Below are 288,358 nucleotides of genomic sequence, written 5' to 3' on the forward strand. Positions count from 1 at the left end.
ATGGGTTCAAAAGATGGGAGAGGGGGGGCATAACAGCAATATGTACAATGACAGAAGGAGGGGAGATCCAGACTCTACAAAAATTGAAAGAAAGATTCGGACTAGAGAATAGCGACCACTTTAGATATTTACAGATTAGGGACTACTACAACAAGGAAATAAAACTAGACAAAGACAAAGATCAGAATGGGATAATTAAGATAATGGTAAAAGCATACGAAGGAAGGAAGGGGGGGGGATATCAGGCAATAATGGACAGCAAGGAATTAGAAACGGAGATAACAGAAGAAGAATGGTATAACATATGTAAGATACAACACAACCACAGGGTCAAGGATATGGAGGGAGTTTGGGTGGAAAAACATAATTCGATTTTTTATAACACCAGAAATACAGGGCAACTATACACCAACACAGAAACCATGCTGGAGAAAATGTGGACAGGAAATAGCAAACCACACACATATTCTGGGGATGTCAGATAATAAAGAACTATTGGGAAGAGATAGGAGGGATAATAAATGAAATAGTAGGATATGAAATACCCCAGACAGGACAAGTATTGTATTTAGGGAACTTAACACAGGAAGGAATTCAGGGGAAAGACATATACTTGATTAAGATATTACTAGTAGCAGCCAAGAAAGCACTGACGAAAATGTGGTATAGAGTAGAAGCACCGACGAGGGAACAATGGACAGAGATAGTGGGTGGGATACAGAAAATGGAGAGAATCACACATAGGCTGAGGCTACAAGACGAGAAGTTTGAGTCAAAATGGGAGAAGTGGGAAGAGTATAGGAAAAAAAGAAACGACATCACAGGAGAGTGAAAAGGAGACAAGAAGAAAAAACGAAACGAAAATAAACTATGAAGGTACCAAAGAACACATGTCACTTTTTTTTTTTTTATTTATTGTTCATCTCTTTTCTTTGTTTTTGTCTTGCTGTGTTTTTTCCTTTTCCCCTTTAGTGAATTTATTTTAGGTCAACTCGTCATTCGATTTTGATATGAATTTTTCTAATATGAGCTATATCTTTTAGTTCTTATCTATCGAATTGTACTGTCGTTTATAATTTTGACCGCCAATTGTATTATTGTATGTGGATGTTTTGTTTGTAAATCAAAAAACTGAAAATAAAAATTTAAGTATAAAAAAAAAAGAGGTCGCACAGCAGAGCAACTGCTATCCGCTAACTGGCTCACAGGCCCAGACCTTCTTTGTCAGAATGAGCTACCACGTGGAGAAGTCAAGGTGGGAGGGAGCGGGGTGTCTCTGTCGGCCGTAAAGAATGCGCTAGCTGTCGGTGGCCATGACGTGGACAAGAAGAAGTTCTGGAAGGTTCTGCTATGACATCACTGCGGCATCCTCAAACTTCCAGAACGTTCTAGCCTGTTCTAACTGGTTCTACTATGACATCATACTGAAGCGTACCTTGAATTACACTGTGACACGGCTGCAGTTACAAGAGGCATGGTTTCTATCTTTAGCCTTTAAGCGGCATGGTTTATTCATTCACATGGTATGAGCAGCAGCACATGAGTTCTCCTCTCACTGAGAGGCTGGTGGAGAAAGAGGTAGAGGGGGAGGAGACATCTCTATTTATACTTGCCACCTGGTGGTATCAGGAGTGGCTCCGCCTAGAGCGCCCTCTAGTGGAAACAGTTATATATGCAGTTAGATAGTTACTAACAATCCTACATAGAACCTCTAACCTTAACAGGCCTAGCCTGGCCTGGCCTGCCTGAGTCAAATTCCCGGTAGGAATCATGGTCCCAGTCCGCGACTGAGCACCACCATCAGGCCAAACCTTCCATTTTCAAATTAGTTAGCCATACAGTCACAAAACCATGACCTCTAGAGCGGGAACTATTTGCTTTGTCTAATTGCAGTGTTTGTTTTGGTGTTATTTATTGTAAAAATGTTTACATGTTTTGTCAATATATTATGATGAGTGCGAATATATATTACCATGTAAGTTATTGGACGCCAGGAAATATAGCTGCTGCTATGCAAAAGCTAATGTGGATCTATATAAAACAAACAAGCAAACACCTGTTGACTTTAATGCTCCTGTGACCTTTCTTCTATGCCAAGTTTGCCAACATTAATATTTATAGCCTGAGTTTGTTGAGACTGGCAATATCAACAACTCTTTTTTTTCATCTATCATAGTTAAAGGTTGCATGTGGGGAGATTGTTAGGCCTTCTACTGATTGCATTCTTCTAGTGAAAGACAACTACATGTGTGTTTTGAGCTATTGTATAACCAATTGTTTGTTTATGTTTGTATTATTTGGAAACAGTGTCGTGTATATATATAGTGTATTTTGAACTACAACAGTTTGAGAAAATTTCAGTAAAAAAAAAAAGTTTACTTCTCATCCATAAGCCCTGCCCTCTAATAATATATCTGTGTACATCTAGCGTTTACATATTCAAAACATATCTGTGCTGTGACTTTAAGAATCCAATTTCACAGCATTATGAGGAAGGACTGATGTTCTCAAAACAATGCCGTTCTGTCCATGGAAACACTAAGCTGTATGTCAACATCCTTAATCTCTTAAACCCGGAGCCCTATTTTCTGAAAATCCTCCTAAAATACATACCTAAGTAAATGGAAGATTGCTCCACTTCTACAAGGTCCATTTGCATGTTCTTGGTATCTAGGGACATCTATGGACCTCAGTGAATGTATTCGTCAGAAATATTGTGTCTATTACTAGGCTTGCTTAAATTGTGATGAAACAAAGGAGAATATGAATTATGATTTTTCTTTGCATTTTTGACAGTGAATAACACCATGCTAAAAATTAGACATAAGAACCAGACATAAGAAACTGCCACTGAGCTCGTTCAGTACCTTCTTGAGATCACGTGTACAAAAAAAATCGAAGGAAATGAATAAAGGGAAGATGATTAAACAGAAGGTTTTGTAGATACAGTACTGAATTCTGCCATCCGGAACCATGCAATTGAATGAATGAATGAATGAAGTTTATTTGTCGGTCTTGTTCACAGACAAATCAAACACAACCGTGTGGACTTAGAAAAGGAAAATTTAAATGTAAATTAAAATCACAAATGTACATATTCAAGGCAAGCTCACACACAAAATCCAAAATCAACGACCGAAAAAAAGGAATAGGCTGAAGCACATGCTTATTTTTGCCTATCCTTTACAAAAAACTAAATATATTTTAATATAAGAAAGAAAATCTTGTGGCTGGGTGGCGCAGCGGAGATTGCACTCGTCACCAATGCAAGAGACTCCGGTCTCGAATCCGGGTGTCAGCATTGCCTCCGGCTTGGGCCGGCCGTCATACTGGCTCAATTGGCAGAGCCAGCGGGTGGAAGTCGATGGGTGGTAATTTTGACGTTGTGGACAGCGACACCTACAGGTCGGTTGGGGGACGCCTGCACAGCAGAGAAAGGAAGTGGCAGGGGTTTACACCTCGCCATTGAGAGTCTGCGCTGGCAGGTGAAAAGATGTGACAGGCTGCTTCCTCGTGTACCGGAGGGGACACGTGATGCAAGGCTTCTATCCTCCCTACAGCCGACCAGTGGGGGGCATAGTCGAGCAACGTTCAAGACAGGGGAAGGGAGAATTGGAAAAATAAGAAATTGGGATGGGAGAAAAATCGAAAAATAAGGAGAAAAAGTGGATAAAAAATTTTTTTTGAAAGAAAAAACAAATGTTTGATGTTTTACTCAAAACTGTACTCCTGAATTATTATTATTATTATTTTTTTTATTGATCTTTTCCCCCCTCCTTTTTCCTCCGATTTTCTCCCATCCCAATGTTAGTCGTTATGCCAATTCCCAATCCCCTTCCTGGTCGCTGCGCACTTACCCCCCACAGTCGGTCTGGGAGAGTGGAGGCTACCACGTGCTTCCTCCGAACATGTCCAGCCAATCAACCGCTTCTGTACTCCTGAATTATTTGATCCTTTAAGGCTTTTTTAAATCTCCCCTGAGAAGTACACAACTTCAACCTGTCACTAAGGCTATTCCATAATTTAACTCCCAAAATTTAAACACATCTAGCTTTTACATTAGTTCTTACCTTTTTACATGTTTTAAGAATACATAACCCTCTTAAATGATACTTTCCTTCTCTTGGTTGAAAGAGACATTGAATACAAACTGGTAGGCTTTACTCTTAGCACGAAAAATTATTTCCAAGGTTTTTATGTATACCATATCTACACATTTTAATGTGCAGGACTTTATGAATAATGGATTTGTCGATTCAAGGTAACTAGCTTTGTTTATTATTGCTCCTTTCTGTAGTTTAATAATAGGATCTATATTTGTTTTATAAACATTCCCCCAGACCTCAACACAATATGACATGTATGGCACAACAAGTGAAAAAAATTATATGCAAACATTTCTGATATAACAGCTCCCTTGTTTTGTACAGAATGCCGCAACAGATTCGGCTAATTTACCTTTGATATATTGTATATGTGGCTTCCAACAGAGTTTGTGATCTATAATCGCACCTAAGAATTAAGGCGGCTACATGGCGTAGTGGGCAAGGTGCTCGCCGCGAAATCTGGAGACGCTGGGCTTGCCTGTTCGAGCCCAGCGCTCCACATTTGCTTTCAGTTTAGCTGGTCGTCCGTACTAATACACATTGGCCGTATTAGGGGGTGGGAAACTGATGGGTGGGGATCGGGCGTTGTGGACAGCGACTCCTACAGGTCGGTTGGTGCGCCTGCGCAGTAGAATCAGGAAGTGTCTGGGGCAGCGTGAGCCTCCCACGCGTTACTCCTCGCCACTGAGAGATCGAGCTGCGCAGGTGAAAAGATGCGACTGCTGTTACCTCAAGTACCGGAGGGGACTTGTGCTATGTATGACTTAGTCCACATTGCAGCCGGCTTGTGGGAGGCAAGAAACAGCGTTCGTGACAGGGGAGGGTTGAATTGGATGATACGAAATTGGGATGGGAGAAAATATAGAAAATGGGAGAAAAAGTGGATCCAAAAAAAAATCACACCTAAGAATTTTGTTTCATATACTCTTTCAATTTCAGTTCCATTTAAATTCAGTTTAATTTCACAGTCAGTAGGAACACCACCAAATACCATACATTTTGTTTTGTTTTCATTAATTAAGAGACAACTTATTCCTATCAAACCATTTCTTTAACTTTATCAATTCCCTTTCTACTGTTTTCAATAATTATTTTATGTCCTCCCCTGAACAATTTAAAATATTATTATAGAATATAGAATATGATGCAAATAAATGACCTTATTATAGCCAACTTGCACACTATGGATCGGGCCAAATCTACTCTTTCCAATGGCAGAGTTCAATTTGGATTTAGTATCACCAGGCGTGTATGAAGAACAGAGAATGAAATCTACTGTATGTACAGTAGGTTTTTTATTCTTGCGACAGCTCCGCCATTTTTAAACTGATTTCAAATTGGATGGTTGCTAAATGTTCACAATAGGGGAGACAAACGAACTGCGCTCCAATATATGCCAATAACGTTTTGTGGTATACAATCCCAAGTAATAAGAGAAATTAAAATAATTCATATACAAGTAATTTGCTTGAAGGCAGCTAGAAGCCGTTGGGTAGTGTAGTTCTTCGAAAATCCAACGCTCAGTGAGAGCTCTGGATGTCTTCTTCTCATAATGACTACAATCGTCATCATTCAGCGACGGCCGCTAATCCGAAATGGCGGATATCCGCGATAAATACAACTAATATATCTCACTCTCACTAATACAATCTCACTAATAACACTTTAACCTATTAGTAAACAAACATATTGCTGAAAATATACTGTTGACAGAGTCACCTGGGGAGCAACAATAACTTGGTCATGACGACAAGGTCCTTCTTTAGCCTTTGGCGTGGTTTATTATTTCACACATATCTTATGCACCATGAGACCTTCTCTCTGTGAGAGGCGACGGAGGAAGAGACAGAGGGGGAGGGAACATTCTCTTAAATACCTCTTACCTGACGTCAGCTCCAATAGCTACGTCTCCTTGCGCCTATAGCGCCCTCTTGTGGAAACAGTTAAGCAGTTACATGCAATCATATATAACACATAAACTCAACATATACACTATGACTGCTGTTGTGACATGGTTAGGATGTTTACTCTTGAATACATTTGAAGAAAAAAAAAAACTATAATTATGTCAGACAGTCTAGAGAGAATGATTTATGACGTGATGTAATTTGCGGTCCGGAAGAGGTTAGAGCCGGTCTATCAAATAAAAAGCCAAAACACTTGAGCACATTCTTGGAGGCTACAGCGGGGGCGTTGCTGTGTGGAGGGATAAAACACTGTTCTGTGGTAATGGTGTTCCTTCGCAGGAGCGTGTTCAGCCCAGTCTCTATTGATAAAAGCCACATTATATACTTGACTGTATATCACATTGTGACATATCAAAGGCCAGTGATCAGTGAGCCATTGTTTGTTATCATTTCTTATGGATGCAAGCCAAAGTCGGCTCATCTGCTCAACTAGCAATTACGGTTATAGGATTCTGTAATGTTGACATAGGTGGACAACTGCAAGTCATCCAAATGTGTGCCTCATTGTTCTTTGCAAAGCTGGGGCTGTGTGTGTGTAAATACTGCAATAGAGCTCGGCAAATACGTTCTTGATGAGATGGAATGTGAAAGTTTTGTTTGGATCATAGTTCTGCAATTGAGCCAGTTTTGTTTGGCATCACATGCAGATTGCAGTTCAGTGAATCTTACCGTTGTAACATACTAGTTTTCAAGTTTCAAGTTTGTTTATTATTTGTCACAACAAAATACAGAATACTTTATGATGAAATGCTTGTTTCTGTATGAGCCCCTGAGAGTGTGCTACATACAGTAAAAATAAAGTAAGTAAAAAAAATATATTATTAAAAAAAGTTATTAAGAAGTAAGTCAAAAGTAAGTAAAGGAATGTTCAGTCAATATGCATATAGGGAGGTGTAGTAGTTACGTCATTGCCGTTTTTCATGTTCCACCCTCTGTTGCAACGCAATGTATTTCCCCATTGCCCATTTCTAAATCGTCTCGTTTAAAACAAATAAAGCATTAACATTTGCACGGTGTACCTTTCTGTGCTTATTCATCCACAATCTATAGCTCAACATGAAAATATTCACAATTAATCATTAAAAAAATCGCCACATTTTATTTCAACCAAAAATGCTTAAACAATTATGTTAGAAGGGAAGGGAACTCATTTTGTGCAAAAATGGAATGCATGCCAATGTTCATGAGTCAGAATTGTTACAATAGCCGATAATCCATTTTCCCAACAATAAATCCCTATACGGGTGGAACAACCAGTGACGTCAGACTACACCTCCCTATACAGAGTAAAATGAGTAACAGTGAGGTACAATGCACTAGAACTACTATCTACATTAGTATGGGATATGGCCTTGGGAGAGAGTTGTAAGACATAAAATAACCCCCCCATCCAATGAGGATAGGTTTACATGTGTTTTTTAGTGAGGTCCTGCTTGAGGTGGCCAGTGGTTTCTGGGAAACTTTGACACAATATAACGTCTTTGACGCCCCAGCAGGGTAACACTGCAGATTGCACAGCCTGTAAAGACAGTTGTAGTTACAGGTAGCTGCGGTCAATATCTCAATATCTGAAGTAAACGCTGAATCCGTTTTAGATGTACGCACCAGTGCTGGAAGAAGTAGGCAGTTCCTTTACTTAAGTAAAAGTTGAAATACCCAGATAAATTAGTACTCTGGTAATAGCAAAAGTCCTCCAGTAAAAGTAGAGAAGTATCTAATGTAAAAGTATGCATGTATGTTTGTGTATTCCAGTAGGCCTACTTGGGGAGTATTCTAACCTTGATCCATTGACCTCTACTTTATGTTAAAGTGTTGTGTGGTCCAGTTATGCTGCTCTGATTAAAGGTTATGTTAAAGTGGTGTGTGGTCCAATTATACTGCTCTGATTACGTCCTCTTGAAGTTGACAGGCTTCAAATGTGAAAGTATATAATCTTCATATTTTGCCATGTTTTCTATGCAAAATCTTTTTCCTCAAAGTGACTAGTAACTGATGCTCAGCTGCCAGGGTTCTCACTCACACCAAGCCCTGGCAGCACATCACCCCCACCCTCATCCATCTCCACTGGCTTCCAGTCAGGTTCCGCATCACCTTCAAACTCCTGCTCCTCACCTACAAATCCCTCCATGCCCTCGCCCCCCGGTACCTGTCTGATCTCCTCCACCAGTACACTCCATCCCGGAACCTACGATCCTCTGATCTAGGTCTCCTCTCCATCCCTCGCACCAGGTTACGGACTTTTGGGGACAGAGCCTTCAGCGTGGCGTCCCCTACCCTCTGGAACTCTCTCCCCCCCGAAATCCGCAACGCCCCAACCCTGGACACCTTCAAATCCGCTCTAAAAACACACCTCTTCACCAAGGCTTTCCCCATCAGTTAGTTTTAGATTAAATTAGGTCCATTATCCCCTACTTTCCCTCATCCCCTCTTCCCCCTCCCCCCCTACTTTCCTTGCCCTATTTTTTGTCCTGATTGTAAAGCGACCTTGGGTTCTATGAAAGGCGCTATATAAATTTGATTTATTATTATTATTATTATTGATGGATTCAGATACATGTAGTTGAGTAAAAAGTACAATATTTCCTTTGAAATGTTGATTGATTGATTGATTGATTGAAAACTTCAATTAACAGATTGCAGAATGGGTAAATGTAGTGGAGTAAAAGTATAAAGTTACCTAAAATAAAAATACTCACATAAGTACAAGTAGCAACAAGTACAGTACTTGAGTACAGATACTTAGTTACTTTCCACCACTGGTATAGTAACGGTATAGTAGCAGTACTGACTATCTGTATGTCATGTATGTCATATATGTCCTGATGAATTGAAAATGGGGGACCCTGATGTAAACAAGACGAAAGTCTTTCTCTGGTCTGCATCCCCTTAACAATTGTGTGTATTGAGCTGTACTGTATTATACCCATTCTGCAATCTGTTAATAAAGTTTTCAATCAATCAATCAATCAACGTGCAGCGCTATAGTATAATAGATATTTGAGTAACCCTCACAAACCTTTTTATTCCTTTTCATCGATTTTGTTTACTGTGAGCAAATCTAGTAATTTGGCCAAATGCTAATAATACTTCAATAACTGCCAGAACTGCTTTTGTACACCACGTAAACCATCTGGCCGCATCTTTTTAAATAATGTAACACAACAACACGCCCCACACGGGGCTGAGCTTCCTACAGGCGATATAGGCGGTCGTTGGAGGCAGACATCAACACAAGCATCAGTGAGAGCCGAGTGGACGAGGCGAGAGGAGCAGCGGAGGATATCTCTTTTTTTTATTGTTTTGTATTTCATCTAACCAGCCTTTACGGCTAAAACATTTCTTTCCGACTTCAGCTACAGTGATAGCTAAGTTTGGAAGGGAGAATAGGAGAGATAATTCGTGCATTTTGCCGACACTTGTATGCACTGGTAGCCCGCGTTGACCGAATCTATTCTACAAACGGAGGAAATATATCCAGCAGATTTTTAGACAGCATTACAATGGATAAGGCTACACCTAAGAAACATTGTTGTGGTATGTCATTGTTTTTATTCACTGCATACATCATGTTTTGAAGTCTGCACCGCCGTTTATTGTTCTCCTGTAAACAGACAGCTAGGGGGGGCTATCGAGACTAGATTAATGTTTTTCTATTATTATTATTATTATTATTATTATTATTATTATTATTATTATTATTATTATTATTATTATTATTATTATTATTATTATTATTATTATTATTATTATTATGTATGTTCTATGTAATCTCTTAACTGGAAACGGCGTAACTATGTATTTATTTATTATTGATTATTTAAACTGTTTTGTTTTGTGTTCTCTTTCACAGAGTCTGTCCGAGACTTCTTCACATCAGCTAAATTCCTCATTTACTTGGGACATGCTCTATCAACATGGGTAAGTGTCAAAATCATATGACATATCCTATTGATCTAAATGCACACATAGCAGTGTCTCCATCTTTCATAATGACTAAATATTCATCATGGTCTATTTAGCTTTTCTTTTCAAATCGGACGACATTACAGTGTGTGTCAGCCAATATTTTCTTTGTACTTCATGCAATATCTGTCACCGCCACCTCAAAACAATTCTGATTTATTTTGCAAATAATCTCATGCACATCCAAAAACTCGGGACAGTTGTGCACACATTAATTTAGTTCGACAGTTATTGAGAGTAAATTAGTTTGAATATGACCACTGGTGATTCGGGAGATAATCATACTATATAGTCCTATAGCCCTACTAATAATTGTACTATCTTTTTTCAAAAGCCAGTTTGATGCTGTTTTATAGGACGTTATGGCCGCATGTAGGTGAAAGTGATAAAGTAAAAAATAAAAATAAATAAAAAAGACAGAATATGTAAATTAGTAAGACTCAATCAATGTGTTTGTAATGCTATTATAAACATTTATAAGAAACAGGCTTTTATTATCATTCTTAAGTAGTTTATTAATTGGTAACAGGTTTCTTAAGTGCTTATACATGTCTTATAATCAAACAATGATGTTGATATATTATATAGTCTTATTAACATAACAATAATGTTAATAAGTATCTTATAAGGGCCTTATTACCTATTAACTAACACTTATTACAAGGACCTTAATATAAAGTGTTATCCTAGGTTTATCCCAAAGAGAATAGGACTCCCATTAGTTTCCTCTCCTTGTGCAACAGTCCTTGAAAACAGATATGGACCACATTATTTATTCAGCATGCAATGCCTATCCACACTTGTGCTTGTTGGGAATCTGAAAACATCAACCACGCCTAATTGTCAATATTCGTATCTTAATCTGCAGGGCGATCGAATGTGGAACTTTGCCGTTGCTGTGTTCCTTGTGGAGTTGTATGGCAACAGTCTCCTGCTCACTGCGGTGTATGGCCTAGTGGTAGCTGGGTCTGTGCTTTTGCTGGGGGCCATCATCGGAGACTGGGTAGACAGAAACCCTAGACTCAAAGGTAGGCCCCTATGCAGGAAAGTAACCAATTCAACATAATATATAGCCTATTTATACAATGACCAACCACTGTTGTTTTATACCAAGCCTTAGAGCTAGAAAACCTCTTGTGGAATGCTTATTCAGAGGAATTTGGCATGTATAGACTGTTTCAACTTGACAACATAGACATTGTAAATTGACCCAAGTTTACTTCCTGTTGCAGCGTTTGCTAATATCAATAACTGATGGTCCAAGCTGTTCCCTAGCAACACAATTCCAGTGAAGCGAAGACTAGTGAGCTAGGAAATGTGTCCAAGCTCTAATGAAGTAGTCTATCCGGACACAAAGCTATTGTTTTTGGTCAAAATTCTGTCCCTAATGATTGTCCCCTGCCTCCATAGTGGCCCAGACTTCGCTTATTGTCCAGAACACTGCAGTCATACTGTGTGGGATCCTATTGATGGTGGTTTTCCAGTTCAAAGAACAGCTAGCCGAGATTGCTGGTGGATGGATTCTGGTAAGATCCCTTCTTCACACTCTCCAAACTGTTGCATTCCAGTCATCTAATGGGAATTTGCAGTGAAAGCATTTATCTAGTTGCAAGTGCAAATACCCTGACCCGGTGGTGTCATGTTACATTACTGATATGGAGTCCCACGTGTCTTTATGACTATTGTTCAGTTACTTGATTGTACCTACATCCTGAAAGGCTTTAGGTTTGACTCAACAGCAAGATTGGTGCTGTTTTTATTGTCCTGCATCTTTTACTATTTTTGATTTATTTATCTATTTGACATATTATTGGAAAGACACATTGTTATAGACCTAGTTCTGCCTGATTGTCTCCAAGAGCATGTTTACACTTGTTGAAAGTATGTCTTCTATCTTAAAGTAAACAGGCCCACATTGTATTTTGTCCTTTCAGATTGGGCCTTTCCTAAAAGGTTAGGGTCATAACAATCACGACATCCATGATTGTTGAGAGAAAAGGAAATGTAAAACTTTAAAGCCTGTCTGATGGGTTATGCTGCTACAGTACAGTATTGCTCCTCGTGGGTTTGTGGATAAATGGGTGAAGAAGAAGAAGAAGAAGAAGAAGAAGAAGAGAGAGGCCTTGTATTTGAGTGTTTGTGGAGGTGGGGGGGGGGTGGAAAAACAGCAGATTGAGTGTCTTGTTCATGGCCATGTGGTCAGCGGGTTCTTCTAGGCCCGTCACATGAGAGAGAGAGAGAAATGTGGCCCGGCCAGTTTAGTCAATCACATTGCTATACAGACTGGAGCAGCTGGCCTACAATGTACACAGAGAACAACAAACAAAACAGCAGGGCAGTTTGTTACACAGACACACTAGCCTACACTTGTTGAGCTTTGTAGTGTTAGCCCTTTCTAGACCAAATATGACAAGCTTTTTGTCATACAGTAGTTCTTTATCACTGCTGTCGGTCACATGTTGAGCCTTAGATTAGCCATCATACTGGGCCATATTGTCAATATTTTTTTCTCCTTTTTCTTGCATAGAATGACAATGGTTTATTAGAAGAGTGCATGGGTGTGGGACTACTGTATTTTGATACATGTTTGGCAATACAGAACATTGGCTACTTTAATTCCTCAATTATGTATTGATGAAAAATCATTGAACATGAAAATGCTGCTGTTTTTCAGACGACCTGCTACATTCTGGTCATCACCACTGCCAACATTGCTAACTTGGCTAGCACGGCTACATCCATCAGCATCCAGAGGGACTGGGTGGTAGTTGTGGCTGGACAGGACAGCAGCAAGCTAGCAGGTCAGTTGGTCATACCAAACTCTGCTCCTAATCGATTTAGGCCTCATGTGACTCGGTTCAGTGGGGAAAACCTTGAACCCTCAAGCTAGAGGCTGAATCACTCTTGTTTTTTTTGTTGTTGTTTTATAACCCTGTTCTTTCACATTGGTCAGTTATTTTCAGGGAGAAAAGAGTAACACTTATCCTACTTATCTGCTCCAGTATCAGCTTGCTGTACATATAACTTCCAGGAAACCAATAAAGTCCACTGACACAGGAATTAATGGAAAAACACTCATCAAACCATTAAATCATCTGTATGTTAATATTAACTTTGGCTTTGCACCTTAATAAAAAATAATACCACTGGTATAATGTTACCTTCACGAGGCCACACTAGTCTTATTATATTCCAGTTGGGAATATAATGGAGATACTGACCTGTGTAAACTCAGCGGAAAGGAAATGGAGAAAGGAGCTATGTGGTATGTAAAAGTCACCACAACAGACTGATGACGAGAACATACAGATCACAAGAACACCTCTAGTTTTGGTCTTGGTAAAAATAAGATGGACCTTGACGGGTCTCAAAGTGATCATATTATCCTCTGACTGTGGCATATGTCAATATTAGACTTGATGTTGCTAGTATTAGCTGACTGCCAGTGTAGTTGTACTATTTTCATTTCCACTGACATTTTCTATTGCCATCTTGTTATCCTCTCCCCACCCCACTCTCATGTGCGACAGACATGAATGCGACGGTGCGGATTATAGACCAGCTGACCAACATCTTGGCCCCCATGTTGGTGGGTCAGATCATGGCGTTTGGCTCCCACTTCATGGGCTGTGGCTTCATCTCCGGGTGGAACCTGTGCTCCATGTGTCTGGAGTATGCCCTGCTGTGGAAGGTTTACCAGAAGACCCCGGCGCTTGCCAACAAGGCTGGCCAGAAGGAGCAAGGCCAGGAACTCAAACAACTCCCTTTACAGAAAGGTACCAGGCCACCCCACCAGCACCCCTGTGGTCAGGCAGCAGCAGCCTCCACTGATAGGAAAATAGGACAAAAAGGCCTCCAGTAAAGGTGTTGCCAATTTTTTGTCCTTATATTGTGACATGTGTATCCAAAAAAGCTATTTTGTAAATGCAACTCACTTAACATTTCCAATTTCATCACACCACCAAAAAAAATCCCAGGTGAAACACTAATAGTCCACTGTATATCCTGTAGGAGTGGGAATCTTTGAGAATCTCACAATTCGATTAGATTTTCATTCTTGGGATCACGGTTCGATTTAAAAAAATCGATTGATTCATCATGATTATCTAAGAATTTCTATGGATTAGATTCTAGAATGCTATTACGGTAACCTTTCTGTTACAAAGGCTTTCTGCTTGTCTAATCTTTGCAATCTGTAGGATTTAACAAGCTAATGATTTATAGTTTTGAGGTCATGTGATAGTTGAAACCGTATCACAAGACTGAAAACTGAAAGAAAGACATTTTGGGAATTTTGGAATCGACTTTTAATCTAAGATAGAATCTCTGTTCTTGATTTTAAAAAATATTCTGTACACTGCTAAAATCCTGGCCCTTTCCAAAAACCATACTAAACAACTAAGAACCTTGAAACCATTTGAGTGTTCCACACAAACTGGGAGATGCTAATTTGTTATCAGAAATAAATAACACGTTTTTGGTTTTAAACTGAGAATTTAGAATTCTCTATTTGATAATAAAGATCTTGTCTATCTGAGATGTTAGTTAGTGAGATTGAACGTGTGACCCGAACAGCAGTACACAGACTCCTTACTCCTCTCTCTCTCTCCATCTCCCTGCCCTCTTGCAGACTCTGAACGCGGCCAGAGCCCTGAGGAGTCGTCTCAGCCGCTGATGAACGAGAACAAGGTGACGGCGAAGCCTGACTCCCCAAAGCAGAGAGGCTGCTGGCACCAGATGAGCGAACCCCTGCGCACCTTCAAGGCCGGCTGGGTGGCGTACTACGACCAGTCCATCTTCTTCGCCGGCATGTCCCTGGCCTTCCTCTACATGACGGTGCTGGGCTTCGACTGCATCACCACGGGCTACGCCTACACCCAGGGCCTCAACGGCTCTGTGCTCAGCCTGCTGATGGGCGCCTCGGCCGTCTCTGGGATCTGCGGCACCGTGGCATTCACCTGGGTCCGCAGGAGGTGCGGCCTGATCCGCACAGGCTTCATCTCGGGCATAGCCCAGCTGGTCTGCCTCGTGCTGTGCGTGGCGTCCGTCTTTGCTCCCGGCAGCCCCTTCGACCTGAGCGTGTCGCCCTTCGAAGACATCCTCAGCCACCTGGTCGGTGGCAGCAGGAACAGCTCCGCTCCAGTCGCAACGTTCAAAGAGGTGCAGCCTCTGCCGTCCCACCTTTCTGTTAGTCTACTGTTCGCTGGGGTCATTGCTGCTAGAGTCGGTGAGTAACAGAGACTTTGCGCTGGACAAAATAGTGTTTAGAATGTCAGAATCTTGGGTTTTGGATGAACGAGGTTCCATTGTACTTTGGCATGTGAGATTAACTAGATTTTTATTTATTTATTTAAAGATGATCACCCATGGTTTGTTGGCATACTTCACCTTCTTTAAGAATGTTGTAAAAGGTTGTGTTTCACATGCCGATTTCCTAAAAGTGACTCAGACTCAAAAGAGAAATCTAGTCCACAGGTTGGACTTAGTCACCAACATTAAAGAGAGGTCATCCCCGGATCTTACGCGAATCTCAGCACAATATCGGCAACCTTTGATGCCAATAACATTGGCTGATAATTGCAAGCATCGCCGTGATTGTCGGCCACAGTGGTTTTTATGTGGCTATAAAATGCTGCCGTATGAAGCGACTGTTGACCTCCCGCTCTCTGCCTCTTAATTAAGGTCTATGGTCCTTCGACTTGACGGTGACCCAGCTGATTCAAGAGAGTGTGATGGAATCGGAGCGCGGGGTGATCAACGGCGTCCAGAACTCCATGAACTACCTCCTGGACCTGCTGCACTTCATCATGGTGATTCTGGCGCCCAATCCGGAGGCCTTTGGCCTGTTGGTCATCATCTCCGTCTCCTTCGTGGCCATGGGCCACCTTATGTATTTCAGGTTTGCTTTCAAGAGCCTGGGCAGACGCCTCTTCCTCTGCTGCTCGCCAGAGCAGAAGGCTGATGCCATAGAAACCCCCTCACTTCCTACCACCGTTTAACCCAATTAAAGAGACTGTGTCCCCCGCGTCCATAACGCTAAAGCTCACTATCTGACTAACACGCTTGCTTGTAGCTGCCGGTAGCTGCTCATGTAAGCCATGGCTAGGAATGGAAAGCTAGCATGTGCTATCCCAAGCCATTGATATAGCATTAACCATTAGGTGAATAGAAAACAAATCCTTCTTAAACCAATTCTCAGTTTGGAAAAGGAAGGGGATCAAACAAATAAAACATAACAGCACTCGTGTCATGTGAAAACCCGCAATCAACTCATTTCTGGGTCTCAAGCCATAGCTTAGGAAGCTAGGAGTTAGGGCACAGCAAATTGTTCTTCTCATTCCCACAGTTTCAATCTAGCCTTGAAGACTTTTAGAAGGTTCGAGTGCTTCAGCTTGAGAAAAGGCTAAATGAGGGAGAGATATTGCTGATTCAGCTGTTTTTGGCTGCTGCAGCTACCGGCCACTTCTTAAGCCCTGTGTGGTCGGGGTCAGACAGCCATTGCAGATCCCAGAACAGCAGAGGGTTCCTCATTGTTCTGACATGTTAACTTATTTGTTTCTCAGTCTTATCATTATCATTGGTGCTGTAGCCATTTATGTTAGTCATTTATCTAATAGCCTAGTCTTGTTTTTATGTCGGCTTAAGCGATAGATGTTGTAGTTTGATATTCTCCAGGGGAGGAAAGACGCTCTTGCTTGTTTAGCCAAACATAAAACTGGGATTGAGTCTCTTTAATATATGGTTATAAGGGTTATGCAAATTATTTATTCAGGAGCGGTTGTTTTTTATAATAAATGTTTCATCAGTATTGTCTTTTTCAGCCTTGGCGGTGCTACAGGTTGTGCCATAGCAAACTAAACTAGAGGGGCACTAGAGATGCTTACACCCATGCAGGCAAAGTCTACCCATCTGGGTGACACCAGCTAAATACACCTACTATGAACATTTGTTATAGGGCTATATACCTGCCATGGAGCAAGGCACCTCACTAGAATTTACCTCAACTTTGGAACCGCTGTCTGTGACACACTGCTCACTCGCCACTCGCTCACTCGCGGAACCACTGGAGCGCGTCTGAACTGTAACAAGCAGTTGTAAGTGCGCCACATGCAATTCTACTTCTACAGTCGTGAATGGTCTCTTAAATCGGCACAAGTATTTGTATTTTCACTTAAAGAAAGAAAAAAATACTCCTGATTTGGATTCTCTCCTTCTCCGGAGGCTGGGCATTCTGCAGCTACTTACCAGCCATCTCGTTTAGCCAAATAGCGAACATTATAAATACTTCACCATTAACCACAACATTGCCAAGCAAACACAATCTTGTTATAACCAAGATATTTGCTGGAAAATCCATTTTGTGCTTAGATCACTAGATTTCTCAACTTATAATATGCATTTAATGTGGGCATTTCCCTATTATAACAAGATGACAGAGGACAATTGGCAAATAGCAAACATTAAATACCTAACCTGCAAGTATTTCACCTACATTACGAGGCTGACTCGGGCATTGTCATAATATGACTCCTGTAATAAGCTTATAAGAGAGCTTATTACAGGAGTCTAGGTGAGGCTTTGTGTAGTAGCGCCATCTTGCATTTATGTTTGTTTACCCTCATTATTGATGTCAATGGGCAATTGGGCATTCAATGGAAATTAATTCTTAAATCATTTTATTTATATAAAATACTTGCCGTTGACCGATTTGAGAGATATTCAGGACTGTAGGTCCTGGCCCTACAATCAACCTATGTGCAAGGTTCCATCCAACTTGGACCATAAGTGTAGAGGTTATATGGCTGGTGCAGAGACACACAACCGTGGGGGTGATTGTAACACCCCCTCAGCTACGCTTCACGCGTGCATGTGGAATTAAAGATCCTGTGCATCCACATCAGTAACTGTCACAATGAACCAAAGTGGAAGACCTTAAATGACAAAAGGAAGTGAGGGAAGTTCTATCTAAAGCATTCCAAATATGTCTATTTTTTTGTACGTCGGGTAACGATACTTGTGTAGGTTCATTAACGCTTTCATAGACCTCTAGTACACCTCTTTAATACTTCTAACCCACTTTGAGATTGTACTTCGCTTCTTTTTTACTGCTAGTTTACATTGTGACAATGTAATCTTATTGCCATTTGATTTTGTTTTGTTTGTTTTGAATTCTTTAAACTGATTTCAGTCGTGATTGTTGTTACACAGGCACTTTAAGTGATTGACATCTGTCCATAAGCCTAATCTTGATCATCAGGAATTCCGTCAACATTTTGCACAAGGCGGGAAATCCTGCCCCAAACCCCCAACCTTGATACCCCCAACCATGATACCCTCAGTTTTAGGCTCTATTGAAGTCTATTCTAGCCGCTGGAGGGATTGTGGTTGAAATAGGCACATAAGCAGAATGCGTTCACTAAAGGAAAATTGTACCAGCTCTTTTCCTGTGGTCAACCTTCTGCTTCCCCCTAAGTTTACCTCAGACACCCCCTCTCACCTTTCTAGATAGGGTTACCCAGCCAGAGAGACTAGTCAGCGATGCTCACCCTTGTCTCAGTTTACCACTTCTGACCGTCGACAGACCCTGGACCAGTACTTTTAGGCAGAACTCGGTTTGTTGTTGTTGATGCTGTATACTGTTATTAAACACCACTGTGCTGGTTCCGACGCCTTATTCTCAACTTGCCTTCACAGCTGTTATATGCACGCATGTTCAAGATAGGCTTTGCTAGAGCAAGTGGAAACATTCACCGGTTTTGAACCATAGTTTTAGTGAAGACAAATATTTTACTTGGAAACAACAGTAGCCACGGCAAATCTTGAGAACAGTCGGCCGTTCTTCAGCCCAGGGTTAACGCTAAAGTCTGTTGGAGGTGGTGGTTGAGCCATAAAGGGCTGCAGGTATGCTTTGCTCAGCTGCTTTTTTAAGGCAGACTTGCCAGCAACTGAGCTCATTTTCATGCTTGACATGGGTCAGATGTACTCTCAAAGCACAACCTAAACAGCAGAGCAAAGGCACAGAGCTCTCATTGATGCGATTGCTGATTCAGGAATATTAACAATGTGGCCATATACTATATATATTTTTTTTCTTATATGAATAACATAAGCTGTCAATCAAGATATACAATTAAATACATTATTGGAAAATGTACAAAAATATTTTGTGTATGGTGTCAAATTATGCTGTTTGGAAATGTTGGTGAACCTTTTTTTCCTTCTTTTTTTTTATATCTGTTTTTATATACTTAGTGTTAACATTTTGTTTCTGAAAGCTTTGTTTGTGAAATAGTTCTTGGCCTTCTGTACAAAGCAATCCTCTTTCAAACAGGAAGTAATTTCAGTACAAAATGCCTACTGTATGTATCATACTGCTTAATTCTGAGAATATATAGCCAGTGTTATTGTATAATTTACTAGTAAAATAGACAAAGCATTCAATCACTGAGTAATCAAAGCTTGCAGAACTGAAAGAGTCAAATGAATTTGTATGTAAAAACTATTTGCACCCCATTAAAGATGAGGGCATGAATATGACTTGTATTGCACGAGGTCTCTTAAATAAAGAAAACCTTATTGACTATCTTGTCTCTGAAGATGCTTATCTTTTTCCATACAATCCAGAAGTGTTGCAAAAGTGTTCCAAAAAACGGGGAAGGGCTTCTTGTGAGAAGCTTACAAGTAGGCTCGCTTGGCCTCTGTCTGAGGCTCGGCTGCCACTGTGCAAGGTCGCATTCCACAGGCAAGTTAGCCGCTCGTTTTCCCCCCTGTACGCCCTTTTTCCCCCAGTGTTAAAATGGAGTGACTTTAAGCTGAGCTGGATGATCTGGCCTGGCATTCTTGGTGAAAAGACAAAGAGTGACCTGCTTTTCGCACACAACACGAATGGGCGGAAGGAGTTTAGCCAGACCTTTTTGTGGCCAGGAGGCCTTGGCTTTGGTCTCGTGGTTTTGCAATCTCCCCAACTGCCCAGATACTCCAGATTAATCTGGAGGTTCTGCATGAGCTCTGTGAAGTGTTCTGCATTGTGAAATGCTTGACATGGTGATAGTAATGCTGGAAGACAGGCTTCCTCATGCAACAGAGGTCACAGGGGTGGGCAAATTACTAAGTTATTTTACTCAAGTACAGTTTTGATGCACTTGTATTTTACTTATGTATTGCCGCTTTACTGTATTCTAACTTTATTCTTCTATATTCATTACATTTGGAAGTAAATATCCTACTTTTACTCCACTACAAATATCTCATTGCCTCACAAGCCAGAAAGAAATCGTTCACTATTCCACACTATGGAAGCTGAAATAGACTACTACTAAATACTAGAAATAGACTACTTTAGCTCAATCTTTCGTGGTTAATGTGTTGAATATGGATGCTTCCTAGCACTGAAATATGAGAACACTTTTAACATTTACTTTTAGAAAATTAAGTACATTTAAAGGCCCAAACAATGATACAAACATAAACCAATGGATAACCCTAGCATTAAAAGTAAGACATGGGAATGGTTTTATTCTCTAGTGTGTTGACGGAGCTCTTGAAACAATGACCAAATCTAGACAACAGGTAAATATGAGTTTCTAATTGTATTTACTCTAGTTGTGGCTGTATATGGTTTGTTGATGTTGGTAATGTTTGAGTAAAACCTACATTCGGATTCATAATAATATAATCGGATCTTAATGTCAGATATTGTATGCTCACATAAAGGTATTATGTATTATGGTGACTTTACACAGCACCAGGAATAAAGGTAGGTTCCCCTGAATCATAAAAGGTATAACACTTGATACTGACTCAAAGAATAAGCTCAGAATTGGCAAATATATAACACCAGGCGAACCTTTGTCTATGTAGGCTTTAGACTAGTGTTAAGAAAGGTTTGAATAGAGTATTTACAAACTCTACAAAAATGTATGTGAATATACTCCACATTGATATGATAAAAATAAATGATGGATTAAGGCTTTATATAATATTTCAAATCTTTTAGGCTACTTATTTCAGTAGAATTCTGAATGGAGAACTTTTACAGTACTTAAGACCAGAGACCTATTCCACTCCTCCCTCTTTTAATAACGTCAAGGATGTGTGTTGAATAGATGGCACTGTGCAGGAAGAGTAGAGTTGTTCTAGAAAATTCTGTTTCTGAAAGAGATACTGTAACACACTATGCTCTCTTGAATAAACTCCAAACAGTTACACAAGTACCTCCTCATGGTGAGTAAGTAGTAAGTAAGTAAAGTTTATTTATATAGCACTTCACAGAGACAACTCACAAAGTGCTTTACATACAGCAGAAATTAAATTAAATATAAAAATAAAAAGCAAGAACCATTCAAGAGATAAGAGACAGAACAAAAACACAATGCATCACAGAGAAACAAAACAAAAACAAAAAACATTTTATACCTGGAGGAGAAGCTCAAACATTACCCAAAGGCCTGTTTAAATAGTAATGTCTTTAGCTGATTTTTTTAAATGTCAACAGACGCTACAGCTCTTAGGCCACGAGGAAGGGCATTCCAGAGTCTAGGCGCTACAGATTGAAAGGCTCTGTCACCTTTGGTGATCAACCTGGTGAGCGGAATGACCAACAGATCCTGGTCAGCTGTCCTCAGAGGGGAAAGGGCACTTTGCCAAAGAGGTCCAATGTCTGCTTAAAGGAACTAGAGCTTGAGATAAGGGACACAGAGCAGATAAGTCACATTTATAGGGATGATCTCAAGTAGGTTTTGAACCAAATGGACTTCAATTTATATGGCTGATGATGTGATGCTATTGTGTCATGAAGGTCCCGTTCTTGTGTGACCCTTTTGGATTTTAAAGTAAGCTAACTTTTCACCATGGCCTTTTAATATGGATAACATTTGAAGACATGATTATTGTACTGTAAATGAGAGCTATTTTACTGCATTATCCCCCAGGTGTTTCACGCATTGGTCTTTGTTGTATCTTTGTGGGGCGACAGTGGCTCAGGAGGTAGAGCAGTTGTACGGCAATCCGGAGGTTCCCGGTTTGATTCCCACTCCTCCCGGGCAGCGTGTCGATGTGTCCTTGAGCAAGACACTTAACCCCTAATTGCTCCCGATGAGCAGGTTGGCACCTTGCATGGTTGCCTCCGCCGTCGGTGTGTGAATGAATGGGTAAAATGTGAGTAACAAATTGTAAAGCGCTTTGGATAAAAGCGCTATATAAAAAAGCAGCCATTTACCATTTACCATCTTCATCTGGGATGCCGTTTCTGGTGGGCGTGTCGTGGTTGGGGGGGACGCGGGTAGTTAGAGTGTACTTGGATTGTTTGCTGGGTACGGTGATTGAGCCACCATTGGCACCGTGCCTGTCATTGTGCGTGGTGGTGGGGGTGTCGTTTCTGTGGGCTGCTTTGCTGCCTCTGGTGCTGGTGGCCTTGCCATTGCGGGGGGGGATCAGTGGGTTCTATGTTTTTGCTTTCGGATTCTGTGGGGGGGGGGGGGGGGGGGGTGGCGGGTTGTGTGCTCCATGGGGGGGGGGGGGGGGGGGGGGGGGGGGGCGATTCTGGATGTTTGTACCCTGATTAGGTGTTCCCCAGTGTGATGTGTGATGTCTAGTTGTAGTCCCCTGTTGCTTCCCTCCCAGGTGTATCCATTTGTAATCAGCCCAGGTGTTTCTGTCCTCGCTATCCCCTTGTGCATATGTGTTCTGTTCTCCCCTGTGTGTGGTGGCTGATCCTGTCTGTACAGTCCTGTCCATTGTTTGTTATACTTTTGATGTTATCCCTTCACCTTTGAAAACCATGGTAATTATAATGAAACCTCTTTTTATTACTTTGGCTGCCGTTTCATATTATGTTTCATTGACAAGACAACGAGCACTTTAGAGTAGTCAATGGTAACGTAATAGGGTGGTGGTTGGAAGGGGGGGTCTGGGATGGCACTAGGACCTTTGGGACGCTTTGGGGTGCTGTGAGGGTTGTGGTGGGTTCTTCATGTGGGGGATCCCTGGGGTGTCGATGGGTTGGGGGAGTTCAGTGGTGGGGACTGGCCGGGGGGTGGCACTCCAGTCGCCGCGAGTGGCGCGCGGGCTGTTTCCTTCGGTCATGGCATGCTTTATCAGGGTGTGTGTCTTGGATGGGGATGTGGTAGGGATTGATGTGTGGGGTGTTTGGGGGACTGGCTATTCCGGGGGGGGGGGGGGGGGGGGGTGTCACATGCCTTTGAGCAACACTTTGTATTTATTTTGTGTTAATATGTAAATTTTATACTAATTGCTGTGGAGCACTCTGGACTGCGGTCCATGTGTGAATAGTACTATATAGATCGCTTTTATATAGCGGTTTTATCCAAAGCGCTTTACAATTCGTTACTCCCATTTTACCCATTCACTCACACGTTCACACACCGACGGCGGAGGCAACCATGCAAGGTGCCAACCTGCTCATCGGGAGCAATTAGGGGTTAAGTGTCTTGCTCAAGGACACATCGACACGCTGCCCGGGAGGAGCGGGAATTGAACTGGGAACCTCCGGATTGCCAGACGACTGCTCTACCTCCCGAGCCATATTTATTATTGTTATATTGTAGAAATGTGTGCATTGAAATGTCTGTAAAGTCTCGACGACATTGAAAATGAGGGTGACCTCAATTGCAATCGAGAATAAATAAAGGTTGATGATGTACTTATTTTATGCCTATTCTTATGTCTGTACTCTCTACATTTAACTACTTTTATGCCTATTCTTATGTCTGCACTTTATGCATTGCTTTTATTCTGTCAACTGTATGCACATTTTATGCCTACGTTCATTTATGCTATTTGCTGTGAAGCACTTTGAGCTGCAATCGATGCATCATCAACGGTGCTATATAAATAAAGTTATTATTATTACAGAGCAAAGACCTTTACTTTCTAGCAATATTGGGTCCACCGGTACCAAATTACACATTGCCTCATGCAATTATGGAAGGCAGTGTGTGCTAGCATTCAAGAATTCAATATTTGTGAACATGACCAGATAACTAAAGCTGGACTACATATGTGATCATCAAAATGTAAAATCTGATGCCACTCCAAATCAATTCATAGGAGATTAACAGCAGTGTGTGTGTATGATTATGGAAAAGCTCCAGATTTCACATATTGACGACATTAGAGGCTTTGTAATTGTTCATGTTGCTTGTATCGTCCTAGATCATAGACACACAATGTACAGGAATTGTTAAGTTAATGAGTGCAGATGCAATGAGGCCAAATCAGAGGATTACCTGAGTGCAGCCTGGGGTCCAGTGCTTTGCTAAAGGGCCCTGGCTCCACTTACTGTTTCAAACCACTGGATCAGAACCAGCCTCTCTCATCCACCTCCACTGTTTCCAGTCATGGAAATAGTTGCTACATGCTCAACACCTTAACACTGCCACTACTGTTCTCTTGCAAATAACTAGTATGTAGCGTAGTGGTTCCCAGACTATTTTTAACACCTAAGAACCCATAGTGGATACGCATTGGGCCCCCATTTCATAGGATTTATGTCCCAGAGACACCCAACTAATATTATTTGAGTTAGAGATATGATTCAGTAGGGGCATCCTGTTTTCTCACATCCTGTGGGTTAAAACTCTGGCCACTGGTCTAGCATAACTAGGCTTTACACCTCTTCCACACACAATATAATTGTACTGATGGGCTGGCTGGTTGGTCGGTCCACAAAAATGTCCCTACCCTCTAGCAGCCACAGGTTTGGCCCCTGGGAGGTCAAGTATGTGTGTCTTCATGCTAATGGTTAAAAGTGGACGTGACAATGGTAGTATCGCAAAAAGGTAGCAGCCATTACAAATCTGTGCTTGTTTTTTTATGGCCCCAATTATCAAGTTAATAGAGGCAGAGCATAGCAATAAATACCTTATGATTCCATAATGACTTAGTGGGTGACCCACCTGGCACTGAAAGCTCACCTGAAATTTAGGGCAGGGTTGGGGGCAATTTATATTTTATCGGTCACTTGTATGTAACGTAATCAGACATTTTTGGTTATATGCCGATTACAAAGAATGAATTGTTTGTAGGTTGGATATAGCAACATTCTCATGCCAACAGTTTTATAAAACATTTAAATAGTTATTACACCTTTTGAATTTACTAAGTGAAAACACCCCAAACCTGGTTTGACGTTGATGATCTTGGTCAGATAACTTGATGCAGAAGTGGAACTGAAAGAGAGAAGGCCATTATTTGTATTCCTGGGAACTAAACGTGACATGTTCTATATAAAGCTCTTAGTCAGCACTTCTCAATATACAGGGTTTCATTTGCGTATTCCATAAGCAACCCGCTCAAGTGTTTATTCAGACCACTTGAAGGAACATTTTAGTCCAAAGTCATGCGAAAATATATTCTGTCTTTTCATATGGCTTCTGGATAGGGCTGGGCAATATATGGCAAAACATTTATCATCATAATAACATTTTAAAATCACAAGAATCAAACAATAGCTTTGTCAATATACATATATATTTTTAATAGAAATTACAACGTGATTTCCATTTAATTCCATAGCAAATTCTTTATACAACAGAAACATGCAATTTTTATAATAAAACAGTATGACACAGAAATGACAAAATGTACACCCTTGTGTGGCTCCATACCTCTAAGACCTACGTCTGAATGAGTTTGATTTCCTTACATAGAGCCTCTGATTAGCTTCGAATGGCCTTCCGTTTGTTTCAAAATGTGTGGGCCACCTCATCACAATTGCATTCATCCCGATGTTACCACTTAAACCACTCTAAAATCCTGGTAAATCCCTGGTAATCCCTCTACCTGGACATTTGGTAATGTTGCAAATGAATACATGAGTACTTCATAATCGCACATGTATTCTATTTACTCATAGCTCTGTTAACCACATAGAATCTGCCCATTGCCAGTCTACATTCCTGATGAAAGCAATATATGTACAATACTGTACATTGTATAAAGGTGGATGTAGTGGCTATTTGTCAACAACAACTAATAAAAACTAAAAAGCCACTGAAGCACCAGGGCAGCGAATCTCACGCAGATCAGGAAGTCCATTGTCCAGACAGCAGTTGACAGTTTTGTGGCATTTATTGTCTGTTAATCAAAGAATACAGAAAAATTATGTTTGAAACTATATGATCTCCTTGGTCAGACTACTGCTTGACCTTACTCCTAGAACCCACCTCACCCCTGCCCACTTTGACAACCTAGGATGGCTTAGAGTAGACGACAGAGTACAGCAACTTGCAATGGGCCTGGTCTACAAGATGCACTACACGACCAAGGTACCCATGTACATGTCAAAATACTTCCCAAAGGTCAGTGAATACCACGATCACAACACCAGAGGGAGCGCCACAAATCATGTTAAACCCAGATTCGGCTCAAATAAGGGACTAAACACGTTTCGCAATTATGCCACATCAATGTGGAACGCCCTACCCAAAGCTGTAAAGGAATGTGGATCACTACCCACTTTCAAAACCACTCTCAAGGGACACCTACGGGAGACTGCAATTCAAAACTGGCCCCTGTAAATGTCCTAACCCAACCCCCTCCAATGTACAGTCATTTACCTAGTATGGTTGTCAATAGTCCAATGTACAATTTTGCTTGTTTGTACAGTGTCCCCCCCCCCCTCAATGTACAGTTTTGCTTGTTTATACAGTGTTTCTCCCCCCCCCCCAACCACCTCCAATGTAAATTACCCAGTATGGTTGACAATATCCCAATGTACCCCCAACCCCCCCCCACCCAACCTCCTCCAATGTACAGTTTCTACGTCAAATGTATATACTCCCTTTTCTTGACTCCTTCTGTATCACAAACAGTACTGTATTTGCAAATCTGATATGTCATAAATGTATAGATGTAGCAGTACTGAATATCTGTATGTCATGTATGTCATATATGTCCTGATGAATTGAAAATGGGGGACCCTGATGTAAACAAGACGAAAGTCTTTCTCTGGTCTGCATCCCCTTAACAATTGTGTGTTTTGAGCTGTACTGTATTGTACCCATTCTGCAATCTGTTAATAAAGTTTTCAATCAATTCAATCAATCAATCTGACGCTGGTAAAAACCATATACCTTCCCTGATGCCCACTGTGCTATCGACTCTAATTACCTAAATACACCCAGCTGTGCTTTCCAATTGCCCACAACCCCTTCAAAGTAGAAGCATTTAGCTGCGACTCCTAATAACTTAAATAATATGGCCGTAAACAAATTAATACTACAAAATCACATAACAAATAAATATATTAAATAAATGTAAAAATAGTTAATAGCTCCCACAAGCCGGCCCCTAATTGTGAGTCACAATTACCCTTATATATATATATAACATGTAAGGGAGCTATTCTTTCTATTCAAGCATCTTCTGTGTCTCCTTCTCTGCTGCCACTGAAAGAAAACAGATGGTAAGAAGACAGGATAGAAAGAGAGAATAGATAGAACAGGTATTATTATTATTCCGTGGCCTCCAGGTAGCCGGGCTTCAGTCTCTGTACGTCGTCGATGTTGTTCAAGTCCTTGGCTTCATCATCCTCTACGTTGATTGCGATGACTTTCCAATCAGTCTCGCCCTCGTCGATCATCGCCAAGACCCCGAGGACCTTCACCTTGATCATCTCTCCGCGGGAACACACCTTGCTACCGATCTCACAGACGTCGATGGGGTCGTTGTTACCACAGCAACCTGTGTCTCCATCTTTGTGCTCGGGGTCCTCCCACGTCTGGGGTATCGCTCCGTAGTTCCATATGTAACCTTTATGTGGGAAAACGTTGGCGACGTAACGCAACTTCCCCTTCTTCACGTCCTGCTTCACTGGGTTCAGGGGGTCTTTTGTGGCAATCTCCATCTTAGCGTTGGTCCATCTTGGGACTTCCACCACCACGTGGAAGATGTTCTGGCCCTCGTCGGCATACATTGGTATGTCATGGAATGGTGAGACGTACTTGCCATCAGCATTTTTTAAATACAGGCGGTAGTTCAGCGTGTTGGGGTTTCCTCTCTCTTCAACGTGAAGCTCATGGTTATTAATGTTCTTGCAGCAGCGGCGGTGATGACGGTGCAGCGGCCACTGTAGTAGAGAGGTGCAACTCTGGCCTTTCCAGTAAGAAATTAAACATGCACCTTATCGCCTCTATTTATCCTTCAGTCTCAGGTACGACACTGTACCATAACCAGCTTCACTGGCATCAGCAAAATTATGAATTTGTGCTGTCACAGATGTTTAAAAGTTCAGGGTTTTGATACAGCGTTCCACCTTGAATACACTCGTCCTTTGGAGGTCGCTCAGCCACTCCGACCACTGTTTGGAGAAGGAGGGGGAAATGTGTTCATCCCACTTCAGGTTTTGCCGGCAAAGCTCGTGCAACAGTAACTTGGCTGGCATTGTAAAAGGAGCCAAAAATCCTATAGGGTCATACAGAGAGCTGACCACCGACAAGATACCTCTCCTGGTTTGTGGGCGTGGCTGTAATGAAGTCCTAAAGCTGAACTGGTCGGACTCAACGCACCATTGCAGTCCAAGTGCTCTTTCCATAGGCAGGTGATCTTTATCCAAATCCAGCTCTTTCATCTCTGCTGCTCTGATGTCACCTGGGATTGATGTCAAAACATAACGGCTAGTTGTCACCCACTTTTGAAGGCTGAATCCTCCCTGACTACAGAGCAGAGTCAAATCCTTTACAAGCTTAATTGCATCTCCCTCCGAGGATGTAGACTTCAGGCAGTCGTCTACATAAAAGTTGTGATTGACTGTTTTGATCACTTCAGGAGGGAAGTGAGTTGCATTGTCCTCTGCAGTTCGCCTCAAGGCGTAATTGGAGCAACTGGGGGACGAAACAGCTCCAAACAAATGTACCCTCATTCGATATTCCCCTGGTTCCTGGTCAGTGTTGCCCTGAGGCCACCAAAGAAAGCGAAGAAAGTTCACATGTTTATCAGGCACCCGCACCTGATGAAACATGGCCTTGATGTCAGCCATGATTGCGACAGGCTCTTTCCTGAAGCGAACGAGGACCCCCATAAGAGTGTTGGTGAGATCGGGGCCCTGCAAGAGCTGACAGTTCAGAGATGTTCCTTTGAATGAGGCTCCACAGTCATATACAACCCTCAGATTTCCTTTGGTGGGGTGATGTACTCCATGGTGGGGAATGTACCACACTTTTCCCTCATCTTGTTCCAGCTGTTCAATGGGTACAACTTCAGCATAACCTTGAACCAGCATATCATTGATGAATGAGGTGTACTCCTCTTTAAACTTGATGTTCTTTTCAAATTTCCTCTTCAGGCCTTGAAGTCGCTGCTCTGCAACACAGCGATTATTTGGCAAGACCGGTTCCTCTTCTCTGAAAGGTAAGTCAATGTAATAATGTCCATCTTTCAACTCTGTTGTTCTTCTCATTATCTTCATGAATTTAACGTCCTCCCTTGACATTTCCAATGACACCTCTGATGTTTTTTCATTAAAATCATGGTTGTATTGCTTCATGAGCATTTCTTCCAGATGTTCCACACATATTCGATTTGTTGTGACAACAGAGCAGCCAGTCTTAACCCTGCTGTTACTTCCACTCCTAAGTGGTCCATTTATGACCCAGCCGACTCTTGTTCTGACTGCATATGGTCCTTCACCTTGGCTGTTGATCAGCTCCCATGGTTCCATTACTTTTGCTGCATCAGTTCCGATGAGCAAATCCACATCTGCATTCAAGTCGTGCAGCTTTATGTTACTCAAGTAAGGCCATTTTTCCACATCATCCTGTCGTGGAATGTTCACACGTGACACTGGCATAGCTCTTTGGGTTAAGACATTGGGCAATTCAATAAAATCCTCCTTATCCATGCCAGACACTTCCAAGTGAGACAATACATTGGTGCTCACAATTTTCTCTTGCCCCATTGTTCATAATAGAATATTGGCTGGCTTGCCACTTAGCCCCAGTCTCTTTGCCAGGTTACGAGTGCAAAAAGTACCGGAACTTCCCGGATCCAAGAATGCATATGTCTGCACAACTCTGTCAGTCACTTGGCTTTTCACTTGGACTGCAACAATCGAAAACACAGCATTGTCCTCATCTCCGGCCCCTATACGGCCACATGTTTGAGACTGAACAGATGTTACACTCAGATGGCTCACAGGCTCTTCTGCCTTATTAAAAGGTGTACTTATACTGTTCTGAAGGGCCAGATTAACACTGAGAATCTACGTTTTATTGTTTTATATAACTTGTATATTATTTATATATATAAGCTATATCCCTTTAAGCCTCCGTTTGAATCATAGCATTATTCGCTTTCCTCATTGGATAACGCCCTCGACACTGGCGGCGCCAAGAATCGCGCCCCTCAGACAAGTTCAAAGACGAGTCTGGACAAGTTGAGACATGCCCTTGGCCAGCGCATTGATTCCGGACAAGAGATTCGGTTGCGCCCTAGAAAGCACTCTAAGTATATATATTGTGGAAGGCGCAAACAGCAGCAGTTCGACCTAACCTAACGTGAAGAGTTCGTCATTTAGTGTGAATCTAACGTTAACGCAGTTCGTTCGGTGTGCAGCAGTAACAAGCAGTTCGTTCGTTTAGTAACTAGTGTGAACCTTAGCAAGTGTGTGTGGACTTAACGTAATTAGTATCAGAACACGAGGTGAACCTAGCAGCAGAACTATTGGACATGTGAGCATTGGAACCTACAGCGGCGTATCGTTACGGATAACTAGTAGCTCCTTAGATACTACCTTGATATTGTGGAACCATTGTTGGTGGATTATAGTGACTTGTGGAAACGTAGTACCGTGGAGAAGAGCATCGTTAATACCATTGTCGTTTGGATTTAACTACCCTGAAGATCTGCATCGGGCTAGCTTCGAGGACGAAGCTGGCTGGCTATCATCACTGCCATCGGGCTTTGGATTAAAGCTATTACCCTGCTACCGAGCACTTGGATTACAAGGACCGGATCCGTATGAGACCCCCTTTCTTCAAGTGACCAGCCTGAGTATCCGTCTATTCTTCAATCCTCTGGAGCTTACTACTCTGTGGGAGGAAATCACCAGTCTCCAGCTATACCCTCGTTTGCCCCCCTATATCGCCATCTCACGCCATGCAGCGTCCCGGTCTAGTATCCTTAGCCTAGGAATTATTCATTCCCACTGACTTTGATACTCTGACATTCTAATATCATTCGCCATAAAAGAGCAACCAAGTAATTCTCAGTTGTATATCTGCTATTAACAATAAAATACTGTAAACGATATCTCTTTGTCACCGTGCCGTCTATTGAGTGTCTGCCATAATTAACTGTACTGTCTGGCAAGTAATAATAATATGTAGTAGTGGTTTAATCTATCACAATCTTTAATACAGTCAGGGTTTTGTAACCCCTCAGTTACATATACCCTTCTGCTCAATGTGTAGGACTGATGGATGCTTTTGCTGACACACTGCAATCCAATCGACTCCTGCAGTCTTTGCTTATGTGTCCCACTTTCAAGCAACCAAAACAAATTCCATGCTCCTTTATGAAATGTATTTTGTCCTTTTGTATCTTTAACTTAAACTGTGAGCATTTTTCAAGTGAGTGGCTTGTTCGTTGGAAGAATAAACAGCATTTGATGCGACTTTGGGCAGAGAAGGACTTGATCGTATTATCCATGTACCTTTTGTTGTTTCCTTCTTTCATTGCAGTGACACTGGTGGCAAAGGTGCCCTGTTTCCTTTGCCTTGGTTGACTGTCAATGGGGGGTTTGTTGCGGCTGGTAAATTTTTTATCCTGAATATTTCCAAACAGTGGATCAGAGGCAATTCTAACTTGTTTTTCAACAAAGTTCACAAGGTCAATAAATAGTGCTCTGCAAACACGTTGCTCCTGCAAATCACATGAGACGTTCCTCCATTTCTCCCTCAGCTTATAAGGAAGCTTCATCACAATGTTCCTGAGGTTTGATGGCATGTCCAACTCATTCATTTGCATGATTCTCTGTGTTAAATTAGAGCATTCTCGCAAGAACAGAGAAAATGATGTAGTGATTTTAAATCTTCATCTTTAACCAGAGGCCAGCTATCAATTTTGTCCATATAAGCAGAAGCAATTTTGTATTCATTTCCAAAATGTTCAGCAAGCAGGGATTTAGCGCTTTGATATCCCTGAACAGAGGGTAGGTGCTGACAGCTTTTCACCAGGTCTCTTGGTTGTCCCCTGGTGTACTGCTCTAAAAAGTGTAAACAATCACTTGCATTGTCGGTTTTAACCTCAACACAATTTTCAAAGGATCTGATGAAGGAATGATACTGAAGAGGATCACCATCAAATATGGCTATATTTCTCACCGGTAGAGAAGATGCCAAATTTTGCTGTACCAACATTGTAGTGATGTCAGTTTGGCGTTGCATGATATTCACAATGTCATTTTGGGTGTCATTATTGCATGCCATATTCAGGGAGGATGCTCGTCCTGTCTGTTGAGCATCATGGACCACTTGTGTTGGTGCTTGAGTGTATAGTGGTCTGAGGTCCATCTGTAATACTGCCATTTGTTTAGGCCTTACAGTGACAGCCTGGGCCTCAGGATGAAATTCATTTTGCATGTTATTTCCCTGCGAGACAAATTGACCAGCTTGAGGATTGAGTTGGCTTGTCCTTCTTTGAGCTATATTCCTGTCCAGATACGAGTTCATTCCATCCGACCTTTTAGAGTTACATTTTGAATTGGTTTCCAGCACATTGATTTTTGCATTGGCTGCAGCTAGGTCAGTTTCCAGAGCAAACTGTTCCTTTTCCTTCCTTAGTTCCTCCTGCTTTGCCCTTAGTTCCTCCTGCTTTGCTTCCAACTCATGTTTCCTTTTTAAAGCTTTCATCCGCTCCAATAGTGATGCTTTGTCAGCCTCTGCCTTTAGCCTGGTAGACGCGGTGGATGATGTCTTTGATACACTGGAGTGTGGTTTTTGTTGCTTTTCATTTGTACATGAAAAGTTAGAGGCACTGTCCTCAGGATTGATATCATCAATAACAACACTTTGTTTAGTTTGAGCCTCATCATCATCTTCATTTGTTTCAACAACATCATTCGTTTCATTTGCATTTGATTCCACATGAGGGTGCCCAGCAGCAGACAACCAAACCCAAAGGGTTCGAATCCCGCTTGGGGACCAGGTTTCCATGATGCCAGTTACCCAGGTGGGGTATCTCCCAGGCCTTTCTGTGTGGAGTTTGCATGTTCTCCCCGTGCTCGCAAGGGTTTCCCCCCCCGATAAGATAAACCCAATGGAAAAACATGCACAACAACAAGATCGCTAACGCTGTGGCGTCCTTGACGAAGACGGACAGGAGCACTTGGATTGGTCCCCTGGCGCGGCTCACGTGGCGCCTGTCTGCTCCCGGCTGCCCTTGGGGGGGAAGGACGACGGGATGGGTTAATCGCAGATACGCATTGTATGCATGGTTCGCATGTGTGCCAAATGGTGACCTCGGAGCAGGTCCTAAATTATTATTACATCCTCTGTGAAATTACAAAATTTCATTATTGTTGCATTGAAACATGTATTTTGCCTTTTAACCTCTTCCTCAGGCAAATCCATATTTATGAAAGACTCATGCATGTCCTTAGCGTCCTCATAACAATTGATGAAGTTATTCAAATGAGCTCGCACATAGTTCACATTGTCAGTAGATTTCAGCAAGGTACGTATTGGTTCAATGTATTTCTTGGCCTGTTTGATTTTTGCAGACCTCTTTTCTTGGCATGTTTGCATGTAAAATGCCAACCCTTTTGCGGTAAACTTGATGCCCCGTTTTACAGAGGGCTTGGGCGGAGCAACATTCTCCACACTTGCAATGTTTGAACCAACCACAGGCGTTGTCTCATATGTCCCAACCAGCTGCTCCATACTGTCTGATTGGTTCATACAGCCAACTTCACGTCGGAGATTTATGAATGAATGTCTTTACAATGAAGTTCAACAACTCCCAATATTCATCAACATCATTTAGCGTCGCGAGACAATAATTCAGTCACTCCAATAAGTTTGCCTTTTTCCAATAAAGCTGACGGATTATTCTTCACATACCAATGATGTTGTTTTGTTCGAGTGCGACGTCCATTAGACTGTGTGGTCCTCCGTTCTCCGATCGTGTCTTTAACAGGTTGATCCAAGGCAATTCAAGCTTCACAAAAGTCACTGATCATCGTCTTCGATCTCCAGACCAAACGCTGGAGCGCCAGCATCCATGTCCTCTGATCTGAATGATCTACCGTTTGAGCGTGGTGTTTCCATGTCCAAAACGTCCAACGGCAAAAATCCAAAACAACAATAAAAAGTGTCCGCTTCAATAAGGAACGGTTTTTACTTTATGTAGTGGCTATTTGTCAACAACAACTAATAAAAACTAAAAAGCCACTGAAGCACCAGGGCAGCGAATCTCACGCAGATCAGGAAGTCCATTGTCCAGACAGCATTTGACAGTTTTGTGGCATTTATTGTCTGTTAATCAAAGAATACAGAAAATTTATGTTTGAAACTATATGATCTCCTGACGCTGGTAAAAACCATATACCTTCCCTGATGCCCACTGTGCTATCGACTCTAATTACCTAAATACACCCAGCTGTGCTTCCCAATTGCCCACAACCCCTTCAAAGTAAAAGCATTTAGCTGCGACTCCTAATAACTTAAATAATATGGCCGTAAACAAATTAATACTACAAAATCACATAACAAATAAATATATTACATTTTTTTTTTAAATAGTTAATAGCTCCCACAGTGGAGATAGAAATTAGATAAATAATTTAAACATTGCACTGAAATAAGTCCATTTAAAAGAAGGTCTCATGTATTTGCAGTTGTGAATTTAATCTAAACACAAACACTCTAACTTACCATCTTTAGATAATAACGTTTCCATATATGGTTCTTTGTCTGATGTGCTCAATTATAGACCAATCTCCACAACTGTCCTGTCTAGCAAAGATCCTGGCATCATTGGTAAATAACCAAATCAAAGCATTTATCTCAAACCACTCTGTATTAAGCCCACGCCAATCTGGTTTTAGAGCTAAACATAAAAAGTCTATAGTAAAAAGAAAATGTTTTGCTGCACTATTTGTAGATCAAAAGCATTAGATAGTTGACCATTATCTTCTTTTAAATAGCCTACACAGCGTTGGTTTTGATGCAAATGCTTGTGGTTGGGTTCGGTTATTTGTCTGAGAGAAAGCCCAGTCATCAACCCTAGGTCCCATCTTATTAACCATTAAATCGACAGGTTTCTTGGTCACATCACTCATCAAGGAGGCAAAAAGGAACATAATCCTGCTCAAAACAATGGGGAAGACCCGGCAGACTACAATATATTTGCATTTGTTAGCCAAATATTTTAGCCAAAACAATCAATCAATCCATGCCAATGCTAGCTATGTAAAAGGTGAAAGACAGCCATGCTTATTTGGCTAAATTACATCCAGCCATTTTCGTTTGAAACAACTTTTAGTCAGGGGAGTGCCATTATTTCGCCATAGAGCCAATTCTTTATTTTTAGCGCTGCAGTTCAACGCATGTAGTGGGCACAGGTAATGGGCAACTCAAGTCACGTGATTTAGTGGATATTGCTGATTGGCTCGAACAGTGTTTACAACAAGGTCAAAGTTAACGCGTTATTAACGCAAAATTGTTTTTATCACGAGATTAACGTTTATAATTTTTTTTTAATTATTATTTATTTTTTGGTAGACTTCACTCAGGTCATTAACACGTTGGATGCCAGCCATTAGACACGGACCGTTGTAGCTGGGCCAAGCGTTAAAAGATACGACTGCGTGACCTTGTTTGTAGAGCTAAATCTATATTATCAAGAATCAAGAGGTTTATTAGTCACATACATACCAGGGCATACAGTGAAATGCGGGTGGTCATGCCCGCATTGATTGTGCAAAATACAATAATAAAATAGGCATAGAAAAAAATAAAATAGATAAAATACAAGATATGCATGGTAAAAAAAAATAAAGACATGCTAGGTTCCTGAGAAACTGGTTCTTTTACAATGTTGACTCTTAATGTATCTAAACTATACAGTACCTCCTTCTTTTAAAGTGTTTCTAAAGATTAAATTTTTTAAAGTGACATTTTGTTTAAAGTGATTGTTTAGTGATCTCACGCAACACAGTGATACTTACAACTAACCTAAAGTTTGTTTAGGTTTGTGTTAACGTTAGATAATGTACAAAATAAACGTATTTCCGGTGCTATAGACGTCGCTCTTTTATTTTGGAACCCCCCGACCGGAAGTAAAAATGTACCCTCGTTATTTGCTTTAGTGTCCGGCTGTTGGTTTTCGTTAGCTAGCAGCATATCAACACCAGCCATGGGAATAATGTTTTCTAAATTGGGGAGGCTTTTAATCGTCAAGGTAAGAGGATTTTAAGTCATGGTATCCATAAACTTCAATCAGTTCGGATACTTTGAATGAAATGAGAATGTAAACAAACACTGGCGTCACATTAGTAAATATCACTGCGTTGCGTGAAATCACTGACTGCGCCCCGAGAGGAGTGGTTCGGCAAAAAATAGTTCAGAGTATATTTGCTTAGAAAACGTAATTGTCGAATTCAATAATTTTTTATTTCTCCACGTGGTAAATACACAGGTCACAACATGTTTACAGGAAAGTTTTGGAGTTGTATTTGGAGTGTATTTCGTGACTGTAGGGGACTTCAGGGTGACCCACTTCCAGTGGTGAAGCTAAGCTACGCTAACGGAGCGGCTGTTCCCTAAGCCTAATGCACGCACAGAGAAGAAAAGGGTATGTATCTTTCTTGTCTAACTCCAGGGAAGATGGCAAATAAGCTAATTTCACAAAATGTTGGCGTTTTCCTTTAAACAGGCTGTAGGGATGGTGAGGGTCTTTCATAATTCTGCAGGCTCTGGATTTGCACCTCCTGTTATACAAGTCCTGCAGGGGTGGTAGTGCAATACCCATAGTACACTCAGCTGAGCGCACCACTCTCTGGAGTGCCTTCCTGTCCTGTGCCGTGCTGTTTCCAAACCAGGCAGTGATGTTTCCAGTCAGAATGCTTTCTACAGCCCCGGAGTAGAGTATCTTCCCCGATACTCTCAGGTGATAAGAGGCGCTGTTTTCGCCTTTTTCACCACAGAATCTATGTGTGTTGTAGACCATGTCAGGTCCTCTGTGATGTGGACTCCCAGGTACTTGAAACTGCTCACCCTGTCCACGGCGTGTGTGTCCCCTGCTGTATTCTCCTAAAATCCACGATCAGCTCTTTGGTTTTACCAATGTTCAGGAGTAGGCTGTTGTCCCGGCACCAGCGTGACAGTTCATCAACCTCCTCCCGATAGGCCTTCTCGTCATTGTTAGAGATCAGCCCCACCAGCACGTGTCGTCTGCAAACTTCACTATGGAGTTGGAGCTGAACCTGGCCACACAGTCATGTGTGTACAGTGAGTACAGCAGGGGGCTCAGAACGCAGCCCTGGGGGGACCCGATACTCAGGGTGATTTTGCTGGAGGTATGACCCCCCCACCCTGACCGTCAGGGGCCGGTCACTTACTGTAGAATGTCCAGGATCCAGGCGCTCATGGCGGAGCTCAGACCCAGATCAATGAACAGCAATCTCACATAGCCCCCCTTCTGACTGTCAAGGTGAGATAGTGTGTTGTGCAGTACTTGGGAGACCGCATCGTTAGTGGACCCGTTTGCCCTGTATGCAAACTGCAATGGGTCCATGTTACTAGGGAGGGAGGCACAGATGTAATCCTTGACCAGCCTCTCAAAGCATTTCATGACCACAGAGGTGAGTGCCACCGGTCTGTATAATACTGTAGTATTATAGCCATGGATACAATACTATAGTCATTCGACACCGTTTCTTCCGGTCAAGATGCAAAAAAAGAGATAATTTTTCCATCCATACGTGTTATACCGTGGTTAATATAAGTATGGTTTTACAGCGGTATGGGGTAATTCCTGAAAGGCTGAGTTATAGCCTTATACATCAATTCTACTATTTGCGTTGGCGTTTCTTGCCTATACATGCTAGTATTCCTGAATCAAATATATACAGTAGGTATTATGTTTCATCATGAATGCATGAAAGGGGGGGGGGGGGACATTTCTCGGCCGACAAGGAAAAGTGAGACCGGAGACATTTGGCCGTTACACAGACCAAGATACAAGGTTACAAAGGGTGCTCGATAGCGCAGTCTAGCTGGATGCGGCCGGTATTGCACTTTGGCGATCTCAGACTCATTCCCTATGGTAACACCAAGGTCCCTGGATGAATAATGAATACAAATATCGAAAAAAGGAAAAACTATCAAATAACGAGTATACTTGTTGGCGTTCAAGCGCCGGCTCCCAATACGAGTAAACTCGTTGTTGGCGGGGAATGAGTTAATGAATATGACTCATCATTTTCGTGAACATAAAAAATCCAATAAGGGCACGGTTGGTACAAAAGTGATGGTGACTTCTTGATGGAGCGCCGAGTGCCAAGCGGATGGGCTACATCATTTATGATAAATGTTTTATTTTAATATTTATGACGAGTCATAATAGTATAATCCTATAATATTAGTGTAGCCACATTTTTATCTGCAACTGTGAAGAAAAACCCCATTGGTTTAAACAGAATGAATACACATAAAACATATGTATATATAAATGTTTTTATTTTTTTTTATTATAAAAAATTCAAATGTTGATTTAGAATTCAAATGTCAACATTATGAACAAAGCTTCGAACTATTCGGTATAGCCACAGGCCAATTTTCCCCCAAGCCATTGAATGGCGGGCCAGGACCAAAAACAATGGCAAATGTTAATATAATGAGTGAAAAATGTTTAACTCTGTCAAAATAAACGAGCTGCATGGTGGCATAATAAACTGTAAGGGACAGATACATGTTTGCACTGTCTTTTTTCTATTATAAAGTGCCTCTCGGGTGCATAACACATGAACAGATCAGTCATTTGATTTTAATGCAGGTGCTCGCATTATAAATCGAATGTATTATTATTATAACACATGAACAGATCAGTAGGGTGGGCATTTGATTTGCAGCACCGCGGCGGGTGTATTATAAATCTAATGTATTATTATTATTAAAACACAACTCACCATAATGCAGCCCTGCCCTGGGCTTATTGTTTCTGCTTCGGTCCTCCAAAATCCCTGCTAATGTTTGAAACATGTCAAATGTCCACTCGCGTTGAATGCAACTACTTTATATTCTGCCAACTTGAACACAGTTGCTTCATTGCCTCGTGTTGCCATGTCAACGCGCGAGAGTCACCTGTTGCGATAAACCCGTATTTTAAGTATGACTCCTGGTTTTGTTTATGTGTCTTGGAAGTCGTAGTTTCCTCTTCTGGCTCCTCAGTTGGTATTTCCTCTTTGCAAAGAAGTTATCCAAAGACGTTTGTTTTGTTTTGTTTTTACTAAATTTAGCTAACGTTAGTTTAGCTGATGCACACCGGTGGGGGATTGCTGCACTGGAAAAGAGAAACTATAAGAATTTTCCATTGGTTCTCCGAGTCCACGTGATCATTTCTAGCATTTCAATTGGCTATAGTGACAGACAGACTTTTCACCTGCTGCTAGCTAATGTAAAAACATCGAAATGTCACTATCGAAAAACCTAGAGGAAAATTGAGTGAAAACAGAGTATTTAAAGATGAATGGACAGACAACTACGCGTTCATCTTACCTGGATTAATTCATGCAAATCCCACCTGTCTGATCTGCAATGAAGGTGTGTCTGTTATCAAAGAATACAATATTAGACGGTGACCTGCTGCTACACAATGACGTGCGCTGGTTGAGCAAAGGCAAAGCATTGGACCGCTTCTGTGCGCTACTGGATGAGGTCAAGGCGTTCCTTGCATTGAGCAAGAGCAAGGCAGCAGCTGACCACCTTGCCTTCCTGGGAGACATAAAGTTCATATCCAATGTAGCATTTTTGTCTGATATATTTGGCCACATAAATCAGCTTAACCTTCAGCTACAGGGGAGAGATAAAACCATCGTGGACATGGATGAAAAGCTTGAATCGTTCACGAGGAAGCTGGAGATGTTTGAGACAGACATATCCACTGGTGGCAGGCTCCTACATTTCACCACACTAAAAAAGGCATCGGGACAAGTGACAGAGATGATAGTTGACTTCATCAAGCAGCTACGAGCTATATCTGAAATGCAAATTGGTAAGGCTCCTGGATGGGATGGTATACCTCCAGAACTGTACCCATCATGTTGGGATGTAATTGGACCCCTATTACTTGATATGATTTTATACTCGATCAAAGAGGGGAATTTCCATAAGAACGACAATATTGCACTCATATCTGTCCTCCTTAAAAAAGACAAAGACCCTACCGATTGTGGTAGTTATAGACCCTTAAGCCTCCTCGGAACCGATATTAAGCTGTATGCTAAGGTACTAGCCATCAGACTTCAAAAGCATATGACATATTTAGTTCATCCTGATCAAACTGGATTTATAAAAGGCCGCCTGATCACGGATAATATAAGACGGTTACTACATATGTTAGACGCCAGCAAGGATGCCATTGCACCTACAGCTGTATTATCCTTGGATGCAATGAAAGCCTTTGATAGATTGGAATGGTCTTATTTATGGGCAGTACTCGGAAGGATGGGGTTAGGAAACGGATTCATTAATATGATAAGTGTTATACAAAGACCCATCGGCCATGATAATAACAGGTAAATTCATCTCCATACTCTTTCCTGTGTCGCGCTCGTCCAGACAGGGTTGCCATCTTAGTCCCGGACTATTTGCTCTATCCTTAGAGCCTTTAGCACAGTATATAAGACAATCCCAATCCATAGAGCCAATCACAATTAAGGGCACACAACATCATATTAGTTTATATGTGGACGTAATATTGTTCAGGCAAAACCCTACCACCTCACTGCCTCATCTTCTCAAGTTGATTGATGATTTTGGCAATCTATCGGGATTTAGGATAAACTGGCCAAAGTCAGCCTTCCTCCCACTTAATGTCTCTGCGAAGGCTACATTCCTTCCAGGAAATATGGTAGAACATTTTAGATGTCTTGGAGTTGAAATATTCCCTACTATATGCCAAACGGTGAAGTATAATTATACAAGACTCCTAGAAAGGATCACAAATGACTTTGACAGGTGGTCAAAACTTAAACTCAGTACAGGCCCGAGTATCAATAGTTAAGATGGATGTTTTACCTAGAATCAACTTCTTTAGCTAAATGTTACAGTTACCCCCTCCTGCTGATTACTGGAAGAAATTACACTCCACCGCATATAAATTTATCTGGAACAACAAACCTCCACGAATAAAAAGATCCACTGCACAGAGAAACAAAGCCGACGGAGGTTTAGCATTTCCAGACTTCTACCACTATTTTAAAGCGTTCTCTTTAAGACCACTGAGCACCTGGTTTGATTCTCAAGCATCTGTATCCTGGAGAACATTAGAAGAAAACATAGAGGCACCACATAGACTGCAGGATATAGTATACATCAAATTATCAATTAAGCAATGAGACTTGAAATTTGGCCCTCTTATTACACATGTGATTCGGATATGGCGTGACACAGAAAAAATGTACTAACCAACACAAATGGCATAGCCATTCTCCCATATTCAATAACAATGCACTCCTTATTGCACAATGACCTATCAGATATCCCAAATGGGAAAAGCAAGGCATACATACATTGGGAGATATATTCAACTAACTGGGTTTCTGTAGCTATCATGAAATTCAGAACAAATTTAACCTCACCAGCTCCACTTATTATTTCTATATTGTGGGATCGCAGGAAAGGATGAAACGGGAGACGGTAGTCGAGTCTTTCCTTTACTTCCCAACATAAATTACATACATCAAACAGAGTGCAGAGACGTTTAACGTTATTACTTCAAAGTGACAGCAGCCAGCTGACAGGTGACATAATATATGTCACCAAATACCCAACCCGTTCCCAGAATCCCCAGGCTTAAAGGAGCATTCCCCCGCTCCTCAAGTCCAGTGAATGTCTGCACCAATTGTGCGTGATAAGTGTCACCACACAGGCCCCCCCAGAATTCACAATAACCCCCCAAAAGATCATCCACAGTCAACGAGGCGGGGGGCGGATCAGGCGCCCAAAACGACTCCGTATCACCCGTGCAGGGGTAGAGGTGGGGATTGGGGCGTGTGGGGGGGATTCAGGAGATATGAGGTGACTAGAGGGAAAAGCAGTTGGCAGGGGCCGGGCAGGGGGTCGTCCACGCCGCGGGGGCCGCGCCAGTTCAACTGGCCTGTCTAGGTCCAAATGGGCAGGCTTGAGCCGGTCGACCGACACCCGCTCTGACCTTCCTCCAATGTCCACCATGAAGTTCTTAGGCCCCGCCTCCAGGACGCGAAAAGGGCCGTCATAAGGGGGCTGCAGAGGAGTACGGTGGCTGTCATGGCGAATGAAAACATACCTGGCTGACTGCAGATCCCTAGGCATGTAGGACTGCGGGAGGCAGTGCTGGGAAGTTGGGACTGGGGTGAAAGCACCGGCGCCATCCCTGAGCACAGTCCGAGATGAGGTGACCGACCAGGGAGCCTCGGCATCCGGGAGGAACTCCCCAGGGACTCACAGCGGCTGTCCGTACACCAGCTCAGCAGCCGAGGCCTGCAGGTCTTCTTTGGGGGCGGAGCGCAGGCCAAGCATGACCCAGGGAAGCCGGTCGACCCAGTTGCAGTCCGTAAGGCTGGCCCGCAGAGCAGCCTTCATAGAGCGGTGAAACCGTTCACACAAGCCGTTGCTCTGTGGGTTGTAGGCTGTGGTGCGGTGGAGCTTCACTCCCAGGCCCTCGGCGACTGCAGTCCAGAGCCCGGACGTAAACTGTGGGCCCCGGTCGGATGTGAGATCAGATGGTGTGCCAAAACGGGCTACCCAGGACCCAATGAACGCCCGGGCCACCTCGGCGGATGTGGTCGATGCCAGCGGGACCACCTCCGGCCACCTAGTGGTTCTGTCCACCATGGTGAGGAGGTGAGTGAACCCGTGGGAGGTGGGCAGGGGACCCACCAGGTCCACATTGACATGGTCAAAGCGCCTCTCCGGCACGAGAAATGGTGCCAAGGGGGCTTTGGTGTGACGTGTATCTTTGCACGCTGGCACGCCACGCAGGAGCCGGCCCAGGCTGCGATGTCCTTCCTGAGGCCATGCCAGACGAATTTAGCACTGACCAGCTTAGTTGACGCCTTCACCCCCGGGTGCGACAGGCCATGGATGGCTTCGAATACCTGCCGCCGCCAGCCAGCGGGAACCATCGGACGGGGCCGACCGGTGGAGACGTCGCAGAGGAGCGCGGTGTCGGCAATACCAAACTGCACATCCTCTAAACTTAGTACAGTGTCGGCTGTTCGGTAGGCCTGCATGTCCTTGTCAGTGGCCTGGTCGGCAGCCATGGCAGCGTAGTCTAGTCCCAAGTGGACGGCCCCCACCACCATCCGGGAGAGGCAGTCAGCGACGTAGTTGTCTTTACCTGCGACATGCCGTAAGTCCGTGGTAAACTCGGAGATGGCGGAGAGTTGGCGCTGCTGGCGCCCTGACCACGGCTCGGTGGCCTTGGCCATGGCGAAGGTGAGTGGCTTGTGGTCCACAAAGGCAGTAAACCGTCGGCCCTCCAGCAGGAATCTGAAGTGCCTGATGGCCAGGAAGAGGCCTAGGAGCTCCCGGTCAAAGGTGCTGTACTTTCTTTCATTGTCCCGCAGCTGGCGACTGAAGAAAGCAAGCGGTTGCCAGCCCCCCCCCCACCCACTGTTCGTACACTGCCCCCACTGCGTAGTCTGAGGGCCCGCGTCCACTTGGCGCATATTTCTGACCGCACGCATCTGTTTTCAATGTATTCCAATGGGGAGGGAGCGCATGCGGCCGCCTCTAGGAAGTGCGCTGCCGTCGGCTTCTTTTCTCAGCTTTTTTGTGCGGACGAAAGTTGAAACTTTCTGAACTTTCAGAGCGATGCGCTGGGCTCATTTTCAGACAACCAATCACAGCCATTCATCTACCACTCTGTTTGTAACCTGACACCGGAGCTGCCTGCCTGTCTGGCTGTCTCCCACAGACCATTGAGATTCGCGACAAAACTAATAATAATAACTACACGAATACACTACTAAAAAGCTAATAAAAAGCAAAGGGCGAACTGTGGTGTCAGGCAATAACTATATAATTAATATACAATAAAGTTATTCAAATATGCTATAATATGTGCAAAACCGCGGCATGGCTGTAGATTTCTTTCTGTCATCTTCAAGATGCGCTGCAAGCCAGCGCTGCCGGCGCACTCCCAGCATGTTTCACGGAGAAATATGCGCTAAGTGGACGCGGGCCCTGAGGCGTCAGTTGTGAGGGCGATAGGTGCGGTAGGAAATGGGTGTGCCAGTAATGCGGCATTGGCCAGTGCAGTTTTAGCGCCCAAAAAAGCGTTGTCGGTACACGGGGACCAGTCCACCTCGGCCTTGGGGTCCTTACCACGCAGGGCCTCATACAAGGGGCGCATGAGGTGAGCAGCACGGGGAATGAACCTGTTGTAGAAGTTCACCATGCCTAGGAACTCCTGCAGGGACTTCACGGTGCGGGGGCATGGAAAGCTGGCAACGGCGTCCACCCTGGCAGGGAGCGGAACGGCTCCCTCTGCTGAGACCCTGTGCCCGAGGAAATCAATAGACGACCGGCCGAACTGGCACTTGGCGGGGTTAACAATGAGCCCATGTGCACTGAGCCGCTCAAACAACTGCCTGAGATGTGTCAGGTGCTCCTCTGCAGACGTGCTGGCTACGAGAATGTCGTCCAAGTATACGAACATGAATGCCATATCCCGCAGCACCGAGTCCATCAGTCGCTGGAAAGTCTGTGCCGCCCCCTTGAGGCCAAAGGGCATCCGCAGAAACTCGAACAGGCCAAAAGGAGTGATGACCGCCGTCTTGGGAACGTCCCGTGGGTGAACTGGTACCTGGTGGTATCCCCGCACCAAGTCCACCTTGGAAAAGATGGTGGTCCCCGCCAGGTGGGCGGAGAAGTCCTGTATATGCGGGACGGGGTACCGGTCCGGGGTCGTGGCGTTGTTTAGGCGTCGGAAATCGCCACAGGGACGCCACCCACCATCAGCCTTAGTGACCATATGCAGGGGGAGGCCCACGGACTGTCAGAACGGCGCACAATTCCAAGGCGTTCCATGGTTGCAAATTCCTCCCTGGCAATGGAGAGCTTAGCTGGGTCAAGGCGCCGAGCACGTGCATAGACCGGGGGACCGACAATGGCTATATAGTGCTCCACGCCATGCTTAGCGACTGCTGAGGAAAATGTAGGCGTGGTGAGGATAGGGAACTCCGCTAGGAGGCGCCGATATACATCCCCAGCAGCAAGCATGTTGGACAGACCTAGTGTCCCTGGCCCTCCCAGCGTGCACGGGTAGGTAGCGAAGGAGACAGCATCGATCAGGCGACAGTTTGTAATGTCCACTAGCAGCCTGAACGCACACAGGAAGTCCGCGCCGAGGAGAGGAACTGACACAGCGGCCATGACAAACTCCCACCCGAAACGGCGCCCGCCAAAACACACCTCTACATACCGGGTTCCGTAGGTACGTATAGGCGTGCCATTAGCAGCGTCCATGGGGGGACCGTGGCCCCCAGCCATAGTGTCCACAGCTGTAGCAGGCAGGATGCTGCGTTGCGCGCCCGAGTCGACTAGTAGTCGCCGGCCAAATAAGGTGTCCTTAATAAATAGCAGCCTGCTGCCTCCGCCAACGCTCATGGCTGTTAATGAGCATTGGCCCTGGCGTTTCCCTGGTCACTGTAATTGCACGGTGGGCGACACTGTTTGGCCCTGGCGCCAAACCGGTTATGGAAATAACACCATCCACTGTTACCCTGGCGACGGGCAGTCACTGCTGCAGCGGCGTCCGCAGCGTCCACTAGGTGGGTGGTAGGCTGGAAGCAGCGCATGCACAAACTGCTGCCGGTTGGCGAGATAAATCCTGTCCGCTTCGGCAGCCAGCGCGCGGTAGTCCTTGGTGAAGGAGACGGGAGAGCTGGCCAGGGCGGTGCGCACAGGCGCTGGGAGCTGACGCATGAAAACATGTTTAAACAAAAAAGAGGGATCTGCCGAGCCCAAAACGGACAGCATCCTGTCCATCAGTTCGGACGGCTTGCCGTCGCCGAGGCCGTTAAGTGACAATAGACGATCCGCCTTTTCAATTTCCGACAGTTCAAATAATTGCAAAAGGAATGCCTTGATAGCGTCATATTTGCCGACAGCTGGCGGGGTTTCCAGCAGCCCCATAGCGCGGGCCGTCGTCTGGGCATCCAATGCTGCTACCACATGATAATATTTCGTAACATCCTGTGTTATTCCTCTCAACTCGAACTGAGCTTCAATGTGTTGAAACCAGGGTCGAGGGCTGTGATGCCAGAAGTCGGGTAACTTAATTGCAGCGGCGTAGACAATGTTCACTTCTCCGTCCATAATGATGTAATATTCACGTACTTCAGGTCACCAATGTGGGATCGCAGGAAAGGATGAAACGGGAGACGGTAGTCGAGTCTTTCCTTTACTTCCCAACATAAATTACATACATCAAACAGAGTGCAGAGACGTTTAACGTTATTACTTCAAAGTGACAGCAGCCAGCTGACAGGTGACATAATATACGTCACCAAATACCCAACCCGTTCCCAGAATCCCCAGGCTTAAAGGAGCATTCCGCCGCTCCTCAAGTCCAGTGAATGTCTGCACCAATTGTGCGTGATAAGTGTCACCACAATATAGTTATTAGCAACATTGAAGGCTCATGGAGTCCCATTAAAGATACCACTTGAGCACCACAGATATCACAAATTCTTCTATGAAAGGGAGACATCGAGAGGCTTCGTATCTGACTTTTATCATCACTTACTAACGTCTTCGTATGGAATCCTTCCCCTAGACTCAGTTTGGAGGAGGGATATACCAGACTTAGAAGTAGATTTTGATGGCAAGAAGTCTGGGCAAACGTTCAACTAGCGTCTCGCAACACGGACCATCAACAGATTAATCTTAATTATATTCATAGGACTTACCTGACACCTATAAGATTGAACCGAATGCACAGAGAAACAAAGCCGACTGAGGGATGGCAATCCCAAATTTTTTCCACTATTTTAAGGCGTACACTTTAAGACCACTGACAACCTGGTTTGAACCCCAAGCATCAGTATCCTGGAGAAATTTAGAAGTAAATATAGTAGCACCACAGAGACTGCAGGACATAGTATACACCAAAATATAAATTAAGCAATGCAAACTGAAATTTGGCCCCATAATTACACATGCGATCCGGATATGGCGTGAAACACAAAAAATATTCTAATCCACATAAATGGCATAATCATACTCCCTTATTCAATAACAATGTACTCCTGATTAGAAAACTACCTATAAGATTCCCTAGATGGGAAAAGCAAGGCATACATACATTAGGAGATGTTTTCAACAAACAGGGTATTTGTAGCTATGATGAAATAGAAAAAAAGTTTAATCTCACCGGTTCCACATATCTTTTTTACGCACAATTATTGTTATGTTTGAAGACTCACGGTGTTCCATTAAAGATACCAATTGCACACCACAGATACCACACATTTTTCTATGAAAGAGAGACATCGAGAGGTTTTGTATCAGATTTTTATCATCAATTACTAACGGCTTCGTATGAAACCCTCCACCTAGACTCTGTTTGGAGGAGGGATATACCAGACCTAGAAAAAGATTTTGATTGGCAAGAAGCCTGGGCAAATGTTCGACTTGCATCAAGGAACCCGGACCATCAACAAATCAATCTTAACTATATTCATAGGACATACTTGACTCCTATAAGACTGAACAGAATGGGTCTTAAACAAGACTCCAAATGCTCCTTATGTACAAATGGGGACGAGGGGACATTTATGCACATGTATTGGGACTGCCCACCAGTTAAGACATTCTGGGAAGAAGTGACCCAGCAATTATCAAATCTCTTAATTCTGAATATACCTGTACACCCCTCTATATTACTGCTGAATGATGTTTTTGAATATGCAGTACCTATACAACAAAAGAGATTGGTTTTATCTGGTATTACAGTGGCTAAAAAACTGATAGCATCACAATGGTTTCAACCGGAATTTTTTTCCCGAAAGGTCTGGATTCTTACATATCTCGATGTGATTTATCTAGAAATATCTACAGCAAGAATTTTGAGTCTCAATTAATCCAAATTGACAATGTGGTTAGAAGTGGTGGAGAGAATAAAAGCTAGCATTTAATGGTAGTGTTTGGTTAGGAGCGAAGGATAATGGATGGATTATCCATGGGGGGGTCCAGGGCGGGGGGTGCGAGCAGGAGCATATGTGTGTAGGGGAATAGATAGCAGGTATTAGGGGTATATCTTGTATAAGACATTTATCCAAACGATGAGTTAACTGATGTACACTGTTTTACAATGCTTGTATATCTAATCGTGTGTTGTCATGTTTGTTTATGTGTTTGTTTAAAAAATAATAAAAAAAATAAAAATAAAGATTGAACCGAATGGGGCTTAAACAAGACTCTCTATGCTCCTTGTGTTTAAGAGGTGATATAGGTACATTTATGCATATGTATTGGGAATGCCCCCGTTAAGATATTCTGGGAAGAAGTCACTACGCAACTATCAGAATTTTTATTTCTGAACATACCTGTAATGCCTTCTGTATTGTTGTTGAATGATGTTTCGCAGTTAGCAGCCTCTACATCTAAAGAGACTAATTTTGTCCGGTCTTACGGCTGCTAAAAAGTTGATAGCATCACGATGGATTCAACCGGATAAAATGTGCCGGAAGGTATGGGTTCTTACCTATCTCGATGTGATTTATTTAGAGATATATACAGCAAGAATTTTAGGGGTCAATGAAGCCAGCATTGCAATCTGGTTAGAAGTGGTGGAGAGAATAAAGGTTAGCATATGAATTGTAATCCCTGGTTAGAAACGAATAATGGATGGATTATCCAAGGGGGGTCCTGAGGGGGGGGGGGAAGAAGAACGAGCAAGAGCATATGTATGTACTGTATTGTATTGTGGGGATTATGTATATATCTCGTAACCTACATTTATTGACTCAAATACAGGAATGTATATTCCTGTGATTTATTGGGATATTTACTGTTAATGTTTGTCTTGTCAAAAAAATTATAAAAAAATGTGTTCACAAAAAATCAAGCAGCTACGAGCCAACTTCACCTCTAGGTTTGATGACTACTCTATCCCAAAATAAATCATTGTCTTTGTACGTGACCCTCTCAGTCAAACCTGGTGGACACTTCTCCTCCCTGGCGAAAGGAATGATCCCCTTGTTAGATGAGGCTGCACTGGAAATGGAGCTAATGGACTTCCAAACAACCTCCCTTGTCAGCGATGCGTTGCGGAGTGCGGAGTCTGTGAGTGCCTTTTGGATAGCATGCTCAGAAGAGTACAGCAACATCAAGAGACTCGCATTGTATGTGCTCACAATGTTTCCTTCCACCTATGTATGCGAGTCGTCCTTTTCATCAATGAATGCGATAAAGACAACTCAGAGGAACCGACTGACGCATAAAAGCCTTGAGAACTGCCTGCGGATTAAAGTTACGTCCATATCACCAGATATCCAGCGAATAGTGACCTACGGGAGATGCCACTTTTCACACTAAACTAAAGTGAATACTAAGCCTGTTATTGCCAAATTGTTTAAAGTTTAATTGCCTTGTTTTTGCAATGTTTTTAATTGCATTACTGTTTAATGCCAAATTGTATTTTTCATTTAGTTAAAACATAAAGTATGCATATAATAAAAAAGAAATATATATATATAAAATATAATATAAATATAATATAATATAAATATAATAAAATATGATTAAAATAAATATTCTCAAAATAAACTGACGGGCCAGAAATGATTGCTGGCGGGCCAATTTCGGCATGCGGGCCGCCTATTGCCGACCCCTGGTCTACTCTCATGTTGATAAGAGTATTAAAACTGAAGATCAGTAGATTTAGAACAGATAAAAAATATGCGATTAATCACGACTATGGACAATCATGCGATTAATCAGATTAAATATTTTAATCGATTGACAGCCTTAGTTTACAAACAAGAAACCAGTCTATTATTGATATTGTCTCATCTTTGAGTGGATGTCAAGTTCATCTTTATGCAGATGACACCATTGTCTATCTATTGTATTGCGGATTCTGTAAAACTAGCCATTGAGAACCTGTAACACTAATGTAATGCTTAGTCCTTAAGCTTGTAATTAATGGAAGCAAAACACAATTCTTGATGTTCTCTAGAGATATTGTTTACAATGATTTGCATATATCGACTGAATGGGTCCGACATTGAACGAGTTACACAATACAGATATCTAGTCTAGTAATGTATGAATTGGTAAATAAAATATAGTATGTTCTGATGAGTAAATAGGGGTGGGATTAAATAAGTGTTAAGGATGGTTTAAGGCTATATATGTACTTGATGTTTGTTATGTTGCATATTTGAAATAAACTTCAATTAAATCAAATCAAATATCTTGGCACATGGCTTGATGATAAATGTACATTTAAGTAACATATAGACCAGTGGTTCCCAAACTGTGGTGCGCGCACCCCTTGTGGTGCGCGAACGCCCTCTAGGTGTTGTTTTTTACAATAGAATTTCATAAAAATCTTAGTCAAACCTTTAGTATTATGGATATTAAACATGCTGGCAGAGTACATGCATCCATGTTGTCGTAAACATTTTAATTAAATAAAGAAATTCCCTATCCATAGTCGCCGTGGGAAGAGATAAAATAAAAAATTAAATCTGTGCACGGAGACCAGCAAAAAAAATTTCTAACAGAAACCCATTGGGGGGTGCGTCAGCTAGGTCGGGAGGTGACAGGGGGTGCACGGCCAAAAAAGTTTGGGAACCGCTGGTATAGACAATCTGGCCAGTAAATTGCAGCAAACAAATGGCTTGTACATAGACAACCATTTTAGCAGAAAAATATTCTAAAACCCTCAATCTGTCCTGGATTATAGAGATGCGATTTATAAAAGTGCTGCTCCTTCCACTCTCAACCTACACGGTTCTTCATTCTGCACTATGATACTCACCACTGCATCCTGTATGATGAAGTGGGTTGTTCTCCGTCAGAGGCACCTTCTTATCGGTTCATCTTCAAGGCCATTGGTGGAAGATTACCACCTTTTATCACAATGTTGCTAGATTGGAACTATATGGACCCTATTTGACATGCTCCAATGACTGGTTTATGCTTAACCCATTCTGCACCATCTGCTACTGCTGCTTCCTCGCGCGCGACATAAGCTTTTTTTTCTCCCCTTCTCCTTCTCCTTCATTCTCATTCTCCTTCTCATTCTCATTCTCATTCTCCTTCTCATTCTCATTCTCATTCTCCCTCCCTCCCTGGTTGTCTGCCTCGCTCTGTTTGAGGAAGTGAAGATAATTCCACTCGCTCTGCTGTCGCTGTCAACCATAGAGTTGCAAATAATTATGCAAATCAGTGCTATATTCACGTCAGCAAAACAGTCAAATCAGAACAGCTTAGTTGAGTGAGGGAGGATCTCGTGAACTCGAGACTAGACTGATAAGTCAATATGATAATTAACGACACAGACCACATTGATATAATCCTCAATTGCTAGGAAAACATGCTAATCACTGGAAAAGGCTATTGAAAAGGCTATTTATAATGCATGTCCCCTTTAAAATATATCTTAAATTATAGCTATGGGTCTAATACACCCGTCGATTATCAGTGAGTTCCAGTCAACATGTACAAAACGGATTGTTTTTTCATCAGTACATTTCCGTTTTATACCGTTTTGAATACGAGTATAGTTTGTGATTTCTAGTAATCCCAGGAAAAGACGCGATAATAGCCCTTTAGTGGAATACACAAAACACGTAGTCATTTTTCGCCTGATTATCGAATCTTCCTGAAATCAACGCTAGATCATCATTATTATCCTTCCTCATGCAAGAATGAAAAGAGCCCTGGACCGCAAGGCTCCCCCCCCCCCCCCTCCTGCCACCAACGGCACACAGCCACACATACAGAGACAGCGTCGATCGGGGTAGAAATAAATATCAGATAAACGATCAAATTTATATATAGTGTTCTTACCTTGTATCTGATGTAATGCAAAAGAAATAATCCAATGATCTGATCGCCATTCCAAATACTGCTTGTGGAGGTCCGTACCACATTACCGACCGTTAAACACTGACCGGTGGGCGGGGTTACTGTTCCATGCCATCGTTGTTGAGGACTACCTCGCCTGAGTATTTAAACCCCGCCCGCACGGCTCAGAAAATAAACTACACCATTCGCAATGGGGTGCAATACCAGCTGGAAGGCGTAGGCGGCGGTATTTGCCCTTTTGCGACCCATTCCCAATGATAACATCAGGCTGGATGGATGAAAATGAATGGATATCGCTAATAAAAGAAATAACGATTAAAACCCGACTATACTCTGGTCTGACGCTGAACGGTCGGCGAGTTAACCCGACTATCATCGTGACTGGCGCCGAATGAGTTAAGGGCCGTAGAGTGCAGACTGAGCTTGGAAAATCAACATTTTGTTAAAAAAAAAAAAATCAATCTCCCAATAACCTATGGACAGTTTAAAAACATGATTACAAATCTCCCTATTTCAGTCAGTCTTTAATTTTAATCCCGTTTTTCTTTTGCACGTGTTATGTAAATGTTATATTTATTCATAGTCTATTTTATCAAAGCTGATTTTCTTTTCAGTTTTTAATGTCTAAAATCTCAAGATTAATGATCATTGAGAGCAAGCTCTCATTTACAGAGTGTAAAGACTGAATGAACATTACCAAAAAAGTGCCCACATTTCAAATAATAATAACATAATTTGCCAAATTTCACAACAATATAATGGTTCACACTGAATGAGGTAATGAAAATACCATTCAATTAAAGCCGACTGCACTTCAACCTCAGTCATTGTGGCATTTCACATCCAAATGAAGAGGAGCCAAAACAAAAAAGTATGTGCAAATACTTCCGGAGCTCACTGGATTTATCCAGGAAAAGGCTGTGACCTCCCACGCGTTACACTTCACCAATGAGAGTCCTCGCTGCCAGGTGAAAAAATAGTCACTGGCTGTCGCCGCGCCTGTCGGAGGAAGCGTGCGGATGACTTCAGGGTTCCCTTGTACCGACCAGTGGGAGAACATGCGCACAACAACCAGGTAGGGGAGGGGGGGAATTGGCACAACAACTAAATTGGGACGGGGAGAAAACAGAGACAAATCTGAGAAAGAGAAGATTAAAAAACCTCGTTTTTCTATGCTTCGATCGTCACCAACGGAATATGTTACACACACATTACACGCATACATTCGGATCGCTGGGAAGGGATTCTTCGATCAACGCAAGATTGATACCATATTATATTGGTATTGGTATGATATTATAGCCCTTACCTTGACTAGGATGTACTCTATCTGATCGCCATTCCAAGTATTGATGTCGATCGTGTTGCCAACATAATCCACCAAATAACATGAACCGGGAGTGCTTGATTCTCCTCAATCCATGTGTTATAAACGCTTGTCCTGCCTGACAAGGAAAACCCAGACCGGACTTTTTAGGCCATGGTTACACTGGTGTAAATCAGCAATGTTCTATTTTCTAGGGGCAACGCTGAAAGGGTGTTTTCGTTTTGGAAACTCGCCGACAATGGTGCCATGTAATTTGCGCGAGCCGGATACGGAGCCGTTCTGCCCAATGCCCATGCGCAGTAGAGACACGCACGGTTATTTCCAGTGTTTACAGCAGAGCTGTCCCAAGTAGCTGCAGCTACCAACGTGTTGTCAAGTTATTGTTATAAGGAACCCAGTGCTCCAAACTACAACAGTCTGCATTCCCTTAACAATTGTTTGTATTGAGCCGTATTGTATTGTACCCATTCTGCAATCGTTTAAATAACGATTACATCCATTTATTCTGCTAGCATTAACGTTACTACGCTGCTAGCCACAATGCTATACTGTTATAATGGCATATCCCAATCACGTTAGCACGTAAGCTAACAAAATCTGCGATATTTTTGTGAGACTAAACTCCGCTCTTGGTGGTCAATTGTGTTGATGTTAGTTTTGAGGCAGAACACAGTGAATGTATCAGTTTTTGTTTATTGCACTTTATTTCTTGCTGAAAAATAAATGCTATGTAGCTAAATGGCTCATGCGAGGTATAAAGATGGTGGCTTTTCTGAGATTTTGAGCAGGATGTGGAGTGACTCGTTCAACCTTTCTTGCCTGCCATTACGTAGCGTTCTGAAAAACGAAACTGAAAGCGAAACTGGCCCTAGTGTAACCGCAGCTTTAGATCGACGTACAGCCCAAGCCAGAGAGTTTTCAAAGATGTGCAATACCGGCCGCAAGACTCATTCCCAATGATAACACAGGCTCCCTCGATGGATTATGAATGGGAATATCGAATAAAAGAAATAACAATAGAAAACCTGACTTTTCTCGGGTTTGGCGCAACCGTCGGCTAGTTAACCTGACTTTATTCGTGAGTGGCGTCCAATGAGTTAACACTTTGGGTGCCGGGAACCGTCTTTAGACGTCTTTGCTGGCCATGCTAAAGTTGCCGGAGGACGCGTTACGTCGTCCTTATATCAATATTTCAAAAATCTGCGATCGGATTCATATGTCCCCTCCGCTGGCCTGAGATCCACCAGCAGGACCCACTAAGCTCTCTGGCGGTTCAGGAGCGCCATCTGGTGGCCGATCGGCGCAATCGCCAAACAGGATGTGCCATAGAGGTTGTGCTAGACGTCCGTAGTACTTCCGGGCGCTCGCTATAGGTCATGGGACTCTGGCTCGTCACGCTACACAGTGATCGATTGGCAATAACTCGATAAACAACATGATTTGGACGTATATACCATTATACAAGCTGGAGATGGACCGGGTAAAAATATATCCCATAATGATAAGATTTCTACTCTACGATGATCGCCCAACGGCGCGCGGAGACTGGGGTGAGTTTCAGCGTGTAACGTTACCGTCTTCGATACTAACTGCTATTATCAACATTTGACCCACATTAGATGATTGGTATAACGCTGCCCACGGAATTATAAACGCCCCCTCGCCCATCCGGTCAACATCAGATGACGTGTAGTAACTTCTAGAAGTACGTCTAGTTGGAATCTTTTATATCGCGCTGATTGCCATCAAACTGTATTTCATCATCAATATAATGCATTTGGGGCTATATATCACGTTCTGGAGAAAGCTGCAGAAAGAGATGAAAACATACTTATACATTAGACCATACTTTACTATGAATATGTGAATGAAAAAGTTTAACGTTGCTACACAATGAACAATACATATAGGACTTTGAATGGGCCCTAATAATGGCAATGTAGCAATAGAATTTAAAAAGTTATAGCCCTGCAAAGAAGGGGACTTTCTCCATAGACAAATAGCGCTGGCAATCTATGGTATATCATGAATTTAACCTTAGGCAGCCAAAGTGTTAATGACATGTTTACAATAAGTAATGTTTAATTATTTATTCATTATCTTTTCATGCCTCTTAGAAAAAAGAAATGTGAACGACTGTACATGTTTCGTCTGTCTTTGTGTATGGTCATGATTAGGAGTCTAGCAGGCTGCTGAGCCAGCTGTGATCCACCTTCCTCATTCTCCTCAGTTCCCTCTCCTGGGGCGCGCCGCTGGGTTCCATTTCCCCCCTCGGAGTTCTCTTCCTCTTTTTCGCTCTCCATTTCCTCCTCTTTAACCTCTTAAAACCTAGCCATATTTTCAGAAAATTCACCTCAAACTACATACCCAAGTAAATGGAAGATTTCTCCACTTCTAAGTCCATTTACATGTTCTTGGCATCTATGGACCTCAGGGAATGTATAGTGTCTGTTACTATGCTTGAGTAAATTGTAATGAACCAAAGGAGAATATAATATAAATTATAATTGTTTCCAATCTTTGACGGTGAATAACACCATGCTAACATTGACCAGAAAATGACAGAGCTCATTCAGCACCTTCTTGAGATCAAGTGTACTAAAAATCTAAGCAAATTAATAAAGGGTAGATGATTTACAGGGGTTTCTGTAGATACAGTACAGAATTTTGCCATCCGGACATTCAATTTGAAATATGAATATAGATTAGGCCTATAAATTACCTTATTATGGCCAAGTCATACATCTATGAATCGGGGCAAATCTCCCCTTTCCAATTAATTGAAAAGTTAAATGTGGATTTAGTACCACCAGGTGCTCGTTATAGGGCAGCAAAGACTGTGAATGAAATCTACTGTAAGTACACTTACTTTTGTATAATGTCCATAGCTCCGGCATTTTTCACCAGATTGGGACGCATTCTTTTTCCAGACGTTCAGAGAAAAGGTAAAGAAACAATATATGTTGTATTTTATGGCAATAGCATTCAGGTTTATTCGACCTGTGAGATATAATCACGAAAATAATGTCAACATCTTTTTTTCATGTCAGCCGGATGCAGCTTTGACAGTGGCTGGTGTGAGCTGGGTAGTGTAGTTTTATGTCCATCGAAAGCCCTGGATCTCCTCTTTCTTAACACTTTCACTGCCACACACGAGATATCTTGGGTTACCGATAGTTATGTTGAAAGCCACTCACGAGATTTCTCTTATTTTTTTATTTTTTTTTGCGATCTGAAATCATATTGCATCACGCGAGCCTACCCGAGTATACCCGAGCGCCGCCGGCGATCATATGTGGAAAAAAGCGCCCCCTATCGTCTCCCAGATGACATAAGGGATTTTGGAATGGACTCAATAAAAATGGATGGGGAAAAAAATCCGGTAGTCCACATTTTCCAGTCCACTGATCCAGCCGGGGTTACCACAGTTCATTCTGGAGCCTCTCAGCCCCGCGGAATCATGTGTACTACTGTATAACGTTGGATCCATACACTTATCGATTTTTTCGAATGGTGATCAGGAATTGGAATATACCAGTTGGATACCATCTGATGTCAGGTAAGGAATCTATGTTATCAGTGTTAGGATAATCAGACTAATTTTGATGAAGATATAGGCTGTTTTGTGAAATGGGCTCTTTCGGTTTCACTGGAAAAGTCCAAGAGGAAATGAACACGGCGATTATCCGTGCGCGGCGCGAATGTGCTTGCGTGCACGTATAATATTGATCATCTAGCGTTTATTTGAAAACGATTCATAAATAGGCCGACGAATATCAACGTTCTGGAATATTCCAGTAAAAGACGATTAACACAGAATGGTCTAGAATGAACAGTTTTTTATTTCAAAACGGGTGCTTTTCAAAATGCTCTGAAACGGAAATGAAGCAATAAAAAACCAATCTGCCTTGACAGCACTGACTGGAAAAGTGTTCTTTGATAAGCGACGGGCAGATTAGACACAGCCATAATTTAAAACATAGATTAGGCGATATTAACGTTAACATTGAAGTGGACCGTGGCATCAAGGGGGTAAAAAGGAAAACCCGGCGTGGCACTCAAAGTGTTAAGAGTAGAACGATTTCATGACTGTCATTTCCTCGTGTCTAAATCATCCAGTTTCCGATGCAATGTGCAAGAGATATTTATAAGCTCATATTTAGCTAATAACACTTAAAATCATTGGTAAACAAACGTAGTGCTGAAAATATACACGTTGACTGCTGTTTTGATAGAGTTAGGGTCTTTACTCTTGGCTACATTTGAAAAAGAAATGCAACATTAAATAATACGGACTGTATTGATCCGTTTATGACGTGAAATAAATCCCAGTACTGGGCCGATCAGGCTTAAAATCAACAACCTTGACACAGCTTAATGACATGTTTACAATAAGTAATGTTTATTTATTTATTCATTAACTTTTCATGAGTCTTAGAAAAAAGAAATGTGACTGACTGTACATGTATGTGTTTTGTCTGTCTTTGTGTATGGTCATGATTAGGAGTCTAGCAGGCTGCTGAGCCAGCTGTGATCCACCTTCCTCATTCTCCTCAGTTCCCTCTCCTGGGCTCTGGTTAGAGTGGGGGCCTCGGACTCAGCCGCCGGGGTCCGCTGCGGTTCCTGCCTCGAGGTGCTGGGTTCCATTTCCCCCTCGGAGTCCTCTTGCTCTTTTTCGCTCTCCATTTCCTCCTCTTTAAGGTCATTTTCCTCTCTTCGGCCACAGAGAGGGAGGGGGAAAGAAGTTTGCCATGATTCAGCACATTTTCCAAGATAAACAGGAAAACCTCAGACAGACTGTTCCCATGTTTAATTTTTTTTTGTTTTTTTGGCTGATATCCTCTAGTTTGCCACATCATGTCAGGTTTACAGCAGCAAAACAATGGGTTCTACTATTCATGGTCAAACTCACAGTTCTGCTCCTGTGCAAGTAAATTCTCAACAGATCCACAAGATATCAGCCACAAACTACCATGGAATAATCTGTTCATCAGGGTATACTATATATTAGGGCTGCAACGATTAGTCGACATAATAGACGACGTTGATCATAACAAATCGTCGACGGGGAATTTTTGCGTCGATGCGTCGTATAAAAAAATCTGAGATGCAAATGTTCATTTGTAACTGCAATGCACTACAGGAAGTGCTGGGGGCAGTATCGTTTCCATTGTCTGACTGCATTCTGTAGTAACGGCCAGGGTAAGAAGAAGAAAGAATGCACCCCGGAGCTTTGGAACATTGGTACGTTTTAGATAGTTAGCCATAGTATTGTATTTTTTACGTTAGCTTACATGTTGGAAAACCGAACATCTCATGGATATGGATAATGCTTGCTAAGCGAACTCTATTGCTGGGGCTTATATAGGCTGCGTTATGTTGTATGTAACGTTAAACAGCGCCAAGCTACAGCGTTGCTGCATGCTATTTCAGTTATCTAACAACAGCGCCAAGCTTACAGCGTTACTGCTTTTATATACACATATACTCAATGTGGCAGTGTGTCACAATCTTACTTAGCTAGTCAGTCTGCAAAAACACAACACTCTGTGCTAACGTGAGCTGTCTGTAGTCTAGCCAGCCAAGTTCCAACTAGCTTTCCCATGGTTTAACGTTAATGGCATTATGCAGTACATCATCTAAAATAAAGTTTCACACATGCACACACAGCAAACAAAAGACCTAGAAGTCTGTCTGATCTGTCATCCTCCTCTCCTCCTACAGCTGTTCCAAGTCACCCTCCTGGACCAAGTCACAGCCCCATCAGCCACGGTGCTGGGGGCAGATGCTGCTACTTATTTTCTTTCTTTGTTTACATTTAAACACTTGCACTTTAATTTGTATTATTTAATTTATTTATTTTGTTATGATTGATTGTTGTATTGTATTTATGTTATTCAAATACATTTTGATTTAAGCAAGTTGCTTAAGATCCAAATTCAAATGTTTCATGAGTCATTATTTTAATTTGCTATGGGATCATCATGTTATGTTAAGTTAACTGTTAAGCAGAGGGACTGGACAACAGGGTGACATTCACAGGTGTGCAGACTTGAGCATGTGAGGTAAAACATGCACTGGAGCCCGGAAAAGGAGCCGCGCCCACAGGAAGCAGAGATGGAGGGTGTGACAAAAATAATCGTTAGATTAGTCGACTAATCGAAAAAAGAATCGACAGATTAGTCGACTACCAAAATAATCGTTAGTTGCAGCCCTACTATATATATATACATACTAGGGCTGGGCGATATGGCCTAAATATGATATCACGATATTTTCTGACCTTTCGGCGATACACGATACACATCACGATGTTTTTCTTTTTTTCCCCAAACAATTCATTATGAGGCTTACCAAGACAGTATTTGAGTTTGCAAGCTAACATTAAAGACTAAATAAAATACCCATGCATTTAGCATTTTTATATTATATATTAGATTTTGATTATTGGATTATTAGATTATATATTGCATATATTTAGCAATGAGATATTATATGATTTAGATATGAAATATGATTAATTGAAAATGGGGGACCCTGATGTAAACAAGACGAAAGACTTTCTCTGGTCTGCATCCCCTTAACAATTGTATGTATTGAGCTGTACTGTACCCATTCTGCAATATGTTAATAAAGTTTTAAATCAATCAATCAATCAATAAATAGCATTTTAGCATTTTTATGAAACTACTGTATATTTGTATGTCTCTAAATGTTTTGATGAATTGAAAATGGAGGACCCTTATGTAAAAAAGCCGAAAGTCTTTTTCTGGTCTTCATCCCCCAGTCCACTGTTGTTGTATTGAGCTGTACTGTATTGTACCCATTCTGCAATCGTTAATAACGTTTTCATTCATTCGATCATTCAGCCGGCAACATAATAATTTTGATTGACAGTCGAGTCTGCCAATTACGTCACACCGATTGAACCCGCCCTGCTGTTCTTAGCACCAATCGGCAAGCTCTATGCGTTTTTTACTTCCGCAATTGATTTTGACGAGAGCTGAGCTCAGCTCAACGACAACAACAGCTCCCTGCGGCAGACGAGTGATTACCAGCGCACCGCAGCATGACTAAACAAGCCATAATGATTTTATTGCAACGAATGTTATAATAAAAGCCTTTCCATACATCTGTCTGATTGAAAACTTTATTAACAGACCGCAGAATGGGCATGCACAACTCCGCACGGGCTGAGATATGAACAGTAACGCTTGCTATCTATGTCATCGGACATTGCTATGTTTGGGTAAATACGCTAATGTTATTGAACGTGTAACTATATAACGTTAATGCCACAAAACGAATGCCTTTGTTAATAATAATTAGTAACTTTGATGCAGTAGTGTGTGTGGGGGCGGCGTTGTTCAAAAGTTTGAACGGGTGTGGACCAGATTGACGCGACACAATCCTCTTGGGCAAAACATCACGATATCCACAATACGTTAAAAAAGTGTATCGTTAATGAACTGTACCCGATATTTATATAATATCGTCATATCGCCCAGCCCTAATACATACACACACACCTTTATTAAATAATTTTTTCTCTTTACCCTGTTCCCTTTGTCCTCTCACCAGGCTGTCATTGTAAATAAGTTAGATTTTTTTAAACAATTCTTTTTCCTAATTGACCTGCCTGTTTAAATAAAGGTAATAGATAAATCCAATAAATTAAAAATATTTTACAAAACTGATTTAGCCAGGGGTACTCCCAGAGAGATCCAACATGTCTCTAAACTATTTAATGCTTTCATAATACTCTGTATTGTGTAGCCTATACCTTTGATTACCTGGATTTGAATGAGTCTACAAACAAAAGCCATCATAAAAAAAAGTGTCAAAACAAGTGGCTTTGTTGACAGTCAAGTTCTGTTAATGGTAGCAGAGACAAGTGATTTAAAAAGGCCAGGATGTGAATGCAACAGCGTCTGAGCCACTCCAAATTGAACAACTGCATTACACAGAAATATTTTAAGTTTGCCCACAAAACTAAAACTGTCCGACGTCGGGAGTAAATCAGTATATAGTTAAATGGGCAGCAGCTGATGTACTTAGAACTTAATCGCACCATACTGTACCCATACTAGGTCTACTATGGTACACCATCAGCAGCCTTTTGAATGGTTCAGGACCCGGTTTGTGTAGGAGAAACATCAAAACAAAATGATCCAGAACTAGGGCTGTCCCGATTAGGGATGTCACGGTATCAGATTTGGATGGTTCCATTATAGTCAGAGTAATTATCATGGTTTCACGATATTACAATTATTATCTGGTAATTTAATTTGCAACAATATGAATAATAAGCATTTTATAATTGAAATGTTTTTAGTCCTGCAAAAAGGAAGAAGTGGACCTAGTTTTAGGTTAAATGTGAATTAAAAACAATCCCATAGCAAAAAATTAAAGAAGCTAAATAGGGCCAGTCAGCATGTTGGCTGCTGGAAACTCCACCTACTATTTGGGGGACAGAGATTGTCGTTGCCCTTTGTTACCCATTGGTAAACTATTAGCTCTGCCCAACACTTGAAACTTTTTAGGCTACTTATTGCATTTAACTATTTATTCTGTAGGTTATAGCTATATAAAAAAAAGCGTTTTAGTCTAACACATTTATAACCTAAGCACTCCGTTACCAATATCCCGCTGTTTGAGTAGCAGTCTTTAAAAAGGTCTTTAGTGGGCACATTTTTAAACTTGCACAAATATTGGTATTATATGAAACTAGAGTCCAAAGGTACCATGTCATGCTAGCTTACTGGCAAAGGGGGTAGATTCCGTTCCAAAGTTTAACTATTTTATGAGAGCTTAAATCTGATGGGGAGGAAAATGCCATGAGAATGCCATTTTCAAAGGGATCCCTCGACTTCTCACCTCAAGATATCTGAATGAAAATGGGCTCAATAGAACCACACAACTCCACTTTATAGCCAGGCTATTTATGTTAAATCACATGCAGAATCAGGTCCATATCTTCCCAGAAGCATCCTCACGTCTAATGGCTTAGAGCCACAGTACTCTGGATTATTCCTCTAATTAGAAATTCATCCAGCTATTTTTCAGCTTTTATTTTTCATTTAACTCTTTGGGAAAGACAGTGGCTCGGGAGGTAGAGCAGTCGTCTGGTAATCTGGAGGTTCCCTCTCCTGCCAGGCATCATGTCAAAGTGTCCTTGAGCAAGACACTTAACCCCTAATTGTTCCGGATGAGCAGGTTGGCACCTTGCATGGTTGCCTCCACCGTCGGTGTGTGAATGTGTGCGTGAATGGGTAAAATGTGAGGAACAAATTGTAAAGCACTTTGGATAAAAGAGATATATAAATGCACCATTTATCCATCAATGCCTCACCTGGTGTCTGTGTTGGAGAACAGCAGGGACCGCACAAACATGGAGCAGAGGAAGGAGGCAGAGGGCAGGACATGGGCCGGTGTGTGCAGCAGCTGCCAAGGACACACAAGTTGGCAAGGGAGGGAAGGAGAGAGAGTGGGATTGAGTAACTTTAATACTTGGAATTGATATGCAACAGCTGTGTGTGTGTGTCTGCCCGCTGAACACAACAACACACATGGCTCACGCATGCCCAAGAAGCAACTGGTGGGACACTGGTGGAAACTGGGACAGTGCCATGCCAAAATAAATGAACCTTAAATAACTTTTATGAAACATCATATTTTAGTGTACGAAAAAGGCCGTTTTATATCAATAGGCCTACAGGAGACACGTTCTTTCACCCTTGAATTCCAGTTAAGGCCACTGGTCTCAGCTTAATAGAATGACTTTGAAAATACCAAAATTACTTGTTTTGACGAATTTCAACTGCAATGAAGAATTGTCAAATGTCAATTCCATGAGGCTGTTCTCAGCAGACTGGTCACTATGAACTTTGGCATTTGGCATTCCTCACAGCAGGCACCGCAGAACGTGACTCTTGTTTGTTTAAGTTGCTCACATGAAGGCGGCGGCTCCAAGCCCCATAGGCTATAATTATTCAGGTAATGCTACACTAGCCATTCCCCTGCAAGGAAACAATGCAACTTGTGTTCTTCCTTGTGAGAATGACTTGATTATGCTGCTGTATTATACAAAGAATTATCAAGCAATAGGAATTACCTAACATTTCCCTCCAAATTGTTGCTCTGCGTGCAGCTATAGCCAAGTTGAAGTTGCAGCCACAAATATTATATATAATAACACCAAATAAAGGTCAGGTTTATGCATTATTCCTGCTTACTGAAATATGACAAATGCGTTTTGACTGGTAGCTGAAGTTATACTATAGTTAAAAGTACAAGTACAATTTCCCAGGCTTCCTGGGATAGTGTGCTTCTATTTCTGGGACAGAAAATGTCAGACTGGGTTGAGGTACTCAAACTAAAACACAAATCAAGAAATAAATTAAATAATGAAGAGGAAAGTCAAGGAAGCGCTGTTCTGCATTCATTTATTCTATTAATCATATGCAACATTTACTATAGATTTGTATTTGGTTTATAATACTAGGGGTGCACCGATGTATCGGTCGGGTATCGGTATCGGCCGATAAGTTTTACCCATTCTGAAATCTGTTAATAAAGTTTTCAATCAGACATGTATAGAAAGGCTTTGTTTTATTATAACATTCGTTGCAGTAAAATCATTATGCCTCATTTAGTCATCCTGCGGAGCTAAAAGCCGCGCCGCCGTTTGTTGTTGTAGAAAACCTCTCGTCAAAATCAATGGCGGACAAAAGCGGAAGTAAAAAATGTATACGCGCTTGCCGATTGGTGGTAACAGCAGAGGCGGGTGCAAGCGGTGTGTGACGTAATTGGCAGAATCGACTGTCAATCAAAATTTCATTGGTTGAGAGCTCTGGTTGAGACAATAGTATCCAGCTGCAGCCCGGTAGACCATACTGGTAGAACTAGTATCTAGCTGCAGCCCGGCAGACCAACTGGGAGAGAGATAGTGCTATTTCTTGATGTTTCCTTTTTTTAAGTAAGTAAAGAGGCCTATGTTCATATCGGTGAGCACAATTTGTAACACAAATACAGTAGTTTCATAAAATAAAAAATAAAATATTAAAAAAAAAAACTAAAAAGATTTAAAAGAAATTTGCCACAAATATCGGTATCGGCCGATTGTGTTAGTTGAACAATCGGTATCGGTGGCACATTTTCATATCGGTGCATCCCTATATAATACAATCCAACATATTCAGAGCAAAAATAAAAGCATATACCGGTACTGTATATCCAAGTCAGCAAAAAGTAACGATGTCATGTACATATTCTTAAAAGGAGCCATAATATAGGGCGGCTACGTGGCGTAGTGGGCAAGGTGCTCGCCACGAAATGCTGGAGACGCTGGGCTCGTCAGTTCGAGCCCAGCGCTCCACATTTGCTTTCAGTTTAGCTGGTCGTCCGTACTAATACACATTGGCCGTATTAGGGGGTGGGAAACTGATGGGTGGGGATCGGGCGTTGTGGACAGCGACTCCTACAGGTCGGTTGATGCGCCTGCGCAGTAGAATCAGGAAGTGTCGGGGGCAGCGTGAGCCTCCCACGCGTTACTCCTCGCCACTGAGAGATCGAGCTGCGCAGGTGAAAAGATGCGACTGCTGTTACCTCAAGTACCGGAGGGGACTTGTGCTATGTATGACTTAGTCCACATTGCAGCCGGCTTGTGGGAGGCAAGAAACAGCGTCCGTGACAGGGGAGGGTTGAATTGGATGATACGAAATTGGGATGGGAGAAAATATAGAAAAATGGGAGAAAAAGTGGATAAAAAAAAAGGAGCCATAATACCCACCTCCTTGATGGCAACAGAGCCCTGTGGCAGCTGACCTCTGTCCATAGCCATGCGGCTCAGACAGTCTTGTTTTTCCTGCTCCTGATGCCGATGCTTCCCAAGCAACAGGTAGAATGGCGTCACGGCAACGCTGTCATCGATGACGAGCTGAAAGACAGAAGAGAAACACCTTGTATAAAGTGAGAAACATCGACATGTTTCCTCCATTATCGAGAGGTTTCCGTGTGCCAAACATACAGAAGATCCAAGTTGCTTTCCGACATGCTACATATGGCTCTTGGTATTTTTTATTTGTGTGTCAGACAAATTCTCCGCCCTCGATACCAGGCCTGGTTACGTAAGTTGTATTGCAACATCTGCTAAAGTAATAACTATGATATTTGATAGAGTAGCATGTTAGTTAGAGTATGCATTAAGAGTATGTTAGGGCTGGGCGACATGGTCAAAAATATGATGTCGCAATATGTTTCTTATTTTTGACAGTATTTGGTTTTTCCAGTGAAAAGCAGTATGATTTTGGATCTATTTGATGTCTTTTATTGGAATACAACATGGTGCTTTTTCATTTTAAAATCATTTTTATTCCAAAATCCAGCAAATGTTTTATATTAACACATTGACGGCCACTGGGATTAGACGGGCCGCACTCTATAAAGCCAGCTTATAATAATAATAATAATAATCAATTACCGGTTGAAGTAAGAAGCACATTTCTGGATAAAGAGGGGGGATACAACCTCAGAGGACCATTGAACTTCAAAAAACCTGTGATGAAAACCAACCTGAAAATAATGTGTATCTCGTCTTACGGAGCCACCCTGTGGAATGGGCTACAGGATAAACTAAAATATTGTGAAAACATAAATCAATTCAAATCTAGACTAAAAAGGGAGGTTGGTGGGCGGGTCACAAGTCTGACACCGAGCATGTAAGACATGCTTTTCGCCGCTCCACCGTTTTGTGACAAACTTCAATTATAAATAGTCCTTTAACAACGTTTTTTCTTTTGGGACTTTGGACACTGGACAACGTATGTTCATTTACCAGTCAGGCAGACTTTTCTACACTTTAAATCGTCCATGGGTCCTGTTAAACCCAAATTAAGGACGACGCGTGCAGGACAACAAACAATCTTTGATCAGCCACCCGGGCGACCCCCACTGCACGCGCCAGCTGCTAACATGGCCAGCGGCAGCGCCTTTGATCTAGGGGCCTTACAATCAATGCTGAACTCGCTGAAGGAAGATATTTGTGGCAGAATTTACTCATCGGCAACTAACTTGAGAGCTGAAATCCATGCAGTGCGCACGGAGCTGGTGAATATTACCGAACCATTGCTGCTGAAAATAAATGAACACGGGCAAACTATCTGCGAGTTGGAACGTGTGACTAGCGACCACAGTGACCAGCTCTCCTCGCTTGACTCCACTGTTAAGGAGCTCACGTCACAGATGAAATTACTAACAGACAAATTTGAGGACCTAGAGGGGAGATCGAGGAGGAACAACCTTCGACTCGTGGGGATACCTGAGGGCTCGGAGGGTGCGCACCCAACGGAATTCATCGGCCGCCTACTCAAGAACCTACTGGGCCTGGATGATGAGCCCCTACTCGACAGAGCCCATCGCACTTCGCGGGCTAAACCCAAAGAGGGAGACGCCTCGTCGGCTCATCATCAGGGTCCACTTCTTTCATCTCCGGAACTAAATCCTACGTCGGGCCAGCGCGACCTCCCGTGATACCCCTCTACTCTTCAAAGGCAAAAGGCTCTCTATTTTCCCTGATTACACCGTCGCTGTTTCCAAGAAGAGGGCTGCGTTTGGAGGAGTGAAACGTGAACTCCATGCCTGTCCTGGTATCAAGTTTGGGCTGATGTTTCCTGCGGTTCTGAAAATCACTCTGCCGAGTGGTTCAACGCACACGTTTGAAGACCCGGCCGCCGCCTCGACTTTCATAAACACTAAACTCAGAAAAGCGGTTCCCCAGACTGTAACCATCAGCTGAACGGCAAGTTCATAAATGTCCATATGACTGAGCATATACAGACTATTTCATTTTGGGACTACGATATTTCACAATATTAACATTTGTCACCTAACCACGTTAGGGGTGGTGTTTATCTCCCTTTCTCGTTTCTCTTAGGGGGTATTAGAGTTAGTAATAGTGGGTTATGCGCGCGTCCAATTTGAGGAGACGCATCAGCATGGGAGGGAGGGGGGAGGGAAGGGTTTGTTTACATTTACAGTTCTTTTTGTGCGATGTTTATACTGTTGTTGTTTTTTCTATGACTTGGCCACTGCACATAAAAAATACTATTAGGACATACTTTTCGATGTTACTCATTGTACACTCAACACCAGTCTATGACTCAACCTAAAACCTCACAGCAGATTGGAGGAGTGGTCAAATTTACTAGTTGGAATTGTAAGGGCTTAAATCAGCCAATCAAACATAGTAAAGTACTGGGGCATCTTCAGAATTTGGGGGTTCATATAGCTTTCCTTCAGGAAACTCATTTCAAGCTATCTGATTATACTAGACTACGTAAACGATGGGTTGGACAAGTGTACCACTCATCATTTCAGAGCAGAGCTAGAGGTGTGGCAATTTTAATCCACAAATCAATAAATTTTATTTGCTCAGATGTTCTTTCTGACCCAAATGGTAGATTTGTGCTGGTAACTGGAAAGCTCTGTGGCACCCCAGTGATTATGCTTAATATCTACGGCCCTAACTGGGACAATAGCTCACTTTTTAGATCTGTGTTCTCTTCGATACCTGACCTCTCCACACATTATCTAATATTAGGAGGGGACTTCAATTGTTGGCTTAATCCATCACTGGATCGCTCATCTACCAGAAATGCAGTACTTTCAAGCTCTGCTAAAACCATTCAATCTTTTATGGAAGAGTTTTCACTTTCAGACCCTTGGCGTTTTCACAACCCATCTAGCAGAGCATACTCATTCTTCTCTCATGTTCATCACACCTTCACTCGTATTGATTATTCCTTGATCGACAATCGGCTCATCTCATCAGTATTATCTTGCTCATATGATACCATTGTCATATCGGACCACTCTCCAGTTCTAATGGAACTGCAAATTAGGGGATGTGATAACACCCGACCACCCTGGCGACTGAATACTAGTTTGTTATCGAACGAAGATTGTTACTTTTATTTCCAAGCAGATAAGATTTTTTTTTGGATATCAATAAGACGCCTGGGATCTCAGCTTCCTTACTATGGGAGACACTGAAGGCATACTTAAGGGGGGAAATTATTTCTTACTGCACTTATGAGACTAGAACCAGAAAGAAGAAATTAGATAATTTAACCAAACAGATCACTCAGATTGACAACGTTTACTCTATCGCTCCATCACCTGATTTATATAAGGAACGCCTATTGTTACAAGCAGAATTCGATACTCTGACTACCACCCATACCGAAAAATTACTATTCAAATCCAGATACAATTACTATGAACACGGAGATAAGGGGAATAAACTATTAGCTCATCAATTAAGACAGGCATCAGCTTCGCATCAAATACCACAAATCCAAACTCCAACAGGCAGAACTACAGATCCCAAAGAAATGAATGAACAATTTAAAAACTTCTACTCATCTCTCTATGCTGCAGAACAACCCAGTTGCCTTTAGCAACTTTTTTGACTCTCTTGATACTCCTAAAGTTGACTGACTCAGCGGTGAAACTGGAGGAGCCTATCACAATAGAGGAGATTGAAGAGGCTGCTCACAACATGCAGGCAGGTAAATGCCCAGGCCCCGATGGTTACCCAATCGAATTCTATAGGAAGTTTTTTGGCAAATTGGCGCCACTTCTTATTGATATGTACAATGAATCCTTCTGCTGTTTTAAATTGCCCCATACACTTACTCAGGCCACAATTTCCTTAATCTTGAAGAAGAACAGAGACCCTCTCCTATGTGGGAGCTACCGTCCTATAAGTTTGCTATCCGTGGATTTAAAGCTTCTTTCCAAACTACTATCTATGCGTTTAGAATCGGTACTACCCTCTATTATTTCCCCAGATCAGACTGGATTCTTAAAAAAACTGTACTCTTCTTTTAACACTAGACGGCTTCTTAATATCATGTATAATCCCTCTTTTATTTTTTTTTACCTTTTCCCCCCTCCATTTTCCTCCGATTTTCTCCCATCCCAATGTTAGTCGTATGCCAATTCCCAATCCCTTCCTGGTCGCTGCGCACTTACCCCCCACAGTCAGATCATCTGGGAGAGTGGAGGCTATCACGTGCTTCCTCCGACACACGTCCAGCCAATCAACCGCTTCTTTTCACCTGGCAGCGCGGATCCTCCCTGAGAGGGCGTAGCGTGTGGAAGGATCACACTATCCCACTCAGGTCCTATCCGCGCTTAGCAGGCGCCCCGACCGAACTGTAGGAGTCGCTGTTTACAACGACCCGGACCCACCCCGCCAGCTTCTCCCACCCTCTAATACAGCCAATTGTATTAGTGTGAATGGCCAGCCAAGCTGGTGACAACCCCGGAGCTGTGAGCTGGATTCGAACAGGCGAATCCAGCTCACAGCTCTGGGGTTGGTGACGAATGCAATCTCCGCTATGCCACCTAACCGCTGTATAATCCCTCTTCTTCCTCAATATCAGAAGCTGTGATCTCACTAGATGCCGAGAAGGCTTTTGACCGGGTGGAGTGGAGCTACCTATTCTACACCATGGAGAGATTTGGCTTGGGTAAAACATTTATCACCTGGGTGAAACTGCTTTATACCTCCCCTATAGCCTCAGTCAGAACCAACAACACACATTCTGAATATTTCCCTCTCTTTCGCTCTACTCGGCAAGGCTGCAATTTGAGTCCATTATTATTTAATATCGCAATAGAACCATTGGCCATTGCTCTCAGATCAAATCCTAACATAACTGGTATTCATAGGTTTGGCATCGAACAGAAGACTTCACTTTATGCGGATGACTTGCTTTTATATGTATCGAATCTCTGTCTCTATTCCAGCTGCCCTTGACGTTTTCAGTTAATTCGGTGAAATATCAGGATATAAACTAAACTTAGATAAAAGTGAGCTATTCCCTCTGAATGCTGAAGGTCGAAATTACCCCTTACATACTTTGCCCTTTAAAATTTCCCCACTTGGCTTCACATATCATGGCATTCGTTTCACAGACAAATTTAACTTCTCCCCTTTGTTAAGAAAACTGCATAAAGACTTTGAACGATGGTCGCTATTACCCCTGTCCTTAACGGCACGAGTCAACTCAGTTAAAATGAACTCCCTGCCAAAATTCTCATACCTTTTTCAATGTTTACCCATCTTTCTCACACAAGCATTCGTCCAGAAAATTTACAGTTTGGTGTCGCAGTTCATCTGGAATAGGAGAGTCCCTAGGCTCGGTAAAGCCCTCCTACAAAGACCAAAACCTCTGGGAGGGATGGCTCTGCCCAATTTTTTATTCTATTATTGGGCAGCCAACTTTAGAGCACTACAACATTGGGCAAGGTTTGAAGACAAACCTTCATCCCCTGTATGGTTGCTTTTGGAATCCTCCTCTTCCAGCCCTGCCTCACTGGCTGCTCTGGCTCACGCACCTCTACCTTTTACCACCTCTCCCTACTCTAAAAATATCATTGTCAAATCAACACTCAGGATATGGAATCAGTTCAGACGACATTTTGGTTTACAATCTTTTTCTTTACTAGCTCCAATTACAGCTAACCCTGTTGTCCCCCCCTCTGTGATGGATAGAGCTTTTCTCTCCTGGTCCCCTCTTGATATTAGAACGTTCAGTGATTTATATATAGAAAATATTTTTGCATCATTTGAACAACTGTCTGACAAGTTCTCTTTCGAGGTCACATTTCTTCAGACACTTGCAAGTCCGCAGTTTTGTACGTAATATCAACCCACAGTTCCCCAAACTCCCAGAAGCCACTCCTATTGACACTTTACTAAAGCCTACACTGGTCACAAATGGTATCATATCTGTCCTGTATGGCTTGATTTCCTCACTGCGTCCTACCTCATTAGAAAAGATCAGGAGGAAATGGGAGGAGGACCTAGGTGAGGACATCACAGAAGACCTGTGGGAGGATATTCTACACCGGGTCCACTCCTCTTCAATTTGTGCCAGGCACGGACTGATCCAATGTAAAATTGTTCACCGTTCACACTTTACTAAAGTCAGGCTAGCCAAGATCTATGGCAACATTGATCCCACCTGTGACAGATGCCACTGTGTGAAAGGTTAACCTTCTGTAGTGTGGTAGTGAAAGTGTTAACCTTATGTAGTGTGGTAGTGAAAGGGTTAACCTTCTGTAGTGTGGTAGTGAAAGGTTAACCTTCTGTAGTGTGGTAGTGAAAGGTTAACCTTATGTAGTGTGGTAGTGAAAGGGTTAACCTTCTGTAGTGAAAGGGTTAACCTTCTGTAGTGTGGTAGTGAAAAGTTAACCTTCTGTAGTGAAAGTGTTAACCTTCTGTATTGTGGTAGTGAAAGTGTTAACCGTATGTAGTGTGGTAGTGAAAGGATAACCTTCTGTAGTGTGGTAGTGGAAGGGTTAACATTATGTAGTGTGGTAGTGAAAAGTTAACCTTCTGTAGTGTGGTAGTGAAATGTTAACCTTCTGTAGTGAAAGGTTAACCTTCTGTAGTGTGGTAGTGAAAGTGTTAACCTTATGTAGTGTGGTAGTGAAAGTGTTAACTTGTGGGGAAAAGGAACTAAAAATAATTTATGGCAATGAAAACCTGACTTGTAGAGTCTAGAGATGTCATAGAGATGCACATTTCATGCATATAGACTAGTACATGCACACACACACACACACAATGTGTGACATGGCTTGGTTTCATGTTTTGAGGTACCTTCAATTATCTGTAAATAATACATACATACTGTATCTAAATAGATTAAATATTATTGTCCCTGAGGGCAAGTTGTGTTGTTGTCTTGATATATCTACAAATAGCAGACGAATAGAGCCGGTTGCCTCTGGATCAATGAATGTCTAATATTGAATAATATTATTAGCTATTTTTAACATCCCTAATTCCAACAGTCAAGAGGCTTGTTTCAAATTGATACATGAAAACACTCAACAACATCCACCTCAAACACAACAAAAGAACAGAGCATCTCATGAACTTATGTCATGGACTTTATGGACCGTCAGCTGAACTCGCACCAATGCATAGGGAAATAGTCAGACATCCCAGAATTATTTCATAATACAAAGTTTCTGAATGGACGTTTGAATAAAAATCATCCCGAAGACAGCATTGGAACGTTTGTGAGTATAGGCTCTGGCCAGAGTATCAATGAAATACGTTGCACGCTCAGCGCTGTGGAATGAAGGAAATGCGCGTTGGGATCGGATTTGGATGTTATTCTTTGAAGTTGCGTTACAAATGGAATGGTCTTTCCCCGCGGAACACAAGTTACTTAACGTTACACAGGTTGCGCTATGCAGATGCTTAGCTTGCTAACGTTAAGATAGCAGTGTAACTTAACACTTTAATCGCCGAAGACGCTGTGCAGCGTCTTTCCCCGCCATGCTTATTCTGCAGAAGACGCTGGACAGCGTCTTTGATATAAATATTTCAAAAATCTGTGATCGAAATCATATTTCTCCACCGGAGACATTATATGTACTGGTGAGCCCCTCTCAACTCTCCAACAGTTCAAGAGCGCCATCTGGTGGCCGATCGGCCGATCGCCCAAACAGGAAGTGATGCGGATGAAGTGGTGCTCACCCATATTTCGTCCGGGCACTCGCTATCGTTAGCAGGACTCCATCTTGACACACTGGATGTCGATCGGTTGCAAATAACTCGATAAACAACATGATTTGGACGTATATACTATTATACAACCTGGAAATGGATCGGGTAGTTCCACGCTCATCGTCCAACGGCGCGAGGAAGATACGGTAAGATCCAGCGTTATTTTTCAACGTTTTCTTTACCAACTGCTCTAATGATCATATCACCCACACTAGATGAATGATATAACGTTGCCCACGGAATTATAAACGACCCCCCGCCCATCCGATCAACCAACTCCTCCCCTCTGGTAGAAGGTTTAGGTCACTAGGTAGTCGCACGGTTAGGTTCAACAACAGTTTCTTCCCCAAGGCCATACAATTACTCAACTCCAACTCATCCTAATTTCACCCCCTGCTGTTATGTTATGTTATGCATGTTATGTTATGTTATGTTGATGTTATGTTGTGTTCCATCATCCATGTGGTGTATTGTCGCAGCTACCACCTGCACCGTGCTCAAATTCCACCGGCCTGGCCGTGTGGCAATAAAAGAAACTTGAACTTGATCAGATCATACTTAGTAACTCCTAGAAGCACGTCCAGTTGAATTTTTTTATCTCGCACAGATTCCTATCAAACTGTATTTGATCATCAATATAATGCATTTGGGGCTATAAATCAAGTTCTGGAGAAAGCTGCAGAAAACGATAAAAACATACTTATACTTTAGACCGTATTTTAGTATGAATATGTGAATGAAAAAGTATAACGTTGCTACACCCTGAACAATAGATATAGGACGTTGAATGGGCCATAGTAATGTCAATTTAGCAATACAATTTAAAAAGTTATAGCCCTGCAAAGAAGGGGAACTTCTCCATGTTAAATAGGGCTGGCGAGGGATGGTAAATTATTAATTTAACCCCGGCGATCAAAGTGTTAATGTTACACTATGCATGCTTGATGAAAGCAGAGCTCTCCGTCTGTCTGCTTTCGCACCTCTCAAGTACCTGTAATGAACAGCGCTCAGCCTCACACACACCAGACCACACCCCCTCAGAGGCTCCGCTGAGCTCCAGTCCCCGCAAGTGTAGTCTTTTCCCAATGTTTCTGAATACATACTGTTGGACAATCTAACAATAATTAACTAATTTACAAGTTGTATTACGTTTTGCAAATAAGGAATAAGATGAAGAAGATTTCAAAGCAGTCAAAAATGCAATATTTCTATTTTGACCCATTATCTGAAATGCAAGAAATGTTCGCGATTTCTGAGGAATGTACCCCAAGTCTGGTTTGGTCACATCGGGCCACATATACTATCGCTAATCTAGCGTTTATTTGAAAACGATTCATAAATAGGCCGAAAAATGACCGTTTGTGTATTCCAGTAAAGGGCGATTCCTGCAGAATAATTTTTTTCTGGAAATTTTCAAAAACGAGCGTTTTTCAAAATGGTATAAAACGGAAATGTACCAATGAAAAAACAATCCGTTTCGACAATGTTGACTGCAAGCAAGTCATTGATAAGCGACGGGCGTATTAGACACATAGCCATAATTTAAGATAGTTTATGCGTTCGCAAATGTGCTCGCCAGAGATAAAAATCAAAATGCATATGATCGATATCATGTTCCACCATGAATGCATGAAAGGGGGGGGGAAAGTCGTTTCTGATTATTGATTACTAGGGATGCTCGATATTGGCTTTTTTACCGATTCCAACTCTTAATTTCCGATATCGACCGATACCGATATATGCAGGGTTTCCCCCCCAAAAAAATTGAATAATTTCAGGTAATTAACATTACATATCTCTGGTTGTGGAATTAACACAACATTATGCATACTTTTGACAATAAATAAAATCAGAATTAGTTCTTACTTGCTTGCCTGGGTAAATAAAGGTTATAGAAATGTAAAAAAAAAAAAACAGATATTTTCCGATATCACATTTTAATGCCGATATCGGCCGATAATATCGGTAGGCCGATAATATCGGACATCCCTGTTGATTACCAATAATGGCATTCGTTATTGAAGCCTCATACGCTGATTAGAGGGTTGGCTATGAGAACAAGGCCCGATCGGGCTGTAATTTACGTCAAATAGCTCTTACCTGTGGCCGGTTGGATCCCAAAAAGGATTTCCCAGTTATTGATCGCCATCTGGTAGATCGATATGTCCATTGGCTGATGCTATATTCCTTTACTGCATACTGAATTCGGTGTCGCAAAAAGTATTCCATGCGATCTGGTGAAGGCATAGTTTCAGGCTAGCCATGAATGAAAAAAATATAACATCCGGTCTGAAAACAAGGAGTACTCCATTCTCGAGACAGCGCCACTACCAGGATCTGGCCGGTAATGCACTTTTCCGAATCCCAAGAGTAGGGTATATCTGCAGTGCCGCTCCGTGACATTGAGTAGGTTATTCAAATGCAATAAAAGCAAAAACTAGTTTACCACGTATATATACGTGGTTGGCCCTTTAACACTTTGAGTGCCAGCCACGCAAAACTCGTTAGTTCATGCCATGCGTTGAGTGCCAAGAACGAGAAATCTAGTTATTTAATGGTTATTTTTTTTATTATCGATTTCCATTCATTTTTTCATCAATCTAGCCTCACGTTACCAGTGGGGATCTATCTGAGCTTGAACAGGGAAAATACCACCACCTACCGTCTCTCCGGATGGTATTGCACCCATTGGATTGGAAAAAAATAGTCCGGAATCCACATTTTACTTGTCAGGCATGTAACCGGAGACAATCCCATTCATTGCCGAGCCGCAGAACAGCGTGGAATATGTGTTTCCAGTACCCAGCGTTGGATAAATAAACGCGATCGATATTTGGAATGGCGATCAGGAATTGGAATAATCTTTTTGGAGAACATCTGATCTGAGGTAAGGAATCTATTTTACCAGTCTTGGGATAATCAGAGCTCTTTTCACCTATATCTCAGCGTGTCCCATGTGTGTGTGTGTGGCTGTTAAGGCTGAGCCCGAACGTTCCGCTGGCATTCAGACTTTAATTAATGGATTGTCGGGGGGAAAAAATTTAAAAGGAGGCGCGGGTTGAGGCGATGTGAAGAGGCGTGTCCCCGCGGCGGCGCGCGGGGTGGAGTCGAGGTGAAGATGCGCGACCCCGCGGTGCTCGGCTCATTATTCAATCATGGCAGCTACAAGTGGGAAGACGTCACCTGTGTGGAAACACTTCAAATGAACTGACGACAAGGCAAAGGCTGTGTGTCAAATCTGCGACAAGCAGTTGGCATTCCACGGTGGCACATCATATAAAAAATTTAAGTATTGGGCCCTAATTAGTAATTAGAAGTATCGCCATTCGCCACGTGCATGCTGCGGCCTACTAAGGCCTAGTTGTCTGGCCGGCGCCTGGCAGCCTGCTGCGCGAAAGCGTGATGCTGTTGGCCTGGCCTCAAATAAATATAATAAGAACAAAATGATATATGCTAATTGTTGCAAAGGGTCAGATTAAACTGAATATATATATTTATTGTTTTGATATACCTTGTATATTGTTCGTATATATACACAGAATATCCCTTTACCTGTGTACAAACCAGAGTAATATTCACTCTCCTATTGGACAGCGACCCCAGGCGCCAACGACCAAGCCCCCAACGGCAAGTTCAAAGGCAACTCCGGGCATGTCGTTACATGCCCAGAGTCTGCGCAGTAATACGAGACGAGAACTGAGGTTGGCACTAGATATTCACCTTACGTATACATACGGCGCAGGTGTAAACAGCAGTAGTCTTACCAAAACCTTAATGCCTTCACCACGAGTCAACGTGCAGTGAAGTGAGCAACCTTGCATCTAAATAGAGCATTGAGAACCGCGTGCGAATAGAATGCTAAAGTGTCAGAGTTTAACGCAGTAACGTTGAGTTCGACTTAATCTAATGTGAAGTAATAGTCGATCATTTATAGTGTATCGTGCGGCTACAGTTCTTCAGTGACCAGCATTACCACCGGTTCGTCGTGTATTTAGCTAGTGCACTTATCCAGGCTGTGCGGCCTAAATCCGTGCCCACACCCGAGGAGTCCTAGGCGAGAACCGTTGGATATGTACACCGGAGAATCTACACCGGCGATTGCAGAACCATTTCTGGTTGGATTATATTGCTTTGGGACCGTGACCACTGGAGAAGAGAACCGTTAGTCCCACTGTCGTTTGGGATTTACCCCCGTGAGGATCATCACTCGGGCCCGCCTCTTGGAAGGGGCTGGCTGGCTGTCGTCAATGCTGTCGAGCATACTGGATTACAACTGTTGCTTTGTCTGCTGATCAAGGGAGTACATGCACCGGCTCCTGTATCTGGAGCCTCGTTATTCCTCGTTGACCCAGACTTTGTACGCGAACATTCCTCTACCCCTACCGGCCTTACACCCGGAGGGAACCCCCCAGTGTCTCCAGCTGGTACCGGTGTGGCCCATATAATTGCTATACCACAGGTGGCGTCAGCTTAGACCCATCATAGTATTCATACTATTCTCATTGACTTATGCTCTTGACTGACTTTACGTATGTTCTTCGCCATACAAGCGCGAGCCTAATTCTCAATCTGTAACCTAACGTTGCTTAATAATAATAAATAACCCTCCAATAGAACTTTATGTGTCAATGCCGTATTCTTGTGTGGGTGTTCACCATATATATTAATGTACTGTATGGCCAGTAATTAAAGTACATAACTAGTAGTGGTTTAATATATCACAATCTTTAATACAGTCAGGGTATTGTAACCCCTCAGTTACACTAATAATAATAACAAATTCATTATTTTAGGTACATAAACTGGATCTGGACGGCGGGCCCACCTCCTCAACCACGCAGACACTACTGCAATTTGATGCAAAACCAATAAGAGAGAAGAGAAAGAACAAGTTATTGGACTCCATTGTGGACTTTATTGCTTTGGGGATTCAGGAGAATGGTTAATCTGATGGCGCCAGGTTACACCATCCCCAAAAGATCCACCGTTTCAAACAACCTAACCCTGAGGTACGGGGCCGTGCAGGAGAAAGTCTCCTTGTACATTGACCATGCCACCGCTGTGGCATTCACAACAGACGCTTGGACGTCGGTGGCGATGGAGGCGTACATGGCAGTCACCTGTCATTTTATTTCTAACGAGTGGGAACTACAGGGTTATGTATTGGAAACGAAAGAGCTGGAGATAAAGCATTCGGGAGTAAACATCGCGCACCGCCTGGGTGAAGTGGCTGGCGCGTATGGCATACCCAACTACAAAAGAGTGGCTGTTGTGCACGACAATGCCAGCAACATGAAGCTGTGTACCGAGACACTTACACAGGACCCAGAAAATTGGGGCAAGGTCCCTAGTCTGCTGCTCGGGACACACTTTACAGCTGTGCATAAACTCCTCTCTCAAACAGAGCACCGTGCATCGCACTGTTGCAGCGGGCAGGAATCTGGTAGCGCATTTTAGAAAGAGCGCAAAAGCTACAGCTGCTCTGAAAGCAAAACAAGAACAGCAGAACGTCATAGCCCACAAATTAATCCCAGACGTTGGAACTCCACATCGTCAATGCTGGATCGCTTGGTGGAGCAACGATGGCCAATAACAGCCGTGTTGTCCGACGCCACCGTCTCCAAAAAGGCGGATCAATTACTGGACCTCAGTTCGGACCAGTGGACCCTGGCAGGTGATGTTGCGGATGTGCTCCACCCTCTGGAGACACTCACAGAGCTCTTCTCCCAAGAGGACAATGTGTCCTTGTCGGCAACCGTGCCCATGTTAACTAATCTTAAAAAACGGCACTTGTCACCAGATGAGTCGGACAGCCCTGCGATAAGGGATCTGAAAAAGTCCCTGGTCCAGGAAATTGACACCAGATGGGAGCTGCAACACCTGGAACCTGCCAGTATCTATCTCCTTTCTGCTGCTCTGGGCCCCCGGTTCAAACATCTCAAATTCATCGATGCTGAGATGAAGGACAACGTATATATCCAGGTTAGACTATTGACTAATATATTCAATTATTAATTAAACTACTCTGACCGATATTCATTATTCACACAACTATCTTATCATGCCACATTGTAGCCTGCACAAGGCAGCACAACATCGTCTCTGATTTTTATTATTAATACAATATTTTATTTCCAGGTTGTTCTGCTTGCTGACCACTTGCAACAGCGTGACGCAACCGTGGAAGACGCCGGTGCAAGCGAGGAAGAGGGAGAGGAGACTGATGACCCGGCGGGAGCCGCTGGACCCCTGCAAAAAAAAAAAAAAAAAAAAAAAAAAACATGAAATTGAAATGTTGCTTCAGTCGGGGGATGAAGAGGAGGAGGAGACTGAGGAAGGCGGCGGATCTGGAAAAAAAGAGATGGAGCAATACCTCCAGGACAAATCCAAAGTGAAGTCCGGCGGCCCGCTAGTGTGGTGGAAGGCCAATTCTGCCCGCTACCCAACACTGTCACTGGCAGCAAAACACTGCCTTTGTATCCCAGCCACTTCCACACCATCGGAACGAATCTTTTCCAAGGCAGGATACATTGTCAATAAGATGAGGAGCTCCATCCTCCCTGACAATGTGGACAAACTTATATTCTTGGCACACAACATGAAGAGAGTTTAGACCAATAGGCCGACTGCGTGCGTGAGGCATCGTTTTATTTTGGTTACTTATTATTTATCTGCATTGCTTTGTTCTTGGCACACAACATGAAGAGAGTTTAGACCAATAGGCCGACTGCGTGAGTGAGGCATCGTTTTATTTTGGTTACTTATTATTTATCTGCATTGCTTTGTTAAAAACAACTTGTGCAATAAATCCCACATTTGTTAATTATTATTGTTAATGTATATTTTAAATGTTACAAGTTGTTAATGTTCAGAGTTGAGTGCCGACTTGTTAATGTTTCAATTACTGGGCCTGTTTTTCTATATTGTTGATTGAAAAGTTTATTAACAGATTGCAGAATGGGTACAGTATACAGTACAGCTCAATACATACAATTGTTAAGGGGATGCAGACCAGAGAGACTTTCGTCTTATGGTTTACATCAGGGTCCCCCATTTTCATTTTCATTTATCTGCATTGGTTTCTTGTTAAACTACTTGTGCAATAAATCCCGCTTTTGGAAATAACTTCTCATTTGATCCTTAAATCAAAAGGTAGAAGACCTATCGAATATTCAATCGTAATTTATTTCAGTTGTTTTTTTCCAGGGGTAATGAAATTAATCCATAGTATACAGGTGCCAAGTGTCTATAGTCAAAAACTTTTATTACGATACTAGACAGTAAAGTTAAAATGCACAATAACGTGTAATATATAAATCATTGTTTATGCTTCATGTTCATCCCCCTCTCTGTTCTGAGTGACTTCTGAGGCGATAGAAACATCGCCAAGTGCGCAACGCTCGAACGCAGCCAATTGAAAAATGCACGTAGCAAAAGCAATCAAATGTTGAAATGTATAAAAAAAAACGATATATATAGATGGGATTATGATATCACAATACTATCCAAATATGCACTGGATAAAATGTATATTACGTTCACACTAATATAACTGTTTAGAATAGAATAGTCTATTGGGTAAGTGCGGCTGGCTTTCGTGCGACATCACGTCCGGGACCGGGAGTCAACCAGGAAAATCTATAATAATCACAGATACATTCAGTCAATACTGGATCTAACTAAATGGATTTATGGATTGGATACACATTTATGGACATTTCAAGCCCGCCAGACCAGAAAGCTTCGGTTATTCCAATTCATACGGCGATGTTCTACCGGGACAAAAAGTGAGTGCGTTATTAATTATGATATTATGTTTGACTGCTGTCTTTTCCCTTTGTTTAATTACATGTTTACATGAACAGCCACCACTGTAAACAATTTTTTTTCACCAATAGACTATGCAATGCCGCCCTCCGTAGGATCTATAATACAATAAATAAAAAAAAAGATTTAATAAAAGATAAAAAAATTTACAAAAAACGAACGTTCGAACGTTTGTTTGATAAACCCTGGCGAACGTTTGGAACCCTAAAAACAGGGTTCGGGGACAGCCTTAGTGGCTGTGAGTGTGTGTGTGCTGATCAGGAAATAAGATAATCGATTTTTCAGCCCGCTTCTCTAGCGTGCATAAGTACACATATACTATCGAAAATCTAGCGTTTATTTGAAAACGAAATAGGCAGAAAAATAACAACGTGTTTTGTGTATTCCAGTAAAGCGCGATTCCTGCATAATATTTTTTTCCCCCTGGAAGTTTAAAAAAACAAGCGTTTTTCAAAATGGTATAAAACGGAAATGTAACGATTAAAAAACAATTTTTTCGACAATGTTGACGGCAAACAAGTCATTGATAAGCGACGGGCGTATTAGACACATAGGCATAATTTAAGATATAGTTTATGCGTTCGCAAATGTGCTCACCCTCACATTGACTACAGCGCTGGCACTCAAGCGCTATTTCTGGCGCCCCTTGCTGGCACTCAAAGTGTTAAGCATGGCGCCCAAACACGTATATATACGTGGTTGGCCGGGAATGTGTTAAAGGGGTTATGCACTGCTATTCCTAGCACTATTTGGGCAACTTTACACAATTCCTGTTAGTCTATTGAAGACATTTGTAATTTTTTTTTCAAAAAAATTCATTGTTTTATATTTCTAATCAAGTACTCGAAACCATAATTTTTCAGCCTCGAGAAATCAGGCTGTTATGGCCCCGCCCATAAGCACTTTGAGTGACAGTCAGACCACAGGCTGCACTGGTGGAGGGAGGGAGGGGGGGGAAGAGAGAGAGAGTTCAGTTCAGTTCAGAGTTTTTATTTGCCACATGGAATAATACAATCATAGTTTCTTCATTAAAAAATCATAAATAGTCATTCCATGGACAAAAGGAGCAGGAAGAAGAATAAATCTTATAGTTATATAGTTACCTGCCCCTTATTCCTAAACTAACATGTATTTTCTTAATGGTCGGCGTATAACCATATATTTGCACAAATAATCATTTATACCATGAGAGAGAGAGAGAGAGAGAGAGAGAGAGAGAGAGAGAGAGAGAGAGAGAGAGAGAGAAGCCCCTCCCTCTCTCTTCCTTTTTTTCTTTCTATCACTCTCCCGTTCGGAGGTGTGTGTGTTTCGCACGGACCTCCGTGCAGCAGGTCCCCCCCCCCCCAAGTGCCCCCTCTCTCTCCCTCCCTCCCTCTCTCTTCTTTTTTTTCTTTCTATCACTCTCCCGTTCGGAGGTGTGTGTGTTTCGCGCGGACCTCCGTGTGGCAGGTCCCCCCCCCCCCCCCCAAGTGCCCCCTCTCTCTCCCTCCCTCCCTCTCTCTTCTTTTTTTTCTTTCTATCACTCTCCCGTTCGGAGGTGTGTGCGTTTCGCGCGGACCTCCGTGTGGCAGGTCCCCCCCCCCCCCCCCCCCCCCCCCCCCCCCAAGTGCCCCCTCTCTCTCCTTCCCTCCCTCTCTCTTCTTTTTTTTCTTTCTATCACTCTCCCGTTCGGAGGTGTGTGTGTCGCGCGGACCCCCCCCCCCCCCCCAAGTGCCCCCTCTCTCTCCCTCTCTCTCTGCTCCCTCTCGGCTCTCTCTTCCTCTCGCCCCGCAGCTTCACTCGCTGTCTAGTCTAGGTAGAATGGGGGCGGGCATCTATCCACAGCGCCCTGTGACGTGCACCAGGTCGTCAAATCAACATGACCTGATTTACTAGAGGCAAAGAGGGGATGGGCTGTAGCTGAGGAATTCGCCAATATAGTATTTAGGCCCAAAAACACATTGATACGAACTCCTATTACTATAATACAATGCTAGAGACTGAAAAATGACATTTATAATGCATGGCACCTTTAACCTCTTAACACTTTGAGTGCCACAGACGTGTTATGTCATCATTTCATGCCCCCCGTTGAGTGCCACCGACGCGAATTGTCTTTGATTTTTTTATTAGCGATCTGAATTCATATTTCATCAACCGAGTCTCCCGTTGGTACAGCAGCCCCTCTAGGAGCTCCGATGGGAAAATACCGCCCCCTATCGTCTATCCCTGTGTAACTGCAGGCCATTCGATTATACTGGTGGATCTGTGGAGGGGGAGCCTCCTCGCTCCACTATGCTGGTGAGGGATCTGATGAACATGGAAGTGATCGCGAGATGGAAAGCAGCCTGGAATATACATTTACAGCAGCCAATCAATCAATAAACGCGATCGATATTTGGAATGGCAATCAGGAATTGGAATAATCTTTTTGGAGAACATCTGATCTAAGGTAAGGAGTCTATGTTACCAATTTTAGGATTATCAGAGCTGTATTCACTGAGATAACAGCGTGTCCCGTATGTGTATATGTGTGTGTGTGTGTGTGTGTGCTGTTGAGGAAATGAGAATCGATTTCTCAGCTCGCTTCTATAGCGTGCATAAGTACACATACTATCGATAATCTAGCGTTTATTTGAAAACGATTCATAAATAGGCCGACAAATGACAACGTGTCTAGCGTATTCGAGAATATTCCAATAAATGCCGTTTATGACGGAATCTTTCTATTTTCCGAAATTTTTTGAGAAAACGATAGCTTTTCGAAATGCTATAAAAAGGATATGAACCGATTAAAAAAACTATCCGTTTCGACAATGTTGACTGCAAACAAGTCATTGATAAGCGACGGGCAGATTAGACACATAGCCATAATTTAAAACATAGATTATGCGTTTTTAACGCCATCATTAAAGTGGATGATGGCACTCAAGGACATTAATCAACGTTATGGCTGGCACTGAAAGTGTTAAGCCCGGAGCCCTATTTTCTGAAAATCCGCCTAAAATACATACCTAAGTAAATGGAATATTACTCCGCTTCTACAAGGTCCATTTGCATATTCTTGGTATCTAGGGACATATATGGACCTCAGTGAATGTATTCCCAGTGTCAGAAATATTGTGTCTATTACTAGGCTTGATAAAATTGTGATGAAACAGAATATTATGATTTTTCTTTGCATCTTTGACGGTGAATAACACCATGCAAAAAATCGAAGGAAATTAATAAAGGGAAGATGATTAAACAGAAGGTTTTGTAGATACAGTACTGAATTCTCCCAACCAGACCAATTTGAAATATTATTATAGAATATAGAATAGCAGGCTTATAAATTATCTTACGATAGCCAATTCGCACATTTATGGATTGTGCCAAATCTTATATTTCAAATGCCCGAGTTCAATTTGGATTTAGCATCACCAGGCGTGCATAAGAACAGATAATGAAATCTACTGTATGTACAGTAGCTTTTTTTTAACAGGGTGCAACCATTTTGAAACAAATTTCAAATCTAATTGTTGCTACATGCTAAAAATAGGGAAGAGAAACTAACTGCGCTTCAATATATGTCAATAATGTTAAGTGTTGTGGTTTATTATCCCGAATAATAAGAGATATAAAAAAAATGCATACAGAAGTAATTTGCTTGAAACCCCAGAGGCTTTTGGGAAGTGTCGTTCGGAAAAATCCCAATGCTCATCGAAAGCTCTCTGTGTCCAGCAAAAAAAATGGCAGCAAAAAAAATACAATTCCCAAAGTTCAAATTTTCCAAAATGGTAGACTTTCGCAAACTAAACAAGACCAAAAACGAAAACTATATTATCATCTATCTATCTAGGTCGTCCTCGGACGGGCCCTCCATCGGTGCTTCCAGTCATCCCGATCCTCCATGCATCGCCGGTGCTTTCTGTTCCCGCATCTCTCCTGAGTACGTCCACGTAGGTTAATGTGGGACGTCCTCGTGATCGATGCCCGTGTGTTGGTTCCCACAGCACAAGTTTGCTGGTTGGCATCTCATGGTGTCTCTGGCAGTGACCTGCCAGCCTCATTCTCCTGACTGCCACTTTATCACTCACCTTTAGCACCCCCCCATACAAGTTTGCATTAGTGACATGCTCATCCCTGTTGATGTTGAGCACCACACGCATCATTCTGGTGTAGCACCCATCCAAGGACTTCTGCAGGGTGGGCTTCAAGGTCCAGGATTCACTGCCATACAAAAGGACAGACTCAACTGTTGCATGAAAGAAGTTGAGCTTGATTTGACGGGGGAGGTTGGATTTCCACACACTGGTCATGCCGTTCAGAGCCCTCCAGGCAAGCGCCTTCCTCACTTTAAGGTCTTGCTCGGACGAGTTGACCCACGAGCCCAGGTACTTGAAATCACTGACTTCCTTTAGAGCAGAGCCTCCTGTTGTCCTTAGAGGTGGATGATCAATACGTTAGTTTACCAATAGGTTAAAGTGTTACCTATTGGTAAACTAACGTATTGATGATAATATACATTATAACTGCTGTTGTGACATGGTTATGATGTTTATACTTGAATACGTTTGACCAAAAAAGATATACTTTTGTCAAACAGTCTGGAGAGATTGATTTATGACGTGATGTCATTTTGGGACCAGTACCGGTCTCGCCGGGCTTAACATTTTCAGAGCCGGCCGTGTTTTCCTTTTTACCCCCTTTGAATGCCCAGCAACCACTTCAATGTTAACGTTAATATCGCCTAATCTATGTTTTAAATTATGGCTATGTGTCTAATCTGCCCATCGCATTATCAATGACCCATTTCCAGTCAACATTGTCGAAGCGGATTGTTTTTTTATCGGTTCATTTCCGTTTTATAGCATTTTGAAAAGCCCTCGTTTTCAAGAAGAAAAAAAAAGAATCCCTGATAAACGCTGATGTACTGTAATATTCTAGAACGTTGTCATTGTTCGGCCTATTTATGAATCGTTTTGAAATAAACGCTAGATTATCGATAGTATATGTGTACGTATGCACGCTGGTGCCGCAAGCTGTAAATCGATTCTCTTATTTCCTGATCACTCGCACAGTCAAAACAGCCATATCACATATAGGGGGAAAGCTTATATATCCGTGATATCTGATTATCCTAAGACTGGTAAAATAGATTCCTTACCTGAGATCAGATGGTATCCAAATGGATTATTCCAATTCCTGATCGACCATTCCAAAAATCGATCCTTTTATTGATCCCACGCGTATACTGTAAAACAGCGTATACACGCTGTGCTGAGGGTCCAGCATGAAGCTGATCGGCCCCGGTTACATGCATGAGAAGTAAAATGTGGAGTCCAGGTTTTTTTCCCCCCATGCATTTTCATTGAGTCCAATCCAAAAAGGTGAATTACCATCTGGGAGACGATAGGGGACACTTTTTTCCACATCTGAGCGCCTGGTGTGGCTGATTTACCAACGGTAGACTCGGTTGATGAAATATGAATTCAGATTGCTAATAAAAAATTAAAATAAACGAGAAAAAACGAATATTCTCGTTATGGGAATTCAACCCGCAGGGGGTAAACCCGAGAAAACTCGGGTTGGGCATTCAAAGTGTTAAGAGCTTAAGTAAAAGAAATGCATATATCATTTTAGGATTGATATATATTTAACAGTATAGTAAAAATCCATACCTTTTATGGATCCATGACGGTATACCTTTTATATACGGAAGACCTCCCAGCGCCATGTTGTCATGAGCCTGGGTCCCTGAAGGAGAGACTTAACGGGCTGAGGAAGTTATTAGAATCCCAAGGGGTTCAGTGATTCTGGAGCCAGACAAGATCTTACCTGTCTGCTAGAGGCCAGGAACCGGTCCTCTTCTGTCTTGGTGCAGAAGGTCATCAGATCCTGATATGGAGAGAACAGTCAATCAGCAGTATTCAGTATGTGGTCCTTTTTAAAATGCACCCTCATCAAACAAACATACTGACAGAATAGACTGGACATTTACAACCACGTCAATGTTCTGAGCTGTGGTCAAACGCAGAACGGGACATAATCCAACCCTGGGGGCATTCTCCCAATCACGCCAGCCAGCAGGGTTGCCTGGGTGAGGAAAGCGGGTGTTCCACGACGGCGAGAGAGTCTAAGCGGACGGGTCTTTGGAGAGCGCCTCGCTTCTCGGGTCATGTTCACCTCAGACCTGCATGACATGTCCGTCTCTCATGATCAGCAACTGGCAGGAAGCACTATCGTCGCTGTAGGGCAGGCCATCTGGAGCGACTTACATGTATAAGTAGGTGGCAAGACAAGAGTGAGATAGAGTGGGAGCAATGGGGTTGTAACTGAGGGGTACAATTCCCTGACTGTATTGATAAGTATGGTATCATTAAACCACTACCGCTTTATGTACTTTAATTACTGGCCATACAGTACACGATATATGAATATGATGAACACTTCCCACAATGAAATCGGTTCCAAACAAAGGTATAATCAAGTATTTAATGGAGCAAAAGGTACATAGGATACTTTACATTATTCTTTGAATGCACTTGTAAGGCAAAGGAATATGCGTAGGCAAATCAATATTGAATGTCCATTCTCTGGTTACGCAGGAGGTAATTATACAACCTGAATCTTAGGGAATTATATCTATGGTACACTAGTAATATAGCGGGAGATACTGGAAGGGGTCCCCCTGGTTGTAAGCCAGCAGGGTAGAAGATCTGTCGGTAGTAGAACGTCTGGTCAACGATGACTAAGGAGACTTCAGGTACAGAAGCCGGTGCAATAGCCTCTTGATCCACAGACGAATACAGCTTGGTTCTCTTGTAGACTGTAGCTCCACAGTGAAGAAAGCTAGTCGGCCTCAGGCTCTCTGAGGCGCCGACTCGACTTGACTCCTCGCGGGGTAAATCCAACACGTGCAGGCGTCGGCGATTATCCGCTCCATAAATCACAGGACCAAAGCAAATATATTCCAGCCGCAAAGGGCTATGTAGTCGTCGGGTAGATTAATCCAGTGTACATGTCCATACGGTTCTCGTCTAGGTCTCCTCGGGTGAAAGCGCCATGTGGTCAGCCCAGCCTGGATAAGAACTCTAGCTAATACGAGGAAGCGTTGGAGATGCTGGTCACTGTAGAACTTTAACCGCACGATACACTATACACAAATAGACTATTAATGACTTAATAGAAATATGTCGCACTCAACGGTATAGCGCCAAACTCTGACAATTCAGTTATTAATTCGCACGCGGTCTCAATGCTCTATTCTGGGGCCAAACAGGCCATACTTCACCGCACGTTGTATCGTGGGTGAGGCTTCAACTTATCGGTAACTTACTAAGGCTAAGAAGGCAAGAGGGTAAGGGGCTTCTATATTCACCTGCGCCGTATTTATACGCACAGTGAACAAACTAGTTCCAATCTCATTTCTGTCGCGTATCCCTGGGCAAGGCCGGGCATGTCCAGACACGTCTTGACGGTGACTTTGAACCTGGCTCCGGAGGCCGGTCCCTGGCGCCGGTGGACCGCTGTCCAATAGGAGAATGGAATATTATGGTCTGGGCTAAAGGGATATTCTGTGTATATGTACAAGGAATATACAAGGGATATCAAACGATATACAAATACTATGCAATATATATCAATAAATAAATATATATATTCGGTTTAATCTGATCCTTTGTAACAGGGTAGAAAGGTAAAGCCTTAAGGGATATTTAACTTAAGTAGAACTAGGGATGCACGACCCAATATTGATATTGGATCCGATATGACTAAAATAGCTGGATCGGGTATTAAAAATGTAAAAATAAATCAATATTTTTTGAATATATAGTTATAATAAATAAAATAAATAAAAATTCAGTACATTTATATCTATTAGGGGTGGGAATCGCCAGAGACCTCACGATACGATACTATCGATACGCTGAGTATTGCGATATTAATATTGCGATATATATATATATTTTTTTTTTATAATTTTATTCATTACCTTTTTTCAACTGCAAAGTAAAACTTTGTCAACATGTTTTATCTAATAAAATAAAGTTCAGTCTGTTCATCTCACTTCAATCATTTTTATTGCAGAACATGGTATTTTCTCAAGCAGACAGATGTAAACACTGTAATCTGTGTTGCATGTACCTGACAAACTGAACTGTTTGTATTACAGTCATATTCCAATTTAACTGAATGCACATGTTTGTGTGTGGACTACTGTACTATTACAGGTATTGAAATGAACAATGCAACTTCCTTATACAAAAAAAAAAATTTAAAAAAATGTATGAATAATTAAATATCGATACAGTATTGCCACGCATACTACTACGTATCGATTTCCCCCCCCACCCCTAATATCTATGTGTTAATTTGTTACATTTTGTTTCACTAAGTTAGTAAAGTAATGTTTTAAGTCAAGCCTGATGTTGCCTTGCACAAAATAATGATCCCAGTCTCTTCCACACAGTGAGGCATACATACAAACAATGGGTATCGGATCGGTACTCAGTATCGGCCGATACCCAAAGCCCAGATATCGGTATCGGGACTGAAAAAGTCAGATCGGTGCATCCCTAAGTAGCCCTAAACAACTCCCTAAAACATTCCATGCAAGGCAAAGATGCAAACCCTTATTTTCCAAAGGTAATACATCTGTAAACAGTTTAAATGCAAAAACGCATACCTTTGAGTTTTATTGAAATCAGGGCAGTACATTGTTTATACTTCAGAAGTATGATATTTAGACTAGGTCCGCAAAATGAATAGAAGTGAATGAGAAGCCCGACACCTGGGAGAAATGGTGGTCGCTAGCTTACTTGTAGATGCACTTACATAAAAGTAAGACTGCTGATTTTTGACAAGTTGTACTAAAGTGAAATATCCCTTTAACTCAGTGCTTCTCAAACTTTTTCTGTCAGGCCCCCCTTTGGCGGACCAAAATATTTTGGGCCCCCCCCCCCCTCCCCAACAAAATAGTCATGAAATGGGCCATGTTTAAATTTATTGAAATAACACCAATATCGTGACCTTTCAAATTGGCCCTATATTTTGTTTTCAGAGCTGTCATGGATGAAAAGCCAGCTTCACACAGATACTGTATGTGGTGCTGAATGGTATCAACACCTTAACTGCTGCATCATGAGATACTTGGTACTCAGCACCACACTCTGAAACTAGCTCTCTAGGTGGTATCAGATGAGATTTCAAGAGTTTGGATGGAGATGTGTCAGGAAGCTTTGTCTCAATGTTGTCTGTAAAGGTTTTTTTTATCCAGAGTAACTTGGTGATCCTTTTCTGTGTTTTATTAAATAATGATTTTCAGATTTTGAGAAATGGTATTTTCATGGAGAACAGTGCAGCTACAACAGATAGCACTTTAGTGATAATTTTCTGTAATCAAAAAACAACAAAAAAGAAAATGTTTTTTTTTTTTAAATAAATCTCAAGGCCCCCCCTGTCATGCCTCTGCGCCCCCCCTGGGGGCCGCGCCCCCCACTTTGAGAAACACTGCTTTAACTCATTCAGCGCCGGAGCTTAATCCGCGAGATGGCGCTAGAACGCCACCGCTTAAATCAATGGGGGGACTGCGAGATTTGCGAGTGCTTAAAATATATCTTAAATTATAGCTATGGGTCTAATACACCAGTCGATTATCAGTGAGTTGCTTCCAGTCAACATGTACAAAACGGATTGTTTATGCATCGGTACATTTCCGTTTTGAATACAAGTATAGTTTGTGATTTCTAGTAATCCCAGGAAAAGACGCGATAATAGCCCTTTAGTGGAATACACAAAACAGGTTGTCATTTTTCGCCTGATTATCGAATCTTCCTGAAATCAACGCTAGATCATCATTATTATCCTTCCTCGTGCAAGCATGCAATGTGGTTTAGACCGGCGGTCTAAATTTAAATATTTTATATATATAAAAAAAGAAAAACATTCAGAAAACCATCTGTGCACCAGGTTCTGGCGTCAGCTTACCATATACTGCGTAAGGAAGTAGAGCTGGGAGCGGTTGAGCCACTGACAACTCTCCTCACAGCTCTCCAGCATCTCATCGCGAGGGTAGAAGATGGCACGCAGCACCCGGCCCGAGCACACGGCCTTGTGGGAGGAGACCGGCCGAGGCTCACTGGGCTTAAACACAAACACTGGGGACAGAGAAGGAAGCAACAGCACTATCAGCACCACATTGTTTCCTGAAGGTTCTGAAGTCTAACGTTGGTGTAATCTCCAAGACACATCCATCCTCCCAACATGCCATACACTTAACTTAACGTAACGTAGCACTTAGAAAAAAAAGAAATCGGACGCGACGCATGTCAGATTACATAGTTGCAGAGACATGTGATTTCTCCCCCACTCACACTAGTGCCACAAAGTCAAATATGAACATGCACTTGCCAAAAAAGTTGCATATGTGACCATTGTACTGCCCTGAATTAAGATCCTGAATAGTCTAGTGCAGTGGTTCCCAAACCTTTTCTGACCAAGGTATCCTTGAAGCCATTAACAATACACCATCATTTTGTTTGCGTCATATTTACAACTGATAAATGAGTCATACTAGGGGTGGACGGTATAAACGGTATACGGTATAAACTAGGGATGCCCCGATCACGTTTTTTGCCACCGATACCGATCACCGATCGTCGTGAGCCATATCGGCCGATACCGATCCGATACCGATCGTTTTTGATTAAAAAGAAATTAAAAATTATTTTATATAAAAAGTTTTTTTTTTTTTTTTTTTTATAAAATATATATATTATATAATTAGACTTGTACTTGTATTATCTGCGAGACATCGCCACCACGCAACAAGTCAAAATGCTCGCTATCTGCAAACAGCTCCACTGTGTGTGTACTCTAGTAGCCCTAGCTCCAAAAAGGATTCTCCGGCGCTGCAGCGGGACCCTATTGCCTTGGTAACGTTATGCTTTGGTCATTTCACATTCAGCAAGCCCTCAGCTCGAATACGCATTCAATCAATGTTATAAGACATTGATATCAGGAGCTATCTGTAGCTACTGCTAGCCGGCTAGATGACGTTAAGACAACTATTTAGTTCAATCGGACATTTCGTTTTGAACCGTGAACTAACGTCAGCTAACGCAAGCTAACGCAAGCTAACGGAGATATCAACATGGGCTACTAGACTTCCTGGGGCATTTGTTGATATCCGGAGCTATCAGTAGCTAGCCGGCTAAATACCGTTAGACAATGCCTACTAAAAGTGAATAGTTGACTGGGTAATTTTGTTTAAACAGTAACGATAGCTAGGTAGCTAACGTTAGCTCAGGTCGAATGCACTATCTAGACTCAGCAGAGGAGGTCCGCCTCCTCTGTGTTTACAAACTCTACACGGGTACGGGCGGGGCTAGGGAGGAGGAGCAGTTTGCAGGTCCTGTGCGTCTGAGACAAGCGAGTGAGATATCCACTTGATCAGTTTCCGCGATCGGCGAATATGACAAATTATCGGAATTCCCCGATCGCATATTTATACTGATTATCGGCCGATAACGATCGGTGGCCGATCGATCGGGACATCCCTAGTATAAACGGTATGAATTTGCTCTACGGTATGGATTTTGACTATACCGTGTAACCGGTAGGGCAGCTCTAAAATAGCAATGACGTCATGTAACCACAGCGCGACTATTTCAATCGCATTTGCCCCTAAAAATAGATCGAATTAGTCATAGATAATAGATATGTGCAAACTGGAAAAAGTTATTTAGGAGGCTTCGCGCAGTGGGCGCACTGGGCGTGTCAACACGCAATTGTCATTTCATAATAAACACATAACACCGCGGCGCACAGCAAGTTTCAATTTCAGTTCCTGGCATTTTTAACCAGTGGAGAAAGGTAAGAGATCTTACCTATTGTTTTTCTTATATGAATTATTCTACGTTAATAAAACATACCTGGTGATCAACTACAGTTAGCTGTAAACATTATGATATGTGTGTAGTGTTATGATAACGATGGGAGGACGGCTGCTGCAGCAGTGGATTTGCGAAATAGCATGCAGCTGCAGAGCCGCAGAGCCAGTGGCTCTTTCAGGTCTGGTCACAGGCCCGCTCAACAGCGCCCCCCCACCAAACGGCTCTCTCGTTATCTTTAAATAAAAATCGAAACTGTTACTAACTGTAATACAAACAGTTCAGTTTGTCAGGTACATGCAACACAGATTACAGTGTTTACATCTGTCTGCTTGAGAAAATACCATGTTCTGCATCTGCAATTAAAATGATTGAAGTGAGATGAACAGTTATTTTTAAATGTGTGATCTAAAGATAAAAAAAAAAAAAGTCAAGATAGACTGCGCTCACAAATTATAACACTGGGTGCTGAAATCCCGTCGAGTATAATAGAAAAAGAAAGCAATACGCTTGGACCAGCACTCACAGATTTTGGTATATTTAATGGCAGCCTGAAACAAACATGTTTCGGAACAATTATGTTCCTTCCTCAGTGTTGATGGCTAGTACAGATGGCTGCATTTAAATCGTATTGCTAAATTGACATTACTATGGCCCATTCAACATCGATTATCTATTGTTCAGGATGTAGGAACGTTACTTTTTCATTCATATATTCATACGAAAATACCGTCTAGAATATAAATATGTTTATCGTTTTCTGCAGTAATTCCTAGAACGTGAGCTATAGGCCTAAACGCATATATAGATTATCAACTGCCGTTTGTTGGCGATACACGCTATATTAAAAATGTCAACTGTACATGATCCTAAACGTTATGACTTATCATGCGTGGATGAACGGGGGGGGGGGGCGTTTATAATTCCGTGATAGTCAGTAAATGCTTTATGTAGTATGGCTGATATATTGATCAGAGCAGTTTGCATTGACAATAATAAACAAACAGGCTGAAAGTAACGTCAGCGTCCTCTTACCGTTCGCTGATGAGACTGGAGGAAAAAGATCCAACTTATTTGACGGCGATCTCCTAAATCCATTTCCGGTTTGTATAATCATAATAAACGCCCAAATCGTATCGATTATTGCGTTATGGCAGCGATCGCTACACACAGACGTGTGTCTACAGTCCCACAACAATATGCGAGTGCCGGACGCATTTGCCAGATGCACCGGAGATCTCCAGAGATCCACTTCCGGTTGCAACTCGCCGATCATCCACCAGGCGGCAGTATTGAAGCGTTGCAGAGTTGTGCAGGCTCCCACTGCATCAGACCAGGCTCCGTGAGGGAATTATGAATAACATGGCGAAAAAATGAAATATGATCTCAATAACGCCGTACGCCATGGAATGGCAGAATTTGCATGAACTTGAAACACGTCGTAAGCAGTTTCCATCGGTGGATGTGTTAACACATTCTCTGCCACCACTTTGATCATCCTAAACCATTCTCTGCCAGTAATGTAAGTCTATGGAGATGTTCACCTTCTTTGCAGGGCTATAACTTTTTAAATTGTATTGCTAAATTGACATTACTATGGCCCATTCAACATCGATTAGCTATCGTTCAGGATGTAGGAACGTTTTACTTTTTCATTCAAACATTCATACGAAAATACCGTCTAGAGTATAAATATGTTTTTATCGTTTTCTGCAGTATTTCCTAGAACGTGAGATATAGACATAAATGCATATATTAGATTATCAAATGCCGTTTGATACGATCAACGTTATATAAAAAAATTCAACTGTACATGGTCCTATGCGGTAGATTGCGTTCGTCACCAACGCCGGAGAAGCTGGATTCGCCTGTTCGAATCCAGCTCCCGGCGTTGCTATCAGCTTGGCTGGCCGCTCACACTAATACAATTGGCAGTATTAGAGGGTGGGAAAGCTGAAGGGTGGGTCCTGGGCTTTGTGGACAGCGACCCCTACAGTTCGGTCGGGGCGCCTGCTCAGCAAGGGTAGGATCTAGGGAGAGATAGTGCGGCCTCCCACACACTACACTCTCCCCGGTGAGAATCTGCGTGGCCAGGCTGGCCTGCCGGCAGGCTGCACATGCGTCGGAGGAAAGCATGCGACAGTCTCCGGTCTCCTGGACCAACAGTAGGGGAAAGTGCGCAACAACCAGGAAGGGTGGGATGGGAGAAAAAGAGGGGAAGAAAGATAATAATAATTAAAAAAAAAATAAAACTGTACATGGTCCTAAGCGTTATGACTGATCATCCACGGGTGAACGGAGGGGGGGGGGGTGTCGTTTATAATTCCGTGACCGGCGTTAAATGATTTATGTAGTATGGGTGATATATAGATCAGAGCAGTTTGTATCGAAAATGATAAAGAAAAACGCTGAAACTCACGGCAGCTTCCTCGTAGCGTTGAGCGATGAGAGTGGAGCAAACAGATCCCAGTTATGTGATGTGGATCGATATACGCCCAAATCATGTGGATTATTGAGTTATGGCAAAGATTCATATCCACGGTGTGTGTCTTGAGTCCAGGGACGATAAACGAGTGGCCGGACGGAATAGGGAGACGCACCGGTATCACAAGAGATCCACTTCCGGTTGCAACTCGCCGATCAGCCACCAGGTGGCAGTATTGAAGCGTTGCAGAGTTGTGATGGCTCCCGCAGAATATGACAAGGCTCCGTGAGTGAAATATGAATTATGAACTTGAAACACGTCGTACGCCGCTATTGGCAGAATTTGCATGAACTTGAAACCCGTCGTACGACGTGATTGGCGGGAAAAGTGTTAATGGTAAGGACATACCCTACTAAATGCTCAAAAAGGCATAGAGGTGTGTGTGTGTGTGCGTTAAGACTCACAGTCTGTACTTCCAGCTTGGCAGCAGAAGGCAGCCATGTTCTCAGACAGAGGGTCAGCCAGGAGCAGACTCACATCCATGGAGGAACTCCATTCCACTAGCAGAGTGGACAGAGAGGCAGGGAGACAATACGCTATGGTTATGTCTAGTGATCAAATGACACAAATTACAGTCAAACTGGGGCAAATGTAGGGAACTTGCAACTCGTGTAAATACATACATACACATAGTGTACACACTTACAGGAGCAGGTGAGGAGGTTCCAGCAGCAGAGCAGGTTCTTGGTGGTGGTACCCAGCAGATACTTGGAGCAGCTCAACCGCCCGAAACAAAGGTCCCTGGTGGAGAAACAGAATCCACTTCAGCCTCCTTTCTTGTCCTGGGACCGTCAAGAGGCCTCACACGGACCCCCCTCACGCCACACATACTTCATGGGATTAGTGGCGAGGAGTTTTTCCGCACCGGGGAACATTCGACTGGAGGGTTCCATGTGTAGATCAGTGGTTCCCAAGCTGTGGAGTGGAACCACTTGGTATGTATGCGTGTGTGTGTGTGTGCACGTCCTCTCGACAGATCTCAGGGAAAGGTACACAAGAATTTTTTAAGCAACGAAATCAAGAGACCGAACAGAAATCATATAATCCCCAGAAAATAAGTCAAATGTGTTTGCCGTTAACACGAACAATGTACTGTATTGTCTGATTGATATGGGAAAGGTGGGGTGGGGGAGAGTTAAGGAGGCCCCCAATTCTGAGAATTATTTGCCTTTTAGACACGTTTTATTACAGATTCCCAAGTCTATACTGTAGAAGAGTAGATAACTAGACGAGAGAGTGAAACCTATGACCAGGGAGGTCACATTCAAAATAGTCATAGTATAGTGAAATCAAACTATTCTTCCTTTTGCTAGGGACCCCTGGGGTCCCCAGACCCCCCTTTGAGACCTACTGATCTAGAACAGTGGTTCCCAAAGTCGGGGTCGCGACCCAAAGGTGGGCCGCGAGCAGCCAAGGGAGGGCCGCGAGATGATAAAAAAAAAAAAAAAAAAAAAAAAAAGTAAAAAGTAATTTGTATTTATTATTTTTTGTCAGGCCACTGAACTTAGAAGTAGGCCAGGACAGTGTTTCTAGTTGTATTCTAAAATTATATTCTATTGTATTCTAAAATGTGACTATATGGTTTTATATTAACTTAATAAATAAACAAAAACGAAAAATCTACTTATTTCAATGAACATTTCAAACTAAATAACAGATTATGGACATAAAACGCTGAAAACAACCGAAGCAACAATAGTATTTTAATAAGGCTATTATTATTATCATTATTATTTTGCAACAAGTTAGCCCTCTCATAAATAGCACATATAAATGAATAACTAACTTGAACTAACTTAATAGGATTGAAGTGATATTTGGCTTAAAAAATCAGTCGCCTGGCAAAAAAAAAAAAAGAAAAAAAAAAAGCCTGACGATGTGCATTGGGCCGCGGCTCTCTGACGCCTTATTTTCTGGGTCCCGGCCTGAAAAGTTTGGGAACCCCTGATCTAGAAGACCCAACAGCACAGACCCATTGGAGGCGGTTATGCAAGGTGCCCAGGGCAGCTGTCAAAACAAACTTCTCCCAGGGCTGCTCCACCACCACACCCAGCGCATGACTTGCAGTGCTTGCCCCGTTCCTGCCGAGCTTCCAAATGGCAGGGAAAGTGTTTGTTCACGTGCTGCAGCTTCCTGAATGGTGTGAATGAAGCCCAGTTTCCACCTTGCACCATGATCCCATCTGGGTGATCCGATCACAAGTGGACGGCTCTAAAAGTACAGGCGAGAATGCACCTGAGTCGAATCGAGAGGACGCATTTAGATCCGATCGCTCGGGCCACATTTGGAGGTGGGCCACATTCCGTTTAGCAGTGTGTATGTGAATGTGTCCTAGGGCCACATTGAAGGACCACCTAGTCAACTGCGCCAGGTCTTCTGGAGTCTTCTTTTTTCTATAATTCTATGCCGAACACAGAAGGTGAAAGTATCTGCTTTCTTCCTCCCTTTTCTCATCTTCAGTTGGTTGTCAAATTGCACAAGCTGGCTTTATCCACGATGTGTGAATTTTTCTAAACGCCCATTGGTAGTAGTAGTAGTAGTAGTTTATTGTCACGTATAAAGCACAGGTACATTACAGTGTGATGCTTGGTGTACACATTAGGCTACATTAGGGCTGCCACAATCATGTTGAACAGGGAATTTTTTTTTAATGTGGGCTCGCCACAACAGCCCATTTCACAAGCATTAACAAAACAATTAATAGCCTAATTAAAGCCCTTTCCTATCCAATTATTGCAGACAGTTCTTTCAATTGTGGTTGATGTCCCATCAATCCTTTTCCCCCAGAAAGGATTATATTATCCAATTTGCATGCATCTTTAGTGATGTACAGTAGGTCAAAGTGTTTAATTACATATTGAGTGGGGAAGCGTCGCGGAAGATCCGATCAAGTGGTCACTTGAGACACATGGGGAGACTCATTCTAATACCAGGTGTGAACAGACAAAAAGGAGACGTCCACTTGTGATGGGAGCACCCAGATCAGATCTTAATGCCAGGTAGAAACAGCCTCTAGAAGACCCAACAGCACAGACCCATTGGAGGCGGTTATGCAAGGTGCTCAGGGCAGCTGTATTTATTTTAATACTTTTTCATATTTTGGAGGACCCTACTTTTCCATAATTTGGTGTTTAAATGAAAAATAGGAACAAGGATTTAGTAATTGGTCCAGTATTGAGAGGCTCAGATTGTCTGACAACATTAGGTAAAGGATCCCTACAGAGATAGACCTTTGCGTTTACACTACTTACAGTCTGTTTATCCATTCCACTATTTGCGGCCAGGAGAATGTTTTATGATGTTTATAAAAGCAGTAGTGAAGGGGAAATAAATCTATATACCGGTAGATATTTTACATACTACTGGCTTATTGAGTGATTGTTTTTTCCGTTATCCTGCCAAGCCTTTGTCTGTACTAAATGCCAGGTTAACACAATAACTTTAGCTAATAACATTACCTCCACTCTCTGTCTGCAGCAGGTCTCTCCACTCTTGGAACAGAATTATTATTTAGGAAAGTGCTTTGGTATAGTATTTCTCTTGGACTGGCAGTAGTCATCAGGGTCAAAATGATCTCTACAGATAGTGTTTCTATCCATTTGTTTTCAGAATGTCCCTACTCAAAGCCAACATGAATTTCGCTTTCTGTACTCTAACGAGACAAACTAATCTTCCTCACCAACTCACTCAAGTTTCCACATACTCTTCCTACAACAACTCACGCCTCACAGGATTTCAGAGTGAGACTTCCGTTTGAGCCATACTGTAGTAAAAGAAATAGTCTTCAGAGAATCTGTGAAAAAAGATTCCTTTAGTAGTGGATGCACTTCGATGTGCATGTTTGGCCCGTGTGATTACATTGTAGCCGGTTTTGCAGCAGCTGCTTAAAGCAAAGCAATCTCCCTCAATACTGGACCAATTATAACAATTAGGGGTGCACGATATTGATTTTTTGACCCCGATATCTATACCTTTCTGCTCCTCAAGGTCGATACCGATAATATATATATATTTATTGTATTATAACGTTTTTTTTAAAGGGGACATGTACTGCTATTCCTAGCACTATTTGGGCAACTTTACACAATTCCTGTGAGTGTATTGAAGACATCTGTACGTTTTTTCCCTCTCTCTTCCTTTTTTTCTTTCTATCACTCTCCCGTTCGGAGGTGTGTGTGGCGCGGCAGGTCCAACCCCCCCCCCATCACTGTCTGCTACCCAGAGCCTGAGTAACGTCATTCAGGCCTTCAAATCAGGATGGCCTAATTTACTGGAGAAGGAAATGATCTGAGCTGAATCAGAGCAATCCGCCAATATGGTATTTAGACACTAAAACACATCGATACGAACTCCTATTACTATAATACAATGCTAGAGACTGAAAAATGACATTCATAGTACATGTCCCCTTTAATGTATATTCCTGTAGTTTTGACCTAACCAGATTTATCATGACACGAGCGTTACTACTATGAACAAAACAAAGCCAAGAGAACAGTTTTGACTCTTCAAATAAAGTGACTATTTATTTTTCCAAATAAATATAATTTGAATCAATCACAATTCACAATCCGTCAATGTCATTAACAATGTGTTTCGCTGAACAATGAGTGAACTAAATACCAACAGGTATTGTGCTTTGTCAGCAGATAAAACATTTGACGCTATAGGAGAGGAGACTGTTGTGGTCTTGGTGCATGAAACAACTATTACTTGGCATTTATAGGACAGCACGCCTCAAAAAGAATTAAATAAACCAAACATCTGTCAAACGTCTTTAATTTAGCAAACGCCTCGTCAATAGGTACAAGCCGTGCCGGTTCCTTTGCAGCTGGCTTTGGATTCGCAGCAGCTTAGCCTTTAGCTGCTTGCGCGCCGTCGTCGGATTTTAATGCACCACCGTAGCGGTGTTGATGTTGCAGGTGACTTATTATGTTGGATGAGTTATAGCTTGTTGCCCCTTTCCCTCCTCGTGGAACTTCTGCATTTGTTACAAATAGCAAGCTAACTGTTTTCCTCTGAAACTTTGAAAACGTCCGACAACGTCATGTTTGTTTTTGGGATTCAAATAGCCGCCAGGGTTTTTCAAAAAGACGTTCGAACCATAGTTTTTAATCATGCAAAAAACGTGCTCCTAAATCATTTTTCAACTTCACTTTAAGCACATAGCGCACATTTACGCATATAACGTAGGGCATATTGCTGCGGTTATTAAGAGTAGTAGTACTTACTTACTTACTTTTGAAACAGTCATCCATGCTTTTATGAACTCTCGCCTCGACTATTGTAATGCTTTATATGTTGGCGTCAGTTTGTTTGACAGATTGGAGTAGTCTTATTTATGGGCAGTTCTCAGAAGGATGGGGTTGGGTGAGGGCTTCATTCATATGATCAAAGTTCTATACACTGGGCCTTCGGCCATGATCTTAACGGGGAAGGTTATGTTCACCACTCTTCTCTGTCTCGCGCTCTTCTAGACAGGGTTGTCCTCTTCAGGGTTTGTACACCTTTTCCAAGGCAAAATGCAAGCCCTTTTCAAGCATTTTCAAGATTTTCCAGAATCTTATGCGGCTGTGGTAAATTAAATATTTACTCAAAATGATTATTTCCCTTCTTCCATCACATTAAATCAGATGTTATTGTGCTAAACAACCAAAATTATGTAGACTTGGCATCATATATAACCTGGCTGAGCCGATGTGTTATGCAGTAACGTACTGTATATCTGTATGTCGTGTATGTCATAAATGTCATGATGAATTGAACATGGGGGACCCTGATGTAAACAAGACGAAAGTATTGCTCTGGTCTGCATCCCCTTAACAATTGTGTGTATTGAGCCGTACTGTATTGTACCCATTCTGCAATCTGTTAATAAAGTTTTCAGGGAAGAGAAATGAGGAGCTATCCCAAATGTGGTGAGGTATGCCACTTTATTCTCCTACAAGTAAATTGCTTTGCTATCTCACTGTCAGGAAACATTGTTTGAAACATGGCCCCCATGTCATTACATGAATGGTAGGAATAGTGGCTGGTTACAGCTTTTGTTGCCCAGCATATTTCAGCTTGAAGTGTTGGATTAGAGGTAACAAATGATTTAATGGTGCCTGTGGTGTTGCTGGTTGACTGGTTCTTGGATGAGCCTGGGGATGGTAGAGGGGCAACTCCACTGCAAGCTACTCCACTGGCTGCTCTGGCTCTCACTACACTGCTGGTTGTTGATGTGGATGTAGCTGTGCTGCTTGATGCATTGCTTGTCTGCTGGAAATAATCCACTAATGCAGGACCTGGATTTAGACGTGCTTTCATCAGAATTTGATGCTTCTTCCCTAAATAAAAAGGAGCAGCATGTTATAAATAAAAAGTGTTTTATTAATTTAATCTCACTGGTTGCACTTAACTTTAAGAGTGTTTATTGTTTAATGTTGACATCTAATTTAAATGGATCATTATGATATTATAAATGTATATTTCATTTTCATTTATAGGCCTATGAATTTTAGAGCCTAATGATGGCCTGGAATGAACTAACTACCTTAACATTATTATCCATGTAATTAACTGTAAAGTTCACGTAAGCTGTTAGATTGCATATTCCATAAATAAACATGCTAAAATTGGCCTGGCTCGTCACGTTTGATTGAAAACGTTATTAACAGATTGCAGAATGGGTACAATACACTATGGCTAAATACACACAATTGTTAAGGGGATGCAGACCAGAGAAATACTTTCGTCTTGTTTACATCAGGGTCCCCCATTTTCAATTCATCATAACATTTATGACATACACGACATACAGGTAGACAGTACGTTACTGCGTTCCAGACTACAACTGCTCCACACCAGTTCCACACCAGTCTCCGTAAATGTTCAGTTATAAAAATAAAATACCATTTCAATACACAAGTTTTCGTGTTTTGAAATACATGAAAGGAAATTAGCTAACGTTGATTCACCTAACGTTAAGCTATGCTACATGCTACAACACTGCGGTGAAAAACAGAGTCCGGTTACTCCGGTAAACACGAGTTTGTAATTCCAATAGTGTATTCTGCCTGTTACTTGACTATTTCGATTATTGAAGTGGTATTTTTAGAACAAACATTTACGGAGACAGGTGTGGAGCACATGTAGTCTCGAACTTAGTTACCTGGCGAGCCAGGCCGAGACACGTTAATAACACCCATGGCTCAGTGGCTCACCTTTCAACGTGGCTCGAACCTTTCTGCATATTTTGCACACGGCTACTCGAGGATGTTCTCATCTGAATTATATTTGATATCTCCGAGCCAGAGCTCAATAAAACGGCAGCCTCCCGGCATTTTGGCCACACACACGCGCGCGCGCGCGCGCTGTTCTCAGATGGCACAGGTAAAAACACTACGGGTAGAGCCGAGCCACATTTCATTTTGCGTGAAAGGCGAATGCAAAATAGGCTCGCGAGTCGCTCCGACTTATTTTATTTCTTGTCTAAAAACCAAACTATTCAGTCAGATAGCGATTTATTATTAAAGTATAAAGTGCAATTACAATTTCAATAACTTTCCAGCACTTTATACACAATTCAAGCACATTTAAAACCTTGAAAACAGCACATTGAAATACAAGCATTTTCAAGGATTTCCAGCACCCGTACGAACCCTGCCTCTTAGTCCCGGACTCTTTGCTTTATCCCTCGAACCTCTAGCTCAATACATAAGACAATCCCAAATTATATCTCCTATTTCAATTCAGGGCACACATCACCATATTAGCTTATACGCAGATGATGTACTCCTGTTTATGCAGAATCCCTCCATCTCTCTACTTCATCTGCTCGGCGTGATAGATGAATTTGGCAGCCTGTCCGGCTTTAAAGGGGAACTATTTTACTATTTCTTTCACTATTTGGGCACTTTTACACAATTCCTGTGAGTCTATGGAACACCTCTGTAATATATATATTTTTTTTATTCATTGTTTTGAGCCTGTTTTGAGCCTGGGCTCCTAAACCACTGCGCAGCGTCGTGTTCGCCTGAACATTATCATGCAGCAGTGTCTTTATGACATCACATATAGGGCACATTTTCAAATGACTCAGTTCAGTGAGGGTGAATATTGTGAGAGGAGAATTGGAAGAATGCGCCAATGAGAATTTTGAGACATAGATCATATTAATATAAGTTCACATAGCTAGGAAACAATGCTAAACACTCAAAAAGGCCATTTATAAGATAGTTCCCCTTTAAGATCAACTGGCTAAAATCTGCCTTTCTTCCACTTAATGAGCCTGCGAAGGCTACCATCCTACCGGCAAACATACTTATGGTGGAGCACTTTAAATGTCTCGGGATTGAAATATTCCCCACTATTAGCCAGACGGTAAGGTATAATTACTCCAGCTTTAACAGATGGTCTTTGACTTTAACAGATGGTCCAAATAAAAAAATGCATTACAGGCCCGTGCGTCAATAATTAAAATTAATATTTTACCCAGAATTAACTTTATCAGCTCCATGCTCCCGTTACCTCCTCCTGCTGGTTACTGGCAGAAATTGCACTCTGCCTCATATAAATTTGTTTGGAACAATAAACGCCCGCGCTTGAAGAGATCAACTGCCCAAAGGAGTAAACTCGATGGGGGCTTAGCATTTCCAGACTTTAAATATTATTTTCAAGCTTTCTCTCCGAGACCTTTGATCACTTGGTTTGACGCTCAAGCAGCTGTATCTTGGCGACCATTGGAGGAGAAGTTGGTGTCCCCATATAGACTTCAGGATATTGTGTATACCAACATATAAATTAAACAATGTAAATTACGATTTGGCCCTCTTATCACACATGTGATCCAGACTTGGCGTGACACTCAGAAAGGGGGTAAAAAACGCCATCAATGGCACACGCATTCCCCTCTATTTAATAACAATCTTCTCCTTATTGGACAACAACCTATTAGATACCCTAGATGGGAAAAGAAAGGCATACACACATTGGGGGATATCTTCGATAACTCTGGTCTCCGCTCTTTTCAGGATATATCCAACGGATATGATCTCCCTGGAACCTCCTTTTTCTTTTATTTACAAATAAGAGCAGCTCTGAAGGCTCATGGAGTGCCATGGGACGCTCCACTAGTGCATCACCGCTTTCACAAATTATTTTATGACAAAGACATCGAGAGGCTTCGTTTCTGACTTTTAACGCTCCACTAGTGCATCACCGCTTTCACAAATTATTTTATGACAAAGAGACATCGAGAGGCTTCGTTTCTGACTTTTATCGCCATTTACTCATGTCCTCGTATAAAGACCTTCCCCTGGATACGATTTGGAGAAAGGATGTTCCGGAGTTGGATAAGGATTTTGATTGGGATGCAGTCTGGGAAAATGTTCAGTTATCCTCACACAACCCAGATCACCAACAGATTCACCTAAATTGTATTCACAGGACTTATTTAACCCCTAGACGATTGAATTCAATGGGTCTCAGACCTGACTCTTTATGTACCTTGTGTCATTTATGCATATGTACTGGGAATGCCCCCCTGTTGAGAGTTTTTGGGAAAATGTTACATATCAGCTCTCGGACATTTTCTCTTTAACCATACCTGTATCTCCTTCTGTATTGTTATTGAATGATCTCTCTCAATTTCCGACCTCTATACAGGTGAAAAGACTCATTTTGGCCGGCCTCACAGCCGCAAAAAAATTGATTGCCTCACGTTGGTTTCACCCAGACAAACTCTGCCCGTTTCTCACCTACCTTGATGTGATCTATTTGGAGATATCCATGGCACGTGTTGTAGGGGTTAAGGAATTTAATATCGCAATTTGGTTGGCTGCAGTGGCAAAGTTAAAAGAACGCATATAAGTTTGGGAATTTGTTTTGTTTTGATTCGTTTTGATTTTAGTTTTTTTTTTTACTGAATAATGTATTGTGAGTGTGACTCATGTTGAGGTCCTTGGGTGAGCGGGGGGGGGGGGGGGGGGGGAAGAGAGAACGAGCGAGTGTCCATGTAGGATGATCACTGTGGGAAGTCTTTTTATGTATTATTATTGTATTGTTTAAATCACACCCCAAAACATTTATTTGCTCTGGCTTTTGGTTTTTAAACAGTTTGAGAGACCTGCCTTCTTTATGTGACATATTTATATGTTTTTATTGTGTGCTTTTATCTTATGTTGTGGGACTTGTACAGCACTGGTCAACTTTGTTGTTTTTAAATGTGCTTTATAAATAAAGTGGATTGGATTGGTCACAGGAGGCTTCAAAATGTGCTTTATAAATAAAGTGGATTGGATTGGTCACAGGAGGCTTCAATAACGTTTGGATGGAAATCCATTTTGTGAATCCATTTGTTGAAACAGCATCTTTGTTGGCCGACGGCTCCTGTTATTGTTGAGTCACAGCCATCGTGACCCTGTAATTGCCATCTCGACCCCCGTACAGACGCTATTAAGACAGTGGAAAGTGACCGACCAAGATGACAGAGGCGGTGTTGAAGTGCCACGAAGTGACCCTTTTTATTATTCTCCCCGTCAATTGTATGATGTAAAGGATTAAGCATATGTTTATTGTATATATCTGTTTTAAATCTTAGCATATGTTTATTGTATATATCAGTTTTAAATCTAGGTGTACACTGTGTCTGGGCTGGGCTGCAGTCAGAGTGGAAAGTCTTCCTCGTCTTCTTATCTTACTGTTAGTGGAGCTAGGAATGTGGCCTTGGAGACAGCTCCGACCAGAGGAGCCTGCAGAGTTAACCCTTGCAGTTAGGAGGCAGATAACTATTATACATTATAATACAAAAATATACATACATATTATACTTTAAACTACAAAATACATATATGATGTGTGGGCATATCAATCAGTGTTTAAGTATATGAGTATTGAATTGTACATGTATATATATGCCATCTGTTTTCTGTAGAATTTGGACCATTGCAGACATGCATACATGTTTAAGTGACGTAATGGGTTTTTTCCCAAAAGAAGTAATCTGTTATTTAATTAAAAACTTTTTGAAACTAAATCTCTTTTCTTCGTGTTACTTTTTCTAAGAAATACTGGTAAGCTATAATATCATTTCTACTTTTTAGCACCTGATTCAAAGTCATGCGGTATAATTGATACTTGAATGAAAGGTCGTTTTGAGAAGATACTTTTCCCTATGATGGTATCGGTCACTGTTTTTTTAGCCTGTCTAACTATTCATTAGCTCCTAAAATAGCATTCGGTCACTGTCTAAATGTTAGATTACAGCTTATCTCTCAAAGAGAATAACATTTAAAAAATATTGTCAGTAGGTCAGAAACACGCCAGAAACGCGGCATGGATCCATTTAATTTATTATGTATAGATCTTAGGTGTAATGGGTACAGATGTCAGTCTTTTCTCTAAAAATAGCAAAAGAAGTAAATAAGAATCTGTAATCTATTTGTATTCAATGCAAAAGGGGATTATACAGACAGCAAGCATTTAGAAAGAGATTACCTCACTCATTTAAGCACCGAGATGAACTCTCACCGGCGCCTTTGACAAATGAGGGAGGGATAATCACTTGATTGATGACAAACCTATTTGTACACTCAAGTAGATTTACTAAGGACAGACTTGTCAAATAAATCTGCCTTGTTATAAATAAAATATAGATCTCGCAACCTCTACCAATGATCAACATCTTGCCGGAGGGGGTCGGGACGAGCAAACGGTATAACAGGTCTCTTGATACAACTCTTTTAGATTCACTGGGGTTTGAGTGTCAAGGCATTGCAGGACGCTGTTTGATGTCAGACGAGCAGACCACTGAGTGATGGGCTTATCAAACTGACCTGATGTACTGGGGCTTAATACAGTTATCTTAACTCATTCAGCGCCAGAGGGTGCTGTGTACTGTGTGGTTGAAAGGCCAGCGTTCTAAAGTATAGGAATACGTGGCAGTGTTTGCAGGGCTATAACTATATTATAGCTATGGATACAATACTATTGCCCATTTGACATAGAGTATCTATCGTTCAATATGTGATTTTTTTTTATAAATTCATCCATACATTCTTGTTTTATACCATGGTGAATATAAGTATGGTTTTAGGGTAATTCATGGGAGGCTGGTAATAGCCCTCAACGTGTATTATACTAAATGCATTGGCGTTCCGTCCCTACTAGTGGTGGAACGGTACGCATTCAAACCGTACACCGTTCGGCACAACCTCCACGGTTCGGACCATCTGTGTATTGTTCGGTTCAGGGGATGAGCAAAAAAAATAATTTGGCACGGAGGCGGGAGAGGTGAGCGCTGGCTGCAGGCAGCAGCAGCAGGTGCTAGTCAGTTTGTGGAAATGGCAAGCGCAATATAAATCAATCTTCATTACAACTTTATAAACATAGTCATTAACATTACATAGGCCTACACACATCTTGCCATAACGTTAGCACGGTTTGTACAACACAACGCATGTTTAACTATGGTAGCCCGCCAGCTCTAATACAGCCAATGAAATGTTACCATAGCTACTAGCTAGCAGAGGAGAAAATGGGAGTCTGAGAGTCGGGGTGTTGAAAGACAATGATAGGCGTTTATTCAACATCCAAGAAGGCAAACATACAACTGTGTTTACTAACTCCAACCGGGACTATTGCCGCTTTTCCACTGCATATTATCAACTCGATTCACGTTATAAGTTAACATTATAGTCGAGAAGGTCCGGAGGTACCACACGCTAAATTGTCCGTGCAGACCCACCAACCCATAGACCGTTCCAACTCACCGAATTACATTAATCCACCAGTTTCACAATAATTACTGTTAGTGTGTTGCACTAAATATTTAAATAATGTTTGTAGACAGACAATGTACGTATTTAAAAAATAGAATGAACAGAGCAGCGTTGTTTTGAAACAGTAGTGTGTGTTAGTTTGATTTATGCTGCATTTTATATTGATAGCCTAAATAGCACTTTAATTTCAAGCGGAAAACTAATCTTTCCATTAAGAACTGACAATCAGGGAATTTAAACATTGACATTGCTTTTTGTGTTTATTTTAAAGAAAGGAAAGTCTAGTGTTGGTTGAGCATATGCATACTTTATGTTGATGGGCTTTGTCTATAATGTGGCCACAAAAATAGAAATGTTTAATTATTTTGTTTGTTTGCATCAAGTTAATACTTTGACAAATGTAGCCTATATTTTTCAGTCAGTTCGGTCTTTGTGTGCCAAACATTTAACATTATTTTTTTTCAAATAAATGAGAAGCATGTTTACATTTTTGAAGTGTTAATTTTCTTTAATAAAAAACAACGTATATCGAACCGAAAACCGTAACCACAAAACCATGATACGAACCGAACCGTGGATTTTGTGAACCGTTCCACCCCTAGTCCCTACACACGATACAATAAAGAAAATCAAATGCATATGATAGGTATTATGTTCAATCATGAATAATTTTTTTATGCTTTGATCATCACCAACGGAATACGTTATGGACTAGCGTTACACATACGCTCGGATCGCAATGAAGCCATGCTTTGATCAACGCAAGATTGAGTTCAAGTTTCAAGTTTCTTTAATAGTCGTCATACAGAATAATTTTATACAAAATGCTTCTTTCCGTTACGCTCCAGAGACTGTCCTAGACAAAAGATACGCATGAAATAAAATAAGTATAGCAAGTAAAAGTAAAAAAAATAGAAGTCACGTACATAGACACAAGTGTTCAGTATGTACATATGTACAATGTTCAATTCAGGATAGCAGTAACTAAGTTACCATACAATATACTAATATACAATATACTATATAGTGCAGAGCAGAAATGGGATGAGGTACAATTTAGGTACAATTTACAGTAAGGTGTCCTGAGGTATGGGTTCTTGGGTTGTAGTGCAAATTCTTTGCCAATAAATATAAAGTGTGTCTAGGTGTTCTAAAGTGTGTAGAGTGGGTGCTGCAGTGGGTTGATTGTTTAAAGTGAGTGTGTGCGGATGTGTGTGCTGTGAGTGCATTTGATGGTTGTTGCATAGTGTTATTGTTTGTTGAGCAACCTGATGGACTGGGGATAGAAGCTTCTTCTGAGTCTTTCTGTGCTTGCCATGAGACTCCGGTATCGCTTGCCTGACCGCAGCAGTTCAAAGAGGCAGTTGTTTGGGTGGCTGGAGTCCTTGATAATTCTCTTAGCCTTACCCCTGCACCGCTTGTTGTAAATGTTCTGGAGAGTGGGAAGCGCCCCTCCAATTGTGCGCTCGGCTGAACGGGCCACTCTCTGTAGTCTGCTACGGTCTTGTGCGGTGCTATTCCCAAACCAGGAGGTGATATTGCCAGTCAGGATGCTCTCTATTGTACATGAGTAGAAGTTCTTAAGGATCTTCTGACTGACTTGGAACTTCCTTAGGCGCCTGAGGAAGTAGAGGCGTTGCCGTGCCTTCTTCACAACACTGTCAATGTGTGTGGTCCATGTCAAGTCCTCGGATATGTGGGCTCCGAGGTACTTAAAACTGTTCACTCTCTCAACCGGTGCCCCGTCGATGCTGAGGGGGCTGTAGTCCCTGACCCCCGACCTCCTAAAGTCCACAATCATCTCCTTTGTTTTGCCGACGTTCAGAGAGAGGCTGTTCTCTTGGCACCATCCCGCCAGGACCTTGACCTCTTCCAGGTAGGCCCTCTCGTCGTTTGCAGAGATCAGGCCCACCACTACTGTGTCGTCAGCAAATTTGATGATTGGGTTGTTGTTCCGCTGAGCCACACAGTCATGTGTGTACAGGGAGTAGAGGAGGGGACTCAGAACACAGCCCTGGGGGGCCCCTATGTTGAGGGTGATGGATGAGGAGGTGCAGTTGCCTGCTCTCACCGCCTGGGGTCTACCCGTCAGGAAGTCCAAGACCCACTGGCAGAGGTAATAGTTCAAGCCCAGGTCCCTGAGCTTGGCTATGAGTTTGAGTATGGTATTGAATGCTGAGCTGTAGTCGATGAATAGCATTCTCACATAGTTCCACTGCCTCTTGTCCAGGTGTGATGCTGCTGTGTGCAGCACATGGGCTATGGCGTCCTCCGTGGACCTGTTGGGGCGGTATGCAAATTGGAGGGGGTCCAGGTTGATGGGGAGGGAGGAGCAGATGTAGCCCTTCACTAGCTTCTCAAAGCACTTCATGGCTATAGAGGTGAGAGCTACAGGGCGGTAGTCTTTGAGGCAAGCAGGCTTGGATTTTTTGGGTACAGGGATGATAGTGGACTTCTTCAGACAGGTGGGGATGACAGCCTGTTCCAAGGACAGGTTAAATATGTCAGTGAATACCGGGGCCAGTTGGTCGGCACAGACTTTTAGGACGCGGCCGGGGATACCGTCCGGTCCTGCTGCCTTCCTGATATTCACTTTCTTAAAGGTCCTCCGCACCTCATGTTCTGTTACCCTGAACACCGAGTCTCCCTCAGCAGCCCCCCCCCCCCCCCCCCCTCCGTTGCAGTGGCCTGTGGGCTGGTTTTATTACCAGCCTCAAACCTTGCATAGAAGGTGTTGAGATCATTTGCTAAGGAGATGTCACTGTTCAGCTTGAGGGAGGTGCCTTTGTAATCTGTCATCGTTCTGAGGCCCTGCCACATAGCTCTGGAGTCAGCCTGTTCAAATTGCAGTTCAATTTGATCCCTGTAGCGCCTTTTAGCTTCTTTCACTGCCCTTCTCACGTTGCATGTCGCCACCTTGTGGTCATCCATGTTGCCTGCCACCAGCCCGGCATTGTAGGCTGCAGTTCTTGCTTTCAGAGCCTCACGGACGGATTTGTCTACCCAGGGTTTTTGGTTTGGGTAAACTCTAGTTGTGGTAGTGGGGATTGTTTCTTCCACCAAAGTACATATAAAGTCCAGCACTGTCGCCGTGTAGTCATTTAGGTTATCTGTGTTATCGCGGAACACACTCCAGTCTGTACACTCAAGTCCATATCATATAGCCCTTACCTTGACAAGGATGTACCCCAAAAAGAATATTCCAATTATCTGATCGCGAGTCCCAGTATTGGTGTCGATCGTGTCGCCAACATAATCCGCCATACATCATCCATCTGGAGCATTTGACGCTCATCAAGCCGATCGGGACAACCGCTCCCCTTGCCCGACATGGAAAAGTCCGCCCGGACCTATATAATCGATGCACAGCCCAAGACATTGTTTCTAAGGGTGTTCGATACCGCCGCCTAGAGCTGCCGCGGTATTGATCTTTTCCTTACCGCACAAATTTGCGAAATATTTCGTACCGCGACGATAAACCAATTTTTTTTTTTGAACGCATTTTTTTTTTTGTCTACTCTTTATAGCATATAGCCTGCCTCTAGTCTAATGGCGCTTTTCCACTGCATAGTACCTACTCGACCCGCTTTAGGTACCTGGTACTTCGTTCCTTTTCCACTGCAGGTACTACTCCGTTTGTCTCCGTGTGGGAATGCAGGCGGGGCCGCTTGTGTACACTGAAAGCTCCGTGGGCATAGCTATCAATCAATAACAACATTAACCAGACTCTCGTTGCGTCTATTCTGCTAAAGCTAACGTTACCTCTCATTGTGTCTATTCTACCAAGCAACCCGGGTTTAACGTTACCTCTCGTGTATATCTGCTGACGTTAGCGTTAGTATTAGGCTAATAACAACAACAAGCTTAACACATCAGCAATCTTGATCACTAAACTCTCCGCTCGGTGGTAAATTGGGTTGATGTCGGTTTTGTTTCATCAATAAATGAGGCAGAATACACAGTGAATCCATCCTTTTGTTTATTGCACTTGGTGCTGTTGCAAACAAATCCTGAATGAAATGCATCCTTAGCGAGGCAGTAAAGATGGCGGCTTTCTGCTTTTGTGCAGGAGGCTCCAACGTGTGACGCGTCTCTCTTCTGACCAATCAGTGGTCTGCAGTGTTTCACGTGACTTTTCTGGTACCACTTCTACCCAATAGGGTCGCTTGGAACCGAGTAGGGTATATCTGCAGAGCCGCAAGCCCAACGTCTGGGCGCTACTTTATTATTATTATAAAAAACAGCTGTGATGCGGTATTCAGCCTAACTCTGCGGTGGGCGTGATGCAACAGCTATACCGCAGTAATGCGGTTATCGCTGCAGCTCTAACACATGGGCAAAACAGAGTCCATTCTCTTGGGTTCAAATAACAAACTCAGCAAGACCGACGGCTTCTCAGTTACAGTGGGGGACAATATTGTCACAAGGAAAGATGAAATTACCTACCTGGGTTCCATCCTAGAGGCAAATCTTTCCTATGACAAAATGGCAAACAATGTAATAAAAAAAGTCAACCAACGAACTAGATTCTTGTACCGGATCTCCTCTCTGGTAAACAAGAATACCCTGAAGACTCTGGCAGGAACACTCATTCAAGGGTACTACGACTATGCTTGCACCTCATGGTACCAAAGCACCTCAAAGGCGCTAAAAACAAGATTACAAACATCACAAAACAAACTAGTCAGACTACTACTTGACCTTACCCCTAGAACCCACCTCACCCCTGCACACTTTGACAACCTAGGATGGCTTATAGTAGACGACAGAGTACAGCAACTTGCAATGGGCCTGGTCTACAAGATACACTATACGACTAAGGTACCCATGTTCATGTCAAAATACTTCCCAAAGGTCAGTGAATACCACGACACCAGAGGAAGCTCAATTAAACCCAGATTCTGCACAAACAAGGGACTAAACACGTATTGCAATTATGCCACATCAATGTGGAACGCCCTACCCAAAGCTGTAAAGGAATGTGAATCCCTACCCACATTCAAAACCGTTCTTAAAGAGCACCTACGGGAGGCTGCAATTCGAAACTGGCCACCGTAAATGTCCAAACCACCCACCCCCTCCCAATAGACAGTCTCCTCCCCACCGCATGTATATATTCTCTCCCTGCCGTATATGTATATTTCTCTCCCACCCACCCACCCCCTCCTAATGTACAGTCCCTTCCCCATCATATGTATATACTCTGTCAGGATCTATGAGTAACAGTACTGTATATTTGAATACCGTATATGCAGTGATGCCGGTAACGCGTTATTGTAATCTGATTACTTTTCCCCGAAAATAGTAATCTAACGCGTTAATCTTTAAAAGCCAGTAATCTGATTGCAGTTACTTGTCCAAGTGGCTGTGCATTACTATTTCGTTACTATCTCATCATAAATTCATAATGCAGGCGGAATGCAGTATTTTATTTCGTTTTCGACAGTCAAAAATACATTTTTGAGCTGTTTTTCTTATTTGGGAGTGACGTGGTGTGGCAGTGAAAGGGTTACACAAGAATGTGGCCCGCGGCGTGACTGGACTCTCTGTCAGTGAGTGACTCTGCTTTGGCCCAATCACATTCCCCATCCACAGTCTGCGAATCAGAGGCAGAGTAGGGCGGGTCTTCACAGCACGTCATGTGACATATGCGCCAATCGTGTGACAGCAGGGCTCCGTTGCATTCGTCTGAGAATTCCACCCCAAAACGCTTACAGGAAGAAAAAAACGCAGCTTATTATTATTACCGAGGCGCGCGGCTTATTATATTATTAAAACAGCTACTTGTGGGCACTCATAAAAACACCGTGGTCTACAAGTTGTTTAGCGAGAGGATGGTGGTAATGTGCTTCAATAGAACAATGGATCAATGCCATGTCAAAACTCGGCTCCGCTGAAGGGCTCCGCAGTACACACACAGACACACACACACGCGCGCACACACGGGATCGCAGCAGCCACACACACATTTCCACTGTCCAATAGACAAGCGCCCTTTTCGACCGCGTGACATTGTTCAGATGTTTCAACTTCACCCCCAGAACCGCACCGAGTCCACCAAAACTATATGTGAAAGCGACCTAAACGTAAATACTGTCTACCGCTAAAAACAGCACATCCAATTGCATTGAAAGCATCTGGAATCACAACACTACGACGCTTCGACTAGGTACAGGAGGACTCGGAGGCCAGCCAAACAGCAAAAGAGAGATTGTTTCTTTCCCTATTGATTAATGTATATTTGATGGTGGCAGAGCAAAAGCTCTTATTTGCCAGATTTACAGTTAATTTACATGTTAAAGAGAGACTGATTGTATGTTTATAGAGAGACATTTATAAAAACAATTTAATAGTTACAGTTGATATAATTGAATAGTTCAGCCTGCATTTGTTAGATGTGAATGGATACACTGGTTTTGTAAAACCACTGGCTGGCTGCTCTAATGCTGTGAGCATCATAGACTGTTGCTTTACCATACTTGATGGTACAGAAGCTGAAGCACTAGTTTAACAATTTACGTTATGTGCAGAGAAACAAGTTAAAAACAATGTATGCACTTTCAATAAAGCGTTTTAAAAAAACTGTTGGGGGAACGACGACGACTTCGTAACCTAGTTACTTTCAAAGTAACTAAGTTACTCTGATAATCAAGTAATCAGTAAAGTAACTTGGATTACTTTTTAAAGGAGTAATCAGTAATCGGATTACTTTTACAAGTAATCTGTGGCATCACTGCGTATATGTCACAAATGTATCAGTACTAAATACCTATATGTCCCTATACCATAAATGTCATGTATGTCTTAAATGTCAATATGAAATGAAAATGGGGGACCCTGATGTAAACAAGACAAACATCTTTCTCTGGTCTGCATCCCCTTAACAATTGTGTGTATTGAGCCGTACTGTATTGTACCCATTCTGCAATCTGTTAAATAAAGTTTTTCATTCATCTTATGTCATGTCTGTTACAGCTAGGGCGGACCTTCAAAGCTTTTTTTGGCAATCGAAGCTTCGGGGCCGAGCTTCGATTTTAATTCGAAGCTTCAAAAAAATTAAAAATTAAATATATATTAATTATAATATTTTATGTTGTGGGACTTGTACAGCACTTTGGTAAACTGTTGTTTTTAAATGTGCTCTATAAATAAAGTGGATTGGATTAATGAATTAAGTAGCCCCTTTCGTGACTGACGGAGCCAACAAGGTTTCACTCGGCTGCGCTGCCTGGGTGCAGCCGACATTACATAATTATGTTGCAACCTTCGTCTATCAAGCAAACAATTATATAAATATTTATATGTAGTTGATAGAGACAAAGGCAGAATTCGACTTAATTAAGCACGTTTTATTAAGACATATTTTTATATGGGTCGGGACACTTTAAAAAAGCAGCACAATGAACACAAATCTGTCAGACAGTCTTAAATAACAAACGGCATTGCTTCGCTTCTTCGTCGACATGTCTGCTGCACATGCCCTTGTTTTCAACACAGATAAACTCCACGTGCTTGTTGTAGAGAGGTGGAGTCGAGGCGCTGCTTACTTTCGTTTCATTGGAATGGAGGCGGGAAGGCGCCGCTTACTTTCATTTCATTGGAATGGAGGCGCAAGATTTGAGGCAAAAAAATAATAACTTCAATTTTTTTTTATGTTCGAAGCTTGTGCCATCGAACGAAGCTTCGAAGTATTTAAGACAGCCCTAGTTACAGCCAACACAACTACATACGCTACTGCATCAACGTTATGATTAACAAAGCAAGGCATTCGTTTTGTTGCATTAACGTTATATTACTATTGCTATCGATAAATCTAGGTGTTCTAAAATCTATTGCCATTGGTAAGACTAGAATAAGTTACATAAAACGTAATGTTACTTGTGTCTCGGGAAAGTCTCGCATAGCGCAATGGCGGACTTTCAGGAAGTAAACAAGCAAATGAGAGCTTCCGATTGGTCATTTCCTTTATTTCCCTTGAAACCAGTCACGTCACTCTACTGTGATTGGACCATTGGCTTGAGTGCAATGTGGGACTTGTAGTTTAACGATTTATCAGCGGAGGGGGAAAAAAGCACGACTGAGGCTGTAAACTTCACTCGCACACCGTGCGAGTAATTGATTTTTCCGTTTCGAGCACACATATTTCTAGGGGCATATGAGAGCAATATGGTTGCACTGTAGAGCCCCGATTTAAGATAGTTTAATTTACACTTTTTTTTTTACTTTTTTTCTTTTCATGTCAACGTTCACACGCACAATATATGCTTACCTAGGATTTGACTTGATTCAACAACAAAGCAGTCGGAGCAATGACAAGCCGAAAACTGTCGAAATTGTAGTCATTTGAAGTTTGGATTTTCTTTTTTACGACTGAGGTAGGTAAATTTAATTTCTTGAGACTAAAGTACCGAAAAAAGGTACCGTTGGGTACCGGTATCGATTCACAGGTACCGGTTCAAATGTGAAAGGTACCCATCCCTAGCCGTGAGTGGCGCTCAAAGTGTTAAGATTCAAATGCCAACGTAACGAACGAAGGTCCGAACGTTTGGGCTCAGTCAACAGTCATGTGTTGGTCTGCATTAGTCCATCTAAATAACCCAACGGCCTGTCTGCCCACTACTACTCACTCACTGTACTGAGTCACAACACTGACTATTGTGTTACAATTCAGTGCTATTACAGCGTCTCTGCTGCCACTTGCGCACACACACTACACCTGCACTGGGATTATTATACCGTGCCATCATCATTGAGTGCGTGTATTGTTTCGGCTGCCACTTTGCAGATGCTACATCTGGATTGTTATACTGTCATTTAGTGCCATTTCTAGAGCTACCATATTGTTCTGCTGCCACTTTGCACACATTACACCCCACAATGTGATTCTTGTAAATTAGTACTGTAAATGAGTGTATTGCAAATTAGAGCCATTATGCCATTCTTTTTAATGCCATTTCTAATGCTTTCTAATGTCCTATTCTATTGATATAGCTGCTACAAGGCCAAGGTGCCAAAACAAAGGGTTTTCAGTTTCACTAGTTTATGCTGCAAACAAACAACTCTGATCTTAACCCTTTGGGTGCCGTTCACAAGAATTCTCGTTTCTGTTGCCCAGCGGTTGAGTGCTGTGTCGTTTTTCCTTTTTTTCAAATTTGTATATAATAATAATGCAGGACCTCTTTAGAGATGTCTTTATTCGGCATGCAATGACATGGGACATGCAATGGGCGGCACACACACACACAGGAATACACACACGCATTGTCTTTGTCAGGGTCGCCGATGCGATTGAGCTCTGCGCTTAACCCATCCCATCATCCTTCCCCCCAGGGGCAGCCAGGGCGTCTGCGAGGTACCGCGCCCAGGGACCAATCCAAGTGCTCCTGCCTGTCTTCATCAGGGACGCGACAGCGTCAGCGATCTGTTGTGCATGTTTTTCCATTGGGTTTCTCTTATCGGGGGGGGGGGGGGGACCCTTGCGAGCACGGGGAGAACATGCAAACTCCACACAGAAAGGCCTGAGAGATACCCCACCTGGGTACCTGGCATCGCAGAAACCTGGCCACCGAGCGGGAATCGAACCCTGGACCTTCTTGCTGTGAGGCGACAGTGTTAACCACTACACCACGTGCCCCCTATCCTATTCAATGTCACAGAGCTGTATTTTGCATGGAAAAGGCATATTGGGACTCCGAAGGTGCAGTACCGGCCAGATCCTGGTAGTGGCGCAGTCTCGAGAATGCAGTAACCCCTGTTGCAGACCGGGTGTCACACTGAAAACGCTCCCACTTGAAGACAACAAGTCCCACTTGAAGACAACATATTCTGGTGAGCATCTTTTCTAAGTTCCACAGTAGGGAAGGGGCTCAACACATAACGTTATGTCCTCAGTGACCTGAGGAGGAAGTGGGCATTCAGAGGCTGTTAAGGTTGTAAAACTACAGTTCATCCCCAAGTTCAACTGAAAGGAAGGAACCTCTTTATTTGCCATGTGCATTTAAATAAACCAGGAATGCATCTTCTGCATTTAACCCATCCTAACTAGTTAGGAGCAGTGGGCAGCTTACAGTCCAGCAGCCAGAGCCAGAGACCAACTCCAGTTCTAACGCCAGTACCTTGGTCAAGGGAAACGGTAGGAGTATATACACCTAACATGCATGTCTTTCGGTGAACCAGGAAACCCACGTGAACACAGGGAGAACATGCAAACTCCACACAAGACAGGCCACCGGGGTTTGAACCCACGGCAGCAGTGCAAACCACTGCATCACCCTGCCAGTTGGCAGAGGCACATCGGCAGGACCGTTAAGTCGGCCGTCTGCTGCAAGTCGGAGCTCTCTTGGTCCTCTGCCAGCGAGGTCGAAGGTGATCTGCTGCTCAAAGACATCCTACCACTGAGGGGCCTCCACAACAAACAACCGACCGCTCCAACAGCTGGCTGATGAGTGTGTGTGTTGCGTATCAAGTAAGTGTTGCGGTTCACAGGACAGGGGCCCCGTCTCCTGTTTCCATAGCATGAGGCAGCTTTCCAGGCCGCCTTTGTTCTCAACTGCTTGCTTCAATAAAAATGATGCACCAATGCACTCAGTGAATTAACCATTTGTGCACACGTGCGTTCGAGTAAGTGTATGTGTATCGGATATTGCGTGCGTGTCTATGTGTATATGTGCCTAATATGCATGTTATCCGTGGGGGCACCCGAATACCGTAAATCCTCAAATATAAGACGGGTCTTCTATTTACCTCAGCTGCAAAGAGCACCAGGCCTTTTTTAGATAGAGGCTTATATAAGAGGCAGGCCTTAATTTTTTTAAATGACACTCATGGACATAATCCCTTCATTTTCAGACTTTTATTGCATTATTATTTTTATTTTTTAATACGTACATTGTCTGTCTACATTTATTTAGACTAGCATTGGTATTTAAATATTGAGTGCAGTTGAGTAATTGTGGGATTAACGTAATTCACACACTGAAGTTGGAACTGTCTATACTAGGTTGTGGGGTCCGGGGACGGTTTAGCGTGTGGTACCTACCTTCTCGACTTCCTCAGCCGAATCGAGTTGTTTACATGCAGGCAATAGCTTTAGCTACTAACGTTATCATAGCATCATGGTCTGTAATGTGTCAACTGAACAACGCCAGCCTCGTCTGCCAATGCCATATAGATAGCGAACGTTAACGTTTGCAAACGAAGTCAACGTCATCCAGCTGACACCACAGATCTACCATATTATGACGTTAGCTAGCGGCTAGCGCTAAAGCTAACCAGAGGGAAACGTTAATGTGGGTAGTCAGTGTAGCGGGAGGCAGCACTTGATTTCCATTGGCAAGAGTTTCTCATTCTATATCACGGCACGAAAAAAAATAATAATAATTGCGACCTTATATTAGAGCCCGGCCTGTGTTTGTCTAAATCAGTCGTGCCCAACCAGTCGATCGCGATCAACCGGTAGATCGCACGCTGGTTTCAAGTAGACCGCGAGATTATTTTGGAAAATCATTTAATTTGATTTGGAGGGGAGGACAACAAACGTTCGAGCAGTCCTGTGTATAAAAGGCAGTCAGGCAGCCTGAGCCAATCGATACCGTCTACATTCCGTACATTCCGGACAGCGAGCTTCACCCATAGGGATGCAAATTGATGCCTTTGTTTTCATGGAGTGGCATGAGTGGGGGTCGGGCCCATCACCTGGCAGGTACAGTATAAACATGGCTCTGAGACCAGCCTTGAGTCACTCGAAACTGCAAGATGAATGGAACACCACCAGCTAAAAAGAGGTTCATTCAGAGGACGCTACTTTTCAACAACGCAAGCAAGACTTCACTGCCGCCAGAGCCAGGACCCTCCGACGAGCTGCCGGCGCCGCCAGGGAGCAGCTCAAACGCCGCCTCCGACGAGCTACCGGATAGCACCAGCGTCAGCGCCGCAAGCAGAACCGGAGCAGCCAAAAGACCAAAAACATAGAATTTCCATGAAGAGTGGGAGGATGCTTACTTTTTTGTTTATTTCAACGCAAAATCAGTCTGTCTGATTTGCAAACAAACCGTGGCTGTGCCGAAAAAGGGTAATTCGGAGTGGCATTATACAACGATGCACAAGAAACACTGCGCGGATTTTCCTCCAAAAACAGTCCTACGAAGAACAGCACTCCAGCAGATGAAGTCTTCACTAGTGGGACAACAGTCCACTTTTACGAAGCCCAACACCAAGGCAAAAGCTGCAACAATTGCATCTTATTGTGTCAGTCATATTCTCGCTAAAAAGAAAAAATCCTTCAAAGACGGCGAATGTGTAAAAGAGGCAGACTGCCGCTGCCGATTCACTCTTCGGTAATTCCAAGTATCACAGAGATTATGAATGCTGTTAAAGACCTTCAGCTGTCACGTAATACTGTGACCCGGCGCTGTGAGGAAATGTCCGAAGATGTTCCCGAGCAACTCATGAGGGACATTAATACATGAGTGTTATTCCCTGCAGTTCGATGAATCGACTGATATGGTAGATGTGGCACAGCTATGTATTTACATTAGAATGGCCTTTGACGACATGAGCGCAAAAGAAGAGCTGCTCACCATATTGCCTCTTAAAGGATACACTAAAGGTGAAGACATCTTTCAAGCCTTCATGGAGTTCGCTAAGCAGAGCAAACTACCCCTCCATAAACTCATCCCTATTACAACCGATGGGGCACCAGCCATGGTTGGCTGTAATAATGGGTTCATCGGACTGTGTAAAAAAAGCGACGCTTTCCCGGACTTCCTTAATTACCACTGCATAATTCACCAACAAGTGCTGTGTGCAAAGATTTTAAATATGAAGGAAGTTATGGATATCGCTATGAAGATTGTGTGCTCTGTCAGGGCAAGGAGCCTACAGAGGAGGCTATTTCGTGCACATATGGAGGAGACGGGGGCGGAGCACAGACCTGCTGCTGCACACTGATGTAAGGTGGCTGAGCAGAGGTACATTTCTGGAAAGATTAAGCGAGTTGCTGCCTGAAATTAAAGAGTTTCTCAAGCTTGCTAAACATGCCGAATATACACATCTAGAGGACAACAACTGGCTTTTGAATTTGGCATTCATAACCGATGTCACTGGCATGCTGAATAACCTGAATTTAGAGCTGCAGGGAAAGGATAAATGTGTAATAAACATGATCAGCTCAGTGAATGCTTTTAAAAGCAAGCTCACCATGTGGGCAAGAAGGCTGCAAAGCAGTGACCTACGCAATTTTCCTCACATGCAAGCAGAACGTCAACGTCAGGGTGAGGACACCGCACAGTTTGATTGCACACATTATGAGGAGCAAGTTCAAAGCATCTTGTCAGAGTTTGATAAGCGCTTCACATACTTTTCAATACTTGAACCTGTTGCAAGCTACATGTGTTTTCCATTTGGAACTGTAGATGTGGATGACATCACATCCAAAGTGGCCACACTGTTTAATCTGGACAGCCATGCTGTGGAGAACGAGATCCTCACACTTCAAACTGACATTGAGATTAAAGCCAGGGCAACACAAGGGATGAAGGCAGAGTTCTGGGAGCTACTGCTGCCTGAGAAGTACCCCAACCTCAGGAGATGTGCCATGAACTTAACAGCATTTTTTGGATCAACCTACCTGTGTGAGTCTGCTTTCTCTCACATGAAGATCATCAAGTCCAAGTACAGAACCACATTGACAGATGACCATCTTGTGGACTGCCTGAGGCTTGCAACCAGCTCCTACAACCCAGACTTTGAAAAACTAGCTACCTCTTCCCAGTGCCAGCGTTCTCACTAAGGTAGAGACATTTAATTAAAAAAAAAAACAGATAAAGGAGAACCATCAGTTAACAGACCTTTTTGTGGAATAGTTTTTTGATTGTATTCCATTTTTTGCAATGCGACAGCTCTGTTTACACATCATTCCTATTCCCTTTTAATTGTACATATATTTTTGTTTTGATTGTATTGTTCCACTTTTGCTTTGGCAATGTAAACACATGTTTTCTCATGCCCATTGAACTGAGTGCGTGTGTGTTGTCAGTAGGGATGGGTACCTTTCACATTTGAACCGATACCGGTACCTGTGAATCGATATCGATACCGGTACCCAACGGTACCTTTTTTCGGTACTTTAGTCTCAAGAAATTTAATTTACCTACCTCAGCCATAAAAAAAAAATCCAAACTTCAAATAACTACAATTTCGACAGTTTTCGGCTCGTCATTGCTCCGACTGCTTTGTTGTTGAATCAAGTAAAATCCTAGGTAAGCATATATTGTGCGTGTGAACGTTGACATGAAAAAAAAAAGTTAAAGTTTCCGGTTTCTCACTTGATTCGATACTCGGTAGTACCGACGTGTTTCGGTTCGGTACCTCAAAAGTACCGAATTCGGTACCCATCCCTAGTTGTCAGTGTGTATGCAGAGTGTGAAATAAACGTGAGAAGTTACAGTTACAGTCTTGTCATTCTTGTAATTCCTACACTACACTGTTACAATGATATATAAAATAGCATATTATATTATATACCCATTCAATATGCACATGACAGAAAATATTATATGCCATATAATATTTTCTGTCATGTGCATATTGAATGGGTAATACTATTACTACTAATACTAGCCTTATGCACCTTATGACACTGTGAATATATTTTTCAGTTAGTTAGATAGTAAATTATATTGACCTATTTGTTTACACTGCTTGTGTTGTTTTTACTACCTGTACCCCCCCCCTTCCCCCATGCTGCTATTATGCCTGAATTTCCCCAAGGGGATCAATAAAGGAATATCTTATCCTATCTTAGCCGAGAGTAGGACAAATTTGGGCTGGTAGCTCTCGGCTAGGTGGCAAATAAAAAAGTAGATCTTTGTTCAAAAAAGGTTGGGCACCCCTGGTCTAAATGCATCAACCCCCCCCCCCCCCCCATTATAAGAGGCCCCTCCTTTATCGGAGGTCCCTCCTCTATTTGAGGATTTACGGTATGCGCTTTGTGTTTTGCGTGGGTTCGTTCTCACCTGATGGCCCCGGGTGGCTGAGACAATGTGGTCAGCAGCTCCCAGGAGGCGGGGCTCCACACAGTCGCCACCTCCTTAAAGCCAACGGCCAATAGGGAGCCGTCAGCAGAGAAGGAGCAGCACTCTGGCACCAGTCCGTGATAGGCACCCACAAAATCACACGACCAAGACGCCCCTTCATCTGCCCGGCCCAAGAGGGAGAGAAGGACAGAGGGAGAGAGGAAGAACAGAACACACATTTTTATCAGTAGACATTCTAGCCTGACCTGTCCAGTAAGGGGGGGGGGGGATTGTATAAAGTTGCCTCCTTCTTGGGCAAAAACAAACAAGCATTGGAAACAATTAACATGCAGCAGTCAACATTGTTGTAGCCTCAAGTTGTTTCAGGCATTTTCCGCCGTGACACTGTGTTTATGTGCACACGCCAGTCGGGCTAATAGACTGCATCATGATTCATCGGGAGGATAAGGCGTTTATGCATCTCTGCATCGCAAATGATTAAGAAAATCTCTGTATACACGAGTAAACTTAATATTCTGAATATTCCCATGGAAATGGAAACTAGTCTGCAAAAACTAATCTAAGCTTCACCCAGAACTTCAAAAACACTCACTCACAAAGCAATATTTAACTATGGTAGAAACGTGTCACTTTCTTTAACGCGCTCACTTTCATTTTGAAAATTAACAAACAAAAACAGTGATTGTAATTCTCAGAATTGTGGCTGTTTGCCGTTTTGGCTAATGACAGTGAGGGGGGGGGGGGGGCGCTGGAGGCAGGTGATTAATGTGGATCTCCCTGGCAGCTAATGTGGGGGGTTGAATACTTTGGGCTCATTAGCAGTCACCACTCAGATCTACTCATTAGGAGCTGGATCTGCTAAAAGAAGAAAACGTTCTACCAAAATGAGACCTTCTGGTTCCCTCCTTGTTCCAAAAACAACATTATTAAGCATTTGCGATGTCGGTTGAACAGAAAAGCAGAAACAAACACAGGACAGAGGTACTATGCTAAAAGAGAGTATAATTCTGTTGGACCCAAACCGCTGAGCCACACCTTCCTCTTCTGGTGGAGTATGTGAAGGAAGCGGGCTGCTGCTTACCCTCCTCCGCGTGGGCCGGCGCTGCCAGCTGCCAGGCTTTGAAGTGGCCGTCTCGGCTGGCCGTGACCAGCGTGGCGGTCTGGCTGTCGGCTGCGGGGCAGAAGCAAATGGCGGTAATCCTGGCCTCGTGAGGCGCCGAGACGGTGGTGTTCAGCGCAAAACTGCGAGGAGGGTGACGAGGCAGGGAGAAGGGGAGGACATGAGAGTGGGTTTAAGGGCAGGGAGAGGGGGAGGACATGAGTGGGTTTAAGGGCATGCAGGAGTCCTCACATTATAATGCTCCCATGGGGGGGGTTTTCCACCCACCACTCAAAATCAAGTATCAGATCCCTATAGGGAGGTGTAGTCTGACGTCACTTTAGACTGGCCGCACGGTCCACCCGTTTAGGGATTTATCATTGGGAAAATAGATTATCGGCTATTGTAATAATTATGCCTCATGAACATTGGCAAGCTTTCCATTTGTGCACAAAATTAGTTCCCTTCTATCACTAACATTATTGTTTAAGCATTTTTGGTTGAAATCAAATTTGACGTAATTATTTTACGATTAATTGCAAATGTTTTCATCTTGAGCTATAGATTGTGGATGAATATGCACAGAAAGGTACACCATGCAAATGTTCATGCTTTATTTGTTTTAAACGAGACGATTTAGAAATGGGCAAATACATCGCAATTTCAAGCGAGGTGGATGGGGCGGAAACAACAATGATGTAACCACTACATAACACCCCCCTATTCCTGATAATGATCATTTGAGATCAAAACATTGATCCATGTCTGTTGAAAATTAACACTTCCAATTTACAATGTCCGGCCCAGTTTGCAGAAGTTTATGGCAAATATGCTGTAGATAGTGTGGATATTCCAAAAGCGAATACATAATGCAGCATATACAGGAGCAGCTCAATAAATTTGAATAGCATGGAAACGTTTATTTATTTCAGTAATTCAATTAAAAAAGTGAGTCTCATATTATAGATGCATTACATGTAATGTGAAAACCCCAAATTCTGTATGTCAGAAATATAAGATTTTGAATACATTGGTTGGGGCTCTTTTTGCACAAATGACTGCATCAATGTGGCGTGGCATGGAGGCCATCAGTCTGTGGCACTGCTGAGGTGTTATTGAAGCCCAAGTTGCTTTGATAGTGGCCTTCAGCTAGTAGGGCTGACCTTCGAATTTTTTTGGCAATCGAAGCTTCGGGGCCGAGCTTCGATTTTACTTCGAAGCTTCGAATTAAAAAAGAAATTAATTAATAAATTTTTTTTTATGTTGTGGGACTTGTACAGCACTTTGGTAAACTTTGTTGTTTTTAAATGTGCTCTATAAATAAAGTGGATTGGATTAATGAATTAAGTAGCCCCTTTCGTGACTGTGACGCAGCCAACACAGTGTGATTTAATTCAAGGTGGATCGCTGTTGTCGTTTGAACAACTTCAGATTTCATGGGAACTACCAATCCCCCAAATCAAGAATGTTTAAGATGAATGAAGTAAGATTTTGATTATTTGAAATATGGCCTGTGTAGACTAAACTATGCACAGAATTATGTCAGTCTACAAGGTCCGGATTCTACATGGTCCGGCAATGTAGACCTTGTAGACTACACTACAGACCAATTATCAGTGAATGTTCATGCATTTTTAAGAAGGGCTACTTCCACAAAAAAACAAAGAACTCACCAAAACATCTCAGTAGCACCTTATCTAAATGATCTATTTCATACCGTAATTCCTCTAATAGTGACCGGTATTCAATTACAAACCGGGTCTCTATTAATGGCCGGGTGCGCTCTTGAGCTAAGCAATTATAAGCCGACCTCCTAATACAAGCCGGGATACTAATATACTGAGCTGCATACTGAGCTGCTAAGGTAAAGTTACTTGATTTCACTTTGAAAACGTTGAAATGACCAGTGACCACCTGTAATTGCACTGTTTACTATTTCATACAGTACTTGGTTTCAATAAATAAACCCAGTACATTTTACTGGGTTCAAACTGACACAAAATGTTGATTTATTCATTATGATCCGTTTGAAAATTAGAAATATAGGCCTCTCTCTTATACATGCCTCCTCCTAATAAAAGCCTGGTACCCGCTACAGTTTAAGCAAATACAAGCCCGGGTCACTATTAGAGGAATTACGGTATATGGAGATTCATATTTATTTATGTATTGCATGCATTTCTACATTTTATTTCCTATTTTGTTTATTCATCCCAGTATCTTTCTTTCTTATGTGTGGAATTCTACAAGGCATTTACATTCACATTTACATTTAGTCATTTAGCTGACGCTTTTATCCAAAGCGACTTACAAGTTCTGTACGACAGGTCATCAGGAAGGATACAACTCTATCAGCTGAGTAACAATATTCATCAAAGTGTTGCGTGTTACAGTGTAGGTTAGTTTATTAGGACAAGTGCATGACAGTAAGGTTAGTTAGGGTTAGATATTTTTTATTTTATTTTTTAAATTTTATTTCAGATAATGGTTGAAGAAGTGCGTCTTTAGTCGACGGCGAAAGATTGGATGGGATTCGGCTGTCCTAACTGGGGTGGGTAGTTCATTCCACCATTGTGGGGCAAGAACTGAGAATAGGCGTGTAGGTGGTGTATATGTGTTTGAGGATGATATCCTTCAAACAGGCAATAGTGATGATATAATTTGGGCAGTGCTGATCTGGGTTACTTTCCTCCAGTGTATTTGTCCCCCGGCCCCACCCAATGGCCCCATGCACACACACACACCGAAGTAAAAATAAAAATAAATATATATATATATATTTTTTTTAACTTCGATTTTTTTTTTAATGTTCGAAGCTTGTGCCATCGAACGAAGCTTCGAAGCTTCGAAGTATTTAAGACAGCCCTATCAGCTAGTCTACATTGTTGGGTCTGGTGTCCCTCATCTTCCTCTTAACAATACTCTTCTCTATGGGGTTCAGGTCAGGCGAGTTTGCTGGCCAACCAAGCACATTAATACCATGGTTGTTAAACCAGTTATTGGTACTTTTGGCAGTGTGGGCAGGTGCCAGGTCCTGCTGGAAAGTGGAATCAGCATCTCCATAAAGCTTGTCAGCAGAAGAAAGCATGAACTGCTCTAAAAGTTCCTGGTAGACAGCTGCGTTGACTTTGGACTTGAGAAAACACAGTGGACCAACACCATAAGATGACAATCCACTCCTTGTGAATCTCCCACAAATTGAAAATGGGTTTTGCTTGACAATTCTCTCAAGGCTGTGGTTATCCCTGTTGCTTGTACACCTTTTCCTACTACTCAACGTTGTGTGGATATGCTTGGATACAACACTCTGAACAGCCAGTTTATTTAGCAGTGACCTTTTGTGCCTTACCCTCCTTGTGGAGGGTGTCAATGACAATCTTTTGGAAAACTGTCAAGTCAGTAGTCTTCCCCATGATTGTGTAGCCCACTGACCCTGACAGAGACTATTTAAAGGCTCAGGAAACCTTTGCAGGTTTTTAGTTAATTAGCTGTGTGGTCTACAATACTGAACATTTTCACAATATTCTAATTTACAGAATAGACATAATTCATGAGCTATAAGCCATAATCATCATAAAACTAATATTTCACTTTGTGTGTAATGAATCTATAATACATCAGTTTCACCTTTTGAATTGAATTACTGAAATAAATAAACTTTTGTATATGGACAAAACTGCTAAACTAGCCAATTCCCCTTGTATTAGATACGTGTGAAAAAAAAGCTTTTCCTCTCAAGCTCAGCCCTCTTTTCTTGATCCTTCAATCACAATTGTTGCTTCGCTCGGAAACAACATTTGTGGTCATGATTGGAGGATCAAGAAGGGGGTATTTTCTTTTAATACTTAACAATATCGATAATTATCGATATAGAGTGATATGATAACATTATAATATCGTTATCGTGATATCATTTTTGGCCATATCGCCCAGCCCTACCACGTTGATCGATTATTCCGCGCTCTTGCTCTCCGACTCAGTAAGCAGTGTGTGCAGTTTTTCCCCTACCATTGCCGGGACCCCCCGCCCCCCCCTGAAAGCTTAACCGTTTCTGCGCCAAGAACGAGTTTACCAGTTATTGCCCGCCATGCGTTCAGCGCCAGAAACAAGTTTACTAGTTTTTGGGATTGTTATTTCGTTTATTCGCTATATCTATTCATAATTCATAGCTGCAGCCTCTGGTATACCCTTCAGAGCCCGTTTGAGCTGGCAGATGGTCAACACCGCCCTCTACTGCCAGGCGGAGCTTTTGCATCTCATTGAAAATGGGCTGTTGTGTTTTAGGAGCCGATCTGAGCCGGGCAGGCAGGATTTAAATACTCAGGCGAGCCAGTTCTATACAACGATTGCATCGAACAGTAACTCCGCCCGCCCGTCATTGTGAAACGGTCGGTAGTGTGGTACAGACCTGCACAAGCATTATTTGGAATTGCGATCAGATATTTGGATCATCTCTTTTGCATTACATCAGATACAAGGTAAGAACATTATATATAAATTTGATCGTTGATCTGACATTTATTTTCCCCCCCGATCACAGCTATCTGTGTGGACCGTGTATGGCTGTTTACCGTTGGCTGCGGCTACTGCCCCGCTACGACGGTAATTTCATGTATGGACGAGGAGACACAATAATGATAATCTAGAATTGATTTCAGGATGATTAGATAATCAGCCGAAAAATTACAACGTGATGACTGGATTACAGTAAAATGCCCTTTTCTCGTCTTTTTCCTGGAATTACTGAAAAACACCCAAACCATACTCCATTCAAAACGGTATAAAACGGAAATGTACGGATGAAAAAACAATCCGTCTCGGGCATGTTGACTAGAAGCAACTCACTGAGACTCGACGGCGTTATTAGTAGGGGTGGGAATCACCAGTTTCATCATGATACGATACGATATCGATTCTTTGGACAACGATACGATATTTGCCGATATCACAAAGTCTCTCACGATACAATACGATTAGATTAGATTCAGGTGCCTGCAATCGATACGAGATGATATCATATGCCCATTTAACACAATCAGTAACATTTAGATCAACTAAAAAAAGGTAACGAAAATATCATTTGACATTTGTATTTTTGAGCTCTTCCAGACATTTAAAGGAAAATCAATCTATTGTTTTTAATACAAATAGACCTCCTGTTCACTGTAAAGTGCCACGTTTTGATATATTGAGCTTTAAACTTTAAGCTCCATTTTTTGGAACTCAAAACTCACAACCTAAAACCCCTCCCTACCTCCCTCTCCCAAACCGTTCCTACAACAATTTGTTGATGTTGCATGATCATGTATAGGATAGGCCTACATTTATTATGTATTATATTGTTTATGTTTAAATAACATTTAAACATCAAACTCCTCTGATCTCATCTGGTCTTTCCAAAGACGCACGCACACACACACAGAAAGGGAGAATGCTATGCTGTAACGTCTACACACACTGAGCTACTGCTGTTGTTCTTGGGCGGATATGAGACTCGCCACAGGATTTTCAAAATAAGAGTATCGATATGAATCGATCTTATTACATTGCATCGATCCGATTCGATCGTTGATAATTACATCGATGTATCGATCTGGATCGATGTATCGTCCCACCCCTAGTTATTAGACCCATAGATATAATATAAGATATATTTTAAGCACTTGCAAATGTCAGTCTAAAACTATATCCATTGAATAAAGACCTGGCGATGAATGGGGTATCAGCACCCCCTTCTGCTGGCAGTAAATGTGTTAAGATTTTTTTTTTTTTTTGTGTGAAAAATTCATATCAGAAAACAGGAAAAGATAAAAACGGATTTCATAGGGCCCTAGACTATCGCATGCTTCCTCTGACACATGTGTACCCAGCCCACCGCTTCTTTTCACCTGGCAGCGCGGACTCTCACTGGGAGAGTGTAACGTGTGGAAGGTCACACTACCTCTCCTAGATCCTTCCCTTGCTGTGCAGGCGCCCCGACCGAACTGTAGGAGTCGCTGCCAGGACCCACCCTCGCCGGGTTTCCCACCCGCTAACACTGCCAATTGTGTTACTATGGACGGTCGGCCAACCCGGAAGCACCACAGCTGGATTCGATCCCACTGTCTCTGCGGTGGTAGACAGACTCTTAGTCCGCTGCGCTGCATGCTGCCTGCATTTGAATTTTTAAGTGTAGCGTGTGTAGGGACGAAATGCAAATAGATTTAATATAATACACGTATCGGGCTATTACTAGCCTCCCAGGAATTACCCTAAACCGCTCTAAAACCATACTTAAATTCACCACGGTATAAAACGGGATTGTATGGATGGAAAAGAATTATTTTTCACATCTTAAATAATCGATACTCTATGCCAAATGGGCCATAGTATTGCATCCATAGCTAAAATATAGAAAATATTATAGCCCTGCAAACAAGGTGACCGACCCCATTGGTTTAATGCATGGCAGCACATAGCCATATCCCGTTCCCAGCGTGGCAGAGAACGAGTTTTAAGGTGAGTTAATAAATTCACTCTGAAAATCTGCTCCACTCTAATAAACTGAATCTTCGGTCAGAGCGTCCAGCGTGCATGCTGAGGCCTCAGAATTTCCTAACAAATGAGTTTGCTCGCTGCGACACTGGTTGTAAATAGTTATCAGTGTTGTATGTGCCTCCCTGTATTGTAAATAGTTCATGTGTGTTGTCACTACTGTATATATAATTGTAAATAAGTTAATTTATGTGTTTTAAATATTGTTCATATGTATTTACCTCATTTATGTGCAATCGTTTAATTTCAGCTCAGTGTAGAGAAATGCACCGATACCAACAACCGTCCATGACGACACCGTTGACACCACGTATCCAAGACACGCACGCCCCGCGACAACACTAGTAGTTTCAGGGGGGCGTACGACCCCCCCTGAAAAAAATCCTAGGGGAAACACTGGTGTGGGTATCCAAGATGATCCGCAGGTGTGTACGAGTGTATTTTTGTTTTTCACCTGCAGGCTGCATGCGTGTGTGTGAATGAGAGGGAGATGCATGCAAGACGTTGACTAGGTTGGGGAACACTCGTTTGGCAAGATCTGTTGTTGTGAATGTATTATCACATTTAACACTTTCTGCGCCAGACCCGAGATTTCTCGGGTTATCTCGCCAGCGGTTGAGCGCCAGAACCCCCCAAAAAATCTCGGGGTTATCGTTTTCAATTTGAATAATCTATACACTCATGGACCTCTGTGTTATCATTGGGACTCATTCTGAGATGCAGAGTGCGCAATACCAGCCGAATCCTGCTAGATGGCAGTATCGCCTACCCTTTGAAACCTCATTTCACACTGTGTTTCATCGTATATGGGCCGGGCGGAGAATTTAGACCAAGCCAAGTGAATCGCTTCACCCGAGCACTTTGAAACGTGTTCAGCACACTCCATGGATATTTTGTGCCAGTTCATGTCAGGGACCCGATGGACATCAATACTGGAAATCGCGATCAGACAATTGGAATATTCTTTTTGGGATACCTCCTAGTAAAGGTAAGGACTATATGACATCAATCCTACTTTGATCCAACAATGATTTCACATCGATCGCAACGATCAACCTATGTAGTATACAAAAAAATGCTGTTGTTGATGATCAGAGCATCAAAAAACACCCCCCCCCTTTTATGCATTCATGATGAAACATAATACCCATTATATACCTTTGATTTGGAAATGTCCAGGCGTGCAACGCGAACGCCTTTAGCAAAATTTGCATATCGCTCCATAACGCAGTTTCCAGGAATTAGCCAGGATCACACTAAATTAAACTATACAATATTCACAGCGGGGCGTGGCTACGTGGCGTAGTGGGCAAGGCACTCGCCACGAAATGCTGGAGACGCTGGGCTCGTCAGTTCGAGCCCAGCGCTCCACATTTGCTTTCAGTTTAGCTGGTCGTCCGTACTAATACACATTGGCCGTATTAGGGGGTGGGAAACTGATGGGTGGGGATCGGGCGTTGTGGACAGCGACTCCTACAGGTCGGTTGGTGCGCTGAGCAGTAGAATCAGGGAGTGTAGGGGGCAGCATGAGCCTCCCACGCGTTACTCCTCGCAACTGAGAGATCGAGCTGCGCAGGTGAAAAGATGCGACTGCTGTTACCTCAAGTACCGGAGAGGACTTGTGCTATGTATGACTTAGTCCACATTGCAGCCGGCTTGTTGGAGGCAAGAAACAGCGTCCGTGACAGGGGAGGGTTGAATTGGATGATACGAAATTGGGATGGGAGAAAATATAGAAAAATGGGAGAAAAAGTGGATAAAAAAAAAAAAAAAAATATTCACAGCGGGATAACACGCGAACGTATACATGAAAACATTTATTCTTTTTTACATGTTGGACGAGGGATAGTTACTGTCAAATGAGCCATAGTATTGTCTCCATAGCTATAGTATAGAATATAGATATAGCTCTGCAAACATTGTGACGCACAATGAAAATGCCTATATTTTGAAGCGTGGCGCATTTACTACAGGATGAGAATAATAGCTGGCAGTCAAAGTGTTAAAAGTCTAGACACCCAAAATAAGACAACGGCCCTTTTTCTTTTTCAAGGAAAAAAAAACCCAGTGTTATATTCGGCACAATCCGGTAGTGTCACGCACATGGGAAGTGAAAACAGAAGCGGCAGGCCGGCAGCATCCTTGTTGCCTAGAGACGTATACGGTGAATTACCTCTGGGTTTGCTCGTCGTACACCCACAGTTTCAAGTTGATCTCCAGCTCAGAGTCTTTTTGTTTTCTCTCCTCCACTGTAGCCAGCCAATTCCCCCGGGTGTCGAAGGCCGCCTCGACTACCTCAAACTGCTCCAGGCCCCCCTGGTGAATGTACTCCTGCTGCACGATGTCCAGCTACGAGAAAACAATTCACATTTTTAAATGTGGGCATTTCTGCTTTATTTGATGAGACCGTGTGAAAGACAGAATGTGGAGAGGAAGAGAGAAGTGGGATGACGAGGTCACGGGTCAGATTGGAACCTAGAACAGATAAGATGGCTTTTCTCAAGCCAAACGTGTTTCAATGAGAAGGGTGTGAGGAGCTGATGAGTTGTGTGGAAAGCTGTGAATTTGTGTTACTAGATCTTTGTAGTATTTTCTTTGAATAGATTGAACTGATGGTGAATTGACCCTGATCTGAAAAGTAAAAGAGGACTAATTTACACCAAGGTATGACTGGTAAATTGCTAAGCAGAGTTCTGGTGTAAATGTATTAACGTTAGGTTATGGCTATAACCAAGTTCTGTTAGTTAGGGGTGACGCTTGGCATCACCTACTGCACTCCCTCGCGTACGTGCACGCGTACTGAATAACATTCCACAAATATACCTTTAATACCAGTATTAGTCTGACCATACCCCTCATCAGCTTACCTTCATAAGCAGGTGTGTGGTCACCTGCTCTCCTCCTTCCCAAGCTTTCACCACAAGGTGAGGTCAAGGGCTGCAGCGGCCGTCTGATGCCAAGCGTCACCCCTAACTAACAGAACTTGGTTATAGCCATAACCTAACGTTCTGTTTCGTTAAGGGGCTCTGCTTGGCATCACCTACTGCACAAGGGAGGCCAAGCGGAGCCGCTGGCTGACAAATACACCCCGCTGACAGCCCCCCACAACCATCAGAACAGGGAGGGCCGAGCCCCCCCGACCCCCCCTAATGGAGGGCATCCCCCCTATTAGGGGCTTCACGGGAGGGCGACGGACCCGACCGTGCGAAGAGGCACTCAAGCAACCCAACGCACAGGGTGAGCAGACCGTGGCTTGACCCCACGACTACACCCACGCACAACCCGCATGCCACCCGGGAACGAACGTAGGAACAACCTCGTCACTGCCCCCAGAATCACGGGGTCAAGGGCAAACCCAACCCCGTGGCAAGGCCGTAGCAGCGGAGCGCGAAGGAAGACCCAGACCCACCAAAAGGACTGGACTCCCTGGAATGGGGGCCCGGAGAAGGCCATGATGCCAGCATCAAGACCCCACCAGGGGGGCACCTAGTGACCCCGCCCCCCACATCGCCAGCGTATTTGGACAAAGGCCCCTCAGCCGAGCGGGCCCTGTCCTCCCCAACAGCACACCGCCTGGAACACAGGCCCTGCAACAGGCAGACAGCATGGTCATAACACACAAGAGTTAACCAACGGAAGCAGGCAGTGCACCGGGGAAAAAGACCAGGCAACAGGCTGTCAGCCCAAGCCTGGAAACTGCGGACGAGGCAGGCGCCAGAAAGGACAGCTGAAAACAGCCGCCCCGGCGGAAGGGGCGTATGCTGGCATTGTCGCATAACCAAGCTTTTAAACAGCACGTCAGAAGTGGGATCCATAGACCACTCGGCCCCTGACAGCTGCCCACAGAAAAAGCCCATACGATCGGCAGACGTCATGAACGTGCAGGGGCACCCTCAACCGGAGAACCGGGAGTTGACACTGCAGCAACACACCAGAGAACCAACCACCCAGGCATCACCCCATGCAACGGTTGGTCCCATAACCCCTCAGGAAAGAAACCCCAAAACACATCTGCGGCACCGCCGCAGCCCGCGTTCCGGTTCCCAACAGGGCTATCCCGGGCCTACGGGTCAACGAGCATCACCCCGGACCGGGCCCGGTGATACGGGGAGCACAGGGTCCCCCGAGGAGGTTAAAACCACCCAACAGGCCCCTCAGCGCCAAAACGCAAGAGAAGAGCGTAAAAATGGAAGACCAGCCCCAGCACCCCGCACTCGGTATTCCCAGGAGGTCACCCAACCAAGTACCAACCAAGACCAACCCGTACAGCGGCCGAGATCCGACGAGATCGGACGCGTACAGGTCGGCACGGCCGTAAGCCATTACGACAGTGCAGAATACAACGCACCCAACAAGGGTCCCATAGCGCTCAACCCTGTGACACCCGGATCGACCTAGCATTTTTCCCCCTGAAAAAGTCCCTCAGGGTACCAGAACAGCAGATCTGCATCCCCAGCGGACAACGGGTGCAACTGATCTGGACCAGCGCGACCAGAACCAGTCCCGTGCCCTAATCACGCCGACCTGCCAACCCCAGGAGAAGGGGCAGATATGCGCGTTTGATCCCAACACAAAAAAGAAGGCGCCACCCAGACGTGTCGGTATGAACCGCGTCCGGTGGCCCACCCCTAGGGCGTGAGACCCTTCCCCATATGTCCAGACCCATTCCGTCATCATCCCCTGACATGAACGGGAACCCATCGACAACACACAGGATGTCGGAAGAGGAAAAACCCCCATCCCAATTGCTCCATAAAAACGCTGTTTCACCCAAGCAAACAAGGCGCGCTAGTCAGCCAATGGCCCAAAAGCACATCCTGAGCCAGCACTATGTGTGCGTTTGGACATACCCACATCAACAATAGGCCGTTTAGACCACCATATTGAATCGCCAAGACGCCCAGGGAAACGACAAGAGGGGCGAGATGCAATCAACTCCATGAATGAATGAATGAAAAAATTTACCCAACAGACTGCAGTACAGGAATACATACAATAGGATAAGGGGAGGCAGACCTGAGAAAGACGTTAGTCTTGTTTCCATCAGGGACCCTCATTTCCAATCCATCAAGACACATTCAACTCTTTATAAAAATAAAGAAAAGGCATCACCCGTATGACCCAACTGCACAGCTGGGAGTAAAAACCCTGTTTATCACATGATTTTAATCCAGTCACTCCTTTTAATCAGAGTGTAAGACCAGACCCTCCCAGAAACACCTTCCCACATGAGACTACGGTCAAGAAAAAAGATATGTAAACTGTGAGACACGTGACCAATAGACTCAAGTTTGACACATAAACCGGGCGCAGCAGGCCTGTAAGCCCTGCGCCCAACCTCGACATCTTTAAGACACCAGCTCATGGAAGGCGTCGCCATAGCAACAACGCTACAACGGGCGGGGAAAACCCACCGGATCCTGTCATAACAGGAGTCGGTAGAATACCCCTTCCCCCCCCCCCCCCCCCCCCGTCAAGCACTGGCTTGGCCCTGACTGGCTCAGCAGAAAAGATCAAAAATCCCCTAAACCAATCAAGTGGGAAAGGAGGGGTTTATTCGACACCCCCTCCCGAAAACACACCCTTTATCCCTACACACAGAAACACAACCGTAGCCATCTTGAAAACCTCCGGTAGAAAGCAATGCATAGCATAAGCCAGGGATCGGCAATAGGCGGCCCGCGGGCCGACATTGGCCCGCCAGCAATAATTTCTGGCCCGTCAGATTATTTTGAGAATATGATATTTATTTTACGCGCAGGAAATATTCACTCGGGACGCCAGGGTGTCTTTTATTGTGAAGCTGTATCTATCTACCGGTAGTCATCAATAGCACTATAGCCAATTGAAATGCTAGAAATGGTCACGTGGACTGGGAGAACCAATGGAATAGTCCCTAACGAACTTTCACTTCCGCGTTCGAGATGGAGCGAGTAACAAAATGTGTTAAAAAACAAAACAAACATCTTTGGATAGGGAAATGCAACAGGGAAATATAACGCTTCTTTTAATAAACAGGAGCCATACTTAAAATACGGGTTTATTGCAACAGGTCGGTGATTCTTGCGTGTCGAGCCGACGTCCTCTCTGCATAATATGTGGCGACAACAACAACGAGGAAATGGTTGTTATTACAACTGTGTTCCAAGTTGGCAGATAAAGTAGCTGCATTCAACGCCAATCTGGAATTGGAGGGCGGCGAGTGGATATGTGACATGTTTCAAACATTAGCAGGGATTTTGGAGGACTGAACAACAAACAAGGTATGGTGAGTCGTGTTTTCATGCATTCTGTCTTCTGATCTGTTCATCACCCGCCGCGGTGATCTGCAACAGCTGATCTGCTGTTCATGAATGAATGAATGAAAACTTTATTTAACAGATTGCAGAATGGGTACAATACAGTACGGCGCAATACACACAATTGTTAAGCTGATCTGCAACAGCTGAGAGCTGTTCATGAATGAATGGATGAGTGAGAACTTTGTTTGGCGGATTGCAGAGTGGGTGCAGTGCAGTGCGGCGCAGTGCACACGGTTGTTGGGGGGATGCAGACCAGAGAAAAACTTTTGTCTTTTTTCAATATCAGTATATTAAATTAGCCATTGTTTTTGATCCTGGCCCGCCAAGCAACGGCTTGGGGAAAATCTGGCCCGCGGCAAAACCTAATTGGCGACCCCTGGCATAAGCTAATACAATGCCTGCTACCCACAAAAAGTGTAAAAGGTTTTACAACAAAACATAAGTCGCCTGTGCGTGAATCCTATACCCGTTGCCTATGTCATACATAGGAAAAACGCTGAACGAGAGTAACGGCTAGGCCGTGAAAAAGTGTGCGTACGAGCATTACTGCAACTAAACAACACAGCATTGTGAAAACACATATACTTAGTTAAAGCAATGGAATAACACCAGTTCTAATTGCATGTGGAGCATCAAGCTAAATAGAACCCATTACCGAGTGTAAGTTGCAGACCTTGCTTAACCTCGTAACACAACACAACTCACCCCCCAACGTAAACAGGGTAGATCCATATATACACAACCCCACCATATGATTTGTTTGAAGAAACACACAGTTTGTTCGGCCAAAACACAGTCCCCCTTATGTCGGGGAACTTTTTTTATTAAATACTAATAAAGTTTAAGGCACAAAATCATAGAGGGGCCGGGAAGGGTGTAGGAGAGGGGATACAGAGGGGAAAAAGTCACTCCTAACGGCGTCTGCCACCTCGCGCCGCTCGAGTCTTGCCACCCCGGGGAGCCCCGGAGGGACGGTAGGTTACAGTCTGCTGGACACGACGTTCCCTACCGTCTCCTCCGGTCTGGGATGGGCCGGCGGTGGCCGAAGCGCCGTTTCGTCCCCTGGCCCTCTTGGCAGGGCCAGCAGCGGCGGCGGAGGCAGTGGTAGCGGCGACGGAGACAGCTCGACGTCGCGGAAGCCTTCTGCCCCCACCGGCAAGGACGGGAGGCGGAAAATGGGGTTGGAGGATGGATCTCTCCTCTGCCATCTCTCTGCATGTTGAGGTCATCAATTGCAGGGCCTTCCCGAACAGGCCAGCGTCGGAGAGGGCGGCCGTCAGAAGAGGGGCTCTCTTCTTCTCTGGCACACGGGCCTGCTCCAGCCAAAGGTGACGCTGGCCCAGGGTGGCCAGGGCGCGCACTTTCCCCATGGCTATGGCCAGCACCTGGGAAAGGTGCAGGACAGCTCCCGCAGCCTGGGTGATCTGATCGCATTTTATCTCGTTCAGATCCGTGCCGCACGTCATTATCCCCGATACAAATCTAGCCAGGTGGGCGATGTTAGACGCCGCAGCCAGCGATTGTGTACCAGCGATGAATGACTGGTCACCCCAATAAGCCAATCGCCTAGCCGACTTCCCCTGGAGGACCGGCTTGCATAGGGGTTCCCACACCATATCCGGACAGAGGAGCGCGGCCATCGGATTGTCAAGCCGAGGCACGCCCTCCCCCATACCTTTGACTAACCCCGACACCCGCGTAACTGGTACGTAGGCGGGAGTTAGTCCCATGATGGACACCGCCTGACCCCGACGAACATAGGCCCCCATCGATGGGAAAAATGGGTAGACAACGTCCACCCCTCTCACTGGGGGACGCTGCCAGGGATGGCCTATGAGGTCATCAGGGACAGGTGCAGGCAATGGCAGCGGCACACCGTTTGCGGTGGCGGCTACCGCCATGAGCTCGGGAAACAAGGCCCGCAGTTCCCCCTGCAAACCTTCCTCCACCGACCCCGCATCCCTCGCATACAGCAGGCTGCGACTGGTCAAGGAGCCACAATCCGATGCGGCCGACAGTAGGGCATCCTGCTGATGAGGCCAAGGTGGTTCCTCGACATCCTCGAACAAGGCGCCCCATGGAGCCATTTCTCCCCCCTCCGGGGTCTCCGGAGGAGGGATACTCTCCTCCACGGGACCATCATACAAGAATCCGTCCGCCTCTTCCATGAAGTCCTCAGTTTCCATCAGAAATCCAGAGTCGGACGCATCCTCGCTGGTCTCCAGCAGCTCCCCAAACCCAGGCCGTTCGCGTCTGCACGCCACCATCTTGCGACGCGAGCGAGCAGACGCGAAAAGTTTGCGGCGCAAATCCTCCGGCTCCAAAACAATCCCCCGTTCATCAACGGGCGATTCCCCAGAAGCAGAGGAACCAGAGTCGAGATCAGGCCATCGCCGGAGCGACGGCACCGAACCCTCGGCTCGTCGGTGAGGAAAACTATCCACCAGCAGTCTCCCGGGCTGGGTCGGCAACCACGAGAGTGGCAACAGCCCAGCACCGAAGCGCACGACGGAGGCGGGAATGGAGAACCGGTGGTGAAGAGTAGGTCTAGCGGGTCTACTCTCCGCGGAATACATTATGACCCAAACCTTTTCTTATACAACAAAGTGAGAGAAGAAAAGATTAAGCACAATGTAAACCAGTCACAACTCTTTTCAACTAACAACACGTCAAGTGGGGTACTACCGAGGCACTTCCTTGTGGTGAAAGCGAGAAGGAGGAGAGCAGGTGACCACACACCTGCTTATGAAGGTAAGCTGATGAGGGGTGTGGTCAGACTAATACTGGTATTAAAGGTATATTTGTGGAATGTTATTCAGTACGCGTGCACGTACGCGAGGGAGTGCAGTAGGTGATGCCAAGCAGAGCCCCTTAACGAAACAGAACTGGATTGCCAAGTAGGCCTCGTCTGTAAGGACACACGTTTCTGAACTCATAAAATTCATGTTGATTAGGTCTTGGTTCAAATGAGTCACACACACCCCCCCACCCCCAAGTATGCCATAAACACGATCATATAAGCTGCAGATACCGAAAACTCACTCCAATGGCCAATATATTATGCAACATCAATAAAGGTTTAGACAAGTGACACACATAAGCTCACTGGGCCGTGATTATGAGAAGGGCAGACGTATGGATATAACCTATTGCAGACTGCCGAGCAGAAAAGGGGATTGCTTACGTTGTACAGCTGTTTGTCTTTCTGGAGAGAGTAGAACTGGAGTTGGCCTGGCTTCCCGTTGAGCACCAGGGCTTTGCTACGTGGGTCCACACTGAGGTCGGTCCTGACGCTCTCGCCTGGATAAGGGGTGGAGTAACAGTCACTGTAAACATCTCTTTGATCTTTTATTTCAGCCAATTAGTTCATACCCAAGGGTTGTCCCCGTTGTTAGGAGGCGACATCGACAAGAAGCTGGTAAACAGTAGCATTAGTATCCAAGCTCTTCTGTTCTTTGACATGCATCCGTGCACTCATTGGTCTACTTTACCATTATGCTTGTAAACAGAATGCACAGTGCTGGCGCGTGGGTGCAGGGGAAATGCAGGTAAATGCCACTTGCTCTCAATGAGCAACAAGAGCTGTATTGAAATGTACCTCTGTAAATAATAATTTAAAAATAAATGTCTTCATTTCAGTTGTGGTGATCATTTAATCAATTGGCAAAAGGTCAAATCTACACCGCGTCTTTCAAATTTACCCAACAGCCATTGCAAAAGCTACAAATGGTAAAAATCCCCAATCATTTGAATACTGTACCCAACTGTTAATGTTGGGAGCCTGTTTGGGGCACATTTGCTTTATTCAGGTGGCCGTCTTGAATCTTGAATATAAATACGAGGCTGGGATGGGAAAACCAGGTAGGGCTTCAGAGATTTGCTGACTCCCATGTCACGACTGTTTGGAATTAAAGAAATATATATAGCAATTTGAGTACTTAAATGTACGTTTAGAACTATAGCCAGATGACTAATGTGGTTGAATCTTTCCCTTCCTGTTAATCTTCGTCTTAATAATTCTACTACATGTACCTCCCCTCCCCCCATGCTGCTATAATACCGAATTTCCCGAAGGGGATCAATAAAGGAATATCTTAGTTGATCTCTGCTTATCACATTTTTTTTATAAAAATAAAATAAAAAGAGGCTCCTTCAAGGCCGTGGCCCCCAAACTGTGGAACCAGCTACCCCTGGAGATCCGATCTGCCCCCTCGCTGGAGACATTTAACACATTGAGTGCCGACCATGAGATTAGTCAGGTTAACTCGCCATGCGTTGAGTGCCAAGGCCCGAGAAAACTCGGGTTTTAATCGTTATTTCTTTTATTAGCAATATCCATTCATTTTTCATCCATCCAGCCTGACGTTATCATTGGGAATAGGTCCGAGCTCGAAAAGGGCAAATACCGCCGCCTATCGTCTCCCGGATGGTATGGCACATCATTGGATTGGATTGGGTGGGGCTGTGCATCAGAAAAAAAGTCCGGTCCGGGGTTTTCCCTTCTCTGGCAAGCAGTATCTGTTACCACATTCACTGGGGAGGCTCGGAGCAGCTTTGGATTATGTGTTTTGGACTATAACGTTGGATCAATAAACGCAATCAATATTTGGAATGGCGATCAGGAATTGGATTAATCTTTTTGCAGAACATCTTTATTTCAGATCCCCATTAGTCACTGCCTCAGCAGCGACTATTCTTCCTGGGGTCTGGATCCAAACATATAAAATTAAACAAGAATAATCAATAACATCTGATGTGAGGTAAGGACTCTATGTTACCAGTTTTGGGTTAATCAGATGGTTTTTTTCACAGCGATCACAACATGTGTATGTGCGTAACGTTAGCGCTAAGCACGGCATGGATAATCGATTTTTCAGCCAGCTTCTCTAGCGTGCATAAGTACACATATACTATCGATAATCTAGCGTCTATTTGAAAATGATTCATAAATCAGCCGAAAAATGACAACGTGTTTTGTGTATTCCACTAAAGAGCTATTATCGTGGAATTTCTCTGAAATTACTAGAAATCTCCAAAACTATACTCGTACTCAAAACGGTATAAAACGGAAATGTACCAATGAAAAAACAATCCGTTTCGTACATGTTGACTGCAAGCAAGTCATTGATAAGCGAGGGGTGTTTTAGACCCATAGCCATAATTTAAGATATAGTTTAAGCCTTGGCAAATTTCCCCGACCTTCCATTGACTTCCTTATTGGCACGGTAGCCCTAATATGGTCAAAGGGGCGTGGCACTGAATGTGTTAACACTTTCAGTGCCACGCCTCCGGTGCCCCGGAACCCCGTTGCGTGCCACCACCCACTTCAATGACAGAGCTCTCATATTTGCGAACGCATAAACTATATCTTAAATTATGGCTATGTGTCTAATATGGCCGTCGCTTATCAATAACTTGTTTGCAATTGTTTTTTTTTAGTTTTTTTTTTAAATAATCGGTTCATGTCCGTTTTATACCATTTTGAAAAATGCTAGTTTTTTTAAAGTTTCAGAAAATTTCATAAGATTCTGTGATAATCACCCTTTACTGGAATACACAAAACACGTTGTAATTTTTCGGCCTATTTATGAATCGTTTTCAAATAAACGCTAGATTATCGATAGTATATGTGTACTTATGCACGCTATAGAAGTAGGGTGACCAGATGCAAAAGGTCCAAAAGCAGGACAACAGTAATATTTTGGTGGGACAAAGTGGGACAGATAGATAATGTAATTTTTTTTATTAGAATAACATGGTCTTCACCGAGACCAATGTTTTTTTTTTGCTTCAAAAAGAGGGACATCCTCTCAATATGTGGGACGTTCGGTCAAATGGTGGGACAGTACAACCAAAAGGGGGACACCTGGTCACCCTATATAGAAGCGGGCTGAAAAATCGATTATCTTATTTCCTGATCGCACACACACACGCTGATATATAGGTGAAAATAGCTCTGATTATCCCAAGACTGGTAAAATAGATTCCTTACCTCAGATCAGATGTTCTCCAAAAAGGTTATTCCAATTCCTGATCGCCATTCCAAATATCGATCGCGTTTATTGATCCAACGCTGGGTACTGGAAACACACATTCTTCGCCGTTCTGGTGGTGGGAGATTACTTGGATTGTCTCCGGTTACTTGTCTGACAAGTAAAATGTGGAAGCAGGACTTTTTTTCTTCATGCGTTTCATTCAATCCAATGGGGTGCAGTACCATCCGGAGAGACGATAGGGGGCGATAGTTCAGACAGATCCCCACTGGTAACGTGAGGCTAGATTGATGAAAAATGAAAATCGATTAAAAAAAAAACATTAAAAACGAGATCTCTCGTCGGCTGGCACTCAACGGTTGGCATGAACTAACAAGATTTCCTGTCATTGGCACTGAAAGTGTTAAGGCCTGCCTAAAAACCCACTTTTATTCCCTAGCCTTCAATTAACCCCGTTTCTCCCACACCATAACTCACACTATCATGCAATTTTATCCTGCCCCCTCCCTCTTGTATCTCTTCTTGTGCTCCTCTGTCCCCTGTGTGCTATATTGTGCTTTGTGCTCCCCTATCTGCTTGTTGGCCTACTGTTGTCCTATTTTCTGAATGTACCGTCTTGTCCTGTTGTGCCTTTTTGTATTTGTGTATTTTATATTAGGACATTGATCTTATGCTTTGATTGTACAGCACTTTGGTTGGCTCTTTAAACGTGGTTTATAAATAAATTACTTGACTTAATAAGAAGATGACTGTCATATTTCAAAAACAGGAAAACTACAGAGGTTGAAGTAAAGTCAGAGTAAGTATCACACATTTGAAATTAAGATTCTCAGCAGTTTATTTTGCCTATTGTCTTGGTTATTTCCGTTTTCAAAGTGGTATTTTCTATAGTAGAACAGTGGAGCCAGGGCTCTACAGTGCGACCAAATTGCTCGCATATGCCCCTAAAAATATGTGTGTGCGAACCGTAAAAATCAATTACGCGCACGCTGTGCGAGTACAGATTATAGCCTCTCTCGTCTTTTTTTCCCTCCGCTGCGAGATCGTTAAAAAACTACAAGTCCCACATTGCACTCAAGCAAACGGTCCAATCACAGTAGAGTGACGTGACTGGTTTCATGAAAGAAAGCAAATGACCAATCGGAAGCTCTCATTTGGCTTGTTTACTTCCTGAAACGCCACCATTGCGATATGCGAGAGTTTCCCCGAGACATGTAACTTCTAGTCTTACCAATAGCAATATATTTTAGAACACCTAGATTTAGCGATAGCAATAGTAATATAACATTAATGCAACAAAACGAATGCCTTGCTTTGTTAATCATAACGTTGATGCAGTAGCGTATGCCGTTGTGTTGACTGTAACGGACATGATAACAACATAACACTGTTGTTGTGAAGGGTCAGATTAAACCGAATATATATATTTATTTATATATATATATTTAATTGTATTTGTATATTCTCTAATATTCCCTGATATCCCTTGTATATTCCTTGTACAATATGCATTGAATATCCATTCTAGCCTACTGAACATCCCATAATAGTCTCCATTCTACTATTGGTCGAGACCTTGGTGCCAGGCTGCCATACCCCTCAGACCCAGTTCAAACGTACCGCTCCACATGTACGAACAAGTCCTAGTTCCGCGTAGGAATCTGGCTACCGCACCACTAATGGGACTATTTGTTCATAGTGCGTATATATACTGCGCTACTAAAGTAGGACTTTCTTTTCAGTCCAGTTTCTTACCCTCCAATAGAGTCACAGACGTAAAGCCTCCCCGCGACGCCACGTGTGGGAGTAAGGCCAAGTTCGCCTACCATCGGTATTGAGACATCGTGTATATTAATATTTGAATAGTCATATTTGGCACTATATCGTCGAGTTGGACGTAGTCTATTAAGCTAATAATAGTCTGTTAATATATAGTGCTTCGTGCGGTGAGAATACTACCGTAGTCAGTACCCCATCGTTTCGGGCAGAGAACTGGCTGCTTATCCAGGGTGGTTGACCCCACGTGAAGCTGCACCCGAGGAGCCCCAGAGCCGACGAGCGAGTGGACCTGTATACCGGATTATTCTACCGACGACAGCCCGCCTTCCCAGGCACGGATTATGCTTTGTATACTTTGATTATTCCATGGATAAAGACCCCCGACACTGCCGTGTGTTGGAACCCCCCCCCCCTGGAGAGGACGCAAGGTGAGGAGACGCTCTGCAAGACGAGGTCGCTTCACGTCTCTCCTCCGTGGACCGGAGAACGCCGGCCCACAAAGAGTCCACCTGCTTTCATCTGTGGTCCAAGGATCGCCGGCGCATTGAACGGCACTACAGTGGGTTCACCTGGGATACCCTTGGCCGGATGAGGCAGCCGGATTCTACCCCCCCCCCCCTCCTACTCCTGTCGGCTTACAAGCGACCGGATTAACCCCCCCTAGCGTATCCAGTATATAATCATTAAAGTATCATTGCTGTTATTCCTTAAACTATTCCAGGTCGTATATGTACCACCTGCGCCTTCAGAGATTGGACATTCTCTATTGATATACCGACGAGTACTCTTGCCATAAAAGTGCATACTAATTCCATTCATAAATGTGATTGATTTGATTAAGTGCTTGCTCTACACACCATCGCTGTGTAGAAATAAAGACCCATTTCTAATTCGTACATTTGTGTTGGATCCGTTTCATCTACGTGACAGTGTTCATCATAATATATTTATGCCGTATACTGGGTGGCCGAATATTAAGTACAAAGGTAGTGGTAGTAAGTATCATATCTAGTAATACAGTCAGGGAATTGTACCCCTCAGTTACAACTGTGTACACATTCAAATTGCGATAATCGATTCTAACATTTTCAAATCGATGCAGTTGAATTTTCCCCTTAGGATCGATGCATTGTTACACCCCTACACCAAAGTAACTGGCCCACTGTGTATGTGTGTACAGCTAACTTGGCTAGCGTTATGAACAGCAGAGGTGGGCAATAGGGTCCAGCTGCAGCACCGGACGGCCGGAGTGCAAGTGGTGTGACGTAATTGGCAGACTCGACTGTCAATCAATGGTCTACCTGACACGCAAACTCATAAACAATGTTTCTGTACTGGAGGTGTACAGTATTTCAATAGGCAACCCTGTAATGATTATTTTTCTAGAAGAGCAACACAGCCAAAACATAGGCATTGTATGCATAAAAGGGGCAAAAGCTAAAGTTAAGTGACTGTTACTTTTGTAGCAGTAGTTTGATTTGATAGTTTATTTGATAGGGACAGCACATGTTAATGAACATCAAGTACAAAATACAAAATGTAAACATGCAGGGTTGTAGCAAGAGCTAATTTACACACATGCACGCACAGTACAAATATACATTTATATATAAAAAAAAATATCTTTTACTTGAAATATTTTCACTGTGCTCCTAAATATTTTTGGGTGCTCCTAAATTTCTTTGTGTGCTCCTAACTTTTTTCATTTAGGAGCACCTGTGCCCCTAGTGAAAAAGGTTAGCGTAGAGCCGTGGGAGCTTCTGTGTCTTTCCACTATTATGTCATAGAAATGTGCATAAAGGAAATAAATGTTTGTCTAAAAAGCATTATTTGTGTTTTACCACTAGTCTCAATTTCCAGCACCATTCATCAGCAATGTTCAATATACTCAGCATGTTACAAAGGGTCAGATTAAACCGAATATATATATTTATTTATGGATATATATTTAATAGTATTTGTATATCGTTTGATATCCCTTGTATATTCCTTGTACATATACACTGAATATCCCTTTATTCTACTACAGCCCATAATAGTTCATTCTCTCATTGGACAAGAACCTGGCGCCAGCAGACAGGCCCCTTGAGTCAAGTTCAATAGTGCCGACGAACATGTCCCAACTAGCCCCGGTTCCGCGTAGGAATACGGCTACCGAAATACGAATGGTACTATTTGTTCACCGTGCATATAAATAGGGCGCAAGAAATGTAGAATTCCTCTTAGTCCCTTGTCCCGTTCAGTCTCGTTCAGTTCCAGTTATCCAAGTGACGTCTCTCCCCACTACGCAACGTGGCCAGAGTAGGGCTCGTATTGCCCCAAGATAGTCTCGTGTTATCCTAGTACGTTTGTTTAACGTATCGTTCGCTCCTTACTAGTAAAAGCCTTCATTACGAGTCAAAGACCACGTGAAGTGGGTAATTGTGTGTCTACATAGAGCACTTATTGCCGCGTGCTGATAGGATAGTAACGTCAAGTTCAATTGTGGACCACCGCGCACCACGGAGGATACCTACACCGGTGATTGCAGAGCCACCTGGCAGGATTATTATTCTTCATTCTTCACCAAGCTGCTGGAGCAGAGAACCGTCTACCCCACTGCTGTGAGATCTACACATGCCCGTGAGGACATCACTCGAGCCCGTCTCTGTCGGAGCAGAGACTCCACGGCTTCATCTGCGGCGCGCACCCTAGGATTACAGCTGCTGCTTTCCCCGCTGACACAGGGGTGATATCGCCTCCGTGGACCCTTGACTTTCATAGAGCATTGCCTCCCCCTGCTGGCTTACAACCGGTAGTACACCCCTTTCCTGAGTACCATAGATAATTACTAATATTCATTATTGATTTGCCTATGCACATTCTATTTGCCTTATAAGCGCAATTAAAGTAATGTAATAATACCCTTTTGATGCAATAAATATTCTAAACGAGTCTTTGTGTGGAAACCGTGTTATTGTGGAGAAGTTCTCATCTGATATACCTGTGTACGGTACGGCCAGTAATGTACATAAGACGGTAGTAGTTTAATGATACTAATACTTGATTAATACAGTCAGGGAATTGTACCCCTCAGTTACACAGCAGATCTTCTTCATGTTCGGCAAGGAAGACTGTCATCCGCATATAAAAACATGTCTACAATAAAAATATGCGTACAATTTGACCTACTTTAATTCGAGGTAAATCATTAACATAGATTAGGCCTGCCACGATAACACATTTTGCTGGCGATTAATTGCCCCCGAAAATATCGCGATAAGCGATATTATTGCGATTGGTTAGAGAATTTTTTTTTTAGAAATGTATTTCCCAAAAGTTTTCAATTAACTTTTTTTTTTTTTTTTTTTTTACTAATATAATAATAGCATAATAATGCAAGGAAACCGTTTCAAAGTGCAATAAACCTTTATTTAACATTGGAAGACATTTTAAATATCATAAAAAAAAAAAAAATCTCAGTTTGATTGTTTATTATAAAACAAACTGAAACTGGAAACAAGCCCTCTGTCTGGCTTTTTGTGTCATCCTTTTAACATGTACATGTATTATTAATGTACCTTGCGGTACATTGTACAAAATGTTAATAAAGTGTGAGGAAAAAACTGGAAACGTAATAAATAAAAAGGCAGTGAAACAATAATCAAATAAACACCAAAATATATACCATCTCTATTGGAATGGAGACTTCAGCACAGGATAAACTAGGGATGGGCAAAAATAATCCAGATCGATTGATCACATGATGTACTCGAGTACTCGTGGAGGAAAACGCTGTACAAAATAAACGTATTTTCCGGTGTTTTAGACTTTTATTTTGAAACCCACCCACCGGAAGTATTGTTGTTATTATCCTAGCTGCCTAGCAGAACGTATTGAGCGGACAACTTGTCTCGTCCGGTTCTGTGTTTTTGAGCAAATGATAAAACAAATGTTGAGATTGTTGGTGAACAACTAACTTTAGGTTAATTTTAACGTTAGCTACTAACGTTAGATGCAGCTACTACAGGCAATCAACGATGAGGAGGAAGCATCAAAGCCGTATATAATAGAATAGCTGTGGTGCGTAGGCACTGCAGCACGACTCGAAACGACCTGTTAGAATACATTAATTCATGTTTAACTTGTCCCCGTGTCCAGTCCTTTGACTAGCCCCACCCGTTCATTGTAAACAATGATGCATGTAATTGTATTAACGTTATTCTGTGTTGTAGCTATACGTTGTATTTCGTTTGTTAGCTATCTAGCTAATGTTGTTAGCATTGGATAGCGTCAACGCTAGATCTTTAATCTTTATTTAGCAGTCCAGTTTCTCCGGGCAGTAGCGAGTAACTACTTGGGTCTAAAAATAGCTAACGTTACACTACAAAGAACGCTACTTGGTTAAAAGGAGCAACACTATTGAGAAATGTAGTTAAGCTATGTGGCGTTGCCCCGCGGAGCTCCCGTGCTGTACTCTGTAGTAAGTAGAGATGTTCCGATACCATTTTTCCCTTTCCGATCCGATTCCGATACCTAAGCTTTGGGTATCGGCCGATACCGATATTTATCCGATACCAGTGCATAAAAAAAAAATTAAAAAAAAATTATATAAATTATACTTTTTTTTTTTTTTTTTTTCAGATACTGTTATACTGTTTTTTAGTAATAACTAGAACGTATGGTATTTATTCAACAACAGGTGATTGTATAGATTTGTATTAGTATCATTAATCAATGAGTATGGGCTGCAGCACTGCAGATATACCCTACTCCAATGATCCACACGGACATTAAACGGTGTTGCACTCGCTACTCAGTGGCTCTGCAGATATACCCTATTCAGTCTGTAAGCTAGTGGCAGATAGAACGTTCATCTTGTGATTTTTGATGCAAAATAAATATTCAACATTCTCTTTTGAAACTCCGCCTCAGACTCTTATCCTTTGGCACTTGCTGTACTTTGCTTGCAGGTCTGCAGCCATTATTGCTGGATTATGTGAATAGCACCAACTTTAGACACGGTAACGTTATCAAGCTAAGCTAACTGACCTAGCTCGCCTTCCCGCATCGACATTAAGATAACGTTAGTAATAGTCAGCTAACGCTAGTCCGTAGCTACTTAACTTAAATACAATTCACCGTGGGTGCATTATTGTTGATAGACGGTCACGGACAGTGTTAGGTCCTGGAGAAAGGACAGGCGATCATCTGATTTGATGTAACGTTAAAAGCGGATGTTGTTCCAACTAGCTATCTTTCCAGCTAATGCTATCATAACACCAGCCAAACACATCCCGATTCCCGTCCGAGCTCCCCGTCACACCGCACTGTCGGGGACAATGGAATTTAAGAAAGTGTATCTGCTGTTAAAATGACACAGCATCACACTTTAAAACATGTTCATTTTATAATCCTCACTCTCCGCAGGACTCGGCAGGAGATAAATTACATCATGGGATCGGAGGCTAGAATTTACGTGTACTCGCCGATACCGATACTAGCATTTTAGGCAGTATCGGCGGCATTTCCGATACTAGTATCGGTATCGGAACAACTCTAGTAGTAAGGCCAGCGGCCCGCCTCCCCACACGGAGAGTGACTGACAAGGGGTACTGGTTCCGCCTCATTAAAACAAACGCACAAATAGCAATTAATCGCGCCCGTCAAAATCATTGCATTCATTTTAATTATCGCGCCGATTAATCGATTTATTGCTTATCGCGGCAGGCCTAACATAGATGGAAAACAATGTTGTCTAAATCAGTGGTTCTCAAGCTTTTTACACCAAGTACCACCTGAGAACGTAGCTGGCTCTCAAAGTACCACCATATGGCTGACGTTAAAATACAGTCTATTCAGCTATGCATAGTTCACGCAGGAGGCAAATGTATTCCTAATACCATTATTTATTGTTAACTTTTGTCAGACACAGCCACAATGTACAAAGGGGTAGCACTAGAACTAGCAAACTCTTCCACACAACCCATACAATGCAAGGGGCATTGAGAACATAATAACTAACATTCTCACATAGCAAGTGAGAAAATTAAGAACTGTATTTCAGAAAATGTACTTAATTCTCTCACACACAGCAAGCAATTGTCCTTCACACACACACACACACACACACACACACACACACACACACACACACAAGCAGGACTGGGGAAATAATTCAGGCTGGGAAATATAGTGTGAAATATAGCCCCAGTCAGGCCACTATCTAAGTGGGGGTCCCCCACCAGGAATAATTTTGTTACAAAGACTTAATTTCCTGCATTCTGGTGCAGGAATTTTAGAATTTGTACCCTTTAAATGCCAGTGTTGTGATGGGCATCACAAATTATTATATATATAAAAAAAATAAAAAAAACACATATTCAATACATTTTCTAATTGTAACCCTTTAACACTTTGAGCGCCACTCACGGCTTTTCTCTGGTTTACGACCCGACCGTTGAATGCCACGTCACGGCTATTCTCTGTTTATTTTTTTTATTTTTGTATTTTATTATTAGCTATCTGAAATCATATTGCATCACGCGAGCCTACCGTTGGAGATCCAGGGACCGCCGGCGATCAGATGTGAAAAAAGCACCCCCTATCGTCTCCCAGATGGTAAATCACCCTTTTGGAATAGACTCAATGAAAGTGAATGGGAGAACGGATTTCTGACTCCACATTTTACTTCTCACTGATGCAGCCGGGGTCTACCAGAGTTCATTCTGGAGCCTCTGAGCCACGGCGAATATGGGTTATACTGTACACACGATGGATCAATACATTTATCAATTTTTTCGAATGGCGATCGGAAATTGGAATAAACCATTTGGATACCATCTGACCTCAGGTAAGGAATCTATGTTATCAGTGTTAGGATAATCAGACTAGTTTTCACAGAGATATAAGCGTTTATGTGATATGGCTGTTTTGACTGTAAAAGCCATGAGGAAATAACAGCAGCAATTATCAGCGCACGGCACGAGCGTGCGTGCGCACACATACTATCGATCATCTAGCGTTTATTTGAAAACGATTCATAAATAGGACGACAAATGACAACGTTCTGGAATATTCCAGTAAAAGGCGATTATCATAGGCATGGGTTGTTTTTCCCCGGAAAACGGGTGATTTTCAAAATGCTATCAAACGGAAATGAAGTGATAAAAATACAATCTGCCTTGCCAATGTTGACTGGAAAATAAGTCTTTGATAAGCGACGGGCAGATTAGACACAGCCATAATTTAAAACATAGATTAGGCGATATTAACGTTAACATTGGCCGTGGATGGTGGCACTCAACGGGGTAAATAGGAAAACACGGCCCGGCACTGAAAGTGTTCAATGCCAGTTTGTGTGATGGCATCACAAATTATTGTTAAAAAAACACAAGTAAAATATTTTCAATATATAAAATGCAAAGTAAATTTTTCTGGGGGGGGATTATTACAGGCTAGGCATGTGTCAATGATTAGCAACAACACAGATTTTAATGGATTTTTAGTTTTTTGTAGTGTCAGATTTAACAACTCTTTTCAGAAAAGTGGGAGTATTTCATTTTTTATCTGACATTACAAAAAAATCTAAAAAGAAAAATAGTTATGATCAGGGCTGAAGTTGAATAAAAGATTTATGACCGTTTAGACTGCATTACTATCCGTCAGTGATCTCTTGGTTGTTCCTCACTTAGGTTATCTAACTATCCGCAACTAGAAACACTGGCCTGGCCTGCTTCTAAAGCCCTTCCCATAGTCGAGCGGACCGTACACGGAGCAGACTCCCGCGGGCTCAAAGCGGACCCAAAGGGTACTCAAAGCAGACCCAAAGCAGAGTCCAAGTGCGAAGCTCCTATTTTCTGACGCGCGGACGTCCACGGCGCCCACTTGGTGTCACACAAAACGCTGCTCGGGGTCTTTGTTGACCATGACCTGCATTAAATGTGACACCGCGCGAGGAGAGTGTGAAATTTGCCCTTGACGCCATCGCCATCTTGTGGTAAAAACGATGGCACAGATAGACTCACATTTTGAGGAGAGACTGGCAAATGAAGTACAGAAATACAGACATTTATATGATACATCACTCCGGGACTATAAAAAGCTGGCGCCACTAGCTGTATGTATCTGTAAACTGGCACGAGACATGTAGGAAATTGGTCCGTGGAGGTCCGCTCGACTATAAAAGCTCAATGAGTCCAGTGGACCTCCGCGGAGTCGACTATGGGAAGGGCTTAAGTCCAGTGGCCTGACTACAAAAAAAATAAATATATAAATATACTTTTTTTTTTAGTACCACCAGCAGTACCACCAAGTACCACTAGTGGTACGCGTACCACAGTTTGAGAACCACTGGTCTAAATGTAAAATGTCTCAATGTCAAATACAAACAATGTCCCATACCAAATTGTTGGGAGAAGCACCCTGTTGTATACTCATTAACCTGAATATGGGCAACAGGTGCTTGATAAAGAGACTTAATGGCATAATAAAACTTCCCATTGACACTAGAATTTAACAACCTATATTCTGGTGGAAAGTTTTTATTATGCCATTAAATCTCTTTACATAACTGATGATTTTCTGGAAATCTAGACTCTTCGAGAACTTCAAGATCAAGATGACTTATGGATCCATAGACAGTATAAAGGCCGATCTATAGTTCCACAGAAGTGCATCAGACAACCCATCCGAGTAGGACGTCAGATATCACGCGTTAGCCACCCAACCTCGCTGGGGGGGGGTTCTGAACTATGCAGATGCACTTCTGTGGTACCATGGCTCTAAGCATCTACAAGGCGCTGTAGCTGTGGTGTGTTGTAGGGAGATGGGAGGGGACTCACCTTTGACCAGGCCTTGAATGACGGCAGACACTTTAACGAAGCTCTGGATGATGGTGATCTCTAGAGTGAGACAGAAGGGAAGACTCAGCGGAAGTCAACTTGATGGATGGTTGGATGAGATGCTCCACTAAATAATTGTTTAGTTTTTCTCACCGTTGAATCCGCTTATGGGTAAATTTAAGGGGAAGTCATGTTAAAGGGATCTCAGACCTTACGTTTTATGAAAAACGTACACGTGTAGTGGATGCAGAGCTATTAGCTTACTTACAGAGTCCCGTGGTCGGAGTTGTGCTTTCGGTTCGCTCGGAACCAGGCCAGAACTCCGATCATGGGACTCAGCAAGTAAGCCAGTTGCTTTGCTTCCACTACACTACTGGACAGTATTTCATACAACTTAAGGTCCAAAATCTGAACTATCCCTTCAAGCAAACATTTTACCTTAACACATTGGCCGCCATGCATTGTACCCATCTTTTGGCCCAGTCTGCCAGCGCTGTTTTAAGGTTTTCTGCAGTAATTCCTAAAACGTGAGTTATAGGCCCGACGCATAATATATTATCGATTGGCGTTTCTTTCCTATACACGCTATATTAAAAAATTCAAATGTATATATTCTGTATACATTATGCTTCATCATGCGTGAAGGAAAGGGGGGGGTCGTTTATAATTCCTTGATTGTCAGTAACGTCTTTTTTTAGTATGGGTTGATACATTGATCAGATGGATTGCAGTGAAATAAATAATCGGGCTGAAAAAAAACGTTAAGATTCCTCTTACCGTTCGCCGATGACTGGAGGAAAAATATTCCAATAATTTGACGTTGATCTGCTAGATCCATTTCCCGTTTGTATGATGCAATAAACGCCGAAATCATATTGATTATTGCGTTTAAAAAGCGATCCCAATGCACTAAAGTGTGTATCTAGACCCACGTTCTCTGGCGGAGGAATTTCCCCGATGCACCGAGCGCCACTTCCGGTTTGGCGTGGAGTGTAACTTGCCCGAAATCCACCAGGGGGTGGTATTGAGGCGTTGCAATATCAGACCAGGGTCCAGCTGCGTCCCGGAGGGAGGCTGGATGAATTATAAATGTCATGGCGAAATTTTTTTATATTGATCTCAAAAACAAGTTCCCTCGTTGTTGGCGCACAACGATTGGCGGGCAATAACGAGTATACTCGTTGTTGGCGCACAAAGTGTTCAAGCAAAATCCGACACTCATTCTTCATGTGATGTTTCTAGCACTTCATTTGAGCTATAGAATTTCTGTTACGAGCAACATAGTCACAAATGAGACATTAAGTTGTAATGCAAGTGTCATTACATTAAAAAGTGTTGATTAGGGATGCACGGAAAATTCGGCCACCGAAAATTATCGACCGAAAATGGTTAAAAAGGCTCTTTCGGCCGAAAGGGTTTTAGCACCGAAAATATATCACCGAATGTCAAAGAACAGGGTTACGTAACGTTCGTAACCTAAAGTGTTGTTGTGATGACGTAATCAAAACGTGCAACGTGTAATGTGAGCAGCTTGGCAGCTCTTCCTGCGTTCTGCAGCCTGTGATAACTAACTCCTCTTGGGAGTCGCGCTGTTTCTATAAACTCCGCGAGCAACGCATCCAATAAATGCGTCTTTTATATCCTCGCCATTACTATATGCCCGTCGCAGTTAAAACCTTTTGAACTAACGTTAGCGTTAAGCTAGCTAACGCTTCCATTCCTCTTTGACCCGTCTCTCGTAAGCTACGTCATCCCCCGCTAAGAGTCATGGGAGATGTAGTAAATACAACAGTCCTGTGTGTGTGTCTTTATGCAGATCGTTGCAGTTTTAAAGCACCTTGGCTTTGTTCTGAATGCACTTTGTTGTAGTTATCCTACAGAGAAAAGAAAATGCACTTGACTTTAATGCACATTTTGTTGTATGCAAAGAGAAAATGTTTAAATTGTACAATCTTTCAGCAGTCAGTCTGGAATTAATGTATGCATTCAAAAGTGATGAATAAATGTTTTATGGGCCCATAATAGTGATTATTAATATTATTCAAGTCAAGTTTTGCCATAATCAGGTAGCTAAAAAAATAAATAAAAAATACATTATATATATATATTTATATTAATCATTTTCGGCCTTTCGGCATTCGGCCAACTGTTTCCTATTTTCTGTATCGGTTTCGGCCAAGAATTTCCAATTCGGTGCATCCCTAGTGTTGATGTCATCAAGTCCCTTATTAATTGTGTTTAATGGAGAGTCATGGGATAAGAAGACTAGGCTTGAATGTTGCACTCAGCTAGAGTAAACCTCTTAAGCCCGACGGGACCGGTCCCAAAATGACATGTCATAAATCAATATCTCCAGACTGTTTGAGAAAAGTATCGTTTTTATTTTCAAACGTATTAAAGTATAAACATCATAACCATGTCACAACAGCATTTATAATGTATATTATCATCAATAAGTTAGTTTAGCAATAGGTTAAAGTGTTATTAGATGGATTACTTTTCGATTTGGTCTGTTTATTTCACGAGAGGCGACCATTTTGGACATTTTGAACCATGGGAATTGTAGTTTTTTTGCTGCCATTTTGTGCTAGCTTTGGATCTGCGTTGGGATTTTTCAGAACTACAAGCCTCTATGGTGTTTCAAGCTTCATAGTTCTGTATGCATTTTTTTTAATAACTAATTATTCAGGATAATAAAACACAAAACGTAACGTTATTGACAAATATTGAAGCACAGTTAGTTTCTCTTCCCTATTTCTTAGCATGCAGCAACAATTAGATTTGAAATTAGTTTCAAAACGGTTGCACCCTGATCAAAATAAAAAAGTACAGTAGATTACAGTAGATCATTATCTTTTCTTATGCACGCCTGGTGATACTAAATCCAAATTGAACTGCCATTTGAAAGATATATATATATATATATATATGTGCGAATTGGCTATAATAAGGTAATTTATAAGCCTGCTATTCTATAATAATATTTCAAATTGCATTGGTCCGGATGGGAGAATTCAGTACTGTATCTACAGAACCTGGTTTAATCATCTTCCCTTCATTCATTTCCTTAGATCTTTTGTACACATGATCTCAAGAAGGTACTGAACGAGATCAGTGGCAGTTCTTCATGTCTGGTCATTATTAGCATGGTGTTATTCACTGTCAAAGATGCAAAGAAAAATCATAATTCATATTCTCCTTTGTTTCATCACAATTTAAGCAAGCCTAGTAATAGACACAATATTTCTGACACTGGGAATACATTCACATAGGTCCATAGATGTCCCTAGATACCAAGAATATGCAAATGGCCTTGTAGAAGTGGAGCCATATTCCATTTACTTTGGTATGTATTTTAGGCGGATTTTCAGAAAATAGGCTCCGGGCTTAACACTTTCGAGTGCCACTCACGGCTTTTCTCGGGTTTACACCCCGACCGCTGAATGCCACGGTCACGAGTATTCTCGGGTATTTATTTTTTATTAGCGATCTGAAATCATATTGGATCACGCGAGCCTACCGTTGGAGATCCAGGGACCGCCGGCGCTCAGATGTGAAAAAAGCGCCCCCTAAAATCACCCTTTTGGAATAGACTCAATGAAAGTGAATGGGAGAACGGATTTCTGACTCCACATTTTACTTCTCACTGATGCAGCCGGGGTCTACCAGATTTCAGTCTGGAGCCTCTGAGCCACAGCGAATATGGGTTATACTGTACACACGATGGATCAATACATTTATCGATTTTTTCGAATGGTGATCGGAAATTGGAATAAACCATTTGGATACCATCTGACCTCAGGTAAGGAATCTATGTTATCAGTGTTAGGATAATCAGACTCGTTTTCACGGATATATAAGCGTTTATGTGATATGGCTGTTTTGACTGTAAAAGCCATGAGGAAATAAGAGCAGCTATTATCAGCGCACGGCACGAGCGTGCGTGCGCACACGTATACTATCGATCATCTAGCGTTTATTTGAAAACGATTCATAAATAGGCCGACGTTCTGGAATATTCCAGTAAAAGGCGATTATCATAGGCATGGGTTGTTTTCCCCCGGAAAACGGGTGATTTTCAAAATGCTATCAAACGAAAATGAAGCGATAAAAATACAATCTGCCTTGCCAATGTTGACTAGAAAATGAGTCTTTGATAAGCGACGGGCAGATTAGACACATAGCCATAATTTAAAACATAGATTAGGCAATATTAACGTTAACATTGGCCGTGGATGGTGGCATTCAACGGGGTAAAAAGGAAAACACGGCCGGCACTGGAAGTGTTAACACTTTCTTCGCCAGGCTTATGTACATCATTATACCCCTCTCTGCCAGCTCCATTTGTCTATGGAGAAGTTCCCCTTCTTTGCAGGGCTATAACTTTTTAAATTGTATTGCTAAATTGACATTACTATGGCCCATTCAACGTCAATTATCCATCGTTCAGGACGTAGGAACGTCACTAAAATACGGTCTAAAGTATAAATATGTTTTTATCGTTTTCTGCAGCTTTCTCCAGAACGTGATTTATAGCCCTAAATGCATTATATTGATGATCAAATACAGTTTGATAGCGATCTGCGAGAGATAAAAAATTTCAAATGGACGTGCTTCTAGAAGTTACTACTTATCATCTGATGTTGACCGGATGGGGGGGGGGGGGGGGGGGGTCGTTTATAATTCCGTGGCCAACGTTAGATGATTCATCTAGTGTGGGTGATATGATCATTAGAGCAGTTTATATCGAACACGTTAAAAAAAACGCTGAAACTCACCGTAGCTTCCTCGTAGCGTTGGGCGATGAGCAAAAATATTCCTATTATGGGATGTTGAAATATGCGATCCATCTCCAGGTTGTAGAATAGTACCGTACTTTTCGCACTATAAGCCGCACCTGACTATAAGCCGCAGCAGCTAAATTGAATGATGTGTACATATATAAGCCGCACTGGACTATAAGCCGCATGTGTTTTTAATGTTTAATTACCATATGTAAGGAGTGGAGCCTGCGGCTTCATTTAACTCAACACGGGAAACCTCACCCGGCCCGGACACGGAAAGGATTGACAGATTGATTGCTCTTTCTCGATTCTGTGAGTGGTGGTGCATGGCCGTTCTTATATTGAGCTTTAAGTTCCCACCTCTACAGAGAATTACTCCCATTGGGACACAATACTGTCGGACAAATAACATTAACTCATTTACAAGTTGTATTAAGTTTAGCAAATAAGGGAACAGATAAATAACATTTCAATGCAGTAAAAAAAGCAATATTTCGATTTTCGGGTTTTGTCCACATATAAGCCGCACCGTTATATAAGCCGCAGGGTCGAAAAATGGGGAAAAAAGCTGCGGCTTATAGTCCGAAAAGTACGGTATATACGTCCAAATAATTTTTTTTTTATCCACTTTTTCTCCCATTTTTCTATATTTTCTCCCATCCCAATTTCGTATCATCCAATTCAACCCTCCCCTGTCACGAACGCTGTTTCTTGCCTCCCACAAGCCGGCTGCAATGTGGACTAAGTCATACATAGCACAAGTCCCCTCCGGTACTTGAGGTAACAGCAGTCGCATCTTTTCACCTGCGCAGCTCGATCTCTCAGTGGCGAGGAGTAACGCGTGGGAGGCTCACGCTGCACCCGACACTTCCTGATTCCACTGCGCAGGCGCACCAACCGACCTGTAGGAGTCGCTGTCCACAACGCCCGATCCCCACCCATCAGTTTCCCACCCCCTAATACGGCCAATGTGTATTAGTACGGACGACCAGCTAAACTGAAAGCAAATGTGGAGCGCTGGGCTCGAACAGGCGAGCCCAGCGTCTCCAGATTTCGTGGCGAGCGCCTTGCCCACTACGCCACGTAGCCGCCCATATACGTCCAAATCATGTTGTTTATCGAGTTATTGGTAACGGATTGCTATCCATTGTGTCTAGCTCGAGTCCCGGGACTATTAGCGAGTGATCGGACCGAATTGGAATGAGCACCAGCTTCCGTTTCCGGTTTGGGCGATCCGCCGATCGGCCACCAGATGGCGCTCTTGAACCGTTGGAGAGTTGAGAGGGGATCAACAGTAGATCTCAAGTCTCCGGGGGAGAAATATGATTGCGATCACAGATTTTTGAAATATTGATCTCAATGACGTGTTACGGCGTCATTGGCAGAATTAGCATGGCGGGGAATGAGGAGTTTAGGCGTCCTTGGCAGAGAAAGTGTTAAGAGGTTAAAAGACAGCACAAAGTTGTGTACTTTCAAGTTAAGTGTAACACTCAGAACGATGTGGGTCCGACTACACGGCTGGATGCGACCTCACAAAAAGGAGATCTACGGTACGTTATTATCGTCTGAAAGCCTCAATCCCTCGGTTGATCTGGGTTGCGTGTCTGATCTGGGCTGTCATTCCTTACTGTTGTCTGCGTGAGACGTGCAGAAGAGCGATCCGTCTGGTGAGACAGTGATGTATGTGATGGCGGCACCCAAGCGGGGCAGGAAGTCCTTCTGAGTCTCCTGACCGTAGCGCCATTGAACCAGCACAGACTCCACACCTCCGCTCAGCAGGTTAGTGCCTGGTAGAACACAGCAGAAAAAGACTGATGTGGTTAAAATGACAGAGATACCAATATTGGGCTGATCCCAGGCTAGGTTTAGCGTTATTAGCATCTGGGAATTTCCCCCAACCTAAAATATGACATCAAAAGCCATTTGTAACATGCTGAAATCAAAACAAAGCAACTTGAGGTTCTGATTTTTTTCCCCCACACATAACATGTTTGATCTCTCCGATGTAGAAAAACTGATTACATCTCAAATAATTTTCTCCATGGGTCCCGAACCAATGGTCAGCGCTTATATGGTCTGGTTACAATAATGGTCCACAAACTCTTGGTTATAGCCTAGTTCAAATTTAAGTAGAAATGTGTATTGGCAAGGGAGAAACTGCCACTATGCATCACTAGCCTAAATATCTCCCGTAGTCCGGTAGGATTCCCCTTGGGCTTTGGCCAACTGGAATACATTCTTTTTTTGACATCATATTATTGATGATGTAACTGCTGACAAAAGCAGCAGGATGAATTCTGAAGTTTTTCGGGGCAATATTATCTTCTCATATTCAGCCAAATGCTTCAGAACTCATTGGACGGTGCTTCACAGTGCAGATGGACAATGACCCAAAGCAACCAGAGTTTTTTTTTATGCAAAGAAAGAAGTGGAATGTTTGTAATGGCCATGTCAATCACCTGGCCTGATGCATGCATTTCACTTGCTGAAGACAAAACTGAAGGGAAAATGCCCCAAGAACAAGCAGGAACTGAAGAAGGTTGCAGCAGAGGCCTGGCAGAGCATCACCAGGGATGAAACTCAGGGGTTCTGGGTTCCAGAATTCAGGCCATCATCGACTGCAAAATAATTGCAACCAAGTATTAACTCATTCAGCGCCGGAGGCCTAGAGCATCTTAGTTCCTACTGGGCCAACGCTCTAAGAGATAGGGATAAGTGGTAGTGTTTGCAGGGCTATATCTATATTATAGCTATGGATAGAATACTACATCAACTATCTATCGTTCAATATGTGAAAAATAATAAATTTTCAAATTTTCCTCGGGTGTGGCGCTGATCAAGTTAAAAGTTACCTTTTTATTTATGGGTCGTTAGTATTGATGCACGATATATCGGCCACCGATATAATATCAGCCGATATGGCAGTTTTTTTTTTTACACATCGGTATCGGTCCGATAAAGATATTTATTTTTACATGTTTTGGCCTTAAATAGTTTCAAAATATCAGTCATTTCTGAAAATAAGTTACAAAAGTAAAAAAAAAAAAAAAAAAGTGTTTTGGAAAATAGCTATTTATTTGATTATCATAAAAAAGTTTTTTTTCTATACAGAGATATCGACATCGGTAAATATTGTAGCTAGGCTAGCTACCATCGCTTAGTAGAGCTAGTTGAATGGATATAAACGTTATTCAACATTGCAGAATGGGTACAATTACAATATGACTCAATACAAACAATTGTTAAGGGGCCCAGGGGGTGTAGACTGTTGTAGTTTGGTCAAATCAAGCTAATTTACATCACGCTCCAAAAAATAAATAAAATGCTGAGCGAGCTGTGGAGCGAGGAGCGTTTGATTCGTAAATGAAGGTGAGCGGAGAGGAGCGCTGATCGGCGTGGTCAACATGAGCGATTAGCGGAGCGGAACAAGCCGTCTAGAGCGAAGAGCAGATTTCTCGTCGGCGCCGCTCACATGCTCTGTGGTCAACTCACACCAACAATGTGGTTGCCAAAATGAGCAGAGGTATTTCAATTATCAGAAGGTGTAGGTATTTTCTAGCCGGTCTGATATTGAAGCAAGTCAGTCATTAGTTCTTTCTCACCTTGATTACTGTCCAGCTGTCTGGTCTAATGCCTCAAGACAAGAGCTCAATAAGATCCAGCTCACTCAGAACAGAGCGGCCCGTCTGGCCCTGAACTGCTCAATGAGAAACAGTGTGGAGGGGATGCATATTGCATACCAGGCTGTCGTGGTTGAAGGTGGAAGACAGACTGGATTGCAGCATGATCTTGTTCATGAGGAATATATATATCTCAAGAGAACCTATCTGTTTGTATTCACAGCTAACATGATCGACATAAGTATAATACTAGGCATGTCTGTAGGGAAACGTTCACACTGCTACTACCAAAAACCAATGCAGCAAAGAAAACTGTTATATAGAACCATGTCATATTGGAATAAACTGCCAGTACATCTTACTCAGATAACCAGTAAGATAAGTTTTAAAAATAATTTGAAAAGAGCATTGAGAGAAAAAGAAATTAGTTTACATTAAAGAAAAACACAGATACTGTAGTTTACACTGTAAAGATATGACTGTCTGAGAGTTTAATCCCTTTTATTGTATTTTCTGTGATCTGATACTCTTTGTGTACTGTAATGCTATTTGGAATTATTTTTATATGTAGGAATATTGGAATATATTTTTAAATGTATGCTACTATAATGTTATGTATGTATGTACTGTTTGTTGTGTGTGGACCCCAGGAAGACTAGTTGTTGCTGCGGTGATGACTAATGGGGATCCGTAATAAAGATAAAGATAAAGCTAAAGTGAAATAATCATTATCAAGTCTCATGTAGCGATGCACCGATACCATTTTTTCACTGCCGATACCGATGCTAAACAGTATAGATTTAGACCAGTTTTGAGTCAGTAGACAAATTATTGAGATATACAATACATTCGTCTCCACTAGAGAGAACGTGCTTCTATGTGTTAACACTTTGACTGCCACTCACGGCTAATCTCGGGTTTACGATTGTGACGTTGAAAGCCACTCACGGCTTTTCTCTGGATTTTTTTTTAGCGATCTGAAATCATATTGCATCACGCGAGCCTACCCTAGCCTGCCCAGGGTCCGCCGGCGATCTGATGTGAAAAAAGCGCCCCCTATCGTCTCCCAGATGGTAAATCACCCTTTTGGAATGGACTCAATGAAAATGGATGGGGAAAAAAATATTCCAGTCCACATTTCACTTCTCACCCATGCAGCCGGAGTACCAGAGTTCATTCAGGGGGCTCCGAGCCCCGCGGATCTTGAGTTCTACTGTATACACGTTAGATCTATACACTTATCGATTTTTTCTAATGGTGATCAGGAATTGGAATATACCAGTTGGATACCATCTGATGTCAGGTAAGGAATCTATGTTATCAGTGTTAGGATAATCAGACTCGTTTTCATGAAGATATAAGCTTTTTTGTGATATGTGCTCTATCCGTTTTCACTGTAAAAGCCATGAGGAAATGAAAGCAGCTATTATCAGCGTGCGCCTCGAACGTGCGTGCACATATACTATCGGTCATCTAGCGTTTATTTGAAAACGATTCATAAATAGGCAGACAAATATCAACGTTCTGGAATATTCCAGTAAAAGGCGATTATCACAGAATGGGCTGTTTTTCACCTGAAAACGGGTGCTTTTCAAAATGCTATCAAACGGAAGTGAAGCGATAAAAAACCAATCTGCCTTGACAACATTGACTGGAAAATGATTCTTTCATAAGCGACGGGCAGATTAGACACATGGCCATAATTTAAAACATAGATTAGGCGATATTAACGTTCACATTGGCGCCGATGGTGGCATTCAAGCACTAAATCGTACGCCCCCTGGTGGCACTGAAAGTGTTAAAGATGCAGCAATCCAAGTCCCTTTGCTTTGATTTTTAGCATGTCACATGTTTTCTGGCATCAGATTTTAATATGGGAGAAATTCTCCAATACCCTATTTTACCCTGGTATCGGGTCAATATCCCATACCAGTATCGGTACAGCCCTAGTCACATTGCAGTGTGTTTACCTTCTGGAGTGAAGCGTAGTGAGGCGACAGCAGTGTGGTGCCAGTGGAGGGTGGTGTATGTGTAATCCTTCTTCTGGGTGAAGTTTCTCCTGGAGAGGTACAATCATAACCATAATAAACCACAAGCCATGTTACACAAGTGGTGTAATTCTCTTATGAGTCTTTTGGATTAATTTCCACGACTTGAACAGAGCATTTTCATGACTCAAAATGTACATGTTCCTGGCATGTTGTACTGGTGTTGTGGCTGGGAAAAGTTAATGTAAAACATTTCTAAAAATAAAGAAATAAATACATATATATATATATATATATATATATATATACACATTTTATATGGTTGCCACCATATGATAAAATATATATTCTATAAAAATAGAATACTAATTCCTGTAAATTGTTTCATTGTTAAAATTCAAGAACATAACACAAATTAACCAGTAAAAACATAGGTTCCCTGACTTTCCATGTCCGAAACAGAATGCTAAAGATTTCATATTTCTGCTATTCCAGAAACGAACCATACACTTTACATACCACAATCTAATCTTGCCATCCTCATGGCCAGTGGCAATGCAGTCATCAATAGGGTGACAGCAGATGCATGTAAATGAGTTCTTGGCCCCTTTACTGGTGTCCTTACTCATTGGAAACCTGTAGGATGTGGATACAGATCATTATTATGACTTAATTAAAGAAATATCTTCCTCAAGGTATGTTACTGAGCTGTTTTAGCTAAAGGTCAAATCCATATGGTCTGCCCTCTTGAGTCACTGTAGCCCCAATACTGGCTTTGTTTACAATTTGATGGACTGAAGACATTTTTTCAACCCAAAATATTTATACCGACTGATGCAAGGATTGCCATTGGTTGGTTTTCCTTATGCTTAGATTGCCTGTCGATGTCAAAATGCACCCTTATTTTTAATTATGGTAGGATTGTTTTGAAAGATAATTTTACATTAGCAAGGCATGTCTTTCAGATATATGTGCGTGTGTGTAGACCCCTTGTGTAATTTGTAATTTTTTTTAATTCTATTTCTTGCCCCACTGTCGGCCTGGGGAAGGTGTAGAACTACCACATGCCTCCGCCGATATATGTGGAGTCGCCAGCCGCTTCTTTTCACCCGACAGCGAGGAGTTTCACTGGGGGAACATAACGCGTGTGGAGGTTCACGCCATTTCCCCCAAATCCCCTGCCTGCTGAACAGGCGCCCCGACTGAAGTGTCTCCATCTGGCTGGCAAGCATCTGAACTGAAGATACCCTTGCTCACCTGTATGACTTCTGCTTCTTGAAGAAGTAGACCTCTAATTGCAAGTCTTTGGCAGAAGCAATATATTCACCCTGTGAGGATGACAATTTGAACGTCAGTACAACATTAAATCTTCTGTTCTTATCATAATGATAGCACAAGGATGAGTGTTTGACGTGTGGACGCACCCCTCTGCCGAAAGCGATTGTTGCCGAGTTGGAGCCAACATCAGTGATAACAGCAGACAGCTCTCGCGCCTCAACTACCTGATCTCCACTGCGCGGCAGGTGAACAGCAACCAACTGGAACTTATCTGCACAGAAACACACATCATCATAGTCTGTGGTCCCAGGGCTGTACAGTGCGAGATATATATTGCACGTGCTACAGCAACATCGGTATGTACGATGAATGGATTTACTTCAGTAGCACTGGTGCGATAGGCATTCGGTTTATATCGATACTCTTATTTTGAAAATCCTGTGGCGGGTCTCATTTCCGCCCAAGCGCAGCTCCAGCTATAATAACTATGGCTCCGGCAGCTAGCAACGTTCGGTTCATATCGATACTCTTATTTTGAAAATCCCGTGGTGTCATGACTCATATACGCTCGGCTCCACAGCAGTACTTGTCTCAGTAGTAGCAGTAGCGTCTGGAACATGCACATTGCAACATAGCAAGGCTAGTGTGCCTATTTCGCCACCCAAAACAAATCCCTGCTGTTTTATTCCGCAACGGGTCAAATGTATATAACATGCTTTGCAATCCTCGCCATTCCTTTATGAACACGTCGTGTTTAAGACCGGAATTAACGTTACGTTAGCATAAGCTAACAACAAGCTAAAACCCTGTTCAGAGCGATGGAGAACAGCAGAGTGGGGACTGGGAAGGAGGGAGGGGGGGCATTCTCCCTTCTGTGTGTGTGTGTTTGAAAAGATATGATGACGTCAGACGAGTATATTATATTGATAGTAAATGGTGGACAGATAATGTTGATATTTAAACATAAAAAATACAATACATAATAAATGTATGCATGATCATGATGCAACATAAAACAATTGCAGGAACGGTTTGGGAGAGGAAGGGGTTTTAAGTTGCGTGTTCCAAAAAATGTTTACTTAAAGTTTAAAGCTCAATATATCAAAACGTGGCACTTTATAGTGAACAGGAGGTCTATTTGTATTAAAAACAATAAATAGTTTTTCATTTAAATGTCTGGAAGAGAGTGGGGGCGGCTAGGTGGTGCAGTGGGCAAGGCACTCACCTCCAATGCTGGAGGCGCTGGGTTCGAGCCCAGCTCTCCACATTGCTTTCAGTTTGGCTGGTCTTCCGTACTAATACATTTGGCAGTATTAGAGGGTGGGAAACTGATGGGTGGGGATCAGACGTTGTGGACAGCGACTCCTACAGGTCGGTTGGTGCGCCTGCGCAGTAGAATCAGGAAGCGACGGGGGCGGCGTCCCTCCAAAGCGCAGACCGCTGACACTGAAAGATCGCGCTGTGCAGGTGAAAAGATGCGACGGCTGCTACCTCGAGTACCGGAGGGGACTCGTGCAATGTATGGCTTACACGTCCACATTACAGCCGGCTTGTGGGACGCATGAAACAGCGTTCGAGATAGGGGAGGGTTGAATTGGACGATACGAAATTGGGATGGGAGAAAATAGAAAATGGGAGAAAAAGTGTATAAAAAAAAATAAAAAATCTGGAAGAGCTAAAAAGAAACTTTTCAAATTATATTTTCGTTACCTTTTTTGAGTTGATCTAAATGTTACTGATTGTGTTAAATGGACTTATGATATCATCTCATATCGATTGCAGGCACCTGCATTATATCGTAATATATCGGCAAATATCGTATCGTTGTCCAAAGAATCAATATCGTATCGTGATGAAACTGGTGATTCCCACCCCTAGTAGAGTCCATACACCCAACACCAAATCCCATAATTCCTTTTACACGTAACGTCAGGCTGTGTGACGTCAAACTCGTCAGCATGAAAATGACAGCCAAACATGGCACTGCAACTAAATAACACAAATACAATAGGCACATTTCTGACCGTTACAAATATAACACGTTTTATACTTGTGCTACAAGATTTTGAAAGATTTTGGTCTGTTCTACAAAACTATCAACCTCTGTAGCACCAGTGCTATGTGCAGAAAAAGGTTTACGTACAGCCCTGGGTCCCCTTAACTCAGTTTTTTTTGTGACCTGCAACAGGGCAGTTTTAAAACCAGAGACAGTGGACAGACTTGTCTTTCTTGCCTGCAACTTAAAGTAATGGCTTTGCTTGTCCAAATGACAATACTGACCAAATTGAGATTTATTTTTCTCTTTTATTTTGTTTGCTTTCTAATTTAACACTTTCTCTGCCAAGGACGCCTAAACTCGTCATTCCCCGCCATGCTCATTCTGCCAATGACGCCGTAACACGTCATTGAGATCAATATTTAAAAAATCTGTGATCGCAATCATATTTCTCCCCCGGAGACTTGAGATCTACTGTTGATCCCTCTCAACTCTCCAACGGTTCAAGAGCGCCATCTGGTGGCCGATCGGCCAAACCGGAAACGGAAACTGGTGCTCATTCCAATTCGGTCCAATCACTCGCTAATAGTCCCGGGACTCGAGCTAGACACAATGGATAGCAATCCATTACCAATAACTCGATAAACAACATGATTTGGACGTACCGTATATACTATTATACAACCTGGAGATGGATAGCATATTTCAACATCCCATAATAGGAATATTTTTGCTCCACGCTCATCGCCCAACGCTACGAGGAAGCTGCGGTGAGTTTCAGCGTTTTTTTTTTACCGTGTTCGATACAAACTGCTCTAATGATCATATCACCCACACTAGATGAATCATCTAACGTTGGCCACGGAATTATAAACGACCCCCCGCCCCCCCCATCCGGTCAACATCAGATGATAAGTAGTAACTTCTAGTTTGAATATGTGAATGAAAAAGTATAACGTTGCTACACCCTGAACAATAGATACTTGATGTTGAATGGGCCATAGCAATGTCAATTTAGCAATACAATTTAAAAAGTTATAGCCCTGCAAAGAAGGGGAACTTGTCCATAGACAAATAGAGCTGGCAGAGGATGGTATAATGATGTACATAAGCCTGGCGAAGAAAGTGTTAAAAATACAGTTTGAAACCGTCTGTACACAGTAGGCTATGTGTGCTAGCAGAGCTAGTCTCCAGTCATGAGTCACAGTGCACATGTGCAGTGGTTTGTCCACCAAAAAAGCACCAAAAGATAGAAAAGAAACTAGCAGAGCCAGAACTGTTCAACTCCCCTGGAGCCACAGCCAGCAGAGAAGCCGGTTTACTTTCGCTTTATAACCAGCTGCAGCCTGAGAACTGGAGTGTGAGGAGATGTAACACTAAAGATGGCGGCAACGACAAAGAATTGCTGCAAAATAAACATACATCCGTTGTTAAATATAATTTTTTTTTGTATTGTTTTTTTTTATCGATTTTTCTTTTTGGTTATCGATATCGTTATCGCAATATCATTTTTGGCCATATCGCCCAGCCCTATATCATAGCTATGGATATAAAACTATTGCCCATTTGACATCGAGTATCTATCGTTCAATTTGTGAAAAAGAAATAATTTTTTCATCCATACATTCCCGTTTTATACTGTGGTGAATATGAGTATAGTTTTTGAGTAATCCTGTCTAATCCCAGGAAACGCAGCTATAATGCAGCGTTTAGTGCATTTCACAAAAAACGTGGCATTCCTCGCCTGTATCAACAATCAATCTGAAATCAACGCTATATTATCGATATTATGTTTCATCATGAATGCATGAAAGGGTGGGGTGGGGGGGTAATTTTTATATGCTTCGATCGTCGCCAACAGAATACGTTACACACACATACGTTCGGATAGCGGGGAAGGGATTCTTCGATCAACGCAAGATTGATACCATATAGCCCTTACCTTGACAAGGATGAGCTCCAAAAAGAATATTCCAATTATCTGATCGCCATTCGAAGTATTTATGTAGATCGTGTTGCCAACATAATGCACCGGGAGTGCTTGAATCTCCTCAATCCATGTGTTATAAACGCCTGTCGAGCCCGACAAGGAAAACCCGGACCGGACTTTTTAGATCGACACACAGCCCAAGCCAGAGGGTTTCAAAGGATGTGCAATACCGGCCGCAAGGCGGCGGTATTGGACGTTTGCGATCTCAGACTCATTCCCAATGATAACACAGGCTCCCTCGATGGATTATGGGAATATCGAATAAAATAAATAACGATAGAAAACCAGACTTTTCTCGGGTTTGGCGCCCAAGCGATGGCGAGTTAACTCGACTTATCTCGGGTCTGGCGTCCAATGAGTTAAGGAGCAAAAGCCAACATGTTGATATAAATTTTTTTTAAAGCATCACTTAAAGTGGAAATGAAGCAGTGAGCAATGTGATCCTAGTTTGTTTGTTGTGTACCTTGTGTAAGACAGGGTTCTATAATCAAATGTGAAATCTATCTTATTTGTCTGAAAAATCAAATATAATATCCCTGTTTTCAACATGGGCGCCGCCATTTTGTTGCTGACGTCATGGCTGACGTCATGCCACTGGTTGGGTGTATACACTGCCTATAGTGAATGGGTCAGTCAGTAAATAAAATGTTGCCTACAAAACAACGGGACCGCGGTGGTTCTGTTTGTATTGCTCCTGGCTGTTCAAACTAATTTTACCATGTGAGAGAGAGGAAAGTTGGTTAATTTCCAAAAAAACTACCAGTGAAAAAAACAGGGTTGTTGGCATGTTGGCTCGGGCTGGCTGCACTCAGGCGGCGCGACCAGCCTGTTGGACAGGGAAGGAGGATCTGCAGAGAACACTTCATTGCCTCGGATTATGTTGTTGGGGTGGGATGTTTGTCCAGAAGACCACTAATCAGCTGAAGCCGGACGCCTGTTGCTTAATGACAAGCATAGAGTGCTGCTTTTGCTTCCGCGTTTTCCCTGATTGGCTGCTTTGACCATGTGACCGCGGCAACGCGGAGAGCGGCAGTGCGGAAATAGGCTGTCTCTAAGACAAACTCTAACCTTAACCAGCTCCTTAACAGCGCCTAAACTTAACCGTTCTAACCTTAACCAACTCCGAAACAATGTCTAACCTTAACCTTAACCATGCCTAACCTTAACCATAGAAAGAATATTGCCATTCTCTTTGACAAACTCTAACCTTAACCAGCTCCTTAACAGCGCCTAAACTTAACCGTTCTAACCTTAACCAACTCCGAAACAATGCCTAACCTTAACCTTAACCTTAACCGGCGAAAGAATACACGTTAAAAAAAAAATCACGTTAAAAAAAAAAGATTCATGGGATTCGAACTCGTCAACAACGAACCGCAGGACCGCTGCTCTGCCAGGTGAGCTGAAGCGCCGAATGAAAATCATGGCGTATTACTTGGGCGGTTACCTAATTTTGCTCGCGCTCTGCCGCTCCGCTCGCTCTGCCGCTCTGCTCTGCGGTTGCCGCGCCTGCCGCGGGGCATGTCGCAGCCAATCAGGGAAAACGCGGAAGCAAAAGCAGCACTCTATGCTTGTCATTAAGCAATAAGCAAGCCGGACGCGGTTCCCTCGGTCTTCGACAGACAGACCGGCGTTAGCTCTCGGGAGCGATCGCTAGCTAGTTGGCACCAGCCGGGGACCGGCGTTAGCTCTCGGGAGCGATGGCTAGCTAGTTAGCACCAGCCGGCGACCGGCGTTAGCAACCGGAGCGTCGCGGAGCATTCAGCCTGCTGGCTACCTAGACCCACTTCAACCAGCGTCGCGGAGCATTCAGCCTGCTGGCTACACAGCTTGTCGGTGTGCTGGAGCCTGGAGCCAGCTACCGTTAGCTTGCAGAGGCTCCAGCACACCGACAAGCTGTGTAGCCAGCTACCGTTAGCTTGCAGAGGCTCCAGCACACCGACAAGCTGTGTAGCCAGCTACCGTTAGCTTGCAGAGGCTCCAGCACACCGACAAGCTGTGTAGCCAGCTACCGTTAGCTTGCAGAGGCTCCAGCACACCGACAAGCTGTGTAGCCAGCAGGCTGAATGCTCCGCGACGCTGGTTGAAGTGGGTCTAGGTAGCCAGCAGGCTGAATGCTCCGCGACGCTCCGGTTGCTAACGCCGGTCGCCGGCTGGTGCTAACTAGCTAGCCATCGCTCCCGAGAGCTAACGCCGGTCCCCGGCTGGTGCCAACTAGCTAGCGATCGCTCCCGAGAGCTAACGCCGGTCTGTCTGTCGAAGACCGAGGGAACCGCGTCCGGCTTCAGCTGATTAGTGGTCTTCTGGACAAACATCCCACCCCAACAACATAATCCGAGGCAATGAAGTGTTCTCTGCAGATCCTCCTTCCCTGTCCAACAGGCTGGTCGCGCCGCCTGAGTGCAGCCAGCCCGAGCCAACATGCCAACAACACTGTTTTTTTCACTGGTAGTTTGTGGAAATTAACCAACTTTCCTCTCTCTCACATGGTAAAATTAGTTTGAACAGCCAGGAGCAATACAAACAGAACCACCGCGGTCCCGTTGTTTTGTAGGCAACATTTTATTTACTGACTGACCCATTCACTATAGGCAGTGTACCAGCAGTGTATACACCCAACCAGTGGCATGACGTCAGCAACAAAATGGCCGCGCCCATAATGCTAAATGCTTCAGAAATGCACACAACAAATCGTTTTTTCTTAGAAACTGCTTATTTTTATAACGTGATTTCTTCTGTGGCTTATCTAAATACCAGTGGCGAAGCGTACCGGAGTTAACCGGGCCTTCATAATATTATATATTATTATATTCCAAATAAAATAAGTCCCTCGATACTCCGTGCTGCTGCTGCTGACTTGAAATAAAATAGACCGTTCTGTGGGCAGTCGGCCCGACACTAAACAGCAGTCTGTTATAATCACATTTGTATGAGCTAACGAATTCCGTTATATTGGACATTTGTATTAATTATATCAAGCGAAGAATTGAGAAAGCAGAGAGAGACGGCAACATTATCGTGTGGTTCAACGTTGCGTGATCGCTGAAACCAATGCCGATCTCCGCCTCCCAGCGAGTTGTCATTATTAGACATGCATGGTGACTCAACAACGAAACAAATGTAACTATTTTAATACAATTCAAATTGTGCTTAGAGGGAAGTTACGGTATGCAAAGAAAGATCAAGTCAAGAATTACCAAATGAAACGCACAGCAGCCCAGCCAATATTTCAAGACAGACATATATTTGTGTGGAAATAAAATGCGCAGCGGCAGATCAATATAATCAATATAAATTAATTTGTTTCACTCACCATTTTGACGTGGTTCACCTGAAGACGAAATCCATCCTCCTGTCCGTTTGGGTGAACTTTTCAATGACCCGGTCATACAGCTGATCAGTCCTTTTCAGATCAAGGAGCATTTCTTTTTCAATTGACATGGAGGATAATGCAGAGAGTCGGGCTTGTCCGGTTGTATTCCTCGCATATGTTTTAATGTGCTTGAGGGCAGAAAATGTCCTTTCCACGGTTGAGGTGGTGACAGGGATAGTTACAACTAAACACGTCAGTTTATATAGCTGCTTCATGCTTTCACTGAGTTTTTTTTGTTGAAGAAATAGAAGAAGGTCAGATGGGTCCTTTCCCTGAAAATCTGCCATAGAATACATGACACCGAGTTCGGTTTTCAGCCGTGGCAAGTCAAAACGCGGCCCGTAGCTGTCAGTCAGGCTTGTGAAAGCAGTTTCAGGGAACGTTTTCTTATAGATGGTGAACTGCGTGGGATCCAGAAGGGAAAGGAATGAAAGCTTTTCGTGATCTTTAAAACGAGTTGTCATTTGATTTAGAATATTGTCAATAATGCCATCATGCACCTTCTTGTAGTATGTACGTGGATCTCCGCACGCTCTGCGCCCAGGTGGCACACCGGCGGTGTTCACTGTCTCGTCATAGAGTTGCTCAAAACGTGGCCTCTGCTCCTCAATGCGAATGCAAAACTCGTCCACCCGAGCCAAACAAAACTGCATGTCAAATGACTTGCTCTGCAAAATGTCAAAAAGAACATCTGCATGGGAAAACATTTCGTAAAATGTTGAAATTAAAAAGCTAAATTCAAAGGTGCTCAAGTATGATATATGAGCATCAGCACCGCCTGTAGCAGTATCGTCAAATTCCTCATGGTGGTCAACTATGTACTGGAACACGTCCTTAAGAGCATCTTTCTGTTCAAATACAGTGCAAACCAATCTTGATGTGAAATTCCACCTAGTTGGTGCAACTTGTGGCAGTCGCCTTTGACACATCTGGTCAAGCACTTGCGTACGTTTGGGCGATTTAGTAAAGAACGCGGCCATGGAAGACAGGTGTGAGAGGAAGATTTTGCATTCTTGAATTTTTTTTACACCTTGAGATAAAACTAAATTAAGGACATGTGCATAACAGTGTATGAAAAGCGCATCGGGGACCCTTTCCTTCACTTTGGCTTGGACACCGTTTAGTCCCGAGGCCATAACAGGTGCACCATCGTAACACTGCGCTACAAGTTTATCTGTGCATGCATATTCCTCCAAGAAATTAAGAGCCAGGTTTGCAACCTCTTCTGCTGTTTTGCCCCCCGACACATCCACATATTTAATGAACCTCTCTTTTACGCCACCGTCTGTTACATAACGAAGAACAATTGACAGCTGTGCAGCATTGCTCACATCGGACGTTTCATCCAGCATTAGAGCTACACATGACGCGTTCCTTATTTCTTCTTTAATTTCGTCATTCATCACATCAGCAACAGCACTTATCAAATCGTTCTGTATTTGACTTGAGGTTCCAATAAATACCTTGGAAGTGGTCAGATGGTAGTGCAAAGCTGGATCATATTCTGCTAAAAATGACAAAAGCTCCAGGTAATTCCCCCGGTTCAAAGATGTTCCACTCTCATCATGGCCCCTGAAAGCCATCTCCTGTTTCCCTAGGAAAACCACGCAGTGTATGAGCCGTTTTAAAATCTCCCGATTTTTTTTGACCTTTTCGTTGTGCATCGTTGTTTCTCTCCGTCTCTGTTCATCCAGCTGTAAATCAATCCTTGCATCTCCAAATGTTTTCAGACTAATTGTTGCCTTAAGGTGACTTGCCGAGCCTTCATGCTTTTGTGCAGACTTTGTTAAACAGGTAAGGTTATCGAAGCCTCTAAAGTTCCACGCACCCTTGTCGGTCCCAAACAACAAACATTCCCAGCAGAAAAGCTTCTTCCGTGAAACCGAGCCAGTCATCCAGGGGTACCGTTCCCAATTGCTAGCCTGGAAATGTCGCTCGTAACCGGCCTTTGATGCCTGGCTGATTTCCAGTCCTTCTGGGGTTGGGCGGCCTTTTTTGACAATGTCCATCTTTTCATTGAATGTTCTTCTTGAAAAGGGAACTGTTAATAAATCCGCAACAACATCGACGGTATCATTTGCTGCTGCCATGTTTCAGTTTGTCTCGTGTTGTCTTGCTTGATAGTCACTAAGGTAGTCCGCGTTTGCCGTTTTGCGCTCTGATTGGCCGACGCAGCCAGACTCTAGAATACTTTGGCATCTAAAAGACTACGCCCATTGACTACAGCTCCAAATGTGATTGGCTGATCAAACTGTCACTCCACACCTGGGCTCCTGTTAAGGTTTATTGGGCAGGTCGAGCTAGAATACCCGATGGAGGAAAGTCTGCCTAGAGACTTGTGAAAAGAAATCTCTGATTGGCTGTTATTTTCTCCTGTACAAAAACGCTCTAATGCGCAGTGAATGGGTCGAAAACAACTATGGCGAGTGAAACTGTGCGGTTTTAACAGATTAGCGACACAAACTATTTTAATACATTTGATTAAAAAAAATTAAAAAATAAATAAAAAAAGTAATTTTTAAAATTCATATTTTCTTTCTTCTGAGGCTCACAGGGCCTTCTCTGAATACCTTGAAGGCCCTGAGAATTCGCCACTGCTAAATACTAATGTGATGCTATGAATATGTATTTATCGCACTGCTTCATCGCCACTTTAAATGTGTGTCACATAATTGTGAAGGGGCTTGTGGGATATTGTAGTGAGCCTCCACAAATAAGTCTGAATATATTGGCAGTTCATTGCATCGGCAGCGGACCCTGTTATAGGTTGGATCAGATGAGCAAAGTCAAGTCAAGAGTTTTATTTGTCATGGCATACAAGTATACAATGAAATGCGGGTGGTCTTGCCCGCAACGATGTGCAATACAGTGGTACAACATATAATAGAACAATAAAAAAACAAACATTGTGCAATAAACAGGTAACAGGTAACATGGTGGGACATCTCGGTATCTGTACATAGTTATTTACAGAGCATATAGGACATGCTGGGTCCTTTGGTAGTGCAATACACTGTTACTGTTGTTATACTATTTCTAAAGTGACCTTTCCTTTTTGGCCATAAGTGTGGGCGTGTGAGGCATGAGTGTGTGCCTGCTCATGTTAAAGTGGCTGCTAGTGTGTGAGCGTGCACAGCGTGCGTGTCGTGTGTGTGCTCATGTGTGCTTGTGTGTGAGAAGTTCAGTGTTCTGTGGCACTCCGTGTTCATTGTTCAAGGCTCTGATGGCCTGGGGGAAGAAGCTGAGCCGAAGCCTCTCTGTCCTAGTAGCTGGGGTTCGCAGGAGTCTGCCTGACCTCAGCAGCTGGAACAGGCTGTTATTGGGGTGGTGGGGGTCTTTCATTATTCTGCAGGCTCTGGATTTGCACCTCTTATTGTATAGAACCTGCAGGGGAGGTAGTGCAATACCCGTGGTACGCTCGGCTGAGCGCACCACTCTCTGTAGGGCCTTCTTGTCCTGTGCCGTGCTGTTTCCATACCAGGCAGTGATGTTTTCAGTCAAGATGCTCTCTACAGCGCCGGAGTAGAAGGACTGGAGTATCTTCCCCGATACTCTGAACTTCCTTAACTGTCTCGGGTGGTAGAGGCGCTGCTTCGCCTTTTTTACGACTGTGTCTATGTGTGTTGACCATGTCAGATCCTCTGAGATGTGGACCCCCAGGTACTTAAAGCTGCTCACCCTGTCCACGGTAGCCCTGTTTATCATCAGTGGTGTGTGTGTCTCCTGCTGTCCTCTCCTATAATCCACGATCAGCTCCTTGGTTTTACCAATGTTCAGGAGCAGGCTGTTGTCCTGGCACCAGCGTTCCAGTACCTCAACCTCCTCCCGGTAGGCCTTCTCGTCGTTGTCCGAGATCAGCCCCACCACCACCGTGTCGTCTGCAAACTTCACTATGGAGTTGGCGCTGAACTTGGCCACACAATCGTGTGTGTAGAGTGAGTACAGCAGGGGGCTCAGAACACAGCCCTGGGGGGACCAGATGCTCAGGGTGATGGTGTTGGAGGTCTGACCCCCCAACCTGACCGCCTGGGGTCTTTCACTCAGAAAGTCCAGTACCCAGGCGCTCAGGGCGGAGCTCAGACCCAGCTCGATCAGCTTGTCCACCAGTCTGGTGGGGACTATGGTGTTGAACGCTGAGCTGTAGTCAATGAACAACAGTCTCACATAGCCCCCCTTCTGACGGTCAAGGTGAGAGAGGGTGCTGTGCAGTACCTGGGAGACCGCGTCGTCAGTGGACCCGTTTGTCCTGTATGCAAATTACATAGGGTCCATATCACTGGGGAGGGAGGCACAAATGTGGTCCTTGACCAGCCTCTCGAAACATTTCATGACCACAGAGGTGAGTGCCACCGGTCTGTAGTCATTGAGACATGTTGGGGAGGGTTTCTTCGGTACAGGGATGATGGTAGACATCTTGAAGCAGGCAGGGACCACTGACTCCGCCAGGGATTGATTAAATATGGCGGTGAACACCGGGGCTAGCTGGTTGGCACAGGACTTAAGTATGCGTCCTGTTATACCATCTGGGCCAGCAGCCTTCCTGGTGTTCACCTGCATAAATGCTCTTCTCACACTGTGTTCCGACAACGAGAGAGCATCCCCGCCCCCCCGCGGTTGCCCCCCCCCCCCCCCCCCCCTCCACAACAGCCGGCGCGCCAGTGACGTCACTAGCCGGTGAGCTAGCGTCGCCACTGTTTGCACCAAACCGTGCGTAGAAGGAGTTGAGTTTGTCCGCGAGAGAGGCGTCGTCGCTCCCCATTGAGCAAAGGTTTCAAGCTAGGATTGGGGGGGGGGGGGGGGGGGGGGGTCTACCATGTTGCCAGGTGAAATTAGGTGGGTGATTTTTGACCAGGTCTCGCTTGGAAAAGTGATTTTGAACCTCAATGAGATTTCCTAGTGAAAAAGAAATTCTATTTAATAGTCATAATAAATCAATTCCCCCCCCCCTCCTAAATCTGTATAAAGGAAGTTACGGGATATACTGTGTGTGTTCCTATTACATTTTCACAACTGTTTCTTCCCTCAAAGCAACAGTTGTGATGAGAGGATCAAGAAAAGAGGGCCTCTTTTCAGGAAAAGATAAGAGGTCAATCTCTCTGGTCAGAAATTGGGACAGAAAATCACAGCATGAGGTTTGTATGTATCCAACTGAAGGAACACATGTAGGTGAATAGGAGTTCAAACTTACCAATTTTGTCACTCGCCATGGGGACGACAATGAAAATAACTCCTCCATGCTTGGCGGAGGCATAAATGGAGTAGACGGGATATCCGATGACGAAAGTCTGAAAGAGATCACATACAGTGTAGCGGTCATACAAACTGAAAGAGGGGTATTAGATTGTTGATGTTCTGAATAAGTAGTCTATTAATGATCACTAAGGAGAAAACTGGGGGAGGGTACCTTGATAAGGATGCCATCTGTGAAGTCCCACAGTCTGACAGTGCCATCTGCTGAGCAAGAGTAGACCTGCAAGTGATGATATGTCAAGTTCAGAAGAGGTAAAAACAATGCAGTGTTTCACACAGACTTCACTTTCGCAGCCCACTGAAGGAAATAGGTTTTTTAAGGTGTATATAATGTAAAATATTGGTGGATGACAGCATCTACTCAGTCATCTCAGAGGAGGAGGATAACAGAGAGAGAGTGTGTGTTAGGAGCCGATTAACAACCTGCAGATGAGGCTGTGCTGTTATCATCAACAGCTGATAGCCACAGCGTTTGTTTGGGGAAAGTTAATATCAACATTGCCGTTGCTATAGTGATTTGGGTCAAATAGCTGTGGTCAAAGACAGCGCGTCACATAGTAACGAGGAGAGGGGCGGGCCTGTCGTTGCTATAGCGAGAATAATATAATGAGAGTTCTTCCGGGTGTAAGTTAGATTCAAATTCGACGCACAGACGAGAAGAGCTTGATCAGAGACTTTGAACCGATCCCCTGAAGTGCCACGATGACAGGCTTTTGGGATAACAGCTAGGTCGCGATGACCACCGAGCGGGGTGAAAGGAGAGATCATTAGAATAATGAATTTAGTTTCTTCCCAAGACTTTAAGGACAATACAGAACTGGTTTCCATCTGATTACGAGGTTTTGTTTATGGAATAAACGTTTTCCAAGAAAGGTATGAAGTTGCCAGTGTAGAATTCTTATGATTACGGATTGCATTAAAGGGGAATGACAAAGATTGTACAGCCAGTATGAGAAGGTCAACGTCGGAGAGAGAAATAAACACAACGCAGGAACTACACGAACACAGATGAAGAGGTGATAAGTGGCTGATTATGATCAAAATCCAACACCACCCAGGTACATATCAAGTAGGGCTGGGCGATATGGCCAAAAATTATATCACGATAACTAGGGATGTCCGATATTATCGGCCGACCGATATTATCGGCCGATATCGGCAGTAAAATGTGATATCGGAAAATATCGGTATCGGGTTAAAAAAAGAAAAAAACAATAACAATATTTGTTATATATATATCCAGTGAAATGATTAGTTACCTGAAATTATTCCGTTTTTTGGGGTGGGAAACCCTGCATATATCGGTATCGGTTGATATCGGTTGATATCGGTATCGGAAATTAAGAGTTGGACAATATCGGAATATCGGTATCGGTAAAAAAGCCAATATCGAGCATCCCTAACGATAACGATATGATGTTATCATATCACTCAATATCGATAATAATTTTTTTTATTTTTTATTTAAACAGACGAGATGAATGTTTATTTTGCAGCAATTAATGTCGTTGCCGCCATCTTTAGTGTTACAGCCCCTCACACTCCAGTTCTAAGGCTGCAGCTGGTTTGAAAGCTGTGGCTCCAGGGGAGTTCTAGTTTCTTTTCTATCTTTTGGCGCTTTTTTGGTGGACAGTAGTGTTGTCAAAAATATCGAAGTATCGATACATATCGATACTGAATATTTAAAACGGCTTCGATACTAATTTCCCGAAATACCGATACTTTCTGCAGTATCGGTACCAGCTGGCGAGTGTTCTACAGCAAGTTGTTGACGCGCTGTTCGCCTGCTCCGAGTCCAGCCCTCCCCCTCACAGAGAAGTCTTCAGTTTGTATTTGTAAACAAGAGCTTTTAGCTGAAAATGATGGCAAATGCAGAGCCTCCGCAACTTGTGCTTGTGGATAAAGAAAACAGCAGAAGTGCTGTTTGGAGGTACTTCGGGTTTGAAGTAAACAACGAAGGACAAGCTAAAGCTTCCCCAATGCTATTTGCAAGCGGTGTTAGAGCAGTGCCAGCGCGGATCTCCATAAAGAAATTAAAGAGGTTCGTGACAGCTGCTCTTTCAACGTCACTGTGACTGAAGCATTAAACCATTAACTATAGTTTAATACATGATACGTTGTCTACTGATGGCACATAATATCAACAGCTGATTCGTTGTAACGTTACAGCTACCAGCTAACGTTAGCTACTGCTAGCAGTTAGCTCCCTTAGCTTAGCTGGCCACAGTTATAATTACTGCATGGAAACGGAGTAACGCTAACATTTAAACGTTATGTCGAGGTCATACAATACTACAGTCGACATAAGGTTAACGTTACCCCGTTTCCATCAAGTGTTTAAATAGCAGCAATCTTGTTGAAAATGTAACGTTACTAAAATGCTCCGAGCATAGTCTCTCTCTCTCTCTCTTTAAATACAAATCGAAACTGTTACTAACTGTTCAGTTTGTGAGGTACATGCAACACAGATTACAGTGTTTACATCTGTCTGCTTGAGAAAATACCATGTTCTGCATTTGCAATAAAAATTATTGAAGTGAGATGAACAGTTATTTTTAAATGTGTGATATAAAGATAAACAAAGGGTTTTAAAAGTGTTATATTTATCTTCTCTTATAGTACCAGACTCGAAGCTGAGGAGAATCAACCAGCAACAAAAGCTAAATTTGTTTATTAAAAAAAAAAAAAATTATTATTATTATTATTATCGATCGATATAGATTATTAACACATTCAGCGCCAGACCCGACATAAGTCGGGTTAACTCGCCATCGCTTGAGCGCCAAACCCGAGAAAAGTAGGGTTTTGGTCGTTATTTCTTTTATTCGCTATATCCATTCATAATTCATCCACCCCAGCCAGTTATCATTGGGAATGGCTCTGAGATCGCAAACGGCCAATACCACCGCCTAACGCCTTGCGGCCGATATTGCACATCATTGGAAGGGGCTGTGCATCGATCTAAGAAGTCCGGTCCAGGTTTTCCTTCTCGGGCATGAGTAACGTTTATAACACATGGATTGGAGACACTCAAGTTCACTCGGTTCATGTGTTTTGGTGGATAACGTTGGACACACGACCGCAATCAATATTTGGAATGCCGATCAAATCATTGGATTATTCTTTTTGCAGTACATCATAGACGAGGTAAGGACTATATGTTATCAATCTTGCGTTGATCCGATGATTTTTTTCCCCGCGATCGCAGCGTGTGTCTAATGTAGGGCTGGGCGATATGACGATATTATATAAATATCGGGTACAGTTCATTAACGATACACTTTTTTAACGTATCGTGGATATCGTGATGTTTTGCCCAAGAGGATTGTGTCGCGTCAATCTGGTCCACCCCGTTCAAACTTTTGAACAACGCCGCTCCCACACACACACTACTGCATTAAAGTTAGTACTTGTTATGATTAACAAAGGCATTCGTTTTGTGGCATCAACATTATATAGTTACACGTTATATAGTTACACATCAGCGTATTTACCCAAACATAGCAACGTCCGATGACGACATAGATAGCAAGCGTTACTGTTCATATCTCAGTCCGTGCCGAGTTGTGCGTGCCCATTCTGCGGTCTGTTAATAAAGTTTTCAATCAGACGGATGTATTGAAAGGCTTTTATTATAACATGTGTTGCAGTAAAATCATTATGCCTCGTTGTCATGCTGCGGTGCGCTAGTAATCACTCGTCGGCTGCGGTGAGCTGTTGTTGTTGTTGTCGTTGAGCTGAGCTCTCGTTAAAATCAAGGAGGGCATTCAGGAAGTAAAAAAAGAATAGCGCTGCTTGCCGATTGGTGCTAAGAACAGCAGGGCGGGTACAAGCGGTGTGACGTAATTGGCAGACTCGACTGTCAATCAAAATTATTGTGTTGCCGGCTGAATGATTGAATGAATGAACGTTATTAACGATTGCAGAATGGGTACAATACAGTACAGCTCAATACAACAACAGTGGACTGACTGGAGGATGAAGACCAGAAAAAGACTTTCGGCTTTTTTACATAAGGGTCCTCCATTTTCAATTCATCAAAACATTTAGAGACATACAAATATACAGTAGTTTCATAAAAATGCTAAAATCCTATTGATTGATTGATTGATTGATTTAAAACTTTATTAACATATTGCAGAATGGGTACAGTACAGCTCAATACATACAATTGTTAAGGGGATGCAGACCAGCGAAAGACTTTCGTCTTGTTTACATCAGGGTCCCCCATTTTCAATTCATCATATTTCATATCTAAATCATATAATATCTCATTGCTAAATATATGCAATATATAATCTAATAATCCAATAATCTAAATCTAATATATAATATAAAAATGCTAAATGCATGGGTATTTTATTTTGTCTTTAATGTTAGCTTGCAAACTCAAATACTGTCTTGGTAAGCCTCATAATGAATTGTTTGGGGAAAAAAAGAAAAACATCGTGATGCGTATCGTGTATCGCCGAAAGGTCAGAAAATATCGTGATATCATATTTAGGCCATATCGCCCAGCCCTAGTCTAATGTACTGTGTAATGTATGCCGTTGGTGGTGCTCGAAGCATAGAAACCCCCCGCCCCCCCACCCTTTTGTGCATGCATGATGAAACATAATACCGATAATCTAGCGTCGATTTCAGAATGATTCTTGATCCAGGCGAGAAATGGCACGATTTATAAGGAAATGCAGTAAAGAGCTGTTTGCTGGAGTTCCCTGGGATTACACAGGATCACTCTAAAACTATACTCATTCACCACGGTATAAAATGGAAATGTATGGATTAGGGATGGGTACCGAATTCGGTACTTTTGAGGTACCGAACCGAAACACGTCGGTACTACCGAGTATCGAATCAAGTGAGAAACCGTAAAAAAAATAAAAAAAAAATAAAAAGATTTTATTACATTTCTTTTTTTTTACTTTTTTCTTTTCATGTCAACGTTCACACGCACAATATATGCTTACCTAGGATTTGACTTGATTCAACAACAAAGCAGTCGGAGCAATGACAAGCCGAAAACTGTCGAAAGTGTTGAAGTATAGATTTTTTTTTTACGACTGAGGTAGGTAAATTAAATTTCTTGAGACTAAAGTACCGAAAAAAAGGTACCGTTGGGTACCAGTATCGATTCACAGGTACCGGTTCAAATGTGAAAGGTACCCATCCCTAGTATGGATGAAAAAGTATCCTTTTATTGCATGTTTACCGGAAGAAACTCACTGACAATCAATGTTGTTATTAGATCCATAGCTATAATATTTTATATAGGTTTAGCACTGCAAACACCGGAACTTATCCCCATTGAACAGAGCGCTGGCACATAACGGCCTAACGCCCATAGCGACCTCTGGCGCTGAACCTGAGGTCGCTGTGGGCGTATGGCCGTGTGTGCCAGCTGTTTTATGCACGCATAACATAAAATATAGATTTCAAATGTATGCGTCTTGTACTTAATCCACAAGTCTTCTGCATTCAGAGGTTCCTCTAGTCTTTGGACTATAGACGACTGTGTTGTAGCATCTACTGTCCTGACTGACTATAGACCACTGTGTTGTAGCCAGGGGTGCAGTGGTCATGCCACGCGGTACCACGCCGTCCAAGCACTTTTCTGAGCAGGAGTACACGCACGGATGTGCACGCTAGCGCACACAAAAATGCGTTCACATCACAACTTTCACTCAACTTGTCGTCCGTGCGCCAAGTACCAGTACTACTCAGCTTGTATCGCCTAGTCTTTGCATAACAATAGCATAGCAATAGCATAACAAAGAACGAAAAGTGCAAAACCAAAATACAAGCCATGTACCAATTGGTGGGGGTTTGCTTGAGCTGTGGAACCTCTCAGTGTGACAAATGGTCCCGACTGGAAGGATGAGATATTTCTTGTGCTTCAGAAGGAAACTGTCCTTCTGTAAACTGTAAGTTACATTGTTAATTTAGTTTGTATTTACTTTTCTAGTTTAAGTTTAATTCAATTAAAGAAATTGTAACTATAATATTGTATCTACAACTTACATTTAAAACGTTGTTTTTCAACCATATCTGTTGACAATATAATTTCTTTATATATTGAAGGCTACATCCTGCTACCTTTTTCAGCTTCTCTATTTCAAGGCAATATTTACAAAAACTAAAACTAGTAATTTCCTATACAAACACGTTTCCTACTATTTGTGCATAATCATCATCTGTTCTGTGTGCACGCGAGGGAACATGTATGCGCGTCATTTAAACAGAGTACAGGCACTTCTGATATTACGACTGCAGCTATTATATTACGGTTGTAGCCTATTGTCCTGACTGTGACTATAGACCACTGTGTTGTAGAGCCTACTGTCCTGACTGACTATAGACTAGGGGTGGACGGTATGGTCTAAAATTTATATCACGGTATAATTTGAAGCATAGACGGTAACGGTATATATCACGGTATCATCGTTTTTGATAAAAAATAAATTTAATTTTATATTTTTTTTATAAAATATATATATTATATAATTAGACTTGTACTTGTATTATCTGCGAGACATCGCCACCACGCAACAAGCTCCACTGTCTGTGTGTACTCTAGTAGCCTCCAGCTACGGCCAGGATTCCCCGGAGCTGCACCTGGACCTATACTCGAGTAGCCTCGAGCAGAGCTACGGCCAGGATTCTCCGGCGCTGCACCTGGACCCTATTATATTGGTATAACGTTAGCAAGCCCTCAGCTCGAATACGCATCGAATCAGTGTTATAAGACATTGATATCAGGAGCTATCCGGCTAAGCCGGATATATAACGTTAATACAACGCCTCAGTGAATTATTTAGTTCAATGGGACATTTCGTTTTGAACGGTGAACTAACTTGCGTTAACGTGAGCTAACGGCTAACAGGTAGCACACACACGTCTCTCTCTACTAGACTTTGTGGAGCGTTTGTTGATGTCAGGAGCTATCGGTAGCTGGCCGACTAGATACCGTTCGGTTAGACAATCAGGGCTGTACACTGCGATGATATCGTCGCGAATTGCCCCTTTAATTGGCCGTTGCGATTGGTAAATATTATCTGGGGGCGGGCTTGCGAGTAGTGCTTTCAAGCCTTGGATTCGCATTTCACTCCTAAATTATCCAAGGCGTGTGATGACGCGATGACGTCACTCACGCGAGCTGAGCAGTGAGCACTCAGCAGGTATGATCAGCGGGAACAATCGACTGAGCACTCACTCTGATAGACTGGCTGACTGTCTGATTTAGCTATGAAGAAAAGTAAAGTTAGTATTGCTTCATATTTTCGACGCGTTGTTCGACCTCCTATAGTGAGCCGAACTGAACTGAACTCAGACACACGGAGAGAGATGTGGCATCTGCTCCTCCTCCAGCCCTCTCGCACCCGTGGCTGTTGTAAACACTGGGACCTCGGTGAGCCTGCCAGCCGGCTAGCTACTGATAGCTATCAACAAATGCTCCAGTAAGTCTAGTAGTGCATGATAGCATGCGTTAGCTTACTGTTCAAAACGAAACGTCCCATTAACACTTTGGTTGCCTAAGGTTAAATTAATGATATACCATAGATTGCCAGCGCTATTTGTCTATGGAGAAAGTCCCCTTCTTTGCAGGGCTATAACTTTTTAAATTCTATTGCTACATTGCCATTATTAGGGCCCATTCAAAGTCCTATATGTATTGTTCATTGTGTAGCAACGTTAAACTTTTTCATTCACATATTCATAGTAAAGTATGGTCTAATGTATAAGTATGTTTTCATCTCTTTCTGCAGCTTTCTCCAGAACGTGATATATAGCCCCAAATGCATTATATTGATGATGAAATACAGTTTGATGGCAATCAGCGCGATATAAAAAATTCCAACTAGACGTACTTCTAGAAGTTACTACACGTCATCTGATGTTGACCGGATGGGCGAGGGGGCGTTTATAATTCCGTGGGCAGCGTTATACCAATCATCTAATGTGGGTCAAATGTTCATCATAGCAGTTAGTGTCGAACACTGTAATATTACACGCTAAAACTCACCCCAGTCTCCGCGGGCCGTTGGGCGATCAGCGTGGGGTAGACAGTTTTCCATTATGGGATGTTGAAATAGTCGGTCCATTTCCAGGTTGTATAATAATATATAAGTCCAAATCATGTTGTTTTTTCGAGTTATTTGCAGCGATCGATGTTCACTGTGTGAAGACGGAGTCTCTCTAACATTAGCGAGTGCCCGGACCCCATATGGAGTGAGTCCTACCGGGTTAAAGGTTGACATCCGGTTTCGATCTGCCGATCGGCCACCAGATGGCGGTCTTGAACCGCTAGAGGATTGAGAGGAGATCACACTTGTGTCTCAGGCCAGCGGAGGGACATTATGAATCCGATCGCAGATTTTTGAAATATTGATATAAAGACGACGTACAGCGTCCCCCGGCAACTTTAGCATGGCCAGCAAAGACGTCTAAAGACGCCCCCTGGCAGTCAAAGTGTTAACCTGTTCCACCCCACGGCCACGGTACCGACCCCTTTTTGACATTATTATCATATATTAGTATTTTTATGAGTGATGCAATAATTTAACGTTTTTAAAATCAAACGTTTTCAAGTATTATTATCACTACTATGTCACAAATACATGTAGAATGTAAAACGTTAGGTTGGCAATAGTTTAGCAATAGGTTAAAAGTGAGTTTATATCATTTAAAGTTTTTATTTTTCACTCGCGTTTTTGACGCTGAAGCGTAAATGGAAATGTTGAACCATGGGAATTGTAGTTTTTTTGCGGCCATTTTGAAGAGCGCCTCGCCAGCTATCTGCCAGCGTCGGAATTTCTCAAAACTACACTTCCCATGGTCCGCTATGGTCGTTCAAAGTTCGGCATTTGAATGAATCATATCAATAATTGTTATGATTCGCGATAATAAGCTACAAAAGGTAACGTTTTTGACAAATATTGAAACGCAGTCAGTTTCTCCACACTATTGTAATCATGTAGGAATAATTAGATCTGAAATTAGTTACAAAATGATTACACTGTGGGAGAAATAAAAAAGTACAGTCGATTACATTAAATATCTGTATATGTTATTATACATGCCTGGTGATACTATATCCAAATTGAACTCGGCCATTTGAAAGATACTATATGTATATATATAAATGTGCGAATTGGCTATAATAAGGTAATGTATAAGCATATATTCTATATTCTATAATAATATTTCAAATTGCATTGGTCCGGATGGGAGAATTCAGTACTGTATATACAAAACCTTCAATTTTATCATCTTCCCTTTATTAATTTCCTTAGATCTTTTGTACACATGATCTCAAGAGGGTACTGAATTAGCTCAGTGGCAGTTTTTTAAGTTTGGTCATTATTATCATGGTTTTATTCACTGTCAAAGATGAAAAGAAAAATCATAATTCATATTTTCCTTTGTTTCATCAGAATTTAAGCAAGCCTAGTAATAGACACAATATTTCTGACACTGAGAATACATTCATTGAGGTCCATAGATGTTCCTAGATACCAAGAATATGCAAATAGCCCTTGTAGAAGTGGAGCAATATTCCATTTACCATAGGTATACATTTTATGCAGATTTCACCTGGGGTGGAACAGGTTTTAAACTAAATAGTTCAGATAGCTCCGTCCTGATATCAATGTCTTATAACACTGAGTCGATGCGTATTCGAGCTGAGGGCACGCTGAATATAGTCAATAGGGAGCAGCTGCAGCGCCGGAGAATCCTGGCCGTAGCTGGAGGCTACAGTATAGGGCCCAGCTGCAGCTCCGGAGAATCCTGGCCGTAGCTGGAGGCTACTCAGTACACACAGACAGTGGAGCTGGTTGCATATAGCGAGCATTTAGACTTGTTGCGTGGTGGCGATGTCTCGCAGATAATACAAGTATGATTATATAATATATATATTTTATTAAAAAAAAATTATATAAAAACAATCGATATAAATAATGGTAAAATTGTTATTTAAAAATGTGCCCCTAAAAAATATTTTTTGCCCCTAAATTTCTCATTTAGGGGCAAGTGTGCCCCTAGTGAAAAAGCTTAGCGTACAGCCCTGACAATGCCTCATCATGTATTAAACTAAAAGTGAATAGTTGACTGGGTCATTTTGTAACGGTAGCTAAGCTAACGTTAGCTCAGGGAGACGCCGCCGACAGCTGAGCTCCCGTGTCCCGTCCCACTAGACTACAAGATCCGTGTTTACATGCGTGCGGTAGGGGCTGGCACGCCCACTGCGCGAAGCCTCCTAAATAACTTTTTCCAGTTCGCACATATCTATTATCTATGACTAATTCTATCTATTTTTAGGGGCAAATGCGAGTGAAATAGTCGCGCTGTGGTTACATGACGTCATTGGTATTTTAGAGCTGCACTACCGGTTTAGACGGTATAGTCAAAATCCATACCGTAGAGCAAATTCATACCGTTTATACCGTATACCGTTTATACCGTCCACCCCTACTATAGACCACTGTGTTATAGCGCCTACTGTCCTGACTGTGACTATAGACCCTACTGTTGTGGTTGTCGCGCCAGGTAGGGAGGCTGTGTGCTGGAGAGTGCGAATGAGTCTTGTGGCTAGCTTCTGATTGATGGCGAGCTAGCACCCTTTACCCATTACTGCCATACTGTAATTTCCTGTGGCATAAGTTGCAAAAACACACACCTGGTAGGGCTGGGCGATATATCGAGTATACTCGATGTATCGCGGCTTGTTCTACGTGAGATGTAGTAAATTACTATATCGTGAACATCGAGTATATGTTGTCACGTCGCGGCTGATATGAGACTTGCTTTAGTGCAGAGCGTTCCTCTCATTTCATTATAGACAGACCAGCGCCAGGGTTAGAAATTAACATTTTTTTTTCAAGGGCTTTTTTTGCCCCCCTTAATTGATTTTCGGGGGCTTTTTTATTTATTTCGGGGGCACTGAATTTTTATGATAAACGGTAGGGGTGGGACGGTTCACAAAATGGACGGTTTGGTTCGTATCACGATTTTGGGGTCACGGTTTTCAGTTCGATATACGTTAATTTTTATTAAAAAAAAATGTAACACTCAAATCTAAACATGCTTCTCATTTATTAAAAATAAAATAAAAGGTTTACAGTGTTTACAGCCTTAAATAATGTTTGGCACACAAAGACCAAACTGAAAATATATTGTCAAAGTATTAACTTAGTGCAAACAAACAATATGCTCAGCCAACACTAGACTTTCCTTTCTTTAATATAAACACACTAAAAACAATGTCAACCATGTTTAAATTCCCTGATTGTCAGTTCTTAATGGAAAGATTAGTTTTCTGCTTGAAATTATTATGTTTCTGTCTACATTTATTTAGACTAACATTATTTAAATATTGAGTGCAACTGTGGTGGATTACGTTATTCGGTGAGTTGGAACTATCTATGGGTTGGCGCGGGTCCCCACGGACATTTTAGCGTGTGGCACCTTCAGCTCCGGTAACGTTAGGAGGAGTTCATAGATATCTATGGAGTTCATAACATCAACATGCAGTGGGACAGCGGTAATAGTCCCGGTTGGAGTTAGTAAAACACAGTTGTATGTTAGCCTTCTTGGATGTTGAATAAACGCCTATCATTGTCTTTAAACACCCCGCCTCTCAGACTCCCATTTCCTCCTCTGCTACAGTAGCTAGTAGTAGACATTTCATTGACTGTACAGTATTAGCTTGCGGGCTGCGTCGGGCTACCATAGTTAAAACGTGCGTTGTTTTGTACAAACTGCTAACGCTATGGCAAGATGTGTGTATGCCTATGTAATGTTAATGGCTATGTTTTTAAAGTCGTAATGAAGATTGATTTATATTGTGAGTGCCATTTTTACACAAACTGACTAGCACCTGGCTGCAGCTGGACCCTATTGGGCTGCAGTGCTGCTGCTAGAGCTGCCGCGATTACCGCATTACCGCGGTATCGCTGTTACATCACGGCCACCGCAGAGTAGGCTGAATACCGCGTCACCGCTGTTTTTTATAATAATAATAATAAATTACCCTCCTCTCGTTGGGCTTGCGGCTCTGCAGATATACCCTACTCCTCTATCGAGGTTCCAAGCGACCCTATTGGGTACCAGAAAAGTCACGTGAAACATTGCAGACCACTGATTGGTCAGAAGAGAGACGCGTCACACGTTGTAGCGTCATGCAGTGTGTTACCACCAATCGGCAAGCGCGTATTAGGTTTTTACTTCCTGAATGTCAGCTCATCACAACACGGCTAATAACGTTAGCTTTAACTCTCCGCCGGAGTGGACTACCATCGCTCCTCAGGAGTACTAAACGAGACATAATGATTTTACTGTCTGCAACGAATGTTATAATAAAAGCCCTTCGTTCTATACACTTGTCTGATTGAAAACTTTATTAACAGACCGCAGAATGGGACAACTCAGCACGCTCCGAGCAAAGAAAGGAACTGAGATATGAATAGAGTATTGCTTGCCTTGCTATGGTCCGGTAAATACGCTGATGTTATTGAACGTATAACTATATAATGTTAATGCCACAAAACGAATGCCTTTATTATAAAGTAGTAACTTTATAGTAATAATAATAAGAAAGGGTCGGGGGGGTTAGGGGTAACCACCCCTGCCCGCGACACCGAGTGAACTGCGCACGACCAGAGGGGAAACTTCGAATCCGTGTTTCACTTTCAATAACTAATGCGTGCTTGCCGAATCCCAAACAATATTCATGCTGCAAAGTCATCCTCTAAAGATAGACATTTAGACTAGAGGCAGGCTATATGCTATAAAGAGTAGACTACTACTAAAAAAAAAAATTCATTCAAACTTTTTTTTTTTTTTTGTTGTGTGCGTGCGGTAATAACCGCGGCGGTAGGAAATATTTAGCAAATTTGTGCGGTAAGGAAAACATAAATACCGCGGCAGCTCTAGCTGCTGCTGCTGCTGCCGCCTGCAGCCAGTGCAGAACACCGGCTCCGCCAAATGAATTTTTGTATTTGCGCGTCATCTGAACCGTACGATACACAGACGCTCCATTACCGGATGAATATATATATATAATTAGTAAACTGTCGGGGGCATTAAGTGCCCCCCTTAACTGATTTGAGGGCATTTTGTCCATTTTCAAGGGCATTATGCCCCAAGCCCCCGTTAATTTCTAACCCTGACCAGCGCGGACCTTAAATGACATTCAATTGTAATTTCATTACACAGACCAGTGCGGACCTTCAATGACATGCAATGGGATAACGTTAGCTGCTAAGTTAAACCATAATAGGCTAAGCGTTAGCTCTTAGCTGCTAGCTCTTAGCTGCTAGCGTTAGCTCAAAGCGGACTCCACGACACTAGTTCCATTTGTGAGAAAAGGGGGTGGGTAGGCCTGCCGCGATAAGCAATAAATCGATTAATTGCCGCGATAATTAAAATGAATGCAATGATTTTGACGGGCGCGATTAATTGCTATTTGCGCGTTTGTTTTAATGAGGCGGAACCAGTGCCCCTTGTCAGTCACTGTCCGTGTTGGGAGGCGGGCCGCTGGCTTTACTACAGCACAGCACAGGAGCTCCGTGGGGCAACACCACATAGCTTAACTACATTTCTCAATAGTGTTGCTCCTTTTAACCAAGTAGCGTTATTTGTAGTGTAACGTTAGAATAACACAGAATAACGTTAATACAATTACATGCATCATTGTTTACAATGAACGGGTGGGGCTAGTCAAAGGACTGGAGACGGGGACAAGTTAAACATGAATTAATTTATTATAGCAGGTCGTTTTCGAGTCGTGCTGCAGTGCCTACGCACCACAGCTATTCTATTATAATACTGCTTTGACGCTTCCTCCTCATCGTTGATTGCCTGTAGTAGCTGCATCTAACGTTAGTAGCTAACGTTAAAACTAAAAAAACACAACCGGACGAGACAAGTTGTCGGCTAGGATAATCACAACAATACTTCCGGTCCGGTCGGTGGGCTTCAAAATAAAAGTCTTAAACACCGGAAAAGACGGAGCGGTGGGCTTCAAAATAAATGTTTTGGGAAATAAATCTCAAAAAGATTCTCTAACCGGTCGCAATAATATCGCTTATCGCGATATTTTCGGGGGCAATTAATCGCCCAGCAAAATGTGTTATCGTGGCAGGCCTAGGGGTGGGTTATATTGACGACGCTTGACAACAGAGGTTTAAAGATAACATATTTATTGGTTATTCGTTTCTTGCATCCAGTTTCAATCTCCGTGTGTTCAACTTCCTGTGTTTACATTAGAGTGTGACACCATCGCCTACGGCAGCTTATACGCTCAAATCGCAAACGTGTTCTCTCTCTCTCACTCCCTGTGTCCTCTCTCTCCTCTCTCTCTCTCTATTCAATGATTTAAAGTGGCCAAACGTTACAGTATAAATACTAACTGGATAGTTGATGATATAAACATTTCATTTCATTATCTGAAATATTCTAAAATCATTAAGTCTGCTATAAGCCATTATCCCTTTGTGTGTGATTATTATTTTCTCACAGTAGTGTAAATATATATGTGTGTGTGTTTGGCTAAAGTGGATAGAAAACACAGTACTGTGCAAAAGTCTTAGGCACCCAATAGTTTTTATATAAATTGGCTTAGATGTAAATAATTTTTTTTTTATTAGTGTGTCAGTAGACTACTCTTAGTACATTTTCATTTAATTATTTTTTAAAGCATCTTCATGGTTTAATAATGGAAACATATTTTGCAGGGACTTATTATAATCATCATATTGGCTTGACTGTATGCATCAAAGGGTTAAATCAAGCATTTTTAAGTGCTTTCGAGGAAATGTCAACATATCGCGATATATATCGTGTATCGTGATATGGCCAAAAAATATCACGATATCATTTAGAGGCCATATTGCCCAGCCCTAACACCTGGCTCTTTTATTTTTTTGCACCATGAACTAAAAGGCTTGTAATCATACCCCGTTTCACGCTTTTATCTACCTCTGACACATCGGAGCCTTCTTTTAGTATGTGCGCATCCATGCTTATAGCATTACTAGCTAAACGGAAATCAAGTTTCCATGCTCAGATGAGTATCAGAGGTAGATCAACATGTAAGAAATAAGTTTCGTTTGGTTTGGGTTTTGTCCGCTAAAGTAGGCCTAATGCAGGATTTGTGCTGCGACGACCCCCACTTTACCTGCAAATGGGGAGTCTTCTGACTCAAAAAGCAGGGTGGAGTGGGTAGGTCGTTAACCCAATTACCCTCACCTGTGCAGTGCAGAGAGCTGCCTGCACACACAGTATATATGTTTCCCTTGTCTAACCCTTCTGTCTGCTTCTCCCATCTGCTTTCCCCATCAAACAGGACAGGTTGTATCAGCCACCAAGTGAACCAACTTGGGATCCTCTGTCCATTCTGTTATGCACATTTGTTGTTTAATTCGATATAAATAAATAAATAAATTCTTTGTTAAATTGTTATCACGTGTGTCGACTCCCTTTACAGGGCTGTACGCTAAGCTTTTTCACTAGGGGCACACTTGCCCCTAAATGAGAAATTTAGGGGCAAAAAAATTTTTTTAGGGGCAAATTTTTAAATAACAATTTTACCATTATTTATATCGATTGTTTTTGATTTAAAAAAAAATAAAAAAAAATTTAAATCATTTTTTTTTAATAAAATATATATATTATATAATCATACTTGTAGTTGTATTATCTGCGAGACATCGCCACCACGCAACAAGTCAAAATGCTCGCTATATGCAACCAGCTCCACTGTCCGTGTGTACTCGAGTAGCCTCCAGCTACGGCCAGGATTCTCCGGAGCTGCAGCTGGACCCTATACTGTAGCCTCCAGCTACGGCCAGGATTCTCCGGCGCTGCAGCTGGACCCTATTGACTATATTCAGCGTGCCCTCAGCTCGAATACGCATCGACTCAGTGTTATAAGACATTGATATCAGGAGCTATCTGAACTATTTAGTTTAATGGGACGTTTCGTTTTGAACAGTTAGGGTTGGGTACCGTTCACATTTGAACCAGTACCTGGGGATCGATAATGGTATACGACGACAGGGCTTGAGACTAACACCGTCCCGTCGTCCCGGGGGAAATAAAATATGTATTTGGGATGAAGAAAAATCCTCCACGGGGCCGGGACGGGACACAGTCGGGACGAAGAGGATTTATTTTCCACCACTTGGAAAATGTCAACTGCGCCGACTGTCAGTGCGCATATCACTGTCAAACGGTGCGTGTCTTCCGAGTGCTCGCTTTAGTTGACAGTGGCACGAGACCACTGCACGAGACCCGCGGAAATATCAGAATGTTTAATAGAATGTTTAATAAAAGTTGTCGTGGTTCCGGCCATCCTCTAGCCATCCTCTCAGTCAAGGGAGCACTCTCAAACATGCTGCACTATTTGAAGTGTATAACGTTAAACAGAGCAGAAGAAGATGGAATAACAGACACAGACTGACCAACAGGGAACTGCATCCAACCCTAGTACAAAGGCAGGTCTGCGGTGGTGGCTACTGCCACTGCTGGCTCAATGTTCTCGACGGTCACATTTTCATTCGACGGTTCACTAGGAGGTGGAACGCGTCGAAAATATGAAGCAATACTAACTTTACTTTTCTTCATAGGCATAGCTAAATCAGACAGTCAGCCAGTCTATCAGAGTGCTCAATCGATTTCCCCCACTCTCATACCCGAGTGCTCAGCTCGCGTGAGTGGCGTCATCACACGGCTTGGATAATTTAGGAGTGAAATGCGAATGCAAGGCTTGAAATCCCTACTCGCAAGCCCGCCCCCAAATATTATTTACCAATCGCAACGGCCAATTAAGGGGCAATTTGTGACGAGCTCGTCGCACTGTACAGCCCTGCTTTATATGATAACCTCTGGTGCGTCATAGTGCACATGTGTTTTCTGACAGCGCCTAATGATGTGAATTTCTGCTACTGGATCTACCTGCTTGTTCATCGTCTATGTATGCTGAAGGTCAATCAGACACAGTTTAAAAGAATAAAAGTGATTAAATCTATTACTTTTGTCCTGTAACATTTATATGTTACGGTGGTGTGGTGGGTAACACTGTCGCCTCACAGCAAGAAGGTCCAGGGTTCGATTCCCGCTTGGGGACCAGGTTTCCATGATGCCAGGTAGGGGTGGACGGTATAAACGGTATGAATTTGCTCTACGGTATGGATTTTGACTATACCGTGTAACCGGTAGAGCAGCTCTAAAATAGCAATGACGTCATTTAACCACAGCGCGACTATTTCACTCGCATTTGCCCCTAAAAATAGATAGAATTAGTCATAGATAATAGATATGTGCAAACTGTAAAAAGTTATTTAGGAGGCTTCGCGCAGTGGGCGTGTCAACGTGCAATTGTCATTTCATAATAAACGCATATCACCGCAGCCAGGGGAGGAAACTAACTTTTTGGCTTACCAGCCAACTGGCGGGTATCTGATTTTTTTTACCAGCCAAATAGATTTTTTACCAGACAAAAAAAATCGCTAATTGTGATAATTACTTCTTTGTACGTCTTCGTCTAAATTGATTTTCAATCATAGTAAATTAATCACACTGTCTCTACTCTTCAAAATATTACATCATTAAATCACATATTAACATGAAAGAGGGAACTATTCTGGACTGGGTTGGGCTGAACTGGGCAGTGAAAGATGCTGGGTTGGGCTGGTCTAGGTTATACTGAATGATGAATTGAAAATGGGGGACCCTGATGTAAACAAGACGAAAGTCTTTCTCTGGTCTGCATCCCCTTAACAATTGCATGTATTGAGCCGTACTGTACTGTACCCATTCTGCAATCTGTTAAATAAAGTTTTCATTCATCACAGCTCAACTACTAGGAATGTGTGTCTGACTCTTAAGTGCAGGAAATATTCATCAGAAAGGGGGGACATGATGGAGGGAATGGAAAGAGCAGGTTTGACAGGAGCAGGGTTGAAGGGATTGATTGATTGAAAAGTTTATTAACAGATTGCAGAATGGGTACAGTACAGTTCAATACATACAATTGTTAAGGGGATGCAGACCAGAGAAAGACTTTCGTCTTGTTTACATCAGGGTCCCCCATTTTCAATTCATCATAACATATTGGAGTGTGGAGGAAGTGGACAAGGCATTAAGCAAACAGGACTGAAATGGGGGACCCTGATGTAAACAAGACTAAAGTCCTTCTCTGGTCTGCATCCCCTTAACAATTGTGTGTATTGAGCTGTACTGTATTGTACCCATTCTGCAATCTGTTAATAAAGTTTTCAATCAATCAATCAATACTGGGTTGGGCAGTGAAAGAACCAAGCATTTCACTGTAATGTAATAGCTAAATAAAACAACTTGAACTTGACTTGTTACATTTGCACTCTGGTTGTATGCCAAATGTATTCTGGTTGTACTGTACTTGTGCTGTAAGATGACAATACATTGGAACCGAATCGACAACGCTAGGGGTTCAGCGGGTGTATTCTGAATGCCAAATATGACAACATCACCGTTGTGAAGGGCATATGGGCGAGTGGTGATATGCTGGGAAACCCGGTAATAATAAAATGTCACTCGGCTGCATTTAAGCAAAGCCGCTCAGTATAGTCCACTATGTTGAATGCGCGTTATGGTAGCTTGTTACATGCTAGGTAGCTAGCCGGCTAATGTTGTTGACTTGTCATTCTCATCCGACTCGAAGGAGACGCGTCGCGTGCTGTTGTTCGCCCCCATGTCAGACCGCACCGATATCCGAAAGCGACGACTCTACATGCAATTATTTTCATCCTCTCATGTGTTTTTGTAAGTTTGTCTACGTTGTCAAGCCGGCTGCCGGTGGCAGGAGTTTGTAGGTCTGCGCGCAGTCAGTGGTCTGTCCACTTCCCCTAGATGGGCGGCATCTTCTAGAAAACGAGTGTTCATTGGAGGAGCTTAGAGCGCATCTGTACAACGATGATGTTCATTGGTTATGGTCTGATTATTATGTGGCGCAAATGGGAGGAATCAAGGGGGGAGTCAGAGTTCGGGTTGTGTCAGTGAGCGAATCAGCAGATTGCAGAATGATTTTTTTGTTTTGTTTTGTAATTACTAGTACTCGCCAGACTGGCGAGTGCTCTTCATGAATTACTCGCCAAACGTAAAAAATACTCGCAATTGGCGAGTAAAGTGGCCTAATTTCCTCCCCTGACCGCAGCAAGTTTCAATTTCAGTTCCTGGCATTTTTAACCAGTGGAGAAAGGTAAGAGATTTCCCTATCGTTTTTCTTATATGAATTATTCTACGTTAATAAAACATACCTGGTGATCAACTACAGTTTGCTGTGAACATTATGATGTGTGTAGTGTTCTGACGGCTGGGCCGCGCGGCGTCTCTACTTTTCGTAGCTCCATTTCTGCAGACCCCTCTCTGATTGGTTGAGCGAAGACCCTCTCTTGGTTTAGCTCGTCACGCGGTAAAAGGCGGATGTAATGTTATCATTATCAAGAAGATAAAAAGAAATGTACTACCAGATTCGCGTATAACGTTATTTCGCGTGACTTCGCGGTTTATTCATAACGTTATGCACATTTCACAACACAGCCAGCTGTCAGAAACTGTACATTGTAACGTTATTTCGCGGTTTATTCACATAACGTTATTTCACGTTACAAGTTCAACACAGCCCAGCTGTCAGAAACTGTACATTGAGGGGGGTTGAATCACTGTTTAGTGTTTACACTCCCCACTTACTGTAACTGTACCATGACGCACTCCCCACTTACTGTAACTGTACCATGACATGACTCCCCCACCTCATCTCATGCACCTTGTTGTGTATCCTGTTTATTTTTCCTCATTATTATATTCAGAGTTAATTATATTGTTTACACTGTCTTTCTTCTATTATAACCCTGCCCATTTGATGTTCCCAAATCATATTCAGAAAGTATCACAGAGACTTCTATTGACCAAGGAATTAGTTATTATTAGTAAGACACAACATTTCCGTAGCAATCCGACATTGACCACCAGACTCTCTCTTAAGGCATTAACTGGGTTAATTATTATTGGTTTTTAATGACAAACCAATTACATAATCCAACATATGTGTAAAGGCACACACAACATATTCCAGTTAACGGTATATTTTTTTAATGATTCGTTATGGCGTAATCAATACTTCCATGCGTATAAATTGCGTTCGCGACCTCCATGTTTTGGGGGTATTCATGAGAAAACTCGGATCCGGGATTTGGCTTGCATCCGTCGGGCAAGAACTGTGGGTTTTCAGCCTCTCTCTCTGGAGCTTAACGGAGTTTCGATTCCTGGCTAGAGGCGCTTGTCGCGGCTCATGCGCATGCGCGCGGCCAATCAGAGAGGGGTCTGCAGAAATGGAGCTCAACCAATCAGAGAGGGGTCTGCAGAAATGGAGCTACGAAAAGTAGAGACGCGGCAGCGCGAGCTGGATGCTGGATTTTGCGAGAAGCATATGCAGCTGCAGAGCCGCAGAGTAGGGGCGCTATCAGGTCCGGTCACAGCAGCGTTTCCGTTAGCCGGTAATTACCGGTATTTGACTGGCAAAATCTGTTGAAGTCCGACAAATTTAATCTCTCCGGTCATAGTGTCCGGTGAAAATAGTTCCCTCTGGGCACAGTTTGATTATTTGAATTGTATTTGGATGGGCTGGAGTTGGGTGGCCTATGCGATGAACGAAACAATCATTGCGTTTGTTGTCGTTGCTTCGCTCAGCGAGAGCTTGCTGCTGGATTTGCGGAAGGCATGCAGCTGCAGACCCACAGAACCCACCAGCTTTGCTGGCACAGTGCGGTCCCCAGACCTGGAAAGCTGCTCTGCGGGTCTGCAGCTGGATGCTTCTTGCAAACTAACTGCGGCGCTCGCGCTGATATTGTTGGACCGGCTGCTTGGTGGAGCAACGATGAAACGAATGTAATGAATCGTTCGTCGCATGGGCTATTTAATTTTGGCCTGTTTTGGTACGGTTCGGGTGGTCAAGTTGTGCTTGGAGGGAGTTGTTTTCACCGGACATTATGACCAGCACCAAGTCGTTGGGACTAGGTGGAGATATACATCACGCAAACCCACGATAATGTTGCCGTCTCTCTGCCAAATTTCTCAGTTCTTCGCTTGATATAATTAATACAAATGTCCAATATAACGGAATTCGTTAGCTCATAAATGTGATTATAACAGACTGCTGTTTATTAATGTCGGGCCGACTGCCCACAGACACAGGTCTATTTGATTTAAAGTCGGCAGCAGCACGGAGTCTCTGGACTTATTTTATTTGGAATATAATGACTGTATACGCAAAAGTAGCCTAGCTTTAAGTTAAAATATTATAAATCTACATGCCTTGAGGATGTCATTCTTTATATAGCCTGTTGTTTTTAAGCTCAATAAACTCTGACCGGAATTTCTCTCATTTGACCGGTAGATAAAAATCTACCGGACCCTGAGACCGGCAACAATTTTTTCTAACGGAAACCCTGGGTCACAGGCCCGCTCAACAGCGCCCCCCACCCAACGGCTGAATTGCCAATGCAATACTCCAATTCAGCCATTGGCAATTCAGCCGTTGGGTGGGGGGGGCGCTGTTGAGCGGGCCTGTGACCGGACCTGAAAGCGCCCCTACTCTGCGGCTCTGCAGTTGCATACTATTGGGATTTGTTGGGACCAGCACGGAGTCTCGACCAGCGTTTCCGTTAGCCGGTAATTACCGGTATTTGACCGCCAAAATCTGTTTAAGTCCGACATATTTAATATCTCCGGTCTTAATGTCCGGTGAAAATAATTCCCTGAGTCTAAGCACAATTTGATTATTTGAATTGTATTAAAATAGGCTAAAATTAAATAGCCTATGCGATGAACGAAACGATCATTACATTTGTTTCCTCGTTGCTTCTAATAATGACAACGACGTCGTCAGCGAGAGCTTAGTGCTGGGTGTGCGAGTGCATGTGAAGCTGCAGAGCCAGAGAGGCAACAGCACAATGCAGTATTCCAGCAGTACTCCAATTCAGCCATTTTCAGCCAATGTTGGGTGGGGGGCGCTGCTGTGCGGTTCCCAGAAAAGAGCCAATAACAGCTAAATCAGCTTCTCTGCAGCGCCATACTCTTTGCAAATAAGTCGTTGCGAGGTGGAGAGAGTCGTCACGCAAACCACGATAATGTTGCCGTCTCTCTGCTTTCTCAGTTCTTCGCTTGATATAATTAATACAAATGTCCAATATAACGGAATTCGTTAGCTCATAAAAATGTGATTATAACAGACTGCTGTTTAGTGTCGGACCGACTGCCCACAGATACGCGGTCTATTTTATTTCAAGTCAGCAGCAGCACGGAGTATCGAGGGACTTATTTTATTTGGAATATATTAATTAATGACTGTATACGCAAAAGTAGCCTAGTTTTAAGTAATAATATTATAAATCTACATGCCTTGAGGATGACATTCTTTATATAGCCTGCCTATCAATTGTTTTAAAACTCAATAAACTATGACCGGAATTAATCTCATTTGTCCGGTAGATTGAAATCTTGCAGGTCACGGAGACCGGCAACAATTTTTTCTAACGGAAACCCTGGTCTCGACTCTGGACTTATTTTATTTGGAATATAATGACTGTATACGCAAAAGTAGCCTAGTTTTAAGTTAAAATATTATAAATCTACATGCCTTGAGGATATCATTTATATAGCCTGCCTATCAGGCAAAAAAATTATTCTAACGGAAACACTGATACCGTGATATACACCGTTACCGTCTATGCTTCAAATTATACTGCGATATAAATTTTAGACCATACCGTCCACCACTAATGCCAGGTACTCAGGTGGGGTATCTCCCCAGGCCTTTCTGTGTAGAGTTTGCATGTTCTCCCCGTGCTCGCAAGGGTTTCCCCCCCCCCCCCGATAAGATAAACCCAATGGAAAAACATGCACAACAGATCGCTAACGCTGTGGCGTCCTTGACGAAGACGGACAGGAGCACTTGGATTGGTCCCCGGGGGCGCGGCTCACGTTGACGCCCTATCTGCTCCCGGCTGCCCATGGGGGGAAGGACAACGGGATGGGAAAAGTGCAGAGAGACATTTCATTGGCGACTCAGTGCATATGTGTGTGTGTTCCTGTGGGTCGCCCATCTCGTGTGCGTGTTAAACTGCATGACAAATAAAGACTTCTAGTCTTCTAATCTAACAATTAGAATGTAGCGTATATCAGCCTATGATTTATGGTAAAGTCAATCCTGTGGGGGCGCGTCATATAAAAAACATCTCCCGACTGAAATTTCAGGCAAAGTCATATTCTTATTTTAACCTCCACTGTATATTTGTATTTAATAGCGTTAGCTAAAAGGAAGAGACAACCCGTATCAGGGTCTGACAGCACTACAATTACATTTTCATATCATAATATCATAACAGGCTGAGACTCACCGGTAGAGCCGTCGCCTAACCCTTCGATAAGCTTTGTGGTCCGGGCATAAATGTGTCCATAAATCCATTTTGTTAGATCCAACACTGTCTGAATGTATCTTGCGATTATTATACATTTCCGACGAACTATTAGCGTAATCCCGTCTCTTGAGTCGCTGCGTCCATTATTCTTCGTCAATATCAGTCCACTAGATGCAACAGTACTGTATATGTACCTGTAAGTCATATATGTTATGATGAATTGAAAATGGGGGACCCTGATGTAAACAAGACGAAAGTCTCTCTGGTCTGCATCCCCTTAACATTCTCAGTCCTTGCCCCACAATGGTGGAATGAACTACCCATCCCAGTTAGGACAGCCGAATCCCGTCCAATCTTTCGCCGTCGACTAAAGACTCACTTCTTCAACCATTATCTGAAATGATTTATTAAAAAAAAAAAAAAAAAAAAAAAAAAAAATCTAACCCCGACTAACTTTAATGTCATGCACTTGTCCTAATAAACTAACCTACACTGTAACACGCAACACTTTGATGAACATTGTTACTCAGCTGATAGAGTTATACCCTTCTTGCTGTCTTGTCGCACAGAACTTGTAAGTCGCTTTGGATAAAAGCGTCAGCTAAATGACTAAATGTAAATGTAACATTGTGTGTATTGAGCTGTACTGTATTGTACCCAATCTGCAATCTGTTAATACAATTTATCAATCAATCAATAGGAGGTGTGTGGAGAATGCCTTCAATGGAAAGAAGGGCTCCCCTTCTGCGACTGAAGCAACATACCTGTAGGTGGTTAGAGGGGTTGAGGTTAAGGCCAGTCACCAGGTCTGTGTGGCCCTGCAGATCATGGATGCATTCTTCTGTCGAAGTGCTGAATACCTTCACACCTTCCCCAGAGGCACACAACAGGAATCTGCCACAAACATATCAACAGATGTATTACACCACAGCTTCAGAATACAAGAGTTTAATATTCCTCCGGGAAGGTAACGTTACAGGGTCCCTAGATGTTATTAACAAGCTAAATTGATAAGACGGAGCAAGTCAACAGTGCCTGGAAAACAACACAACGTTGGCTAGCTAGCAACTGATTTAGCTGGATAATCAGTATCCAATCCTCAAATTTAAGCAAGCATTCCTTGCTACAGTATTTGTACAATTATACACCTAATGAAAAACACACATACCTTGAATCGTGAGTAACTATAGGCGCCCTAAAGTTTATTTTGCTGCCACCTCGGTGAACCACGCGGATTTCACCGTGCTCCACCATGTTTTCAGAATATAAACTATGACCTTTCAACCCTGACCTTCCTTCTTCGTCTTCTTCTCCTTCTTCATTGGGGTTGGGAGTTAACGGCAGCTCGCATCATTGGTTTTGCATTACCGCCATCTTCTGGAGGTAGTTAACTCCTACAGTGTCCATTTTCAATCCACTATTCTTGTGCGATGCTGGTGCGATATCGCCATCTAGCCTCTCTAACTGGAAATAGGAAATATAATAATAATCATTTATTGAGAACATTTAGGAAAAAAATCTTTGGGGAACCATAGATGGAGATGGAAATGAGAACTTGTTTCAAGTGTTCCCTCTTGCAGCACTCATGGGCCATTCACAGAGAACAATCAAGTAAATAGCCTATATACATTTCACATCAATCCAAAAAATTATAATATGAAACAACTCACACACAGTATAATTATAGTGGGAAAGATCCATCATTATTCCAGTTCCAAAAAAACCTTGTTCAACTGAAAATAATGATTATAGACATGTGGCTCTGACAGTATGGGGTAGAACACATGGAAGCATACTACAAGAACCTAGGCGTCCACAAAGACGACTTCAAACTGGAAATGGTAACTACAGATGAGGTACTCAAAAAACTGAGCGCCCTCCAACCGAATAAGGCCACTGGCCATGACAACATCCCCTCCAAATTCCTCAGAGACTCAGCAGCCGCCATCACCCCAGTCATCACACACATAATAAACCTCTCCATAAAACAGGGATGAATGAATGAATGAAAACTTTATTTAACAGATTGCAGAATGGGTACAATACAGTATGGCTCAATACATACAATTGTTAAGGGGATGCAGACCTGAGAAAGATGTTTGTCTTGTTTCCATCAGGGTCCCCCATTTTCAATTCATATAGACATTTATGACATACACAACATACATGACATTTATGGCATAGGAACATATAGGTATTTAGTACTGATACATTTGTGACAAACGGTATTCAAATATACAGTACTGTTACCCCTAGATCCTGACAGAGTATATACATGCGGTGGGGAGGAGACTGTCTATTAGGAGGTGGTGGGGGTTTTGGGCATTTATGGTGGCCAGTTTCGGATTGCAGCCTCTCGTAGGTTCTCTTTAAGAGCGGGGATTCACATTCCTTTACAGCTTTGGGTAGGGCGTTCCACATTGTTGTGGCATAATTGCGAAACGTGTTTAGTCCCTTGTTTGAGCCGAATCTGGGTTTAACATGATTTGTTGAGCTTCCTCTGGTGTAGTGGTTGTGGTATTCACTGACCTTTGGGAAGTATTTTGACATGTACATGGGCACCCCGGTCGTATAGTGTATCTTGTAGACCAGGCCCATTGCAAGTTGCTGTACTCTGTCGTCTACTCTAAGCCATCCTAAGTTGTCAAAGTGGGCAGGGGTGAGGTGGGTTCTGGGGTTCAGGTCAAGTAGCAGTCTGACACGTCCCCAAGGACTTCAAAATTGCGAGAGTAACACCCCGGCACAAAAAGGGCAGCAAATTAGACCCAGGCAACTACCGCCCTGTTTCTGTCCTTACATCCATCTTGAAAGTCATGGAAAAAATAGTATACGAACAGGTCGAAAAGTAGCTACCTTGCGGAAAAAAATCGAATCTACGAATTCCAATCTGGCTTCAGAACATCCCACTCCACTGACACATGCCTTCTCTATTTGAACGACCACATCAAACAAGAGGTGGACGCGGGCAAATACTGCGGCATGGTCATGCTGGACCTACAAAAGGCATTTGACACTGTCAATCACACCATTCTGAGTGACAAGCTAAAAGCAATTGGTTTTGATAGTCTATCAGTGAGCTGGATACAATCCTACCTGGAGGGGAGAGAACAGATGGTGGAGGTAAACGGTACCCTATCCCCCCCCCCCCCTCCCAGTGAGCTGTGGTGTTCGACAAGGAAGCATACCAGGACCGCTACTCTTCCTAATTTATGCAAATGACATGTCGTCAGCTTGTGACTGCAACTTGTTCCTGTTTGCGGACGACTCAGCCCTGCTGGTCTCTGACAAGAACAAGTTACAGGTTGAACAAACCCTAAGCTCGGAACTAGGCAAAATCTGCATATGGCTCGCCGATAACAAACTATCATTACACATGGGCAAAACAGAGTCCATTCTCTTCGGTTCAAATAACAAACTCAGCAAGACCGACGGCTTCTCAGTTACAGTGGGAGACAATATTGTCACAAGGAAAGATGAAATTACCTACCTGGGTTCCATCCTAGAGGCTAATCTTTCCTGTGATAAAATGGCATCCAATGTAATAAAAAAAGTCAACCAACGAACTCGATTCTTGTACCGGATCTCCTCTCTGGTAAACAAGAATACCCTGAAGACTCTGGCAGGAGCACTCATTCAAGGGTACTACGACTATGCTTGCATCTCATGGTACCAAAGCACCTCAAAGGCACTAAAAAACAAATTACAAACATCTCAAAACAAACTAGTCAGACTACTGCTTGACCTGACTCCTAGAACCCACCTCACCCCTGCCCACTTTGACAACCTAGGATGGCTTAGAGTAGACGACAGAGTACAGCAACTTGCAATGGGCCTGGTCTACAAGATACACTACACGACCAAGGTACCCATGTACATGTCAAAATACTTCCCAAAGGTCAGTGAATACCACAACCACTACACCAGAGGAAGCTCAACAAATCATGTTAAACCCAGATTCGGCTCAAACAAGGGACTAAACACGTTTTGCAATTATGCCACATCAATGTGGAACGCCCTACTCAAAGCTGTAAAGGAATGTGAATCACTACCCACTTTCAAAAACACTCTCAAAGAACACCTACGGGAGACTGCAATTCGAAACTGGCCCCTACAAATGTCCTAACCCAGTTGTACAGTAAATGACCAAGTATGGCTTTGTCAGTATTCCAATGTACAGTGTACAGTGTCCCCCACCCACCCACCCCCTACTCAACCCCCCCCCCCCCCCCACCTCCAATGTACAGTCCCCCCCCCCCCCCCCCCCCACCCACCCAACCCCACCCCACCTACCCAACCTCCCCCTATGTACAGTTTCTACGACAAATGTATATACACTCTTTTTCTGGACACTTTTTGTATCACAAACAGTACTGTATTTGCAAATCTGGTATGTCATCAATGTATAGATGTAGCAGTACTGTCTATCTGTATGTCGTGTGTGTCATATATGTTATGATGAATTGAAAATGGGGGACCCTGATGTAAACAAGACGAAAGTCTTTCTCTGGTCTGCATCCCCTTAACAATGGACCTATCTCAAACCCTGCCCTCTTTTCTTGATCCTCCAATCACAACTGTTGCTTACCTCGGACAAACAGTATGTATTGAGCTGTACTGTACTGTACCCATTCTGAAATCTGTTAATAAACTTTTCAATCAATCACTTGATGAAATGCAAGGTACTAGATCCATTCCAATTTGCTTACAGGCAGGGCAGGGCACGGATGATGCCATCACACAGTTGACTACAAAAACACTTGGAAGACCCCAAGGCCTATGCTCGCCTGCTATTTGTTGATTTTAGCTCCGCTTTTAATACTAATCCAGAAATGGAAACAATAATTGTCATTCCAGACCAATCAGCACAGGTGCCCCACAGGGTTGTGTCAGTTCACCAGTTTTTTTCACCAGTTCTTTTCACATTATACACAAATGAGTACAAGCAGCCACCAGAGGAACCACATTTAACCTTCTGTAGTGTGGTAGTGAAAGGGTTAACCCTTTGTCATGTGGCAGTGAAATGGTTAACCTTCTGTATTGTCGCAGTGAAAGGGTTAACCATTTGGTAGTGTGGTAGTGAAAGGGTTAAAGTGTTCAGATGACACTGCTGTCCTCAACCTACTGCACAAAGACATCGGCCCTTCAGCTTAGTTCATGACGTGTATTTCTAATCGTATAGTGGATCTCTTTCTAGTACCTCGGCTGTTGTACTCACACGTTCTGTTCAATTGTCTTACAAATGATTTGGAGTCGGAGCCAGGCGCTAAGGTACAAAGACAGTCTGGCCGTCGTTTATTGGAAGATCCAAACAGCTTAAAGTTCTTGTCAACTTTTCCTATTCTATAACAGCATCTGCAGCACGTCTCGATTGGATAGGTTTTCAGCGCGGGTGAGGTTTTCTCAAGATGCTTTCTCCGTTCGTCCAGGTGGTCTGCTCCTGGTCTCCGTGCGTGTCTCTCATGTCTCAGATCTGTGGTAAATATAGGGACTAGACAACCCATCCCCCATTGATCGAGTCCCTGAGATGTGATGTCACATGCCAAGGACTCCAATGTGATTGGCTTACCACTCTAGGAGACTGTCTTCCTCTCCAAATAAGGAGGTGAAGTAACTTATTTCGGGCCGTTTTTCAAAGACTACACAGTTATTGTTTGATCAAAATATATGAGTGAATACTTTTGTTTAACAGATTGCAGAATGGTTATAACACAGCACAAGCACACAACTTTGCCAAAGGGATTTAGATTAGCAAAATCCCTCTTTGAAAAGTTTACATCAGGATCACCCATTTTCAATTCATAGTATTTAGCATTTTTACTAAATGAACACACACTACTTTGCTAAATGCTTTGAGAAGCTAGTAAAGGGCTACATCTGCTCCTCCCTCCCCATCAACATGGACCCCCTGCAATTTGCATACCGCCCCAACAGGTCCACGGAGGACGCCATATCCCATGTGCTGCACACAGCAGCATCACACCTGGACAAGAGGCAGGGGAACTATGTGAGAATGCTATTCATCGACTACAGCTCGGCATTCAATACCATAGTCCCCTCCATACTCATAGCCAAGCTCAGGGACCTGGGCTTGGGCTATGACCTCTGCCAGTGGGTCTTGGACTTCCTGACTGGCAGACCCCAGGTGGTGAGAGCAGGCAACTGCACCTCCTCATCCATCACCCTCAACATAGGGGCCCCCCAGGGCTGTGTTCTGAGTCCCCTCCTCTACTCCCTGTACACACACGACTGTGTGGCTCAGCGGAGTAGCAATACAATCGTCAAATTTGCTGACGACACAGTGGTGGTGGGCCTGATCTCTGCCAACGACGAGAGGGCCTACCTGGAAGAGGTCAAGGTCCTGGCGGGATGGTGCCAGGAAAACAGCCTCTCCCTGAACGTCAGCAAAACAAAGGAGATGATTGTGGACTTCAGGAGGACGGGGGTCAAGGACTACAGCCCCCTCAGCATCGACGGGGCACCGGTTGAGAGAGTCAACAGCTTCAAGTACCTCGGAGCCCACATATCCGAGGACTTGACATGGACCATACACATTAACAGTGTGGTGAAGAAGGCACGACAACGCCTCTACTTCCTCAGGCGCCTAAGGAAGTTCCAAGTCAGCCAGAAGATCCTTAAGAACTTCTACTCATGTACAATAGAGAGCATCTTGACCGGCAACATCACCTCCTGGTTTGGGAATAGCACTGCAAAAGACCAAAGCAGACTACAAAGAGTGACACGTTCAGCCGAACGCACAATTGGAGGGGGGCTCCCCACCCTCCAGAACATTTACTACAAGCGTTGCAAGGGGAAGGCTAAGAGAATTATTAAGGACTCGAGCCACCCGAACAACTGCCTCTTTGAACTGCTGCCGTCAGGCAAGCGATACAGGAGTCCCAAGGCGAGCACAGAAAGACTCAGAAGTAGCTTCTATCCCCAGGCCATCAGGCTGCTAAACGAACAATGAATGAACACTACACAACAACAACCACCAAACACACATAGCACACACATCCACATGCACACACTCACTTTAAACAAACACACTGTAGCACCCACTACACACACTTTATAGCACACACCCACTTTAAACAAACACACTGTAGCACCCACTCCCCACACTTTATATTTATGGATGAAGGATTGCACTACAACTCGTACACATTACTGTAAATTGTACCTAAAATTGTACCTCATCCCATTTCTGCTTTGCACTAGATAGTACTGTACATTAGTACACTGCATAGTATTGTGTATTGTATATTATATGGTAACTCAGAACATTGTACATATGTCTATACCGAACAACTGTGACCTCATTTTCTTCTTCTAAATTCATGCTATATTATGTTATTATGTTATTTGATACTATCTTGTCTAGCACAGTCTCTGGAGCGTAACAGTAAGAAGCATTTTGTATGAAAGTATTCTGTACTTCTGTATGACAACTATTAAAGAACTTGAACTTGAACTTGAATGCTTTTTACTGTTACATTCCAGATTGTGCTAGACTATCTAAATCTTATAGTATAATTCAGATTTAGATCATTGTGGCCACAGTTTCCTTATATAATGTTTGATGCAAAACTCCATTATCTAATTAATGTATTAGGAGAAAGGATAACAGTTTGTTTTAATCTTACTTTGTCTTATTTTAAGTTCTAAATCCTGTGTTATTTAATTTAGTCTCTCGCTGGTAATGGTCTTTAACTATTATTCCTAAATTAACTAGAATTCTATTTCTTTAACAATGATATGTTTTCTCCAATTTTGAGAGGAACCTATGTGGTGTTTCCCTTTAGCAGTGATCAATTAGTCTCCTTTTTAGTGTCATTGTGCTTGTACTTTCTTGATTTGTTCTCTACTTTATCTTTTAATTAATAATTCTTTATAGTTTTTGGAGTTTAGTCTTTTGCTTCCTAATCTAAATACTTAATCTCTACACAGCTGCGTTTCTGCTATTTCCTCTTACGGCCCTGCTGACGGCCCTAAACGCCCTCTGACCTTCCTGTCTGTTGGTTCTTGTTAAGTAATGTGACCAGAAGGTTCAAACTGTAACAGGGGGGAAGGTTTGCACAAATGCTCTGGTCTATCTTTGAACTGATCACCCACAACCTTCAGTTTTATCATTAGCATATAGTGGAGGGACTTAGTTTATGACTTTAGCAAACCACTTTGTTGGATGTCACCAGAATGTCTGCCCCTCGTCCCAAGTCTATTATTAACCAGCCAGGGTATTTTACTGTTTGCACACTGAATCCTATTTTCCTTTGAGATGCTGTCTCTTAAATTCATTACTTAGCACTATTGTACATTTTTGATTCAATTAATTTACGACAATCCCTTCTCTGAGGGGTCTACCCTCATTATGTAACCAGTAAATTTCCAAAATCAAAAATGATATAATTTCCATAAAATATAAACAATTTTTCAAAATTTTCAAAAATTCAAAAAATCCAAAATTTCACTTACCTCTTCTTCTTGCACAGTTATACACATTATCAGTTATTATTATGACATCCAGTCTAGGTCCGTCTCTCTATGCAAAGAGATGATCGTACCATTCTCAGTTTCTTTTTGTTTACGACTATATTTATCCATGTCCTTACTTACCACCTGTGTCTATTTGTGTAATGGCCTCTGCAAGAAAAGATTCTACTTTCACAAAAATAGAAGACTAACATTTCTAATAAAACCCCCCGAAGGAGACTTAAACCATAAACATATAAAAACTAAATTTCTCCTTCGCAAAAGACCTTCTGAGGTCTATTTCCTCTTAGCTGCAATTCTACCAGTTATCCTCACTGAAACCTCTGAGGTCTATTAATAACCCTTTTTGGCCGTCTCTCTTTCGTTGCAGTTGCGCTAATCGCTCTCTCCTCCAACGTCCTTGGTTCCGCTGTTGGTACTCCGCCAAAATCCACAGAGGAAAAATCATCATTTTCCAATTCCAATTCATGATCTCCTCTGTCTGGTTCCTGCAAAAATCCTTCATTTCCCCTAGAGGGACCATCATGTTCGCCTCGGTCTGGTTCCCCATAATCGTCTTCATTCTCCCCTTCGTCGTGCCTTTCCTCCTGTTCTTGATCAATGAACAGGGGTTCGGATTCCAATTCTTGCCCATCTTGCAGGGCTTTTACGCAATGCGAAAGGTGAAACCACATTGAAGATCCTTTTACCTGTAGCGCTCTTTCCGTAGCTCTTACGACCTCGTACGGTCCTTCCCGCCGCGCTCCATACCACTTACGTCTGAACACTTTAACATAAACGTAGTCCCCTGGTACTATCTGGGGAACATTCCGCCTATCCTCCTCCTCCTCTGTCTCTCGTTTACTAGAGACATAATCATAGATTGCCCCGTGGAGCTTTGACATGTACTTCACGTACTCACGCATCTCGTGGTCTAGAATATCCAAACTCGGACCTTTTCCTGCTGCGCGCAATCCGGGCACAACCATACATCGGCCAAACAACATTTCGTGCGGAGTTAAACGCAGGCCCCGGATCTCGCTAGATCTACAAGCCATTAATGCTAACGGTAACGCGCTCAGCCAGCTTAGACCGGTGTGTTGACAGATCTTAACCAATTTGTTCTTAAGTACCCCGTTCATGCGTTCCACAGCCCCCTGGCTCTGAGGGTGGTAAACGGACCCGAAACGCTGTTTTATCCCCATCTGTTGGAGTACTAAACGTACTGTTTTGTCCACAAACTCTTTTCCATTATCCGACGCGATTTTATCGGGAATTCCGTAACGGCTTATTATATCACGGCATAAGAACTTAGCCACTGAGGCAGCATCCTTATGTTTAGTCGCACAAGCCTCCACCCACTTTGAAAATCGACACACCACGACAAGAATGTACCTTTTTTGGTTAATCGGTTTTATCATGTCTACATAGTCAATCACAAGTTCTCTCATTGGGCCATTTGGGGTGGGGATGTGTCCCGGAGACACAACGATCCCTCTGCGTGCATTGGTCTTCAAGCAAATTGCACATCTACTTATTACACAATCAATCTGCCGTAGCAGGTTTGGCGCCCAAAACCCATACTCCTCAATTTTCCTACTCACCTCTCTCCGGTGGGCATGACAGAACTCATGCGCAGTTTGGATCAGCAGTCCGACCAGGCCAGTTGGTGCAACCACAAGTCCTTCATGGTTCCGCCACAAACCTGTCCCATCCCTACTAGCCCCTCTTGCTGACCAGAGATTTCTCTCCACCTGACTCGCCTCTTCCTGAAAGGTCAAAACATCTTTGTAAGTAATCTTATCTTCCAACTCCACCTCATGTGTGATAACCAATACCTTACCTGCTCTGTCCGCACCTGTCACTTGCTTGGCAGCGACATCCGCCATGTTGTTACCTCTGGTCACTTTAGACTCATCAGACTGATGGGCAGCACATTTGATAATCGCAATTTGTTTGGGTTTCATTATTGCTTCCAACAAATCGGTTATCTGACTACAGTGTCTTATGGCGGTACCATCTGCTCTCTTAAAACCTCGCCCTTTCCACACTGCTCCGTAGAGAAAAGCTATATTTTGTGCGTAGCTACTATCCGTAAAGATATTACAGCTCTTACCTTCTGCCATTTTGCACGCTTCAGTCAGAGCGACTAGTTCCGCCAGCTGAGCTGAACAGGGTTGTGTCAAGGCTTCGGCCTTTTCTACGACGAACCCATCACCTTGTGATTTTACTACAGAGTAACCTGCTTTTAGGTCCTCTCCAACTCTGTAACATGAGCCATCTGTCCAAAGTTCCAAATCAGGACTGCTAAACGGGAAAGCCTGCAAGTCAGCTCTAAGTCTGGAGTACCTCTCAGCTTGTTCCACACAGTCGTGAGGTTCTCCATCCTCAGGCTTAGGAAGGGTCTGCGCTGGGTTCACTGTGGAACACCTAGTCAAAGTAACATCTTCCTGTTCCAAAATCCTGTAATAGTTTTTCAGACGGGGTATCGTTAGTGCAGATTTACCAGATTCCAACAAATTTTGGATCGCATGTCCTACCATAATATTGACTGGATACCCCATCATGATACTTGCAGCTTTCTCGTACATCAGGAAGACTCCGGCGCAATCTCGGTAGCACGGAGGCATTCCCATTTCCACCTCTGAATAGGCGATGGAGTAGTATCCTATTGGTTGTGGATGGATCCCCACTCCGGTGTTTTGTGCCAGTACTGCGCATGCATACCTCTGATCTGAAGAGGAAGAGACATGCAGTATGAACTGCTTGGTATAATCAGGCAAAGTCAAGGCCGGGGCAGCTAACATACGGGTCTTTATGGTCTCAAATGCCCTTAGGCCCTCCTCAGTCCAGGTTACTTTAGCACTCAACTTATCATTTCCGCAAACTTTTATCATAGCTCTTAAAGGCCCTACTAGTTCTGTATAATTCTCCACCCAAGTGGAACTATACCCGACGATTCCCAAAAACATCATCATCTGTCTTACAGTCACTGGCTTTGGAGCTTTCTTAATAGCCTCCAAATGTTCCTCTGTAATAGCTCGATGGCCTTTTGAAATCGTTTGACCTAGATATGCTACTTTAGGTTGACAGTACTGCAATCTTTTCAAAGACACCTTGTGTCCCTTCTCTGCTAGTAGTTGCAATAGTTCAATAGATTCCTTGTGACATGTTGTCTGATCGTCGGCACACAAGATAATATCATCCATATACTGAATGACTCTGGATTTTAATCTCAGGTCCAACCCGTCCAGATCCTCTCTCAAGATCTTGTTAAAGATGTGTGGGGAATGCTTTAATCCCTGTGGGAGCCTAGTGTACTCATAATGCTCATTCTTATAGGTAAAACCAAAAAAATGCTGGCACTCTTTGCTCAAAGGTACGCTAAAATAGGCGCTACACAAATCTATAACTGTAAAATACTCAGCTTGCGGCGGGATGAATGTCAGTAGTGTGTGGGGATCTGGGACATCGGCGGGATAGTCAATTAAAACCTCATTGACGGCCCTCAAGTCGTGTACCAGACGGTACGAGGTGTCAGGTTTCTCCACTGGCAGCAACGGTGTGTTGCTCTTGGGGCTCTTTGTCTTTCGTAGTACTCCGGCCTCTAGAAGTCCTTTGATTTGTGGCTCAATTCCGGCCACCGCTTTTTCCTTCAGTGGGTACTGATTTTTCCAGGGCAGGGTTGCTCCTGGTCTAAGCTCCACCCTCACTGGTTGAGCAGATTTGATCAGTCCAATGTCGGTGCTATGTTTTGACCACAGCACTTCTGGTATGGCCCCCATCATCTCCTCCTGGAGGCTCAATTTCTGGGGGGTTTCTTCTACTGTCTCCTGTGACAGCTGCACCGTCTGGGGACGTCCCATCCCTGTGCCTTGAATCATTATCTTGATGAACCGTTTGTCTGGGCTTATCCATATGAATCGGTTCTCCGTCGTCTGTTCGAACTTTATTCCTTCTGCCTCTTTCATCATCCTTCCGATGTGTTGTTGGTCGCACGAGTCGGTCACTTTTAGCGTCACGTGGGGAACGCTGTCTGTGATCTCGTGTTCCTTTTGTAGATAGTTGCTTCGTGCAAGCCGTATTGCTGCTCCTTGGGGACCCATCACTATGCTGGTGGCGTTGAGCTGCACCTCCTCTGGTTGATTTCTCATCCACTCCTCGGCTTGTCTTTCATCCGCATCTTTATAGTATTGTAGAGTGCAGTGGTATGGTGTCTCTGGGTTTCTCGCCGATGGCATATTGGCGGTGATGAAGGTCTCCCATTCCAACGCTGGTCCAAGCAACTCCTGGCTTAGGTTCCCCAACCAGTATACTTCCGGGGGTCGGGGGTCTGTTCTTTGCATCATTTCGTAGTATTGGTCTTCTGGGACGTCGATCACACAACCATCCGGCGTGCATAGAATGTTCATCCCCAACATACCAAGGCCGTCTCTGCCCAGTAAGCCAATGGGTGCGGTGTCGGAGACCAAGATGGAAACCGTCGCCTCTTTGCCTCTGTACTTCAGGGTGACAGGCTCTGTCACTGGAATCAGCTTCTTTATCCCTTCAAATCCAATGGTCCGTACATATCGACTGGACATGGGCAGGTGTGTCGCATCTTTAGGTTGGACCACAGTGTACGCCGCCCCGGTGTCTGCCATCATCCTGACAGATTTATTATTCACCGCTACGTGCACTATCGGTTCCTCCCTTAAGTGTGACAATGACAGCTGGCACCCCCCCATTGAACTCTCTGGGCCTCGTCAGAACTCCTGTTCCGGCCCTCTGGACGGATTCACTGGGCCCCTGTTCTGTTGCTGGTTCTGGTCTTGCATCTGGTCCTGGTTCTGGTATTGGTTCTGGTATTGGTTCGGTCCGTACCACTGCTCCTGGGATCGGCCAGAACCTCTTCGACCACCTCCTCTGTTATTTCCTTGACCCCTGCTGCTGGGTCCTTGGCTTCGCCAATCAGCCATCGGACAGTTCCGGGCGAAATGTCCGATTTCTCCACAATGCCAACACTCCGCTGACGCTGGCCATTCCAGGGGTCCACTTCTTTGCTGTCCATTTCCTCGTCGTAACTGCCCGTTTGATCCCCTCTGATTTGGTTGTTGAGTGGGTGCCGGTGCTTCCTGTTTGGTGGGCTGTGCTGTTTCCTGGTTGTTCAGTTGTCCACTATTCCCCGTCTCGGCTCTGGGTGGTGTGGCTTGTACCAGGGCTTGGAGGTACTCTACCATCTTGACTGCCTCGACCGGCTGTTGGTACATGAGCTTTCGCTGACTTGCCGTTTCTTTGTCTTTGGCCTGTTGTTCCTTCTTCCTGTGCAGCTCCACTTGATGGCTCACGTTCTCCATGTATGCATCTAAAGGAAGGCTTCCCAGGCATACCACTTCGTTCAGTTTTTGTCTCACCTCGCTGGAGAGGCCCTTCTGTATTTTCTCTCTTAGCATCGCCTCTCCCATTGGATTTTGTGCAGGGTCTTGGCCGGTCATGTCTCTCCAGGTGGCGTAGGCTTGTGCCACATACTCTCTGGGGGGGGTATCAGGTCCCATCGCACCAATGTGGATCTTATCTGGATGCATCAGGGTGTGATAGGTCTCTCGCAGGACCCGCCACAGTGCTCCTCGGTGAGCGGCGAAGAGGTCTTGGTCGTGGGCTCCAGACACCACATACCGCACCAAGGCAGCCTTGGTTAGTAGTTCTTCCATGCCAGCGACTCCTACTTTGTGAGAGAGTAGTCGCTTGACATCGCCGATAGCCAGCTGTTGGCCTACCATTATTTCCTCCAGCTTGGCAATCCATGGAAAAGCCCCATTCTGGAGGGAGGGCAACTTCTCCGATATTTGGGACATGTCTGAAGCATTCCATGGCTGGTACTCCAATCCCTGATGTCTTATCATCAAGGGTTGTATGTTGACCGTAGACTCTCGGGTACTGGATCTGGTCACTCTTTTTTCTTCCGCCTTTTTCAACGCTTTGATTTCATCTCTTGCTTCTCTCATTTGGTCTTCCAATTCTGTTCGTGCGTCGGTGCCCCTTCTCCAGCGTTCGGCGATTGCTCGGTATCCCTCGGAATCAGTGTCTTTGTCCTCTTGGTAGGCCTGTATCTGTGCTTCCATCTCTCGGTTTTCCTTATTCATCCCATGATGTCGTCGCTTTAATTCCTCCATGGTAGCCGTCAGTTTCATCCGCCGGTTGCTTCCTTCGAGGGAAGGTGAGGGCACGGAGAGTGTTGTAGAGTATCTTGGAGCAGGTAAGGTCTTCGGCGTCACTCCTTTGATGAGTCTCTCCCTTCTCTCCTCTTCCTCTCGTTCTCTGTCTTTCTCCTGATACTTGGTCTGGGGCTCCCATGTCTGGTCCTCGTCCTCTGTGTCTTCCCAGTATTCGCGGCCTTCGGGGGAATAGGACCGGCGATAGCTGGGAGCTTGTCTTGACCTCTCCCGGGGATAGTCTCCTCTGTGGTTGCGACTCCTGACGTATAGACTATCTATTTTGTCGTCTATCTCCCTGATGTCATCGCTTCGACGTCCCTCTCCTTCTGCCCAGAGAATTTCTTTGGCTGCGGAACTGAGTGGTGTATATATGCCTCGATGTCTCTCTTCGTCTCGATATCTCTCCGCCGCCCTGGGATAAGGAATACTGTGGGACTGAACGTCTCGCTCCCTTCTTCTCTCCTGGTCCGTTTCGTCTACTTCAGGTGTTAGGGTGATTGTTGTCACTGCCCGTCCCATCTCTGTTCTACTGCCGCTATTATTGGTTATCTCGTATTGGCTATCCATGTCTATTATAGGCAGGATAGGGTAGATTGGTTCCCTATTCCTACTGGCATATGGTGGAGGTGCTATAATTACCTCAGGTGCTTTTTGGGAGATGACTATTGTCCTTTTAGGGGCCAGGGGAGTGATCAGAATGGGAGCTAGCTCCTCTGTCGGCAGGGCCTCCTTATTGACAGTCAAACTGTCCTCAACCATACTCTTCCTTCTCTCAGCTTCCCGAGCGAATTTTGATAAGGTGTCCATTTCTAACATGCGTTTTTTCCCTCTCTTTGTCAGCTTTCCCACTTTTTCCTCTCCCGTTCTATATGTCCTAATTAGAGCATTCAGATCTGATATTATTTCTAAATCAAAAGAGCCCTCAATAGGCCAGGGTTTGGTGATGTGTGGCCATCTTTTATTCCATTTGGCTGATAATTTAATAAGTCTTTCCACATAGTAAGGATTGTCCTCTGTGTAAGGATTATTTTTAGCAAGCACTTGTATCGGGGTATCCTCATCCAACCAATTGGTGTACTCACATCTTTACTTGCCTCCGTTGTCATTTTTCTATATGCGTTTCTTCTTCTCATGTACTTTATTTTATTTTTTAAAAATGGCAGCAGGCAAGAGTGATCTTTGTATTCCCTGTCTAAGTGTAGGTGTCTATGCTTGTGTGACTATCTCCTACTCGAACAACCGCTAACGGTACCTGTAGCCCTGTCTATTCTCTCCTTTCCCTTTTCACTGGTGATCTGTAGTCTTACCTGACTTGTGGTGCCCTTGTTGCCTGGCAGAACTGCTGAAAAAATAGAGCACAAAATACAACAGTTCTTTTTAATTTTTCAACTGGAATTTCACTTTACTCCGTTTTTCCAGTATCAATATATCTTCTATCTAATATTCATACCACATCTAATTTTTGAGAGATTGGTTATCAACAGTATGAATAATCATTTACTTAATTCATACAATTTTTACAAATTCTTGAGAGATGTTGTGATTGACAGTGGTGTTTGCGTTTTCGGTGTCTACTCCCTTATTTCCGCTTCTATGTTGACTCCTCCTTCGTTGAATATCCGCTTTCCGATGTTTTCCCCGTTCTCCCGCTCCAATGTTCTGTTTCACCTCGAAAATCACAAAGTTTTTGATTAGTGTCTCAGCCCTTATTACATTTCATTCAATCATCTTGTTCCCATTTTTCAATACTACTTCCCCCCAGTGGACATTTGTCCTCCTCAGACACGTGTCCACTAACTTTGTTTTTACGCACCTTCCGACATCACTCCCTGCACGCCGCGAGGCCCCACCCTCTGTTTTCCGAAGCGTCCATTACAGACTCCCCACAGAGGAGAGGATAACCTCACCACAGGTACAAGGTAGTTAACGCCCAGGCACCCCTTCTTGTCACTTACCCCAGGAAGCCCAGTGCCCTGCTAAACGATCATGCATAACCGTACAGACTCAGCACCAGACCCCAGGGACCTAACAACTCAACACAGTCCTCCTCCTTGTACCTACTTATGGAAACAAAACTCATTCATAAAAACAACATTACCTTTACAATATCCCCAGGCACGTCCCCCAACATCATACCCCATGCACACCCCATCCCTCACCCCTCGACCCAGACTGTCCAGCAGCCCAGATCAAAAAGCGACAGACAGGGCGTACTCATGGTACCTTTGCACCAACGGAACGCCCACCCCCGCTCGGCCCCCTTCGTCATCCTCCTTCACCGCCATTATCCTAGTCATAACAGGTGCAGCCGAGCGGAGTGACTTCTCCACCGCCGGACCGGCTGCGCAGAGAGTCCTAATCAGATACCCAAAGCATGCTCTAATCACCGACACACACACGACCAATATCACAAATATCACTACTGCACAGAGAACGTACTTAACTATCACCCAACCTATATACCCCATCTGCTCCTGACCCCAATCTTCCCACGATGTCTCCCGAGTCTCATGGAGATCCCTCGTAATGTTCTTCAAATGTTCTATCACATCTGGCATCCCTATCTCATCATTTGCTGGCACATAAGTACAGCATTCCTGACCAATCAACGCACACGTACCCCCTGAAGCTGACAACAAAAAATCCATTGCCGCCCTTGTCTGCATCTCCATTAATCTCAACGACCGCATCTCCTCATTCTCTAGGCTAAACCCCTTAGTTGTTGTGATCGTCATCTCTTCAAACAATGCAGCCAAGTGATCAATCTCCTGCCAATTAGCATATGTCCCATACGCAGGAAGTGCCACCCTAAAAAAATGATCCGCACTCACAGCTCGCGCCTTCCTAGCCCTAGGGTGCGTTGGCAAAACATCAGTTATCCTCATCGCCGGTACCAGATATCCCAACGCACACCTTCCTTTCCAACCTGCCGGTAACGCTGCATATGCATTGTCCCCACAAATCCAATACGTACCTGGGGGTGCCCGTGCCGCCACCTTCGCAGCCCCCAGGCTCACCCCTCCTACACAATTTCCCAGCGTGCCCATATATTTACCATTTTCGCCGTCCTCACACCTCGTAAACTCTTCTGGCCTAACTGCCACTGGAATAGGCGTAACATCCAACACAGCCTGCTCCGCCACTGCCCCTAGCAAACCCTTTGCCTTATGATACCCCTCCTGTCTCTCCTCACTCACACCCTTACATAGGAAAGGTAGATTAAAACCCCTCAGCACAGAGTTATGACACTCAGTGACTGGGTGGGCCATCAACGGCAAACCGGCTGCAGACGACTCTGGCGCTAGGCCACACACATAACAATCAGTTTTATTTGCACTTTTCGCCACCTCCCTTGCTATTTTTATAAACATATTCGTGTGAGGCTCACGCAATTCTCGCCTGTCCACGTCTATATTTATAAGTTCGGGTGCCTGGGGCCAAAAATAAAACAAAACTCCCGCCACAACAAGCAACCAACACGTTACCAGAGCGCCCAAAACCAACACGCACTCCGCACGCCTAGACAAACCAAACATCCTTGGACCGGCCTGCACTCCTCTGCGTTATCACTGCTTCCCTCCTCCTGCTGCGCGTCTCCCCACTCTCCCTGCAACGCCCCACAGACAACAACCAACAACATCCCTTATTACAAACTGTTCACTATACAACATTTTACCCCTTCCTACTTTTCCCCCTAACCAACCCTCCAATATATCCCTAATATGAGAGTGGAAGAGGGGGGGTGGGAAGGCACCCCCGGGCCGGGGATGGGGACACACACTGGGAAAGGCCCGGGAGGGAGGGAGCACACCCAATTCCCCCAGAGGAGAGGAGACCCGGTCTAGACCAGAGCACGTTTATGCTAGACCGGAAGGGAGGGAACGTCCCGTGAGGGAGTACACCACTAAGGAGGGAGTGACGCACCTCGGAAAGGAGCTAGGACAGGAGGGGAGGGGGAAGAAATATCTGACAAGAGGGGGGCCGAAACAACAATACCACCACATACCACTACACTACCTATGTCTAAATGGCGGTCGGCGTTGCCTCCTAACCTTCCGACTTTGGTGGAGATCTCCAGCCAAACCTATCATGGGTCTCCATCAGTGTTTTAAAGGCTGCCTCTGCCTCTTTCTGACTCAAAGACGCCCCTCCCGCTCCCTCTCCCCCCTTAACCATGCGACTCTGACCCATCACTAGACTAGTCGCAAATTGCCTCACGACAGCCTCCATGGTATAAGCGCTAGACCAACCACTTGGTGTCAATAATTCCATACATATGACCCCACCCTTGCTCACATAACCATGTTCTAACTTCGGGGAGAGTACCCTCATAAAAGGCGGAGAGAACGGAAAATCCTGTGGAAAAGAGACACCCAACAATATAAACTCCGTCTTAGCCTCCTTCATATCCTGCCACAACAAGGAGTCCACATCCAACTGAAACAACCTAATCTCCCAGCTAAACAGATCATCCCCAACCAATTCTGCTGTAATAAAACTGCCACCCAGACGTCTGACCTCCTGAAGTTCCCTCATAAGTCTTTTTGACCTGACCAGGGCACCCGAGTCATCTGTGATGATGCAGATGGCGCACTGGTTCCCCTCATTCTTGCGATTGTCCGTGCGAACCAGCCCTGTGGTGCAGACCGCCGTTCCACCGTCTGGCCTTTCACCATCTTTAACTGGTCAGATTAGTCATGCATTAGACAACCTTAATTGCCCAATTAATCCCCACATTCAACACCCCAACCCTGTTAGCACCCTAGACCCTGCCTACAGCGTCACAGAACCCAGACCGGATCCCCCCAAAAGGGACCCAGAGATAAGGAAGGGACGGGGGGGGGGGGGGGGGGGCAAAAAGCGCACCATTTCCGCACGGGGTCTCACCCCTCTGGCGGAGAGAACTGATATCTCAACCCTACAGCGGGGCGGGGGGCACATACCATAGCATAAACGGAAATGAGGGAACGATACACTAGGGAGGGAGGGGAGGGAGGCGTCTAGGGAAAAGGGGGGGAAGGGTGCATCACTGTAGGGGGGGGGTACTCCTGGGGAAAGAAGGGAAAGGGAGGGAGGAAGGGAGAGAGGGAGGAGTGGAGAGGAAGGGAGAGGGAGGGAGAGGAGGGGAGGGGGGTTCAAGGGAGAGGGAGGAGGGAGGGAGGGGGAAGAGGGAAGGAGGGAGGGAAGGGGGGGGAGGGGGGGGGGAGGGAGGGAGAAGAGGGAAGGAGGAGAGGAAAGGAAAGGAGGGAGGAAGGGAAGGAAGGGAGGGAGGGAAAGGAGAGGAGAGAAGAGGAAAGGAGAGGAGAGGAGAGGAGAGGGAGGGAGGAGGGAGGGAGGGAGAAGGAGGGAGGGAGATTTGAAAGCACCCCTCACAGCAAAGGGGACCGTGGCACAACAGGGGCTATATTAATTCCTATGACAACATCGCCCCCTGCTGCATTTTTTCGCACATCACTTCTATTGCACCACAGTACCCCCAAACATCCTGCAGGAGGCGCCCTCAACCTTCTAACCACACGTGCATCATTACGTAGCACGCCAGCCCACGTGCCCTCTCAATTTTAACCCCAACACACAGAATCCCCTGCACCGAATTGTAGTTCGTCTTGCAGGCCGGCTTCCTGCAGACGTCATCCCCGAAACTACGTCACGTCCGCCATTCCTGAGATCTCGTTGGACACCAGAATAGCAACACGCGAGGCTTCGTCACGGGACTTCATTTGTTTACAAAATTATCTGTTTCATTCATTCATTCCTAACCTCCTAAACAACTCATCCCCATTTTCTTTCATACAACGCCACAATCACACACATACTCTCATCCAACATTATAATAACCTTCAGCCCTGGGCAGCTCAACACAGCATGTAGCCCCGCCCGGTAGCTTTCCAGCCACCCGACACGATGCTATAAGCTCCACCGGCTCCCAGCATCACCCGTTAGCTTGTAGCCTAGCTTTAGCATGTATCCAGCCTGCTCCAGCATCACACTAGCCCACGGGTTCCAACGGCAACTTTCTATCACGGTTTCCGCCGCACCTCGTGACGCTAAATGTTAAGCTGGCGCATCAGTGTCCTATCACATCGAATTAATGCATATCTCAATTTACATCCCTTACCCATATTTTTATACATTTCTACACAGGTCTCTATTAGCCCCGCTACTAAACAGTGCTTTATATACTAACTCATAATGCTTCCAAGTGCCTTTCTTTTAATTTTATTTTAAGCGCAGTTTCAATAAGTGCTCCATCCCAAGGCTTACTTTCTACTTTTTACCCCCATCAAACCTCTTCTCAGCCTCTCTATCTTTGACATTCAAGCATCGTTGAGGAAACTATACGTCTCGCACTCAATCGACCAAATGCCTTCCTATGAATCCGTACAAATTGGCGAATTCTATAAGCAGATTAACGTCGGGCCACCATATATCAGATCCGTCTCAAAACGTCTTTTTAAACTCGTCCGTACATGCGTGCCGATTCTAAGAGTGAAGTTCGTGATTGATAGCACGGAAAATGCAATTTACCTTTCTGACGATGCGGCCGAACGAACACAATCTAGTCTATTACATTTATGATTGAGTCCTGTTCCAACTGCCCGCGTCCTTCCTCCGACTCCCAGCATCTAACTCTTCATCACAACAGCTGACGCCAGTCCAGTCATGTGAGAACTGGAGCCAAACGTCGGCTGTTTTGATGTCATTAGATGCCTTTTCACAACCCCCAGTCCATGGCTGCCCACCCAGCATCTCCCTAAACCCATCTCTCATGACGCAACTTACCGTCTATTCTCCGCCGGCGTTTGGATGTCCGTAGAGTAGAGTGTAGAGTAGACAGTCGTTGAAAACGTCGTTGCTCTGCCAAATGAGAGATTTGTCTTCGAAGGATGGTATAGTGGATTTTCAGCTCAGGAAAACGGCTCCAGATTGACGTGTATTTCTAATCGTATAGTGGATCTCTTTCTAGTACTCGGCTGTTGTACTCACACGTTCTGTTCAATTGTCTTATAAATAATTTGGAGTCGGAGCCAGGCGCTAAGGTACAAAGACAGTCTGGCCGTCGTTTATTGGAAGATCCAAACAGCTTAAAGTTCTTGTCAACTTTTCCTATTCTATAACAGCATCGGCAGCACGTCTCGATTGGATAGGTTTTCAGCGCGGGTGAGGTTTTCTCAAGATGCTTCCTCCGTGCGTCCTCGTGATCTGCTCCTGGTCTCTGTGGGTGTCTCTCATGTCTCAGATCTGTGGTAAATATAGGGACTAGACAACCCATCCCCCATTGATCGAGTCCCTGAGATGTGATGTCACATGCCAAGGACTCCAATGTGATTGGCTTACCACTCTAGGAGACTGTCTTCCTCTCCAAATAAGGAGGTGAAGTAATTTATTTCGGGCCGTTTTTCAAAGACTACACAGTTATTGTTTGATCAAAATATATGAGTGAATACTTTTGTTTAACAGATTGCAGAATGGTTATAACACAGCACAAGCACACAACTTTTCCAAAGGGATTTAGATTAGCAAAATCCCTCTTTGAAAAGTTTACATCAGGATCACCCATTTTCAATTCATAGTATTTAGCATTTTTACTAAATGAACACACACTACTTTGCTAAATGCTTTTTACTGTTACATTCCAGATTGTGCTAGACTATCTAAATCTTATAGTATAATTCAGATTTAGATCATTGTGGCCACAGTTTCCTTATATAATGTTTGATGCAAAACTCCATTATCTAATTAATGTATTAGGAGAAAGGATAACAGTTTGTTTTAATCTTACTTTGTCTTATTTTAAGTTCTAAATCCTGTGTTATTTAATTTAGTCTCTTGCTGGTAATGGTCTTTAACTATTATTCCTAAATTAACTAGAATTCTATTTCTTTAACAATGATATGTTTTCTCCAATTTTGAGAGGAACCTATGTGGTGTTTCCCTTTAGCAGTGATCAATTAGTCTCCTTTTTAGTGTCATTGTGCTTGTACTTTCTTGATTTGTTCTCTACTTTATCTTTTAATTAATAATTCTTTATAGTTTTTGGAGTTTAGTCTTTTGCTTCCTAATCTAAATACTTAATCTCTACACAGCTGCGTTTCTGCTATTTCCTCTTACGGCCCTGCTGACGGCCCTAAACGCCCTCTGACCTTCCTGTCTGTTGGTTCTTGTTAAGTAATGTGACCAGAAGGTTCAAACTGTAACAGGGGGGAAGGTTTGCACAAATGCTCTGGTCTATCTTTGAACTGATCACCCACAACCTTCAGTTTTATCATTAGCATATAGTGGAGGGACTTAGTTTATGACTTTAGCAAACCACTTTGTTGGATGTCACCAGAATGTCTGCCCCTCGTCCCAAGTCTATTATTAACCAGCCAGGGTATTTTACTGTTTGCACACTGAATCCTATTTTCCTTTGAGATGCTGTCTCTTAAATTCATTACTTAGCACTATTGTACATTTTTGATTCAATTAATTTACGACATTCACTCACTGAAATAAAGTTTGTGCAGTAGTGTTATGCCAACCATTTCATTTTAAATGTGAGAAAAACTGAGGAGATGATACAGGATACTAGGTCAGTGGATCATGGTCCAGTGGTCATACATGATGAACCAATCACTCAAGTCTGTTCCTACAAGTACCTTCAGTGTTCACTTGGACACCATTAGCTGGAAGACCCATGTTGAAAGTTTTCGTTTACAGATTATACTTTCCACGCAGACTCAGGGTGGATCAGAGGGTTATGTTTTCAGGCTGTATTAGACAACACAGTCTAATTGTGCAATAGATTCATAATATGATGCTTTGGGTTGTGCAATAGATCCATGATATGATGCGTGGGGTTGTGCAAAAAGTCCTAACTTGGGAGCAGGGCCGTCCTGCCCACTAGGCAGATCAGGCACTGTGCTTAAGGCCCCATTTTTTAATAGGGCCCCCAACCAATCAGAATTTAACAATCAGATAGCCAAGTATGCCTGCCAAATCAGTAGTGAAATTATTTAATCAAGGCCCTCTTAGTTATTTTATTGTTCGTAGGGAGGTCAGTCAGCCAATTAGAGGGGCCCTCAAAACGTTAAAAAAGATAAATAAATAAATAAAAAACGTAATTGAGTTACTGAATTTTAAAAGTAATGCGTACGGTTAGAGTACTAGTTACTGCCAAAAGTAATTGCGTTACTGTAACGCATTAGTCCCAACACTGTACATGTGTATATGTCAGACGAGCGACTTTTTATGAGCAAGCGTCAGATGACCACCCCGGACTCCCGGCACTCCAGAACTGCCAATCAACGGTTGATTGCGAAAATGATTGGTCAGCATTGTAGCCAATGAGTGTAGAGTTCCAATGATACCCCACGTGTGGGGGTGCGAATAAGGGATCTAGGTGAAAGTTGATGAGCGAAAACCAGAAGTCAATCAGACTTCGTATGAATGGCCGTGGATGAGGAAATGGAATTCTGGAGAGCTTTTCTTTTGGCACATGGTTTACCCGGATCTCTCTCAAAGAGCCATTTCTGAACGGATTTTCATAAAATGTGGACCTGTACTACGTAAAAGACGTCAGGCTATGGATCTGCAATGTTTTCCAGCTTATACATATTTTCTTTTTTTATATACTGTATTTTTTTTATTGCAAATGCTACAGAAAAGTTTGAGTACACAAGTTCAAGTTCAAGCTATGCTACTCTATTTCATTAGCACTAAAGTGATTTTCCTTTTTTCCATTAGTAACTTCAGAATGGTATCCTTCAAAAGAGACCAGGCTTATGCATGTGATATAAGCATAAAGTATAAAGATAAGCTTTGCAAAAAAAGTATGCAGTCCTCAAGTTCAAGTAGAAAAATTGCCACTTTTCTGGGTGCCTGTTAAGAGTAATAGTTGGAAATGGTTAAAATAAGTGAATGCCTCTTGGTGTTGAATCCAAAATGAAGAAAAGAATATAATAATTCATGACATTTTGGGGAAATGTTTAGATGTTTTTGTGTTTAAACCTTTCACTACCACACTACAGACAGTTAACTATGTATGTAGTGAAAGGGTTAACCTTCTGTAGTGTGGTAGTGAAAGGGTTAATCTGAATTGTTCTCGCTGCCAATGCATCCAAGAGGCAGTTGAAAATTGGCTGTGACGTTCCACCCATCCATGGACTGTTGTCCCCTGCTCTACCTCTCCCTGTCCATGTATGTCCTTGTTCTCTTTTACTCTCTCTCTCTCTCTCTCTCTCTCTCTCTCTCTCTCTCTCTCTCTCTCTCTCTCTCTCTCTCTCTCTCTCTCTCTCTCTCTCTCTCTCTCTCTCTCTCTCTCTCTCTCTCTCTCTCTCTCTCTCTCTCTCTCCTTCATGTTCCCCTGTTAGTCTAGTGTTTCTGTCTTGTATTAGGTTCTGTCCCAGTGTCTGGTGTTGGTTGTATTGTCTTCCATAGTTGTTCCTTGTGTTGTTTTCTTGTAGTTCTTCTCAGTCGGTTTCCCCTCCCAGGTGTCTCCAGTTCTAATCATCCCAGGTGTTTCTCGTTTGTCATTCTGTTCATGTGTATTTGAGTTGGGTGAACGCTGTTGCATTCGCAAATATGAGAGCTCTGTCAATTGATCTTAAATTATGGCTATGTGTCTAATATGGCCGTCACTTATCAATTGACAGAGCTCTCATATTTGCGAATGCAACAGCGTTGACCCTGATGTAAACAAAACAAGTAATTGATAAGCGACGGCCATATTAGACACATAGCCATAATTTAAGATATAGTTTATGCATTCGCAAATATGAGAGCTCTGTCATTGAAGTGGGTGGTGGCAGCGTAACAGCGTTCACCCTGATGTAAAGTGGCGATTTTTTATTGGTTTGTCATGACAAACCAATTACATAATCCAACATATGTGTAAAGAAACAACATATTCCAGTTAACGGTATATTTTTTTAATGATTCGTTACGGTATAAATTAGGTTAACTGGAGCTGCGTATTGCTGGCTCTCATATTTGCGAATGCAACAGCGTTCACCCTGATGTAAACAAAACAAGTCATTGATAAGCGACGGCCATATTAGACACATAGCCATAATTTAAGATATAGTTTATGCATTCGCAAATATGAGAGCTCTGTCATTGAAGGGGCTTGTCGCGGCTCATGCGCATGCGCGGGTGTAAGCGATAACTGGCGGCGATAAGGGGGGCGTGCTAGCGTATGGTCACGTGGGCTTAGTGGCCAATCAGAGAAACCGAACAGCGTTGTAGAAGGCATAGACGCGTCCTGTCACAACCTATTTGTAGCTTGGATATCTGCTCATTTCATTCCTGTGACAACCAAGGAGCAGGATGAAGAGGCTTCATGTGGAAGAGGCTCTGGATCAAATCATGCAGCCTGTAACTCCCAGAGAGATGCAGGACAATGAAACATCCACATCCTCAGGAGAATCTGATGTGGACTTTGTAGTGGAGTCAGATCGTTCTGCTTCCTCTTCTTCCTCTCCTGACCTTTCCACTGAGAGAGAGGAGGATCCTGCAACAGAATGGACTTCAAAAACTGGTTTCCTACTAATGCAGAGACTACTCACTATGTTCCTGTTGCCAGAGGTTTGATTCCTAGGACGACACAGTACGCCATCAGGATTTGCATTGTGGAATTCTCTTTTGATTTATTTTTCATTGCAGAGATGATTGACACTATCAACATGACACATCGAATGGAAGGGGTAACAATGGTCATTCCATAACTCGACAAAGTTTTACCAGCTGCTATTGCAGCATTGTCCGAAAAGGGCTAGGGAGAAGCACTAGGCTTGTCGGGCCCTACCCCTGAAGACGTTTTTTTTACATTTACATACATGCATTACTACATATATACCTGCACATGTCTACATACACCCATATTCATACATGTATGACTACATGATGTTTATAGCATTGCTCTGCATATATACATATATATATACACACACATACATATCCATACACACATACATGGCAAAGAGCACCCCATAGTTGGTATACACAGCTTATTATTTAGAATATGATACAGTATTTATGGGATAAATATGATTATTAATATATTAGTGTTATATGGTGTTACGGACTCTGTCCTTATATCGTTATGTATGCATGTAATATTATATTGTATGGGGTATTATATATATATATATAATATGTGTTATGTATGTAGGCAGGTTGTATTGTTGTTTTTTTTGTCTCCCTCCTGGGCCCCGTTCCCCGTACCTGGCTAACTGAGTTAGCCGGATAATTTCCAGCATAGCCTGACTTAAGCCAGACCTTTCCATTCCCCGACGCTCGATTGTCTAAATCACCATGACAACAGATCAAAAAGTTTGAGCCTGGTCGGGAGCAGGGTTAAGTTCAGTTAGCTGGATGAACCATGGCCACGCCCCCGCAAAGAAATGCCAGCTCGCTTCCTGAAATATTTCTCACAGTCTAGATCCCATTATACCATTCTGAATTATGTTTTTGTGCTTCGTTTTCCTAGAGGGGGCTTTTAAAATGTATAATAATAGAACTAAATGCTGATAATAAATCATATTGAGCCTAGATAAAATAATGCACGTCATATACGGCGCTCGGAGTCGCGATACACACTACATGTGGTTATAACGGCGCATTGCAAATGTGAATCCCGCGGGGATATTTTTAATGAATGAAACCTATCGGCCGTTTGGCTCTGATTAGTTTCATATATTCTCCGCTGTAGATTTGCTTAACGGAGCGCCCGGATTGTGTTTCATTCAAGCATAAAATTGAAGTGTCTATGCGTGGATTGTGGTTTTTGTGTGATATTGTAACTGGGATTAAAATGTCTGATGAGATGCGCTGTTTGACGGATTTGAGAAATTGAATGAGCCGTTGACGTCACATTAATGCATTTGAGAATAAAGAGATAAAACTTCATTCAAAAGAAAAATATTCGAAACACGGGTTTCTTGTCCATTGATGGATCCACAATGAATATATCCTGTCTGGCACAGTGGTGCAACGGCTAGTGCTCAATCCTGTCAACCAGGCGACCCGAGTTCAAAACCCTGTGTTTCCAATATAATTTTTTTGGAATATAATATTAATGATTATACGCAAAAGTAGCCTAGTTTTAAGTTAAAATATTATAAATCTACATGCATTGAGGATGTCATTCTTTATATAGCTCTCAACGTGCACCAAATTGATGTATTTACATTGCAAAAAGAAGAAAAAGACTAGAAGCAGGGGGATTCGAACGCGGGTCGTCTGCGTGAAAGGCAAAAGGACAAACCGTCACACCACAGTGCAGATAAGTAAAACATCCACCATACATCAATCAATGGATAAGAGAGCCGTATCCTTATTCTGAAACAGTTGAACTAATTATTTTCGCTAGCAAGATCTCATTTGATTATTCAATCCATAAACCTACTGCCAGCAGGAACGTTTAAAGAAATATAATCTGATTGATTGGGGTAATGAGGGATTTAAAATTAGCCTATAGATTATGCATTTAACTTGTCGGCGAGGCTATTGAGCCGCCTGCAATCTGTTAATAAAGTTTTAAAACAATCAATCAATCGATGCCGTTAGAAGATCAGGATTTCTGCTATCGACACCTGCTGTCTTTTCAACTGAAGCGGCCGCGCGCAATTATCCAGAGTCTCAAGTCTGGTTCGAGTTAACGAGACTGAATCAGCGGGTGGGTCATATTAGGGAGGACTGTCAGGCATACAAACGCAAGCAGTCTACGCCAATTAGTCGACCAAAGGAGGTTGGTTTGGTGCAGACGTGATAGTTCCGCAGTCAGTACCCACAAAAATGTGTTATGACCTGGAGCCCAGTTACGAACCGTTTATGTTGGACGGCATGGTTTCTCTCAGTGGTAGTGAGTTGGACCAGCGTCCGGTGCGCATACTGAGAGATACTGGGGCAGCACAGTCTTTTATCTTGTCAGACGTGCTTCCGTTTAATCATGAGTCGTCAAATGGCTCAAGTGTGTTGGTGCAGGGGATCGAGATGGGTTTTGTGTCGGTGCCCCTCCATCTGATACACTTAAACTGTGGTTTAGCACAGGGGGTGTTCAAAGTGGGCATTCGCCCGTCGTTACCGGTACGAGGTGTCACTTTCCTGTTGGGTAATGACATCGCTGGTGGCAGAGTTATGCCCATTTTGGAGGTTTTAGAGCGCCCTGAGGTTTTGCGTCCATATGTGTTGACGCAACAGTTCCCTGAGGTGTTCACAGTTTGTGCAGTCACCCGTGCTCAAGCACGTAAGTTGGGTGAGGTAGTTGTAACTGCCCCCCGGCTTGGTCTTGAAATAAAGATGCGGTTATGTTTCGTACAGATGCTTTTATTTATTTTCTCTTTTTTCTTTTGCATTTCAGCTTAGCAGTACTGTAGCTTTTCTTTGGTACTTTGTACAGGTAGTGACGGTTGCCTCATTTGGTCCGTTTGTACCTCGTTTGCACCTCGTTTGCACCTCGTTTGCACCGTGAAAACTGCATAGGACAGTCAAACACAAACATACAATTAGTTACATATTTCACATTTCAATATTGTTCACATGTCGTTCATTATTATACCAAAGTGTTCAAACAAACAATTGTATTAAAGATATTTAAAGGGTGAACTCGTCTTCCATAGCAAAGGCACTCAGGGAAAAACAATGATATATAATAACGTTACTTGTCCGGCAGCAGGTGCCTTTGATTAGAATCTGCTTCGTGAGTGCACCACTTTATATGTTTATAAATGTTTGGCGGTTACACACATAAATATACAACAACATATCTTCAACAACAGTAATAATAATAATACATTTGAGTGTTCGACATACCTTATTCCGCTTTACCAAGGGTAGTTAATTTAACTGGAGTAAGGTCCTTCCATCATACAATTCGCTGCCTGCTCCGTCGTTATCTGAGTTACTTCCGCCTTGGTCACACAGAAAGCTGTGACCTTTATACTAAAGAAAGACGAGCTCTGCCCCCATGTGGACACTAAATGAAAGTGCACAAGTGGCTCCGAAATATTATTTTCTTAGATAGATAAATAGAGGGCTCAGTATTCTGAGCCTATACAGAGAAATTGATCATCTAGACCAACGCAAATCAAAGCTTACTGACAGTAAAGATGATAGGCATCTTTACCCTTGGCGGTCAGTTACACTCCCACCAAATCCTGCTATGACGGATAAGCACAAAAACAATTAATTTAGTCATACAGGATTTCCTTTTAGATTTCACATAGCATCAAAATAATATTTTTCAAGCATTTCTATACTAATTACTCTCGAGGAGGAGTACCAATTTCTGGATCGGTCGCTCGAGGACTGAAGGTCTGGTAGAGTGATCTTTTCGCTCCCCAGTCTGTATTTTTACTCGACGTACTAGACCGTCGCTCTCTGGAGTGGCTTCGACGACCCGACATAGTTGCCACTGGCTTCTTGGCAGGTTACTGTCCTTGAGGATGACTATGTCGTTCACCTTGAGGTTACGCTGTGGTACGTGCCACTTCTGGCGTGTAGAAATGTTCAGGAGGTATTCCTTCTTCCAGCGGCTCCAGAATTGTTCGATTAGGTACTGGACTCTGCGCCATCTCTTGGTTGCATACATGTCCTCTTTAACAAATCTCCCAGGGGGTGGAAGAGCGATTTTAGACTTCATCATGACGAGATGGTTTGGTGTTAAGGGTTCTAGCGCCATAGGATCGTTGATACCATCTACTGTCAGTGGTCGGCTGTTTACAATAGCTGTAGCTTCATAGAAGAGTGTTCTAAGAGAGGCGTCATCAAGTCTGCCTGGACACAGAGCGATAGTGGCGTTCAGCACATTTCTTACTGTCCTGATTTGACGTTCCCAGACACCACCTGCATGGCTGGCGGATGGAGCGTTGAAGACAAATTCACACTGTTTCTCTGCTAGAAAGATCTCCAGTAAACTGGCGTCACATTGTTTGAGTGCTTCTTTAAACTGGTTTCTAGCTCCCACGAAGTTAGTACCGTGGTCGCAATGAAGTTGCCGAACAGCTCCTCTGAGGCTGATGAAGCATCTCAAGGCGTTAATGAATGAGTCTGTTGATAAGTCTTCAAGCATCTCGATGTGGACAGCTCGTGAAGCTAGGCAAGTTAGTATCAGGCCATACCTTTTGTACTCCTTTCGAGCCTTTTTAATCAGAAAGGGGCCGAAGCAGTCCATGCCACTGTATGAGAAAGGCGGTGAGTCTTCCACACGCTCTTTAGGGAGTTCAGCCATTTGCTGCTCTTCAGTAGGTCGTCGGAGTTTCCTGCATCGTACACAGTTGTGAATCAGCTTGGCGACTAATTTGCTCCCACCAATGACCCAGAATCCATTTGCTCTCAGTTCCATTTGGGTTTGACTTCGGCCTTGGTGACAAACTTGAGCGTGGTGATGAGCCGTAATTAGCTTGGTGATAGGGCTGTCTTTTGGCAAAATGATGGGATGTTTCATTTCTTGACTGAGGGATGAGCGTCTCAATCTTCCACCCACACAGAGAAGTTCTTGATGCAGAATTGGATCAAGGGAATGGAGAGCACTTGAACTTGGGAGAGCATCTCCTTCCTGGCATCTCTTAATTTCCTGAGAGAAGGCTTGCTGCTGGACAAGCTTGATCACTATTTTGGCAGCTCTTTCTCGTTCTTCGACTGTCACCAGTTCGGTGTTGTGTACTTTTCCCGATCCCAGCCTCTTGATTCTTGCGACTACTTTCAGGATCTTTGACCATGAAGAGATCTGATTTAGGCGACTTAGAATGTCTGTACAACTGTTAACTTTGGTTGTGAAAGCTTGGACAGCCTTAACCTCAGGATCGCCTACGAGTAGGTCTGCGAAGGGATTCAGTTTGGGATGTACTTCTTGCTCCCAGAGAAATGTAGGACCTGACATCCAGTTTGTTGAAGGAATGTGAGATGCCTGAAGGCCTCTGGAGGCATGATCTGCCGGGTTCTCTGCTGTTTCGATATAGTGCCATTTACTTGGGTCAGTGTTTTCTCTTATCAGTTGGACTCTGTTCGCGACGAACACATGGAACCTTCTTGCCTCATTATTGATGTAGCCCAGAACTACTTGTGAATCTGTCCAGAAGAATTCTTCATCGATCTTCATCTGCAGTTCTCTTTTCAGCAACACACTTAATTTGGTTGCGACCACTGCCGCTGAGAGCTGTAGTCGTGGGATGCTTGAGACCTTTGTGGGTGCTACTCTTGCTTTGGCCATCACAAGACTGGAGTGTACTGTATTTTTGTCATTTTTGTACCTGAGGTAGGAACAAGCGCCATACCCCATGCTGCTGGCATCGGCAAAGTGATGCAGTTCCGTCTTGATGATGTTGCCGAAGTCATGTGGGTGATAGCATCTAGGGATTGTGAATTCCTTTAAGTTATGTAGCCCGATCTTCCATTCCTCCCACCGTGGCTTTAAGTCATCTGGCAGTGGATCGTCCCATCTTATGCCTCTGTGGCATAGTTCTTGGAGTATGCGTTTCCCGCTTAGGGTGAATGGGGCAACAAACCCGAGTGGGTCATAAAGAGAGGCGACGATGGAGAGGATTCCTCGACGGGTTGAAGGCTGGTCTTTCATGTTGACATTGAAGCTGAAGGTGTCGTTGTCTATAGACCACTGAAGGCCAAGTGCATGCTCAGTTGGGGTCGCTTCCAGCTTAAGTTCGAGAGGGTCAGTGATTGTTGCTCTTTCTGAGGGTTTCACACAGTTGAGGACGTCTTTGTGGTTAGAGTTGAATTTGTGGAGGCGCAGGCCTCCTCGTTTGCACAATTTTTGTGCCTCGATGATCAGTTTCTTGGCCTCTTCGACTGATGAAACGCTGGCTAACCCATCATCAACGTAGAAGTTCTTCTCAATGAAGGCTGAGGCTGCTGGGTAGTCTTCTCTATGTTGGTGTGCCATGTACCTTAGGCCAAAATTGGCACATCCAGGAGACGAAGCAGCTCCAAAGAGGTGAACTGCCATCCTGTATTCCTGTGGTTCCGTTTCCAAATCACCTTCTCTCCACCACAGGAACTTGAGGTATTTTCGAGAGTCAGGGTGGACGAAGAACTGGTGGAACATTCTTTCCACGTCGCAGATTATGGCCACGTCTTCCTTTCTGAAGCGGCATAGAACTCCTATTAGGGAGTTGATTAAGTCGGGACCAGTCAATAGACAGTCATTTAGGGAAACTGCACAGAATTTAGCTGAGCAGTCAAACACGACCCGTAGCCTGCCAGGCTTTTGAGGGTGGTAAATGCCGTGATGAGGAAGGTACCAAGCGGTCTCTCCATATGAAGTGGTATGGTCAAGTTCTGCGTCACCTTTCTCGATGATGTCTTTCATGAAAGCCTTATAGCGTTCGTGATACTCTTTATCCGTCTTTAGCTTCTTCTTTAGAGACTGGAGGCGGACTGTAGCTAGTCTCTTGTTGTTTGGTAGGGATGGTGGGCTGCTACCCTTGAAAGGTAGAGGCATCTCGTAGTGTCCATCTTCTTTCTGTCTGATGTTCTCGCTGAGGAATTGTATGAAGTGAACATCTTCTTGAGACACGTACTTGTCCTCGTAGTTCCCTTCAGAGAAGTCCGACTCAAGTACTTTAAGGACATCTGTTGTAGACGGGGCTGGTATTTCTTTTACTGACATTCTATGTACAAAGCTCTGGCTCCCTTGTCGGTCCAGATGAGGGTTAGATGAGCCTATTATGCTCCAGCCAAGCTCTGTCCTCTGTGCGAAAGGTTCGTTTTCACAGCCTGTGATGACTTCGAGTGGAGCTAGCGCTGAGGGACAATCACATCCTATTAACATACCCACTTCACAGTCTAGAAGTGTTGGCAACTTGTTTACGAGATGCTTGAGGTGAGGCCACTGTAGCGCTGTTTTACCAGTAGGAATGTAGGATTTGTCTACTGGGATGAAGCTACGAGTGTAGGCTTGTGGCACTCTGATGTTGTTTGCAGAATGGAGTCCTCTGATTTGTAGGCCGCTGACACTCTTGCTGGTTATAACTGTATTTACAGCAGTCATTGTACTGAGTCTCAGCTTCACAGGTTGACTTTCCACACTTAACTCCTTAAGCAGGTCCTCTAAGATAAACGTTGTATCACTCTGTGTGTCGAGTAGTGCGTAAGTGAGCACCGTTATCTGTGGCTCTTGAACTGAAGACACAAGGACTGGGACAATGCTTGAGGTCGCAGAAGCACATCGGGTTGTAGTGTGAGACACGACTCTGCGGACTTCTTGGCCCCGGTAGTTTACAGTAGATGTGCCACTCTGGGTTGTCTCTGGTGCTTGTGACCTCTCTTCGTGCAGACACGTTGGATGACGACGGTTGCAGGTGTTGCAGGTATGTCGCCGTTTACAGTCCTTGCTGGAGTGTCCCTTCTTTAGACATCCAAAGCAGAGGTGATTTTGGTAGATGTACGTTCTCTTATCCTCTATAGACCTTGATGCGAAGTTAGTGCATGTAGCAATGCCATGATTCTCATTCTTGCAGATTGGGCAAGGTGGTCTGGCTCTATAGGGTGAATACTGTGTCTCCACGATGTTGCTCTTTATGTGAGTGCTTGTATTCAACGCTCTGGCTCTCTTGGAAAACCTCTCGTCTGAGGCTCTGGAGTTCAACAGTAGTGGGGTAGCGATGGGGTTACAAGCTATTCGTGCCTCTTTGTTCAGAAACTTTGAAAAGTGTGCAAGACTTGGATAGCTTCCAGATTTATCTAGCTCTTCTACGATGATCCTGCTCCATCTTCGCACAATCCACTCAGGTAGTTTCTTGAGCAGTTTGTGGTTCTCTTCACAGTCGTTCAAGATGCCCAGCCCTCGGACATGTGGAATTGCCTCTGTGCATCCCTGTAGGAAGTCTGCAAACTCTCGGAGCGCCAGAGGATCGTTTGTGTTTATCTTAGGCCATCTCATTAGCTTGTCTCTGAACGCCCTTTGTATAATGAAGGGGTTTCCATACCTCTCTTCCAACACTCTCCAGGCACCTTTATATGCTTCCTCGGAGTCTCTGTAAAAGAATCCTTCCACAGACTTACGAGCTTCTCCAGTAAGGTACATTTTCAGATAAAACATCTTATCACTTGTTGGGAGAGGCTTTCGATGTATCAGGGTCATGAAGGTCATCTTCCAATCAACAAATTTCATAGGGTCACCGTTGAATATTGTTGGTTCTGGTGTAGGTAGGCGATTCATGCTTAATGCACTTGTGATTGCTTTGGCTAGACTGAAAGCCTCTTGGTTTGCCGTCGCGCTGGGAGATGCTTGACGTTGGAATGCTGTAGGATGTAGCGGAGCACTATATTCAGGATTTTGGTAAGCAGTATTTATTTCATGGTCAGTGACTTCTTCTTCTTCGTTGTCTAGATCACTTCCCGAACTGTATGCCCTCACTCGGGCTGCTGCTACCTGGACTTCCTTCTCTGCTTGTAGCTGCTGTAACTTCATCCACTCCTCCTCCAGCTTACGTCGACTCTGTACCTTCAACTTCTCCATTTCCATCAGCATGGCTGCCTCTTCCCCCTCTAGTTGGAGGAGACTGGTTTGCTGAGCCTGGATCACTTGCATGGCCTTTACCTCTTCCACTTTAGCCGCGAGTTCAGCTTCCCTCCGCCTGTTTGATGCCTTGGAACGTTGAGAGTGAATTGTTTCAGTATTTGTGTGACCATATACAGATCTGTACTCTTCTTTGTTCAGAGCTATTCTCACCCTCTCCTTCTCAAGTCTTTCATTAAAATCTTCCTCTTTTGTTTCCAGCTGCTTACACACAAGCTCTTGGGTGTCTGTCGTCAGCTGAATACAGGCGTCCATTTTATTTGCGATCTCAGGAGTCGTGGCATGGTTACGTAAAATGGACTCATATAAACTTCTTACTAAGTCACAACTTGCTTGAATGTCTTGTTTTAGTCTTTCAAGTTCTTCTGCTGGACAGAAGGTTCTTAGCTTCCCTCTTGCTTCCTTGGCTATCTTCTTCCACTTCTGATAAGCTTTGTTAAAAGCTTTCTCATTCCTCTTATCCTCCACTTCACGGTTTTCTTTTCCTTTCTCGGTTAGAGTTCTTTGGCGAGCACCCGTTCTGTTCTGTTCCAACTCCAAGAGGTTGCCAGCTTCGTCTTCTTGGGCCGACATTGTGCTTGATCACATACACTCAAAATATCAAATAACTAGATGGTATTTAAGAGTTCCACTTGCTGGGATGGATATCAGACAGCATAATATTCATTAAATATACAGGAGTTGCCACACGTCCGTGGTATTGCTGGGATGGATACCAGACAGCATGAGGGTAATTAAATATACAGGAGTTGCCACACGTCCGTGGTATTGCTGGGATGGATACCATACAGCATGAGGGTAATTAGATATACAGGAGTTGCCACACGTCCGTGGGTTTGCTGGGATGGATACCAGACAGCATAGGGTTAATTTAGATATACAGGAGTTGCCACACGTCCGTGGTTTTGCTGGGATGGATACCAGACAGCATGAGGGTAATTAGATATACAGGAGTTGCCACACGTCCGTGGGTTTGCTGGGATGGATACCAGACAGCATGAGGGTAATTAGTAGGTTCATTCTTCCTTCTCTTCATGCATGTATTTTCTTTAGTGTAGGGTCCTCAACATACATGTGTTCTCTTCGGAGTAAGATCTTCAACATACATGTATTTTCTTCAGAGTGAGGTCTTCATTGTACATGCATTTTCTTCAGAGGATGGTCTTCATTGTACATGCATTTTCTTCAGAGTGAGGTCTTCAACATACATGCATTTTCTTTGGAGTATGGTCTTCATTGTACATTTATCCACTTCAGAATAAAGTCTTCATAATACATCCATCCTCTTCAGAGTAAGGTCTATTTCACATTTATCCACTTCAGAATGAGGTTTCATAATACATTTATCCTCTTCAGAGTATGGGTTTTTACTCACTGTTTATCATCTTCAGAGTATGGGTTTTACTCACTGTTTATCATCTTCAGAGTATGGGTAAGTCTTCGCTCACCACTGGTCGGTAAGTTTTCACTGTAACTGCCCCCCGGCTTGGTCTTGAAATAAAGATGCGGTTATGTTTCGTACAGATGCTTTTATTTATTTTCTCTTTTTTCTCTTGCATTTCAGCTTAGCAGTACTGTAGCTTTTCTTTGGTACTTTGTACAGGTAGTGACGGTTGCCTCATTTGGTCCGTTTGTACCTCGTTTGCACCTCGTTTGCACCTCGTTTGCACCGTGAAAACTGCATAGGACAGTCAAACACAAACATACAATTAGTTACATATTTCACATTTCAATATTGTTCACATGTCGTTCATTATTACACCAAAGTGTTCAAACAAACAATTGTATTAAAGATATTTAAAGGGTGAACTCGTCTTCCATAGCAAAGGCACTCAGGGAAAAACAATGATATATAATAACGTTACTTGTCCGGCAGCAGGTGCCTTTGATTAGAATCTGCTTCGTGAGTGCACCACTTTATATGTTTATAAATGTTTGGCGGTTACACACATAAATATACAACAACATATCTTCAACAACAGTAATAATAATAATACATTTGAGTGTTCGACATACCTTATTCCGCTTTACCAAGGGTAGTTAATTTAACTGGAGTAAGGTCCTTCCATCATACAATTCGCTGCCTGCTCCGTCGTTATCTGAGTTACTTCCGCCTTGGTCACACAGAAAGCTGTGACCTTTATACTAAAGAAAGACGAGCTCTGCCCCCATGTGGACACTAAATGAAAGTGCACAAGTGGCTCCGAAATATTATTTTCTTAGATAGATAAATAGAGGGCTCAGTATTCTGAGCCTATACAGAGAAATTGATCATCTAGACCAACGCAAATCAAAGCTTATTGACAGTAAAGATGATAGGCATCTTTACCCTTGGCGGTCAGTTACAGTAGTTGACCTGTCGGAGACTGTGCTAGCTACTAAGTTGTCTGGTGCGCCTATTTCCCCACTTATGTTTGCTCAACCTGCTGTTGAGACGAGTGACAGTAATGCGCTTCAGCAGGATACGCTCACCTCTGAGACAACGCATTTACCCATGACTAAAGGTAATCTGATCGTTGCTCAGAAGGAGGATGCTAGTTTAGCCACATGTTTTGCTGCTGCTCTTGCCCCAGAGACAGCTAAGAACAAGGGAGTGGCCTATTTTGTTGAGAGTGATGTGCTAATGCGGAGGTGGAGATCACGGATGGATTTTGGTAATGAGTGGAGTTATGTTACACAGATTGTTGTGCCTACACAGTATCGACAGTCTGTTTTGTCTTTAGCTCACGATCATCCTTGGTCGGGACATCTAGGCATCACCAAGTCCTATGACAGGGTTTTGAAGCATTTTTTTTGGCCCGGGTTAAAGGGGGATGTGACCAGATTCTGTAATACTTGTCATGTGTGTCAAGTTACAGGGAAGCCTAATCAGGTTATTAAACCTGCCCCGCTTCACCCAATCCCAGCGATGGGGGAGCCGTTTGAGCATGTGCTAGTGGATTGTGTTGGTCCCATGCCGAGAACGAAGTCTGGTAACGAGTTCCTTTTAACAATTATGTGTGTAGCGACACGGTACCCTGAGGCTATTCCTCTTAGAAAGATAACATCTCAGTCTGTAGTGAAGGCTCTGGTCAAGTTTTTTTCTACGTTCGGGTTGCCAAAAGTCGTACAAACCGACCAAGGTACTAACTTCCTTTCAGGAATATTTGAACAGGTGTTGTCGTCATTGTCTATTTCTCACAGGATCTCAAGTGCGTATTACCCTGAGTCGCAAGGTGCCCTGGAGAGGTGGCATCAGACCTTCAAGTCAGTGTTGCGCAAGTATTGTATGGAGAGCGGTAGAGACTGGGATGAAGGTGTTCCCCTAGCTCTGTTTGCTGTGCGAGAAACGGTTCAGGAGTCACTGGGTTTTAGCCCAGCAGAGCTGGTGTTTGGGCATTCAGTGAGGGGTCCTTTAAGGGTATTAAAGGATCAACTTATGGGGGAGGCTCTGCACACCATACCTCCAAAGAGAGGGGTTTTGAACTATGTGTGTAGGTTTAAGGAGCGGCTGCATGAGGCGTGTAGTATCGCTAGGGAGAGTCTCTCTGCTGCTCAGGGTTCGATGAAACGGCAGTTTGACAAAAAAGCGCTTCCACGTTCTTTCCAGTCTGATGACTTGGTTTTAGTTCTGTTGCCCATCCCAGGCTCTTCTTTGAGTGCTCGTTTTTTTGGCCCTTATGCTATCGAGCAGAAGTTGAGTGATACTGACTATGTTGTCAGGACGCCTGACAGGCGAAAGAAGACCCGTGTGTGTCACATTAATATGTTGAAGCGTTATCTTCCCAGGGACAACCTGCAGCTGGAGAAACAAAGTACGCCCCCAGGGGCCGCTGTGGGAGCTGCAGTACCAGTGACTGTGATTTATGTTCCTTCTACTCTGCCAATGGGTGATGAGGATGGTTTGAGTGGTTGTAAGGTCCAGCAACAGACTCCTCGTTTGTGCAACTCGGAGATGTTGTTGATCCTTCCCTCCCTGATGCCACACTTGGGTAAGGAGCAGGAGGCTGACATGGTGGCGCTCATTCACAGTTATCCTATTTTGTTTGGGGATGTCCCAACCCGCACTACCGTTCTGGAACACGACATTGATGTCGGTAATGCAAGGCCAGTCAAACAGCATCCTTATAGGGTAAATGCGGTGAAAAGGGAAATAATGAAGCAGGAGGTGGCATATTTATTGGAGCATGATTTGGCTCATCACAGTTTGAGCCCGTGGAGCTCACCATGCCTGTTGGTTCCGAAACCAGACACCACTCATCGGTTTTGCACTGATTATCGAAAGGTAAATGCAGTAACCATTCCTGATTCTTTTCCTATGCCACGCATCGACGATTGTGTGGATACCATTGGGTCAGCCCGGTATGTGACGAAATTGGATCTTTTAAAGGGTTACTGGCAGGTGCCACTCTCGCCGAGGGCCTCTGAAATATCTGCGTTTGCTACGCCCGATGCTTTCCTGCAGTATTCTGTGATGGCGTTCGGGATGCGTAACGCACCGGCTACGTTTCAAAGACTGGTCAACATAGTGTTGGGAGATGTGCCCAACTGTACGGCATACCTGGACGATGTGGTGGTACATTCGTTGAGTTGGTCTGCTCACGTGAGCTCGCTGAGAACCGTGTTCCAGCGGTTGGCGGACGCTTCTCTGACACTGAACTTGGCAAAATGCGAGTTCGGTAAGGCGACAGTGACCTACCTGGGAAAACAGGTGGGCGGTGGTAAGGTGCGTCCTCTTGGAGCCAAGATAGAGGCCATAACCTTGTTCCCAGTACCGACCACACGGCGGGAGCTACGTCGTTTTCTCGGGATGACAGGTTACTACAGGGGGTTCTGTAAGAATTTCTCCTTAGTTGCAGCCCCTCTGACTGACCTGATCAGTCCCTTGGTGTCATATGTGTGGACAGCCAAGTGTCAAGCGGCTTTTGAAAGCTGTAAGGCCCTTTTGTGTAGTGCTCCAGTCCTTAATGCTCCTGATTTCAGTAGACCTTTCTCTGTTGAGGTTGATGCGAGTTGTGTTGGTGCTGGTGCGGTTCTGACGCAGGTGGATTCGGAGGGTTTGGTCCATCCTGTGGGCTACTTCTCAAAGAAGTTTAGTGGCAGCCAGACACGCTACTCTACAATAGAGCAGGAGACGCTGGCATTGCTGCTTGCGCTCCAATTTTTTGAGGTTTATGTGGGGTCAAGTGTGGAGCCTGTGGTAGTCCACACAGACCACAACCCACTTGTTTTTTTGCACCGCATGTATAACCACAACCAGCGGTTGATGCGGTGGTCTCTGCTTATGCAGGGGTATAACGTTGTGAACGTCATGTATATAAAGTGATACAGTGGTACACATTACAGTATACCTGCAGTATATAATAGTATACAACACATATATAATGTGATATAAGATATATAGTATGATATATACAATATAATATAGTACCATAATATAATAGTATATAGTGTAAATATAGTTTAATATAATAATTGATTATAATATGATTATATAATGTAATATAATATTTTTTTATGCCTCATAATTTCATTAATTAAATGCAATTAAGCTCTTCTACCTATTGAAAATAGATTTTTTTGTCTAGATTTGAATTGATTTACGTTATCATAATATTCTTGTTCATCCTCTAACCCATTCCACAGGGTGTAAGAGGAGATACACATTATTTTCACGTTTGTTTTCATCACAGGTTTTTTGAAGTTCAATGGTCCTCTGAGGTTGTATTATCCCCCCTCTTTATCCAGAAATTTGCTTCTTACATTTACCGGTAATTGATTATATCTTGCTTTGTACATAACTTGCAGAGTTTTAAGGTTTATCACATAATGAACTTCAAAAGATGTGATTGTAGAAACAGTGTGTGTGTGGTCCCAATATCCATGGTTTATTACTCTTATTGCTCTTTTTTGTAGTATAATCAATTAATTTATGGTTGTTTTGTATGTGTTATCCCATACTAACAGGCTGGTGTGTACAGGTCCTATAGGGAATCCTCCTACAGCATCTGGGATGACCACAGTGGACGTGCAATCTTCCGGTCAAAACAAAAGATGTAAATAAAGTGCAAAACCAAGCAGGGCTGTTTTGCCTATATAGTCACTGTTTGACAACATTACAGAGTCTATACATGTGTAGAAGGGTGGATTATCCCTACTTTATGAGAGTGAATATGAACTGTCACCAGGTAGTGGGAGCACAGCAGATCTGGGTCCGGCTGAGTCCCTGACTGTAGTGTAGGGGTATTAGAATTGGGATTTAGCAGAGGGAGCGAATGGGGCCTAGGGTTTACTAACCTAGGGGTTCTGCACTGGTCCTTCTTGCCCTCCAGGGCGACTACAGTAATTCCCCAAACACCCACACTTCCCCTAATACGTCCCACACCCTCTCACACCCGGTGGCAGTAGTGATAGATGATATAATTTCTCCCCAAAGCAGTACCTTTCCTTGTTGACGAGCGGAGACCTGTCCAGAACACCTGTCCCAATTATACATAGGCCGGATAGGAAAGGGTTAAGCAGTAATACACATTCACAGTAATTGACACACACACAGTGATCCCATTTGTTTTTTTTTATCCACTTTTTCTCCCATTTTCTATATTTTCTCCCATCCCAATTTCGTATCATCCAATTCAACCCTCCCCTGTCACGGACGCTGTTTCTTGCCTCCCACAAGCCGGCTGCAATGTGGACTAAGTCATACATAGCACAAGTCCCCTCCGGTACTTGAGGTAACAGCAGTCGCATCTTTTCACCTGCGCAGCTCGATCTCTTAAGGCCTCTACATGCTACAGCAACTTCAAAGCAACTTCAACACAACATCGGCGCGATTTCAACGCGCTTGTTGCAGAGAGTCTTGTAGACTGTGTTGTGAGGATGTTGCGTACCTGTCTCCAAAATCTAATCTAAACACCTGTTGCGTTGGTATTGCGTAGCAGTGATTGGTTGGTAGTGAATGGGGGCGGGGCTGTCATAGAATAATATTGGTCCGACTCCCGCAGCGAGGAATACCATCCGCCATTGTTGTAGCCAGCAAGCTATGCTATCAATATTAGCTAAATAATTAGCGTCATAACTGGCCTTTTTCTGAAAACCCAAGCACATATTGTTCCATAGCATACGCCTTCAGTTGATCATGACAAATCCTCTCTTACCTTGATGATTAAAAAGCCTCCATAATTTAGTAAATAAAGCTGTAGCCAGCCAGCTAGCATTGGTGCTATACAAAATGCTATCCACATTAGCTACATAGCTAACCAACTAAATACAATGGTATCCTGAGGTAATGTTAAATACAACGTTTGCTAGTCGAAATGACTGGACACACACAGGGACAAGTTAAACATCAATCAATTAATTTATTCCAACAGGTAGTTTGAGCTGCATGTGAGCCGGTCTTTCTCTCCTCTCCATTGGAAACTAATGAAGTTACGTTAAAAAGCACAGAACCGGCTGACAAAAGTTAAGCTGCTAGCAACAGACACGGGGGATTTCAAAATAAAAGAGCGACGACTAAAAGCACTGGAAATACGTTTATTTTGTACATTATCTAACGTTAACACGAACCTAAACTAACTTTAGATTAGTTTAGGTTCGTGTAACGTTAGATATTGTAAAAAATAAACGTATTTACGGTGCTTTTAGACTCGCTCTTTTATTTTGAAACCCCCCGCCCGGAAGGTAAAATGATGCTTATTTTTCTGCTTGTTATCAATGGGTTGGTTGAGAAGGGAAGCGTCATCTATCTAGGGAACCTAGCTACGTACGGGGTGCTTATTGCTTATTCCCAGAGGAAGAGTGCTGCCGAGTGCTTCCGCGTTTTCCCTGATTGGCTGCGACACGGCCCGCGGCAGGCGCGGCAGCCGCAGAGCGGCGGAGCGGAGCGGCAGAGCTTGCGGCATTATGTAGCCGTAATCCCCGATGATTTTCATTCGACGCTTAGCTCAACTGCCAGCGCTGCGGTCCTGCGGTCCTGCGGTCTGTTGGTGACAAGTTTGAATCCCTTCAATTTTTTTTTTTTTTTTTTTTTTTAACGTGCATTCTTTCCCCGGTTAAGTTTAGGCGCTGTTAAGGAGCTGGTTAAGGTTAGAGTTTGTCTTAGAGAATGGCAATATTCTTTCGGAGTTGGTTATGGTTAAGGTTAAGGTTAGGCATGGTTAAGGTTAAGGTTAAGGTTAGGCATTGTTTCGGAGTTGGTTAAGGTTAGAAGGGTTAAGTTTAGGCGCTGTTAAGGAGCTGGTTATGGTTATAGTTTGTCTTAGAGAATGGCAATAGACAGCCTATTTCCGCGCTGCAGCGCGAGGCAATAGACAGCCTATTTCCGCGCTGCAGCTCTCTCGCGCTGCCGTGGTCACATGGGCGTCATGGCCAATCAGAGAAAACGCGGTTGCACGCGACGCACTCTTCCGCTGGGAATAAGCTACACGCGTACGGGGTACAATGTTACATAGGCTGCGCGTTGATTTTGCAGAAGCATAAAGGTAGAGTGTCTGCAACACCGTTGCTTTGTCGATGTTGTGGTGCAGTTGCTTTGAAGTTGCTGTAGCATGTAGAGGCCTTTAGTGGCGAGGAGTAACGCGTGGGAGGCTCACACTGCCCCCGACACTTCCTGATTCTACTGCGCAGGCGCACCAACCGACCTGTAGGAGTCGCTGTCCACAACGCCCGATCCCCACCCATCAGTTTCCCACCCCTAATACGGCCAATGTGTATTAGTACGGACGACCAGCTAAACTGAAAGCAAATGTGGAGCGCTGGGCTCGAACTGACGAGCCCAGCGTCTCCAGCATTTTGTGGCGAGTGCCTTGCCCACTACGCCACGTAGCCGCCCTACAGTGATCCCATTTCTACGCCTCTCCTTTTATATAAATTAGGCATGCATTCAATACACGGCACTTGGATCTTACACTCTACGGTAATGAAACAGGTCCCCGTAAGGGTTAATATTCTTTTCATTCGCCCGTAGGGAGAGAGAGAGAGAGGGTAATGGCGAGCTCCGCGAGCTATTCAATGGGAAAAATTATCAATACACCTTAGTGCTGTCTGCACAACTTAATCACACAACACATATAACCAGAAAATTAAGTGGGCCCACAGTTGAAACAAAAAGCCTATCTAAGCCGGCATTACCCAAAACAACAAACGTTGGGGCGCCCCTTGTCACTGGTGCACGTGCCAGCTCAAAGTATTTATTCTCTTCGCCCTTAGAGGGCATGCTCTCGAAAAGGAGAATGTTCGCCGATAATGTTCCAGAGCACTTGGAGCGCTAACAGTACCTGGTTTGAGTGTACCAACCGAGTGCTGGCCTGCTCCCGCAACGAATGTCTGTGACGCGAGGTAGCCGTCGAATGGTCCCGTGGTTGTCACCTGTGATAGCAAGGGGCTGGCTGGGCTGACGTTAGGCAGGCGAATAGTTGGACTGGCGGTCGGCTAGGAGAATACTGGAGGCGGGTGCGGTCCAGCGACGTCTGCTGCGGTGTCCGCTGCGGGGCTGGGAGACGGTGGAGCGACACGTGAGCTAACTGGGCTAACAGGCCTATACTTGAAGCTAAGCTTTGGTCAGTGCGACCCCCTAGTCTTTCGCCTATACATTCCTAAGCGCAGCGCGTGGAATATCCACAGCACAGTCCGGCAGTCGAACGTCTTCTTCTTGGTTCAAACGTACCCTAAGCACTATACTGGGAAGCTAAACTTTCGCATACGACGTTACTATCCCACCCCGTGCCAGGAGTCGTAGTTTGCATGTCTTTATTATCAGGAGCTCTTAGTCCACACGTCCACTTGCTTCGCTGGAAAATGGAAGAAGAGAGCGTCCTGTGTATCTAGCTCCTCCTTCACGTCAGTCTCTTCCTCACCTGTCCTTTGCCAGCCCAACGTCGCACCAGCTCCCCCTGGCGACAGTCCAGCGCCATGTCCCACTACTAAATGTCAATATTAGGATATGGAGAATCAAGACGGGTCAGCGAGTTACACAACGCTATCATGAACACAGTATAGTACAAGGAATTAGAGTTAGACACATTGAATTATTGTTAGACATATTCAGGTGTCTACACATGGAAAGCTATTTCAAAAGCAGTTCAGTTAACCTTTTATTTATGTATTTTGTATACATTTTTTAAACAGGCCCTACACTATACATTATCTGGCATCAGTGGTGGAAGAGGTACACAGTTCCTTTACTTAAGTACAAGTAGAAATACCTAGTCCTCCATTCAAATTCTATAGTAAAAGTAGAGAAGTATTTGCTGTATTCTAAAAGCATGTATTCTATAATCAGATGGCATGTGTCTTCAATGAAGACTCTTCATCCTGAAGAGAGAGAGAGAAATACACCTTGCCCCAGAATACAGTTGCGAATGCGAACAGCAGCGCTCACCGCTGAGGGGCGTGTACCATCTGCAGGAACAGCCTACTGAGGTCGCTCACATTTACGAAAGTCAGAGAAGGAAATAACTCCACATGGTTTATGAGCCATCGAGATTCTCGAGGAAAGCAGCAGGTGAGCGTTTTCACACTCGCCTTAAAATACACTAGACGTTTGGGGTCTCAAATTTTAGAGGACTATATCCCTAATGCCACCTTTTAGATTTTTTAAGATAAAATAATTATAACAAGAGGCCAACCATTTCTGTTTGACATTTGTTTTTTCAGAACGAATACTACGGTGACCTGATTGTAGCTATTTGGTCTCCATTGTTCTAAAATGTTAATAAGCTGTTGTTCTTCTGCATTATTCTACACCGTAGCATGAGTCAGTGGAAACAAATCCAGCAGCTGGATATTAAATTCCTGGAGCAGGTTGACTATTTGTATGATGACAACTTTCCAATGGATATACGTCAGGTACTTGCTGGCTGGGTTGAATCTCAGGATTGGTGAGTACAGCTTGCATGCATGTGCGCGCGTGCCCGCCTGCCCGGGTGCATTGGTGGTTAAGATTAGATTCAAATGTATTGTCATTATACAGCACACGTATATGTACAGTACAACCAACGAAAAGAAGTTTGGCATTCAACCGAGTACAAATTTAACAGTAAAGTGCAACATCAATATACAATGTAGTCGAGGTTAAACAGAGTTTCACATTCACAATCAGTCTGTTAGTACATACATGTACATACTGACGCGTATTGCATTAATTCAGTAACAAAACAAAACATTGTGGTTTCTCGTTATAACGAGAAAAAAATCTCGATAATAACGAGGTAAAGATCTGGGGGAATCTATACATTGGGGCAATGAAAGAGTTGTATATGTTTTCCGCCTGACCATGAAGGTTTTACGTGCGTGCAACGTTGACACACTAACGGCCCGAACTCACTGCTCACGAACGTACACGGACGGACGGACGGGCGGCTGCCTCTTCACTTCCGCTCCCATGTTAACGGACGATAGTAGGCACACTGGCCGCGAGCGGGAGCGCGCCTCCCGAGTGGCTGGCGAGCGGCAAGCTATTTTTTCGCCTCGATCCTATTTGAGGCGGCGCGCCACGCGCATTGTCACAGAAATACAATTGAATATCTGCATTATTACCACAGATATAGATGTTGTTCAACCAGCTGTGTCTGTATCTGCAAATAAACGCCTTGAATGTTTGTCTGTATGTTTGTTTATACCTATAACTATTACAATGTTGCATAATAATAATAATAATAATAATAATAATAATAATAATAATAATAATAATAATAATAATAATAATAAGCTCTTGCTGCTGCTGGGGCTACACGCTGCTCTTTCAGGAGTACAGTCACACTGATCATCATTCTAAAATGACTGACTTCGCATATAGACTAGGCATTTACAGCTGTCCCAATGTAAATATGCCTTCCTCGGTGCGCTTCCGCACGCTCAAGTCGTAGGTCCAGTGTGCCTGACCAGGCGCGCGATCTCACGAGGGAGCCGCACGTGAAATTCGTTCGTGAGCAGTGAGTTCGGGCCGTAATGCTCAAACTAATTGGATGTACAAATGCCTCACGGTGACACTGTCACCAATCACCATACTTTACATCGCATGAACATGTTATAGGTTAGGGTTTAAATTGACCCTGAATTCCCCCAAACGCCCAGGACTCCATTATTTTGTTGTGCGTACAACAAACGTCTCGTTCCTGTCGCTCAATAAATCATATATCCGGATATTTGTTATAGCCAGGAGTGCGTCGTGCGTTGCTGATTTCAAAGCTGGTTGCACTGTGTTTTAATGACGCCACACATTTTAACCACCTGGTCAGGGGAAGTGCTGTATATTGTGACACTGACACATGATATTTGTATACAGGTAGTATACATAGTACACATAGCCACAACAACCAGTGGTGCAGTGGCAAATTGACAGTAGGTCAAACGCTCCACGCGCATGCACAGTTTTTTTTGGCACAGATTTTTTTATTTTTTTTTTTGCCTTGAAATAGAGAAGCTGAAAAAGGTAGCAGCGTATGAAACTTTTGTATCACAAACAGTACTGTATTTGCAAATCTGGTATATGTCATAAATGTATAGATGTAGCAGTACTGTCTATCTGTATGTCGTGTATGTCATATATGTTATGATGAATTGAAAATGGGGGACCCTGATGTAAACAAGACGAAAGTCTTTCTCTGGTCTGCATCCCCTTAACAATTGTATGTATTTAGCTGTACTGTACCCATTCTGCAATCTGTTAATAAAGTTTTCAATCAATCAATCAATCAATCAATCAATCAATCAATCAATCAATCAATCAATCAATCAATCAATCAATCAATTCAGCCATTGGGTGGGACGGTCATGTGACCCAAATCAGCCAATGGAAGCGAGGGTCCTTAAAGTGTGGGTCCTTAAAGTGTTGTGGTCCTGAGAGTGTTGGTGCTCTCGTCCTGCAGCTGGATACTATTGCCTCACAGCGCGGCCGTCAGCGCGCGGCCCAGAGAGCGCCGCTGGCTCTGCGGCTCTGCAGCTGCATGCTTCTCCGGGAGTCCGGTTGGATAATGCCATGTAAAAAGTCGCATGCCTGACATATCGGCATGTAACTCGAGAACCGAGGCACGGATTTTGGCGATCCAGATGGCATTCGAACGGCAACAAATAGCGCTTTATTCAGTCATTTATATGTTCGGCGAAAAATGCAGCCCCGAGCCTTCAGATGCTCGCAAAGGGCCGTGAAACTGAAACTGAAACTGAAAAACAGTGAAACCCCGGACATTTCGATGAATTAATAAACCCCCCCCCCGGACGCTTCGGACAGGGCGTGAAAAGAGGACATGTCCGGGCAAAAGAGGACGTTTGGTCAGCCTACTCTACCTGTGCTTTTGTTATGTAAAAACGGTGGCCGCGGGCCGAGCCGATACTTAGTTAGAACGAATGGGAACAGCGGATTTTTGTGTGCGTGACTGCGCGTACACGCGGGAACATATCCGTGCGCGATTGCGCGTACTTCAGCCTCAGTGACCGAGGTAAAACGCCGTTATACCGCGTTATACCAGCACTGCAACACTGGCCACAACACTGGTAAACAAACTACCCTCCCACTCAGGGCATTATGGGGTAGAACACATAGTAGCATACTACAAGAACCTAGGGGTCCACAAAGACGACTTCAAACTGGAAATGGTAACAACAGATGAGGTACTCAAAAAACTGAGCGCCCTCCAACCTAAGGCCACTGGCCATGACAACATCCCCTCCAAATTCCTCAGAGACTCAGCAGCCGACATCACCCCAGTCATCACACACATAATAAACCTCTCCATAAAACAGGGACACGTCCCCAAGGACTTAAAAATTGCGAGAGTAACACCCCTGCACAAAAAAGGCAGTAAATTAGACCCAGGCAACTACCGCCCTGTTTCTATCCTTACCTCCATCTCGAAAGTCATGGAAAAAATTGTATACAAACAGGTCGAAAAATACCTTGCGGAAAAAAATCGAATCTACGAATTCCAATCTGGCTTCAGAACATCCCACTCCACTGACACATGCCTTCTCTATTTAAACGATCACATCAAATAAGAGGTGGACGCGGGCAAATACTGCGGCATGGTCATGCTGGACCTACAAAAGGCCTTCGACACTGTCAATCACACCATTCTGATTGACAAGCTAAAAGCAATTGGTTTTGATGCAATCCTACCTGGAGGGGAGAGAGCAGATGGTGGAGGTAAACGGTACCCTACCCCCCCCCCCCCCCCCTCACAGTAAGCTGTGGTGTTCCACAAGGAAGCATACTAGGTCCGCTACTGTTCCTAATTTATGCAAATTACATGTTGTCAGCTTGTGACTGCAACTTGTTCCTGTTTGCGGACGACTCAGCCCTGCTGGTCTCTGACAAGAACAAGTTACAGGTTGAAAAAACCCTCAGCTCAGAACTAGGCAAAATCTGCATATGGCTCGCTGATAACAAACTATCACTACACATGGGCAAAACAGAGTCCATTCTCTTCGGTTCAAATAACAAACTCGGCAAGACCGACGGCTTCTCAGTTACAGTGGGTGACAATATTGTCACAAGGAAAGAAGATATTACCTACCTGGGTTCCATCCTAGAGGCAAATCTTTCCTGTGACAAAATGGCATCCAATGTAATAAAAAAAGTCAACCAACGAACTCGATTCTTGTACCGGATCTCCTCACTGGTAAACAAGAATACCCTGAAGACTCTGGCAGGAGCACTCATTCAAGGGTACTACGACTATGCTTGCACCTCATGGTACCAAAGCACCTCAAAGGCGCTAAAAACAAAATTACAAACATCTCAAAACAAACTGGTCAGACTATTGCTTGACCTTACTCCTAGAACCCACCTCACCCCTGCCCACTTTGACAACCTAGGATGGCTTAGAGTAGACGACAGAGTACAGCAACTTGCAATGGGCCTGGTCTACAAGATACACTACACTACACGACCAAGGTACCCATGTACATGTCAAAATACTTCCCAAAGGTCAGTGAATACCACGATCACAACACCAGAGGGAGCTCCACAAATCATGTTAAACCCAGATTCGGCTCAAACAAGGGACTAAACACGGTTAGCAATTATGCCACATCAATGTGGAACGCCCTACCCAAAGCTGTAAAGGAATGTGAATCACTACCCACTTTCAAAAACACTCTCAAAAAACACCTACGGGAGACTGCAATTCGAAACTGGCCCCTGTAAATGTCCTAACACAACCCCCTCCAATGTACAGAAAATTAACAAGTATGGTCTTGTCAATATTCCAATGTACAGTTTTGCTTGTACAGTGGTACAGTGTCCCCCACCCACCCCTCCTACCCAACCCCCCCCCCCCACTCCTATTCAACCCCCCCCCCCCCCCCCCCCCACCCAACCACCGCCAACGTACAGTCCCCCCCACCCCCCCCACCTACCCAACCTCCTCCAATGTACAGTTTCTACGTCAAATGTATATACTTTTTTCTGGACTCTTTTCGTATCACAAACAGTACTGTATTTGCAAATCTGGTATGTCATAAATGTATAGATGTAGCAGTACTGTCTATCTGTATGTCATGTATGTCATATATGTTACGATGAATTGAAAATGGGGGACCCTGATGTAAACAAGACGAAAGTCTTTCTCTGGTCTGCATCCCCTTAACAATTGTATGTATTGAGCTGTACTGTACTGTACCCATTCGGCAATCTGTTAATAAAGTTTTCATTCATTCATTCATTCATTCATTCATTCATTCACATTTGGTATTCATTAGTGTTATCATTCGTTTGTCAACGTTGCACGCATCATTGCGTGCCTTCGTGATCGCTCAGGCATAAAACCACACAGTTCTTCCATTGCCCCATTTCCTCTGATCTTTATCTCGAGACCATTTCTGTTGTAATATAGAGATATTTTCTCTTTATAACGAGAAACCAGGCTGTATGTATTTCTTTAAGTCAAGTCATGCGTTAGTGGTTTCACTCGTCCAACCCTGTTGGCTGTTGGCGTGCATCACAGTCACGAAAGGGGCTAGTCGTGCGTCAAGCGAACCTGTATGTTTCCTAAATTGTGATGCAGTTTACTGCCTGGGCATAATTTATTCAATTAAATTCATTTTCCTTAATATTTTTTAATAACTCAGTCAAAACATGGAAAATAATTGATAAAAAATGCAAACATTCAAAAACCTCTGTGACTTGATGGGGTTGTCATTAGCATCGACGCGTTATTTAGCGAAATAATTGCAGTTTTCATTCACATTTTTATCGATTTAATTGTAAGTGTTTTAAAATGTAAGTGTGAACTGACCCCAATCCTGCTGGGTGTCATCGATTCGTTTGGCGTGGTGTATTTTCAGGGACACAGCGGCTAGCCACGAGTCCATGGCTGCAGTGTTGCTCACCAATCTCCTGTCACAGTTGGAGAGGCAGTGCTCCCAGGAGCAGAACTTCTTGCAACGACACAACCTGAAGATCATCAACCAGCAGCTGCAGGTACCCATATCCACCCCTTGATTGATTGATTGAATCAATCTAAAATCACATACAATACCGGTACACAACATGTACAGCCATCACATATAATCTAAAATCGTCAAGGATTAAGACACAATAAAACCTTACGGTTTATTTCCATTAGTTAGTCAACTTTTGACGATAATACTGATTACAGAAAATAGGGTAATTAAAAAAAATAAAAAAGTGAATACCATTCTGAAAATATATCATACTATTTGTGTTTATACTAGTGGGTGTTTGCTTTATGGTGATGATGTTAGCTGCCCTCCCTGGCTTGTGGCACTAGGGCATGTGCCATATTATGCTCACAACATTGTGTTAACTTCTATAGCTTCATGTTGCATGTCATTATCTCTCTCCCCTGCTTTCCCGTTGCTGATTGATTGAAAACTTTATTAACAGATTGCAGAATGGGTACAATACAGTACAGCTCAAAGGAAAACTCCAACATTTTGGGAAATTAGCTTATTTAACATCTTCCCTGGAGTTAGACAAGAAGATACATACCTTTTTTTGTCTCTGTGCGTGCATTTAGCTTAGGGAACAGTCGCTCCGTTAGCGTAGCTTAGCTTCATCACTGGAAGTGGGGGAGGGTTAGAGCCTGACGTTCCCTACAGTCACGAAATACACTCCAAATACAACTCCAAAACGTTCCTGCAAACATGTTGTGACCTGTGTATTTACCACGTGGAGAAATAAAAAATAATTGAATTTGACAATTACGTTTTCTAAGCAGATATACTCGGAACAATTTTTTGCCGAACGACTCCTCTCTGAGCGCAGTCAGTGATTTCTACGTGAAGCCCTGTTTGTTTACATTCTCATTCATTCAAAGGATCCGAACCGATTGAAGTTTATGGATACCATGACTTAAAATCCTCTTACCTTGACGATCAAAAGCCTCCCCAATTTAGAAAACAGTAATCCAATGGCTGGTATTTATATACTACTAACTACTGCACGCAACTGTACAAGCAAAACTGTACATTGGAATATTGACAACCATACTAGGTAATTTACTGTACATTGGAGGGGGTTGGGGGGGGGACTATGACCTCTGCCAGTGGGTCTTGGACTTCCTGACTGGCAGACCCCAGGTGGTGAGAGCAGGCAACTGCACCTCCTCATCCATCACCCTCAACATAGGGGCTGTGTTCTGAGTCCCCTCCTCTACTCCCTGTACACACACGACTGTGTGGCTCAGCGGAGTAGCAATACAATCATCAAATTTGCTGACGACACAGTGGTGGTGGGCCTGATCTCTGCCAACGACGAGAGGGCCTACCTGGAAGAGGTCAAGGTCCTGGCGGGATGGTGCCAGGAAAACAGCCTCTCCCTGAACGTCAGCAAAACAAAGGAGATGATTGTGGACTTCAGGAGGTCGGGGGTCAAGGACTACAGCCCCCTCAGCATCGACGGGGCACCGGTTGAGAGAGTCAACAGCTTTAAGTACCTCGGAGCCTACATATCCGAGGACTTGACATGGACCACACACATTGACAGTGTTGTGAAGAAGGCACGACAACGCCTCTACTTCCTCAGGCGCCTAAGGAAGTTCCAAGTCAGTCAGAAGATCCTTAAGAACTTCTACTCATGTACAATAGAGAGCATCTTGACCGGCAACATCACCTCCTGGTTTGGGAATAGCACTGCACAAGACCGAAGCAGACTACAAAGAGTGACACGTTCAGCCGAACGCACAATTGGAGGGGGGCTCCCCACCCTCCAGAACATTTACAACAAGCGTTGCAAGGGCAAGGCTAAGAGAATCATTAAAGACTCCAGTCACCCGAACAACTGCCTCTTTGAACTGCTGCGGTCAGGCAAGCGATACCGGAGTCTCAAGGCGAGCACAGAAAGACTCAGAAGAAGCTTCTATCCCCAGGCCATCAGGCTGCTAAACGAACAATGAATGAACACTACACAACAACAACCACCATAGATCCTCCCCTACACAACAACAACCACCAAACGCACATAGCACACACATCCACACGCACACACTCACTTTAAACAAACACACTGTAGCACCCACTCCACACACTTTATAGCACACACCCACTTTAAACAAACACACTGTAGCACCCACTCCCCACACTTTATATTTATTGATGAAGGATTGCACTACAACTCGTACACCTTACTGTAAATTGTACCTAAATTGTACCTCATCCCATTTCTGCTTTGCACTATATAGTACTGTACATTAGTACACTGCATAGTATTGTATATTATATGGTAACTCAGAACATTGTACATATGTCTATACCGAACACTGTGACCTCATTTTCTTCTTCTAAACTACATGCTATACTATGTTATTTGATACTATCTTGTCTAGCACAGTCTCTGGAGCGTAACAGTAAGAAGCATTTTGTATGAAAGTATTCTGTACTTCTGTATGACAACTATTAAAGAAACTTGAAACTTAACTTGACACTGTACAAACAAGCAAAACTGTACATTGGAATATTGACAACCATACTAGGTAAATTACTGTACATTGGAGGGGGTTGGGTTAGGACATTTACAGGGGCCAGTTTCGAATTGCAGTCTCCCGTAGGTGTTCTTTGAGAGTGGTTTTGAAAGTGGGTAGTGATTCACATTCCTTTACAGCTTTGGGTAGGGCGTTCCACATTGATGTGGCATAATTGCGAAACGTGTTTAGTCCCTTGTTTGAGCCGAATCTGGGTTTGACATGATTTGTGGAGCTCCCTCTGGTGTTGTGATCGTAGTATTCACTGACCTTTGGGAAGTATTTTGACATGTACATGGGTACCTTGGTCGTGTAGTGTATCTTGTAGACCAGGCCCATTGCAAGTTGCTGTACTCTGTCATCTACTCTAAGCCATCCTAGGTTGTCAAAGTGGGCAGGGGTGAGGTGGGTTCTAGGTAGGGATGCCCCGATCACGTTTTTTGCCACCGATACCGATCACCGATCGTCGTGAGCCATATCGGCCGATACCGATCCGATACAGATCATTTTTTATTAAATTTTTTTTTAAATATATTTTATATAATTTAATTTTTAAATTTTTTATAAAATATATATATTATATAATTAGACTTGTACTTGTATTATCTGCGAGACATCGCCACCACGCAACAAGTCAAAATGCTCGCTATCTGCAAACAGCTCCACTGTCTGTGTGTACTAGTAGCCTCCAGCTACGGCCAGGATTCTCCGGCGCTGCAGCTGGACCCTCCGGCGCTGCAGCTGGACCCTAGTATTGGTATAACGTTAAATCACATTCAGCAAGCCCTAAGCTCGAATACGCATCGAGTCAATGTTATAAGACATTGATATCAGGAGCTATCTGTAGCTACTGCTAGCCGGATATATAACGTTAAGACGACGCCTCAGTGAACTATTTAGTTGAATGGGACATTTAGTTTTGAACAGTGAACTAACGTCAGCTAACGCGAGCTAACGGAGGTGTCAACATGCACTACAAGACTTGCTGGAGCATTTGTTGATATCAGGAGCTATCGGTAGCTAGCCGGCTAAATACCGTTAGACAATGCCTACTAAAAGTGAATAGTTGACTGGGTAATTTTGTTTAAACAGTAACGATAGGGGGGGCAGGTGGCGCACGGAGATTACATTCGTCACCAACACCGGGAGACACTAGGATTCGCCTGTTCGAATCCAGCTCCCGGCGTTGCTATCAGCTTGGCTGGCCTCTCACACTGATACAATTGGCTGTATCAGGGGGTGGGAAAGCTGAAGGGTGGGTCCTGGGCGTTGTGGACAGCGACCCCTACAGTTCGGTCGGGGCGCCTGCTCAGCGAGGGTTGGAACTGAGGAGAGATAGTGTGGCCTCCCACACGCTACACTCTCCCCGGTGAGAACCTGCGCGGCCAGGTTGGCCTGCCCCAGGCTGCACATGCGTCGGAGGAAAGCATGTGACAGTCTCCGGTCTCCCGGACCAACAGTAGGGGAAAGTACGCAACAACCAGGAAGGGTGGGATGGGAGAAAAATCGGGAAAAAAGGAGGGGAAGAAAGATATATATAAAAAAAAAAAAAAACAGTAACTATAGCTAGGTAGCTAACGTTAGCTCAGGTCGAATGCACTATAGACTGAGCAGACTGTACACGGGTGCGGGCGGGGCTAGGGAGGAGGAGCAGCGGCAGTTTGCAGGTCCTGTGTGTCTGAGACAGACAGCGAGTGAGATCTCCGCTTGATCGGTTTCCGCGATCGGCGAATATGACTCATTATCGGAATTCACCAATCGCATATTTATACTGATTATCGGCCGATAACGATCGGTGGCCGATCGATCGGGGCATCCCTAGTTCTAGGAGTAAGGTCAAGCAGTAGTCTGACCAGTTTGTTTTGAGATGTTTGTAATTTAGTTTTTAGCGCCTTTGAGGTGCTTTGGTACCATGAGGGGGGGTGGAGCGGAGCTGAGTTAAGTTAACAACATACTCGTTGTCACCATACATAACGCTTATATTGAAACACGTTGACATTAGGGCCGTTCTTTCAACCTAAAAGTGCACTCTCTTCAACCTCAAGCCTAAATTCCTTAGCGACCCGTGTTACCAAGTATACAAACCAGCGCGCACATTCGATACACACAGATATGAAACGAGTCATACGGAGCGTATAACGGAGGCTGACATTAGAGCAATATGACTCACAAACTCACGACAGTAGTACACAACTACACATACAGATGCACAAAATGTATTCTGCATTGATTAAGTGATAATCAAAACCCAGCTTAAGCCATTAAACCAATGTAGTGAATCGCGAAGCCAATACGCACACACACAGTCAAACTGGAACGCTTTACCAAACATACACTACCACCAGCATTCATATCTCATACGTTCATCTTCCAATCGCTTAACCATAACATAACTTACTTACCGGTACCCAAACAACGTGTCCCTGAGTCCACATTCATGCACGAATCAATTTCAAAACGTTAGAAAAACGCTCCGTTTCCCGATTCCTCAATCATCCAATGTCTGGAAGTGGGCCCATGGTTAATAAACGGTCCATAACTGCATTCTATAGAAGAATAAGTCTTTATTTATCGTGCAGATTAACACATGCAAGATGAAAGACCCAACGGAACATGCGCGTTGCGTCACCTGCTCAGCTCTGCTCTGACTGAGAGAGGGAAAGACAGACTGCCCTGCCCTCTGCTGGCGCGTGCTGTGCACTACAGAGTTGGCGCACAGTCTGTGACGGTATTGAAAATCATACCGTCGGTATTTCGAAATACCCTGGTATACCGTAATACCGTCATACCGCCCAAGCCTACTTCCCACCCCCTAATACTGCCAATTGTATTAGTATGAACGACCAGCCAAGCTGATTTTATTTTATTTTATTAGGGATCCCCATTAGCTGGTGCGATAGCAACCAGCTAGTCTTCCTGGGGTCCACACACAAAAGAACATACAAAAACAATCACTATTTAAAAAACACAATTATTAAAAATCAGTACACACAATGCATAATGAAACTACTGTAACAATAAGATAGCTAAAATTACATTAGTGTAAAACAAAAACAAAAAATTACTTTACAGTGTTAAAAACTATTTAAAAACAATTTAAGATTCATTTTAAAAGTGAATCTACTGTAAATGCAGCAGAGGTTCCGAGGCAGGCCATTCCAAAGAGTTAATGCTCTAAAAATAAAAGATCTCCCCAAAGCGCTGGTTCTAGGACCTGGCAATTCAAGCTGCTCGTGCACAGTATTACTAAAAACAATTATGTATAAAAACAGGAGTTTTACTGCTCATGACCAACTTGAACAGCACAAGTATATTAACACTTTGATCACCGGGGTTAAATTCATAATTTACCATCCCTCGCCAGCCCTATTTAACATGGAGAAGTTCCCCTTCTTTGCAGGGCTATAACTTTTAAAATTTTATTGCTAAATTGACATTACTATGGCCCATTCAACGTCCTATATCTATTGTTCAGGGTGTAGCAACGTTATACTTTTTCATTCACATATTCATACTAAAATACGGTCTAAAGTATAAGTATGTTTGTATCGTTTTCTGCAGCTTTCTCCAGAACTTGATTTATAGCCCTAAATGCATTATATTGATGATCAAATACAGTTTGGTAGGAATCTGTGCGAGATAAAAAATGTCAACTGTACGTGCTTCTAGGAGTTACTACGTATGATCTGATGTTGACCGGATGGGGGGGGGGTCGTTTATAATTCCGTGGGCAACGTTATATCATTCATCTAGTGTGGGTGATATGATCATTAGAGCAGTTAGTATCGAAGACGTCAACAAATAACGCTGAAACTCACCGTAGCTTCCTCGTAGCGTTGGGAGATGAGCGTGGAACAGAATTTCGTCTATTATGGGATGTCGAAATATCCGATCCATTTCCAGGTTGTATAATAGTATATACGTCTTAATCATGTTGTTTATCGAGTTATTGGTAACGGATCACTATCCGCTGTGATCAGCTCGAGTCCTGGGACTATTAGTGAGTGATCGGACCGAATTGAAATGAGCACCAGCTTCCACTTCCTGTTTCTTCCCCGGGGCGATCCGCCGATCGGCCACCAGATGGCGCTCTTGAACCGTTAGAGAGTTGAGAGGGGCTCACCAGTACATCTCATGTCTCCGGGGGAGAAATATGATTTCGATCACAGATTTTTGAAATATTGATATCAAAGACGCTGTCCAGCGTCTTCGGCAGAATAAGCATGGCGGGGAAAGACGCTGAACAGCGTCTTCGGCGATTTAAAGTGTTAAAAGACAATCTATTTTCAACGTTAAGCCAAGAGAGGCGGGCATGCATACGGCTCACATTAGACCTTAGTAAGCAGCCCAGTACCAACCGTGCTGCCCTGTTCTGGACCACCTGGAGCTTCCTGAGGTCACCACTGGCAGCAGATGACCACATCGCAGAGCAATAGTCAAGATGACATAAAACTAAACTTTGCACTATCTGACATAAAAGGGGACGGGCAATAAAAGAAGCACATTTCCTGGAAATACCAATTGCTCTTCCCATTTTTAAAACAATATAATTAATATGCTGGTAGCAACGCCGAGAGCTGGGTTCGAACCCAGCATCTCCTGCGTTGGTGGCGAGCGCCTTGCCCACTGCGCCACCTAGCCGCCCCCAGTACACACAATTGTTAAGGGGATGCAGACCAGAGAACAACTTTCGTCTGGTTTACATCAGGGTCCCCCATTTTCAATTCATAATGATATTAATGACATACGCAACATACAGATATATATCTTGACATTTCTGACATACATGACATACAGGCAGGGGTGTAAAGTACTTGAGTAATTGTACTTCGTTACAATACGTAAGTACTTTTTTGGGGGATTTGTACTTTACTCAAGTATTATTAGGTTTGCATACTTGTACTTTTACTCAATTACATTTCAGAGAAAAAAAACATACTTTTTACTCCTTACATTTAAAATGCAGACCTACAAAGTACAAATCTCGCAGGTCCAACCATTTTAATTAGTATATTTGTTTCTCTGGCCGAACTAATGTTAACGTTATTAATTCTACGGCCGAACTTTATTTAAAAACAGCCAATCAAATCCCCATCAATTGAAAATGAACCCGCCCATACCCATGCTGATTGGTCCTTGTGCAAGACTAGAAAGCATGGATCTTTGATTAAACACCTGCTATCAGAAGAATAGACAGTCAGAAAAAAGTTTTCACTTTTAGTTTTTAGTACATTTAAAAGTAGAAACTTTTTGACTTTTACTCAAGTGTGTTTTTAGCCAGATACTCTGACTTTTACTTGAGTAAGATTTTGAGACGGTACCCATACTTTCACTTACTAAGTATAATTTCGGGGTACTTTTTACACCCCTGCATACAGGTATACAGTAGGTACATTTGTGACATACAAGATATGCAAATATACAGTACTGTTAACCAGAGATCCTAATGGATAATATACATACGAGGGGGAGGAAACTGTACATTAGGAGGGGGTGGGTGGGAAGAGGGGGTTTGGACATTTACGGAGGCCAGTTTCGAATTGCAGCCTCCTGTAGGTGCTCTTTGAGAGCGGTTTTGAAGGTGGGTAGGATTCAATTTTTTTTTACGGCTGTGGGTAGGGCGTTCCACATTTCTATGTGGATGACTGTTTGAAGAGCTCAGCGACTGAAGAGGAAGCTATCCAGATGATAACGGATCTTATTGTTCTGTGTCGCAAGGGGGGCTTCATCTTGGAGAAGTGGATCAGCAACAGTCGTGGTGTTTTACAGTCCATCGTAGCAGAGCAAAGGGCCAATGATCTAAAGGAGTTGGATCTGGACAGAGACAAACTTCCAATGGAAAGGGCTCTTGGCCTACTATGGTGTGTGGAGACGGACTCTTTCAGGTTCAAGATCGAGTTGAAACAACAGTCTCTCACCAGACGTGGTATGCTGTCCATTGCCAGCTCAGTATACGATCCTCTAGGTTTCCTGGCACCAGTCACTTTGCGTGCAAAAATAATGCAGCAGGAACTCTGCAGAAGAGGATGTGGGTGGGATGATGACTTGCCACGGGACATCATACACCAATGGAAAAGGTGGTTGGAGGAATTGGAGCAGCTGGCTGCATTCCAGACGAATAGGTGCATTAAGCCAGTGGCTTTTGGGAAGGTCTGACATGCCCAACTACACCACTTTGCCGATGCCAGTGAAGGTGGATATGGAACGGTATCGTATGTCCGGATGTTGAGTCAGGAAAACCACATCCAGGTTACCTTTCTAGTTGGCAAAGCCAGAGTAACACCACTGAAAGCTGTGACTATTCCTCGGCTGGAGTTGACGGCTGCTGTCCTTGCTGTCAGAGTGGACTCACTGTTGAAGGCAGAGCTGAAGTTCCAGTTGGAGGAGTCGGTATTTTCGACTGACAGAGAAAGGTCTGAACCCTCACAGTGGAGACATGTCTGTTCCAAAGACAATCCAGCTGACGATGCGTCAAGAGGAATGAGGGTCTTGGACTTCCTGAATGGCAGCAGGTGGCTTGAAGGTCCTGCATTTCTTTGGAAGCCAGCAGTGGAGTGGCCCAAAACTGTGTTGGACGTCTCAGTGGATTCAAATGACCAGGAGGTCAAAAAGGAGGCAACAGTAAACGCCATCAGTGTGGGTGACATAGCCAGTCCTACTTACCAGCTAATTTCCTACTTCTCAGACTGGAAGAGGCTGAAGACTGCAGTTGCCTGGTTCCTCAGGTTGAGGGTCATGTTGTTGGAACAGAGCCGTCTGAGAAAGCAGGCTGCAAGTCAAAAGCTCACAGCAACATCTATGAGCAGCACTTTGACGCTGCAGGATCTGCAGAGAGCAGAGGTTGCCATCGTTGGCTACTGTCAGCGACTGAGATTCGGTGAAGAGATTGCTGCTTTAACATCTGGGAAGGCAGCAGTGAGTCGACAGAGTCCCATATATAAGCTGGATCCAGTGTTTGAAGATGGACTCTTGAGAGTTGGAGGAAGACTGAGGATCAATGCCAGAGGAAGCTAAACATCCGCTCATTCTCTCCAAGGACCAGCATGTTTCAATGCTCATTCTCAAGCACGTACACCAGAATCTGGGACATGGTGGAAGGACTCACACACTGTCCAAAGTGAGGAAGAGATTTTGGATCACCAACGCCCATGCAGCTGTTAGGAAGATCATCGCTGAATGCAGCTTTTGCAAACGCTACAATGGCAGAGCAGTGGAGCAAAAGATGGCAGATCTTCCGGCAGATAGAATCCTTCCTGACCTACCACCTTTTACCAACACAGGGGTAGATTACTTTGGACCAGTCGAAGTGAAGAAAGGGAGGTGGTGTCAGGAGAACTGCCTCTCCCTGAACGTCAGCAAAACAAAAGAGATGATTGTGGACTTCAGGAGGTCGGGGGTCAAGGACTACAGCCCCCTCAGCATCGACGGGGCACCGGTTGAGAGAGTGAACAGTTTCAAGTACCTCGGAGCCCACATATCCGAGGACTTGACATGGACCACACACATTGACAGTGTTGTGAAGAAGGCACGACAACGCCTCTACTTCCTCAGGCGCCTAAGGAAGTTCCAAGTCAGTCAGAAGATCCTTAGGAACTTCTACTCATGTACAATAGAGAGCATCCTGACCGGCAACATCACCTCCTGGTTTGGGAATAGCACTGCACAAGACCGTAGCAGACTACAAAGAGTGACACGTTCAGCCGAACGCACAATTGGAGGGGGGCTTCCCACCCTCCAGAACATTTACAACAAGCGGTGCAAGGGGAAGGCTAAGAGAATTATTAAGGACTCGAGCCACCCGAACAACTGCCTCTTTGAACTGCTGCGGTCAGGCAAGCGATACCGGAGTCTTAAGGCGAGCACAGAAAGACTCAGAAGAAGCTTCTATCCCCAGGCCATCAGGCTGCTAAACGAACAATAATCGCTAAACGAACAATAATCACTATGCAACAACCATCAAATGCACACAGCACACACACCCACACGCACACACTCACTCAAACAAACAACACACTGCAGCACCCACTCTCCACACTTTAGATCACACAAACACACTTACACTTTATATTTATTGATAAAGGATTTGCACTACAACTCGTACACCTACTGTGAATTGTACCTAAATTGCACCTCGTCCCATTTCTCCATTTCTGCCTTGCACTATATAGTATTGTATATTAGTACACTGCACAGTATTGTATATTGTATGGTAACTACGTCTATTCTGCATCGAACATTGTACATATGTCTAAACTGAACACTGTGATCTCTTTTTTTTTACTTCTAATTTTACTATGTTTTTATTTCATACTTATCTTGTCTTGCACAGTCTCTGGAGCGCAACAGTAAGAAGCATTTTGTACAAAAGTATTCTGTACTTCTGTATGACAACTATTAAAGAAACTTGAAACTTGAAACTTGAGGTACGGAGTCATATTTACCTGTATGGCAAGCAGGGCCATCCATCTGGAGGTTGCGGTGTCATTGGACACAGACGCATGCATCAATGCTCTGAGGCGTTTTATCAGCAGGAGAGGACAAGTGGCGCACTTACGGTCCGATAATGGTACCAATTTCGTTGGGTCAGAACGAGAACTGAAGGAGGCTCTGGCCGTTTTGAATCAAGACAAGATCCATGGAGTTCTGGCACAAGTTGGAATCCGTTGGAGCTTTAATCCACCGGCAGGTTCACATCACGGTGGCGTCTGGGAACGGATGATCCGCCTGGTGAGAAGGGTTCTCAGTTCTGTCAGCAGAGGTTGGATGATGATGGGCTTCATACAGTGTTTTGTGAAGTGGAGGCCATTTTGAATGACCGTCCAATAACCAAGCTCTCTGATGATCCCAACGACCTGGAGCCACTTACACCGAACCATCTTCTTCTCTTGAAGGGTAAACCAGCTTTGCCACCTGGAGTGTTCGATCCACATGACCAGTATGTAAGAAGACGATGGCGGCAAGTCCAGTATCTTTCAGATCTTTTCTGGAAAAGATGGGTACGTGAGTACTTGCCCTTGCTTCAAGAGAGGCAAAAGTGGAACCAGAGGAAAAGGAGTTTGACAGCTGGTGATATTGTGGTCATCATGGACTCTTCAGCTCCTCGTGGGTCCTGGCCACTTGGCAGGGTTCTAGAGGTCTTTCCAGACAAACAAGGTCTGGTGCGGTCTGTGAAATTGCAGACTAAAAGTAGCACCATTGTAAGGCCGGTGACCAAACTGTGTTTGGTTCATGAAATGTAGATGCACTTGATCCATGACATGTTTTGGCTCTTATTTGTTTTGTTTATTTATTTTTTTAATTGTTATGTCTGCCTGCCTTAACAATTAGGGGCCGGTGTGTAACGACTAAAATGGATAAATGTGCAGTGGATTTATGTGACCAGAAGGTGGCGCTTCTTTTATTTAAGCGTCAGGTAAACCTGTAGGAGGAGGAGTTTTGACCCGAAAAAGGGCAATGGTTTTTGACCGCACGTACGACGCAGGTCTCAGGTCGAAATGTTTGTATCCAATTAGATATCGTATTCATTATCATTTAATCAGTTTAAGGAACAAAAACAAGGATATTCTGTTTGCACGGTGAAGCAAATAAATATCATTTTCCAAGTAAGCTGCCTGCATTGTGTCATTGGGACTGTTTGGTATGAGACCAGGAATATAACGGTGCGTCAGCCAGTCTAACTACGGATCAAGATTTCTCAGTAGCTCCGTATAAGACGGGAGCTCCTTTAATAGGTACCTTAGTGGTGTAGTGTATCTTGTAGACCAGGCCCATTGCAAGTTGCTGTACTCTGTCATCTACTCTAAGCCATCCTAGGTTGTCAAAATGGGCAGGGGTGAGGTGGGTTTTAGGAGTAAGGTCAAGTAGTAGTCTGACCAGTTTGTTTTGTGATGTTTGTAATCTCGTTTTTAGTGCCATTGAGGTGCTTTGGTACCATGAGGTGCAAGCATAGTCGTAGTACCCTTGAATGAGTGCTCCTGCTAGAGAGTACTCTTCAGGGTATTCTTGTTTACCAGAGAGGAGATCCGGTACAAGTATCTTGTTCGTTGGTTGACTTTTTTGATTCCATTGGATGCCATTTTGTCACAGGAAAGATTTGCCTCTAGGATGGAACCCAGGTATGTAATTTCATCTTTCCTTGTGACAATATTGTCACCCACTGTAACAGAGAAGCCGTTGGTTTTGCTGAGTTTGTTATTTGATCCGAAGAGAATGGAGTCTGTTTTACCCAGGTGTAATGATAGTTTGTTATCAGCAAGCCAGGTGCAGATTCTGCTGAGTTCTGAGCTGACGGTTTTTTCAACCTGTAACTTGTTCTTGTCAGAGACCAGCAGGGCTGAGTCGTCCGCAAACAGGAACAAGTTGCAGTCACAAGCTGACGACATGTCATTTGCATAAATTAGGAACAGTAACGGTCCTAGTATGCTTCCTTGTGGAACACCACAGCTCACTGGGAGGGAGGGGGGGGTATAGAGTACCGTTTACCTCTACCATCTGTTCTCTCCCCTCCAGGTAGGATTGCATCCAGCTCATTGATAAACTATCAAAACCAATTGCTTTTAGCTTGTCAATCAGAATGGGGTGATTGACAGTGTCGAAGGCCTTTTGTAGGTCCAGCATGACCATGTCGCAGTATTTGCCTGCGTCCACCTCTTGTTTGATGTGGCCATTCAAATAGCATGTGTCAGTGGAGTGGGATGTTCTGAAGCCAGATTGGAATTCGTAGATTCAATTTTTTTTCCCGCGAGGTACTTTTCGACCTGTTCATAGACAGTTTTTTCGATGACTTTCGAGATGGAGGTAAGAATAGAAACAGGGCGTTAGTTGCCTGGGTCTAATTTGCTGCCTTTTTTGTGCAGGGGGGTCACTCTTGCAATTTTGAAGACTTTGGGGACGTGTCCCTGTTTAATGGAGAGGTTTATTATGTGTGTAATGACTGGGGTGATGGCGGCTGCTGAGTCTCTGAGGAATTTGGAGGGGATATTGTCATGGCCAGTGGCCTTGTTAGGTTGGAGGGCACTTTTTTGAGTACCTCATCTGTTGTTACCATTTCAAGTTTGAAGTCATCTTTGCGGACCCTCTCGGACCCTCTCTAGCTGATGTATTGTCCAATAAAGGAGAAACGCCTTGAACATGTAGAGCATACACAGTAGAAATCATATACTGTTTGAATTTACAAATGAACACCATCACCAGACAAATGCTGGTGTATCTTGTCTGCTTCTCCGTAATTTATACTAGGCTCTCTGTTTTAACATCAGTAGCTATTTAATGTACTATTCAATCAAGACGTTTCTATTATACTTTGTCTGCTAAATAATTAAATTGGCCAGTGGAATTCTGAATCCACTTACCACTGTGGGCAGTTGATGAAATTTGATGATGACCTGCATGCTTTATGCCAAAGGGTGAATTTAACAATGAATTGTAGTCTACTCTGATGATGTGTTTTCGCTACAACAGCGATATTTATACTTCCTTAATAATTTGAGGCAGGTGTATGCATTTGACTCAAAAGGGTAAGTGTAAAGTAAAAGGCTGTTTTTGTTTTGTTTGGCTGCACATACATGTATTCTGATCTTGCAGATACCTTCAACTGAGAAATGCTGCTACTTAATTGAACTGTTCTCATTTCTCAATATCTCAAAGTAGCAGTAATGCCGGTACATGCAAAAATGTGACCGTTCATTCTGTCAGGGACATTTGTCTCTGCACAATTCTAAGACAAAATTCAACTTACTCTGTCTATTTACTGATGGGAAATTGATTGATTGAGTTTTATTGTGGAGTAAAAGACAGCATCCAAGGGATAAATACATGAGAAAGTGCAAGCACTTATTTCCATCATGGTCCCTGATTTTGGACATGGACAGACATCATAAAACATAGAGCATCATAATAAAACACAGAGAATCATAATAAAACATAGATCATCATAATAAAAACATAGAGCATCATAATAAAACATATAGCAACCCCATAAAACATTAACCTGTATTTCACTTCTACATACTATCAACAGACTATAGACAGATACGTCCTACCCTCTCCTTCCTAGACGTGGTTACTCTACAATTCACTGGCTAGCCATTTCTTTGTGGCACGTCTAAAGCCTCCCCCCTCTTCAATGCTTTTCAGGGCCACTGGAAGCTTGTTCCACTCCAATGCCGCAGAATATAAAAAAGTATTCGTAACCATTAATGAGTTGAATTTTGGAAGTATAAAATCAGTACTGCTCCTTCTAGTGGAATATGAATGATTGTATACTGACCTTTGTCCCTATAAAAAACAATGTAAAATTGATCTGGAAAGCAAATTGTGTGTGAAGTTCAACAAAGAGTGTAGGGCTTTGAGCCAAAACATCTACAGGAAGTGAGCTGAGGCTGGGGTTTGTTGACGCCAGTGGCCAGTGTGTTTTACAGCAACTGAATCAGAAAGGGAGACGTGTATCTTTGCAGAACAGAACATTATGAGGTTTTCGACAATACTGTTTCCGCTGTGCATTTCCGGTGTGTGTAAGTGAGCACTATGTAGTCGATGTTTCTCACAGGAAGCAGTAACTCATGTAGGGTGGTTTTGGGTGGGGACATGTGTGATGTTATACACAGTACAGTATGTGTATGAATTTAGAATGATATGATATCTTAGATCTTTAAAAATGACAGTCCTCAACATCTCCTGCTGTTAAATAGAGGTTGCTAGCTATGTAGTATCGCATAGCCATACCTCTCCCCACACTACGTTAGCACTGTGCCAGCATCAGAGAGAGGTCTGGCTGAACCTATTATTATTCTGCTATAGGGGGAAAACAAGCTCTGGCTCGTTTGTATTTCTTTAAACCAATCACAATCATCTTGTACAGCACTTTGCAACATACTGGAACAACATCGCTTTTTGAGCTTTGAAAATGTCAAAGTCTTAAAAAGCACTTGTTTTATCTACAAATGCCTACATGGACTACCTCCCCCCCCTGTACATGAATTCATATATAAAAAAAGAACCATTGGACTTGGCACCAGGTCAGACACCAGAGGTGACTGAATGGTCCAATGTAGACTGACCACGTTTGGCCAATAGTCCTGTCTATAAAAGGCAGCCAAACGTGGAACAGTCTCTCCATTTCCCTAAGGGAAAGCCTTGCTTCTTTTAGAGGGCAATGCAAAAAATGGCTGAAGACATGTGACCACATGTGACATATCTCTAGCCACTAGTATGGATGGAAATTAGCCTTGTGCTAAATCCGGCAATTTTTACACTCCACTGTGTTCATTATTTAGCATTGTCCCGTCCAAGTAAACAAATAAAGTAAAGTCAAAAGGAATGATGAATGAATGGCAGCACAGTGGGCAACCTAAAGGTCAGAGCATTGAGCTTGTGAACGGAAGGTCAGTGTTATGTTTAGACATGGTGGTGTTGTAGGTAGGACCCAAACGCAGATAGGGTAGTGAGGAAGCAGCAGGACAAGGCGGATAGTTTCAAGGAGCTTTACTGAAACACACAACTTGAAAACCTCTCAGCTAATGCTGGAAGAGGGAAAAACTAAACTAGGGAATACACAAAATAACCTAACATAAACTGGAACAAGACTAGACTAGACGGGGTATGAACAAGGTATAGCAGGCGGAGGGAATCGGACAAGGCAGGAACAAATACACGAACAGCAAACAATGAACGCACAATGGGAGACAGGGCAGACTAGACATATATACACAGGTTGATTGACACATGAGGGCTGGTTAACAATGAGGCACGGCGGCTGGGTGGCGCAGTGGACTAAGGGCTCGTCACCAATGCGAGAGACACTGGTATCGAATCCGGCTGTCGGCGTTGCCTCCGGCTTGACCGGCCGTCATACTGGCTCAAATGGCAGTCAGCAGGAGGGAAGCCGGTGGGTGGGTCCGGGTCGTTGTAAACAGCGACTCCTACAGTTCGGTCGGGGCGCCTGCACAGCGAGGGAAGGATCTGGAGGGAGGTAGTGTGACCTTCCACACGTTACACTCTCCCAGTGAGAGTCCGCGCTGCCAGGGGAAAAGAAGTGGTGGGCTGGGTACACGTGTCGGAGAAAGCATGTGATAGTCTCCGTCCTCCCAGACCGACGGTAGGGGGTAGAGTGCTCAACGATCAGGAAGGGGATTGGGAATTGGCATAACGACTAACATTGGGAGGGGAGAAAAACGAAAAAAGAAGAGGGAAAAAGATAATAATAAAAAATGAATACAATGAGGCACACCTGGGAGGGGAAACAGACTGACAGACTAAGGCCTTGTCCAGACGAAAACGATTTTGATCTTTTTCGTTTTCATTTAAAAAAAGTTTTACATAAAAACGAAAATGTCTCAAGAAATCAGTGCGTGCCACAAATGTACAAAATAAATCTCTTTCCTGTTTTTTACGTTGATCTTTTATTTTGAAAACCCCTCACCGGAAGTGTTGTTGTTGTTTTTGATAACTTGAGCTAACGTAACGTTAGTTTCTAAAGGAGTGGAGAGAGAGAGAGAGGCCGCGGCTCAAACTACCTGTGTTGTATTAACGTAATTGATTGATGTTTAACTTGTCCCTGTGTCCAGTAATTTCGACTAGCAAACGTTGTCTGTATTTAACGTTACCTCAGGATACCACTGTCTATTGTATTTAGTTGGTTAGCTATTTAGCTAATGTTGATAGCATTTTGAATAGCATCAATGCTAGCTGGCTGGCTACAGCTCAACACCAGCCATGGGAATACTATTTACTAAATTATGGAGGCTTTTTAATCGTCAAGGTAAGAGAGGATGTGTCATGATCAACTGAAGGCGTATGCTATGGAACAATATGTGCTTGGCTACTACTTGGGTTTTCAGAAAAAGGCCAGCTATGTGACGCTAATCTCTAGCTAGTATCGTGTATTGCATCCTCCCCTCTCTCCAGTGTGTGTGTGTGTGTGTGTGTGTGTGTTTGTGTCTGTCTAAGAACAGGAGATGTACTCAGCCGTTTTTCAGTCTAGTATTAGTATTGGTGTTGCAGCACGCTGCCACTCAACTTATGCACTCTGTACGATGCCATTTCTGTTGTGATGTGGGAGTTTGCACACTTAATTAATTACATTAATAACACTTTAACCTATTGGTAAACAAACGTATTGCTTAAAATATACACTATGACTGCTGTTGTGACATGGTTAGGATGTTTACTGTTGGATACATTTGAAAAAAAACTAGCATTATGTCATACAGTCATGATTTATGACGTGATGTCATTTGCGGTCCGGACTGCACAGGTGGAAGAGGTTAACAAGATGGGAAGGACACAGAGGAACATAGACATTCAAACAAGACACAAGGGTATGAGGAGTCCAAGAGGTGATGAGGGGTATTGTCCAGCAGGTGGGGGAAGAAGTCCATGAATGAGTGGAGGAAGGAGCAGGGACAGGAGGGACATAACAGCCAGGAGTGAAAAAGAAACACTCTATCCTCCCTCAAGGTGCCCATAAACAAGAAATGTAAGGGTCTTTCCGGGGCTTTGGGTGGTTGGGACGTCAAGGATGTTTTGCCACGGAGGCACTTAGGGGTGAGAAAAAAAATCGATATGTAGTAGTATCGCGATACTTTGCGTGGCGATACTGTATCGATACAAGGACACCAAGTATCGATATTTAATTATTCATAAAAAAAAAGATTTAAAAAAAAAATGTATAAGGAAGTTGCATTGTTCATTTCAATACCTGTAATAATACAGTAGTCCACACACACACATGTGCATTCAGTTAAGTTGGAATATGACTGTAATACAAACAGTTCAGTTTGTCAGGTACATGCAACACAGATTACATCTGTCTACTTGATAAAATACAATGTTCTGCAATAAAAATTATTGAAGTGAGATGAACAGACACAATTTTATTTGATTAGATAAAACATGTTGACAAAGTTTTTCTTTGCAGTTGAAAAAAGGTAATAAATAAAATTTGATAATCTTTTATTTTCTTCCGCAATACTCAGTGTATCGCGATATATTTAGTATTGCGATACTATCGTATCGTGACGCAAGTATTGCGATAGTATCGTATCGTGAGGTCTCTGGTGATTCCCACCCCTAGAGGCACTAGTCATTGCCAGGCCCCTCGATAATACTTCTAGTTGTTGTTCATTATTGTTATCATTGTTGTTCCATAGGAAACCAAAATCCAAAAACAATATATTTTCAACCTTTATTTAAACTTGAGGGACACTGAGGTTTCCCTAATTTACGAGTATACAATTAAAAGAGATAGAATAACACAAAGATAAAACTAGATAAAAACAGGAAAATCAGGTTTATTAATCAAACCGATCCTCGAGATCTGTTCGATGCCAAAATGAGAATATGGACATTTATTCATGTTTCTCAAATTCACTATAGCTGAGCGGATAATGCTATTACTCTGAGCAAGCTATGATATTTTTACATTTCGTCAAATAAGTATAATTTAGCTCTCTTTTAAATATCTGTATGAATTAAAAAATAAATAAAAATAAAAATAAAAAAATAACTAACCTTACTGTCATGCACTTGTCCTAATAAACTAACCTACACTGTAGCACTCAACACTTTGATGAACATTGTTGCTCAGCTGATAGAGTTGTGCCCTTCCTGATGGCTTGTCGTACAGAACATGTAAGTCGCTTTGGATAAAAGCGTCAGCTAAATGACTAATTGTAAATGTAAATGAGAACATGAGATTGAAGTCAAATCTCAAAGAAACCTCAGTGTGAATCTTTGCATGAGTTTTTACTAGGGATGTCCGATATTATCGGCCGATATCGGCATTAAAATGTGATATGGGAAAATATCGGTATCGGTTTTCAAATTAATTTTTTTTAATTTTTTTTTTACATTTCTATAACCTTTATTTACCCAGGCAAGCAAGTAAGAACAAATTCTGATTTTATTTATTGTCAAAAGTATGCATAATGTTGTGTTAATTCCACAACAAGAGATATGTAAGGGATAATGTATAGCTACGAGGTCATTGTCGCAAAATAATTGACCGACACAGAGTTTAAAATACAGAGGCGCCGCGCCGAGGTGTTTTAAACGTCAGTGAAGGTCAATTATTTTGCGACAATGATCGAGTATAGCTATACATTATCCCGCTTATTACATGGCTAACTTACTAACAATATACCTAATTAATTTTACATCGACAAGACGAGATCAAATGCAGACCAGTGGAGGCTGCTGACCAAATTTTTAGGTGAAGCACAAATTATTATATTATATATTAAATTATATTTTTTAAACATCCCCAACGCTGCAACACCCCCATTCCTCCCAGGTGTCAGGCTCCTCATTCGCTTCCATTCATTTTGGGGACCATGTTTAAATATCATCCTTCTGAAGTATAAACAAACTATACTGCTGTGACGATTTCAATAAAACAGACCATTCTGAGTCAATTGATTGATTGATTGAAAAGTTTATTAACAGATTGCAGAATGGGTACAGTACAGTACAGCTCAATACATACAATTGTTAAGGGGATGCAGACCAGAGAAAGACTTTCGTCTTGTTTACATCAGGGTCCCCCATTTTCAATTCATCATAACATATATGACATACATGACATACAGATAGACAGTACTGCTACATCTATACATTTATGACATATCAGATTTGCAAATACAGTACTGTTTGTGATACAAAAGTGTCCAGAAAAGGAGTGTATATACATTTGGCGTAGAAACTGTACATTGGAGGAGGTTGGATGGGTGGGGTGGGGTTGGGTGGGGGCTGTACATTGGAGGTGGGGGGGGGGTTGGGTAGGGGACACACACACATTTTACACTGTACATTGGAATACTGACAAAGCCTTACTTGGTCATTTACTGTACAACTAGGTTAGGACATTTGTAGGGGCCAGTTTCGAATTGCAGTCTCACGTAGGTGTTTTTTGAGAGTGTTTTTGAAAGTGGGTAGTGATTCACATTCCTTTACAGCTTTAGGTAGGGCGTTCCACATTGATGTGGCATAATTGCGAAACGTGTTTAGTCCCTTGTTTGAGCCGAATCTGGGGTTTACATGATTTGTGGAGCTCTCTCTGGTGTTGTGATCGTGGTATTCACTGACCTTTGGGAAGTATTTTGACATGTACATGGGTACCTTGGTCGCGTAGTGTATCTTGTAGACCAGGCCCATTGCAAGTTGCTGTACTCTGTCGTCTACTCTAAGCCATCCTAGGTTGTCAAAGTGGGCAGGGGTGAGGTGGGTTCTGGGAGTCAGGTCAAGTAGTAGTCTGACTAGCTTGTTTTGAGATGTTTGTAATTTGTTTTTTAGTGCCTTTGAGGTGCTTTGGTACCATGAGGTGCAAGCATAGTCGTAGTACCCTTGAATGAGTGCTCCTGCTAGAGTCTTCAGGGTATTCTTGTTTACCAGAGAGGAGATCCGGTACAAGAATCGCGTTCGTTGGTTGACTTTTTTTATTACATTGGATGCCATTTTGTCACAGGAAAGATTAGCCTCTAGGATGGAACCCAGGTAGGTAATTTCATCTTTCCTTGTGATAATATTGTCACCCACTGTAACCGAGAAGCCGTCGGTCTTGCTGAGTTTGTTATTTGAACCGAAGAGAATGGACTCTGTTTTGCCCATGTGTAATTAGAGCTGCCGCGGTATTGATATTTTCCTTACCGCACGAATTTGCGAAATATTTCCTACCGCCGCGGTTATTACCGCACAGTGCGCACAAAAAAAAGTTTGAATGCATTTTTTTTTTTTTAGTAGTCTACTCTTATAGCCTGCCTCTAGTCTAATGGCGCTTTTCCACTGCATAGTACCTACTCGACTCAACCCGCTTTAGGCACCTGGTACTTCGTTCCTTTTCCACTGCAGCCAGGTACTACTCCGTTTGTCTCCGTGTGGGGATGCAGGCGGGGCCGCTCGCTTGTGTACACTGAAAGCTCCGTGGGCATAGATGTCCGAGGGCTTGCAGCAAGCCAGAGTTTAACACAGTTTCAATCAATCAATCAATAACAACATTAACCAGACTCTCGTTGCGTCTATTCTGCCAAAGCTAACATTACCTCTCATTGTGTATTCTACCAAGCAAACCCGGGTTTAACGTTACCTCTCGTGTATATCGGCTGACGGTAGTATTACTAGGCTAATAACAACAACAAACTTAACACATCAGCGATCTTGTTTTGACACTAAACTCTCCGCTCGGTGGTAAATTGGGTTGATGTCGGTTTTGTTTCATCAATAAATAAGGCAGAATACACAGTGAATCCATTCTTTTTTGTTTATTGCACTTGGTTCTGTCGCAAAGACGCAAACAAATCCTGAATGAAATGCATCCTTAGCGAGGCAGTAAAGATGGCGGCGCCGGCGTTCTGTTTTTGTTCAGAGGCTACAAAGTGTGACGCGTCTCTCTTCTGACCAGTCAGTGGTCTGCAATGTTTCACATGACTTTTCTGGTACCACTTCTACCCAATAGGGTCGCTTGGAACCGAGTAGGGTATATCTGCAAAGCCGCAAGCCAACTTTATTATTATGATAAAAAACAGCGGTGACGCGGTATTCAGCCTAACTCTGCGGTGAGCGTGATGCAACAGCGATACCGCGGTAATGCGGTTATCGCGGCAGCTCTATGTGTAATGATAGTTTGTTGTCGGCGAGCCATATGCAGATTTTGCCTAGTTCCGAGCTGAGGGCTTTTTCAACCTGTAACTTGTTCTTGTCAGAGACCAGCAGGGCTGAGTCGTCCGCAAACAGGAACAAGTTGCAGTCACAAGCTGACGACATGTCATTTGCATAAATTAGGAATAGTAGCGGTCCTAGTATGCTTCCTTGTGGAACACCACAGCTCACTGTGAGGGGGGGGATAGGGTACCGTTTACTTCCACCATCTGTTCCCTCCCCTCCAGGTAGGATTGTATCCAGCTCACTGATAAACAAAACCAATTGCTTTTAGCTTGTCAATCAGAATGGTGTGATTGACAGTGTCGAAGGCCTTTTGTAGGTCCAGCATGACCATGCCGCAGTATTTGCCCGCGTCCACCTCTTGTTTGATGTGGTCGTTCAAGTAGAGAAGGCATGTGTCAGTGGAGTGGGATGTTCTGAAGCCAGATTGGAATTCGTAGATTAGATTTTTTTCCGCGAGGTACTTTTCGATCTGTTCGTATACTATTTGTTCCATGACTTTCGAGATGGATGTAAGGATAGAAACAGGGCGGTAGTTACCCGGGTCTAATTTGCTGCCCTTTTTGTGCAGGGGTGTTACTCTCGCAATTTTGAAGTCCTTGGGGACGTGTCTCTGTTTTATGGAGAGGTTTATTATGTGTGTGATGACTGGGGTGATGGCTGCTGCTGAGTCTCTGAGGAATTTGGAGGGGATGTTGTCATGGCCAGTGGCCTTGTTTGGTTGGAGGGCGCTCAGTTTTTTGAGTACCTCATCTGTAGTTACCATTTCCAGTTTGAAGTCGTCTTTGTGGACGCCTAGGTTCTTGTAGTATGCTACTATGTGTTCTACCCCATACTGCCCTGAGTGGGAGGGTAGTTTGTTTACCAGTGTTGTGGCTATGTTTGTGAAGAAAGTGTTTAAGTAATTGGCTACATCCAGCTTTTCTGTGATGAGCATGTTGTCCGTCTTTATGTTTATGTTTGAGAACCTGGTTTTAAGTTTTTTACTGCAGCCTAGTTGATTGTTGAGTAATTTCCAAAGTTCACGTGGTTTATTTTTGTTTTCCTCGGTTTTGTCATTGATGAATTTTTTTTTTGCAGTTTTGATCATGGAGTTTACGTCATTTCTTAGTCTGTTTCTTTCTAGTTTGAGTTCAGTCACGTGGTTTTGGAGTTCACTGCTCATGCTTTTGGTAAGCTTTGACTGGCTTTTACGAAACTCAGAGCATTTTTTGTCTCTGGCTTTCATAGCGGTCAGTATTTCAGTGTGCATCCATGGCTCAGCGCGATTTTTTACCCTGGTGGTTCTTAGGGGGGCCATGTTGTTTAGTATTGATGAAAATTTGGTTTTGAAGCCAAGCCAAGTTTCTTCAACCAGTGTACCATTGAGTTCATCTGACCAGTCCAGACTCTCCAGTTCAAGGTTAAAGGCCTCGCTAGAGTAGGTTTTGAGGTCTCTAGATGTGACAGCCAGCCTTTAATTTTAGCTTTTTGCGGGTACAGAATATCATATAATGATCACTTAACCCACATGCTATAACCCCTTTATTGGAGATCTTGGACTTGTCAGAGGTCAGTATGAGGTCAATGGTAGTCTGAGTTGATTCACATATCATTGTGGGTTGGGTGATTAGTTGGCTGAGGCCGTGCAGATCACAAAACCTATTGAAGGATTTGAAGACGGGTGCATCTTTTTGTTGCATATCCGTGTTCCAATCCCCAATAAGAATTTTTTCCGCATCCTCAGCTCCAGCTAAGCACACATCCAGAGTATCATAAAAGCCAGTTTGATCTGGCGGTCTGTATATTGTGCCGACTAGAACAGATTTTGCCCTTTCAAATAAAATTTCCACCCATACGGTTTCAATTGTCTCATGATGAAGGTCAGTACGGGTAATGAATTTGGTGTCCTTATGTATGTACATACAAACACCACCTCCATACTGGTTTCTGTCATTACGGACTATAGTATAGTTCTCTAATTCTATTTCAGGGTCTGTTACAGATGGATCAAGTTTAGTTTCAGTAAAGCATAGTCTACCTTACCGCTCATAAACAGGTTTCTTATTTCGTCCAGCTTATGCTTAATGCTGTTTACATTAAGGTGAAAAATGTGTAGTCCGTTTTTATTTGCTGTGGTATTGATGTCTTCAAGTTCCAGGTAATTGTCTTCTGTGTCTGGTGCTGCTGTGGGGGAGGGAGGGGGGGGGCTTTGTTGTTGTCTCCGTGAGGTCTGTGTGTTGGTGTGTGGGGAGGGGGGAGGGGGGGTCCTTTGTCCTGTGTCTTCTCTGGCGGCAACCTTTTGTCCTCCTGGGCTGGTAAACATAGCCAGCCTGGCTAGGTTGGCTACTTTATCAGGCGATTTGTCCGTGGGGTTGCCGGTTGGGGGGGCTTTGTTGTCGTGGGTGGGAAGGGGGGAGGGGGGGGTCGGGTCCCGCGCCGTGCTGGTACAACAAAGGACTCGGTCCAGAGTCCTTTGTTCCTGGATGTTTTCGCCGTTAGCTCCGCTGGCTAGCCGGCTATCGGGCGTTGAGATGTTTAAATCCCGCGTCGAGATGGTCGTCATGGTTTCGACCCTCGGTTCACCTCCTCTCGTCTCTGCCTCACGTGTGCTCGTCTGCTGCGGCGTCATTGGGGAATAGTTGCCGTCCGCGCAGTGGATGTAGCCACAGGTCGAGTTGTTGATGTTGTTGTTGGTCGCGATGGTATGCAGTGGCGTTGCTCAATATGTCTGGGCCCCCCGCAGGGCAGACCACTCCCCTAAATCAAACCAAGCAGACCATGTACAGCAGGGGTCGGCAATTAGGTTTGGCCACGGGCCAGATTTCCCCCAAGCCATTGCTTGGCGGGCCAGGATAAAAAACAATGGCTAATTTAATATAGTGAAAAAAGACAAACGTTTTTCTCTGGTCTGCATCCCCTTAACAATTGTGTGTATTGCGCCGTACTGTATTGTACCCATTCTGCAATCTGTTAAATAAAGTTTTCATTCATTCAGCTGTTGCAGATCACCGCGGCGCGTGATGAACAGATCAGAAGACAGAATGCATGAAAACACGACTCACCATACCTTGTTTGTTGTTAAGTCCTCCAAAATCCCTGCTAATGTTTGAAACATGTCACATATCCACTCGCCGCCCTCCAATTCCAGATTGCCGTTGAATGCTTTATCTGAACTTTATATGCCAACTTGAACACAGTTGTCATCATTGCCTCGCTGCTGTTGTTGTTGTCGCCACATATTATGCAGAGAGGACGTCGGCTCGGCACGCAAGAATCACCGACCTGTTGCGATAAACCCGTATTTTAAGTATGGCTCCTGTTTATTAAAAGAAGCGTTATATTTCCCCGTTGCAAAAGATGTTTTTTTTTTTTTTTTTAATTTTTTTTTATTATTGCAAAACAAAACTTATTAAAAGTCAGTACTCAACACACAATGTATAATGAAACTTTCAGTAAAGGTGGTTAAAATATATGCAAGTACAGAAACAGGATAAAACAAAAATAGTCAATAATAACATTTTAACCGTATACCGTGTATATCCAGCGAAGTTACAATTATATAAATGTTAGTATATAATATACCCAGAATACCTATTTTCTAAAACCCTACACACATATGCTCCAGCTCAAATCCCCCCCTCCCGGACCCCCTCTTGGATAGTACTTCTATTATCCCTCACTCCTAACCAGACATCACCATTATAGGCTAGCTTTTATTCTCTCCACCACTTCTAACCACATTAACATTTTGGATTCATTGAGCCCTAGAATTCTTGCTGTTGATATTTCTTGATATATCACATCAAGATATGTAAGAAACCACACTTTCCGGCACATTTTTTCCGGTTGAAACCAACGTGATGCAATCAGTTTTTTAGCTACTGTGATACCCGATAAAACCAATCTTTTTAGTTGTGGGTTCACTGCAAACTCAAAAACATCATTCAATAGCAATACCGCGGGGTGTACAGGTATATTCCAAAATACGAGTATTGATAATTGTTGGGACACATCTTCCCAGAATGCCTTAACTGGTGGGCAGTCCCAATACATGTGCATAAATGTTCCTTCGTCCCCATTTGTACATTGGGAGCATTTGGAGTTTTGTATAAGCCCCATTTTGCACAGCCTTATAGGAGTCAAGTATGTCCTGTGAATATAGTTCAGATTGATTTGTTGATGATCCGGGTTCCTTGATGTAAGTCGGACATTTGCCCAGGCTCCTTGCCAATCAAAGTCATTTTCCAGGTCTGGTATATCCCTCCTCCAGACATTGTCTAGTTGAAGGGTTTCGTACGAGGACGTTAGTAATTGTGAATAAAAACCTGATACAAAACCTCCCAATGTATTTCTGTCATAGAAAAATTTGTGGTATCTGTGGTGTTCGATTGGTATGTGTAATGGAACACCGTGAGATCTCATACAAAGTTTTAACTGTATGTAAAAAAGCCATGTGGACTCGGTGAGGTTAAACTTTTTGCATATTTCGACATAACTACAGAGGCCCTTGTTATTAAAAATATCCCCTAATGAGTGTATGCCTCTTTCTTCCCATACAGGGAATCTTATAGGTCGTTTTCCCATTAAGAGAGCATTGTTATTGAATATGGGAGTGTGATTATGCCATACTTGATTGTTAGGAAATTTCCTTTGAGTTTCCCGCCATGTCCTGATTGCATGGGTTATTATTGGGCCAAATTCTCGCTCACAATGCTTGATTGAAAGTTTAGTGTATGCTATGTCTTTCAATCTCTGTGGGGCTACTATGTTTTCTTCTAATTCTCTCCAAGATACCAAAGCCTCGGGGTCAAACCATATCTTCTTCAATGGTCTTAATGTGAAGGCATTAAAATATTGTAAAAAATCTGGGACTGCCATGCCACCGTCTGCTTTACTTCTCTGTGCGGTGGATCTTTTTATGCGAGGTGGTTTGTTATTCCAAATAAATTTGTATGTGGAGGTTTGTAATCTTTTCCAGTAGCCCTCTGGAGGAGGTAACGGAAGCATTGAGCTGAAGAAATTGATTCTTGGTAATACATCCATCTTAACTATTGATACCCTTGCCTGTACTGAGTTTTTAAGTTTTGCCCACCTGTCTAGGTCGTCCTTGATTTTGTTCTGTATTTTTGTGTAATTGTGCTTCACCGTTTGTCTTATGGTGGGGAATATTTCCACTCCCAAGCATCTGAAATGTTTTACCATCGGTATCGCACCTGGGAGGGTTATATCTTTTTTTGCAGGGGTGTTAAGTGGAAGGAAAGCCGACTTCGGCCAATTTATCTTAAATCCCGATAGATCACCAAAGTTCTCAATCAACTTGAGCAGATGAGGCAATGTGGTGTTGGGGTTTTGCATGAACAATATTACGTCGTCCGCATATAAACTAATTTTTTGTTGTGTGCCCTTGATTACGATTGGTTCTATGGATTGGGATTGTCTTATATATTGTGCTAAAGGCTCTAATGATAAATTGAATAGTCCGGGACTAAGAGGGCAACCCTGTCTGGCAGAGCGTGATACCGGAAAGATTTTGGAGATGATTGTGCCTGTTGTAATCATGGCCGATGGGTCCTTGTATAGTACTTTAATCATATCAATGAAACCTTTTCCTAACCCCATCCTTTCCAATACTGCCCATAGAAACGACCATTCCAACCTGTCAAATGCTTTCATAGCATCCAGGGATAGTATCGCCTTAGGTGTGATGTCCTCTTTGTCTGTATCTAGTACGTGCAGTATTCGCCTTATGTTATCATTGATCAGGCGACCTTTTATGAAGCCTGTTTGGTCCGTATGAACTAAAGACGTCATATGCTTTTGCAATCTGATGGCTAATATCTTAGAGTACAGTTTGACATCGGTTCCGAGGAGGCTTAAAGGACGGTAACTACCGCATTCAGTGGGGTCTTTGTCTTTTTTGTGAAGAACTGAAATGAGTGCGGTATTTTGGTGTTCGATGAAGCTTCCCTCTTTGACTGAGTATAAGATCATATTTAGTAATAAGGGTCCAAATATGTCCCAGCAAGAAATGTACATTTCTGATGGGATACCGTCAATTCCCGGAGCTTTGCCGTTTTTCATTCCGGATATGGCCTTCTTGAGTTCATCTAATGTGATCGGTACTTCTAACTGTTTAGCGTCTTCATCTGTAAGTTTAGGGAGAGTAATTTGATTAAGATATGTGTCTAATTTGTCTTGATCAAAGGTCGTTTCTGAGTTATATAAATCGGAGTAGAATTCTTTGAATGTATCGTTTATTATTTTGGGTTCTGTTACTAGAGCTTGTTGTTTCCTAATGGCAGTTATATCTGCAAATTTTGCATTAATTCTTAGTCGCATGGCTAATAGGTGACTAGGTTTAGAACCTTGGAAGTACTGCTGTTGTCTAGTGCTGCGTATTTGCAATTCCGATTTTTGTCTGTACATTGCTTTGATCTCGGTCTTTAGAATGTTAACTTGGTTATCTAGTCTAGTAGAGTTGTTGTATTTTAAAGAATTAAAAAGCGTTGAGTAAAGTGTTTCCTTTTCAGACAGTTTTGTGTTTTGATTTTTGCGCAATATGGATGTAAATCTATCCGAGAAATCCTTGATCATACTCTTTACCGACATCCATAATATTCTGGGATCTTGCACCGAGTTAGCATTAACTTGTAGGAATACTGTGAGAGCTTCTTTAATTTGTGTAATGAATTCCTTGTTGTTAAGCAGCATCGAATTAAAACGCCATCTTGGGGCCCGGGTAGATAATGTACCAAATGTTGCTTTCAGGATTAAGTAGCAGTGATCTGATAGCGCATTGGGTGTCATTTCCACTTCGTATTTATCAAATATTCTCGGGGATGCAAAGACGTAATCAATTCTGGATAGTGTGTTGTGTCTCGCCGAACGACAGGAGTACTTGCGGGTCATGGGGTTAAGTGAACGCCATAAATCAGTTACTCCTGTTGATTTCGACCAATCTTTTAATGCTTTAGATGAATTCTTTTGTTCGCTGGAGAAGGAAAGGTAAGTTTTGTCCATCCTTGGGTTCCAAATGGCATTAAAATCCGCACCTATTATGTATGAGTACTCGGGATGGTTTAACATTTCTCCTGTTAGTGAAGTGAAGAAACCCACTTCGTACAAATTCGGGGCATATACCGCTGCCAATGCAATTTTCCTGTTATTGTGTATAATCCTAGCTATAGTTATGCGCCCCTCAGCATCCGACCATACCCCTTTCAATTCGATATTTAATTTGCGTCTGACGACTATGGCTACCCCTCTAGTTCTCGTAGCAAAAGAAGAGTGACCAATATTATGGTATATGTTATCCGCTAACGTATTTATGTCTCCCTCTAAAATGTGCGTTTCGCTTAATAGTGCCACGTCCACATGTTCTTTTTTCATCAGTGTAAGCATGCTTTTGCGCTTGTGTTGTTTGTTTATCCCACCGGTGTTCCAAACCATTATATTCAAACTAGCCATAGTCTATGCATGTTTTCGTGTAGTTTTTGGTAATGTTTCTGGAGTATGAAGCTACAATAGATGCACATCCAATTAATGAGGTCCCGTTGAGAGCTGAGCTTAAAAACATATATATATACAAATAAAAATCCCCTATTTTCCCCTCTCCCAGAAAGTCGAACATGCCTGTGTTCCAAGAACACATCATCCGCGATTGACTTTCTCCCATGGTCCACCGGATTGCCCAACCTGAGCATTGTAATCCTAATTTTCCTATGCTCATTGCCATAGGATCTAACATTTCCATTCTATTGCAATAGAATGTCGCTTTTGGTCTTGCACCTTCCCTTACTGTAATGAAGTATTGTGATAATTAACCTAAAGATAAAAATAAAAAATAAAATAAAAAGAGAATAAACCTTTATCGACATATTCCTTTGAACCCTCCACCAACGTGTGAGGGAAAAAAAAGGAAAAGATTGTAGATCAGTATTGACACTTAATGTGAAGAACATTGGAAAAGAATAATGTAAGTTACAATATATTTAAAAAATATATAGTAATATTGACACCTTAATGTGAAGAACATTGGAAAAGAACAATGTAAGTTAAATTATATTTAAAAAATATAGGGTGATGAGAAGAAAAAATTTAATAAAATAAAAATCAATGGAAAGATATAGATAAGGAATAAGAGATAAATAATTAACAACGTGGAGAAGCCACTAGAACCGATTTAACTGATTAGATAAGATAGAAAAGCAGCGCCTTGCAAAAGATGTTTGTTTTGTTTTTTTAACACATTTTGTTACTCGCTCCATCTCGAACGCGGAAGTGAAAGTGTGTTAGGAAAATATACATGCGATCCGGTGGGACTATTCCATTGGTTCTCCCAGTCCATGTGACCATTTCTAGCATTTCAATTGGCTATAGTGACAGACATGCTTTTGATGACTGCCGGTAGATAGATACAGCTTCACAATAAAAGACACCCTGGCGTCCCGAGTGAATATTTCCTGCGCGTAAAATAAATATCATATTCTCAAAATAATCTGACGGGCCAGAAATTATTGCTGGCGGGGCAATGTCGGCCCGCGGGCCGCCTATTGCCGATCCCTGATGTACAATATACAGTGGCTCGGCGGCCCGATCAAACCAAGCAGACCATGTACAGTATACAGTGGCTCGGCGGCCCCTGATCAAACCAAGCAGACCATGTACAGTATACATTGGCTCGGCGGCCCCTGATCAAACCAAGCAGACCATGTACAGTATACAGTGGCTCGGCGGGCCGATCAAACCAAGCAGACCATGTACAGTATACAGTGGCTCGGCGGCCACTGTATACACACACACACACAGCGGCATCACTGTTTTTCGGTTACTCACCATTGTTGCAGCTGACGCGCCTTGCTCCAAATGTGTAGACAATAGACAGACAGTGAAACAAAGTTCTCCTCCAAGTCCTGTGGGTAGAGCTGCCGCGATAACCGCATTACCGCGGTATCGCTGTTGCATCACGCTCACCGCAGAGTTAGGCTGAATACCGCGTCACCGCTGTTTTTTATCATAATAATAAAGTTGGCTTGCGGCTTGCGGCTCTGCAGATATACCCTACTCGGTTCCAAGCGACCCTATTGGGTAGAAGTGGTACCAGAAAAGTCATGTGAAACATTGCAGACCACTGACTGGTCAGAAGAGAGACGCGTCACACTTTGTAGCCTCAGTCTGAACAAAAACAGAACGCCGGCGCCGCCATCTTTACTGCCTCGCTAAGGATGCATTTCGTTCAGGATTTGTTTGCGACAGAACCAAGCAATAAACAAAAAAGAATGGATTCACTGTGTATTCTGCCTTATTTATTGATGAAACAAAACCGACATCAACCCAATTTACCACCGAGCGGAGAGTTTAGTGTCACAACAAGATTGCTGATGTGTTAAGTTTGTTGTTGTTAATACTACCGTCAGCCGATATACACGAGAGGTAACGTTAAACCCGGGTTTGCTTGGTAGAATACACAATGAGAGGTAACGTTAGCTTTGGCAGAATAGACGCAACGAGAGTCTGGTTAATGTTGTTATTGATTGATTGATTGATTGATTGAAACTGTGTTAAACTCTGGCTTGCTGCAAGCCCTCGGACATCTATGCCCACGGAGCTTTCAGTGTACACAAGCGAGCGGCCCCGCCTGCATTCCCACACGGAGACAAACGGAGTAGTACCTGGCTGCAGTGGAAAAGGAACGAAGTACCAGGTGCCTAAAGCGGGTCGAGTCGAGTAGGTACTATGCAGTGGAAAAGCGCCATTAGACTAGAGGCAGGCTATAAGAGTAGACTACTAAAAAAAAAAAAAATGCATTCAAACTTTTTTTTTTTTTTTGTGCGCACTGTGCGGTAATTACCGCGGCGGTAGGAAATATTTCGCAAATTCGTGCGGTAAGGAAAATATCAATACCGCGGCAGCTCTACCTGTGGGTATTGTCTCCTCAAAGTTTCTGCAGCTGAGCGAATTGCAGTTCTGCTCAATGAATGAATCCGAGAGGAATCCGAATTTCCCCTCTAACTAGTGCTATTATGCTTCATTGCGTCATTAATAAAGTTTTCAATCAATCAATCAAACAATGCCGTTTGTTTAGACATTCACAAGACTTGCATAACGTTACAACATAACGTTAGCTAGCAAGCAAGCTAGTCGACAATATCTCCTTCCTCCATTGCAACGCTATCTACAGTACTAGAGAATTCAAAGTGCCCGCGAGGCGATGACATTGTTGTTGTTTAGCTTTTATCGCAGGTGTAATATATATATATATCATCAAACGATGCACAATAAGTTCATGAACAATAACAAAACACTCCACCCTGGGCCTGATAGCTGCGGTGGTAGCCCTTTAGCTACGTTAGCTCCAACAAGTTATCTTCTTAAACTGAGATAACAATTATTTTGTAAACAAGCTGCAGAGCAGCAGTACGGCAGAAGAGAAACCATTATCTGATTGGATCACAAGGCTGTCAATCATTCTAGCTGCAGAGCCGCAGAGCAGCAAAAAGAAACCATTATCTGATTGGATCACAAGGCTGTCAATCATTCAATCCCCCATTCAATGGCAAGAGTTTAACTGCACAGACCGTGCTTAGATGACGTTAATAGTAGGGATGCACCGAATGGGAAATTCTTGGCCGAAACCGATACCGAAAATAGAAAACAGTTGGCCGAAAACCGAATGCCGAAAGGCCGAAAATGATTCATAGAATAGAATTTTTTTTACCAATGTTGTGGAACATTATGATTATGGAAAAATATATGATTATGGCCAAACTTAACTTAAATAATAAATAATCACTATTATGGGTCCATAAAACATTTATTCAGCACTTCTGAATGCATACAGCACATTAATTCCATCTTTTCTCTGGCTGCCGCGGCGGACATCTGTGCTCTACTGAGCGCACCTTTCTAGTCCCCAGTTGAATGTGCTCTCTTGACTCGGCACAGTAGACGCGCGACGTGTAAAGATTATATTATCAACGACAGACAGCGTCAATGTGAGAAACACTATCCCCCCCCCCCTCTCGCTCTGAATAATATGCATATTAGATCACTCAGTGATTAACCGCGACGGGCATATAGTAAATAAGGATGTTAAAGACGCATTTATTGGACGCGTTCCGCGCAGAGTTTACATAGAAACAGCGCGACTCCCGACAGCGCGACATCATCACAACAACACGCGTTAGGTTACAGGTTGTTTCTGTTTCGGTATTATATTTTCGGTGAAAAAACTCTTTCGGCCGAAAGCCGAAAGGCCATTTTTTGCAATTTTCGGCCGAAAACCTTCGGTAGCCGAAATTTCGGTGCATCCCTAGTTAATAGCCTATTTTGATTGGCTAATTTTTATCCACTTTTTCTCCCATTTTCTATATTTTTCTCCCATCCCAATTTCGTATCATCCAATTCAACCCTCCCCTGTCACGAACGCTGTTTCTTGCCTCCCACAAGCCGGCTGCAATGTGGACTAAGTCATACATAGCACAAGTCCCCTCCGGTACTTGAGGTAACAGCAGTCGCATCTTTTCACCTGCGCAGCTCGATCTCTCAGTGGCGAGGAGTAACGCGTGGGAGGCTCACGCTGCCCCCGACACTTCCTGATTCTACTGCGCAGGCGCACGAACTGACCTGTAGGAGTCGCTGTCCACAACGCCCGATCCCCACCCATCAGTTTCCCACCCCCTAATACGGCCAATGTGTATTAGTACGGACGACCAGCTAAACTGAAAGCAAATGTGGAGCGCTGGGCTCGAACAGGCAAGCCCAGCGTCTCCAGATTTTGTGGCGAGCGCCTTGCCCACTACGCCACGTAGCCGCCTCTTGATTGGCTATTATTTATTATTCATTTAATCCTGGGTCAACCTGTGCAGCCATCTGCACGAATATTTACTGCAGTCATTACTGCAATGCAGGCCTGCTCAGAGCTGTCAATTTTGGCAATAATAAAAAGAAAAATCACTGGCATTTTTTCACAGAGGAAAACATTTCTAATAAAAAAAGAAAATAATAATAATAAAAAAAAATATATATATATGTAAATTAATAATAATTATGAATTATGAGTGAATTTGTGTTTCATGTGTTGTCATAGAGAAACCTCCACTGATGCAGACGCAGTTCTGTTCTGGCTCCGCTGTCATCGTCACACACACTCCGCTGTCAGTGCAGCCAGCAGGTGTGTCTGATTGGCTGCACTGATGCAGTGTGTCAGTGGCCTTGATTGCGAACAGCTGCGCACAGCGGTCATTATTGTTCGGCAGAGGTCCGTTATCGAGTAATAACGGACCTCTGACGAGCGCTATTGACCAATCACAAGCAAGCATTTCGGCGAATGTGAAAACGCCATGTAATAAGTAATGTTAATTACCTGAAATTATTAAATTTTTTGGGGGGGAAACCCTGCATATATCGATATCGGTTGATATCGGTATCGGAAATTAAGAGTTGGACAATATTGGTATATCGGTATCGGTAGAAAAGCCAATATCGAGCATCCCTAGTTTTTACGTCTCGGATCATTCTAAAATGGTCTCAAACTAAGATCTTTGATGCTTGTAAGAGGCTTTTGGCAGCAATACTTCAGATATCAGTTCAGCACAAAGTGAATCTAAATGACAAACTCCTATTTCTCCTGAGATTAAAAAGAGCCCAATAAGCAACAACATGTTCTTATGGGCTGTCTCAATAATGTCAGACATTTTCTCAGCTGTGTAGTTGTCACGCTCCCTTTTGCGCTGAAATCATACATTTCCCCCGTAGCATTAGTTGGATGGCACCCCCAAAAACGGCGGGAAAATGCTGTCAGTGCGATGTAAACAACCTTTATTCCCAAGTTTTGAGCTAATTTTCCTAGCCAAGCAGCTAGATCCCATTATGTCGCCCCCCCATCTCACTGATTCTATCTATCCCGCCTCTAGCTAGTGCAGAATGCTACAGCGAGGCTTCTCACTAGATCCAAAAAGAGGAACACATCACCTATCACTGTCACTCTCAGCTTCACAACTGAATTTCAAATATTACAGCCTACACGGTCTTTCTCCTCAGTTTATTACTGAATGTCAGTCTCTTTACCACACCGCTAGATCCCTTAGGTCCTCTGATCATGTTTGCCTTTGCAGTTGCATGCTTGCCATGTTGAGTGGCATCATCCTTACGTCAATGAAAGGTTATAGTGTGGTTGTTGCATCTTCATCATG

General features: G+C 43.2%; 4 protein-coding genes across 6 annotated transcripts in view; 2 read left to right on the forward strand and 2 right to left on the reverse strand.

The window, feature by feature from the left end:
* The first annotated feature begins 9,327 nt into the window (after positions 1-9,327).
* On the forward strand, positions 9,328-19,611 carry slc40a1 (solute carrier family 40 member 1). Its single transcript, XM_084309888.1, has 8 exons — positions 9,328-9,607; positions 9,924-9,991; positions 10,905-11,064; positions 11,447-11,562; positions 12,711-12,837; positions 13,567-13,812; positions 14,667-15,263; positions 15,719-19,611. Exons 1-8 carry the CDS (start codon positions 9,574-9,576, stop codon positions 16,033-16,035), a joined length of 1,665 nt encoding a protein of 554 aa, XP_084166014.1. The 5' UTR covers positions 9,328-9,573; the 3' UTR covers positions 16,036-19,611.
* A 7,898-nt stretch (positions 19,612-27,509) lies between these two features.
* LOC311226018 (inorganic pyrophosphatase-like) lies at positions 27,510-28,075 on the reverse strand (the record flags this gene model as incomplete). Its single annotated transcript, XM_084311399.1, is given in 2 exon segments — positions 27,510-28,063; positions 28,066-28,075. Coding segments are annotated over 2 exon segments (564 nt in total).
* Positions 28,076-58,007: 29,932 nt separating this feature from the next.
* On the reverse strand, positions 58,008-202,710 carry wdr75 (WD repeat domain 75). Its single transcript, XM_084309515.1, has 21 exons — positions 202,622-202,710; positions 202,218-202,347; positions 178,149-178,214; positions 177,933-178,029; positions 165,532-165,656; positions 165,365-165,435; positions 164,627-164,743; positions 164,090-164,178; positions 160,128-160,286; positions 153,716-153,775; positions 140,306-140,421; positions 132,993-133,168; positions 124,268-124,428; positions 123,166-123,346; positions 96,037-96,131; positions 95,795-95,890; positions 91,002-91,171; positions 86,850-86,909; positions 65,421-65,567; positions 62,982-63,073; positions 58,008-58,343 (listed from the first exon to the last, which is right to left on the reverse strand). Exons 1-21 carry the CDS (start codon positions 202,705-202,707, stop codon positions 58,130-58,132), a joined length of 2,508 nt encoding a protein of 835 aa, XP_084165641.1. The 5' UTR covers positions 202,708-202,710; the 3' UTR covers positions 58,008-58,129.
* A 44,352-nt stretch (positions 202,711-247,062) lies between these two features.
* The window catches only part of stat4 (signal transducer and activator of transcription 4), a 194,721-nt gene continuing 153,425 nt past the window's right edge, over positions 247,063-288,358 (forward strand). For all 3 annotated transcript variants that reach the window (XM_084310003.1, XM_084310001.1, XM_084310002.1), the window contains exons 1-3: positions 247,063-247,114; positions 247,362-247,490; positions 252,895-253,030. In XM_084310003.1, coding sequence (XP_084166129.1) covers positions 247,363-247,490; positions 252,895-253,030 — 264 coding nt within the window. In that variant the 5' untranslated portion in view covers positions 247,063-247,114; position 247,362. The remainder of the gene's footprint in view (positions 247,115-247,361; positions 247,491-252,894; positions 253,031-288,358) is intronic.

This window comes from Notolepis coatsorum (genome assembly GCF_963971535.1).
Source record: "Notolepis coatsorum genome assembly, chromosome: 3".
Taxonomy (NCBI): domain Eukaryota; kingdom Metazoa; phylum Chordata; class Actinopteri; order Aulopiformes; family Paralepididae; genus Notolepis; species Notolepis coatsorum.

Excerpts from the sequence above, each read along its gene's own strand:
- wdr75 (XM_084309515.1), bottom strand. The coding sequence starts at position 202,707 with ATGGTGGAGCACGGTGAAATCCGCGTGGTTCACCGAGGTGGCAGCAAA. Across the intron at positions 178,215-202,217 it reads ACCCCTCTAACCACCTACAG|GTCTACTCTTGCTCAGCAGA; the intron begins GTATGTTGCTTC and ends CATCACTTGCAG. Across the intron at positions 164,179-164,626 it reads GATGGCAAGATTAGATTGTG|GAGAAACTTCACCCAGAAGA; the intron begins GTATGTAAAGTG and ends GTACCTCTCCAG.
- slc40a1 (XM_084309888.1), top strand. The coding sequence starts at position 9,574 with ATGGATAAGGCTACACCTAAGAAACATTGTTGTG. Across the intron at positions 11,065-11,446 it reads CAGAAACCCTAGACTCAAAG|TGGCCCAGACTTCGCTTATT; the intron begins GTAGGCCCCTAT and ends CTGCCTCCATAG. Across the intron at positions 11,563-12,710 it reads TTGCTGGTGGATGGATTCTG|ACGACCTGCTACATTCTGGT; the intron begins GTAAGATCCCTT and ends GCTGTTTTTCAG.